The 288358-nt window shown below is 43.5% G+C and overlaps 1 protein-coding gene across 6 annotated transcripts; it reads left to right on the forward strand.

The window, feature by feature from the left end:
* Positions 1-64585: 64585 nt before the first annotated feature.
* On the forward strand, positions 64586-231908 carry LOC131829215 (contactin-associated protein-like 3). Of its 6 annotated transcripts, XM_059170746.1 has the most exons (24): positions 64586-64794; positions 92069-92179; positions 103628-103821; positions 139725-139872; positions 147448-147651; positions 148303-148487; positions 149569-149712; positions 152884-153145; positions 158453-158599; positions 166158-166329; positions 174149-174255; positions 178176-178295; positions 188796-188996; positions 192160-192316; positions 198361-198488; positions 205562-205732; positions 206651-206869; positions 209822-210061; positions 210605-210835; positions 212051-212184; positions 212985-213072; positions 224523-224753; positions 224978-225049; positions 227953-231175. In XM_059170746.1, exons 1-24 carry the CDS (start codon positions 64710-64712, stop codon positions 228144-228146), a joined length of 3945 nt encoding a protein of 1314 aa, XP_059026729.1. In that variant the 5' UTR covers positions 64586-64709; the 3' UTR covers positions 228147-231175. The 6 variants fall into 6 exon arrangements, with proteins under 6 accessions (XP_059026729.1, XP_059026730.1, XP_059026732.1 ...); XM_059170747.1 differs by lacking the exon at positions 224978-225049; XM_059170749.1 differs by lacking the exon at positions 92069-92179.
* The last annotated feature ends 56450 nt before the right edge of the window (positions 231909-288358 follow it).

Genomic DNA, 288358 nt, shown 5'->3' on the forward strand with positions numbered 1-288358 from the left:
TGCTTGTTCCCTTAGCCATATTGGGGAAATTCTCCCCAATAGTTCTCTCCAGTTTACCTTCTGCTCCCCTCTCTCTTTCTTCTTCTTCTGGAATCCTAATTATTCTAATGTTGTTTCGTCTTATGGTGTCACTTATCTCTCGAATTCTCCCCTCGTGGTCCAGTAGCTGTTTGTCCCTCTTTTGCTCAGCTTCTTTATTCTCTGTCATTTGGTCTTCTATATTGCTAATTCTTTCTTCTGCCTCATTTATCCTAGCAGTGAGAGCCTCCATTTTTGATTGTACCTCATTAATAGCTTTTTTGATTTCAACTTGTTTAGATTTTAGTTCTTTTATTTCTCCAGAAAGGGCTTTTATATCTCCCAAGAGGGTTTCTCTAATATCTTCCATGCCTTTTTCGATCCCAGCTAGAACCTTGAGAATTGTCATTCTGAACTCTAGATCTGACATATTACCGATGTCTGTATTGATTAGGTCCCTAGCCTTCGGTACTGCTTCTTGTTCTTTTTTCTGTGGTGAATTTTTCCGCCTTGTCATTTTGTCCAGATAAGAGTATATGAAGGAGCAAGTAAAATACTAAAAGGGTGGCAACAACCCCAGGAAAATATGCTTTAACCAAATCAGAAGAAATCCCAAATCATGAGGGGGGAGAAAGGGGATTAAAAAAAGGTTCAGAAAGAAAGAAAGAAAAAAAAAAAGGAAAGAAAAAAAAGAATTAAAAGAAGAAAACAAATAAAAAAAAGTATAAAAAAGAAAAAATATATATTAGATAAACTAGTTAAAAAAGGTTAAAAAAGAAAAGGGTAAATGTTAAAAAAATTTTAGCAGAAGAAGAGAAAAAAATGAAAAAGAAAATTAAATTAACTGCAAGACTAAAGAATCATAAGGAGAAAGCCATGAGTTCCGTGCTTTGCTTTCTCCTTCTCTGGAATTCTTCTGCTCTCCTTGGTATTGAAACTGCACTCCTTGTAGGGGAACTTGGTCTTGGCTGGATTTCTTGTTGATCTTATGGGAGAGGGGCCTGGTGTAGTGATTCTCAAGTGTCTTTGCCCCAGGCGGAATTGCACTACCGTTACCAGGGGCAGGGCTGAGTAATCCGCTCGGGTTTGCTTTCAGGGGCTTTTGTTCCCTGAGCACTTTCCGTAGAGTTCTGGAGGATGGGAATGAAAATGGCGGCCTCCTGGTCTCCGGCCGGAGGACCCGAGAGCCCGGGGCCCCACTCCTCAGTGCGCCCTCAGAGAACAGCGCCCAGTTACTCCCGTCTGCCTGACCTCTGGCCGTGCTCCGAGCTCACCAAGCCTGCGACTGGTTCAAGGCATCCCCGAGCTGTGAGCGCACTGTCAGCTCTGTCTCTGTGGCCGGCTTCCCCGTTCTAATACCCGTAAACTCTGCGACACTCAGACACCCCTGATCCTTCTGTGACCCTGTGGGACCTGAGGCCATGCTAACCCCGCATGGGCTTCACCCCGGTTTAGTCTCTGGAGCGATGTTCCTCAGTGGAACAGACTTTTAAAAGTCCTGATTTTGTGATCAGTTGCTCCGCCGCTTGCCGGGACCTGGCCCCTCCCCCTGGGGTCTATCTTCCCATTGCTTTGGATTCACTTCTCCACCAGTCCTACCTTTCATAAAGTGGTTGTTTTTCTGTTTCTAGAATTTCTGTTCTTCTTCTCTTCGATCTGCTGATGGATTTGTAGGTGTTTGCAATCTTTAGATAAGCTATCTAGCTGATCTCCTGTTAGCTGAAGTAGTCTCAGCCTGCTACTTCTCTGCCATCTTGACTCCTCTCCTTATCTATTTATTTTAATAAGAGCACAGGTTCAGGGTTTTGTCCCAGAAGCAAAGCCTCAGAGAGTGGTCTGGAAGGAAACTTCTGCTGCCCCCATCCCTGTAGGCACAGAATCATCCTCCTTACAACAAAGGCATGCACCACAGAGATTGTATTGGGAATGACACTGGAGAGTAGTGGGAGCCACAAGGACTGGATGAAATGCCATTCCTAACAGTGGATGGCCATTCCAGGAACCCCAAGAGCCGGCTGTCTTCCCCCTCCCAGGAATGTCTGCCAGCTCTGGGCACTGGCTGAGGAACAGGGGTTGGCCAAGGCCAACAACTGCCTCTGGAGACAAGAGAAACCAGCGGAGCTCTCACATTCATCCAGAGTCAGACAATGGGAGCTTTCCAGAATGTGAGACACAGGATGGTTTTCCTCAGAAGACAACTGCTGAATGTTGTGTGGAAGGAGCTGGCAATGCCAAAGCTTCTGAAAAGCAGAGTAAGACCTCCTGTAGCCTCAGGGTCTTCAGGAAAGAAATGCCTGAGATGAGACCTCTACAGGGAGGATCGAGTAGATACTGAGGGTCTACACTTGCCCTTGGCCTGATGGTTTCTGCTGCATTTGGTGGGAGACCTTTGCTAGGGGTGTTTGCATGAGATTAGAGTAACAAGGTTAGAGACGTGGGGAGGGGGTGCCTGAAGCACAAAATGGTTTCTTCACTGAAGACGTTGGGGAGATTTTGAAGCTGTTGTCTGTTTGGCTCAAAGGAAGCTGAAAAAAGGAAGTGGATCTTCTCAACCCAACCAGATCCACCATGGATTCTCAACTGAAAGGACTAGAGGGGAACTGAAGGTACACTGAATCTCACTAAAATTTACCCAAACTGCCACCCAGTTCTGATTGAGTGTTACTCAGACTGGTATAAGGCTAAATAGTCATCTGAATAAAAAAAAAAGGAAATGTAAGATGTTCCCTGGTGCATAAGGGAAGGAGAACTCTGTCCTCCTAATGTCTCTGTATCATTTTGTTTAGGAAATCTGAAGTTATAAAAGTGCTCTGCCTGCCTCTAAAAGATGTTCAGAAGCTAAACCAGACTCCTGGCATCCCGAGAATGTCCTTCTTGAAGATCTTGGAGGTATCTCTTCAAAATACAAACACCAAGGAGTATGACACCCCATCTTTCTGCTTTAGGGGGTTCAAGTTTCGACACTTAGCTCCAAGTGGTAACTTCCTGTTTGTGAAAAAGACACTGCAAGTTCTAATTTTCTTTTTGATAGTTAGGGCAATGTACAAGGATGCAATGGACTGAGTGTCCCTGGCTGTGGGAAAGGGTGGGATTTACTCTGCCCTTGCAGCATCTTTAGCAGGTTGTCTAATGGTTGTACGAAGTTAATTTAACACTTATTTGATACCAAAACTGTTCTCTTGCTTTTTAAAAAAAAAATTCGTGGAAATGTTTTCTTGGTTGGCAGCAGGCTTTATTTTTGTATTTTCCTAAAACTAGATGTGAGGAATCATCCCCCACACATCCTCTGACATAGAAGAACCCCTCCAATAGTGGGGAACATCCCTGGGTCCTCTAAGGACATACCTGGCACACTCTCATAGTGCAGCCATGCAAAGAGGCAAGATGACAGAGCCAGTAACCAAGTGAGATGGGGGATGATAGAAACAGAATCACAGATTAGCTAGCTATTAGCAGTGGCAGACAAGGGCTTTTAAATAACTGATCAATATATTCAAGATACAGATGGAGAAGATGGAAAATGGAGGGTTTTATCAGAGGTTTGGAATGCATGAAAATCAAATAAGCATTCTAGAACTGAAACAACACAGTATCTTAAATTATGATATCGGTGGGTGAATGTAAGAGCAGATTGGATTGTTGCACCTGAAGACAAATCAATAGAAAATATCCAAAATAAGTAGGAAAGAAAATAAGCATGGGGGAAAATAAAATCACAAGAGACAGCTAGAACATGCTCAAAGTTTCTATGGGATATGTAATTAGAATCTCAACAGGAGAGAAGAAACAGAATAAAGCAGAAGCAAAACTCATAACATTTAAAGAAATACTGGCCAAGGACTTTATAGAACTGATGAAAAAATATTATTAACCCAAAGCCAAAACCAAAAGAACAAAACAAGACAAAACACCAGACATTGGTCTTTTTTAAATTAAAACTGTTAAAAATCAATGACAAAGTGAGGCACCCGGCTGGCTCAGTTGGAAAACCATGCAGCTCTTGATTTCACGGTTGTGAGTTCAAGCCCTATGCTGGATATAGAGTTTACTCAACAAATAAACTTTAAAAAAAAGTGAAAAAAAGAGAAATCTTTAAGGCAGCTAAAGAAGAGCCAGAACACTGAAATATTCCTTTCCTTCCTAACTACTTCATCAAACCATTCAAAATATAAATACAAATGGAACCACCACACTGAAGAATTCTTACCACTGTATCATTGGTAATAAATACACGCTTGTAGAAAATTTGTTCCTGATGAGTGAGGTTTGTTATTAAATTTGTGAGTGTTTTTTACTCCTATGAACATGGTTCTGAAAGCAGGACCTTTGGATGAGAAGGCAAAAATCATAAAGCAAAGAGGCTGTCAGCTGGAAAGTCATAGACATCAACCTCCAAGGAGAAAAGCCCAGAAGAGAAATAAGTCTGGTGCAGAGGAGACATGGAAGAAGAAGCTGGTACTCCAGATGCAAGAGAGCGCTGGAACTAAGAACAGTTACATTTATAAACACATCGACAAGGAAACGTGTACAGCAAGAAGGGTATGGCATGTTGGCCTGTCATCTGGATTTATGCACATACAAGTATCCTGGAGTTCATTGACAAGTCTCTCTCCTATGTTACCCAGATTAAACAATACCACAACATTTCACCACCTTTTTAGTCCTTTTGTAATTCGGCATCAATATTTAAAAAAAGAAAAGAAAAGAAAAAAAAAAGCTCCACTGCCTTAAAATTGTTTAAGAAAAAAAAAGGCATTTGCTACGAATCAACTAAAATCACTTTTTGGGTCATATTTATCTTTGCCAAGTCAGTCTGCTATACATTTTTAAAAATTAATAGTTTACCGATTTAGCTAAAACAATGTGAGAATTCCAGTCTTTGTGGTTAACCTCTGACCTTCCTGATAAACACTGACCAAAAGGAATGAATACCCCAAGCTATTTCTCTTCTATCACAGGAGATGGGGAACCTTTTAACTTTCCCGAGTCTTGCTTACTTTTCCTGAAAACTTTGTAATTTCTTTCTGTAAGAAGCTCATTTTTGGTACACTTATCATGATGGGGGGAAAAGCTCATTTTTTTCTCTGATGCTGGCCAATGGAAGAGCTGGCTATGTGGGAATCAGCGAGAATAACATGGCATGCAAACTGAGTGAAAGATTTGGATTCTGCCCAGTGAGCCTGCAGTTTGTAGATTGTGAAAGAGAAACACTAATTTTAAAAGCAACACATAGAATCAAAAAAATCTCTAACAGATGCGAATAGTATATCTTATTAAAGGTGATCTTTGAACAGTAATCATAATAATCATTTCATTTGACCATGAAGATGTTATTGTTATGTCCATGGTAACCTGGTATGGTGGGAAGAACATAGAGTCAAATGGGGATTTGAAATCCAGTCCATTTCGTCCTGGATATTTTGTCCTTGGGAAGATGTTCAAGTCATTCATTTCTTGGTAAGTAAAATTAAATGAGTAATATTTCCATCAGACAGATGCTCTGATAACTGAGAGAGAAAAAACAAGAAAGCATTGAGTACAACACCTGACACAAATGTCAGTCCCTGGTTCCCCCATCCCGCCTCAATCATACAGATAGATACACATAGAAAGGGTACTAAGTCACCCACTGGAGAAAGGGAACATTAAGTAAATGGCCATATTTATGCTGCTAATTGATTAAGGGATCTGAGCAGTGTGGAGCTAAAACACCCCCTCAGCATGTGTTTTAGTCCTAAATCTTGTCATCTTGTCAGAAGACCTACTTGGATTTAAGGCACAAGAAAAAAGAAAAATAACTAGAAAAAATCAAATGCAGGGTTGGGCTCTCACATTCAGATTTAGGCTTTTCTCATTAAAAAAAAAAAAAAAAGAAAAGAAAAGAAAAAAGAAAGCCAAGTCATGAATGGCTACCATGTACTGACTATTAAGTATGTCCAAGTAACTGTGAGTTTAACTGTGTACTTGTCAGCCTACTCAGTCTCCATGCAATTCTGAGAAAAGGGTTTTGCTCACTTTACTTTACAAGTGAAGAAACTGAAGCTGTGTGCGAGTAAATAAATGTGTCAAAGTCAGGTACCCAGGTGGCACATTTGGTTTGGTTGGTTAAGTGTCTGGCCCTTGGTTTGTGCTCAGGTCATGATCTCAGGGTCATGGGATTGAGCACATTGGGGTCTGTGCTCATCAGGGAACCCAGCAGAGATGCTCCCTCTCCCTCTGCCCATCCTCCCACTCTCATGCACGTGTAGGTGCACACACTCTCTCTCAAAATAAACAAATAAAATCTTTTTTTCTTTTATTTATTTTCAGCAAAGCAGTATTCATTATTTTTGCACCATACCCAGTACTCCATGCAATCCATGCCCTCTCTAATACCCACCAACCTCCTACCTCCCCACCACTTCAAACCCCTTAGATTGTTTTTCAGAGTCCATAGTCTCTCATGGTTCACCTCCCTTTCCTATTTCCCCCAACTCCCTTCTCCTCTCTAACTCCCCATGTCCTCCATGCTATTTGTTATGCTCCACAAATAAGTGAAACCATATGATAATTGACTCTCTCTGCTTGACTTATTTCACTCAGCATAATCTCTTCCAGTCCCGTCCATGTTACTACAAAAGTTTGGTATTCATCCTTTCTGATGGAGGCATAATACTCCATAGTGTATATGGACCACATCTTCCTTATCCATTAGTCCGTTGAAGGGCATCTTGGTTCTTTCCACAGTTTGGCGACCGTGGCCATTGCTGCTATAAACACTGGGGTACAGATGGCCCTTCTTTTCACTACATCTGTATCTTTGGGGTAAATACCCGGTAGTGCAATGGCAGGGTCATAGGGAAGCTCTATTTTTAATTTCTTGAGGATGAAAAGGGAGAGATCACAACTAACACCAAGGAAGTAGAAACAATCATCAGAAGTTATTATTAAAAGTTATATGCCAATAAGCAAAGCAACCTAGATGAAATGGATGCATTCCTGGAAAACTATAAACTCCCAAAATTGAACCAGAAAGAAATGGACAACCTGAATAGACTGATATCTAGTAACGAGATTGAAGCAGTGATCAAAAACCTCCCAAAAAGCAAGATCTCAGGACCTGATGGATTCCCTGCGGAATTCTACCAAATTTTCAAAGAAGAAATAACACCTATTCTCCTGAAGCTGTTTCAAAAAATTGAAGCAGAAGGAAAACTTCCAGACTCTTTCTATGAAGCTAGCATTACCCTGATCCCCAAACCAGGCAAAGACCCTACCCAAAAGGAGAATTTCAGACCATATTCACTGCTGAATATGGATGCGAAGATTCTCAACAAGATCCTAGAAAACAGGATCCAACAGCACATTAAAAAGATTATCCACCATGACCAGGGGGGATTCATCTCTGGGCTACAAGGATGGTTCAACATTTGTAAATCAATCAGTGTGATAGAACAAATTAATATGAGAAGAGAGAAGAACCACATGGTCCTCTCAATTGATGCAGAAAAAGCATTTGACAAAATCCAGCATCCGTTCCTGATTAAAACACTTCAAAGTATAGGGATAGAGGGAACACTGCTGAACTTCATAAAATCTATCTATGAAAGACCCACATCAAATATCATCCTCAATGGGAAAAAACTTGCAGCCTTCCCGTTGAAATCAGGAACACGACAAGGATGCCCGCTCTTACCATTCTTGTTCAACATAGTATTAGAAGTTCTAGCAACAGCAATCAGACAATAAAGAAAAATAAAAGGTATCCAAATTGATAATGAAGAAGTCAAGCTCTCTTTCTTTGCAGATGACATGATTCTTTATATGGAAAGCCCAAAAGACTCCACCCCCAAACTACTAGAACTCATACAGCAATTTAGTAATGTGGCAGGATACAAAGTCAATGTACAGAAATCAGCGGCTTTCTTATACACTAACAATGAAAACACAGAAAGGGAAATTAGAGAATTGATTCCATTTACTATAGCACCAAGAACCACAAGATACCTGGGAATAAACCTAACCAAAGAGTTAAAGGATCTGTACTTGAGGAACTACAGAACACTCATGAAAGAAATTGAAGAAGACACAAAAAGATGGAAGACCATTCCATGCTCTTGGATTGGAAGAATAAACATTGTTAAAATGTCTATACCGCCTAGAGCAATCTATACTTTTAATGCCATTCCGATCAAAACTCCACCGGTATTCTTCAAAGAGCTGGAGCAAATAATCCTAAAATTTGTATGGAATTAGAAGAGACCCTGAATCGCTAAGGAAATGTTGAAAAACAAAAATAAAACTGGCAGCATCACGTTACCTGATTTCAAGTTTTACTACAAAGCTGTGATCACCAAAACAGCATAGTACTGGCATCAAAACAGACACATAGACCAGTGGAACAGAGTAGAGAGCCCAGATATGGACCCTCAACTCTATGGTCAAATAATCTTCGACAAAACAGGAAAAAATATACAGTGGAAAAAAGACAGACTCTTCAATAAATAGTGCTGGGAAAACTGGACAGCTATACGTAGAAGACTGAAACTCGACCATTCTCTTACACCGTACACAAAGATAAACTCAAAATGGATAAAAGACCTCAACGTGAGACAGGAATCCATCAGAATCCTAGAGGAGAACATAGGCAGTAATCTCTTTGATTATCAGCCACAGCAACTTCTTTCAAGATATGTCAGTCCCTGCTCGGTTTGCATGAATGGGGGCTGCCCAAGAAGACATGACCTACACAGGCATTGCATGGAGCAATGCTTTCCTCCTCTAAGAAGGGACTGGGCAAGAACGGCTTTAGTAGGGAACATGTCTCACCCCTTAGCCCATGCACGGCCATGGTCTTCATGCACCCCTTTCAGCTGCAGGGGTAGCACCCCATTTCCTACCCGGTGGGAAGAACATAGAGCAGGGGGCTTGGCCAGGTGCCACCTGATATCTACACACACTGAAGCAGAACAAAGAATTGCATGTCAAGCCGGGAACAAAAGATAGTCCCAAACAAGATGAAAGGTGGCACAGGCTAGGAGGGCTCCTGTTTCCTGCAAGGAGATGGTTCACGTCTGAGGCTACTCTCTTGATCAAGAGTTGGCAGATGGTATGACTGTTGTTTCCAACAATTACTATGTCATGAAATTAGAATTCTATTATGCTGTTATTAGGTCTGTAAAGCTTGTTTTTTTTTCTCATCTGAAGAAAATATATATGGGAACTTTTATCAAGGCAAATCATTTATGAACAGTCTGGGATATTTGTCATAAAAACATGATGCTGGTCATACCTAAAACTAACCAATCCATGGTAATTTGGGCCAGTAGAAGAATTCAAGAGAAACTGGAATTGATTCTGTTATTTGGTTGTAATAAAAATACTGTCAGGTTACATAGTTTGATAATATTTTATTCATTTATTTTTTTAAATAAAAATACTGAGCAGGGAGCCCGAGGCAGGGCTGGATTCCAGGACCCTGAGATCATGACCTGGGTTGAGGCAGACATTAAACCATCTGAGCTACCCAGTTTGATGATAATTTTTTTTGATAATATTTTAAATGGTAATAATAAATATGGAAATTTTTATAATTGATAGAAATAATTGACCTGAAATAATACTGACAAGAGATTAAACTACATGTAGTGGAAGATGTTACTGGGCAAAAATGGACAAATCTAAACCTCCAGGACTTCAGATAATTGTTAACCAATTGAGGAGAGGAATGACCTCATGTCAAACAAGGCACCGTGACACAAACTGGACTCAGGAACATAATATATGATATCGCACAGGGAAGGAATGATAAATCTGTAATTTCTACAAAATTAAGACAGAAAAGAACTGAAATTAGTGGGCTACAAATAGTGACGTGAAAATTTCAAAGTATTTTCCCTGCACTGCAAAGCCTTTGATCAAAGAATTAGTGGCTATAGACTGGAGTTTTAATGGAAAAGAATTGATTGAGATCATGACAGTTGCACGTTTTATGTACAGTGTCCTCAGGATGGAAATGAAAATGTCAAAGCCTGAGTCACTTGAAACTGGCAGGACAAGACAGAAAACTAGACATTTCTTAACAGCGGGTTTCCTACCCTTGGCCTTACAATTTTAGAGGCTTTCATTGTTCACAGATAAAGTAAACATGCTTCAAAGGGACCAGAGCCCTTGACTTTTCTGTGAGGATGTGGAGATCACCTTTTTTCCTGCCAAACCTAGCACACTTTACAATTTCTTCTCTCTTTAGATGAGTTCCCAATTCTGGCATCTTCTTAAGTACTTTTTATTTTTTTCTCCATGTTCAACTTGCAACTGCGAATTCTGGCTTCCATTCCCAACCCCTATTTTGCAAAAATATTTGCAGAAACCTAGACATGTAATGTTGCAATTTTTTATTTTTTCATTTATTTATTTTCAGCATAACAGTATCATTATTTTTTTCACCACACCCAGTGCTCCATGCAATCTGTGCCCTCTATAATTCCCACCACCTGGTACCCCGACCTCCCACCCCCCCGCCACTTCAAACCCCTCAGATGGTGAATCATGAGAGACTATGGACTCTGAAAAATGTTGCATTTTTTTAATGGCATTGCTGAGTCAGACTTGGCTGAGTATCTGGCTACAGGACTTACTTACTATGTGACTTTAAGAAACTACTTACATTTTTCAAACCTCCATTTCTAAATCTCTAGTAAGGAGATAACAGCCCTCAATTTGTGTGTTCACAGTGAGGGTTAATAAGACTGGCCTTACAAAGGGCTTTCTGTGACTTATATTCCATAAAGGGAGCATTTGTCTGCCTTCCCAGCAGGCAGACTGTGAATCAGATCTTGTTTATCAATTCTTTCTTCAAACACACCTTCATCATCTCTGCACTCGAAGGGGTTTACTCTACACATTCAGGTGTCTCTCTTTCAACTCACGCATCCCATTGTCAGATTTACAGAATTGTGTATGTACATAACTGTTGGGATTGTGAAAACTCTCATTATTTCAATGGGTGCTTGGGGTAGAGACATGTATGTGTCTTCACAGTGAGCCAACAGATCAGAAGATGACTTCCATTGTGAAGAGAGTTTATTATACTCCGAGGTCCCCACAGGAGGGGGTCTGCACCACCGAGGGCCACATGGGTGTCAGGAGACTAAGGTGGAAAGGCAGAGGGGATGAAAGGAAAATGTGGACAAGGAACTATCTTGGGATTTCCATGGGACAGAACAGGCAAGGCAGGGTGGGCAGTCTTGGGATTGGCTAGTTTGAACCATGTCAGTAGGCTGTAGGGCAGAGGGGCTGTCCCAAGCTGCCTGGCCCATGGCCTGGGGCTAGAACATGAGAGCCCAGCACCCAGGGGGAATGGCTAGGTGTGGAACTAACCAGCTGCTCAAGAAGAGTCACTGATGGACCTCTAGTTGGAGCCTCAAAACTGGGTCAAGACAAGCTAAAGAAAGCTGTACCTGGCATGAGGGTGAGGAAGTATGGACTCTCCTGCTGTGGGGAGTACAGCTCATGCCCTTGGAGGCTGGTTATTAAATCACGGAATTCAGGAAACCCAATGTAGCTGGAGGCCTGGGGCCATCTCATCATGGTTCCTTAGCTGGGGGAGCACACCCCCGTAGACAGCCACAATGTCATATAATAAACTGGCTGACTCCTGGCTCACACTGTGGGCCAGCAAGGGAGTCAGCAGTTTGGAGAAGGTAAAGTTTCATGTTGGAGGAAAATTTAATTTCCTCTTGGGTCTTGGCATAAGCCAGAATGTGTAGAAGAGCGTGGGAGGCAGGAAATGGATTAGCACACCTCTCCGGAAGAGTGTTTTCTGATGAGGAAAGACCTGTGTGGGTGTGATGACTATTTTCCCTAGGTGGGAGGATGCTGGCTGGATCTTGTCTAAGGACAGCCTCAATGGCAGCAGGCATCAGCCAAAATGCCGCGTTACCAACTAAACTCTTCATTGAGTCGAAGAAAGGTATTGGTGGTAGCGCATTCCAAAGCAGCTCAGAAAGAACCACAGTTTCATCCAAAATTCCAAGCCAGACCTAGGAAATCGAGTGTGAAGAGGAAGGAAATAGAAGTTCGATGCTCAAGTCGCATTTTCAGCCTTTTCATCCGGGACCTCCTTATCCATGAGGTACAGCTGACAAAAAGGCTGGACTTGAATTTCTTCTAAAATTATGAGGAAGAAAGTGAATATAAATAATAATGAATATATTAAACAACTAAATTTTTATACTAATACAGTCATATGATGGAACTTTTGATACTTTCTAATGGAGGAAATAGTCCATGGTGCAAATATGCTCACTCAGCTGGTGAGAATAACGGCTCCAGCATTGCTCCTCCCTCCTCCCCAGACCCTGTGTCCATGGGACTCCATGTGGACAAAAAGGACTTTGCACATTAAGGATTTTCGGATGATCCTGGAGTACCCAGTGTGATCTCCAGGGTCCTCTGATGGAGCAGGCTTGGGAGAGAGGGGGAGGAGATGTTACTAGAGAAGCAGGGCTTAGAGTGGCCCGCTTTCAACGTGGAGAATGTGGCCACAAGCCAAGCCAGGAGGGTGCCCTCCAGAAGCTGGAAAAGGAAGACAGTCACTTCTCCCCTGGAGTCTTTTGAAGGGACACGGCCCTGCTGATGCCTGGTTTCATGTCAGAGATCTGACCTCCAAAACCATAGGACCACCAGTTTTGGCTGCTTGAAGGTGTTGAGTTTATGGACTTGCCAACAGCTTCCATAAGAAACTACGACACCCATGAAAGTCGCAAAGCGGTCCCTTCACCTTTGGCAAGTCTCTGACATAGTTGGGCTTTAAGTTTTTCCTCTGTCACAGAAGGAGATTGAAGCAAGTCTCATTTTCACACTCAGATGATTTCAAGGCCAGACAGGTGACTCTAGACCCTGGTTAGGAGCAGGAAGGCGGCCTGTGGTATACTGGTGCTGGCCTAGCCAAACAAAATACACTCAGCGACATGGGTGGGAAGGAGTTGTATGAAGTCCCTCTTAAAGTCCTTACAGAATTTTTGTCTTTTAAATATTTTATTTATTTACGTGACAGAGAGAGAGAAAGCCCATGTGCAGCACAGAAACAGGGGGAGGGGCAGGCAGAGGAAGAGGGAGGTGTCCCTGCCTCTACAAGAGACAGGTCAAACTCTTGAAACTGTAAATAAACTTGGAAAAATGTCACATTATATTAACTAGTAACATATGCCAGTCAAGATTTTATAGGTTCGGTGCACCTGGGTGGCTCATTTGGTTAAACGTCTGCCTTCTGCTCAGGTTATGATCTTGGGTCCTGGGATCGAAACCCATATCTGGCTCCCTGCTCAGGGGGCCCTGTTTCTCCCTCTCCTCCCTGCCTGTGCTCTTTCTGTCATTATCTGCCTCTCTCTAAAATAAATAAATAAAATCTTTGTAAAAAGAAGATTTTATGTGCTCACTGTTATCTACATGTAGAAAATGGGTTCTGACACCTGGCAGAGTATCTGGCATAAAACATGGGTTCCTGAATAGTGTGCTTTGAAAAGAGAAGCACATCTTTAGACCAAAGGTCCTGAATTATCCCCAAATCTGACCTTCCCACCAGCATGCGAAGCCCATCTAGTTTGAGTACATAAATAGTAAGTATTTGCTTACTTGTTTTTACACGTTTGGAATCAACACATTGATCCCCCTTGAGGGAGGAAAAAGGATTCACTTAGCCGAATTTCCTCTATAATCTCCCTTCCTTCCTGGAATCAATATTGCATCCAAGTTTTTCTATCTGGATAGGACTGAAATAACTCCATCAGGTACAGCAAGCTGTGTGCCTCCTGCTAGAGGAGTGGTGGACACTGCAGACAGACATCACTGCTACATTTCCCATCTGAGGGAGGACGGTCTAATGAGGAATTCCAACGTCTCTTTGATACCAGTAAAACCAGTAAAAGGCATCATTGTTGCCTATAAAATGAATAATCCCTAAAGTCAAAATAATTCTGAAACTGTGTTCTTCAGCATTGTGGAAAAATATTAATAAATTTTTGCTTTAAGGATTTTCCCTCTTTCTTTAGGAAAAGAAATAAGTGGAGTCCAGAGCTAGAAGAGCTGGTCCAACTGGCTTACTCGGTATTTGCAAAGTATTTTCCCACTAATTAAATTGTGTTATATCTAAAGTTACATCCATAGTTTCCTAACCTATTTGCAGTTAAATTTTAGTAATAGGAATAACAGATATTTTAAACCAATGTGATTTCTCAGATGCCTACAAAAAGCCAATTACTAGTATACATTCCCAGCCAAAATTAAATACAATGATAAGAAGATAATTTGTTCAGAGCAATAACATAATTAATGCAGAAAATATCTTCTTAAATCTTAAAATTTCAATGTCAAGTTTGTTTTCCATTGATTTGGAAGATTTTAAAGTTTTTATTTTAAATCCTGATAGTTAACATATGACATTTTATTCATTTCAGGTGTACAATCTAGCAATTCAAGATCTGGTTTTTTTAATGGAGGCTTTCAGAATGGTGACTTTTTTTGGGAATCAGAAAAAAATGGAAAAATGTATTATTAGTGTTTAATATCAAAATATCTTCAGGAAACATATAGTTCTGCCTCTAGCAAATTTATTTCCATGACATTTAAAATTCCGTAACCAACGAGTGGAAAACCCAAAGACTCTGACATATGAAGCTGGACTGTCACTTCAATATCACTACTGAATGCAGACCTAGGGCGCCAGTTTGCAGAAAATGAATAATAAACCATTCCTCTGGATTGCAAATATGCTGATATCACAAAGGAGACAGTAGAAGGCTTACACCATTTCAAAAGTTGAGAGATGCAGACTTCTAATCGGTGATCAAGCTGAAGAGCCACATCAGACAGAAATTAACCAAGTGTCTGTCTACCAGGACACAAGGAGTCCAGTGCCATACAAGAGCTTAGAGTTCCTTTCCCCATATGATTATCAACTGCTGGATAGGACAGCTTAGGAAAGCACATTAAAAAAAAAAAAAAAAAACCACACACACACACACACACAAAATACACAAACTGGTTATTTTAAACCACAAAACGATTTGAAGGTAAGAAACAGCATTTGAGAGAAAATTAGAGAATCACATTTGCATAAGAAAAGGCAATATTGGAGCTCAGTGCCGGATGCCAGTTGGAGGCAGTCGAGTCTGGCAGAGGAAGCACATTTTAGGTAGAAGGAATAAAAAATGGTGCAAAGAGCCAGGCTTGTTCTAGAAACTGGACAAACCCCAGCGTGAATGTGGCAGAGTAAGGACGGGGATGGGAAGCGGCAGAGGTAAGTGGAAACTAGGTCTGGAAGTTTACGAGCACAGACCAGCATACTCCTCTAAGAACAGTTACCAAGGTAGGGGAAAGAACCACCTTTGAGCATCAGAAGTGGGGCACCTGGGTGGCCCAATCCATTGAGCATCTGACTCTTGGTTTCGACTTGGGTCATGATCTTGGGGTCCTGAGATGGAGTCCTGCTAGGGCTACAAGCTCAGTGCAGAGTCTGCTTGGAATTCTCTCTCCCTCTCCCACTGCCTCTCTCCCTGTTCATGCACTCTCTCTCTCAAATTTAAAAATAAAATCCCTGGGACTCACACAGGGCAGAGAAAAATGCCCAGTCTCTCCAGCCAGCATTGGAAAACTTCAATACATGAGTACTCAGAATAGTTCTCAGTCCTGAAAAGTGGGGAACACAGCAACATAAACTACACATTGTTGGACCTCCACCTAAAAAACCTTGAAATCAAGACCGAAAAGGATAAAATTATTTTCAAGTAATTTAACTACATCCCAGAACCAAATTAAAGAACATTTATAGAAATACTAAAATATTCAGCTCCAAAAAAGTAAAAATTACAACGACTGGCATCCATTAGACATTATTGGGCATGCCAAGAAGCAGAACAATTGAACCGCAGTTAGAGGGAAAAATAACCATCCATTAACACTGATCCAGAAATGGAGAGATTAAAGCATTTTTAAACAAGGAAATTAAAACATATATTATAACTATAGTCCATATTTTCAAGAAGCTACAGGAAGGATTGAATCTGTGAAGTAGAGGCAAGGGAGGTATATAAAAGTTGCAAATCAATTTTCTAGAGATTAAAATGAAAAAAGCTCAGATAAAAAGTACACAGGTTGAGATGAACTGCAGACTAGATATTGCAGAAAAAAATCAGTGAACTTGAACAAAAATCAAGTGATATTATCCCAAAGAAACTCACAAAGAAAAATTTTAGAGACTTAGAAAAGAAATGAACACCAAGAGAATGAGAAGACAGATGCAAGAGAGGGAGAAAATATTTGTACCATCTTATAAAAAGACTCATATAAAAATACACAAGGAACTCTTAAGGGTAAACACTAAAAAAAAAAAAAATTGAACAACCTGATTTAAAAATGGGCAAAAAATCTTAGTAGACACACCAACAATGAAGATACAAGTATGTCAGGTAAGCATATGCAAAGATGCTCAATGTCATATATGGTTAGGAAATTATAACTTCAAACAACAATAAAATATCACAATGCATCTGTTAAAATGCCCCAAATCCAGAACGGTGATGACATCAAATGTTGGTGAGGATAGGGAAATCCAGGTACTCTAGTTACTACTGGAGGGAACACAAAAGGGTATAGCCACTTCAGAAGACAGTTCGGCAGTTTCTCAAAAAAACTAAATAGAGACTTAACATGCAATCTGTCAACCAAACTTTGTGGAATCTGTCAGTCAAACTTTGTGGTATATACTCCAATGAGTTGAAAACCTATACACACATAAATGCCTACACATGAATGCATGTAGAACTTTTATTCATAATTTTCCCAAATCGGAAGCAACCAACATGTCCTTCCTAAGTGGGTGGGCAAAATACTCCTATAATGCTAATACTCCTATAATGGAATATTATTTAGTGATAAAAAACAATGACCTGTCCAGTCATGAAAAGACATACAAAAACCTTAAATGCATATTACCAAGTGAAAGAAGACAATCTAAAGGGGCTACATGCTGTGTGATTCCAACTGTGTGACACATTGGAAGACAACACCAGAGATACAGTAAAAAGATCAGTGGCTATCTGAGGTTTGGGAGGAGAGGGGGATGATCAGGTAGAACACAGGGGATTTTGGAGCAGAAACTATTCTGTATGATTATGATGGTGATTACATGTCGTATTAGTCAGGGTTCTCCAAAGAAGAAGAACTTTCATGGTGTGTGTGTGTGTGTGTGTGTGTGTGTGCATGTGCATGCGTGTAATGGGGAATTGACTCACACCACAGTGGAGGCTGAGGAGTCCCACAATCTGCTGCCTGCAAGGTAAAGACCCAAGAAAGCTGGGGTGACTCAGTCCCATACCCAGGACTTGGGGACCAGGAAAACCAGTCATGTAGACTCTAGTCCGAGGATCAGGAGATGAGATGAGGTGTCCCAGATCAACGGTGAAAAGCAAGGGCAAATTCTTCCTTCCTCTGCCTCTTATTCTATTCATGCCCTCAACAGATTAGGTGAGGCCCACCCACATTGGGGAGAGAAATCAATTTTCCTGAGTCCATCAATTTTAACACTAATTTCATCTAGAACAAACTCACAGATACACCCAGAAATAATGTTTAATCTGGGCACTGTGTGGCCAATCAGATGGGCACATAAAATTAGCCATCACAAATAATAAACCCCAGGTCACCATGACACATGAGTCTCCTTAAACCATACTTAACCTCCAATAAGGACAATAAGAAGGTCATATTTCTACCTGACTCTAACATTATATAACAATCTGACACTCAACAGAAAATGCACCAACCCCATCCTCAGAAGAGGAGGTAAGGTCATTGAGTAATTTAACTTGATGTAAAAATCAATAATGCTTATGTACTAGGACATAAAATCAATACATCTTAATGTTATGTGATAATAAGAGCGTAGCCCCCCCCCCCCATTCATAACAAAAAAAGAGTAAATACCCCTAGACACTTGTAGTCCTCATTTCTGTACCTGGTCACATGATTGTAGCTGGTATTGATCCTTCTTCCCTTCGCCTTGAGCAGGCACCTCAGCTAGTTGTGGTTCTTCATCTGGTGGGGTGACCCACAGCTTCATTCCTGAATGGTCTGGGTCACTGACAGTCCCACCTGGATTGGGCTGTTGTAAATTTTCTATTGAACCCAATCCCAGAGCATTAGGCTTTGCCAGCACTTCCCTAAGAGACCCCCCTGTATTCCAGATACACACACCCCCTCACCTTTAACATGGAACTTGTGGTCTGCAAATAGTCCCCTTGGTGGTCAGGGCCAATAAAACTGATCTCCCTGACTGTTGATTCAGAGGCATGAGGAGCCCACAGTGGCTGAATGGCGGTGTTAACTCACATTTAAATGGAATTGTTGTGTTTCCTGTTGGAAGCATTCATCTCTTTGGAGCTAAGACCAGCAGGGCAAAAGGTTATGAGAACACTAAAGGCTCACAGGGGTACAATGGTCCTACTTCCATTTCGACCCCTTGATTCCTACACCTATGAGCCTTGGCTGTGGAGGAAGCAGCACCATGTATCAGATACTGTCTCAGGTCACATATGGCGCCCTGAAGAACCCTGGCCCAGGATGAGCTTTGCCTGCAAGTTATAGCCGCGCTGGCAGCACTGTAACTGAGTTTTCAAATTTCATTGTTCTACTAAGCCAACTGCTTCAGGATGGTGGGGAACATGGGAAGGTTATGGCTTCCACCAGTGTGGGCCCATTGCCACACTTGGTGTGCTGTGATATGGGTTTCTTCATCAGGAGCAGTGCTGTGTGGAATACCATGCCAATGGATAAGGCATTCTGTAAGTCCAGAGATAACAGTTTTGGCAGAAATATTCATGTGGGGAAGACAAATCTGTATCCTGAGCAAGTGTCTATTTCAGTAAGCACACAATGCTGCCCCTCCCTATGGAAGCTATCCAGTGTTATCAATGCTACCGACAAGCAGGCTTATCGCCAGGGGCAGTGGGCCTTATTGGAGATGTGCTGGACTCCGCTGCTGGAAGATTAAGCACTCCGTGGTGAGCATGGCCAGGTTGGCCTTGGTGCATGGAAGTTCACATTGCGGAGTGCAGGCATAACCTCCATCGTGCCACTGTGGGCACTCAGTCAATAAGCTCCTTGGGCAATGACAAGGGCGGCTGGGGAGACAGGCTGACTTGTATCCACAGAACCGATCATCTCATGTACTTGAGTATCAAAATCCTCGTTTGCAGAGGTTACCCTTTGCTGAGAATTCACATGAACATAAGTACCTTCACATTTATGACCCATTCAGAGAAGCCTGTCTGTATTCCTTTTCCCCATATTTCCTTAAAACCGATTTTCCAATCCTGTGCCTTTCAGATCCTTGACCATCCAGCCAAACCACTGGCCACAGCGCACGATCCAGTATAAAACCACATGTCTGGCTATTTCTCCTTCTAGGAATTTATCTTTCAACCAGGTGAACTGCCTGAAATTTTGTCCATGGGGAGAATTCTCTTCACCACAGTCCCAAAGGATGTCCCAGAGAGGGTTTGTTGTGCTGTGGCAGCCTACTGTTGGGTCTGTAGAGTAAGCAGAACCATCTGTAAACCAGGACTGTGTCTTCCCTTTCTTTGACAATGAATCATAGGGAACTCCTCAGGAGGCCCTATGTGCACATGGAGAGAGAAAGCAGCGTAGCAGGAGTGGGGACCACTGGTATTTGGGTCACATCTCCATGTCACTTATGTGTGCTTCCAGGACCTGCTCTGTACTGATTATATATATATGCTACTCCCTTTGGATGATGGGGTGCTGTTGTGCAAGCCCCACTTTGTGGCTTCATAAGTAAGGTAGTGCTCAGTTCATGGTGGACAGCTGAGGTCACCTGGTAACTTAGTGGTCATAGTCAAGTGTTTAGTCTCTTGGCCCAGAAGCTGGCAAAGAGCTGTTTCTCAGGAGAGAAGTTATCTAGTGGATGATAGAAGGGACTTGCTCCAAAATCCTCAAGGCCTGTTCTTTGATGCACCTAGAAGGGCCTTCAAAAGGCTCTGAACAGCAACCCTATCTGCCCCTGGCTCTTCAAACACCATATGGCCCAAATGGAGCATCACAGGCCCAAGCAGCCAACCGACTCAGACAGCAGCTTGGACCTCCCGCAGACCCTTCTCTTATTCTGGGTCTCACTACAAAATAGCAGCTTTTTGTGTGGCTCAGCAACAAAGTATAGTCAAAAACTCAAACGAGGAACATGTAGCCTCCATAATCCTAAGAAGGCCACCAGGTATCACACCTCTTTCAGGGTTGTGGGAGGAGTCAGATATAATAAGAACTTGCCTTCATCTGAGACGGGATCTCTCATCACACCCCACACCACTGGACCTCTAGAAATCTCACCGAGGTAGAAGGCCTCTGCATTTTGTCCCATTTATTTCCCACTTCTGACACACAGAGGTCTCATGTGAATCTAGAGTAGTAAAGTTACTACTTGTTTCTCATGAGGTTCAGTAAACATAATGTCATTAGCATAATGGGCTAGTGAGATGTCTTGTGGAAGGTAGAGGCCATCGAGACTCCTGAGAACTAAATGAGGTTGGATAGTTGATATGCCCTGAGGTAGGACAGTGAAGATGCATCATTGGCCTTGCCAGCTGAGAAATCTGCCCCTGGTGTGGGTCTGATGGACAGGTATGGAGATAGAGACATTGGCTGGAAGAATGGCTGCCTACTGGGTACCAGAGCATGTGGGAAATCACTCATGCGATGAAGCCACATCTGCCACAGCAGCTGCCTTAGAGAATCATTGTCTCGTTAAGGATACAATAATCCACTGCCATTCTCCAAGGCACATAGAATGTCCTTGATGGGTGTGCAGACCCCCCAGTCCCTCCAGGAATGTAGTGGTTCTCTTGATATTCTACTTTCCTAGATAGATGCAGTGGTTCTAATGGTTCCCACTTGGCCTCTCCTGCAGCTGTAGAGTCACTCCCCAGGTCAGGGGACAAAGGTAAGGATTCTTCTAGCTGCTAAGTTATGTTGATTCCAAATATACCTTCTAGAAGTGGGGGAATAACCACAGGAATAATTGCGAAATAAAACCAAAGCAAGCAGAAGGAACGGAATAATACAAGCAGAAATGAAAAAAGATAGAAAAAAGAAAAATAGAGAAAAGCAAAGAAAATTAGCTGATTCTTTGAAAGGATCAGTAAAATTGACAAACTTCTAGTAACTGGTGAAAAGACAGAGAAAGAAAGAAAGAGAGAGCGCTCTCAATTTATCCATATCTGGAATTTGGGACATCACTACAGACCCTGAAGACATGACAATGGTAGTAAGAAAATTCTGTGAATGACTCCACCCACATACATTTGATAATTTAGAGAAAATAGACCAATTCTCAATAAAACCCAAACATAAACGAGAAGTTCGCACAACTCATCCAATATAGGACATACCATTTGAAAAGCTTGAAATATTAAAGACATTTAAACCATAACTGAAGAAACTTCCAAAACCAAAACCTCCTGGCCCAGATGTTTTCACTGGAGAATTCTACCAATATTTATAGAAGAAGTAGCACCAATCTACAAAACCCCTTCCAGAAAGTTGAAGAGGGAATAGTTCCCAATTCATCTTATATAGCTCGTATTACCTTGATTTGAGAACCAGACTCTTCACTCTGGAGAACACATGGATGGTCACCAGAGGGGAGAGTTTGGGGTACGTGGGGGAAGCAGGGATGTGATCTGGGGAGCATAGGGATGGTCACCGGAAGGGAGAGGTTGGTGTGCATGGGGGAAGCAGGGGTGGGGATGAAGGCGTGCACTTGTGATGAGCACCAGGTGTTGTATGGGAATGTTGAATCACTGCACTGCACACCTGAAACTAACATAACACTACATGTTAACTAAATGAAATTTAAATATGATTTTTAAAAAACCCAGACTGTACAGGAAAACTGTAGATCCATAGTGCTCATAAACATAGATGTACAAATCCTTAATAAAACCTTAGCAAGTAAAATTCACAATATAGCAAAAAAATTATACACCACGTCCAAGTGAGGTTTGTGTTGGCGATTGCACACCTAGGCATCCGTCTAAGTGAAATTACAGCTTAAATCCCTGCATCCACTGGCACGTCATTGTTTATGGCAGCTTCATTTTTAATAGCTGTAAACTGGAATCAACTAAATTTTTAGGAAACTTTTCAGAATAAGTGAATGGTTAAGCAAAGCATAGTGTATCGATACTGTGGACCTCTATTCCACAGTCAAATGCATGGACAGTTGCTGCGTGCATGTACTCTGACGGATCTCAAAGACACAATGCTGAATGAAAAAAGCTTATCTTAGAGTTGGCTTTTGAAGGGCACATAGTGAATGAGTACATTTATATAGCATTCTTGAAATGAAGAAATGGCAAAAAAAAAGAAAAAGGAGATGAGTGAGTGCCAGTTTGTAGGGCTGGTGGATGGGGTGGGCTGAGAAGGAGGTGTGCGACTGGGAAAGGGAGGCGGGGGAAGATCTTTGTGGTGATGGATCAAGTGTGTATCCAGATTTCAGTGAAGGCAACACGCATCATCTGTGTGTTGTAAAAATGTCAGTCTCCTGGTTCTGACAGTGTTCTATTGTTAGTAAGATGTAACCAGTTGGGAAAACTGAATGAAGATTACATTGAGTCTCTTTGCTCTACTTTTGCAGCTTTCTGGTGATCTCTAATTATTTCAAAACAAAACATTGTAAAAAGTAATGTGCTGAAATAAGAATAAGTCTATATAGAAGTCTTTTTCTTTCTTTCTTTCTTTTTTTTTTTTTTTTTTTTTTGAGAATGCTCACTTGTTCAAGACATTTCAACTTTGAGGCAGTCATTTTATCATTGGTAACATAATAAGAGAAGCACGATTTTTATAAGGAGACTATATTTCAGGGAGAATTTATTGTAACATTTGACCCACTGCATTAGAAATATTACTATGCTGAATAATATTAGCTCACTTTTGAGACAGGTTAACCATGTGCACATAAATCTAGTAATCGATGAGTAATGTTCAGACAGAAAAGCACTCTCTTAAGATACACAATATCATGCCATATGAAATTTTTCATTAATTTAGGCAATTTTGCAGAGCTCTGATGTCAAGTTAACTGACAAGTACAATGCTTCTGAGATTTAATGAATAATATAAAAAGTTTACAGAGTAAATTGAGGTTAATAGATTCAGTCCTGGAAACAGAGCTGCAGACCTGGTAGAGAATTGAGCCTGCATGGTGAGACATTTTCTGAGAGATTCTGAAGAGATTCTGTGACATTTCCAAGTTTTCCCAGGACTAGGGACTACGTCAAGTCCACGATTACTCAGTCCCTGACCTGTGATCTTCCCTGAGAGCCACCCTCTATTCCTCCCCCTACGTCCCCCTGTGTCCTCACACACCGGCTTCACGGCTGCGTGCTCTCTGCCAGATTTGGGGCTGCGGACAGCATCCCCCACACACGTGCTTGACAGCAGGTTGGGTCTGTCTCTCTCCCAAGAATCAGCCCTCAATGAGTCCCATTACAGCTAACAAGCTTCTCTGCAGCTTAAAATACTTTAGTCAGAAGAAAGAAAAATATTTTAGAAGTCTCTAATTGGAGCGATCTCAATCACATATTTTTCATCACTAGCCTTTGTATTCCAAGATTTTGTAAGCCCAGTTATTCTGAGACACATTTTTATGGAGAAAGGAGAGCGTCATTCCCCCCCCCCCCACTTTAAGTGTACCCCTTCAGTAACTCAGAGTTACTGAGTGCTCAAAACCGAAAACATTCACATGTTCATATTTACATTTGGGAAGATTTACTTTAAAAGTGCCCTTTTAGGGACACTTGGGGGGCTCAGTCAGTTAAAACACCTGCCTTTGACTCAGGTCATGATTTTGGGGTCCTGGGATCAAGTCCCACATCGGGCTCCCTGCTCAATGGGAAGCCCAATTATCCCTCTCCCCACTCATGCTCTCTTTCTCTCTCAAATAAAAAAAATAAAATCTTTTTAAAAAAAAATGATGTTTTAATGCATTCCCACTAATAAAGTCATGATAATACCTTCCGTAACAGGGCAGGATGGGGGACTGTTATGTCTCTGTAACCTCTAATGTGATGCTGGGCAAGCAGTGAGCATTGGATCAGTGTGGGCCTGAGACAGTGTCTGGAAACCAGGTCTGGGACGAGCCCACTGGGCAGCTGGCCTCCGAGGCTGTGCCCTCCATCTGTGTCATGACCGGCTGGGCCCAGAGCCCATTCGGCTCACATACGCTATGATTCTGTCCCACTACTTCTTAGGGGGATCAAAATTACTTAAAAAGTAGCTTAGAAAGGAAACTCTGCTTGACCTAATATGGGGGAGGATTACTCTTTCCTATTTTGAGTACCTTCCCTAAAATACCTACCTGCAGTTGTCTGGCTGTCCAAGTGCTTTTCATGAGCTCAGGTGGAGATGCAGGGAGCTATTTCCATGTGCTTTTTCTCTGCCAACTGTCACAGAAGAAAACCCTATAAGGATTCTGTTTTTGCAACATGACCTGAATAACCAGCTTGTGTGGTGTTCACATGTTCTCAGGGTGTGATCTTAATTCCAGTTCTACAGGGAATGAACCACGTGAGCCCCTTGGAGTCTGTCTCATTGGTACTAAGAAGAAAATTGAGAGCACATGGCCGGAAGTGCTTCCCTGCTTGCTTCTGTGGACTGTTTGGGAATCAGGAATGAACTTGCCAACTGCATGACCGACTGTTATATTCTGGAGACATGACTTCATGCTGGTAATGGATGAGGGGACAGATCCTACCTTGTTGGCACTTCTGATGGCCAGCTAGGAGGCACAAGTCTTATGCTCAGCAAACGTGATGCCCCAACCCAAGACGTGATCGGGAATATGCGAGGCAAATAAAGGAGCAGCGGCATTTTGTCATGGTGACAGTAGACTTCTCTGGTGGCTACTGGAGCATGTGGGGACAGTGGCCCTGCTGGCTGGATGGGGGATGGGGTCATGTCCAGGGCAGCTTAGCTGGACTGTCAGTGCCCCAGGCTGCGTCCTGGCTGATCCTTTGGCATACTATTTTATAGGACCTGGTTACGACTTGAACTAGCAACTGCTGTTGCTTTCACTTATGAACGGTGTGATGACATGCTCACGAGTACTTTTCTTCTTGCCACTGAGTTGAGGACCCTGGATTTGGACATTATCAGACTTGTGGGAGGTCTGCTTCCATCAGCAGGCACAACAGTGGCCCCACTGCATGGAGGCTGAGACTGCTTTCTGGTATCCTGGTCTCTGCAAATCCCTGGGCAAGTTGGGGGGAAAAGGGTCATGGGATGGGGCAGAAGGCACCCATTCCAGTTATCAGGGGGTCCTGGGTCTTAGCTTCCTTACATTCTATATCTTATCAAAATCAATGAGGTAGCAGCAATACTGCACTGGCCGGACTATGAAGGTCTCAGCGACCCCAGAAATGGAGGTCTGGTTTAGGTCACTGGGTAAAGAAGGCGATGAGCAAAGTGCTACCTGGGAGCGAAGTGAGCATGGGGCAGGGAACAACTGAAGGGCATCATGTCATAATGCCAGGACTGTTGCAGAAGCACATGCTGACTCACATTTCCTTCCTTGCTCCAGAAATAACTACCCTTGGCCTCCTCTTGCTTTGTTAAACCACTTATGTAAGCACTTCCTCGGGGGACGGTTAAACCCACCATTACTCCGCGGGTTTCAGAGGATGGAGATGTGCCTGCAGCCATCTTGGAGGAAAGAATTGGGTGGTTCCCAGTGATGCTTGGACTGGGGCAGGACACAGAGGTGTTGCAGTCTTTACTGTTTGAAAGATAACTATACCATGTTAACCAAGAACAATTATAATTTCTAAGAGTGTATAAGAATGTGTATGAATGTGAGGAAGCCATGCTTGTTCTTTTTTTTTTTTGACTGTCCAGCCCCCACCCGCCTCCTGGCTTGGAGGAAATTCCCCAGATGTGATCTCCTATTGAGAATCAACATGCTGCCTGCCACTATGAACGTCACTTCAGTCCCCCTCCAGGTGTATGTGTGTGTGTGTGGGGGGGGTAGCTCACGCTCTGTCCTGGGGTGACTTTTTTTGTTTTTGTCTTTTTTTCCCCTCTCACCGTCTTTGCTTTTTATTCTTATTTTGTGATAAGAGCCCTGGGTGTTGTACACAACTAATGAATCATTGAACACTACATCAAAAAGTAATGATGTACTCTATGTTGGCTAACCAAGCATAATTGAAAAATAAAAAGTAGAATTAGGAAAAAAAGAACACTTGACCTAAGATCGAGCCCTTAGCAAATTTTTGAATGCACTGTATTTAATCGTAGGCACAACACGGTATAGCAATCTCTAGGCCTAAGTCAACAGGCGGCCCTGAACATTGTACCCTTGACTAAATCCTCTTCGTCTCTCCACCTACCCCCAGCCTCCAGCCTCCACCATCCCACCCTCTGCTTCTCTCAGTCTGACTATTCGAGATTCCTCAAGCACATGAGATTGTGCTGTTTTTTGTCCCCCTGGGTGTGGCTTAGTTCACTTAGCAGGCTGTCCCTCACACTCTCCCAGGTTGTCACAAATGGCAGAACTTCCTTCTTGTGAAGGCAGATTGGCATCCGGTGATAGACACACCCTGAATCTCCATTCATCCTTCTGTTGGGTGTCCTTTATGCTGTTTCCGTGTCTTCCCAGTGGTGAATAGTGCAGGAGTGCAGACATCTTTATGAGACCTTGAGGTCAGTTCTTTGGCTGTGTACTCCGCGGTGGGGGACACTCCTCAAAAAGTTAAAAATAGCTCCGGGTTGGAGCTAACTGGGCAAAGATAAGGGGGGGGTGGCAGGCTCTCCCCAAGATACTACCATGGCCCTTCTGCCCCTGTACCCCACCAACTCTGACTCAGGGTGTTTGGTCTCTACTCATCTCCCAAGCAAAGCCCTTCAGCTCCCCACTGGTTCTGTGAGCTCACTGTATCCTTTACTAAACCCTCCTTTTATGAAGAAAAATTGTCACATTACGTTGTTCACAGCTAAGAACCCTTCCTGCCACAAGGAAGTGCAGCATCTATAGTCCGGGGTTTACCAGGGTTGCGATTTGGGGCCGGCCTCGCAGTTTCACGATTGAGGAAATCACGGCGTATGTCCTCAATATCTGTAAGTTAAAACAGAAGTTGAGTGGGACAATGATGGGAACAAAAAGGAGCTCTGTGGCTCTGGGGTTTTGATGAACACCTCAGGAACCTGAAGGACATCAAAGGGCTGCAGAGAATTTCAGTCATGTCCCAAGGGCATTTTCATATACACCTTCCCTATCCTCAGTTGGGAAGTCTGTAATGCCATTGAATTATCTATTTTCAGGAACTGATCCTGAAACTCTATCTCCAGGGAACACCAGCCTCTCCCTGGAACAAAAATCCTTCTCATTAAAGGCTGTGTGGGTGGGGTCCCGGGATCCTGCTCTCACAGCTGCCTCTGTGGGGTCTGATTTTTGCCTTCGTCACCGGAGGAGGCTCTGGCACAAAACTTCGCTGTTAAGTATGACACTGCAACACCCATGACTTGAGTCAGGTGAGGATTTGGGGCGGAGATGATTCTTTACACCCTTCCCACAGTGAGAGAAGAAACTCAAGGCCCATTCCAAGCGAGATGGGGGCTACTTAGAGGGAGTCGACAGGGTCACTGCTGAGAGCGGAAACATTGACAATAATGGCGGGTCGCAGGAGCCACTTGCTGTGGCTGGATTTCCTGAGTCCTTCACTGCTTGAATCCTCTCAGCCTCCCTTTGAGTTTGATGCATTATTACCCCACTTTACAGATGTGGAGCCGACAGAGAGGTTAAATGACTTGTCCAAGGTGGCACACCTGCTGTGAAAAGCTGATGGTCAGAGTAGCCATTTTGGTGTTATTTGACTTTTTAAACTATGTACCTGTATTATTTTTGTGACTAATTTTTTTTTTTTTTAGGTTTTGTATCAGTGTATTTATTTATCAAAGCATCAAGTGATTTCAAAATCTTCCTAAAATTCAAGATTTTGACATTTTAAAAAATTTTTATTTATTTTTAAAATTTCTTTTCAGTGTTGTGACTAAAAATTTTTTAAAAATCCCTGTTGAATAGAGGTTTATTTGCTTCCTTTATATTTTGCTGGGCCTAAAAGTTGCAGTATTATGCTTGCAAAAGTTGATGCAAAATTTAATCCAAAGATCTCTAGCATGCAGTGTTTTGAATTGGTATTTATAGGACTGGACACAAGCTATTAGAAGTGACCTTCTTGTTAGCCAGAACTCCTTGAATTTAATTCTATTCAGGAATCTTAGCTATTGTCTCAATGCATCTTTAAATAGAATTACCAGAATGGCTGGGCACACCTCTACTTGAAACACGACTTCTCTAATTGCTTTTACTTAATTAAGCAGTACATATTACAGCAGATTTCAAGTTGATTTTAAATTAAGTAAGATATAGTAAAACAAGGCCTAACATACACTGGATTAACTTGTGTGTTGTTTTGGTTTTGTTTCATTTCTTTGTTTTTCCTTTGAGGAATTTCTTATCTATTTTTTCTCAAAGAAAAGCAGGAAACTAAAAACATGTTAAATGAAGATTACCCATATTGTAAGATCTGGACTTTGGATGAAAAAGGGTGGTATTATAGAGGGCACGGATTGCATGGAGCACTGGGTGTGATAAAAAAATAATGAATACTGTTATGCTGAAAATAAATAAATTTAATTTTATAAATAAATAAATAAATAAAATGTTTAGCAGCAAAAAAAAAAAAAAGAAAAAGGCTTTATAAATGATCTTTCTTTTTGAATTATTCATAACAATTCAGGTCATTCCTCATGGTCAGTTGTATCATCTAGATAAACAAATTTCTAATTTTTCATATTTCATACTTATGGAATATTATGTAATGCGATGCAGTCTGCTTTATGGGATGAAACATGAATTTAAATTGGTGACTATGGCTTATAATGCACCTTCATTTCTTCTACACAGGTAATGTACACATTTCAAGAGCTGATCCTTATTGACTCTACACGGAAATATCTTTTTGGAAGAGGAGTAGTGAGTCTGATGAATAGAATAAAGATTTAGAAATGGATTTTGGCTAATACACACATGTGTTATGAAAATGATTTTATTCTATTCTGTAAAACATTATGTATGAGTCTTTTCCCTGGAAATACTTCCTATGCGAGTCAGTCTTCTTCACATATATGCTAATAGATAATGCTCAGTGTGTTACAAACCTAATTTAGTTAATATTTTTTGTTTACCTTTCAGTTACCTCATGTCAATTTTTATGGATTATGAGATATAAAAACATATGAAACTCTGCATTTTGCCTGGTGTGGACTGTCCATGCATGAGCAGTACCAATTTTAGTCTACAGTGCCTGTTCCAACATGTGCAAGAAAAAAATAAAGTCTGCACTTCCATGCAGAAATTCTTCCATCTCTTTCAGAAAATAAATAATTAATTGATCAATATGCATATGTAATAAGAAAGCTTTTTAAAATGTGCTTTTGAAATGCAGTGGTCTGTACAAATGTTTGTAGGGTAATACATTTGACAAATGCAGCTAGAGTTTATGGTACCAGAGCTTTGTGGTCAGGTGGTTGAATGTCTTCCTCATAATGTTTGGGTGAAGTTACACCTGTGGAACTTACATGGGAGACGTGTCCAGCATGGACATCCTCTCAGTGACATCATTGCCAGTGGTTATCTTAGTCTCTTAAATTCAAACAGGTAATTGATTCATGCTCCCAAACCATCTATGTGTGGGTCTTCAAGTTTACACCAAGTCCCCCAGGACCTAAGGTTTAATCCCAACGTGTGTGTATGTGTGTGTGTGCGCACGTGCATGCTCGGGTGCGTGTGTGTGTCCTATACAGCTGAAGAGTACACGGAACTCTGGTTTTCACTTGATATGGAGATGAACAGGAGACTATAAAAGGGTACAGATCACCTCAAAACACTTGCTGTCTAAACATCCTTATTAGAATTTAGGTTCCCATGTGATATTTAAAAATCATCAGCAAGTAATCATATTATCAGTTTTAGATCTTAAACTCTTTTATAAGACAATTTTCATATAAAAGAATCATGCTAATTCAATTTCGCTTATGTCAGAGTGCGTTGTCCTCAATACAGTGCAAACTGCCAGAATCATGCCATAGAATTAAACAGCCAGATACAATAATTGGGAGAAATAATTTTCCAAACATTCTTCCTCTCTCTATGGCTCTCACGTTTCTTCTTTCTGATGTCTCATTTCTTTTCTTGGCAAGCCCTCCACATAACACAAAGCTTATTTTGTGAATCCCGGTAATCTGGACATCCATCTCTTCTTTCATTCTTCCCAGTACTTCTGAGGACAGAGCCACCACTGTGACTGGCTGATGGCAGTGCTGGCTGTTTGTACAGTGCTCTTATCTTTTGTATTCCCTTCTTTGGAGTGGTGTTCAGCTGAGCTGGTAGCTCCAAAAGGAGGATGTGTTCTTCTGCCTGTGTGTACTTGGGGGTGGGGTGGGGGATTACTGTAATTGTTTTTATTCTAAGATAAATGCTCAAAACTTCAGCCCAAATTAACATTTCATACAGTTTCCTTGGCATTAACAATGACACTTAAAAATTGTATTGAAACCATTCATGGTCTGGAAGGAAAATGTTTTAAGGGTCTCTGCCCCTGTGATTCTCCTAACCTTCACTGAAATCAGTAAAACATGGACATTCACTCTGGAGTTTTATACTTTTAAACAGTATTGACTTTCTGGTAAGAAGTCAGATGTTAAGACCTTGGAGCATGCACTCTGACAAGACACAAACTATTTTTTTTAAAATTTTTTTAATTTTTTATTTTTTATAAACATATATTTTTATCCCCAGGGGTACAGGTCTGTGAATCACCAGGTTTACACACTTCACAGCACTCACCAAAGCACATACCCTCCCCAATGTCCATAATCCCACCCCCTTCTCCCAAACCCCCTCCCCCCAGCAACCCTCAGTTTGTTTTGTGAGATTAAGAGTCACTTATGGTTTGTCTCCCAGGAAAGAATGTCCAATGGAAAAAAGACAGCCTCTTCAATAAATGGTGCTGAAAAAATTGGACAGCCACATGCAGAAAAATGAAATTGGACCATTTCCTTACACCACACACAAAAATAGACTCAAAATGGATGAAGGACATCAATGTGCGAAAGGAATCCATCAAAATCCTTGAGGAGAACACAGGCAGCAACCTCTTCGACCTCAGCCGCAGCAACATCTTCCTAGGAACAACGCCAAAGGCAAGGGAAGCAAGGGCAAAAATGAACTATTGGGATTTCATCAAGATCAAGAGACAAACTATTAAATGCGACTTGTTTAACTTTATGATACAAATCTTCATTTCACCAGCTTCAATGAGATACGATTCATATATTGCACAGTGCACCTGCTCAAAGTGCACAATTCAGTAGTTTCTAATATATTCACAGAGAAGGCAATCATTCCCACAGTTAATTTCAGGACTTTTTCATCACCTCAAAAAGGAATCCCATAGCCTTGGGAGATGACCCCACATCTCCTCAAGCCCCTGAGACTAAGTCACTACTAATTCACTTTGTTCAAATCTTGTAAATGTTCATGAGTCAACACTTTCATATAAATCTCCAACTCTCTCTGCCATTATTATTTCAACTTAAGAACTTTAATTTTGAGCGTTTTGGGGTTTCTAGAAACACTGAGCAGAATGTACAGAGTTCCCATACACTCCCCTCACCCTTACAACACCTCCATCCCCTTTTTCCTATTTTTAACATGTTGTATGAGTGGTACATTTGTTACAGTTGATGGGCCAATACCGAAACATTGTTGTTAATTAAATTTACATTAGGGCTCACTCTTTGTGTTGTACATTCTAGAGGCCTTGACAAATGCATGATGTCATGTATCCGCCATCATATTCTCCTACAGAGTGTGGCTGCCCTAAAAATTCCTGCAACCTCCCTATTCATCATTCCTTCCCTTGTCCTTAGCTCCTGGCAGCTACTGATCTTTTTACTATTTTCATAGTTTTGCTTTTTCCACAATGCCATATGGTTGGAAAAATATAGCCTTTTCAGTCTTCTTACACTTACTTCTTACACTTACTTCTAGGGTTCCTCTATGTTTTGTTTTTATTTTTGTTTTGTTTTGCTTGATAGCATTTTTTTTTTTAAATTGAGGAATACTATTCTGTTGTCTGAATATTGCCTTGGCTTATCCATTCATCTACTGAGGGTAGATGTGAAGAGTGTGATTGCTGATCATATGACTGGAGTAAGTTTAATCTTGGAAGAGTTTGCCATCCTGTCTTCTAAAGCAGCCATACCATTTTGCAGGCCCACCGGTCTGTGGTTTTCTAGCAGTGTTTAATTTAGTGAAATCCAAATTATCAATTTTTCCCTTCAAGAAGTGTGCTTTTTGTGTTGTGTCTAAAAATCATTGCCCAGCCCTGGATGACCTGGATTATTCTCCTCTGTTAAGTAGATGTGTGTTTTACATTTAGGTCTGTGACCCTTTTCAAGTTAATATTTGTTAGAGGCAGCCTTGTCTCTGCTCCTCTGTCAAAGATCAGTTGACGGTATTTGTGTGGGTCTGTTCCTGGGCTCTCTGTTTAGCTCCATTGATCTCGTCCTCCATTCTTTTGCCAATACCACATGATCTTAATTACTGTAATTTTAGAGTGTGTGTTGATGTTGGGTGGTGGCAGTCCTCCAACTTTGCTCTTCTCCTTCAATATTGTGCTGGCTTTCCCAGTTTTTTATGAACTTTGGAATACGTTTGTCAATATCCAGAAAATAACTTGTTGAGGTTTTGATCTGGATTCATTGGATCAATAGACCAAGTTAAGGAGAAGTGACATCTTGACAGTTTTTGATCTTCCTGTAAAAGGGAGATGAAATATCTCTCCATTTATTTAAATGTCCTTTTTAAAAAAGATTATTTTTTATTTATTTTCAGCATAACAGTATTCATTATTTTTGTACCACCCAGTGCTCCATGCAATCTGTTCCCTCTATAGTACCCAACACCTGGTACCCCAACCTCCCACCCCCATCACTTCAAAACCCTCAGATTGTTTTTCAAAGTCCATAGTCTCTCATGGTTCACCTCCCCTTCCAATTTCCCTCAACTCCCTTCTCCTCTCTAACTCCCCATATCCTCCATGCTATTTGTTATGCTCCACAAACAAATAAGTGAAATCATATGATAATTGACTCTCTCTGCTTGACTTATTTAACTCAGCATAATCTCTTCCAGTCCTGCCCATGTTGCTACAAAAGTTGGGTATTCATCCTTTCTGATGGAGGCATAATACTCCATAGTGTATATGGACCACATCTTCCTTATCCATTTGTCCGTTGTAGGGCATCTTGGTTCTTTCCACAGTTTGGTGACTGTGGCCATTGCTGCTATAAACATTGGGGTACAGATGGCCCTTCTTTTCACTACATCTGTATCTTTGGGGTAAATACCCAGTAGTGCAATGGCAGGGTCATAGGGAAGCTCTATTTTTAATTTATTGAGGAATCTCCACACTGTTCTCCAAAGAGGCTGCACCAACTTGCATTCCCACCAACAGTGGTAGAGGGTTCCCCTTTCTCCACATCCCCTCCAACACATGTTGTTTCCTGTCTTGTTAATTTTGGCCATTCTAACTGGTGTAAGGTGATATCTCAATGTGGTTTTAATTTGAATCTTCCTGATGGCTAGTGATGATGAATATTTTTTCATGTGTCTGATAGCCATTTGTATGTCTTAATTGGAGAAGTGTCTGTTTATATCTTCTGCCCATTTTTTGATATGATTGTCTGTTTTGTGTGTTGAGTTTGAGGAGTTCTTTATAGATCCTGGATATCAACCTTTTCTTTGTACTGTCATTTGCAAATATCTTCTCCCATTCCGTGGGTTGCCTCTTTGTTTTCTTGACTGTTTCCTTTGCTGTGCAGAAGCTTTTGATTTTGATGAAGTCACAAAAGTTTGCTTTCGCTTTTGTTTCCTTTGCCTTTGGAGACATATCTTGAAAGAAGTTGCTGTGGCTGATATTGAAGAGATTACTGCCTATGTTCTCCTCTAGGATTCTGATGGATTCCTGTCTCACATTGAGGTCTTTCATCCATTTTGAGTTTATCTTTGTGTACGGTGTAAGAGAATGGTCGAGTTTCATTCTTTTACATATAGCTGTCCAATTGTCCCAGCACCATTTATTGAAGAGACTGTCTTTTTTCCACTGTATATTTTTTCCTGCTTTGTCGAAGATTATTTGCCCATAGAGTTGAGGGTCAATATCTGGGCTCTCTACTCTGTTCCATTGGTCTATGTGTCTGTTTTGATGCCAGTACTATGCTGTTTTGGTGATCACAGCTTTGTAGTAAAGCTTGAAATCAGGTAGTGTAAATGTCCTTTTGATCGTGTCAATCTTATATCTATTTTGTTAGGTTTATACCTAAGTATTTCATTCTTTTGGTGTTAACGTAAATGATGTGTTTTTAATTTAAAACCCAAGTGTACATTATTGGTATATTAGAAAGCAATCAACTTTTATATATGAAAATATACCCTGCAATCTTGCCATAATTGTTTTTCCTTACCAGAATTTTTGGTTGATTGTCTCAGATGCTCTGCATAGATGATCATGTCATCTGGGAGAAAAGAGAGTTTATTTTTTCTTTTCCAATCTGTATATTTTTTATGCCTTTGCCAAATGCTCTTTCCACATCTACTGATATGATCATTCAATTTTTCTTCTTTAGGCTCTTGAAATGGCGAATTTCACTCATCAATTTGCTAACATCAAACCAGTCTTGCATACCTGAAATAAATCCCTCTTGGTCCTGCAATATAGTTCTTTTCATATGTTATTGGATTTTATTTGCTAAAATTTTATTGAACACTTTGGTTTCTATACCCATGAAAGATATTTGTCTGAATGTTTCCTTTTTAAATAATATTTTATAAGTTTTTGATTTTAGGATAATATCAACCTCATAGAATACATTTACAAGTATTCATTTTGGTTTTATTTTTTTGGAAGATATTTTACTGAATAAGCATAATTTTATCCCCTAAAATGTTTGGTAGAATTCACCAATGAATCCATCTGGCCCTAGTGTTTTCTGTTTGGTAGATTATTAATGACTGATTCAAATTCTTCAGTAGACCTAGGCCTTTTCAGATTGTCTCTTTCTCTTCCTGTGGGTTTTGGTGCCAGAACAAATGCATGTGTATGCAAAAAAAAAAAAAAAAAATCTATAGAAAGACTTCATACCTTTCACGTATATTAACTTAAAATACATCATGGAAATAAATATAAAATCAGTGGAACTTTATTAAAATGAAATACTTCTTCTCTAACAGAAAGACACTTGACAGAATGACAAGTCAAACCATGGTCTGGGAAAAAATATTTGCAAAGACATGTTTCTGATAAAGGGCTAGTAACAAAATATACAAATATCATTTGATTCTTGGAATTCCAGAGCACTGCCATATTTTTGAAAAATAAAAAAATTACATTATCATATGGTTTCACTTATTTGTGGAGCATAATAAATAGCATCGAGGACATGGGGAGATAGAGAAGAGAAGGGAGTTGGGGGAAATTGGAAGGGGAGGTGAACCATGAGAGACTATGGACTCTGAAAAACAATCTGAGGGTTTTGAAGGGGCAGGGGGTGGGAGGTCGGGGTACCAGGTGGTGGGTATTATAGAGGGCACAGATTGCATGGAGCACTGGGTGTGGTGCAAAAATAATGAATACTGTTTATGCTGAAAATAAAAAACAAATTAAAAAATCTTATAAGTATCAAAAAATTTTACAAATATATAATAATTATAGAAATACATAAGAAACTGGTATTTAGAATTAATTTTTGAATGTGATATAAAAAGCTATTCTTTGATATGTTTTCACAAAAGGCAGATGCAATGTTTTGTTTGTTTCATTAAAACTAGGTAGTTTGAAAATATTTTTTAGTCTCATTGGTGGTCTATGAATTCCGTGTTAACTTTTATTAATTTCAATAATAATGATTCCCAATGTAGCACTTACAGAGGCATGCCCCCATTCACATTTTTCAAAAAGATTTTATTCATTTGACAGAGGGGCTGGGGGAGAGTCAGAGGCAGAGGGAGAAGCAGACTCACACTGATCGGGGAGCTGGGCATCAGGCTCCATCCCACGACCCTGAGATCATGACCCCAGCTGAAACCAAGAGTCCGATGTTGAACTGACTGAGCCCTGGGGCCTGGCCCATTTGTATTTTCAATATGAGCAAGAACTTCCCTTGGGACGAATCTCTGGTGACCACAGACTCATCCCTGGGTCTTAACCAACAAAGTAACTTACATGTATTAATAATATTTAATTAACTGACTCTAATACCATAGATATTGAAAGTATAATTCTTCAGAAGGAAGAATAGTTTGAAAATAATGAAAAAATCCATATTCTGGTCGTCGATACTCACATGGTGCATTAGACATGCTTGAGGGCGTCTCCTCTAACATCTCCCGCTCATGCTGACAGACAGCTCCGTCCGGTGGTGCTCAGCCTCACGTTCAAGAATGCAGGATTTCCTCATGAGGAACCTGAATTAAAACAGTTCTTTTTACCGTTATCCTTCTTTGATTTTGAAAAGTCTGTTTTGACACAGGAACAGCTTTTTCATTCATGTACGCTCTTGGGTTTTGTGTTGCTTTGTGTGTGTTAATGTGAAATAATGGAACAGGGACAGGCTGCAAACTTTGGAAATGGTAGATGTCACCTTCATCACCCGCAAGTGTGGGTGGGAGGAAGCAGGAAGCAGTGCTTCTGGGGGCATCGGGAGGGAGGAAGTTGTCCTGGGACGCTGCCATGGGGTTGGCGGTGGCCGTTGTCCTGGGCTTAGCTAATCTGGGACCATCCAAAGCACATCAATCAAAGACAAAGACTTTTGCAGTTCACCTAACTTTACAGGCTACGAGGCCCCCAGTACAAGGGCACACACTTGCTGCTATCCTTTCCTTGTCTTGTAAGAAAACATACTTAATGGAGAATCCTTCCAGAGTTCTGGATTCCTAAACCCACTCAGCCTCAACCGAGGGATGTGTCTCTGAGCAAAGGAGAGGCCATGCAAACTAAGGTTTAACACAGGACACCTACAAAGATGGAGAATTTACATTGGCTTTCTTGACTTTAACTTCATAAGAGCCATGTAAAATAGGCATGTTTTTAAATAAGTTTCCTTTACTTCTTTATTGGAGAGAGCGAGTGGGGGTGCGTTTGCATGAATGCAGGGAGGGGAGGAGGGGGAAGGAGAGGGAGAGGGCATCTCAAGTGGACTCTCCATTGAGCATGGAGCCTGTCACAGGGCTCGATCTCAGGACCCTGAGGTCATGACCTGAGCCTGAATCAAGACTCGGATGTTGCACTGACGGAGCCGCCCAGCACGACTCCCAGAGCTAGCTGTTTCCAACATACTGCAGAGACGGGATGGATTTCTACCTGCAGTTTGGTTTGGTTGTCAGAAATGATGGCACCACACAGACACACAGAGACACACACCCCAGAGGGTAAGAAAAGGTTCATACTCACATATGAGACTTTACAGGGAAAGCAAGGAAGCCTTCCCAAGCTGGTGCTCCTGTCCGTAAAAGGGGGACATTATGAGAGAAAAGTACATTGGCAACAATTTTACTTTTTGGGTTCTGGTTAACTTCAGAAGTGTGTTATTTATATTATTTTTGCATGACTATTTTAGTACTCACTAAATACCCTTTGTTAACAAATCCATCTGCATAAATAGAGCTAAATTAAAGTCAGGCCAATGCATGAACCAATGATCCCTGGGATTCGAGGAGGACACCAAGTATCCATTTAAACCAGAGAAAATCTAAATTGTTCTCGATGCTTAAGGTTCTTTTTAAAAAATTTTTATTATTTTTTGAAATTTCTTTTCAGTGTTCCAGAATTCAGTACTTAAGATTCTTTTAATTAAAAGGAAGCTCAGTGTCTGAGGGGCCCTCCGTGGTTGTGAGCAGCACCCAGAGCTGGACCGGAGTCCAGAGGGCTCAGGCAGGCTCTGCAGGACTCTTCCCTGTCCCAGAGGCCTCATAGGTGCCGGTCCTCTCCCCTGCAAAGCCCTTCCCAGTGTTGCACCGTATGTATTCATTTTCCGATGATTACTTTTATTTTAGAGAATATTGGGCACAGCTTAACACCTCCTGGTTACAATCTTTTTACCCATCATGATCCTGGTACTGTGACACCTGGCAGGTTCTCTGGGAGCCCCTGGCGGCTGTCAGGATCCCCCAAACCCTCCCCCAGAGGACGGGGGCACTGTGCAGATTGAACAGCAATGGGACAGCCTTACCGAGGACCAAGCCATGGTGGAGTACTGAGGGCACGCTTTTTATTTACAACTCTCGTCCAATTCCTTCTAAAGGACAGAGAAGAATGAACTAACCCCAGGAATCTACAAAGACGCCTCCTGAGAAGTAAATTGCCTTTTAGTTTCTAGATTTGGTGGATGGTTATTTGGTCCAATATAAACAACACCATGAGAATAGCTTTTGTTCTTGTAATTACACCGCTGCTGCCTGGCCCCCCTTGGTGGGGGACGCCAGTGATTAAATGCATGTTTTGTAATTATCTCCGCATCCTAAAGTGAACACAAGCTTCAAGTAAATCACATTTCCTTTTTGTTTGCGTCTGTTAATATGTCAGTGGGAAAGAAAATTACTCTTTAATGACTTGAACTAAAAGTAATGAATAAATAAAATAAATAATAATATTTGATTATGGAACCATTGTGTGCTCAGACTTTTTGTACAGGCATCCGAAAAGTCATAATGAGACCTAAAATGCCCTTATTCGCTTATTTCAACAGATGTCAATTTACATTTTGGAATACACTTACTATACTCAGAATATGGCAGATATCATCACAAACACCAAGAATAATTTTGGAATTTTCCCAGAAAAATTTATGGAAACATTAAGTCGTGCTTCTGCTGCTCACATTTCCCCTCCTCCCTGGTTTTATTCTGGTAACCCGACTCTGTCAGTCGTCGCCTGGGGCCCCCCACTGGCCTCCACACAGGAGACTCTCCAGCCCCACTGTCTTTAGGAGCAACTCTGGTGTGTCTGAGGGCGAGGGGAAAGGGGAGCTGTTGGGGCAGGGGATGGCAGCAGCCAGGATGTGATGAGATCTCAGAAGGAAGGTGGTGTGTGCACCTGCAGAGAGGCACAGGGATGGGGCTCCCGGGAACTCAGCACAGGGGTGGGGGCAGCAGGAGTCCTGATGTGGCTCTGGAGCTGGAAGGGACAGATGGGACAAGAAGGATGGGGAGTTTCATCCTCTTCTGTGCTAGAGCCTGGAATCTCACCCAAGTGTGTTTATAGGGGGAAAAATGCCATAAAATGCTATAACATTTCCTGCACCCTGAGCTTTGGAAGTCTAAGCCAACACCTGTGCCCCAGCCTGTGATACTCTGACTACTCCCATGCATAGCCGTCCCGCTTCCCTGTCCTTGGCTTTGCTCACCTCCGCCATCTTCCTGCGTGTCACCACCTTGGAGCTGGGATCCTCAACGCACGGAGCACCATTTCCAGCATCCCCTCATTCAGTATTCCAAATGTCAGCTACATTTTATACCCTTCCAGCTCAACTGCTTCTGTGTCCCTGCCTCAAGGTCATCTGTGTCACTGGGAAGCCAGACCCCACATTTTGGGACTGGTTTCCAATAGTTCTTTCCTCCTTGTTTAGAGGAGTCTCTGCCATCGATGGACAATAGGCTCCCTTCTTGGCATGTGCCTCCCCCACCCCCGGCAGTTTAGATCCTTTCTGCTTCCCCATATTTGCCTCCTGGCTGGACCGAGCCCCACTTAGCACCAATGCAGACCTTCCTGTGAACAAAACAGAAGGAGGGAATCTAAGCACTGAGCTCACCAGACTCTCCCAAAGTGTTTGGTTTCTCACCAGCCACATTCCACCATGCTGGGATCCCAGCACACTTTCCAGCAGGCTCCTTGCTCCTTGTCTGTGACAGCTTCCTGCCAACGAGCTTCCTGTACCCCTCCACTGGTGGCTTTACCTCCTACTTCATTAAGAAAATAGAAGCACTTGGCAGATTCTCTCTCCACAGGTCTTCCTCTTGCTGGCAACTGCCCACATCGTCTGCCAACACTTTGAAGGAGAAAGTTCCCCTCCGCCCTCCCGCTCCTGCTCCGGGTCCCTTGCCCCCTCACCGCGTCACGACCTCCTGTCTTCAGTCACTTGTTCTGTGTCTGGCATCACCGGAAGTCCTCTCTAAACCATCTTATTTCCAACACAATGTAGTCATGTTCCAGAATCTTCTAAAAGGTCCTTTGTAAAACCACCCATTTCCACACCTCTACTTTCTGAATTCCCTTTCTTTTCCTTGGGAGAGTGTTTACAAAATCATCACCCATGTTTGCTGCATCCACTCTCTCCAGCCCTTCTTAGTTCTTCACCTTACTCAGATCTGGCTGGTGTCCCCATGCTCCTGCTAAGTCATGGTGCCCATGACCTCCGTGTTGCCAAGCACAGGGGACACATTCCCGCCTTGTCTCACTCAGCCTGTGCACAGGGACGCACCCAGCTAAACACTCCAGCCTTCTGAAAATGCTCACCTATCATGCGGGGAAGCAAATGAGAACCAGTCAAATGAGTATAAGCTCTTTATCCAGAACTCACACCAGCGAGGGAGTCAGCCTCCATTACTTGGGTCTGGCAGAGTCGCAAAGACAGACAGGCATGTGGGAGAACTTTCTGGTGAAGCAAAAGGAAGGTTCAGGGGAGCCCCAAGCAGAAGCCTCTGGGGGCGGTTAACTAGCAGGTGCACATCCCGAGGGGTGGGGGTTGGGCAGCATTGCTGGCTTTCTCTGGTTGATCCTAAGGTGGATGTGGGACCAAAAGTCAGGAAAGTTGCCAGTTACAAGTCAGCTCTTGGCTGTTTCGGCTTCACCATTATGGAAGTTATTGTTGGGCTTCCTGCATTATTCACAGAGTTATGAGTCTGCCTTACAGTGGGCAGCCTTACTGGGCCAGGTAGAGAGAAGGGACTGGCTTCCTGGCAGGTCACGGTGGTTAGGAGTCAGTGCTTTTTGTCTATGGTCTGGCTATGGGCCATTTGGATATTTGGTCTCAGTGTCTTCAAGAGTCCTGTGTGCTCCCGACTGCCTTCCCCAGCTGCCCTTCTCTGTGGCCTCTCCTGCCCTCCTGTAAATAGCAAGATCTCATGTGGAGGAGGCCTTTGTCCTCTGTCCACACCCCTTTCTTGGGGGCCCTCTAAAATCCTGTAGCCTTTCACCTGAGTTTGAGAGGTTGGCGTCCTGTAAGTCTGTGTTCTCTGAGGTGCCAGGATTTATTCCTGCAGCCTCTCCTTGTGGCTCCAGATCCAGATGTGCCCCTGCCTGCGTCACCTGCCTGAATGGGAAACACCCCAGGTTACGGAGACACTTGTCAAACTCAGACTGTGAGCTGCTTCTTTTGGTTCTTAGTCCTCCAGGTTCGCTGCGACCTTTGGGATTTTCATTATTTATGAACGATGAGTGATTTTGGAAGTGATTCAAGCAGATGAAAGGCAATGCCAAATCATCCTGGTGTGTCTGAGAAGTGGGAGACGCTCCTGCACGCTTCCCTCGGTGCCTCCTCGGGGACACACAGCTGCAACTCCTGCCTCGGGTCCTGCTGGCACCTGGGCGTTCCAGGGTGACGCTTGCCCAGATGGCAGCAGGTGTGGCCTGGGAGGAGGCTGGGAGGGGAGCCAAGGTTGCCTTGAAATCAGGGAAATCACTGTTTTTTTGTTTGTTTGTTTTAAATTTTTTATTTTTTATAAACATATATTTTTATACCCAGGGGTACAGGTCTGTGAATCACCAGGTTTACATACTTCACAGCACTCACCAAAGCACATACCCTCCCCAATGTCCATAATCCCATCCCCTTCTCCCAAAGCCCCTCCCCCCCAGCAACCCTCAGTTTGTTTTGTGAGATTAAGAGTCACTTATGGTTTGTCTCCCTCCCAATCCCATCTTGTTTCATTTATTCTTCTCCTACCCACTTAAGCCCCCATGTTGCATCACCACTTCCTCATATCAGGGAGATCATATGATAGTTGTCTTTCTCTGTTTGACTTATTTCGCTAAGCATGATACGCTCTAGTTCCATCCATGTTGTCGCAAATGGCAAGATTTCATTTCTTTTGATGGCTGCATAGTATTCCATTGTGTATATATACCACATCTTCTTGATCCATTCATCTGTTGATGGACATCTAGGTTCTTTACATAGTTTGGCTATTGTGGACATTTCTGCTATAAACATTCGGGTGCACGTGCCCCTTCAGATCACTATGTTTGTATCTTTAGGGTAAATACCCAATAGTGCAATAGGTCATAGGGCAGTTCTATTTTCAACATTTTGAGGAACCTCCATGCTGTTTTCCAGAGTGGCTGCACCAGCTTGCATTCCCACCAACAGTGGAGGAGTGTTCCCCTTTCTCCGCATCCTCGCCAGCATCTGTCATTTCCTGACTTGTTGATTTTAGCCATTCTGACTGGTGTGAGGTGATATCTCATTGTGGTTTTGATTTGTATTTCCCTGATGCTGAGTGATATGGAGCACTTTTTCATGTGTCTGTTGGGCATCTGGATGTCTTCTTTGCAGAAATGTCTGTTCATGTCCTCTGCCCATTTCTTGATTGGATCGTTTGTTCTTTGAGTGTTGAGCTTGCTAAGCTCTTTATTGATTTTGGACAATAGCCCTTTATCTGATATGTTATTGCAAATATCTTCTCTCATTCTGTCAGTTGTATTTTCATTTTGTTAACTGTTTCCTTTGCTGTGCAAATCTTTTAATCTTGATGAAATCCCAATAGTTCATTTTTGCTCTTGCTTCCCTTGCCTTTGGCGATGTTCCTAGAAAGAGCTTGCTGTGGCTGAGGTCAAAGAGGTTGCTGCCTGTGTTCTTCTCAAGGATTTTGATGGATTCCTTTCTCACATTGAGGTCCTTCATCCATTTTTGAGTCTATTTTTGTGTGTGGTGTAAGGAAATGGTCCAATTTCATTTTTCTGCATGTGGCTGTCCAATTTTCCCAACATCATTTGTTAAAGAGGCTGTCTTTTTTCCATTGGACATTCTTTCCTGCTTTGTCGAAGATTAGTTGACCATAGAGTTGAGGGGCTATTTCTGGGCTCTCTATTCTGTCCATTGATCTATGTGTCTGTTTTTGTGCCAGTACCATACGGTCTTGATGGTGACAGCTTTGTAATAGAGCTTGAAGTCTGGAATTGTGATGCCACCAACTTTGGCTTTCTTTTTCAATATTCATTTGGCTATTCGAGGTCTTTTCTGGTTCTATATAAATTTTAGAATTATTTGTTCCATTTCTTTGAGGTAAATGGGTGGGATTTTGGTAGGGATTGCATTAAATGTGTAGATTGCTTTAGGTAGCATAGACATTTTCACAATATTTGTTCTTCCAATCCAGGAGCATGGAACTTTTTTCCATTTCTTTGTCTTGCTCAATTTCTTTCATGAGTACTTTATAGTTTTCTGAGTATAGATTCTTAGCCTCTTTGGTTAGGTTTATTCCTAGGTATCTTATAGTTTTGAGTGCAATTGTAAATGGGATTAACTCCTTAATTTCTCTTTCTTATGTCTTGTTTTTGGTGTAGAGAAATGCAACTGATTTCTGTGCATTGATTTTATATCCTGACACTTTACTGAATTCCTATATAGGTTCTAGCAGTTTTGGAGTGGAGTCTTTTGGGTTTTCCATGTATAGTATCATACCATTTGCAAGGAGTGATAGTTTGACTTTTTCTTTACCAGTTTGGATGCCTTTAATTTCCTTTTGTTGTCTGATTGCTGAGGCTAGGACTTCTAGTACTATGTTGAACAGCAGTGGTGATAATGGACATCTCTGCCGTGTTCCTGACCTTAGTGGAAAAGCTTTCAGTTTTTCTCCATTGAGAATGATATTTGCAGTGGGTTTTTCATAGATGGCTTTGATGATATTGAGGTATGAGACCTCTATCCCTACACTTTGAAGAGTTTTGATCAGGAAGGGATGTTGTACTTTGTCAAATGCTTTTTCAGCATCTACTGAGAGTATCATATGGTTCTTGTTCTTTCTTTTATTAATGTATTGTATCACACTGATTGATTTGCAGATATTGAACCAACCTTGCAGTCCTGGAATAAATCCCACTTGGTCATGATGAATAATCCTTTTCATGTACTGTTGGATCCTATTGGCTAGTATTTTGGTGAGAATTTTCGCATCTGTGTTCATCAAGGCTATTGGTCTGTAATTCTCTTTTTCGATGGGATCCTTGTCTGGTTTTGGGATCAAGGTGATGCTGGCCTCATAAAATGAGATTGGAAGTTTCCCTTCCATTTCTATTTTTTTTGGAACAGTTTCAGGAGAATAGGAATTAATTCTTCTTTAAATGTTTGGTAGAATTCCCCTGGGAAGCTCTCTGGCCCTGGGCTTTTGTTTGTTTGGAGATTTTTAAAAAATTAAATTTATTTCTTTTCAGCATAACAGTATTCATTATCTTTTCACCAGACCCAGTGCTCCATGCAATCCGTGCCCTCTATAATACCCACCACCTGGTACCCCAACCTCCCACCCCCTGCCACTTCAAACCCCTCAGATTGTTTTTCAGAGTCCATAGTCTCTCATGATTCACTTCCCCTTCCAATTTTCCCCAACTCCCTTCTCCTCTCTAACTCCCCATGTCCTCCATGCTATTCGTTATGCTCCACAAATAAGTGAAACCATATGATAATTAACTCTCTCTGCTTGACTTATTTGGAGATTTTTGATGACTGTTTCAATCTCTTTACTAGTTATGGGTCTGTTCAGGTTTTCTATTTCTTTCTGGTTCAGTTGTGGTAGTTTATATGTCTCTAGAAATGCATCCATTTCTTCCTGTTTCAGGTATTTGATTCATTCTTTTTGATGGTATCTACCAGTCAGCACAGTTGCGATGAACTTGCTTGCAAGGGGAAGAGCCCCTTTAAAGAAGACACTGGGACTTGGAGGAGGATAGCTACGTGGAGGGAGGAGAAGATGCAGAGGTGTCCACGCAGCCTCCCTGGGACCAGAGGGAAGGAAGAATTGTTCTCTTCTGGGAAAACAGTAAGAGCCAGGGCGAGGAGGTGGTGCTGAGGGATGGTATCCCAGCATTCAGGAAAGATGGAGATTTAGGCTCTAACTTTCTAGTTCACATCTCAGCTTCATATGAGAGCCCAATATCAGACCTGCACACAAAGTGCTGGGCCTTAACTACCTTAGGAGAAACAAGAGTCTGAAATTTCAATGGCATACAACAAATATGGATCTAAGAGTTTTTAACAGAGAAGCCTAACAAATATGCTAGGTGTTGTAAAATCCTGGCTCTTAGGAACCCAGATCAAAGCAGGGAAGTGGTTGCAGAGCTGCTGCTTGAAAGTGACCAGTGTTCCCATTTGTGCATCCATGCAGGTGACCCTCCCTTCACGCACCACTGTTTATTGTCTGGCTTATGCAGTATGATTCACATGGGCTCTTTGTTAAAGTACAATTTTCAAAAATTAAACCCATGACTCTTATGCAAATATAAAATGAGTATATGTCAGAGATTTAATTAGCTCATTAATAAGAGAACCGGCATGATGGTAATTCTGGTTGGAGAAAGTGGGATGGAGTGGAAGCCTTTACAGGAGCTGAAAGAGAGAATTATTCCATAAGATCATTAATTTTAGGTAAAAAATCACCTAAGTAGTGAAAACCAGTCAAAATCCTAAACTTTAGAAGTTATTTTTTTTCTCTCAGACAGGAATCGTTTTTACCCCCTGGACAAAGTTCCTTTGGATTGCTGCCGGACAAGAATTGTTTCTCTACAAGTGAGGACCGAGGCTTCCAGAGTTCTAACAAAGCACTAGCAATATGAAACAGCAAGACAAACAAAGAAGAAAAAGTGCATGCCTTGAGAGTCAGATAACCCTCAGACAGACCTGGTAATCAAGTTTTAGCTTGATCCCGACAAAGAGCAAGCTGAAATCTTTTAGCTTCTCCCCAGGTGCTTGGATAGTTTTTATTAATGCCTATTTATAAGGGGTTTTCTCTTGCTCATCTGACCCACAAGTGTCTGGAAACTACATGTTCCTGGGGAAGGGACTCCCAGATGTATTCTCCAGCTGCCCCACTGTAACAGTGAATCTTAAAACTGTTCACATGATTAAAAAAAAAAAAAAAGCCAGACTAAGTAGGGTGTGACTTTGAGTGAGGGCAGAAACTGCTCTCAGAAAGCATGGTATTGGTAAAATGTCACAGACTCCAGGGAGCTGCATCATTTGAAGAGAGTGAAACATTGGCCAATATGAGGCAGTGCAGTGCTTTCTGTCTTCTGATAATCCTGAGGCCCATATTAACACCATACCCAAAATCCATAGGCACGTTGTGCTTTCTCAAGGGTCTGCCATCTGTGCTGAGCTACCATCATGCTTAAAACATGATTTTAATGGCTTTACTTTGAACTTGTTTAAAGGGAAGTATGGAAATAGTTTCTTAAATAATACCTGTATATAGGACCCAGGTTGCAAAAAGCAGATACGTTTCTGGACACTGCAGCTCTCCCAGGTACCATAAAAGGCAGGGGCAAGAAAAAGATACCAAGGGATGGTGCTCAGGAGAGAAGACCTCTGTGACCAATGTGATGATTTGATCAACTCCAGAGTTACTCTGATCTCACCACTAAAACACGTTTTCTCCTTTATCGCCAGTGTTACAGAAGAAAACCTTTTCCTCCACCCTCTTAGGCTCGATTTTGGGGGGTGTGCAAATTAAACCAATAAGATACAGATTAATGGGAGATAAGACATACAATTTTTATTAATCTTTTATTATGTATGGGGTTCCACAAAAAGGGAGTGAAACGCAAAGAACCAGTTAGACATGGAGGCTTATATCCATTTTTAACAAAGGAAAGAGGATTTGGGCTTTGAGGGATGACACATGGTAGGAAAGAGCCTAGGAAATGGATGAGAAAAATATATGGCGGGTAAGAGTTATGTTGGTAAGGTTTGTTTATGGACCTGTCACCCCAGACCCTCTCTTCTGCCTGGTACAGAAGCAGATACACTCTCTCAAGGGAAGGTAAAGCTCTGATTTTAGGCAGAAAAGGGGAGGGAAGGTTTTTGCTGTCTCTGTTGATTTTCAACTGCCTTTAGCTCAGAACAGTCTTGATGTTAATGTGGCATATTCGGGGGGTGGCATAGCCTGATCCCCTTCCCTAATATTTCAGCTCCTTCCAATACATGGGGAAGGAATGATCTGTTTTCTGCCCTATGGCAGGAAGTATCAGTTTCATTCCCATTGTCAGGAATCCTTTTTGAGTGTTTATTAGTGAAGCTACATTATGTTCTTTATTTCAACCACATGTCTGCAAAGAGGACAGGTTCCTGGATGCTGTCGTTCTCAAGATTGAATTCCAATGAGCTTCTTGTTTTCATTTTGGTGCTAGAATTCTACAAACTTTGTGCTTAGTGTGGTGGTTTATTTTTCTAAGTGTAAGACACACTCCACAGCTGCTTTTCCATCAGCGCCCCAGGCTGCATTGTTCAGGAGCTGCAGGACAGGCTGCGCGTTCTCTACACCACTGTTGAACTCCAGGTCTTCTCTCTCCTTTTATGCTATTGGTTACAGTGTGTGTGGCGATGGAGCAGCATAGCCCACAAAGAATAAGTGGAGTGTATGACCTGGTATCTTGAAATGCTTCTTAGGAGGTTGTTTTGTTTTGTTTTGTTTTTCCCACAGCACAGAGGACACCTTGGAACATCTCACAGAAGAAGTACCATCTGACCATGTGCCTTTGGGAATTCCAACAGTAAAAATCATAATGCTCATTGGCTAATATTTTAGATTCTCTCTTTTTTTTTTTTTTTTGGTAAGAATGTATTTCTTTCTAAACAACTTCAGAAAGTTATAATCGAAATGAACTAAGCTGCATGTGTGTGATTTGACAAGTTTTGATATGCATATATGTATACATATATATGTATATAACATCATTTTCTCAATCTAGAAAATAAACATAACTATCTCCCCAAAGATATTTCTTGCTCCTTTATAAACATTTCTTATCCCTGTCCTTGCCATGCTCATCAGTGGACCAGCACTGATCTACTTTCTGCCACTGTAGTTTGGTTTGTGTTGCATGGAGAATTTGACACGGAGTCACAAAGTACTCACCTGGTTTCTTCTACCATGGGTGAGGATGTTGTGAGTCCTTCCCTCCTTGCACTTGTCTACAACATGTGTATTTTTGCTGTTGTGTGTTCCACTGTATAGATACACCCCAATTTGTGTACTGAGGGATACTTCTCCTACTGACAGATGTTTGTGTTGTTCCCAGGTTGGGATAATTATAAAAAAAACCACAAACATTTTCTATAGTATGAAGCAGAGAGTGAGAGAGAGCATGACCAGGGGTAGGGATGGAGGGAGGAGCAGGGTCCCCAAGGAACAGGAGCCCAGGATCAGTTGATCCCATCATGACCTGAGCGGAAGGCAGACCCTTCAGCGACCCAGTCCCTAGGCGCCCCTGTTTATTTGTAGCTGGTATGCGTGTCTTTAAAGTAATTCCACTGTGAATGTTCCTTACATCTTCCTAACATCTGTGACTCCAAGCATCTTTTCCTGTGCTAGTCAGCACTCCATCCATCTTGGGGGAAGCTTCTCTTCAAAGTTGTCCCCTTTATAAAAAGTTCAGTTGTTCAATGATTATTTTTTATTGAGGCATATTTGATACACTTTGACCTTATATTAGCTTCAGATGTATACAAGAATGATTCAATATTTGTACATATTGTAGAGTGGTCATCGCAGTAAGTCTAGTTTAAACCCACACCATGCAGAATGCACACGGTTTCTTTTTTTTTTTTTTTTTTTTTCCAAAAAAACTGGGATGAGAACTTTAAAAATGGACTTACTTTTTTTTTTTTTTTTTTAAGAGTTATTTATTTCCTTTCCAGCGGGCGGAAGAGCAGAGGGGAAGGGAGAGAGAATCTCAAGCAGACTCCCTGCTAAGCGAGGAGCCAACACAGTGCTCCACCGGGGCTGGATCCCACAGCTTGTGAGATCAGGGCCTGAGCCATGGTCCCAAGTCAGGAGCCCGGCTGACTGAGCCACCCAGGCACCCCTCACAAGCTGCTTTTTCAGCAACTTCCAAATCTATGACACAGCATTATCGAGCATAATCTACGTGCTGTACATCACACACCTGGGACGTAGTTATTTTACACATGGAAGTTGGTGGGTCTTGACCCCTCTTTGCCTGCTTCTCCCCCACAGTCCCTCACCCTGGCAGCCCCAATCTGTTCTCTGCATGCACGAGCTCCTGTTTCAATGTCTGTTGCGTTTAGACTCCATGTAAATGAGATAATTCATTATTTGTGTCTCTCTGTTGCATTTACTGTGTGATGGCATGGTGTCCTCAATGTTCATCCCTGTCTTTGTTGAGCTACGCTCCTTCCAGGCCCATTTTCCTGAGATGCTGATCACAAATGAATGTTACACTATCAGATGTTTCTGCTCCATCTACTGGGAGCCCGTGTGATGGTCTGCACATCTCTTTGATAATGTGGTGAAGTGCATGGATTGGTTTGCAGGTACTGAGCTGTCTTGCACCTGGAATAAGATCCGCTCATCATGACGTATGATCCCTTTCATGTGTTGTTCCATTTGCTTTGATAATTTTTTTTTTTTTGAGAATTTTTGTGTCCATATTCATCAGGGATATTGAGTTCTAATTTTATTTTTTGACATCTTTGTCTGGTTTTGGTATCAGGGGACTTTATTTTTTGTAAAATGAATTGAGAAGTGTTCCCTTCATTTCTGTTTTTTTGAACAGCTTGAGGATTGGTATTATTTTTCTTTGAATGTTCAGTATAATTCATCATGAAACTGTCTAGTCCTGGACATTTTTGCTGTTGTTGTTGGGAGGTTTTTGTATACTAATATAGTCTCCTTACCAGAAATTGGTCTGTTCATATTTTATTATTGAGTTTCAACAGTTATCTATATATAAAAGTTTTTAAAAAATCAAATATGTTACTTGCAAGTATCTCTGATTGGTTCAAGATTTCTCTTCCTATTTTCTTAACTGAATGCTTTTTTCAAAGAGCAGACATTTTTCATCTTGGTAAAATCTAATTTATTGAGTTTTCTTATATATTGTGATTTTGGTGTCATATCTAGGAAATATTTCCCTAATCTCAAGAAACAACAAATGTTGGAGAAGTTGTGGAGAAAGGGGAACCCTCTTATACTGTTGGTGGAAATGCAAGTTAGTGCAGTCACTTTGGAAATCAGTGTGGAGATTCCTTAAAAAATTAAAAATAGAGCTTCCCTATGACCCAGCAATTGCACTACTGAATAATTACCCTAAAGATACAAATGTAGTGAAAGGAAGAGCCATATGCATCCCAATGTTCATAGCAGCAATGTCTACAATAGCTAAAATGTGAATGGATAAAGATGTGGTCCATATACACAATGGAATATTACTCAACCATCAGAAAGGATGAAAAACCAAATTAATCATCAACATGGACAGGACTGGAGGAGACTATGCTGAGTGAAATAAGTCAAGAAGAGAGAATCATGTATCATATGGTTTCACTTATTTGTGGAGCATAAGAAATAGCATGAAGGACATTGGAAGAAGGAAGGGGAAAATGAAGGGGGAGAAGTCGAGGGGGAGATGAACCATGACAGACTATGGCCTCTGGGAAATAAACTGAGGGTTTTAGAAGGGGGGTATGGGGGGATGGGTGAGCCTAGTGATGGGTATTAAGGAGGGCATGTATTCATGGAGCACTGGGTGTTCTACACAAACAAGGAATCACAGAACATGACATCAGAAACTAATGATGCACTGTACAGAGACCAACATAACACAATATTAAAAAAATATATTTTCTTAATCCAAGGTCATAAAAATTTTCTCCTATATTTTCTTTCAGGAGTTGTATTGTTTAACTTTAAAATTTAGGTCTATGATCCATTTTGAGCTAGTTTTTGTATAAAGTATGAAATATAAATGAAAGTTTATTTTTAACAGTTGACATAAGTATCAAATTGCTCCAGCATTAGTTCTTGAAAGTTCTATCCTTTCTCTACTGAATTCCCTTTATGCCTCATAATGAGCCTCCAAACCATTACTCTTACATCATAAGATTTTCCCAAACCCAGACAGATTCCCATCTTGAAAAGTCCACCTTAAACCATTTGAGTTCACACTCCAAACCCTACAAACATGCTCCCACAATCCCTGCATCTGACTATGGCTAAGAGTCTGTCAAGATAGTCTTCTTGCTTGATGCTGGACATTTGATTAACTCAGGTGTGCTTCACTGAGAAATTACCAACTGACAAATTCCAGTCCCATCTGATAATTTCCCTACTCCATGCTGACGTAGTTATTAAGAAATGTGTTTGGATGGGAGATCTTATGTTTAGTTGGGGTTCTTTTGTCAAGTGTGACTTCCATAGGGAATGTTTGTATCACAATTTACAATTTCCCACTGTGAAAAGGTCTGATAGTGGCTTCTGAAAAGCACATTGGTCAAAGTCTCATTTCTAACTCTTTCATTTTTAAATTAGAATTCCTCACACTTTAGTAGTTAATTTGCATTTCATAGGAATGTTTCTCACTTTTAATTGCTTATTCATAAAAAAAGTACTCTCGAGGAACATCCATCTGTAACAACTAGAAACTATAGATAGGACTGTAGGACCCAAACCCCTAACATTTCATCCTGCCGCCCCCAGGCAAATGCAAGGGACTTTACAGATTAGAGGCTATGGTAGGATAGATTAAATCCTTGGGGTAGAAGTAGGTGAACCAAATTGTATTAGGTTATTAAATATGTTCTTAGGAGACTTTTATGGTTATTTCTATTACTAATAACATGCATTTATGGAATTATCATTATGTTACTGACCCCGGCCATTTTCTATGAAGAATTTTTATAAAAGGTGATTTTATTTTCGTGTTGGACGTGTGCAGACTGAGGTTTGCAGTGCTCTGGTGAGGCCCAGAGCACCAAGGTACCATGTCAAGGCTTGTTGGACTCTATACCATCTCTGTCCACAGAGCCCCCCCTTGGGAACCTCACATCCACTGGAACCGATCTGGCCCTCTCTGCCCAGTGCCGACCGGCAGCTTTCTTTATTTCTTCTTGCTTCTCATATACAATCTAGGTCATGGCCTGGAGGAGTTGCCCGCGGGGTTATTGACCATACACATCAGGAAACCCCTCATTTGTGTTCTTCAGTCTGTGGCCATGGCACTGGCCATGGTCTGGTCTCTCTCCTTCACTGTCACTGCATAGCTGCTGCATCAGGGAACCCTCGCAGCTGCTTCATAGTCAGGTATGACAGTCTAGACTTGGTCCTGCTCTGGACACATCACAATCTGAAAATTAAATGCACACTGCTTACAGGTCAATTAGAAATGGAATTTTCTTCTCTGCACTCTTTATCTGCAAGCTAGGTTCTCAAACCTGGGCTGCTGTGTGCCCTTTGTCTTGTTTCTGTCTGCCATATATACCGGGGCTAGGGTGTGACTTTGGTCCGCAGACCCCTCTCACATTATCCACCCACCAAGTGTCTTCAACAGTGTGTTTGTTCTGAGGAATAAAATCTGACTTTCCTGGTGGTGGGTACTAAAGACGGCACATATTGCATGGAGCACTGGGTGCGATACATAAACAGTGAATTCTGGAATGCTGAAAAAAAAATTAAATAAAAAAAAATCCAACATTCCAAAAATCCCAAGGAAGGAGTAGCTTCCTTTCAGCTACTCACTGGCACACTATAGACTCTGTGAGCCCAGCTTTTCTTCTCACTGTTTGGAGATTAATTCTGCGATTAACAGTTGACATAAGTATCAAATTGCTCAGAGACATAGTTATCCACATGGGAATTCAACAATTGCTTCTTTAAGCCACTTTGAACCACATTGGGTAGGAAATGTTCTCCTGAAGATTGGAAGATCTAGTTGGTGGGTGGATTGGATTTCCCTGAATCTTCCATGATATTCTTTGCTTCATTGTGCTGAGAAATAAGTTTGCGATGAGGCCATCTGGAGTTCTGAAACACAATTGTCGACATGTATAAAAATTTCTCTAAGTTGTCTTTCTTGAAATAACCTGATTTTCTTATGTTTAATTCCATCGAGTAAAACAGTATCATGTATTTAATAACCTAACAGATTTTCAGCTTCGAAGTCAAGGGCATGCCTATGGAAAGGAACATTTCATCAGAGATGAGAATGGTAAGTATTTAGGATGGCAGTTGTCATTTAGGGAATTTTTTTCTGGGAAGAAAGTTTGGTTAACCTTTTCTGTAAAGGGTCAGATGATAAGTATTTCAGGCTCTGGAGGACATACTGTATCTGTTGTAATTACTGAACTCTGGCATTGTGGGATGAGAGCATCCCTAGACTATACCCAATGACTGCATGTGACTGAGTTTCCAGTAAAATATCATTTTTTAATTTTAATTTTAATTTTCATTTATTTTTGTTTTTTATTTTTATTTAATTTTGTTTTTTATTTTTTAAGATATTTTATTTATTTATTTCACAGAGAGAGAGAGAGAGACATTGAGAGAGGGAATACAAACAGGGGAAGCAGGAGAGGGAGAAGCAGGCTTCCCACTGAGCAGGGAGCCCAGTGTAGGGCTGGATCCCGACCTCAGGATCATGACTTTGGAGCCACCCAGGTGCCTCAAAACATCATTTTTAAAAAGATTTTGTTTACTTATTTATTTAGAGAGAGAGAGAGTGCACATGCAAGCAGGGGGAGGAGCAGAAGAAGGAAAGGGAGAGAATCTCAAGCAGGCCCCCCACTGAGCAGGGAGCCCAATGTGGGACTTGATCCCATGGCCCTGGGATCATGTCCTGAGTTGAAGTCAGACACTCAACCATCTGAGCCACCCAGGTGCCCCTTGGGAAAACATTATTAAAACAGGGGCAAACCAGATTTGACCCTCAGGCCAGAGTTCGCTGACCTTGGCCCTAGACAGAACTGTGAAGTATCATGTTAGTCTCTGATCCTCTCCATGACCTCTTTTTTAAAAATCATCTCCTCAGTACACCTGATGTAGAGTTGCCAGATTTCTGTCTAGCACACGTATGTCCCCCAAACTATGTGATTCTCTGCAATTCAAATTTGTGTAGGTGTGCTGCATTTTCCCTGGCAACCCTACTCCAGTGATCTTTTCTTTTCTTTGTCACCCTTCCTTGGGGCTTGATGTCCTTCCCCAGATTAAAGCTGAGGATCCGAGGAGGGAGATTTTAAGGCAACACTGCCTGCCTTTCAGTGAATTGCCTTTGTTATGTGTTCAAAATGATAATGAGGATAAGGAAACCAGATTTTTGTATTAGCAAGTCTGTGCTGAAACAAGAGAGATTCCGGGGTTCAGAAGTTCATTTCCATTCCCTGAAAACCTGCCCTGCTCAAAGGTATCGGATTATTTTTACGTAAGGTTAATCCCAATGGAGGAGGGTGGTATTTCAAGAGGAGAGGTCACAAAGGACATCCGTAAAATGCTTTACACATCAACAGTGACAGCATCACGGTACGCTGCAGATGCCCTGGCGCCTTCTGCCCATCAAGACCCTCTTGTCTTTAACATCCCAATTATTTTTTTAATTCAGTATAAAAAATTCAAAGAGACACCCTACTTGTCTACTCTGGTTGATTAGTAACTAAGGTGTTGTTGGAGATCACATGTGGGGGAGCATAGAAGGCAGTTTGCTGATTTCACAAGATTAAGGGATTTCATAGCTCATCTTAAAGGACTTTCTGCTTTGTACTCAAGTTCAAATTACATTCCAGGCTAGTTCTGAAAGGGACAGAATTGTTTTCTGGAAAGTGTTGGCGAAGTTCTGATCAGCTGTGAGAAGTCAGTTCTCATGTTCTCTGGCATGTGAGAGAACACTCTGTCTTTCCCCATAAACACTGAGGGAAGGCAGAGAGGCTTGGGGGGCTTCTGATGCTGAAGGTAATGAAAGGCGCCTTCATACCTCTGCGGTTCCGTACCATTAACCTTCCCGGTAATTGAAACACATGGAAGGGGGAGGGAGTGAGAAGCAGAACCTGGTCTCTTTCCTGGCAGGAACAATTTCTTAAGCCCTACTTCGAGTCACCACTTTTAAATCACATCTTTCTAAATCAGCCACAGCCACCACTTTAAAGAAAAAAAAAGACTCTAATGATATAATCATTTCTTTCTTCTGATCTCGCCTGTGGATACAAAGTGTGCCCAATGCTATATAGGTGGGCATTTGTTACATAATTCATGTGACCAATACAGTCTGTCATGCAGAAACTGTAACAACGAAAAAGAGTGTGTTAAAGGCAGACCATGTGAGATCCATTTACGATTCAAAGTCATTTTAGACTGATAGGCCAGAGAAGGATTTCATTCTCCACATATGAAGCCTCTCTGGAAGTAAAATGTGCAAACCCAGACAAGATGGGTCACAGCATAATTACAACACAAATAAAATGAACCCAGTCTTATAAATGCGCATAAAGAAAGAGTTATTGTCTGTTTCATCAGTGACCTGGTACTTTTCACCCACAGGCAAGAGCAGTGGGAGTGTGCATGTGTGTGCGTGTGTGTGTGCATGCGGGCGCGTGCTGTGGGTCGTTATTAACATTTTCCTGTTCCAATTATTCTTTGTGCATACAGGCATGCATGTCAGCGATAAGAGAAGAATATTCTGAAAAGCACTTTAAAAGTAGTTATCTTTGCAAAAGCTAAAATTTCCAATAATTAAAAGGCAAGTCATCAAGCTGGGCTCTCTGTAGTTTCACCGGAAACATCTTGGCCGTGAGCATTTTCGCAGCAAACACTTCCTCCACGTTCCTAATTGACTATAGGGCTATTTTGCCATAAAAGATAAAAATCACAAAAAATGAAAGAGACACATTCATTGAAAAGGACACCAGGAAACATGAAAAATCAATAGCAAAATTCAAAACACTTTGCTGTGAAGTGTAAATTATTTGAATACACTTAAAATGTGTGTAGATTCATGACAACACTGCATATAACTTGTCTCTAACCTCTTTGATCATATTTTTTTCTTTTTTTTGGCTGTCGAGTTGTCTCCTGATTGGGCATCACATGTTTTTTCCCACTAAAATTCCATCCTTTATTAAGAGGAATATCAGTTTTCAAAGACAAGGACACATATTTGTAACTGAGTTCCATGGCATGTGTGAAAGCCTTCCATACTGTTGTTTGCTCTTGGCATATTGCCAATGTGCCCATTGATAGACGTTCCAAAGCTCTATGAGCAATGTCGGTTCGGAATCACACCACTCTGTGGGCCACTGTGGAGGTTACGATTTACATGCTGTGCCGATGAGAGCAGCATGTCAATGGAGAAACGAAACCAAACTGTCAAACCAAACTGCCATCCGACCATTTTTTTAGTCCTTTAAATTTTTTATGGCAAAATTGCTTCTGCTGGTTGTGCAGCAAAAATGCCTGCTGTGAATACACTTGCAGCAAAGATGTCTGCTACAAAGATGCTTTAAGGAGAAGGTTCCAGACACAGTCGAGGCTCACGTCATGTACAGCATTGTCCAGGGGCATTTCAGAGCTTGCTGTTGCAAATAGATTCGATTCACTTTTCCATCTACCTGAATTATGTGGCCCTTGTTCGAGCTGAATTATAAAAATGTTAAATGCGGCTAATATTTAAATCAAATGAGATGGAAATAAAGCAAGACATCTCAAAGTTCTGGATACCATTGTACGTAGAAATGGGGAGAACATGAAGGTGAAGCCAGATCTGCCGTCCTGGCCCTTGATTCTGCCTTTGGCCATGAGATTTGCTTTGGTCAGTGGAGTGCTCGCCAAGGTGCTGGAGGAAGGGCTTGGAGCAGACTTGCATCTTCTCCTGCATCTCTCCTCTTGCTTCCACACCCCATTGTAAGAGGTGCTGGGCTTGTAGGCTGGCCTTGTTGAGGCATCCCAGTTGGGGCCATTCTAGATCGGCCAACGGCCAGCGTCCCCAACACCTGTGAGGTGAGTCCAGAGCACCTGCTTGAGCTGGTGTGGCCTTGAGCCTGGGAGCGCTCAGTGTGGCTGTGTCTCCTGCTCAGGTCTGAGGCTGTTTGACAGCATTACTAGGACAGTAACAAGCTGATGAGCGGGTTATGGATGTGACCTCTCATTTGTCAGTCACATTTCTGTCTGCAATAGCTGTGGTCGAGTAGATGTTAATGAGTTCATTGTATTTTTAGAGTTCCTGTGTTCTTCCTTAAAAATGGCTTTGAGATACCTACCATCCAGTTCACCTCTTTAAAGTGTCCAGTGGTTTTTAATATACTCAATGGGTTGTACATTCAGCGCCGTTTTAGAGTATTTTTATTACTCCCCAAAGAAACCTTTTTCCCCTTAACTGTTATCCTCTTGTTTTCCTACTCCCTCTTCCCCCACCCAGCCCTAAGCAAGAGCTAGTCTAGTTTCTGTCTCTATAGATTTGTCTTTTCTGAGAAATTCTTACCAATGGGCTTATATAATCCTTGGTCCTTGGGGCCGACCTTCACTTAGCATGCTTTCAAGGTTCCTCCAAATACTTCAGTATGTTTCTTCCCCACTCAACATTTTAATGACTGAATTCATCCAAATCAAGATCTGTAAGTCTACTAAAGTTAAACTTTTGTATCGACAAAGCTATATTTTTTCTTATTTTTTTTCCAAGATACAATATACATAACGTAAAGTTCACCATTGTAATCATTTTTAGGCATGCAATATGGGGGCATTTCATTCACAATGTTGTGCAGCCCTCACCACCATACCTTCCAGAACTTTCTCATCTTCCCCAGCTGAAGCTCTGTGTGCATGAAACACTGTCTCCCCGTGCTCCCTCCCCACAGCCTCTGGTGATCACTAATCTACTTTCTGTCTTTTCACTTGTCTCAGAGAGTGCCCTTAGAGGAATGGGGTCATATCCTGTTTGGTCTTTTGGGACCAGCTTATTTCACTCAGCATGATGCTTTCAGGTTTCTCGCATGTTGGAGCATACATCAGAAGTTCCTTCCCATTAAAGGTGAGATAGTATTTAATTGTCTGCATAGACCACATTTCGTTTATCCACTCATGTGTTGACTGGCTTCTGGGTTGTCTTCGCCTTTTGGCTCTTGTGAGTAATGCTGCTACAAACATTTGTGCTCAAGTTCGTGTGGGGGCACGTTTTCATGTCTCTCGAGTGTGTAGCTGGTAGTCGCATTGTTATAGTCACTCCACATTTAACCACTGGAAGACCCCCCAGACTTTGTCCCAAAGCAGCTCTGCCAGGTTACCTTCCTGCAGGGGTGGGCAAGGACTCCTAGTTTACTTCTTTACCAATATTTATTATTCCCTGTCTTCTACTACTACTACTACTACCATTATTATTATTATTATTATTGTGAGTCTCAGTATTCTTAAATTTGACACAGTTTGGAGAATGCTTTATTGTCAAAATAAGTTTCAAATACAAATTTATCAAAAATGGTAACATTTCATCACCAGTGATTACAACAATACAAATTGCATTTATGAGCATCATTTCCTTAAAGCACATTAAACCTTTTAACCAAAAAAAAAGGGGGGGGGACCTGGGTGGCTCAATGGGTTAAAGTCTCTGCCTTCAGCTCAGATCATGATTCCAGGATCCTGGGATCATTGGGCTTTCTGCTCAGCGGGGAGCCTGCTTCCCTTCCTCTCTCTCTGTCTGCCTCTGCCTCTGCCTGCTTGTGATCTCTGTCTGTCAAACAAATAAATAAAATCTTTTAAAAAAAAGGATGATGGAATCAATACAACTTCTTATTCAAGTATTAACCTAAAAGAGGAAAAAAATGCAACAATGTTCATGCTTCCTGACTTTCTGAAGAACAAACTTCATGATTCTTGATGGCAGGATACAAAACATGGTATAGAGGCGCTATCAGGGCCCTCTGGTAGACGTCCCACTGAGACCAGAGCCAATTTCATTCTCAACCAAATTTAGAAAGTGTGTTTTGTACCTGGAATTGGATGCTTAAGACGTCATTATTACTCGTTTTACCCTGTAATAAAACCAAGACTTCACACTGCCCACATTTTCTTTTCTCTTCTTTCTTCAGATTTTTTACATTAAAAATATTTTATTTATTTATTTGGGAGGGAGGGAGAGACACTGAGGGACCATGAGAGGGGGAAGGTCAGAGGGAGAAGCAGACATCCTGCTGAGCAGGAAGCCCCGTGTGGGACTTGATCCTGGGGCTTGATCCTGACCTGAGCTGAAGGCAGTCACTCAGTGGACTGAGCCACCCAGGCACCTTTTTATTGTTTTATTTTTTAAATTTTCTTAACTTGTTTGTGATGACCACGAGTTAGAGGTTAAGTATGTGCTCCTGAAAAAGAGTTTCTTAGCTTTTCACCATTAAGCCTGAAAATTTCAAGAGCTAAACTCATAAAAATGTTTAACTCCCTTTTGGGTTCTACTCAAACTCTCCTCAAACTGCAGTATATTAACTGACATTTGTTTTTGCCCTAAAAGCTCATTTAGCAAATGAATCTCTCAACCCAAATGGATTTATTTATTTATTTATTTATTTATTTATTTATTTTCACTTTCCATATTGAAAGAGGTACAATTTAGTTTGAATGTATAAAATTGTATTTCAAAATTGTGTCCTTTCCCATAGAAGGACTCTAAAAATTCTTATGTCAAGCTCAGATGTTGATTTAAATATTAAGAGGAAAAAACCCCTACTTTTTAGATATATTACATGCTGTCTCCTTCCTCCTGGCCCCAAAGAAGTGAGGGAAAATATCAGAGGTACCTTTCGTGCCTTCCATAAAATTAGAAATTTTGTTGCAAAGGTATAAATAGATCTCTGTAATTTTTTTTTTTTTTAAAGAAGAAAAGAACTGTTTGTGGAAACTCATGTCATTGATTCCGTGAATGTATCTGCCGGTGGGTTGTGATTGGAGGAAATTCTAGCATCTGCCTTCTTTCCTAAACGGTGTGCCTTGGCCTTTGGCACCCATTGGTCAGTATGTGAAGGACTGGTGTTGGGGAAGGTAGTGCTTGAACTGGGGGGAGTGCTGGCCACCTGACTCTGGGCACCATCTTAATTTTAAGCTTCTCTGATTCCATCCAAGCCAGAACATCAGGGAAACTGTGTGTGATGATCTGGGAGTAATCATGTGGAATGTTTCCTCACACACTTTGAGGAATACCACACAGCATTGTTTTTATACTCCAAGTTCTTGGTGGGGGCTTATTGTAGGTTGTCTTAGACACCAGTGGTCATTACAAAAGGTCCTACTGGGTTGAAGCAGAATTTGTAAGAAGTATGAGGTTGACTATTCTTGTAGCTGAGATTTATGTAATCAGATGCACAACCCTTTGGCTGTTAAAACCCCAGCTTTCCAAGGATTAATTACAGGGAACACAGCTCATCAGAGAGAACCTGGAAAGATGCTGTGCAGTGTGCCCTGTATCACATGTGGGACATTTATTCTCCCTGGAGTCTGTCTCTTGATAATTGTTCTTCAGGATTTGTTGCTCAGGGGCTTATGGGAAAAATTACTCCTAATAGAAATACTATTATATTTTATTCACAGTATTATAACTTTCAGAGGATTTAATGACAAATCTGTTCCCACTATGAGGGTAAAGTTAAATGTATTTCTAGACTTAAATAAAACGCAGAAATAAGAATTTATAGGGAAGAAATTGCTGAATGAAGAGGGGAATTAATGGCATCATGTTTCAGTCTGTGGACAGCCTTCAGAAGAATGTTCACTGTGGTAGGCAAGTTGGTTGTTTCTCTGCTGAGGGACGGAGGTGACCCAGGTGTGCAGGGAGGACAGAGGACACTGGCCAGGAAATGCTAGGGGCTCAGTTTCCCTTGGAGTATTTCCTTAGGCAGCCTGTGTGCAGTGACATACACAAGCGTCTACACCCCTCCGAACGTGAGCAGTCATTTCTTGTCTTCTGTTGTGACTCATGCTGAGATTAAGTTCTCTTTTGTGTTTGGTACAAACTCTGACGACCGTGTGTGCTCACAGTCTGGGGGTCTGAATCATCAGCTCTAGCAACGTGCCAGATTCCATCTCCACATTTTTTTTTTTTTTTCATCTTTCCTACTTAAAATAGCAAAGAGCTATGGAGAAGGGTCAGGGAATGGAGTGCATTAGCTCCCGTTGTTGGCGGTCCCAGGGCTGGCGTGCTTTCTCTTCCCAGCCCAGAGCTCCCAGTGACATGGCTATCCAACCCAGTGCCCTCTGGACAGGCACAGGACATTAAGCTTCAATACACATTTTCTCCTTTAGTGCTTGGAGCCGTCCTCCATGGAGAGGACCTTATGGAACAGACCGGGGGACTGAGGCTCCCAGGTGTTGAGCAGCTGGCAGGGGCCCAAGGCTGTTGCCGGCTGCCAAGGCTGGTCTCTGCAGCTGATCCACACTGCAGGCTCCAGACTTCTGTGGGGGCTTCAAACCCGTGATTCCCTAATGGCTCTAGGTCAGCCTGTGGTTCCCATGACACAAAACAAACAACCAAAAAGCAAGCCACTCAGTCTCTTCCTGGAGGACACAGCCAGAGAGGGATGAATGGACACGCTGCACTGGTCACCTGCTCACAGGGCTCTGCTCTGGGCACTGCTCACCCTGGCTGCCCTTGTCCTGGGAGGTCATGCTGTGATCCCAGTGTTGATGTCCAGTCTGGCATTCTTTTATTGTTTTTTTTTTTTTTAAAGATTTTATTTATTTATTTGACAGAGAGAGAGAGAGCACAAGCAGAGGGGGTGGCAGAGGGAGAGGGAGAAGCAGGCTCTGCTGTGCAGGGACCCCCACCTGGGACCCGAACATGACCTGTTACCAACGCAGACACTTAACCAACTGAGCTACCCAGGTGCCCTGGGTAGTTTTAAAAAGAAAACCACAAGCTCCAAATTGAGTCATTTATGCTAGAGAAAGCCACCAAACCAGGGCTTAATACCTAACCTAATCAAAATATAGTCTTATCTGATCAATCTGGGCTTCTCTGGTCAGGATCAACAACGTATAAAGGTAATCTGTCACATGGGTGACAGATCTCCAACCCCCAAAGCAAGATGAAGTAATCCACCTAATAACACCCCTTTTCCCTAAAGGAAGATGATCCTACCCCAAATAATCCTTTTTTTCTTCTTTTTCTGTTTATGACTCCCTCGTCCTTAAAAAAACCTTTCCTGTTCTAGAGCCCTTTGGAATTCCCCTCTGTTTGCTAGATGGGATGTTGCTGGATTCCTGAATCAATTAATAAAGTCAAATAGACTTTAAAATTTACTCAGATGAATTTTTGTTATCAGCTCAATGCTGTGCTCTGAAGGGGGAAGGCCACCCAAGGGTCTCACTCCCTCCTGTTGCTGGGTCTTATCTGACTTGTAAAAACCTATCCTAATCCCCGCCCAAGTGATTTAGCATCACTGTCCTTTCTGGCTTTATTGGTATCAATTACTGAGGTGCTGACCAAGGCATTCTAAATGGGTTTCCTGTGAACCACTGAGTACAGTTTTTTTTTTTTTTAAATTTAATTTAATTTTTTCAGTGTTCCAAAGGAGTCTAGTTTTCACAGGGTGACAACTTCTCCATTATGGAGACACTGTCTCTGTGAGAAGGTGTTCTCAGAGTTCAGTGAACCTGGCTTCCTATCCTGGCTTGCTGTGTGACTCTGGGCACACTCCTAACCCTCTCGGAGGTCCAGCCTATCTGTCAACAGGGCTTAGTATTTACTTCAGAGGAATGTTGTGACCATTTATTTAGGCTAAGAATACACACTTACCATGTTTGGGTTATAGGTCGCTTAAGAAATGTATTAGACCCTTGATGTAAATCGTTAATTTATATTTGCTTTACAAAATTAGAAATAAAATGTCCCAGTCCCGGAACTCTGGGAAGGCCCGGGAGAAGTGTCTGATGAACGAAGGAAGGTCATTGCAATTCCTGTGGCTTTTTTGCAAGTTTCCAAACACACCTTCTGAACAGGTTTTGTTGTCACCGCCTTTTGCTGGGGCCGGGGGAGGGGAGAGGGTTCCTGATTCCCAGGGGCCCAAGTGAGGGTGGAGGAAGCCATAAAGTTGAGATCAGAATCTCTGTATTTGGTCTAATTCTCAGTCCTTCCAGCTGTTAATACTATGACTTTGGCAAGGCTATTTAAATTTTCCATTTCTGGTTTTGTCCCCCCCACCTCCCAGGCAAAATAACCAATAAAATACCCTTTCTGCTTGCTGTGCTCTCAGGCAAGTGGGGGTTTGCTAAAGGTTAAAGTTCCTTTCGTATTCCAGTCACTTCGGGCAGCACAAGGATGCCTGGAGCCTGTTTCCCCATCTCAGCACATTAGTCACGAGTCTGATCAGTGTTAGGACCGTATTGATCTATGATGTTGACCTCCTAACTGCGGGATTTACACCTGCTAGGGGGTCCTTTCAGGGAGGAGACAGGCCACTAAGCTGCCAACTGAGTTCTAGGTCACAGGTCTTGAAACGCTTCTCCCTCCGTGGGCTAATGGTTTTTATCTTTATGCCGTGAAGCCCCCGCCCCCTTTGATAAGCTTTTCCTTTAATACGCCATCATTTAAAAAAAATATGTTCTTCGGGGAACTGTTATGAGAGAATCTGAGTGGAAAGCAACGTACATACAGTAGACACGAGTTGTTTCAAAAGCTTTCACTCTTCAGTTAAATCTATTCAGTGCACCTACTCGGTATAAGGTCAGCTCGGCATGGCATTTGGAACAACATTCCTCCTGCCAAGGAGCAGTTTGTGGTTTTTTCTGTCGGTCGGTCTTAGCCCTCAAATCTCCAAACAGGGCTGTCCATAGTAAAATGCTGACCCGTAGCTCAAGTGGGGGAGCGTTTGAAAAAAAAAATTAAAAAAAAATGTGTGAGTGTATACCCACCCCCCAAGCCTTATTGAGCTACAAGTGGACACAGATCCCCGCCAAAGTTCACAATGTTCATCTCAGTCTGGCCTGCCTATGGAGATCACGAGGTGTTTCTCATTACATGAGTTCAGAAGACAAGACGTCCTCTTTACAACAGTTTCCATTCACGTAAACGTAGTCTTCCGACCCCAGTAGCTGATTAGCTGTTTCTCTCCCCACCTCGCCTTTCCCACCCCGGACACCCGCACGCGGCACACGCACACCCGCGCACCCACCCCCAAGCTGCAGGGAACCCTTCCCTGGCGCCGGGGCGGACGCTCCTCGGACTGTGGCGGGCCGGGCCAAGTGGTCGGGGGGAGCACCGCGCACAAGCGAGCCGGGTGGGCAGCGGCGGCCCGGGGGTCAGCAGCGCCGCGCCGGCGGCTGGCGGGCCAGGGTCCGCGCTCACTTCCGCCCGCCGCCGCCAGGGGCGCCCGCGGCCGTGCGGGCCGCAGCGCGGGCGCGGGGCGGGCGGCGGTGGGTGTGGCCGCAGGTGGGGCTGCGGGGCGCGGGGCGCGCGGGCCAGCAGAGCGCTGAGCGGACGGCGCCACCCCGGCCGGGAGCTTGCGGGCGGGCCCACCGGAGCCGCCGGACGCCGCGGGCACAGGGGCGCGGGGCCATGGAGCCGGGCGCGGCGGCCTTCCTCGGGATGCTCGTGGTCTGGGCGGTGCGGCCCGGGAGCCAGGCGGCGGCGGGGGAAGCTCGTGAGTACGCCCGTCCTCCAGGAACTTGCCCGGCTTGGGGTTCGTGCTCTCCTGCGCGCGCGGGTTTGCAGAGGCGCCCCTGCGGGGTGCGGGGAAGGGGCGTCCCGAGGCAGCGCGCCGCGTCCCCCAAGTCACAAGCGCAGCTAACCGGGTGTTTGTGGTGTCCCTGCCGGGAGCGGAGTCTTTCGGGGACAGCCCAAGTTCTGGTGGAGCCCAGGGTCCGTTCGAGAACAGGCGGGGGCTGGCGCCCAAGGGGGGCCAGGCCGGCGGGGCCGTTTCCCTCCGGCGTCGGAGGTGCGGGCTGCGGGAGCCAGGTACCTGCGGCGAGTCCTGCATTAGCGCGTCTGCAGGGCGCGCCCTGCGGAGTCCGCGCCCGGGAGCCCGCAGCCCGCCCGGGACCAGCCCCGCAGCTCCGGGAGGCCGGACCCCTCGTGCCCCCCGGAGAGCAGCCTGCCCTCCGCACTCTCGTCAGGTCCGGCTCCGCGCTGCGGTGGGTGCAGGGCTCGTCGAGGCCAGAGCCTGCGGGCGCCGGGCGAGCTCGGGCCGACCCGGTCCAAAGACTCCGCTGCACATCCAGAGGCTCTGCCCTCTGGGGATTTCACTCTGAACATCAGAAAAAGTTGGAAGACTGTTGCTCAGACTGAAATCGCCATCCGAGGCTTTTCTTCCCTTAAGGGGTTTTAAGAAAGCCCCTCTTGTCTTCTCTCCTGGCCCCTATTCCCTTCAAGAAAAATAAAATAAAAACAAATCAGGTGTAGGGCTCAGGTCAGGCTGGGGTGCGTTTCCAGAAAGGGCTAGCAGGCTCCTTCAGAAACTGACCTTGCTGGGGGTGTCCGGATTCAGCCCTTGCAGGGCGGCCCGACTCTGCCCTCACCGGGAAGTTGGCTAAAGTGAAAAAGCTTTCCACCTGAAGTCACTGTCCCACTCCTTCACCCGTGGATTCCGGAGGGCATGATGATTTTCTGGTATCATCATCTAGTATTGGCTCATTTAATGCCATATCAGGTATGAGTCACTCCTCAAAATGAGCCTTAATCTCCTTTTAGCAAATACTGCCCCGTGTTTCAGACACAATTTTAATTTAGCTTAGTAGGACAACTGCTCTGATTTAATTAAGATGGGGGCATTTAGGTAAAATCAGATCCTCATCCTGCAATAGAGCTCTTGTCATTTTGCTAAGAAATTAAAAACGACCACTGCTAACAATCCGTTGATATTAGTAAATTGTAGGATGATTCACATCCTGCTCTGAGGTCCCATTAAAAAGTCACTGGAGGTCACTCCTACTTAAAGGAAAAGGGGCTTCAAATATCCTTCCTGAGGGAGAGCAGAGTGCCCAGTTGTCATTCTCGTCTCAGTCGTGCTGATTACAGCGTATTGACAAGATCGGTTGTTGTGGTATTTACTTTCACTTAGTGTTTTACTCCCTGAAACCCACGGGAGGTTATCAGGCTCTTTCACACTGAACATCCTTCTTCGGAATCCTGTGCTTTGGGATGTTCTGTGTCTGAATATCCGTGCAGACACTCGGGTCAGAGACAGGCTGGGTGACCGGGCTCAGCCCCTCTGGGTCTCAGGCTGACTCTCCAGGTCCTGATACTAGTCTGTGCTTTTCAGCCTGCATGTTTAGCTATGTTTAGTACTGTTAAGAAGAGTTCAGTAAACTCAAGAGTGCATGTACATTTGCAGTGGAAGGATGTCTTAGACACTAAAGTCCATGATCAGATCACCACAGAGATGACCCCTTCAAGCATCGAGTATATGTCTAAATGACTTTGCAGATTTAAAGATTCATAAAGACCACGCAGATGGCCTTTGATAATTTCTCAGTAATCTCCTCTGGCCACAAAATTTGTAGCAGTAGATGTAAATGGTCAATCTCTCTCATGTCTAGATTTGCTAGTTTGACCAAATCGGTGTTTCTTTAACTCCTGCTATTTGGGGCGTGTGTGTTGTAATGTGTGTACAAGCAAAATATGTCAGCATGTATTTGCAATCCATTATTACTAAGTCAAGGTAGTCTTTTTTGTTCTGCCCCAACATTTGAGAAATTCTCGAGGAGTTTGCTGGCAGCGTGGGATTTAAGGCACCAACAAGAAATCATGAACATGAATATTGCTGAAGTCTTCTGTTGGCTCTCCTCCTTGCCCCCCCCGCCCCGTTTTAGTGTTTGCAAAACTCAAATAATCCTTTCAGAAAGAACTTTAAAATGAACAAACATGAAATATTCTTGAGCACTAACTAGAAATTAATGAGAGTTGTATATGAGTAAAAAAAGACAGAGGTCTTCGCCCACATGGACCAAAGACAGAGTTACTCTCTTTAGAGCAAGTTGTCAGTAGTAAAGCAGCCCAGCCAGGGGTCAGCCCAACAGATCCTTTCAATGAACAGGACTTGTTTGAAAGAATTGACATCTCAGAGATTACACATGTGCAGTATGAACATTTCTAATCAGTGGGAAATTTTATATCAGGAAGATGATACACGGGAGAAAAAATATTTTTCTTTTTTTTTTTTTTTAAAGATTTTATTTATTTATTTGACAGAGAGAGATTACAAGCACGCAGAGAGGCAGGCAGAGAGAGAGAGAGGAGGAAGCAGGCTCCCTGTTGAGCAGAGAGCCCAATGCAGGACTTGATCCCAAGACCCTGAGATCATGCCCCGAGCCAAAGGCAGCGGCTTAACCCACAGAGCCACCCAGGCACCCCGAAAAAATATTTCTAAATAGCCATAACCATGGGCTTGTTTTGTTGCTCTGTATTCTCTGTCTTTTTGAAGATAAAACAAGCTGCATTCCTCAAAACAGGGTTTAGGACCTGGTTTTTTAAAAATGTGAACATCTCCCTGGCCTGCCTTCTAGAACTCTCTGTCCTAAGTCAAGATGAGAGTGTTCTAAGGCAGATCTGTCCTCTTAAATAACTCATGAGGGAAGTTAGGATATAGATTCTAAGTTAGAGCCCTGCTTTCTCGAAGTTGCTATGTAGGCTGTTGTTGGCTCCTTTACTTCCTACCCAGAGCTACAAATGGAAGAAGGTGATAGCTCTTTGCTTTAGAACTATGCTGGTGAGCCCACAATTCCTTTATGAATTCCAAGACCCTTTGGGAGGGAGAAGAGATATAATCTGAGTATGAAGACGGTCAACATTTTGGTTGTTGTCAACCAGTTTCCCAGATTGTGCATTGCTCTAAAGGGTCATGTGTACCCCCTCCCCACCTGGGAACAACACAATTAGAAGGCAATTCACAGCTGAATTATTTTCCCCATATATAAGTATAAGCTAGAGCTGACAGCTACTGCCCCCTTTCCATCTCCACCAGAAAAGGACCCAAGCGTATGTGAGAAATTTCAGTCATTGATGGTGATGATTTGACACAAGTGATGACATTTTTACAGATCCAAGATTCCGTTTAGTGAGTATGACTGACTTGTTTTCACTTTGTTAAAGCTCAGTGCTTGTAATTTTCTCTAGAAGCTTCCTCTGAATCCTTCCTTTCCAAAGTGCCCTTCTTATTGCAAGAAAGAAAGATCTATTTCTGGTCCACTACAGGTGGGGTCCACACTTCCGTTCTAGGAGTGATCATCTAAATTTGTTTTCATATACTGACACCTGTCCTCTTCCACAGTAAATCCCTACATACACAGGAGAGATATCTGACCATGTCTGGGAGTGTGGACCAAGCCCATTTTAACAGCAGCCACAGGAAACCAAATCACGGTCTCCATGGGCCTCGTAGTGTTGCCATCTCAGCTGGAAGATTTGTACCAGAGTCAAACCCTTCCTTCGTCGAGCCTCAGCTTCTTTATGCGCGAAAGCCATACTGTGTCTTCTCTGACGCAGGTGCAGGAATATAATCCTGTAACAGAAATGATCACACAGCATTATCCCTTTCAAATATAAATAACATGCCCAGTTTGGTATAATAGCGAGGCCCTTGTAGTCTTTGAATCACCCTAACCTGGTGACACAATGAGCCTTAGTAATCTGGAATAAAAAATATGCCTGCGGAACCTGGTAACTGGACATAATTCTGTAATTACTAAGAGGCATAAAATGACAAGTATGTATTTATATTTTAGAGAGAGTGAGCAGGCACACATGTAGGAGGGGCAGAGAGAGAAGCAAAGAATCCCATGCAGACCCCTCACTCAACACAGAGCCCCACGTGGGGCTTGATCCCACGGCCCAGAGATCACGACCTGAGCCAAAATCAAGAGTTGGTCGCTGGACTGGCTGTGCCACCTGGGTGCCCCATGAGCGTTCATTTAAGTAAACATATTTGTCATGTGTCTCTTCTCGAGGGTTTTGTTTTTCAGGAGCCTTGTTCTTTCAGCCGACATGGATTCTTGTAATTATTTGCTAAGTGTCGTCGACATTCTTTGTTACTGTCTGAGCGTACGCGATCTCTGGCAGGCCGTGAGGGTAAGAGGCTCCATATGGTCTGTCAAGGCATTTCGTCTTGACCAGTGTGGGCTAAACTCCTTCCAGGGTTTTCACTGGTTCTGGCCTCTCTCTGCCTCAGTAGCCTGCTCTGTGTTTGTCTGGAGGGAGCCCAGTCTTCCGTGTTCATCAGCTGGGGCAGGAAGGGAGCCTGTCAGAGGGGGTGCCCCTGGCGCAGGGAAAGGGGGGTCTGCTCCTGCAGCAGTGAAGCATGTTGGGCAGAATGAGCAGGGAATAGATGGGTGCATGCTGCAGCGCAGCGGAGTTCAGACAGTCTGGAAAGAGCCTGTGACAAACCAGTAAACAGACCCGTATTTATAGCATTTGAATGCACTTCCCAGAAATACCAAGGTGGTGAGGATGCTTTTGGGAACACGGAGAAAACAAACTGAAAACTCACACAGTCCGTGGCAATCATCAACACAGAGTGGTGGGCAAGAGCAGAGCCAGCTCTTCCAATCCTGGGAGACCCCCTATGCAGAATAGAAAGAATGACCTGAAGATTCGTCATCAGGCACCCTCCCACGCCTGGAAGGAGGTTTTGGGGAGAGGACTGGCGGTCATGAAAATCTGCTTTTTTGAGTTGATTTTGGGGGAAAAAAAACCCCAAATCATTCAAAAGTACTTCATAAAGGACCTATTCACTAACATAAACCTCTCAATGAACCAAGCAAATTTCAAGTTGAATTTTCCCCATTAAATCAAAATTACTCTTTGACTATAAAAGTATAAAATAGTTCCAACAATTTGGAAGTAGCAGAGCCAAAGGCCTCTCCCCATTAACTTTTTAGAGCCTTGAAAGTCTTGGCTTCAACATACAAAATGCTTCAGAGTGACTTCTGCAGGATCCCACTCCCCCGGCCACCCGTGGCTACTGCCATGCTGCTGCTTTCGGCACGGCTGGTTTGTGTTGAGTAACTTTTAAAGACTGAATTATTTATGTCAGCCTATTTCTGAGATGCATTAGACCATCCAAACAGACATACTTGTTATTCCTCGTTTGAATTCTTTGGTGTAGGATGACATGCTTTAAAGATGTTTTTTATCATGTGTTGAGAAGAATCATACACAACTTGTAAATACTGTGGAAAGAGAGTAAGACAGCATGACCTTCGTACCATCCCTTTGAGCATTGCTCAATAGGCCCACACGATTGTCTAATTCTTCCAAATAAGGCAGCATGGCTGACTTGGTCATTTCCCATTTGATCAGAGCTTAGACACTAAGACGGTACATGTTACACTGATTTATTTTCAGGTACAGGTGGTAACTATGAAGGTTTATTGCACTGTTGCACTGCTGTAGGACAAGAAATGGTGTCATGTATCTCATCTGGGTGAGGTATTTTACTACTGTTGAGTACCGTGAGTTACACAGTCATGGGGGGTGTTAGGTATAGGTGTTGGGTTACTCCTGCAGAGAAATGTGGAGAAGCCTGCTTCCTGAACTGGAGAATAAATTATTTTGGCACGTGTTATTTTCAGGGACTATGACAAGCTGTAAGTTTTTGGCTTCCTGAGTATGGTTGAGATGTGGCTTTCGCAGAATCTATGGTTTAGGGTTCCATCCCCGATTTAGTGATTGTTGCCAGGGAGAAGGAAGTTCCAGGCCATGCATTCACCGGGCCATCGGGGGCCAGTGCTGGCGGCCCTCGTGTGGGGGCTAGGGCTCGGTGACCTCCCGAGGGCCTGAGACCCAATGCCTCCCATGCTCGGTCACTGCCGTCCCCTTGTCCCCTGGCTTGGGCTGCTCAGACGCCGCGGGCACTTTCTCTGGGGCTTGTGAGCCTGCAGGGAAGTCGCCAGCTCAGATGACCGTGGGCGTGACCTGCTCCCTGGGGACATTAAATCAGACCCTGCCTGCAGGACTCATGGCTCCAGTTATTTCTTATTTTAACGTCTGTGAATCCCGGGCAACCAGGAGAGCTCAAGCTAAGGTCTCAGCGTGGAAGTCCTGCCTGGCCAGGGTGGCGGGGGAGCAGCGTGTCTGGCGTGTGCATGTCGGCGCGTGTGCCTATCCACGGGTGTGTGTGTCCGCAGGTGTGCATGTTTGCATGTGTGCGTGTCTGTGCCTGTCCTTGTCCGCGCATGTGCGTGTATGGGTGGGCAAGGAGCGCTTCGCAGCTGTCATCTGCAGAGCCTCCACAAGCCTCCTCCTCTCCCTTTGTCTGCGCCGACAGTGAGGCCGAGTGACCACCTGGGTTGACATGCGGGCTTGGGCTGGCCCAGAGGTGTCCCTCCTTCCTGCTGCTGGGGTCAGAACTGAGTGCAAGGGGGCAGTACCTGGGACACTTGTTGGGACTCGGTGTTTGCTGGACTTTATGTGTAGACCGGTGAGAAACGCAGCTGTCCGGACCAGGGCCCTGGCAAGCATCTTTCAGTTCCAAGTGGCAGAAAACCCCATCACATGGACTTACCCCAGGAGGGGAACTGTGGGCTCCCATTGCTTCATTTAGTGCAGGGCTAGGGCCAGCAGGTGAGGCCGTGCCCGGAGACTTGGTCTCTCCTCCTCATCCCGGGCCGGCCTGGTGCTTGGGCAGAACCATGGCCAAGGTTGGGCTGCCCAGCCACACCGCTGGGGATAATGCTCCCCCCTGGCTGGACTCCAGCCCTCATCACTTCAGAGCGGTGCGTGCTTACTTATTTGTCCCTTGTTCCAAGCTCCGGGAAAGCAGGGACCTCTTGAGGGGATAGGGTAGTTCTGAGAGACAGTGGGCTGTTGAGCATATAAACAGGCCAATGATTCACTTTCCTGAAACTTCCAGCCAAATCCCCAGATCTGTGCTGTCTATGTTGTCTCTGCTGGGCTGTGCGGCCGATCTTACCAGGGGACTATGATAGGGAAGGGGTGGTCTTCTGACCCACCTGGGGTGGAGCCAGCGAGGGATTGGGATTCGGTCCCTGACCAGGTGCTTTGCCTGCATCATCCTGACAAGGAAGCGAAATGCACCATCCATTTAGGTAATTAGCTTAACATCTATTATGAAAGCATTGGCTTTCAGGCTCTTATCTGCTTCATATAGCAGATGGTCGCTTACGTGTATGCCTCCTTCATTAGATTTTAAAGTTCCTGAAAACAGAATCATTTATTTGTCCCTACAACCTGGCTGATGGTGCTCACTAAGTATTTACCAAGAAAAGAAGAAATTAATATATTGAAAATACGCTATTTTGAAAGTATACAGAAGCTATGCAGCATCCTCATGGGGATTCTATAATCATTCTGCAGGTAGCCCAGTAAAAAGTTAATTTTTACACGAGCATCCCTGAGCTCATCATTTGCCCATGGAAAGACCCCACTAGCTGATTTCGAATGTTTCATTTTCTTTCAGTTAAAAAATGCGTGACAAAATTTCTGGCCTGAGGCCAGAAATTTAGAACATGCATGGTGCATGTTCTAAAAGCTGCTGGGACCCTAAGTGGGCACTGAAAAGGCCAGGTGTCAGGGACACTACCCAAGACCAATGTGTGGGAACAAGGAGGCCTCTGGGCAGGGCCTTTGGATGAGATGTCTTTTTCTAGGGAGATCCTACATCAAGCCCGAGCTGGGCTCCATATTTGGGGTGTGAAATAGAGATGCTTGGGAGCAGTGTGTCACTGGAGGTCCCCAGAAGCCTGGTCCACCCACTAGATGCTTGAAGTTGTATGTCAGACCAGTGGGAAAGGCTGACTGTACAACACGGCAGAGGACAGGGAGGCCAATAGATGGCCCCTTCACCTCAGTGTGGCTGTCTATTGCCGTCTGGGCAGCCAGGAGGCTGCGTTCATTTGACCCACAGCTGTCTCTGGCATGGCAGCTGTGGACTTGTGGCTAGGAACCCAGCACACCCAGAGCAAGCTCCTGTGGGGTCTCAAGCTTGACTCCCCTGGTCTGGCCTGGGGGATCTTCCCAGTCAACAAAACCTGTTACTATTATTGAAAATGTTTATGACTCACGGACTTGAGGGCTTGATGGTGCCTAGAGAATATCTCTACTTTCAAATGAAGATTGCTTCTGACCCTGTTTTCAGAATGACGTAGTGGGGGCACCATTTCCACTGTGCTGACTCCGGCAGCGTCCTTTTAAGAAGCACAGAATTAAAACTCAACAAGAGTCCTCAAGACACTGACCATACTTTCAGAGAGGTGCGGGAGGTTAATTGAAGTGTTGTCAGTACCCATGTATACCATAGTGACTAGATAGTGACTGGCTAGCTCTCTCCTTCATGCTGTGCTTATAGGGAGGGGGGTGGCCATCTGTCACCAGACAACCCAACTTCAATGTCACTGACTACTCCCAGGCTGTACCCTTCATCCCATGACTTACTCATTCTGGAACGGGAAAAGACCCGCCCTGCCCTGCTCCCATTTTTGTCCATCCCCTCTGGCCACCACCAGTTTGTTCTTTGTATTCATGGGTCTCTTTCTGCCTTTGTTCATTTTGTTTTTTAGAATCCACCTAGAAAATGAAATAATATGGCATTTGTCTTTTCTGTCTGGCTTATTTCATTTAGCATGATATCTTCTAGGTTCATCCGTGCTGTTGCAAATGGCACGATCTCATTCTTTTTTATGGTTAAGTGATATTCCATTATATATATATATATACATTACACATGCGTATCACCTTTTTTTTTTTAAGAGTTTATTTGTTTATTTGACAGAGAAAGATCACAAGTAGGCAGAGAGGCAGGCAGAGAGAGAGAGAGGAGGAAGTAGGCTCCCTGATGAGCAGAGAGCCTGATGTGGGGCTCGATCCCAGGATCCTGGGATCATGACATGAGCTGAAGGCAGAGGCTTAACCCACAGAGTCACCCAGGCACCCCAATGTATCACCTCTTCTTTATCCATTCATCTATTGATGGACAGGAAGGTTGCTTCCATATTTTGGCTTTTGTAAATAATGCTGGAATAAACTTGGGGGATACATAGATCTTTTTAATGTTTTGATTTTCTTAAAATATCTAGTAATAGGATTACTGGATCATATGGTATTTCTAATTTTAATTTTTAAAAAAGATTTATTTATTTATTTTAGAGAAAGAAAGAAAGAGAAACCAAATAGGGGGAAAGTCAGAGGGAGAGTATCTGCAAGCAAATTCCCTGGTGAGCATGGAGCCTGACGTGGGGCTCCATCTCAGAACCCAGGAGATCAAAACCTGAGCTGAAACCACAAGTCAGATGTTTAACCAACTGAGCCACCTGGACACCTCTATTTTTGTTATTTTTGTGGAAGAACTTTGTACTATTTGCATAGTGGATGCATCAATTTATATTCCCACCAATAATGCATGAGGGTTCCTTTTTCTCTACATCCTCATGAACACTTGCTGTTTCTTGTCTTTTTGAGTTTAACCATTCTGACAGGTGTGAGGTGATTTCACTGTGGTTTTGATTTGTGTTTCCCTGATGCTGAGTGACCTTGAGCATCTCTTCATGTGCCTGTTGGCCATCTGGATGTCTTCTTTGGAAAAATGTCTATTCAAGTCTTCTGCCCATTTTTAATCACATTATTTATCTATTTATTTGGTATTGGATTGTATAATCCAACTGACCTTACTTTTTATCTGGCTATTTTTTTCACAAGTCTTCTAGGATACATAGTATCTGGCCATCAATACAGAGGGTTCGACCTTTGTGATTGTTAAATGAGTGTTAGTCTCCAAGCCAGACGTATCTGTATGCACTTTGGGATGCAGTCTCAGTTAAAATGGGTATGAAGACACTGGTGTGGGCCTCTAGAGAGGAAGCATTCTGGCTTGATTCTGAAAGATTAGGGTTAACACTCTCTCTTCAATTTGTTCCACCACATTAATTATTCCACCACTTGTTCAAGCCCTCCATGTCTCTCGAACTGGTGTGCGATAGTTGTCTCCATGGTTTCCCTGTCGCCAGCTTACCTCCTCCTAATTCAGTTTATTCTACTGCCAGAGTAATCTTTCTAAAGACTATCTTACTTTCCCTGGTAAAACTTTCATGTATTTTCTCGTATCACACACACACTCCTTGAAAGGTCCCTTCTCTTCATTCACTGCTTTCATCTCCTCCTTTAACTGACCATGAACTACAGACACCTCACCGCATTCTCACCAGGGTTTTCTCTCTCTCTCTCTCACACACACACCTGTTTCCATTTCTGTCTCCTCATGTCTTGTCTTCCTGTTGAATGTGTTTTGCTTCTGCGATCATCTCGGCTCATGGATCCATGTCCAGGAAACACATACCTACAATAAAAATAAGAACAAAACACATAGAAGAAACAAAGCACCATGAGGGAGAATCAGAAGAAATGAGAAATTGTGCAGATAAAAATAAATGTAGATATTGAAATCAATTTATAATATACAATTTGTTGTATAGGTGTAAGGAAATAAAAGATGGGGAGAATGGAGAGAATAAGGATGATCAAAATGATTGAGCAGAATTGAGAAAGAACAGTGTTGAAATGAAATTCTTTATCATTGGTGTAAAGAATTCAGTGGCTGCTGACATGGCAGATTAGACACAGGTGGAGAGAGACTTAGCAAATTAGAAGACAGTCATGGAATAAAAAAACAGCATGTTCCATAGGGAGACAGAGAAGTAGGAAATATGAAAACCAGGCCAGGGGGCATGGAGAAGAACACAACAAGATCTCTGTGTCAGATAGGAGTTCTCGGAGGAGATGTGGAAAGAAGAAGCACTTAAGAAGTGTTTCTATAGAAAGGCAATCCATAGAGACCATCTATAGAAATTGCCCAGAATTGAAAAGTCACCAATCTTTCGATTCAGGAAGACCTTCAAATCCCTAGTATTACAAGAACAAAGAAATTACCATGCACCGCAACACTTTATGTTGGAACTGTTGAACACCAGAATAGAGAGAAGCTGGTAAGAGTGGTCTGAGAGACAAATGACAAACAATAAAAGCAGGGACTTGAACTCTTAAGTTTGTGAGAGGGAATAATTACCAACCAGGAAGTGTAGACTTGTTGCTTTATGGTTCAAGAATGAAGGTGAGATAAAGTCATGCATAGAAAAAATAAAATCCAAAAAAGTATGAAAGAGCAACAAAGCTTCACTAAAGTAATGTTGAGGGGTAAGTTTAGCAAGAAAGGAAACGATTACAGAGGGCAGTATGAGATGTAAAAATCTAGTAGCTAGTGTGCAAATCCGATCACACATTTGAGCAACAATAAAGCTGAATGTACAACGTCAGGGTACAGTTGGTGCGATGAAAAGAAAGAAGTCAAGTCTACATCAGCAGTGGAAGGTCAACATGGAAAGGAGTGATCAGAATAAGGTGTTTTTATGATCCTTGCATTATTTTGTGGAGAGAATTAAAATCTGTTTGATTGTAGGCTTTGTTAAATTGTAAACCAGAGTGTAGTATAAGATTTTAAGGAGGCCCACAAGAAGAATTGTAAAAGGAAGTATACCTTCCAAACCAATAGAATAATAAAAAAAAAAGACTAGGTGGGGGACAGATTTTAGACTATTCAAAAGAAAGCAAGAAGAGAGGGAAAGAAAGAAAAGAAAGCTTTGGATAAAATAGGCCAACAAGTACATAAAATAAATGGTAATGAAGTGATAACGATATAGAGATTTGAAGAAATTATTTCCAGCTTTTGTATTTTGAGTATAGAATATATTGGATAATATTATTCAGGCTTTCAACTATATATAGAATATTTACATTTTGGGACCCCTGGGTGGCTCAGTGGGTTAAAGCCTCTGCCTTCGGCTCAGGTCATGATCCCAGGGTCCTGGGATCTAGCCCCACATCGGGCTCTCTGCTCAGCGGGAAGCCTGCTTCCTCCTCTCTCTCTGTGCCTGCCTCTCTGCCTACTTGTGATCTCTCTTTCTGTCAAACAAATAAATAAAATATTTAAAAAGTAAATAATTTTACATTTTTACTTGACCAAAAAAAAAAAAAAAAAAACCCAAACCCCAAATCAAACCTAGTTTCAATAAATTTGAAATAATTAGCAACTTAAAAGTAGAAGAAAATTTCCTAAAACTGAAGAGGAATAATATGTTCCGATTACAGAAGCTCTTGTGCCGAGTTAAATAAATGGAACACAATAATGGGAATTGTTGACTGAAGATTGTGGAAGTGGAAAAAACAGGGAAATATGGTCCCAGTTTTGGTCACCCAAGATAATAGCATAAGCTGATTTGCTATAATGAAACGAGAGCTGGTTGACTTCATTGGAATAGTAAGATCAGAAGCAAAAGGAAAAGCGGAAATAGATATAAGTTATGAGAGAAAATAACTTTCATTGGAAATTTACAGTCATGAGTGGGGAGAATGACAAGGGAGAGTAAACTTTTGCTAATGATCTTTGGGAAATAAGTAAAATTTCACTCAAGGCATTGTTCAAAAATTGAGAGTAAGCATTGTGTTAAAAATAGGAGGATAATCAGCGAAAAATGAATTAAATGGGATATTTTGCATGCTGTGCAACATTGTGAAATTTTTCCTCTTCTGGAAAAAATGTTGCCTGTTTCATATTTTAATATGATTGTATGTTTATTCATTCATTTGTCTCTTATCTGATATTGAGAATATTCTTTTTTTTAAATTTTTATTTATTTATTTGACAGAGATCACAAGTAGGCAGAGAGGCAGGCAGAGAGAGGGGGAGGAAGCAGGCTCCCTGCTGAGCAGAGAGCCCGATGTGGGGCTTGATCCCAGGACCCTGGGATCATGACCTGAGCTGTAGGCAGAGTCTTAACTCACTGAGCCACCCAGGGGCCCCGAGAATATTCTTGATTAAACAAAGAAAATGTGTTTATGCTCGAAAGCAGGTGAATGGGATCATTTAAAATGTGTGGGTTTTCATCTGATCTCCTTTGCTTACGGACTGTTGTTAGGGTTACAGTGATAATCCTAAGTGAGGCTGTTGGCACCGTGGGTGGATGCAGGTGGCACAATTTAATTCATGCTCGTAGCACTTTACTCGTATACTTGCGACGTTATTAAGTTTCAACAATTACTGCTGATAAATTACAGAGGCATTTTTCTACGGGTGTCCGAAATCTCGAGCTATTTCTCATATTTTAAAACAGAACAAAACACTGGATTTTATCATGTATTTTTCTGTTAGAATCTGGAGTTCCCCGAGGTTAGCAGATTTGTATCTTTTATAAACTAATTTTAAGTTCTGTGGTCTTATATAATGCCTAGATGATGAAGATTGAGAGATTTATAAAAGAAAAGGCAGTATATATACACGGTGTGTTTCGACACATGCTGTGAATTTTAAATCTCTACTGGTTGCTGAACATTTCAGCATTTTCCCATGTCTTTGAAATGAGCGCTGTATCTCAGCATGGCTCAAAAGGTTAGTAGAAGAGTGAAAAAACCCCATGCTCTTTGGGTGAATTTTGAAAAGAAGTGTTTAGTTGCACCCTTGGAAATAACACCAAATAGATACATTACCTTTGTAAGTGTGTCTAATGAGATACTGGAAAATGTATTGTTTTATTCAATGGTGATCTAAGTTTGTATTTGCTTGATGCGCGCGCACACACACACACACACACACACGCTTCCTAAAAATGATTGGATTTTCCACTTGTGTAACAGCAGTGGCCTCTAGTTTTGAATAAACATGAACCATTAAACAAAATGATTGTTTTATGGAAATTTTTTGGACAGAGACCCAAGTTTTCAGTGAACTGTTACTATTTAAATTCAAATAATTTTTAGGTAAATGTTCCATTAAACAGCAACGCTGTTGTATACCAGGACCTCAGTGGGCTGTTCCAGAAAATACTTAACTGTGAGGGGATTGTACTGAAACTTTCAGAATCATCTAAATCCCATAATATATCAAATCCCATAATATAAAAACTTTCCTCCCCCCCATGTGTCTTGTATACATTCTTGGAGCTCTACAAAGAAATTACTGCCTTGTGTTTTCCTCCCTCCACAAAATGGGGGAAAATGGTATTTTGTGGAAGGGTCATGTACAAATATTCGTGCTTGGGCTGCATTGATTGTACCTGCTGCCACCAACTGCAGACTCTTTTGAACAACTGTCCTTGTTGACTGTCAGAGGAACGAAGGAGGGAGGGAGGGAGACAAGGAAGAAGAGGAGGGTGGAGGGAGGCAGGAGAGAGAGCAAAATGCAGGTGGATCCAAATTGCAAAGCAGAGCTTGTGACCAGACTTTCATCGGTGGTCACACCAGATTTTGAGCCTCCCAGTTGATTATTTAAAGCACAAAATGCATATTTCTCTGCAATGGCATGTATTCTGTTTCTCATTCTCATGAAGCAGTGAGTTTTTAGCTTGGGAATATGTTAAGTTATTTTGTATTTGTTGTTTTAAATTCTTTCCAGTGAAAATGCCTGAATACTAAATATTCTTTCCAAGATAGTAAGTTCTCGAGTCACCTAAGCCTTGTCCTAAAAATTCACCTATTGGTGATAATATTTATGAGTCAAATAAGATAGAGTGTTGTTGTTTTTTTCTGGTTAAGATTAGTCACGTGGACTTGCAGGAGAAACATTCCTTAAAATATAAATGAACATCTAAATCCTTTCGTGTGTCCTCTTAAATTTTTAAAACTTTGTCCTGTCGTTTTTTTTTTTTAAGATTTTATTTATTTGACACAGAGAGAGAGATCACAAGTAGGCAGAGAGGCAGGCAAAGAGAGAGAGAGGGGATGAAGCAGTCTCCCTTTGGAGCAGAGAGCCCGACGTGGGGCTCGATCCCAGGACCCTGGGATCATGACCTGAGCCGAAGGCAGAGGCTTTAACCCACTGAGCCACCCAGGTGCCCCCCCCCTTTTTTTTAAAGATTTACTTATTTATTTGACAGTGAGAAAGAGAGATCACAAGTAGGTAGAGAAGCAGGCATAGAGAGAGAGAGAGAGAGGGAAGCAGGCTCCCCGCTGAGCAGAGAGCCCGATGTGGGAATCGATCCCAGGATCCTGAGATCATGACCTGAGCCGAAGTCAGAGGCTTAATCCACTGAGCTACCCAGGTGCCCTGTCCTGTCGTTTTTGATTGTTTTACTGTCAGAAAGTAGAGAGGGAATGAAATAATGTTGTTTCCAAATTTCTGGTGGTGCAAATTGAGAAACTTAAAAAAATTGCCTAAAAGTTTCAAAATAAATTATGTATTCCCCCAAGAAATATTTATTAGCTGTTGCTCTGTGAATCAGCTTATGGAGGAGCACCATCTATGGAATGGAGCTACATGATTTTATGATAATCACAGTATTTTGGTAAGGTGTGGGAAAAATATCTGAACAAAAATTAAAAACAGGCGCACTCCATTGTTCTGTGGCCATTTTAACAATGTGAGTAGAGTCTGTGGGATATTAGACTCTGCTCCTCGAAATGGATAGTTCAGATTTACGGGTCAGCAAGGCAGGTCTCCAGTTAGTGAGCTACGACTAGTTAAATTCTTTTTAAACTCAAGGTTTAGGGCCACATCAATGTCCACATGAGTCGACAGCTGACTTTCTCAAGTGCGGCCCTCTGAGTAGGAGCAGGAGAGGGTTCCGGATTCTTGCAGTCGTGTTTCTTACTTGCTAACTCCCCAGCCCTGGTTTAAATGCCACCCACAGAGCACAGCACGGGTACCTGGCTGCTCCCGTGAGAGCAGGTGGCCCGTGGAGCTGCTGTGCCTGGAAATGAAGCCTGCAGGCTTTTCCTATCAGGACGAACTTGGCTGTTTGGGCAGCGTGAGCTCAACATGTGTTGAGATGAAATAGAACTTAGATATGGAGATTTCAGAAAGTCGCTCTCCACCTCGTGGCCCAGTTGAATTCAGCACGTTTATCAGATGCCTGCCCCTTGCCAGGCAGTGGGCTAGAAGCTGAGGAAATAAAGATAAATATTGGTTCTTTACAAAACTTGCAGATCCTCCATGAGAAGCAGGATGAGTCATTAAAAGCGGTGTCATTGTAATGCTGAAGCCACAGTCACCATTGATTATCCATGCCTTTTGCTGAATATAAGTTTTTTGGGGGAACTTAGTGGATAATAATTGGGATCATTAAAATTCTGCCTTTCAAACAGGTGCAAATTCTTGGCTCTTTAGTGTGCAGAAGGAGGACAACTCATGGGAAACCTGGGACAGTTCTCCACCAGGGCTGCGGTTCCTCTGAGGTTGGGAAGTCACACAGTTTTGCATGATTTTAAAACCAGGAAAGAATAGATTTGAATTTTTTGGCCAAGCGCTAGAGCAAAATTTCAGTCTTCCTGACATAGAGCTGGAATAAAATCAGTGTAAAGATGAACTGTACGTGTCTTGTCACAGGGAAGTTATTTGGATCACAGACTTTATTCTTAAGTAAATTCTCAGTTGTTGATAAAAAGAAAGCCTTTGCTTTTTAGGAGGCATTATTTTTAGAGCAATTTTAAGTTCTCAGTGAAATTATGCAACGTATAGGGATTTCCCATATTCCTCCTCTCCCCACACATGCATGGCCTCCCCTATTGCCAGCAGTCACTGCAGAGGCTTCCTTCTTTCAAACTGATGAACTCTTATCACTCAGAGCTCATGATTCATGTGAGGGGTCACTCTGGGTGTTGTACACTCTATGGGACTTGCCAAATGTATAAAGACCTATATCCACCACGACAGTGCCCTACAGAGTAGCTTTGCTGCCCTAAGAGTCCCGGTGCTACCCCCCCCCCCCCTTCATTCCTGTCTACCTCTTAAAACTCTTGACAGCTACTGATCTTTTTACTGTCTCTGTAATTTCACTTTTTCCAAGTGTGTAGCCTCTTCAAATTGGCTTCTTTCACTTATTAATATGCACTTAAGGTTCTTTCATGTCTTTTCATGGCCTGATAGCTCACTTCTATTTAGTGCTGAAAAGATCCCCTTGTCTGGTTGTGCCACTGTTTCTTTAGCCATTCGCTGACTAAAGGACACTTTGTTTGACTTCAGGCTTTGGCCATCCATGAGTAAAGCTGCTAGAAACAGCGTGTGTGTGTTACTGTGTGGACGTAAGTTTTCAGCTCCTTTGGGTAAATACCAAGGAGTGCAGTGGTTGGAATGCACGGAGGGAGTATACTTAGTTTTCTAAGAGCCTGCCAAATTGTCTTCCAGAAAGACCATACCATTTTGCACTCCCACCAGCAATGGGTGAGGGTTCCTGCTGCCCTTCGTCCATGCTGGCATTTTATGTCGGCCCAGTTCCAGGTGTGGGTCATGCTGATGGGTGTGTGGTGATAACCCATTGTTTTTATTTCCACTTCCCTGATGACAGGTGATGTTGGGTCTCTTGTCTTCTACTCATTTGACATCTGCACATCTTCTCTGTTGAGGTGCCAGGAAGTCTTTGGACCGATGTTTATATGGAGTTCCTGTTTTCTTTTTAATTATTGAGTTTAAGAGTTCTTTTTATATTCTGGAGAGCAGTTCTTTGCAGATGTATGTTTTGCAAATATTTTCTCCCAGTCTGTGACTTATCTTTTCATTTTCTTGACAGTGTTTTTCTCAGAGCAGAAAATTCTTTCATCAACACCAGCAGGTCAATCCTTTCTTTCATAGATCATGCCTTTGGTGTTGCGTCTAGAAAGTCATTTGCATCTGGATTTTCTCCTGCATCTTTCGGGAATTTTATTGTTTTGTACTTTACAGTTAGATCTGTGATCTGTCTGAGTCAATTTTTCTGAAAGGTGAGAGTCTGTGTCTAGACCCTTAATGTCGCACGTGGATGCCCAGTTGTCCCCACGCCATTTGTCAAACAGCCTGTCTTTGCTTCATTATATGCCCTCGCTCCTTTGTCAAAGATCAGTCGGCTCTACTGTGTGGGCCTGCTTCTGGGCTTTATTCTGTTCCATTGACCCATTTGTCCATTCTTTTGCCAATACCACGTTGTCTTCACTCCCACAGCTCTGTAATAGGTCTTGAGCTAGCTGGTGTCAGTCCTCCAACTTAAATATTCTATTGGCTGTTCTGGGTAGTTTTTCTCTCTATGTAAACTTTAGAATTGGTTTGTTGATATCCACAAAATAACTTGCTGGGATTTTTATGGATTTGCCTTGAATTATAGATGAAATTGGAAGAACTGATCTCTTGACAGTATTGAATGTTCCTGTCCTTGAACATGGACTATCTCTCCATTTATGCAGTACTTTGATTTTATGCATCAGTGTTTTGTAGCTCTCCTCATACAGATTGTGTCCACGTTTTGTTAGATGTATGCCCAATTATTTTATACTTTTGGATGCTCATGTAAATGGTGTTGTGTGTGTGTGTGTGTTTTAAAGATTTTATTTATTTGACAGACAGAGATCACAAATAGGCTGAGAAGCAGGCAGAGAGAGGGGGAAGCAGGCTCCCTGCTGAGCAGAGAGCCTGACGTGGGCCTCGATCCCAGGACCCTGAGATCATGACCTGAGCTGAAGGCAGGGGCTTTAACCCACTGAGCTACCCAGGCGCCCCATGGTGTTGTGTTTTAATTTCAAATTCTACCTGTTCATTGCTGGTATATAAGAAGGGGTCGACTTTTGTATATTAACCTTATATCCTCTCTACTGCTATAATCACGTTAGTTCCAGGTTTTTGGTCAGTTCTTTTGGATTTTCTACATGGATGATCATGTCATTTGTGAACAAAGATTTCTTCCTTCCCATTCTGTATCCCTTTTATTTCCTCTTCCTGTCTAATTGCATTAATTAAGACATCTAGTCGGATATTGAAAAGGAAGGGGGAGAGGGAACAACCTTGTCTTGCTCCCAATATCAGTGGGAAAGTGTCAAGTTTCTTACCTTTAAGTATGATTTAACTTTAGGTTTTTGGTAGATATTTTTTTTCAAGATGAGAAAGTTCCCCTCTGTTCATTGTTTAAGAGTGTTTGCAACAAACAGTGTTGCATTTTGTCAAATACTTTCTTCTGCATCTCTATACGATTGTGTGGTTTTCTTCTTTAGCTTGTTGATGTGGGCGATTACATTAATTGCTTATTGAATGTTGAATTGGCCTTGCATACCTGGGATGAATTACACCTTCTCTCTTTGTACATTGTTGGATTCAATTTGCTAATACTTTGTTGAGGACTTTGCTTCTATGTGTATGAGAGATATTCATTTATGGGTTTCTTTTAATATCTATGACTGCTTTTAGTATTAGGGTAATTCAGTTGTCATAAAACAAATTAGAAAGTATTCCCTCTGCTTCTAGCTTCTGAAAGTATTTGTAGATAATTGGTAACATTTGTTCCTTAAATATTTGGTAGAATTTGTCACTGAAGCCATCTGGACATGGTGCTTTCTGTTTTGGAAAGTTATTAATTATAGATTCAGATTCTTTAATAGATATAGGCCTATACAGATTGTCTTCCTTCTTGTGTGGATTTGGCAGATTGTTTCTTTTAGGGATTAGTCCATATTTGATAATTAGATTATTAAATTTTTAGGTGTAGAGCTGTTCATATTATTTATTTATTACCCATTTAATGTCTGCGGGATCTGTAGTGATGTTCTTTCCTTGATTTCTGTTATTAGGAATTTGTGAACACACACACACACTCTCTCTCTCTCTCTCTCTTTAAGCTAGCCTGGCAAGAATCTTTTCTGACCTTTTCAAAGGTTGGTAAATGATTTCAATTTGATTGATTTTGTGCATTGATTTCCTGTTTTCAATTTTATTGATTGGTACTCTAACAAGAAGACTTTCAAAAGTGATTTTGTGCGGGCGCCTGGGTGGCTCAGTGGGTTAAGCCGCTGCCTTCGGCTCAGGTCATGATCTCAGGGTCCTGGGATCGAGTCCCGCATCGGGCTCTCTGCTCAGCAGGGAGCCTGCTTCCCCCTCTCTCTCTCTCTGCCTGCTTCTCTATCTACTTGGGATTTCTCTCTGTCAAATAAATAAATAAAATCTTTAAAAAAAAAAAAGTGATTTTGTGCTTTTGAGTTGCAGATTTTCTGGAAGATCAAAGCCAGATCATTAGTCAGGAAGCACTTTTTATTAACAAATATTTGCCCAGTTACATCTTCTCTACCATTTGGATTCAGCATTTGGAATATATTATTTTGTAATTTAGAATTTTATCAAAAATATGTAAGACATTTTACAAATGCTTTGATCTAAAAAAGGAAACACTATCAGTATGAGTTCACTCAGCTGGAGGGAACATGAGGTATTATTTAATTATAAGAGCAATAATTATTTTAAATTCATACTTAATGATAGTTGCAATTCATGGGTATTAATTTGCTATATCATTCCATTAAAATTAATGGTAAATTGTTTTTGTAGTGTTACCGTTTGACTTACAAAAAAAAAAAGTGAATCCTTCAATGCTGAGGAATAATTTTACAGGCAACATCTGGATCTAGAGCTAATCACTAAATAGCTCTCATTTAATGCAGTGAACATAAACCAAACCTTTGAAATAATTCACAACATAGGTTATGATAGGAAAGCAAGCCTAGAAGTAAAAACAAGAGTGCTTAACTTTGGACTGTGCTAATGGGAAGATTAGCACTCTCTGCATGGGTGAGATAAATAAATTAGCCAGTAACTTGGTGTAATTTGCCCTTTCTGACTTGGTTCTCACAGAGATATGACTGTATTCTATAATTAGCATGCACAATTTATTGGAACAGACAAGAGATCTGAAATCACCCCTGCTTTCCTTCAGCTGGGCTCCTAACAGGCTGGGCTTTGACGATCATGAAACTAAGCAACTCAGACTCACAGTGGTTCAAATTCATGGGATGCCCAGTTGGTGGCCAAGTATAGTCCCACAAGGGGTAATGGCCAGCCTGAGTACACAGCAGCACACATTTTCAGGGGCAAGTGAGGGTCGGGGTGGCTGAGATGGGCTTGGAGAATTAGGCACGGGTCCCTAGAGCACCCTGTATGCCATGCTTACAGAATGTCCCGTCACTTCTAGGGGGGCATTACCATCACACACACGTGCACAGGTGTGTACACCTGAGGGTTGGAGACTGGCCAGTGCCTTTGAACGCTGGCCAAGGTCAGTACCACTGTCCAGAGTGTTGACAGCATGGTTTGGAGCCTGTATAGATTGGGACTCTTTAAGCCCCTACCTCGGGAAGGGAGGTGTGGGGGCCCCAGATATTCACAAAGTTCTCAGTGGCCTTGATGGGCCACCAGCGATCGGGGAATATTAGAGCAGCAGCCTAGCTCCAGGTCTCATTCCTCCTGATGGAGAGAGATTCCCAGGTATCTTCAGGCTCTTCTGAGTTCAGATGTTCTTGCCAGTCCAGTGGCAACTGGGCACCCCTGTGTGCCTCTGGGCCTTGATTCCCGCTGCCCAAGTGGGAGGAGCAAGTAGGGCCAGAAGTCGAGGGGAGTTTAGATCATACTCTCTGTTCCATTCCAGGGACTGGAGTCCATTGTGATATGCTGAAGGATGAAAAACAAGCAGCAAACAAACAAAAAAACAAGCAACAAACAAACATGAATTTTCTGTGCTGAGGAATTTTTTTTTAATTTTTTATTTTGTATAAACATATATTTTTATCCCCAGGAGTACAGGTCTGTGAATCACCAGGTTTACACACTTCGCAGCACTCACCAAAGCACATACCCTCCCCAATGTCCATAATACCACCCCCTTCTCCCAACCCCCCTCCCCCCAGCAACCCTCAGTTTGTTTTGTGAGATTAAGAGTCACTTATGGTTTGTCTCCCTCCCAATCCCATCTTCTTTCATTTATTCTTCTTGTACCCACTTAAGCCCCCATGTTGCATCACCACTTCCTCATATCAGGGAGATCATATGATAGTTGTCTTTCTCTGCTTGACTTATTTCGCTAAGCATGATATGCTCTAGTTCCATCCATGTTGTCGCAAATGGCAAGATTTCATTTCTTTTGATGGCTGCATAGTATTCCATTGTGTATATATACCACATCTTCTTGATCCATTCATCTGTTGATGGCTGAGGAATTTTTAATCTTATCCAGAAGATAAGGCATCCTGAAAAGATACCACTTACACATAATTGAGTACAAACTGAATTTGAAGTGTCGAAGAAATCAGAGCAAATGTATTAAGGACAGGCTGTGGCTAACTGATGGAGTCTGTCTGGGCTTGTTTTCTGTCTGTGGGGAAGGATAGATTTAAGTCATTTTAGAAGGAGATCAAGAGCCTAGAAAACCCCCAGATCAGCTCACCTAGAGTGGGAAGGCTAAGCCAGCTCTATTTTCTCCAGGTGTGAGAAGTTCCAAATTTCTAAGATTTCACTTGGAAAAAATATATATAATTTTAAAAATTAGAAGCTGGAATATTGTTTTATAATCTCAGTCTAAGGCTGTTCTGCTGGTAAGACGTACAATAGGCTTTTGATTAAAATGGTATTGTATTAAGTGCACCTAGTGAGACAAGCTTTGAGTATTTCATAAATATGGATTTATTATATCAGAATGCACATAAGGATGTCTCTAGCACTCTGATCTGAGTCATACAAAAATCATGAACAATTGTGGTGTCTTTGTTTTTTCTCTAAAACCCGTGACAATGGACCATTACTTTTCCTTTAGCATTCTTAGGCCCCTCTGAGAACCTCACTTGGAGTACATTTGAACCACTGAAGGATGAGTGCATCTCAAAATTAAGATTATTCCATGGACTCACTCTCATTAATACAGGTGGTTATTATGAAGGGAAATAAAATTGCATTAGCTTACTTAACTGCAATATTCTCTGTCTATTTTCATATGTTAATTCTCATAAGCTTATTATTTGTACTCAACTTGCTTTTCCCTCTAGTGATAAATAGTAGTTGTTTAAAATTGTTTTGCCATTTCACTTGTCAAAATCCATACTTTGTGAATAATTCTTGTACCTTTGAAACATTTCAGGAATCATCATTTTTATTTTGGGGTAGAAATAATGTTTATCAGATTATTCATGAGAATGATACTCATTTAGTAGGATTCACATATTTCATAATGATGCAAAGAAAAAAGAAAATTAAATTGGGTCTTGACAATTTTTGCTTCAGGAATCGTAGTAGAAAACATAAATATTTCAGGTTGAAAACAGTAGTTAATGGAGGTTTGGGATGGTTCTGGAGGCTTCACCTTACATGGATTAAATTCAGTTAGAAACACACTGAATGCCTGGAAAACACTGTCCAAATTCTGAACCTCTCTTCTCCAGGTACCTTATAAGGATGTGACTGCCTTGTTTTTAGGCATACAAGTCCTCGACTTCTACTACCTTGGCGTAAAATGAAACACTGGTTTTGAAGCCTTTAAGTTAGGGTTATAAAAAACATTGTCATTTAAAAATAAATTTTATAAATTGTTCTTCCAAAAAAAGATTACAGCACAAAAGCTATTCTTTTTTTCTTTTTCTTTTTAAAGACTAAGCTTCATATGCCTTCTCTGAAGTAAGAATAAAAAATGACAATATGGTTTGGAACTTTGAACACTGCCTTTCACATCTCTATATGGGGAACATGTGTTTATAGCATCTTTTGAAGGAACTTAATAAGTGTTGACTTGTCTTAGCAGAGTGAGAAGAATAAAAGCAAATACTTTCAACCCTCAGCAGTCCTCTCAGTGAGTGAGTCCCTGTTGTACTCCCTGCCATGTTGCTGTGTGCGTTCCCTTGTATTGTTGTGTAACGGCTCACTGTACTGCATAATCATGTGATATCATCACTGGCTAGTCATGTGATTCCCCATTGAACTGAGGAGAGAACCGAGGCTTAGTGAAGGGTGAGTGATACCCAAGAGTCGGCAAGGTTGGTGAATGCCAGTCCCACCCAAGCCCAGTTGCAAAATCTATGCTAGCTTCAGTGGTGAGATGACAACAGTGTGAGCAGAGGGGACTAGCATCAGGACAGACCCCTAAAGGAGATTGTGTGGGGCCAGGGCTGGGAAGAGAGCAGGCTTCACTAGATACACAATTAATGGGAATAGCCCTCTCTTTCTGTCAATCTGCTGTGTGATTTCAAGGTGGTGGTGAGGTCCCCAGGACCCCCTGTGTATAGGGAGACTAATACAGTCCTGTTCTGCTCAACGTTCTAGACCCTGAGAAACTTCTAGGCTAACACTCGAGTTAGCTCTGTTGACCATGACATGTAGATAACACCCCTTTTCTGGAATTTTCTGAAGTACTAATCATACCCCAGTAATAGACCAACTCTTTGTGGTTTCTGTGCACACACCCATCACAGGGGCTTCCTGGGCCTTCCTGTGCCACAGACCCCTTTGGAACTTCACTGAAGTCTGTGTCCCCTTCTCATAGCAATGGTTATAAATGCATTACATTTATATATATATGCCAGTTATAGTGAAGGGCTGATATCCATCAATCAGAAATTGTAATATAATGTCTCCTTTGTTATTAGCTCATTAAATAACAAAATCTAGTGCTGAGTTGAATACGATTATTTGGAAGTAAGGAGGAACATAAATGATACTTCCAGATATCCGTGAAGATTGTTGTAAGACTGTCTGTAACTTATGATGGTAACAAACAAAAAAGCATGGGCACTACTGAAGATGATGTGGTTTGTCTATGCTCATGATTAAAGAAAATGCTGAATTTTAGCTGGAGGTTTAATGAAAATAAAGATGTAGCTTTTCCCTATCTTCGCAGGCCCCTTAAATCATATCTGTACCCCATGTTATGAACTGCTGAGTCATGGTTCCCCGATTCAGTTTCTATGAAAAACCCTCTTGGGCTTTTGATTGGACTTCTAATGAGTCTTTACCTCAAACTGGGGACAACTGAGAGTTTAAAAATACTGTCTTCCCAAGGGCAAAAATGAACTATTGGGATTTCATCAAGATCAAAAGCTTTTGCACAGCAAAGGAAACAGTTAACAAAATCAAAAGACAACTGACAGAATGGGAGAAGATATTTGCAAACGACATATCAGATAAAGGACTAGTGTCCAGAATCTATAAAGAACTTAGCAAACTCAACACCCAAAGAACAAATAATCCAATCAAGAAATGGGCAGAGGACATGAACAGACATTTCTGCAAAGAAGACATCCAGATGGCCAACAGACACATGAAAAAGTGCTCCATATCACTCGGCATCAGGGAAATACAAATCAAAACCACAATGCGATATCACCTCACACCAGTCAGAATGGCTAAAATCAACAAGTCAGGAAATGACAGATGCTGGCGAGGATGCGGAGAAAGGGGAACCCTCCTACACTGTTGGTGGGAATGCAAGCTGGTGCAACCTCTCTGGAAAACAGCATAGAGATTCCTCAAAATGTTGAAAATAGAACTGCCCTATGACCCAGCAATTGCACCATTGGGTATTTACCCTAAAGATACAAACGTAGTGATCCAAAGGGGCACGTGTACTCGAATGTTTATAGCAGCAATGTCCACAATAGCCAAACTATGGAAAGAACCTAGATGTCCATCAACAGATGAATGGATCAAGAAGATGTGGTATATATACACAATGGAATACTATACAGCCATCAAAAGAAATGAAATCTTGCCATTTGCGACAACATGGATGGAACTAGAGCATATCATGCTTAGCGAAATAAGTCAAGCGGAGAAAGACAACTATCATATGATCTCCCTGATATGAGGAAGTGGTGATGCAACATGGGGGCTTAAGTGGGTACAAGAAGAATAAATGAAAGAAGATGGGATTGGGAGGGAGACAAACCATAAGTGACTCTTAATCTCACAAAACAAATTGAGGGTTGCTGGGGGGAGGGGGTTTGGGAGAAAGGGGTGGTATTATGGACATTGGGGAGGGTATGTGTTTTGGTGAGTGCTGTGAAGTGTGTAAACCTGGTGATTCACAGACCTGTACTCCTGGGGATAAAAATATATGTTTATAAAAAATAAAAAATTATATTAAATTAAAAAATAAATAAATAAATAAAAAGAAAAGAAAAGAAAATACTGTCTACCTGTCTGTGATTGCGAGAGTCTGTATTTTACTGCTTTTCTTTAAGGTCATTCAGTATAGTTTTTATAATAATCCTCATAAATGTTTTGCACAGTTTTGTAAGATTCATTCTTAGATACTTTGTGTGTTTTGTTGTTATTTGTTATTCTAGTTATCGTTGGCCCCCACCTAGAGTTTAAGACGAAATCAGTTTTGGGATATTGAGCTACTAAACCAGTCACTTACTGATTTTTGGACTTTCTGTCTTTGCCGTTGTATCACCTGGAAGTGATGGTGGTTGCTTTTTTTTTTTCTTCTTTCCCAATTCTGTGCTTTTAATTCTGAAATGTTCTCTTAGGTACTGAAAGGACTTTGAGAGTGGCTTTCAGCAGAAGCCTTGATGCTTGTTAAAGTCTTCTTCCTGATTTTAAAGGAAATTCTTCTAATAGTTCTCCACTGAGGGGCAGCGGGCTGGAACCAACTTCTAGCAGTCAGCAAGAGCCATTCATTCACTTTTCAAGAATTTTGTAAGCCGGTTGTTAAAACACAGTCATTATTAAAGATTAAGTTGTATAAAGTTATAGTTAAGTTAATCATGTTAAAAACCAAGGTAAACTCTCCAAACTCACTGCGTACTACTCTCTTTCATGGCATCTCACTCTTGTCTATGTTCTTGAGGTTATTTTAATCTCTTAATCTGCACGGTGGAAACACTGTATAATGAAGTGACATGTGTGACCCTCTTACCCTTGTGATGGTTGGTGACATCATGCTGACAGCTGGGAATTGCCCACGATGGGAGTATGTACACCACGGAAGATGGCAAATGCTGCCAATCAGGGGTTTTATTTTCTTTGCCACCGACTAACACACCTCTGATCAAGACCGACGTTTGCCATAGATTCTAGCATTTTCTTGGCCTGTTAACTGAAAGCAAGGACAGGAGGGAGGAGAGGAGGGAGAGGAAGAAGGAAGCAGGAAGGCAGGGAGGGCAGAAATGGGGAATGCCTGGAGCAGGGGGTTAATCTGAATTTGGGGTTTTCCGCACAGATCACTGTGATGTCCCGCTGGCGTCCACGTTGCCACGAGAGTCCTTCAGCTGCTCGTCGCAGCTGTCCAGGAGCCATGGCCCGGGGTTTGCAAGTCTTAATCGCAGAGATGGTGAGTCTGATGTTGTCTTGCTTTTAGCCCATCACAAGTCTTTCTCAGAGAGAATAACGACCATTCTTACTTCATATTCATTTTTGTGGCTCGAAGAGTAATTATATCGCAGTTGGGTGGAAGTGAAGAAGCAGGTTCAGTGATGTGTCATTTCCAGCTTCCTGCGTCTGTAGCGTTCTTCTTTTCTGTTGGTTCTGACGTTTCCTGTCCCTGCTGATGGTCAGCAAGTGGTCATAAATGAGACCTGAATCAGAAAGGAATTACTGGAGGCTCCAGATTATTTCCTATTTTGTCATCCCTTTTTAGTTTCAGAGCACTCCATGGATGGGTGACTAGCAAGTGTGCTTCTTGTGGGTAACTAAAACACTAGCAAGTGTGCTTATTGTGGGCTCCTGGGTGGCTCAGTGATCTCGGGGTCCTGGGATGGAGCCCCATATGTGGCTCCCTGCTTGGTGGGGAGCCTGCTTCTCCCTCTCCTTCCAGCTCCTGCTCTTTCTTCTATCTCTCTCTCTTTCAAATAAATGATCAAAGTCTTAGAAAAACCCAACAACAAATGAATGAGCCAATGTCATGGGCACTGGCAACACCCAGCAAGCCACGAGCTGACCCCAGTGAGATGGGAAGCTGCCACGGGGTAGTGATGGGGAAATAGCCCCATCCCAGGACCTGGCCTGCAAGGAGCCGGGGCAAAGCCTCCTGTTGAAAATAGACTGCGTTTGTACCCATGGGAAGGGAGCTAAAGGGCTCCTTTCTCGGGGTGGGGAGGTGTTCGTTCATTCATTCTTGCTCCATGACTTATGGATGAAGTTGCTTTCACTTTTGCACAAACAGTCATTCAGCAGACTGAGTAATACATGCACTGAAAACACAGATGTTTCACTACCTTGGAAAGGGATAGATTAACTTTTTTGGTGAATGATCCATTCAGAAAGTAAAATTTTAAATTGACTGTGTCCCAGGTAAATGTAAATTCTGAAGATTATTACAATGGAACAGAGCATTTGCCTCCCTTTATTCGGTGTTTCTAAGATCACAGTTTAAGTATAGCTTGAATTTTATTGTGTCCTCAAAAGTCAAGTGCAGGAACAAGTGATCAGATAGACTGATGGGGCCCCATAAAGACACAGGGAAGGATTTTGGTGAGTTTGGGGGGGGTGGAGAGATCACGCTGCTGAGGACCACCTTCATGACCTTTTACTATGAAAAACCATTTCTGGCCAGATATTTTCTCCTCCAGGTAGTTAGGAAGCATCAGTCATGATGACTTTCAGTCCTCTGGTGAAAATAGCCTCTCACTGAAGCCGGTTTTCAATTAATAATTAAATGATCAAATTTACTATTTTTGGTCTGTTGGTTCCTCTAATACCAGCTTAACATCTAAACTTTCCAATGGTTGCCCAAAGACTGTAAAAACCAAATAAGCATCATCCTTAATTAGTTTAAAGGATCCCAAGAGGCCTGTGTATTGTGTTTCTGATGTGCATATACAGGATATCTTTATGATTCAGGCCTCTGGTCCTGTCAGTGTGTGGTGGCACTGGGAAGTTTATAAGCATCAGAAGGAAAATCCCAGTGTTTAAGATGAATTTATTTCCATTATATTTAATTAAAAAATCAATAACTTAGACTATCGTAAGCAGCCATTGTAAAATGGTCAGTATAAAATGCATTTACTATAGTCAGATCACTCTTTGCAGATTTAAATTAATTTTTTAAGAGCATGGCAATCAACTGATGAGGTTTTTCTTGTGGTTGTTGCTACTCTGACTGTATAAAATACATATTTCATTAAATACTCCTTTATTTTGCCATCTGATTTTATACCCATTCCTAAGGCAGGATTCAGACAGCACGGTTTCACAATATCCTTCTGAAGGATTATCTATGCATATTTTCCGTTGAGAGCCGGCATCCCAGGGGCATCTGGTGGCTCAGTCGGTTGGGCGTCTGCCTTCAGCTGGGCTCCTGATCCCAGGGTCCCTGGACTGAGCCCTGCACCAGGTTCCCTGCTCAGAGGAGAGCCTGCTTCTTCCTCTCCTCCTCACTCCACTTGTCTTCTCTCTGTTTTTCTTTTTCTCTTGAATAAATAAATAAATAAAATCTAAAAAAAAATTAAAGCCAACATCTTGGAATCTTTCCTGGAATTTCTTTTGACTTTGTAAATGCTAGAGAACAGATTAGTTCAGTTTAGGATATTACAATGTAAAATTTGGATTGTATAAAATCTGGAAGATTATAATAATAATGACGATGATTCTTCCTATATAGTAGTTGTATCTTTTCTGAAAATTTGGCACAAGATCTGGTGATGGAAGCCATGTTAGACAACTTGATTATGTGGTTAAAATGTCCTTGGTCTATATTATGGTACCTGGAGGTTGTAAAGAAGGTGTCTGTCTTACCTCTCTATTTTGCCCAGCAGTCTCTGAGATTTCAATATTTTTATGGAAAAATAGAACTATCTGAACCCTCATGGCTCCTGCCAGGGATTTTGTATGTAGCTTATCGCTGCATCTACCTTATGTAGAAGGTAGTAAGACAGCAGTCAGTACATACAGTTTCTTTATTTTTATTATTTTTAAAGATTTTATTTACTTATTTTAGAGAGACAGAGAACATGAGTGAGGTGAGCAGAGGGAGAGGGACTAGGAACTCTGTACTGAGCATGAAGTCCAACACGGGGCTCGATCTCACGCCCTCCAGATCATGACTTGAGCACAGATCAACACCTGAGAATTTACTTAAGAAGAAAGGCTGTGATTCAGATCACTTCCCTAAGAAAAATATAAACACTTAATCTCTACATTGAATTTCCATCCAGCCATGTTTATCTGAATTGCCCCTTCTAGGAATTTCCTTTTTTATTTCTGCCCAGGTCCCCTGGCTCAGGATTCGCCAGCTAAGGTGGCCTTCCTGTCTGCCAAAGTAGTGGGGTCCAGTTAGCAATCCTTCCCGAGGCACCGGGATCCCTGATGGGTCACAGGCGCCATATTGAAATTGACACGGGAGTCCTGAACTGCTCCTTTAACCTGTGACTCAGGAAGACCATAGTCAGGGACAAGGGCTACTGGGGTCTCTCTGGGCCCCCCATGGTCAGCTGCTCTGCTGCCGTGAACGTGAAGGGAGACCTGCCTGGACTAGGGGCTGATGGGGGGATGGTGATCCCAGGGCCCCCTGTTCTCTTTCCTGCCATCCTTTCAGCCTGACTGTTGTCCCGTTGCTGTGTTCCCTCTGAGGAAATCGGGGGAGTGGGCTTTGCTCTGACACATTCACATGCCATCTTTTGAATGCCCCCCCCTTGCTGCTCCTCACATCACGTGATGCTCAGGCCTCCCCCTTTTTGCATTCATTAGGATACTCTGCTTCCTACAGCAGGTAATTGGTCCTCGACTCTTTTCATCAGAGACTCTAATGGCATGCTTATGAACAGTTAGGAATTAAGCCATGCAGCGTCCTTCAAGAGAACTCGAGTTTTAGCATCAACGGAATTTTCTTTCTTTTTCCCCAGAGGCATTTGGCTGACTGAGCAGTCACAAATGGGTGGCTAATTTAGTTGTCATGCTTTTGTTTTCCAAGCACCCCCCCCACCCCTGCATTTCTTGACATGATCCTCCACCATACTAGATTTTTTAAAAAGGAGACATTGCCTTGAAAGCATGCAGCTGTGCTCCTGTCGGGAACAGTGGGCTGGCCTGGCCTCCTGCCCTTCTGGGCCCTGGACTCCCCAGGGGTCTGCCCACAGCAGAGGGAGGTGCCCCTGTTCTGATGGCCTCGGGAGTGATCTGATATCCCGTCTGTTCTGCATGAGTCAGGGGGCTGCTGAGAGGATGCCCTCCTAGAATTAGGACACGTCCCAGAGCCGCACACCTTGTAAACAGAGATTTCACGGGACATGAATGAGCTCAGTCACACATTTTATTCGGTTATAAATGAAGGATTTATGACCTGTTTGGGTCGTGACAGGCTTGCTGGGCAATTCTTGCTCTGTTTCCATGGTGGGAAATCATCAGAACCGTCTCATGTTTTGCCAGGGCAGAACTTCCAACGAGTCAGAGCTGAGAGCCTCTAGTCAGATTTCATTGGGTCTCCATGACCCGTTCAGGAGTCTTTGTGAGGACAGCAAAACAAAACACAAGGGATCGACCCATTTTTGTCTGTTTTATGCAGACAGAGCTGTAGTCAGAATGCTTGGTGCGTAGGGCGTGGAAATCAGTCCCTGGGGAGGTCACATGTGAATCCCTGTGGAGTGCTTTCTCTTTCTCAATATCTCTGGCACTTAAAGCAAACTCAGGGTGATTGGTGTGCACTGAGCATGTATTTTCATTTGACTGTCAAAGGGTCTGTTTACCAAGCCATTTCGAGCGTCTTTGCATGTAGGAACCCGGCTCACACTGAGGCAGCTGTGGTGACTGTTCCCCTCCGGGTGCCCTTTGTGGGAAATGTCCCGTTCTCCCGGCTGAGGCTCCTAGTGCAGTACAGGAAGCACACAGGCAGGGGAGCTGGGGGCCCCAACGCAGGGTTTCTGGGCCTACTCCGTACTGGTCGCCGGAATGCCACCTGGACACAGCTGGTGCTGCCTCTTGAGGAATCAAAATTTCAGCAAACGCCTTAATCCCCCAGTAATAGCAGCGTCTGACCCAGGCTTCAGCACATCCAGCCCTAGGACCCCTGAGTGGGGAGGTCAGGAGGACCTCAACACTGTCACCAGACCCTTCTGTCTTCCCGCTGGCCCCTCTTTTCTGAGGACACCCGTCAACTTCCTGGGGATGCCCATCGTCTTCCTGGGGCAGGCAGCAATGGGCTCTGATGGGGTCCGAGATCAAAGGATCAAGACTGATACAAAGTGAAGGTTAAGCAAAGCTTTATTTCATGCCAGCACTGAGAATCAAACTGACCAGCCGGGACCATCTCTTATGCAACCTTGCCCAGCCTCACAGACCAGCTTTTATAGAGCAAAGGCCATGTGGTTGAGCCTGGCCAATGAGATTGTAACACACAGAGAAAGCTGCATAGTCATGCTAGGTCACACAAGGGTGGCCAATTGAATTACAATTTACCCTATAGTAGCTGTTTGAACTAGCCTATCACTTTGATCAGAAATGGCGCCCCAGTTTGGCACCCACAAGGCGGGGTTTGCATTTTTTGGTGGTTAGGGAGATAGTGTGTGCGCTTTACTAATTGGACACCTCCACCTGGCCTGACTCGTCCTTGCATCTGGGCTCTTTGTTATCTCTGCCTGACCTGACCCGTCCATGTGTCTGGGCTCCGTTATCAGGGACTGGTCGGCCCTATTTTACTGGTTTCTCAGACTTGTTTCTAAGTAAGTTCCTCTGGGAGGGCAGGGTCAATTTAAGGTCACTTCATAAACAACAAAATGGCTGTTCTACTGAGATGAGGTCACTCTGGCTAAGTAGGCCTTTACACTACCCCCCCCCCCCTTTTTTTGGAGATTAGTCAAATCCTTGACTTTTTAGCCAGTTTTATGTCCTCCTGTTGTAAGGGGTTATATTGAGCTTATAAGATTAACATTTTTACCGCCCCAATTCTGTTTTGTCAAATGACATTAGGGCATTTATTATAATGCAGGGGCCAAAAAGTGGCATCAATAATAGTAAAACCAGGGGGCCTGTAATTGCTGATATTAGGGAAGTTATTCATGGAGACCAGTTGAATAAACTTTTACATCATCCCTGGGAGTTCCTGCATTGTTGTTTGCACTCATCTAGTCTCTTTTTAATGGCTGCCAGACTGTTTTTAATGACTCCAGTGTGATTTACCCAGAAGCAGCATTTCTTTCTTAGGGCTACGCAGAGACCTCCTTTTTTAAGGAATAGTATGTCAAGCCCTCTTTTATTTTGCAGTACTACTTCAGCTAAAGAGCTTAAGGAATCAGTTAGCTTGTCTATATTTTTATGTATACAGTGTAGGTCAGCATCTACTTGGGACCCAAGAGCCTCAAAATCTACTTTCTCCTTTATTAAGGCTGTGGTTCCTACTGCTGTGGGCTCTGCTATCCCTGCCACCAGGGGGTGCTGGAATTAGGATGGGAACCACACGCTTTGTTCGTTCTATTCCTGCAATAAGATGTTGGAACCCCTTGGTTTCTCATAATAATCTACTTGGGGAAGGATGTGGGCAGTTATATAGAGTTTGTTCCAGGAAGAGTTTTGGAAAAAAGCAAGATTGAGGCATGGTGTGAGCCCTGAACTGCAAGCAAACCAGGCCCCAGCAGGGGCCTTAAGGAAGTTAGTGAAGACAGTAGGGACTATTATAGTCTCATATAGGTCTTTATATTGGGAAGCTTGCTTTTGTGTGTGTGTGTGTGTGTGTGTGTGTGTGTGTGTGTGACAAGGCAAAGTCCCTTTTCTTTTATATCTCCTAGGGTTAGTCTAGGCACCTTTTTCCTCTCACAAGAGTTATAAGAACTTTTATTTCTAATCTGTCCCTTCCAAGTCCCTATGATAATGTTAGCCCCCATTTTAATATAATATGGGGGTTGAGGGTTTAAGCATAGCCAACAGTCTCGAGTAATATTAGGGTCTGAAGTATTTAAAAAGCTAAACATTGAATCTACCAATGGGAGTAAAACTTTGGTGGCGCTGTTGTCACTGTCAACATTTTTTATTTTTTTTAATCCTCTATGACAGCCTCTTTTGGGATTGGGGTGGTCTGGTTGGATTTGGTGGCTTGGGAGGATTTAAAACTGGGTTTGGCCCTATAGACCGGGGTAGTTCTCTAATTTTTATTTTTTGGATGGTGAATTGCCCACCTCTGTCTGTGCCAGCTTTATAATATCTGAGGCCCCAAGATTGGCCATACTCCCAAAGACGGTCTTTGGGGTTGATGATTGTGATAGATATATTTGTACAAAATCTCCCATATTGGTGGGATGCAGTTGAGGGGAAGATCCCCGCAGCCAAATTTCCAACAAATTTTTTTTTGTGTTACATAGTTGTTTGTTCTGGTGGGTACTACAGTTATGTAGGGATTATGGTTTGTTTCCCAGTCAGAGGCTATTGTCTCACAACCCCATCATGTACAATAATAGTCTGAAGCCCCCCCATATTCTGTATAGACCCCTGTACTAGGACATATGTAATAAGGGACGTACGCGATGCAGGGGGTTACAGGTGCCAGTTGACATATGGTTACATTAAATTGCACAGTCAGCTGATAAGTTAGCTATTCACTGTTTTGTATAACTTTTTTCACTTTTAGTAATTTCATTTGTTTAATTTTCTATCTATACTTTTCTGTCTGATGAGGTGACTCAGAAGTTTTTACATAAACAGGTAACAATAGGAGCAACAGTGAACTCAATGAATTCATTGTTTTTTGAGTCTTAACTTTAGTCCATGATTGGTGGGATCCATCGGCAGTGGCATCCATCTCTGGGGGCGTCCTCGTTCTCGGCTCATTTGATGTGATCTGCGTGAATCCAGGCCCTGATGCCCTCTACTTTTACTGCTGTGGGGGTGGTCAGGATGACAGTAAATTGTCCCTTTTAGCAAGGTTTCAAGTTTCCCACTTGGTGGCGGCGTATTTAAACCAAGTCCCCAGGTTGGTAAGGATATGGATCCATCTCTGTCTCCGTCTCACTATGGGCAGTCCGGATCCCTGCGTGGGCTCTTTTTAAGACAGACTGTAGTGCCTGCAGTGACTAGAGTACAGACTGATCAGATATTTCCACTAGGGCAACCTTTTGTGGCTGAGGTTAGAGTGGTGGCGGGGGGTCTTCCGAACATTATTTCAAATGGGGTCATCTTGTTTAAGTAGGGTGTACACCGCACCTTAAGGAGGGCCACGATTTACGGTATTTGGTCTCAATGGAGATTGAAGACCTTACTCTGGGTAGAGTAGATTTGAGCCAAGGCAAATGTTTCTTCCGGTGGCCACCCTGTGGAGAAAGTGGGCCACTCTAACTGGCAGAGTGTTTTTAGTTTTCCCGGGTAAACCTTGTCACCCGACTGGGTGGCTTTACCCTGAAAATCCTTGAAATACTGGAGAACAAGACTTAGGGGTGTCACAGGTCCCTTACTCCCCACTTGCTCCATTTTTTTAAACACAACAAACAATACACAGACAACAAAAAGACAAGATAAAGACAACTGCAGACCAGCGGCCCTTCCTCAACCAGATATCAAGTCTAAGGGTGTGCAAGATATAATCCCAACTCAAAAATATAACCTGCACCAGGGTAGGTAGTCACGGTCATCACCATCAGTGGACAGAGTAATTCAGGCCCCGCTGAGAGTTTCCTAGCCAACATTTCCTCTCCCTGAGGAAGTGTCCCTGCTGCTGTTGGAGCCACCAAAGTGTGGGAGGGGGGGTGGGGGGGCAGTCACACAGGATTAACTAGAGACAGAAACCTTCCAACAGATCGATTTAAATACAGTCTGGCTGGTGGTCAGCAGACAATCTGGAATAACCCAGGAACTGGGGGGAGATGTCCGTACAAGGGGTCCAGAGTGGAAGGGGCCGAGCTCTCATTCAAACCCTCACAGGAACCTCAAATGCTGTGTCTTCCTCATCAGTGGAGTAGGGACTGTTATGCTGGTCCCGCTTGCTAGGTGTGGGGCTTGTGGGGTCCCACGTGGGGCCCCAGGTGAGATCCTCGGCCCATCACACGTGCGTGACAAGTTTGTCTTTCTTCGCCGTCTTACCTTTGGGAAGAAGCACAGGCAACAGACCTTCAGTGATAAGGTCACTGGAAAGCTCAGCGCTGGGACTATGGCCCCTCATGCACCTGGAAGCCATGGCAGGGATGGCCTGTTGTAATGGTGACTGTCATCCAGCACCCAGCAGCCTGTGGGAGGGATGACACTGGGTGCTGCACACATCCTCCTGTCACGTCCCCCTCAGTGCTGCAACACACAGCTAGCACACTGTCCCCAGGAGGGAGAAGGATGTTCTGCGTGGTGACCTTCCAGGCCCTGCAGTTTTCTCTGCACAAGTGGGGGGCCCAGATAGGTTTTCCTTGGTACAGGTTGTGACACTGTATTCAGGAAGGGGTGGAGGTGGGAGAGAGGCAGGTGGCGGGGGTGGGGGAATACACACTCCCCCTGTGCATCACCCCCTAGCAGCGATCTGGGGGCACGGGACCTCATTAGCCTGCTGGAGCGAACCACCCCCGGCATAGGGGATTCTGCCGTTCCGTGCCTGTCGCTGCCCCAAGTTCATCAGATGGCTTGGCATGCATGCCAGAAGCACGTCCTCACCGCAGGTCAGGAGGAGATGTTTGGGGTCTATTACCTGCAGGTGGGGGAGGCTGGTTGGCAGGTAGGCAGTGGCACCTGTGGGAGAGGCTGGTCCTGGGGCAACATGCCAGCAGCATCGTGATCTGTTTACTGAATTTGCCTCCCCGCATGGGTGACGCCATGCTGGTGATACTTCCTGGCCTCGAGAGAGGTTAAAATTCACAGGGAAACATGGCAAAATGCCAGCAAGAGTATCATCAGTACCTTCTACAGGACTCTGCTGTGAACTAGGATGAGCCTGGATACAGGACGTCAGTAGTCCCTCAGAGATCTAAGCTGATCCGTAGGAAATTTCAAATGTGGAATCTCCACGTTAAAATGATCTGTTGAATGCCAACACCTAATTTTTAAGGTTATTTTTGCGACAATTCTAAAAATCATGCCCAGCTGCCAAGGAATGTCCCTCCAACTGTGAGTGGCTCTCAGCTAGAATACAGAAGGACTTCCAGTCATCAGCCGTGAGCGGGGCCCTTGGACAAAGCAGCAGAACCAATCTTGTCATGAGAGGCAAGGATAGGCAGCCAAACTGGCATGGGCTGAGGACGCAGAGGAGACTCGGTGTGCAAACAGCCTATCGGTGTGCAGAGGAATGGGGTTAGTGGGGACACTGGGGAATTGAAATAACGTTTGCCATTGCATTAATACTGTACCGTGTAAATACCTTCATCCTGATAAAAGTCCCATGACGATATAAGATGGTAACTTTGGGGGAAACTGGTACAAAGGAGACAAGAATCCCCTCTACCACGTTTGTAGTTCTTTGGGCAACTGGAAGTTATTTCAGAATAAAAAGTTAAAGATGCATTACAGAACAACCCAAAATGCAGCACATTTTGGATTCTGAGTCAAAGAAAAAGGCTGGGAAATCTGGGTGGAAAGAAATGAGAAAGAACCTGGGTTCTCCGGAAGGCCGTGCTTGAACATGTGCAGTGAAGGGGGGAGGTGGCGAAGGGAGGACGTGGTGAAGAGACGTCTGTGCCCACCCCCTGGGAACGCCCCCAATCCTGATGCAAGCGCCCCACTTCTATTTCCCTCTCAGCTGTACTGGGACCATGTCTCACACTTCCTGACATACCCCAGCCCTACAGGCCTTTGCAAACCCAGTGCAGGGGTCAGTAAGAGCCCCTCACAGGAAGACGGTCAATGCGGTCTAATGCATTAGGCCTCGTTATGAGAACCTCAAGTGAGGTGTCAGACGGTGGGGAAAATTGTTTTCCAAAACCGCTCTTATCATATTATAGACGACTTCCATGCCTCATGTTTTCTGGACATGGATAATTGGCAAAATATCGGTTCCAGAATGTGCTTCAAGCTTATTTTCCAGTTTTTTAATTGTTTATTATTTTAAAACCAGAAACTTCAATGTGATGTCTAACTCCACATTCAAAACCCACATTTCTGGGACCTGGAAGAACAAAATACAGCCTCTGGGAGCCAACACAGCCTCCGGGAGTCTCCTCTGAGGCGGTGTTTTGTCTGTTTCTCACTGGACAAGACAAAGCCTCGTGATTTCTGCTCTGCACCTGTTGTCTTGAAAACCTGGGACATCCTTGTTATTCCCTTGCTCTGTATTCTCCCTCTAGCTCCCCGCTGCCCCTCAGGCTCTCCCCCCCTGCGCAGGAAAACCTTCACGTCCACCACTGCTGCTCTGTGTTTCAGATGGTTCTTCGAAATGCCTGTTTCTCGCATAAACCAGTAAGCGTATCAAGTGTAGGGTTTGCCATCACCACCCTTCCTATCCTGTCATTCGGTACGGCACTTCCTCATGCTGGGATTCCAGAATTAAGCTTTTCTATTTCTACCATGGTCTGCATGCATTCCTTCAGATCCAGCCAAAGGTATGTCATACATACAGACGGGCAGAGACACTAGTCTCAAACACGGATGCGGTGACCTGGTGTTTGGTCGGCCACATGTCGCCTGGGACCGTTGGACACCCAAGAGTCAGGGTTATGACTGAGAAATCAGAGTAATTCATGAGGAATGTAGGATTCATCTGTTTACTTAACCCTTGGTTCTGAATGCGTGTCTGTGTGTATCTGTCTGTGTGATCATGGGGGGTTATACATTCCAGAATTTGGAACTCTGATTTTTGTAAGTTTTATTTATGATCTCTTTCTTTACAGGATAATGCAGATCTTAATGATTTCTCTCCCTTTACTATTTTCTCCCACTTCTGTTTCCCCTCAAGGGGCCGGTGGCTGGTCTCCACTTGTGTCAGATAAATACCAGTGGCTGCAGGTCGACCTTGGAGAGAGAATGGAGGTCACAGCTGTGGCCACGCAGGGAGGGTATGGGAGCTCCAACTGGGTGACCAGCTACGTCCTCATGTTCAGTGATGGCGGGAGGAACTGGAAGCAGTACCGGCGAGAAGAAAGCGTCTCGGTATGTTCCTTCCTGAGAACTGTCTCTCGGTATGAATTGTGCCAGTCACTCCCTGTTGCTGCGGATCTGTCAGACTGAGCACAGAGACAGAGCCCCCAAAAGTACCTGAGTGTGTTTTCAAGTGAATATAAGATGCATGTGGCCCTGTATGATCTATGCACTAAGTCAAATAGCCCTGTGCTACAGTGAAACACTGAAAATGTCTCCCCGCTGTTCCTGGACATAGTGTGCGATCGAAGGGGTGAGGTCATGTGCAGCCCAGAAGATGGTGTCAGTTCTTCAGCTGAGTAAATACGTTCCTCCAAGTCCTCTAGTTAAGTGAGATTTCTGAAAGTCTCCAGAAACTGACACACACACATCATGGGCAGTCTCCGTTTGGACGATGGCATGTTGAGGGACATATGTCTGGCTCTAGCAGGAACCTGGGCACTTGTGTGGTCCCTTGTCCTTCATGGGGGTAGATATCAGGGATTCTTTGGAGTCACAATGACTTAAACTATCTTACACCAGGGATGTGCTTTCTGCTTCTGATTCCATACCCGCTCTTCTTTGAGAAGAATTAAATTTCGCTCTCCTGACTTTCTGAATATTAAAATATATGGACTTTATCAGATATTCAGAGTTTTGAGTCTTCAGATCATAGTGTTCCCTGAGGGAGGAGCTCTGAAGATAGAGTGGGGTAAGCGTCTGCTGTGTTGCTGTTGGCTGTTGGGGCAACGGGGCAGGGCTGTTGCCTCAAGATTTCTCAGGTGGAGAAGGAATTACTTTCTTATAATTAAAAATACACTAGGGGTGCCTGGGTGGCTCAGTTGGTTGAGCTTCCAACTGTTGGTTCATGTCGTGATCTCAGGGTCCTGGGATCAAGCTCTCTGTTGGCTCCATGCTCAGTGGGGTGTCTGCTTGAGATTCTCTCTCTCCCTCTCCTTCTGCTCTCCCCTCTTCCTTGTTCCCATGCACTCTGTCTCATGAATAAATAAATCTTTAAAAAAATACACTTTATATGGTTTCCAGGGGCTAGGGGATGGGAAGGATGGAGAATTACTGTTTAATGGGGACAGCTTCAGTTTAGAAGATGAGAAAGTTCTGGGGGTACATGACGGTGACAGTTGCCCAGCCGTGTGATTGTTAGTGGTACACAATGACATGCTTAGAGGTGGCCAAAGTGGTGAATTTTATATTAGGACAATTTATCCACAATTAAAAAAAAATACATTTTAGGTTCCATTTAATTTAGGTAAGGATATTTAGGTAAGTCTTAAAAAATTGTCTTGTCATGGTAAGAGGGGAGGTATCAGCGAAAAAGCCATTACTTGTTAGCTGGTAGCTCGTTAGCTTATCTGTAACACTAACAAGGGACAAAATGATAATACTATTGGGTAACAAATTGGACTCATTTGAACTCCCTTAGAACTCTGTAACTTAGTATAACTTCATAGCTTATGGCCTATTTAATTTTTTATCTCTGGACCTCTTTTAGTTCATCAATAGATGTTGATTTAAATTGAATTAGGAAGAACTAGTCAGTTGTCTAACACTGGGTAAAAGAACAAAATAGGCGAGAATTTGTGTTTAGGGGACCAGCTGACTTTAATACCCCAAACAGGCAGTTGCCAAGTGTGTGTTTGGAAGTACATCTCGACATTGAGCTAATTCTAGGCATGCCAGGTCCAAACCAGGTTTAAGACCAACATTAATTAAGAATGAACAACAGTTAAAAGTTAAGGAAGCATTTACCTATATAGAGAGCTTTTGTTCCAAATTAAATCTTGCTTTTCGAAATCAGGTAATGGACCACTAACGCGTGCTTATTCTTAGTTGTATTAACCAAGGTTCATATTTTTACCCCCATCCCATCCCAGTACAAGGATGTGACATTGTGACCATTCCTGTTTTTTAGCTAAGAGGTTTTTGGGGGATTCAAACCCAAGCATCACCATGTGGCACCTTGTTTCCAGGAGCCCAGGGAAGTAAGGACCAAGGATAGTGGTGTTACTGACCCTAGACCACGCAGTTGAGGACGGATGCTTGGACTCCTCGGTCCCACTGGCCGTCGCATGGTCACGACTGGTGTGGTGGCCTCCCTCCCACACCCGGGGAGCTCGCTCACAGAGACCCGCCTTGGTAAATGTTTGCTGGATGAGTGCAGGGATGGAATCTACCTTCCCTTGAGGTAGGACGCTTCTCCTGAGCTCCCTGCTCTGCGCCCTTTGAGGCCCTCGTCTCGGCTCAGGGCTTCTTGAAGCTCCTCCGGGGCAGGAATTTCTTCTGCATTTCGGTCTCCTCTAGGAAAGGCGCTCCTTCAGGCAGTCCTTCAGCCCTCCCCACAGGACACATGGTGCTGTCTCCACCCCAGACTGCATACACGGCTGGCTCTGGCCACAGTAAGTCCCACGAGCTGATAATTAGGAGATTCTACCCACAGTCTCTTGAAGATGATTGGGCAGATTTGGCTGCTCTCTTGCCCCTTTCACACAGAGGACCTGCTCTTAACCCTAAAGCACGTACCTTCCCGGAGGCCCTTCCCACTCTTTAGGTGCTGGTTTTTAATCTGTGCTTCCCTGACATTTGAGAGTGAACTATGATTCTAAAACCTTTCCTTGAGATATTTACCCTCTTTATCAGCAGAAGAGATACCGTCATTTTCCTGGTTTTGTGCTACTCCTGTAAACAACGATCAGGCGCTTTACGAGACAGAGCTGTTAGGTCACGGTTTCTGTAGGTCTGAAGTCTGGTGCACCTGGCTGGGTCCTCTGGGTAAGCTGTTGGCTGAGCTGCACTTTTTCCCCTTCTGGATGTCTGGAAATCCCTGGGATCCTCCTCAGATCCTGTGATTCACTGGGGGGACTTACGGGACCAATGCATAGTCATAAAACTATGATGTGTCCAGGGTACAAAGCGGAAAGAGTAAAGGAAAAAGGTCGATGGGATGAAGTCTGCAGGAAACCAGGCATGAGCCTCCAGGGGTCCTCTCCAAGCAGAGCCGTACAGAACGTGCTAAGTTCCCTCCAGAACAAGTGAGAACTGTCCTCGCCAAGTGTGGTCCACCATGGAAACTCATTAGAGACTCAACAGCCTGGGCATTTATCGGAGGCCCGTCACACAGGCTCCCTCCTTGCAAGACCCCGACCAGGACGATGGTTACTGAGTGTAAATGAGTTGTTCGCACAAATGTTAGGCACAGTGAGCCGCTCGCATTATTAGGGTCTTGGGACTGTACCAGCCTTGAGATTTGAATCGGTCTAGGTGATTTAGGAGTCCGACCACTGTGAAGAGGAGGATTCAGGTGGTCTCGGGCTCAGTTGAACCTAAGAGGGAGGCCTGCCCCCCGCCTTCCCTGTGTCAGCTACTGGCATGTTTTCCCCAGTGCAGATGGATGGGTTCGGAAGCCTGGGGAGGCGCTCAGACTTGTCTGGCTCTGGCGGAGGGGCCATCTGAGAACTCCCATCTGTGGTCATTGGAAGAGTCCTTGCCACTGGGTGGTCCCACCTGCTCCACACTAGGCACTGAGGGTCCTGCAGCCTGGGCTGTGGGTAGAGCCATGTAGAGGCTTGCAGCCACCCTCATGGGCTGCTGTGGACTAAGAAGGGAGGGATGCCGGGAGGGCCATATTTTCAAATCTCCTAGTCTTCATCTCTCTTTATGATCCTCTGTTTTCTTTTACATTTATCTGCTTTCCTCTGCCTATACATTGCGTCTTTCTACTCCTGTCCTCCCCTTCTCTGCAAGAGAGAGGACCTGGATGACAACGGGCCTTACAACTCAACAGGAGGCCTACAGTCCATCAGCATCACCTGGGATCCTGACAGAGATAATGGGGTTTCAACCCCCATCCTGGCTTCCTGGATCCCAGATCTGCATTTTTTAAAAAAGATTTTATTTATTTATCTGTCAGACAGAGATCACAAGTAGGCAGAGAGGCAGGCAGAAAGAGAGGGGGAAGCAGGCTCCCGACTGAGCTGAGACCCCCAATGTGATCCAGGACCCTGAGATCATGATCTGAGCTGAAGGCAAAGGCTTAATCCACTGAGCCACCCAGGCACCCCGAAAATCTGCATTTTTAACAAGATTCCCAGAGGATCCCAGAAGTGCTGACTGAAAAGACCCATGTCCAATCTGTGGGAGAAGTGGTTCTGCTCCTTTAGTGACCTTACCTGCCTGGATTGCAGGAGATTACAACCTGCTGGAGGATACAGCTTGTCCCGGGCACCTGTTAACCTGAGCCATGTTCTTCCCTTTAATGAGTCCTTAGGACTCTCACTCCATTGTCTTTTGGCTGCAGGGCACTCGCTTTCTCCCCAATAGTCACCAACCTACTGGAACAAACCCCGGAGTGTCTTCTCGTTGCTTCTATCAACAATGACCAAGTGCTTAAAGTTAGTACCATCTTTGAGAAATAGATTATTTCCTAAACCTGTACATTTTGCATTAATTAGGGCTTTATTCTTAACTCCTGAGAACTCAAGTTCAAAGATTATGTATCTCTTAGGATTTCAAGACTGGGCTGTTGCCCGGAACATACTGACAACTTAGAATTTAAGTGGCATTTTCTTCCTCTGCAGGATGTTTGCACAAGAAAGGCATAGTCTAAGGATAGACTGGTAAATGGATTTAGAGAAATAAAAACAACAACAGAAATTATTTGAAATGAACATAGGATCTAGTATAATAATTCTATTGAATAGATTTCTTTTGCCTTGAGAAAATGTGTATCAGTAGGTCCTTGGGTGAAAATAAAAGAGAAATCACAAGGAATTTGGAAGGCAGCTGTGCTCACCACTATACCCCCAACGCGAAATAGCAAAGAATTTGAAATTTTGTTCTACTTTGGATAATTTACAACCTGAACCAAGCAGAAAGTGTTGACTGATTAGTGAGGCTAAGTAACATTACATGGAAAGACAGGACAATCTCGTAGTGCTCTACAAGAGTGACAGAGGTGACTCCAAAGGTTTAGGGTAGAAGAAATGACAGGAAAATGCTGGGAGCAAAGCAGATGGGATGGGGCCGCCAGTTACTTCTGCAGTGGTTCGTGTGTTTGAGGGAAGGGGCTGGTGCGCCTACAGGAAAATAATTGCTTGTGAAATCCAGGTCACAGGCACATGTGTTTGTAGTTCAGGATATGTTCGAAACATGGATTCACCAGAAAAAAATCCCAAACTATTGAATTCAGATTTAAATGAACCATGGCTACTTGGTGTAAGTAGAAAAATCATGAGACCCGTACCTGATTTCAGAATAAAAAGAGATAAGAACCATGTCCAATCATAATAAGATCAACTTGAATCAGAAATAAGGAAGCATGTGAGCAAGATAGTAGGCACTCTGCTGAGTATGCAGCTTGGCTGGGAGCTGAAGTGGAAACTCGTTGGACGCAGCCCCTGTGAGGTCAGTCGCTAAGTCTGTGCCAGTTTATTTCAGGTCTGGGTGTGCACGTTCACTATTGAGCTGACGACCCGACAGAACCAAGCCCCACCTCACGTAGGCAGTTGCAGAAAGGGTGTGCAGGGCCTGCAAGGTCAGACTGGGGTCTGGGCCAATGCCAGGCTCACCAGGTCCAAGTGCGGCTCTGAGACCAGTCGGTTTATAACAGAATGGGAGCAGCACTTGACGATTCCATTATGGGTCACTTCCGTGTACTCAGCCTTGCGGGGACATGGGTTTCTCCCGCTTAACCGTCCTGCTGCTCACCTACAGCGTATTGATCACCACAGCAGCCCCTCTCGACCCTTCTGTGTGGATGGCACTTAACTGTTGTGGACGGCGATTGGATTTTCTATGCGTGTCTTCCCTTCCTGGGCTCTGAGGGCCATTAGGTCAGGGACTGATCTCCGGGGAAGCCCAGGCCTATTATGGTTTCTCGATAAAGGGCTGTTGGGTTGAATTAAGGGAAGGTTGCTGTTCTCCAATAGGCCTCAGCCAGATGGGTAGTTAACGATATGGAAACCTTAGCCACCCATGGGATGTGGCTTATGCAGTGGGAGGCTTTTGGTGCCAAATATGAAAGTGAGAAGTTTAACACTGCTTCCCCACAACATTGTACATGGATGATGCCTATTGAGCCTAAGGTGGTCTCCGGTGTGCCCTTAACTGCAGGTCTCAGTGACAGCAGATAAAAGCGGGATTCCATCCTGGAAATCTGTCCTTCTTCCCTCCCTCCCTTCCGTCCTTCCTTCCTTCTCTGTCAATGACAATCCTCCCCAGCCCGAAAACCTTCACTCTGTGCTGAAATTGCTTGGGCAATCTCTGCTCTCTCATGTCTCGCACACTACTCTCTCATGTCCCACATTCTACTCTCTTGTCTTGCACACCACTCTCTCATGTCTTGCACGCTAGTCTCTCATGTCCTGCACACTATTCTCACTCCAGTCATTCATCTCGTGACTGTTTCACATCAGCTCTAGCGTCAGGGTCTCTGGCTTGTTTCTCTATCGTTTGTACCTACTTCATTAAAAGTAGGATTTTTAAAAAATTTCTTGGAAGAACACAAAAATAAAAAATTAAAAAAATCCTTTTTGTGTTAAGCAGGAAAAGTGAACAATGGAAAAATTAAGTTCTTACAGAAAAGTTTCTGCAGTAGCACAGTCATGGAAAGGAACCGTCATTGAGCTGAGTCTTGGGGAGGCAGAACTCAGGGAAGCTCAGGGAATCTCCAGCAGAGTCTCCTGGAGAGTCTTCCCAGCCCCTTGCAACTCAGGCAGCAGAGCTTCAGAGGATATGGTACCAACAGTTGGTCTCAGGTGGAGTGACCATTAACTCTACACTTTCTACAACTTGCAGATACCATAAATATACAGAATGCGCAAGTGTGGTGTGTACTTATGCATTCTGTATACATACAGTATCTCTTCAAGTTGGAGAAATTGTGCTCTCCTGCAGTTAGAAAGTTTTCTGCCTTTGATGCAGAGCACATTTTGTAAATTTGTGTAGACAAAGGCAGCAATGAAATAAATTATATTATTTTGCAAAAGAGGACGACAGGTTTTCAGTATTTAAAAAAATGTTCATGTAGCTGGTCTTAAAACTCCAAAATGGTGAAGATTTCTGATTAGCAATCCTTAGAAAGGTGTGTTCCAGGGGTCTGCTAGCTTGTTCTGTAAAGGGGCAGATGACAAATGTTTTCAGTGTTGTAGCCCATACAGTCTCTGTTGTAGCTCCTCCCTTGTGTGAAAGCAGCCAGAGGCATTGTGTAAGTGAACGAGTGTGGCTGTGTTCTAATAAAACTTTATTGTTATATTAATAAATATATTGATATATTAATTATGGTTATATTATTAATTATATAATTATATATTAATTATATTAATATATTAATATAAATATATTAATAAAACAAAAACATACACTGGCTGCATTTGGCTCTGGGCTACATGTTGCTTGATCCCTGGTTTAGTCCATTTTGTATCTGTTTAAGGCATGAGGTAGGGATCCGTGCTCATGGATTTTGCCAGATGGCTGCCTAGTTGCTACAGTATCATTTACTGAGCAGTGTTAGGCAGGAAACAGGATTAGCATGGATGTAAAACAGACACCTGCTCGGCAATCTGAAGGAGACCAGTGTTTTTCACATTTCTGTCATGAGGTCTTATGGGTGACTTGTCTTCATAATGGGTTGTCTTACTTAGGTTAAAAGTAGTCTTTCCCCTTATTGTTTGTGCATCTCTGGATTCAGTTTTAAGCTTCTACTTCTGCCTTATTTCAGAACCTGTCTCAGAGATAGTCAATCTGGGATTTCCTTTACTTTTGAGAATTTGGAGGGCTTCTTAAAAGCACTTATCCCACCTGACCTTAAAAAATGAACGTGTTAAGCTCTCCTTTCTAAGCCTCTAACCTTGCATTCTCAAGTTATGAAGTGCATTCACATAGAGAGGGAAATAATACGAGAGGCATAAAAATTAGAAATGAAAATAAATTATCATTATATGTTCTTGGAGAACCGTAGAAAATCTCCTGGGAAAGAATTAAAAAAAAAAAAAAAATTAACTCAGCAATGTTTCTCCTCATGAAAGTAATTTCCAAAATTAATTAATTTCTCTTTGTACCTATAATTAATTAGTTAAATGATAAAGGAACCATGGACTTCATTTATAATAGAATCACAAACAATAAAATTGACAAGAAATGTTCCAAAAAATACTTAAAACACCATTGAGGGGCATCAAAGAAAAGTGAGATTAATCCTTGTCCTTAGGTATCAAGACTTGGTAGTGTAATGATGTGTGATGTATGCTCATCCTTAACTAACCCTGAAATAAAATAAAATGAAGTCTTTCTTTCTCTTCCTTCCTTCCCTTCTCTCTTTCTTTCTATTTTATTTATTTGACATAGAGAGAGAGAGACAGTGATAGAGGGAACACAAGTAGGGGGATTGGGAGAGTGAGAGCAGGCTTCCCATTGAGCAGGGAGTCTGATGCGGGCCTCAATCCCAGGACCCTGGGATCATGACCTGAGCTGAAGGCAGACGCTTAACCACTGAGCCACCCAGGCGCCCCTGAAATGAGGTCTTCTTACTTTCATTTCAAAATGTTTTTTATGGGGCACCTGGGTGGCTCAGTGGGTTAAAGCCTCTGCCTTCGGCTCAGGTCAAGATCTCAAGGTCCTGGGATCAAGCCCTGCGTCGGGTTCTCTGCTCAGTGGGGAACCTGTTTTCTCCTCTCCTTCTCTGTCTCTCTCTGCCTACCTCTCTTTCTACTTGTGATCTGTCAAATAAATAAATAAATAAAAATCTTTAAAATGTTTTTTATGCTGAAGTAGCCACAGCAATTTATTAAAAGAATAGTATTAAAGGAAATTATTCCTATTAAGTTACTAAAATGCCTTACAAAGCTTAAATGTAGCTGTTTGAAACTACTTAATATTAACATTGTTTATATAAGCATATTAATGCAAAGATTAGTGAAGAAACATAATAGGATTCACTAATAAATGTATTTACAGAATTAGCAAAAAATGTGGCATTTCAAATTAGTGACAAAAAATTGACTATTCAATAAATGATACTGGGACAACTTGGAAAAAAAAATAAATAAAGTTGGATCCCTATTTTATACCTTAAATAGATACAATTTAAAATAAATCAGCCACAGAGAAAGGGCTAGATGCAATTAGAAAATGTTTTGTATGGATTATTGGAAAGAGCATGCTAAGGAAAATGGGAAACACAGATGCTGCAAAAAAAAAAAAAAAAAAGATTGATAAACCAGATTAATTTTAAAATGATGTGTGGAAAAAATTGCTGTGAGAAGACACCAAACATAAATTGGGGAAAATTTAAATATATATGACAAAGAATGAGTTTTCTTCATTTATAAAGCATTCTTGTAAATAAATGGGTATGATTTAAAAAAATCATTTTAAAATGGGTAAAGATAGGGATGCCTGTTGGCTCAGTGGGTTAAGCATCTTCCTTCTACTCAGATCATGACCCCAGGGTCCTGGGATTGAGTCCTGCACCGGGCTCCTTGCTCTGCGGGGGGCCTGCTTTTCCCTTTGCCTGCTCTGCCTGCTCTGCCTATTGCTCTCCATGCTTCGGCTCTCTCTCTCTGACAAATAAATAAATAATCTTGAAAAAAAAAAATTGGGTAAAGATAGAAATAGGCTATAAACAAAATGAAAGAGAGAGTTTTATAATTGCATGAAAAGTTGTTCCCTCTCACAAACCCTTGGAGGGCAATTTCCATAAAAATTAAGTAAAGGGGGTCCCAAAAGCCTGCTGTGTAGCTCTGAAGATGACAGTCCAGAAGGAGCAGCACCTTAAGTCCCCTCAGTGCTCTGTCTACACCGAGTAGAAACTCCACTCCTGGGAACGAATCCCACAGAGACACGTGAGCGACACAGAATACGCCTGTGAGGACAGTGTCATGTCCTCACAGTCACCGTCTGGTTCTCTGCCGCTGGTGAGCGCAGAGATAAAGCATGCTATGGAGCAGTATTGCCCTGTGAGGACACAGTGAACGTGTGTGGCCCAGAAGAGGGTCCTCACTGGTCACGTTGGTACACCAGCCCCAGACTTCCGGCCTTCAGAACTGTGAGCGGTAATTTTCTGTCATTTAGAAAGCACCCAGTCTACAGTGATTTGTTCTACCAGCCTGAACGGACCGAGATTTTCATTCATCCATCAATGGCCCCTTGAGGGGCTTTTACCTCTTGGCTAATGTGAATAATACTGCATTGACCATGGGTGTGCACCTGTCTCTTGGGGATCCTGGTTTGAAGGTTTTGGACATATCCCCAGAAGTGTAATTGCTGGGTATGGTGATTCTATTTTAAGTTTTTAAGGAAGCTCCAAACTCTTTTCCTCAGGGGCTGCACGATTTTGCATTCCCACCAACAGTGCACAAGGGTTCTAATTTCTTATCTACACAGTGTGTTTCTGTGGTTCTCTTACCCTTGAGCTTTGTAAGGACAGGTAATCCCCGGTGGACCCTGAGTGGTCCCACATGTCCTTGCTGGGTGTGCCAGGAGTGCAGGACCCTGGCTGTGGTTAATAGAGGCCATTCTCAGGGTGTGTCAGAATAGCGACCTTGAGAGCTGAGGGGCTGCCTCCCCAGACCCAGTCCAGGTTTGCTTCTTCTCACTCTGTGTGGATCCCCCCAAGCTCTGTGCTCTTTTCCTCTAAAGCAGTAGGACCCTTTGCATCTCTGTGGTTCTCAAGAAGGCGTGATGAGCCGACCCCATATTCACAAAGCCACAACTTCTCTGTTGGGTGAATGGCTTCCAAAATGGTGTCATTCCTGGCTATATTCCTGGATGACCATGACTTCCATGATGCCCAGTTTCTCCCTGATGGCATTTGGAAACTTCTAGTTACTGATTTCCCTCTTTCATGGTGCTTCTGTGTTGGCCTTTCTCCCCAACCTTGACATAAATTGTGTCGATTCTAAGATCTACAGGCTAATGGCTACAAGGCATATTCATTCATGCTGTTCTTATTACACATAAAAAAATAAAAATATGCTCGCTATTTATTTGAGATTGTCAGCTGAAATGAGGATTTAGGCTTGAGTGTCCTTCATGTAAATAGAATCTTAAGTCATCTCCACTGTGACTATATTCCTAATATAGGCTTTTTGATGATACAGATAAGAATAGATACTATTCCAATTTAAGGAAAACTTCTTTAGGTGATTTTCATCTTACATATAAAAGGGCAAGCTGCCTCTGGAATTATGGTACAGAGGTATGTGTATGGAGATGAGCGTGTCTGTCTGTCCCGTTCCTGTCCACCAGCTGAGCTCCATGCCTGAGATACCAGACCTCCTGCCAGTCATAGTCTCTGTGATGCTGTGCTGTGTTCAAAACTTTTTTTACTTTCTTATTGGCATAATCTTTTTCCTCATGCCTTTGAGGAGAAATCAATTAAAACTATTAAAAGAGCCCAGTTTTGAAAAAGAGTTCAAGGAGCGGTGAACAAGAAAAGAGGGCAGGTAGCGGATGTCCCAGAACTTTGCCTCACGTCACGTCTGTGACCAAGAGAGAGAAGTTCAAAATCCTCCCCATTTGATGTGAATAAGACAAAGGCACTTTATTTGGATTTGATCCCATCTTCTATTGTGTATTTTTCTTTATTTTTTATTTTCAGCATAACAGTATTCATTATTTTTGCACCACACCCAGTGCTCCATGCAATCCATGCCCTCTATAATACCCACCACCTGGTACACCGACCTCCCACCCCCCGCCCCTTCAAAACCCTCAGATTGTTTTTTAATGGTCTTAATCATTCAAACCTGAGTGGCTTGTTTTCCTTTCAGAGCTTTGATCACTGTAAGGATTCAATAGCCTTCTTTTTTAAAAGAAGAAGAGAAAATTTTCAGGACCATGGAAAGAGACCCCCTGGGGAGCTGGGCACCTTCTGCAGAAAAGAGCTTTATTATGGGAAGTTCCCACTGAGGGAAGATTCAGACCCAGCACAAGCTCCTATTTTCTGGGTGGAAACTTAAGGGTTAGCAGAAAAGTGTCTTGAAATGGAAGGCGAAGTTACTGTGGTAGTGCTTTTTTTTTTTCTGTATGCCTCCAAATAATAACAAGTGAAATGCTCAATGCATTCATCACCTTGTCAAAGATTTTCTACCCTTAAATTAAATAAATCTGCTTATCGATTATTAAGGAGGCACACAGTGATCTCCTGGCTCTCTTGAAAAACCTGCCTCTCAGACACTCCTGGGCACCTTGAGGTGGGAAGGAATTAAGTCTATCCCTGTAAGATTTTCCTAGGTACGGTTACTAAGTGCCTCGGGCTCAACACAACAGAAATCTATTCTTGCATAACTCTGGAGCTAGAGTACAAACTCAATCTGTTGTCAGGCCATGCTACCCCCAAGGGTCTGGGGGAGAACCTTCCATGTCCTTCTAATGGTTTGATGTTGTTGGTGATTCTTGGGGCCACTGACGTGTAAATGGATCAGTGCGATGTCTGCTTCAGTCATCACGTGGCATCTTCCCTGTGTCTTCTTGTTGTCTGCCCTCTGCTCTCGTCTCTCTCCTTATAAACTACCCAGTTGTACTGATTTAGGGCCCATCCCAGTGACCTCATCTTAACTTGACTGTTGCAAAGACCAGATAATAAACAAGGTCACATTCACAGGTCCCAGAACTGGAATTCCAACACATCCCAACATCACAATGGCTTGGGGGGTCAAAGACAGCTGTAGTCAAGTGAAAGTTATTAGACAAGAGGAGAGAGACTTTCTCATTTTGTCTGTTGTGACCCTTTTTTATAAGGGAAGAAGAACATAATCTGGAATTGATAGGGAATTGAAGAAAAATGCTTTTGAAGAAGAGGGAAGATGAGCAAACAGCACCCCAATTGCAATGTGCAGTGGGACCCAGAGAGGGAAGCAGGTGTGTGAGCCAGCTGATGCCCGGGGGCTGGCGTCCGACATCTAGTGAGCATTTACTATGAGCCAGGCGTGGTTTTAAGGATTCTAGGTGCTTTATGTCATTTCATCTTGTTCAGCAGGTGTCTTCATGTTGCAGAACGAGAAACTGAAGCTCCAAGTTACACAATGGTCATTTTCAGGGCTATCCTGGAGTAGTGTTAGATATGGTCAACATAGTCCTTTATTTTCCTTTTTGTTCTTGTTACCCGCTTTGAGATCGCTTTCTGGCACATGCAGAAGAAAGCCTTACTGAACAGTTGGGGAGGAAACACGAGAGGATGGCCAGAGGCAGATCTGGGTCCCCCAAGGCTTGGGTTTTCCAGGTGAAGGTGCACCCAAGGACAGTGGTCAGGAGATGTCTGGGGATTTGCTGCCCTCGGGATCCTCTGTGGCATTCCAGAATGATGTGGTTTGGCTGCCGTCCCAGCTCTGCCTGGGCCTCAGTTCCAAGAGCTCTGCCATCTTGTTCAGAGTTCCCCCACAGTGCCTCTACTTATGGTTTCTCTCCGGTGGGAGTGAGATGCAGAGTAGGCATGGCAGTTCCCTCCAGGTTTGGGCACCAGCAAAGAGAGTTTCTCAGCATTGGGAAAACCCATTGCCTGCTTCATCCCGGGCTGGGGACTTGCTCAGCATCTCGGGGCATCTTGGTTCAGGGAAATGCAAGGCAGTGAAGATGGCCATCCTAGAAGTCTCTGGTTTTCTCTGGCCCTTGTCTGGACACAGTGTCTCTGAGCTCAATTCTCTGCCTTTCTGGTTTTCATATCCTTTCTCTCTGAAGCCGTTGCCATAGGAGATACTCCTCTCCAGCCCTTATACCTCTTGTTCTCTGGATCACTCCAATCCTGGAGCCCGGTCCTGAGGAACTACCATGGGCCAAGCATGAATCAGAAGAATTGAGAGATTAGGATATGGGACACAGGGGAGAGGCAGCTGGAAGTTCCCAGCTCCATCTCCATGTGCAGAGCCTCAGATGCCTGCCACTTGACTGCCAGCCTCCCCCCAACTCCCTGGGCAGGGACAGCACCCCAGAGCCAAGGCTCTCCATTCAGCAATTCCATTTCATTTTCAACTCTCATTTTAAGTTTCTCCTTCACACTTTGTGGCTGAATGTGCTTCGGTTTTGCTTTCTGCTTTTTACTCCTGATGTTAGCATTGTGACTTCCAAGTTATACTTTTTTTTTTTTATTAGACATTTTATGTTGTTTGCTGAAGGCGGATTTTGTTACTTCAGTCCTGCTTAGCCTATTGGGCAGCCTCTGGAGATGGTCATGCTCCTGCTTTGAGGTCCCCAAGAAGCCTAGTGGGGACAGGCTCATAGACAACCTTCTGGGAGAGGCTGCTCCCCATTCTCAGGGTGGGAGGCAGTTTCAGTGAGACATGACTGCTCAGCTGTATGACCTGCTCCCGTGCAAATCATAAGGGGGTGGGAGGGTGAGCCTCTGCTTTTATCCCAGTGGAGTCATGGATTGTAACTACCTGTGTTTCACTGCTCTATGGTGGATTAATGAGTCAGAGTTCATTACCCTGAAGAAATGTGGTGGTGCCAGCTACCTTTAGGTTAAGAGAGTGGGCATTCTGAGCACCTGGGGGGCTCAGGCAGTCAGGTGTCTGCCTTCAGGTCACTTCATGATCCTGGGGTCCTGGGATCGATCCCAGTCTCCGGCTCCGTGCTCAGTGGGGAGGCTGCTTCTCACTCTCTCCTGTCCCTGCTCGTGTGCTCTCTTTGTGTGTGCACATGCATTCTCTCTCTCTCAAATAAATAAATAAAATATTAAAAAAAGAAAGAAACACCAGAATGGACATTTTGGGGCCCTCACTGTGTGAAGCGGGTGGTGGGTATATTCCCACTGTGTGAGGACAGGTGAGAAATTGTGCCAAGTGTCCTGCCACTCTGTGACTCCAAACGAGGCATGATGGCAGATGGGTCCCATGTCACTGCTGTCATCCACTGGCACAGTGGATGATGCACAGGGTGAGCAGGAGATCGGCACTGGGGGTTGGGGGTGGGTGGGGTTCCCCATCACCTCAGGGAGTATATGTGCAGGAATTGGGTTTCTCACTGGATTGCAAATCAGGTTGGGTCTCATTCACATTAATGAAAGAGCACTTTTTGTTTAAATATTTCTTATTGTGGTAAAGCAGACACAACATAGAAGTTAACTTTGTAACAATTTTCAAGTAGACGGGTCAATGGCATTAGCATTTTCACACTGTAGTCTCCCCAGAATCCTTGCCGTCTTCCTGAACGGAAACTCACTGCCTTCTAGATACTAATTCCCCATCCCTGCCTTTCTCCAGACCCCGGCAACCACTGTTCCACTTTCTGTCTCCATAAATTTGACTCATTTGGGCACCTCATCTAGGTGGCATAGTACCATTTTTGTCCTTCCCTGACGGGCAGATCTCATGCAGCATAATGTCCTCCAGGTCCATCCGTTCTGGGGTGTGTGTTAAATTACATTTAAAGTGGTTACTGGTAGGGTGATCTACTATTGGCATTTTGTTATTTGTTGTCTTTATGTCTTAAATGTTTTGTTTCTCCTTTATTGTCTTCTTTTGTATTTAATTTTTTTACTCGTTTTGCTTTATGCATTTTGATTTAATTTTCATTTCATTTTCTGTAAATTCTAGAAATATTTTCTTTGTGATTTCTATGGGGATTGCATATAATATCTTAAAGTTATAATAACCTGTTTTTACCTGATATTTAACTTTATTACATACAAAACCCCTTCTTTTAGCTCTTCTACCCACACCTTATTCTTTCTTTATTTATTTATTCACCCACACTTTACCTTATTGATGTCACAAATTACATCTTTATATATTTTGTACTTAGTAGCATAGATTTATAATTATTATATATACTTAAGTATACATTCATGGCTTTTGTTGTAGAAGAAAATCTTGTAAAAGAATAAAAATTGGAGTTATGTATGTCAGTATTCTCAATAAAAGTGGAAAGGAGTAACAATTAAAAATTAGAATAATACTTTGCTAGTTTTTATATTTGTCTATGTATTTGTCTCTCCTGAGAATCTGATATTTTCATATGACTTTGAATTGCCATCTAGCATCCTTAATTCCAACTTGATAGACTCTCTTTAGCATTTCTTAAATGGCAGATCTAGTGGTAATGTGGCCATCCTCAGTTTTTGTTGTTGATTTGGGAATGTCTTTCTTTCTACCTAATTTTTGCAGGATATTTGCCTAATGTTGAATTCTCCCTGATCTGCCTTTATGCCTGAGGAACCCACTGATAGTTTTATAGAGGAAACCCTTACTGATCAGCCTGGCATGCATTTTTCTCATGCCTGTGTTGTCCCTTGATCTGTGCACATGCTCTCTTCCCAGGTCTCTCATTGGTATGGCTGCTTTTAATGTCTTCCTCTCTTAGGCTCACACCCTTGCTCATTTTAGGGATGGGAGCTGTTCTATTGTATTCCTCAGTCAGTAATCACTTGCCTCAGATGTCTGTGTCTGTAATTACCTTTAGGACAGTAAAGGTAATACCTGCTGCTTCCAGTGATTTCCCCCCTTGTGTGGTGTGAGCCACTTTTGGTTGTCTGAACTCTGTGTTGGGTATCCCAAGACCAGTCCCACAGGTATCCCCTAGACAGGTTAGAAATCAAAGGGCTGCAGATGAGTCCACTCTGTTTGCTCTGGTTTGCAGAGGAGACTAGCTTGTGCTCAAGCTCTTCTGCCCAGCAAGGTCACGGAATTTCCTGCCCTGCCACATGTGTCTCATTCTTGACCGGGCACTCACTTGGTTGCTGTGACTCTTTGGCCATTCCCATAGTTCCCATGTTATTTTGGTCAGTCTCTAGTTGTGTATTTAGTGTTTCTGTGGAGGGAGGTCTGGAGTTTTCTCATGTGTCATCTTGCTGACATCACTTTCCTTAATTTTAAAGTAAGTTTTTAAAATATCCAGTCTATTTCAACATGTGCTGGTACATACATCTTCATGTTCTGTTATTTTCATCTGCCAGTTACCATATTTTTAAAATAAAAACACAGTGTGAGTGGGTTCCAGTCACTGGTGGAAGAAGAGGTCTTTACCCAGCCAGCCTGATATGTGTGATGCCTAAGAGGACCTTCAAACTGCACAGAGATACGGTCACTTTTACAGAGACTGAATGACAGTGTGTGAGTGGAGAGGGTCCTCCTTGCACATAGATGTGCTTCCTACACTGAGGGCTGGTATCTGTCTCTCCAGATGCTGCTGGAAACACCACCATGTGTCTGGATGCTCACAGCATGAAAGGACACTGCCAAGGCTCCTGGGTACCAGGGACTGTTCCACTGGTGCTCAGGCAGTGACAGTTACTGTAATAACATGGAGCGACCAAAGCAGACTTTCCTCCTCAGGGGAGGTTTGTGGGCAGCATGTGACACTGATGGACAGCTGGAACCCCAGCTGGGACCAGCACTCAGGCTCCTCACCTGTCCCTGCTGACCTCTAGCCGTGTCCTGTTGTGCCTCCGTTGCTGGCTCTGCAAAACCCCTCTGCCCTTCCCTCATCTAGCCCATTTTTAGGCACCCGCACTTCCCATTTCCTGTCAGATGTTTCCTAAGGGCCAGATGGATGTGACCATGATGGGAGGTGGGAGCAGTACCATCTTGGAGGCTCATTAAATGACCACTTCTGTGGGGCACATCCTCACAGCCCAGGGGCCCTAACAAGTGCAGCAGGGAGGCCACTGGCAAAGAAGGGTCAGGTCCACAGGCCCCCTCTGAGGGCCTGCTCCAAGGCGCCCCCTCCAGAGGAAGGAGGGACAGCCCCCTCTCTGACCTCAGGCTGGGGAGGGTGAAGGACCCGGGATCCACGTGAGACTCTCAGGGCTCTGACCCTCCCCCTGGGGAGCCCTGGGGGAGCTGCATCCACTTGTGGAGATGGGGACCCTGCTTCCCACGGCCCCCACCCATGTCCAGCTAGTCACAGGAACTCTGCCAGATGCTGACTTCATGACTAGTGGTTGGAAGAGAAGGGAAACCTGACAACAACGAAAGCCGGGCTGGGCACCAGGAGGCAAACCACCTTGCAACCTTCCAAGAACTGGTGTCCCTCCATTTGACTTGGTTCTGATCACTAATTAGCTCCATTTCAGATACGTCTGTAGAGACAGATTCCCGGCCCAGGTTCGCAGCAGCCCCACTCCCCTCCCCAACTCCAGGCCCTGTGGGGTTGTCCCACGGGAGCAGGTGTGTGGCGCCCTGACGCCTCTCTGGGTGCCCCTTGTCTGGGGACTGCGTCACCCTTCCTGGCTCGGACACTCAGGGTCCTTCATAGTGCGGCAACCTGACCCAGCTTGTGGGCTTGTCCCCTGGCCATTCTGTGTCCTAAACATCCTCCCATGTCCTGGGGGCAGCCTGCCAGCTCCCCGCAGCCTCCATCCAGCTTGGTGTCTTCCCTGCAGGTGTCCCCTGCCCCAGTTGTCCCAGCTCTGGTGGTCTCTATCTAAACTCTGTGCCATGAAAACCCTGCATCCACCACCTCCTCCTCCAGGGAGCACTCCCTGACTTTGAGGAATGCACCTGCTGCATTTCCCTGTGGACACTGGGCTCTGGGGCTCCCGATCTGGTGGTGCTGGTTCCCACCAACAGCCCCGCCTGCGCAGCCCTGAGAGCCTGGCTCTGGCCTCTTGCACTCAGTGCCCAGTGTGTTTCCTCACCCGTCAGTCACTGGAATCTTGTAAGGAAGTATTTACTATATTTCCAGGTGAAAGCATCTGTCATCTCATAGAAATAACCTTTTTAAATGATTCCCTGTGCATAGAGCATATCGTAGTTCTATCACTGGTGGGTGGGCAGGGCTGATGTAAAATATTTTATAGGATTCCTAGTGTCCAGTCACCAGAGTGATGACAGAAGGCAAGGACAGCTCTGACAGCTTCTGCAGAATAATTTTGAATTCACAAAACCCTATTCATTGTAAGACTGAAAAGTCGTGTGTGACATAAGCCTATGGTGACAACATCCACAAGCTCATTGTTCCGGTCCCCTGCCCTTAGATCCTCTCTGCACAGGTTCGTCTTCCAGCTGCGTTCAGGACTTCTGAACTGCTCATGCTACAGTATCGCATAGCTTTATGGTTCATCTCATTTAGTAAAATGAGGCTTAAAAATCATACTTGAATAAACCCCTAGCAAAGGTCAAACTAACTCTTTTCATAATCATAAAAAGATAATATCGGGAACTGTGATTTTCCTTTTTGTAAAGCATTCCAAAATTATATAAGTTAGATTACGTTTACTTAGCACACACTGTCTTTTGAAAATCAGTCGCAGATGGTGAGTGATCTGAGGGACTGGCCCACTCAGATGGAGCTGCATAGCCTCCTGTGCCAGATGTCCTGACATCTTCTGATTCATGGTTTAAGAAGTTTCTTAGTGTTTTAAGAGACTGTGGCAGAAGTATGACTTCTTCTGTCTCATCATTTGTCATGCAAGGTTCTCCTTCTAGTGTATTTTACACAATTGGAATTGACTAGTCCTAAGCCCTGGCTGACAGTCATGAGAGCAGGGTCAGTCATGAGCAGGGAAGCAAGGATTTGGGGCGCAGAGGAACTGAGCTGTTGTGATCCACTGTGCAGGAAACTGGCTCTCTGAGTTCAACAGCATCTAGGATGCAGGACACTTTCTAGAAGTCTGGCTTAGTGAATCAGTTAGCTTTCCCGGATGGCATGTATTTGTAATGAAGATTCTGTTTTTGGCCAATATCACTGTGTTGTGAGTGGGGTAGGTCAGTCTCCCTTGTGGGGTCTTTAAGGAACATTCCAGTGTTTTTATGGAAGTCACGCGCAGGAAAGCTAAGAAATGACCGGATTTGTTATGCTCACAGGTGCTAGAGCGGGAGGCAAAACTGGCACTCCTTGCTGGTGACCGCAAAATAGGCGGGCCCAGGTGGTAACCCTATCCAGCAGGTGCAGACCTGAACCACTGAGAACCCCTGGGCAGGTCCCTGTACTCTGGGCTGGGATGGCCACAAAGCCTTGAGGAGATTCCACTGGTATGTTTGGAGCCCCTGGGTCACAGACAGAGGAGGGCAAGATGGGGACCTTGTGACAGGAGCCTGCCTGCCCGCCCTGATGGGTCCGGGAGGGGACTCACAGTCTCTGCGTGGTGATGTTGAGTCATCAGGGAGAGAGGAAATGCTAACAATTTACGATCCAGTCTTCAGCCTTTATTCTCATTTTCAACGTTATTTTCGTTCTCAGGTAAGAGAACCAAGACTCTAGTACTGCCCGGGACAGTTCCAAAATATATAAACAGTCTTTCATCACCTGAAACTGATAGAGAGGAAACATTTCTGTTCATTAATGGTGATGTGAAACTGAGATTTGTACATTCTGCTGAGGCTCAGGGGTCTGTGGTGTCCGCTGGGCCCTGGACCCCAGCTTCTGGCCACCTTTCAGACTCCTCGGTGCATCTTTTAGTGTCTGAAAGAAAAGGACACTGTGCCTTTCTGTTTTTGTTCCTTCTTTTACTTCTTTCTTCCTACCAGGCCTCATTCCACAAATCATTGACTGTGGGATTCGTGTGCTTTGTCTCAGTCTATAAGTCACAAGCACCCTTTCCTTCCTTCCTCCATGGTGGGGGCTAGCCAGGGCATCAGCGTCCCCTCGATTTCACATGGAAAGAGTGGAAGTCCATGAAGAGTCACAGATTCATGCACGGACGCTGCAGGACAGGCGGGAACTCTGCGTTAGAGCTTCTCAGCAGATACTGTTTTCTTCCCGGGTCTGTCACTGCCTCACTAAGATTACATGTATGTCACATGTGGGCAGAAGGCTCTTATAACCCTAGTTTGCAGCAGTCACCACTGCGTCCTGGGAGTGGGTGGCCGGGAGCTGAGGTGTGGTCCTGCCCTGGTGAGAGGAGCGCAGGACGCCCAGGGGAAGAAGTGCTAAACGTTCTCACTGCCCTTGATCTTCCCTGTTACTACCCTGGGCGGTGGTAGGACTCTATGGGCAGATCATATAGTCTCCAGGGCTCTCCCAGTGGGTCCACCTGAGAAGCCAGGATCCCGGAACACAGACCCTACTGGTCCCATAAACTGTTGGTGGCACAGAGCTGGGCAAGTAAGCCCAGTGATGGGACAGGTAAAGCCCACACAGGAGCACAGGAGCCCGCACAGGAGCCGCAGAAGAGGTCAGCGGCTCCTCTGTGCTGACGTGAACCTTCAAGAAACATCATCGAATGGAAAACACCACCCTTGTATCAGGACACCCAGCACACTTACATCACTTTCAGTGCACAGCGTTCTCAAACTAAAAGGGTTGGAGGCACAAGAATGGAATGGGAGAATTATATCTTTTAACATTTCCACAATATTTGAAGTGGGTTTGTAGAGTGAAAAAAAGTAGTCAAAGTATTTTTTCTAAATCACTGCTTAAGCAGCTATAAACATTTAGAACATGACAGAAATATAACAGAGACTGCACACATTCATGAATCTGTCTGACTCGTAACAAGCTTAGCTTGGGAGGCATGGAGCATTTCCTACATTAGAAGTGTAAGTATAAATCGTTAAAACGCCTGCTTGATCACAGCACAGAACATTTTTATGGCTTCACTTGAATGCTCACTTAAGAATTTTCTCTGAAATGTACTCAGAACAGAGACAGTTAAACAATAAAAGTGAGGTATTGTAAGACCATAATACTAACTTGGGAATAGTTGGGGTAGAAACCACTGCCCCTGGCTCAGCCTTTCCACATGTTTCATTTGTTTGTTTGTTCATTTGATTTTTGGGGTGGTAGGTTTTGAGTGAAGGAAGGATGGTCTTTAGATGCTTATGGGAAGGAGTGCCAGAATTTTCTGCCTTTCTTTCCATGTGAAGCACGCCTGTGAGGGGCTAAGCTGTACCTTTCTCCTCCAGATGTCCCTGGCTTCTTCTGATGCGGAACCCTGGCGCTCTCTACTATCCTTTAAACTCCTGGGCATTGGTGAAATCTTGTCATGGGGTTTTTCTTTTAGTCGGAGTTTGTAGGGCTTCTAAGCCCATCTGTCCAAACCCTCAGCGTGCTGACGGCGTAGTTGAAGGCATGAGAGAGATGAAGGGTTGACTGAAGACAGTCAGTCACTCAGGAGCCTAGTCTCAATGTTTCTTTCTTGGCGTTTCCCCTGAGAATTCCTACTTAGTGTTTCCATCACTCAGCAGTCCTATGTGGTAGGAAAACTGAGGAGTATGTGTAGATAAAACCACTCGTCAGTAAGTGGATTCCTCCCAGTGTGCACCCTAGGGTGGGGGACGTTATTCCAGAAACCTCCCACTCTCAGTCTCAGGGGCAGGCCTCTCCAGGGATGACCCTTGGCCAAGAACCTTTCCCGACCTCAACCTCTGTTTTTCTTTATTTCTATAAAAAACAGCCTGATTAACCTTAACACACAGGGTGATGGCATGGATTTATTGAGATCCTGCTTATGAAAAAAATCACATTTAGTGTCCTGGAAACAGTCAGAGCTCAGCACAGGTGAGCCCTTTTCTTCGGATGTCTGTCTGTCTGTCTGGTTGAAGCCAGCAGAGGCTGATGGGGGTTTTCTTCCAGGCTCCATGCCGACCCTGGCTGTTTGACAAGTATGATTGGGTGAAAAAATGAAGGAGAGAACCTGACTTAAAAGATTGCCACAAAAGGGTAGTTCCATTTCAGAAAGGGACTTCTCCAGATTGAAACGTTTTACGACTCACGGTAAATCAAAAGTTCGAGGCCTCGCCGGCCCCTCAGACTATGTGGGAAAGAATAGGAGGGATGTTTTAAAAGATAGTGACCTTTTCTAGGACTTTTCAAATCCCACATCATAGTTTTCCCTGTGATTGCAAAGTCGACGTCCTTTTCTGTAGCTTATTGGCTGCAGGTCTCTGCTCGTCTGCACAAGCCTCAGGTGTGAGGCTTCAGTCATTAATTTGCTGTCTTGCTTTCTTAGCATTTACATGAATGAGATACATCTTTGCTTTTATTTATTTGTAGATAATACTATGTATTATATTGGCATTTCTGAAATGTTTGTAGGGAAGGTTTGTGATAAAATATGGGAAGATCCACTCTCCTAGATGAGGGAGAACTTTCCTCTAAAGTTTTGTCTAATGTCTGTGAAATAATCCGGAATAGAGGTGGCAACAAGCAACCTTCCTTTACAAAGCAGACAACAGCAACAAACTTTCCTGCTCTTCATCAGTTACGTGGATTGATTCATGCAAAGGTGGGAGGGTTGAGGGTGTGGTTAGAGGAGTGGTTAGGGGAGTAGTTTGAGGAGGGGTTATTGGGCGTGGTTAGGGGAGTGGTTAGAGGAGGGGTAGGGGAGAGGTTAGAGGAGGTGTTAGGATTGTGAGCGAGGTGCTCTAAAGCTGGGGTCCTGACTCAGGGCTTCATGGGGAGGAAACCCTCCACAAGCACAGGATATCACCATCATTACCATTTTGTGAATCCTTCGGTAATGTATTTTCTCCTCTCTCACGTACTTCGAAAGTTAGTTCAAAAATGTCAGGGGCACCCGGCTGGCTAGGTCGATTAAGGCACCAACTCTCGGTTTCAACTCCGGTCACGATCTCAGGTCCTGAGATCCGGCAGCCCGGGCTCACCGCTCAGTGGGGAGTCAGCTTGTCCTTCTCCCTTCCTGCTTTGCTCCTCCCCCTCTGCCCTTCCCCCCCCCAAAAAAAATAGAGTCCAAAAAACAAGATTTTCAGTTAATGTAAATGTCACGAAATTTTGAAAACTGATGGTCTTCCGTTCTGTAAGTGGCCAAACACCATCAGGAATGGGTTGCAATGATGCATAGCAAAGCTCCTACATCATGGGGGTTAGCGTGGTCTGTAGTGGGGTGCGCACAAGCTTCTGGAGGAGATCCTCCTCATAGGAGTCAGCAGTGCAGGATGCCTGCCCTCAGGGTGCCCTCCCCACTCCCCCGTTCACACCGGGGTATTCATGGCCCCTGCCATGGTGTTGGTCACAGCCCAGCAGCAACAGCTGCCAGGTGTCTCTTGGTTCAGGACAGGCTTGGTCTCCGGGCGTTTCTGAGAAGGACTTGCTGTCTACAATGTGGATGATAGTCAGTAGAGGTAACATGATTAGCAGTGAGTGCTGCTGTCCTCTTACAGGCACAGCGTGGCTAAGGAGATGGTCCAGAATCTCAGGTAGTGGCTTACAGTGAGGCAAACTGGTTGAAGATTGCAAGAAGGGTTGGATCGAGGTGGCTCTGAAATGTCTCGAGTGGTCGGATCTCAAAGGGCTTTGGAGTCCGACAGCCCTGGGAGGAACTTCACTCTGCCTCTGGCCAGCAGACCTCGGGGCAGCCAGTTTTGTCCTTTGTGCAGAGTAAAGAACAATCATGGCCACATGGGGTGAGGGGAGGGAGCCCATAGTGAGGACACAGTGGGAGGGGCTCATAGCAGGTGGACCCTCTCTGAACCCCAAACTGGCATGAAGAAGATTTTAACCCAAAGGCATTGGGGAACAGCTGCAGAAAGAAGCCTTCAAGGTGCTAATCTGACTCAAAGCAGCCACTTCTAAGAGGTGAGGCGGCCGTGAGTCCCCTCCTTGAGGCGGATCCACTCCCAGGAGGGAGACTGAGATAAACCTACCCTAAATCCTTGCCACATCCTCTGTTCATGGTGCAGAAAAAGAAAAACCTCTTTCACCTGCATAAACAAATCTTACCACAAACTTTCCCCATCTCTGGTTCATTCTCCCTAAAACCCATTTGTCTTTCTTAAAGCAACTATTTGTTCTTCACTTAGGAGCCCTGTCTCCTCCCTCTTTCCCTGCTAAATGAGGTCTGATAAGCCTCCAGCTTCAGCCAAGAGCTAGCTTCTCCTCTCCCATCTGTATGAACACACTTCTCCTCTTCATCTGCTTCTCGTTGGTTTTGTCTAGGGCCCTCTCCAAGAGATGGGAAGTCTTTCCTCCCTGACACTAGCAGGAGCTCAGACCATAATATCATCACCCCCTATGTCTCTGGAATCCCAGATTCTAGTTTAGTCTGCATATTTAAAAGTCTAAAACATACCCTGAGATTATAAATGAGATCGTCAAGCATACTGAAATATAGAGACATTTTGAAATGGAAAAGATCTGGGTTGTACACAGAACATAATGCAGAGTTCTTCCAATTCTGTGAAAATTTTATGTAGGTGGAAGTTTTATGCGGAGACAAACTGTGGAGACCAATTATGTGAGTCAAATATAGTGTCACAAACTTATCATTGAGCAAATGCAATGTGTAGGTAATGAGAGGCATGCTTTCTTATCATGCCACGTGTTGATTTAAAATGAGGGGTAAATAGTTTACTAATGTGACTTCACTCGATCTGGCTTAAGTGATTAAATCAAACATGAGCTCCTGATCGGTCTTTCTGAAGATTGGGACCTGGGCAGATCTCTCCTCCCTGCTTACCTTTTGGAGGAGAAGGGAGGAGGGTGTCTCCAGGTGTCAGGGATTGGTGTTTTGTGGATCCCAGCTTGCTTCCCTGCTGGGGGGAGGCATGAGCAGTATCTGCTAATATTTCCCCCAGTGCCCGGGATGTCAGCCGGAGCTTCTCTAGAACATGGTTAGTGATGGGAAGGATTCTGTGGCAGAAGTATGGCCCTTGTTGTGCCTCAGCCGGGGACCTCATGTCTGCCCATCTCTAATCACGGGGATCCCTACTAGAAAATCTGGGAAAAAAAAAAGTGGGAAGTAGTAAATGCAGAAGACAATTAAAATAAACCATAAACAATGGCTAACTGGGGACAGGGAGGGGGCAGGAAGAGTGGCTTCTGCATGTTAAGCTTTTCCGCACTATTTGACTTTTCCAGCCAAAGCCATCTATGTTTCTCATTTATTTTCCTTGTCAACAGGGGTTTTCTTGCTAGTGAGAACAGAGACCACATTTTGGTTTTCCTTGGTATTTTTTTTTTTTTTTTAATTAAGAAACAGCGTAACATGTAGCACTTGAAAATAAATTAAAAAATAATTTGGATTCATATTAATAAAAGCAAACAAAAGAGAACAACATAACAGACCAATATAGTCAAATGTACAAATGTTCGCATAGTGGCTTGAATGAAGTAGTGTTTAGTCCTACGCCATTTCCTGTAAGTTCTCAGAAGTCTGCGGGGAGATGAACTTCAAATTTTCTGTCTAGAACTGTGAGGTGTTTGAGGTTTTGCTCTATTTGCAACAAGGTTGCCTACCTGTTTCCTGGATGTGGGAGGAGATGGGAGACTCCTGGGTCAGAGACGGGAAGCATGGGACTGACTTAGATACTGGCAGGCAGCATCGCATCCTGGTCTTGGTTCCCCTTGACCCTACGTCACACTTGTGTCATCTGAGTGTGTGTCATGCCCAGGTGGATGACTGCACACTCAGGGGCTTATGTTATAAGAGCTCCCGGAACCTGAGTCTTTTGTGCAGGAAGCATGCCTGCCCTTCGCCTAGAAGGAAAAAAAAATGATCTTACAGGGCTGCTTTCTATATAAATGCCCTTGCAAGACAGTTCAGAAGAAAAGACAGGGCTTCACTCTATAAGGAGTGCAGAAATGGGAGAAACCCATGGAGAATTGTCTTCCCTCTGCTCTGGCCCCCACAGCCTTTTATCATCCCTGGAAAATGGTGAGTCGATGTGGCAAAGGACTTACTTCATACTCATTTCGACTTACTTCTCAGATATGTATTGCTTTTATCCTATTCTAAGCATAATTCTTGTGTCAGAGTTAATTTTGAACTCATAGAGACCCTAATCATTTTGGTTTAACAGTATTGGTGACTCAAATTTAAAATGCTAAGAAAAGAGCATTTTTGGGGGTGAGGGGTTTCTAAAATGACCAAAACAATTTCAGGTAGATGATTAGTTGAAAAACAGCTATTTGATCTTGATACAATTTTTAACTTATTTGGCTAAATCTTATATAAATTAACACTTCCTTTGAATGTAAAGTTGTGCCTATCACTCAGAAGTGACTCTGATTTTTTGTATGTATGACTGCGGAATCTTGGGAGGGTAAGTGTGTTTCCCTTATAAACAGTCTAGGATAAATCCAAATCTCTCTTGGGGAAGAAAATTTTGAAAAACGTTTCATTCGGAACTTTCATTTCAGAATTTCATTTTGGAAAACGTTTTCATTCTACTACTGCAGGATTGTTTGCTTGTTCCCCTGTATTAACATGGGCCATTTTGGGGCGCCTGGGTGGCTCAGTGGGTTAAAGCCTCTGCCTTCAGTTCAGGTCATGGTTTCAGGGTCCTGGGATTGAGCCCACATAGGGCTCTCTGCTCTGCGGGGAGCCTGCTTCCCTCTCTTTCTGCCTGCTTCTCTGCCTACTTGTGATCTCTGTCTGTCAAATAAATAAACAAAATATTTAAAACGGGCCATTTGCCTCTTAAAAATATATATTTATTTAAAGTTTATTTACTGAGTAACTTATTTAATAAACCCCAAGTGGGGCTTGAACTCAAGACCCTGAGATCAAGAGTTGCATGCTCCTCTGCCTGAGCTGGCCAGGCACCTGGCAGTTAACCTCTTGAAAGAAATAGGAAGCCGCAGAGAAGGTTTCAGAAGTAATTTTTTTAGTTTCTCAGTGGTATTCAGTCTTCCTCAGAAGTTATTTAAAAATGGGGAGTTTTGTTCAAGACGTCTAATGCTGGTGTGAAATCCCCCTCCCCCGCAATTTATTGTGCTGCAGTTTACATGTGACATCTCCCTGGTACTCTCGGGGTCTTCTCTCCATGCGCATGTTCCCTGGGGTCTCTGTGCGTCCAGATTTCCTCTTGTAACGACCCAGGCTCGTCGGATCAGGACTCATTCCAATGGCCTCATTTTACCTTGATCACCTCTTTATAGACCCTGTCTCCAAACAGTCACATTCGGAACTATGGGGGGTTCAAGCTTCCACATATGAATTAGGGGTGGGGGAAAAAATTCATCCCATCACAGCAAGTTATATGGATCCCCTACTTTAAAGATTTATTTATTTGACAGAGATCACAAGTAGGCAGAGAGGCAGGCAGAGAGAGAGGAGGAAGCAGGCTCCCTGCAGAGCAGGGAGCCCAATATGGGGCTCCATCCTAGGACCCTGGGATCATGACCTGAGCCAAAGGCAGAGGCTTTAACCCTCTGAGCCACCCAGGCACCCTAGGTTCCCTACTTTATAAAGTATTTTAATGTTGAATTAAATACATATGGTATCTCTTCTAGTCACGGGTACTTCTCGATAAGAAATCTTCTAAATTTTGTACAAATAACCCATTTGATATATCATTATTTTGAACATATGCAGGAGGCTAAGAGGATCGTGCTATTTTTCCAATAATCTGAGTTGTTAAAGAATGCCCCAAAACTGGGTGCCTGGGTGGCTCAGTGGGTTAAGCCACTGCCTTCAGCTCCGGTCATGATCTCAGGGTCCTGGGATTGAGTCCCGCATCAGGCTCTCTGCTCAGTGGGGAGCCTGCTTCCCTCTCTCTCTCTCTGCCTGCCTCTCTGTCTACTTGTGATCTCTCTCTGTCAAATAAATAAATAAAATCTTAAAAAAAAAAAAAAAAGAATGCCCCAAAACTGTGCCTGGAGTCAAGTTTATATTTAAGTCAAGTTATATATTTAATTCTTCTCATTCAATTAACTTATTTAATTCCTTCAAGTTGCTGATAGGAGAGGCACACTATTAAACACTCATTTGAGGCATTTCTTATAACACTAATAAGACCTCCTTTTGTTCTTTGGTGTCACTCTTCAAATACTGAAAGCTAATTCGGTTTCCAGAAAATGAGCTTGTGCCACGTATCAAACCACACACCTTTTTTGTGATGTTCTGGTATTGTTTTCAGTAACATTACGTTGCTTTTAAAATATGAACTTTTTGCTATTAGAAATATTTTTTCTGGCTTTTTCTCTACTTTCAACCTCTTTGCCAACACCAGTGGGCCTTCCAGATAGCTTATAAAATGTATTTCTCCCCATCACGTAAGAAGATAGGGAAGGGAGGAGCATTGAGAAACCCTACTGGTTTTTCTGCAGAGTCAGACCTGTCTTGTCTTGTCTGCTGGGTTCATATTTCAAGCAGAAGGTAAAACTAAGCAGTAAAGGCCTACAACTTCTCAATGTGTTTTAAAAATACTTCATTTTAATAATATTTTGGTAATGTTTATATTATCCTTTTATACAGCTGAGATTACAGAAGCACGTTAATGAAAAGCAGCATTAGGGACCCTCTTTCCTGCACCTGCTTTGGCCCCAGGATGTGGATGAGTCCAGGGCCAGGTGCTATGGGTTTCTGGGAGGTGTAGCTGTGCTCAGTCATGGGGTGGGTTCCCTCTCCAGGTAGAGGAAGGTTCTGGGATCCAGAGACATGGTCGTCTCTTTTTGCTTGGTCACTGGTTTGACTGTGTGACTTGCTTCCACTGAATCCATGAAAGAAACTAGGAAATGCTTAACTAAGTGTACATTTTTTTGCGACACACTGAGATTGTCACATCAGAAGATGCGCATCAGGTGCCTGTCTGGTTGTTTTAAGTAAGAACGGAGATTATTCGTTCACTTTCCAGGACACTGTTGAAGTCAACTCATCCGCACGAGTTAAACTCTAGTGCTCACCTCGCATGAGGCAACTGGCTGACTGACATTTAAGGGGTCAGGCCCTCCTTCCGGGTCATACTTCTGACATCCCAGTCCAACTCGCTCAGTAAAATGACAGGAGGAGGATTTCCTTGATTTATCTATGTGTAAATGTTATGGTACTTTCTAATTCACTCAAATATTAAAAATAATTCATAACAAGACCACTTACTTTAAAGCACCTGACTACAATTTTGATGTGGTCTAACTATAGGAAATAATTTTAGTACGTCCTTTCATGGTCGGTGAACCTCTGGAAATAATGGGGACAAAATATTATTTTTAATAGTAACAGTAATTATTATTATTCCCCCATTGCTCATGAAGAAGCTGAGATGTGGGGAGATTTAAGCATCTTGTCCAAGACCATCATGGCCCCATAATTAAAATGGCCAGAAGTAGAGCTTGGGGATTCTTGCGCTCTCTCTTGATCCCAGCAACTTCCTTCCTCCTACTTCAGAGGTCTTAAATGAATAGTGGTGAGTGAATAATGAAGTTCAGATTTCCTAGGGTCCTGCAGTAGAGGCTTAATATTTATTTATTTTTAAAATCCCAAGACCTGTTTCTATAGGCAACACCACTTGTGTTTGGAAAGAAGGCATTGGTATAAAAGCCAAACTTATGACACAGACATTTCAAACCTGAAATTACAAATACATAATAGGCATCTTGAAGGTCATTTGTTGACCCCAATGCGGAATTGTGATGACTCAGTTTACAACTGAGACCATGGCTCCAAGGGAGTCTCCCAATGATACCTTCTCTGGATTTAGAGTCTACTAACGTGACTGCTAAGTAAATCAGCGCAGAGTTGGCAGCTTTTTAGAAAATCCACCGACTCCTAAAACAAATTATCTCGGAAACATGTTTCTAGCATGTGAGTGGAGCCTAAGCTGTGGACTCGGGTTACCTTCAACCTAACTAAGGAAACGGAAGACTTCCTCAGACATCGTCTGCTTCTAATAGTGGACAAAGGATTCAACATGATGCCGGATGTTGAGTCCGTGTCCAGATGAAGTGTCCCTGTGATCAGTCGTGGGGAGAGTCTCGTTGGTGTGTTTCTTAGTGCCAGCGAGCCAAGAGGGATGCCAGAAAGACAGGCCCATGGAACTCCTCCCACTAACTCATCAAAATTCTAAGAGAGGTTTTCTTGTTCTTACTTTACACATGAAAATGCTGGCTTCCCCAAGGTTACTCCTGTCACGAGAGATAGGGAAGATGGGGTTTTCATCTTCTCACTTACTAGAGCACAGAGTGGGCCTTCGCTCATCTTCCCACTTACTAGAACACAGAGTGGGCCTTTGTGTCTGCAAGGCTGTGTGGCCTGTTCACCCAGATCTGTTCTGGAAAACCAAAGCAAAAGTACATATGGCAAGGAACAGATCACACTACCTCTTAAGAGATAAACACTAGCTTCACCAACATATATGAGATCATTTCAGTAATGAGCCACGAAAGTGAGAGTGACCTGCTAGTAGGGATCCATCTTGTGCCAAAGTCATTTCATTTAACTTCTGTGTCTTTAAAGAAACACATGATTGGAAATTCTCTACCCTATGACCCAGCAATTGTACTACTGGGTATTTACCCTAAAGATACAAATGTAGTGATCCGAAGGGGCATGTGCACCCGAATGTTTATAGCAGCAATATGTACAATAGCCAAACTATGGAAAGAGCCTAGATGTCCATCAACTGATGAATGGATCAAGATGTGGTATATATACACAATGGAATACTATGCAGCCATCAAAAGAAATGAAATCTTGCCATTTGTGATGACGTGGATGGAACTAGAGGGTATCATGCTTAGTGAAATAAGTCAGTTGGAGAAAGACAACTGTCATATGATCTCCCTGATATGAGGAAGTGGAGATGCAACATGGGGGGTTAAGTGGGTAGGAGAAGAATGAATGAAACAAGATGGGATTGGGAGGGAGACAAACCATAAGTGACTCTTAATCTCATAAAACAAACTGAGGGTTGCTGGGGGGAGGGGGTTTGGGAGAGGGTGGTTGGGTTATGGCTATTGGGGAGGGGTGTGCTGTGGTGAGTGCTGTGAAGTGTGTAAACCTGGTGATTCACAGACCTGTACCCCTGGGATAAAAATACATTATATGTTTATAAAAAATAAAAAAAATTTAAAAAACAGCCAAAAAATAAGTAAACAAAATTATAGTAATTGCATACCTATCCATAATTAGTTTAAATATATATGGACTAAGATCTCTAATTAAAAGACAGAGGTACGGAAAGCATAAATAAATAAGACTCATCTATATGTTGCTTATAAGAAGCTCATTTCAGATCCAAGGAAATGCAAACAGAAAGTCATGACATGCACACAGAAGCCAAACAACAACAACAACAACAACAAAGCTGGTGTAGCTGTACTTATATCAGACAAAATAGAATTTAAAACAAAGACCGCAATAAAAGAAGGGCATTACATAATGATAAAGAGATAAAGAGGTCAATAAAAGAGGTTACAATATTTATAAATTTTCCTCAACTTTCTTATTATTTAACACTCATAGATGCATACATTTATTCTAGATACTACAGTTTTGAAAATACACTATCAGGTCACAAAAATGAGTTCCCTGGGATGTTACTTAGAAATTATGTGGTACACATATACACAAACAGAAATTACTTTTTTGATTTGTAATATGTTCAGTAATGAGCATGTGTTACTTTTAGGATGGAAATGGAAATAAATACTATTATTGATTTGACAAAATAATTTTATCACAATTCAAAAATACAGTAGCATTTAGATAAATTTCGTTATTCTATAAAAACTCAAAGAAATACGATGCTGATGTGAATATGGTAAACATTTAAAAAAGAAAACTAGGGTTGTTTTGAAAATCTTAATTATGTTATGGACTTTGGGGAGTGTATGTGTTATTTGAGTGCGGTGAAGTGTGTAAACCTGGTGATTCACAGACATGTACCCCTGGGACTAATAATTCATTATATGTTAATTAAAAATTTTTAAAAACCTTAAAAAAAAAAGAAACGCATGATTGATTTGTACACAAAGAGACTGGTGATAGTTCTATGTAAGACAAAAATAACGTGATTCCTAAAAATTAGAACAAATTAACATGGTCACAGAGCTGTGCACACATACATATATATGTTCCAATATCTGAATGTAATTAAAATCGTGTGTGACAAATGCTTCATATACAGATTCTCAGAAGTTTTAAAGAGTGCCTTCTGAATCTCTTATTTTCATAGACTATTAAGACATTATTGACACTTGAAATATTCCTTAAATAGTATTCTGTCTAAATTCCATTAAAACAGCACTAGAAATTCCTTTTGCTATATGGCATTGTCATCACCCGGTCTGAATGACAGTGTCCAGATTTTATCTTCCACGGACGAAGTGCTTCAGAAGGAAGTAATGATATCCAAGGAAAATAAAACAATTTGTTCAAATACCTTTCCTAGTTTTTGTCAGTTACCCTCAGATAAACATGGACTTCAGTTCTGAGGTTGAATTGTGACCTTGGCATCACAGTGAATGCGGGAGCCAACAGGGATCTGCATGTCTCAGGTCTTGAACCTGAGACAGAGTTTAAGGAACGGGATGCAGAGTTGGACAGATGAGGAGCCTCTGCCAGATGCGCCCACCATAACCAAAATGGCAGCCAAGGCTGTGGCCACTGTGGCTGGTGCTCGTGGACCGCCTACCTCCAGGCAGGTGTGGGAACATGATTGTCAGGTATTATCTCACGTAATAGCTCCTCAACCTTCAGAGTTCACTGGACCAAGCTGGTTTTGTGGATGAAGGCAGTGGGTCTGGGAGCCTGTAAAAATAGGATCGTGTGCTGGACAGTGGTGGTGTTGGTACAAAGCAGCTCCTACCCACGCCAGCCTGCAGTTCCTACAGGAAGCTAGGGGCAGGGAGGGCACATTCCCGACTTCCCATTTGGAGCACGGAGTCAATGGAGAGGGTTTGCCTGCTCTTGGTGTAACGGTTGCCAACCCTTGAAGAACTGGTGATGTTGGACAAAATGGTGCTTCCACTGAGCAAGAGAGAGAGGCCGGAGGGCTTCCCAGATGATGTTTCATTCACTAGCCAAGAGGAAGTGTTATAGGGTCTGAGACTGGCCCTGATACCACATTTGAGTTTTCTGTATTCTTGGTTCTGTCTGTTCCTACCTGCTTGTCATGGCTTACAAGCCCGAGCAGTGAACGGGCTTGGTTTGGTTGGGTTTGGGTCTTAAGCCAGGTCTAGGGTTTCAAAAAGCAAAACAACGAGATGGGCATTCTTTTTGGTCCAACTACGAGATTTGCTCCGGTGCGGCGTTGGTATGTCTGACCCTTTTAACTGTGGTGGGAGGCAGAGTGTGTCCTTCTGGTGCAAGGGAGCATAAGAAAGGGTCATGTCTTCTGTTCCCTCATTTTATTACTATTATATGAAGGAGTATTACGAGAACATCTTTGGCCCTCTGGATGATAAAACTTGGAGAGATCAAAGAATGCAGAACTTGAGCTTTTGATGGGAAGTTCCAAAGAACTGATAGCATTGAGGTAGATTTACCAGTTGTCACAGGTTTTTAGAAGAGACGCACCATAGCTGTCTGTTTTCAGAGCATAGACTGGTAAGGTCCTTGGATGGGGCAGCATTTTCTGATAAGATGCTGTGTTACGATTGGAAACCCTTAGGCTGTTATGGCTTTGCTGTTGCATAGGTCCTCTGGGAAAACTGATGGACAATCTGAGGAAGAGTCGATGGAATCAGTTTTAAAAGGGGGTATACAGTGTCGGGGGGTCGACACTGACACTGAAGAGCAGGAAGATCCCGTCGAAATCTTGGTGCAAAGGAGGCTATAGGAGGTTCTGAGACCCGGGTGGCAGGACAGAGGAGCCCAGCATCTCAGGGGACTTCGCAGGCACAAATTGTCTACACAAGAACCGTGGTCCTGTGGCTTACACTCTACACAAGAACCGTGGTCCTGTGGCTCACACTCTAGCTTCCAGATCGCTGTGCAGGAGTTAATACTGAGGAAGGCAGGACCATACGGGTGAGGGGAGCAGATTTGCCACAGGAATAACGAAGTCCATGTCATCAGAAGCGCACCCAGCTTTTTCTTCCCAGACGCAAGTAGGGAGCACTTCAGGAGCATTCAAGAGAGGTTTCAGGTCAGGGCGGAGAGGCTGCATGGGAACGCACTTCCTGGTGTTGGAGTCTGTCTCAGTTCTCCCATTCCTCTTGAATGTATGTTACCTTTGAGAAACCGAGCAAATCATTAGTGACACAGCTGTCTGAAATAGATTAAATCACCAGTGACATGATCGATATGTGTATATGCGAGCATCACTCTTTTTTGGGTTTCCCCATATGCTGATCTTCACATGAAATCAATGCGGTGAGAAACGAGTCACATGTCCCCTGTAACAATGTCTATTGTGCTCACACTGGCCTTTTCAAGCCTGAGGCCAGGTGCCTGTGTCCGGGCAAGGGCACCCCTCTGTGTTGTGGGTCTCCCCAGTGCTACCAAAGTGCGGCTATCTTGGGGGCAACCTGACCGCACACTAAGAACACTGCGATTGAAATCCAAAGCCCAGAATCTAGTCGTGGCCCTGCCGGGTAGCTGCTGTCCTACCGCCGCAGACTCTACTTTCTTGGACTTCGGTTTTGCCTTTATAAATGAAGGGTTTGGAACTAGAACCCTGTGTAGGTCCCTCCCAGTGCTCATACCCGAGTTGAGGGTTCTTCCTGCATGGATGACAAGTTAACATCGTGCTTGATTGCCTTGGATGTGGGCTGCAAGAAAACGTCTTTGCTGCTTAGGAATGAGGGAAAGGCTTTAGGGGAAGAGCAAGCCTTCAGGGGTGGCAGGATTCCAGCCAGCTTATTGGTGCCACTGAAATGTAAATCACCCTGCAAATAAGGAAAGCTTAGAACAATGGTGACTAATCCAGGCCCTGAGGAAATGTGGTCACATCCCTGTTAAACATTAGCAGACTTTCTATGAAGCAGGCAGGCTTTTCTTTTTTTTTTTAAGTTTATTTTTTATTTATTTTCAGCATAGCAGTATTCATTATTTTTGCACCACACCCAGTGCTCCATGTAATCCTTACCCTCTATAATACCCACCACCTGGTACCCTGACGTCCCACCCCCGGCCCCTTCAAAACCCTCAGATTGTTTTTCAGAGTCCATAGTCTCTCATGGTTCATCTCCCCTTCCAGTTTCCCTCAACTCCCTTCTCCTCTCCATCTCCCCATGTCCTCCCTGTTATTCGTTATGCTCCACACATAAGTGAGACCATGTGATAATTGACTCTCTCTGCTTGACTTATTTCACTCAGCAGGCTTTTGCATAAGAACAGAGTGAAGCCTCTGTCCCAAACCCACAGGAGAAGAGCTAGGGGCTCCGAGTTCTGCAGACACACTGATCCTTTCTCCATTCTCTCCCAGGGTTTTCCAGGAAACACAAACGCGGACAGCGTGGTGCATCACCAACTGCAGCCTCCCCTGGAAGCCAGGTTCCTGCGCTTCCTCCCCTTAGCCTGGAGCCCCAAGGGCAGGATTGGGATGAGGATAGAAGTGTACGGATGCACATACCGTAAGTGCTGTTTACCCCTCTCCCCGCCCCAAAATCAGTGACAGAGGGGACATGCTCTCATGGCCAGGCTGAAAACCGAGCTTGACTTGTTTCTAACTTTTTAGGTATCTCTGTGTGTCTGTGTGGAAAGCCTGGATACTGCTGTCTTTAGTTACTTTAGGTGAACATAGAGGTGGACCTGAACTGAGCCTCGGAATCGGAGAGTCCCAGGAGAGAGCGGGGTACCTGTTTTAGAGTGGGTGTGTCATCCAAACCACGAGGTCCAAGTCAACCACAGCAATTCACTGGGATGGATGGTGCCGTTCTTGGGCACTGAGGTGACCCTGGTGTGGGGATGAAGGGGACAGCCGGTGATCTTGTTTTCCCCATAACCCAAAATGACTCTGGGCTTCTCCCATATTCGCTGTTCAAATCCCCACATTCTCGACGTGAATCTTTGCTCGAACATCACTTATGTGTTGTGTCTTCCCTCTTTTCCCCACTGATGAGCAGAGGGACACAAGTCACAGCCAGTGTGAGCGTCAACACAAGCAGAAACACATTCAGTGACGTCTGTGGGGAAATCGACTCTACCGTTGCCATTTTGATGATTTGGAATATGTTGGAATTTTTTAAATGAGCACAAAAAGAAAAAAAATATTAATGAAAAATTTCTAGAAAACTGAAGAATAGCCCAAAGAGTATGTTGGCTGGGAACATCGTGGGAGGCTGGGTTTTTGGTCACACTTCATTTCATACCTGAGCAGAGCATTAGCTTTGCCGAAAAGTGTCAGTGAGATCTGTCACAGGCACAATGTTTAATATGTCAGATCCTTGCTAGCAGACATTTTCTCATTCAACAACCAGACCGGCCAGATGGATCTGGTATGGCCTCGAGGGAGAACTTGACCATGGAGACATGGAGATGTTTGCGAGAGCTATTCCATACTGGACCTAGGATTTAAAAACTGTCTTTCCCCCCAAATTTGGTTCTCATAACTACTATATTATGCAGGCTTTCATTTCTTTGTTCCCTCACATGCCATGTCAGAATTTACCGGACACTTGCTATTTGCAAAGAATTGTGTTAGGGACTGGATGTAGGGGGCCCTTCTAAAATGATTGGTTTTCTTTGTAAGGAGATTGTCATAAAATTGTACAAAACAAATGTGAAATATTGGAACACGATCCTGGGTCCTAGGGAGGAGGGCAGCCAGTCAGTTTTCTGAGTGAAGGGCTTGCAGAGTGAGCTGGGGTAGGGAGGGGCTTCTGGAGTGAGGAAGGCAGGAACATGCACCCCGTGGCTCTGGGACTCTGGGCTTCTGTGGTCTTGGGGTCTGGGAGGGTGTGGGCACTGTTGGGCAGAGGGAGCTGCTGCAAAGCAAGGATACCATCGCCCCTTTGCTGATCCCACGGGCTGGATGTGGGGATCACTGTCCCAGAAGTGACCCCGTCCTAGATTCAAGCGTCCCCTTTGGCCTCAGCTCCACTATCTTCCTGAGCTCTGACAGGCTCTGCTTTCACTCCATTTCCAAACCCTGCCTCTGTGTTGGCCCTTCCATGCAACATTCAGTGGAGATGGTTTCGTGATGCTGTCCGCCCTTTCCCCCCTCTTTCCACGGGCCATCACCTTCCCTCCTTTTGTGTCTGAGATCCGTGAACGTGTTTACTCCTGCAAACAGCTGGGACACCCGATACTCCGTTTTCTCTTTGATCCCATAAAATCAGCTTCTCCTTCCTCCCATTACTCCTTCAGGTTTACTGACTTCAAAGCAGAACAAGGTCTTTGATGGTGATTTGCCGTTAGCCTGATGTTCTTCATGAAGCGGTACCACCTCCTTGGGGGAGAGGTCAGTCCCAGGGAGATCAAAGCTGCGGGCCTAGTCCCGGGAAGGACCTGAGTGCACCCTAAAGTCAGCAAACACGAGCTATGCGCCATGGGGGCCTCCTAGCCTAAAACCATGGACCAATAACAGTCACAGTGACTCGCAAAACTACACGGCATCCGTGGTTTACTAGTGGAGCTTCTGTCTTGTCTTCATTCTTACTATTAATAAGAGCAATTGTTCAAGCATAGAGCTTTGCCCTTTGTTTTTGACAGTAATTGTATACGATATGATTTATAGCCCCAAGTGTTAATCATTGCCCCCCTCCCCATTTCTAGTCTCACTGCTCTGTTGATATTGGGAACATGTCCAGATTGCTTATCGTGGCATATAATGTCTCTTAGATGCAGCTTCTCTCTCTGGTTTCACTTCTTTAAACTCCACAATTACAATCATATTTGCTGTTCCTACGAACACCAGGCATTCTTCATGGCTTCCTGGGGTGGCACACACACGTTCTCTACCTGGAAATCCCCCCTTCCCCCAGCTCCTAGACTGCACATGGAGTGTGTGTGTGAAGTCTTCTTAGAGTCCCATGCCCCCTCCAGCAGCTCCGAGGAAGGGGAATGTCCAGGGCTATATTCCCCATGAACTTGTTCTAGGCTTTGTATTCCACTCTGAAGAGGTTTCCGTTCGGGTGTCCTCTGCTTGCTTAAATTTTCAGTAACATTTACACACTCTGATCAGTTTCACGTTGACATCCTCGACGTAGGTCTCTGTAAGCCACAGACACCGACACTGGCCCCACATCCTCCTTCATTTCTTTCTTGACTGTTATTCTTCCCTGGGGCAACTTCTGCTCCTTCTTTTCTGCTTTGACTCCTGTGTTCATGGTTTGTGTCTTCTCAAGCATTGCCTTGAGCTTGTACTAGTCCCATCCTGTGGTGGTGTAGTGTCGTCTTGTGTTCATTAGTGTGTTGTTTGTCTGAATAAGGGAAGAGAGAGAGAATAAGGGGAGGACAGAAGGAGAGAAGAGGGAGGAAAGGAGTGTATGAGTCCTTGGGAATATGGACTACGTAGGCAGTTCCTGTGTCAAGTCAGGCATGAAAATAAAACTGGGAGTAAAACATGTAATTGGCCATTTTAAAACATTGCATTTATCTGGGGCATCTGGGCGGCTTAGTCAGTTAAGCATCTGACTCTTTATCTCAGCTCAGCTCTCTCAGGTTCATGAGTTCAAGCTTCACTTTGGGCTCCATGCTGGGCATGGAGCCTAGTTAAAAAAAATTAAAATATTGTGTTTATTTTAAAAATGTACTGACTGTTACAGCAGAAATTTATAGGTTTTGTTTAGCAACCTCAAAACATCCTTGATATTTATATATTTCTATAAATATAAATATAAGTAATATAAATATTATAAAAATTTAAATGTCCATGATTAATACAAATAGCCAACTGTAACATATTTTTATTTGAATAAAAACTCCAAAATAATGCATTAAATTACCCATCACATTTAACTTTAGCAAGAAGGCTCCTGAAAAGTGTGTTCGTATGTAATTCAACTAATTAAATTATTGGGATCTTGAGATGGAGATCACTTATTATGAATCAGAATGAGAACCAGTAGTTTTGTCCATTGCAAGAGTGCAGAACCTACATTCCAAAGTGGAAAATGTGATATGATACTTCATTGAAAATATGAAGTGTTTTTCCAATTTATGTGATTTCAATTTGTAATTATTAGTTTTCTTAACTGGGGCTATATTTTGATGCTATCACCAACATGGGTATGAAGGTGAGGGAACCTCTACTTCTACAGATGGGCTGTCCCCCATCCATGCTTGGAGAGTTAGTCGCTGCAAACTCACTAAGCTAAGTCTTCTCTGTCCCACAATATGATGTTTTGGTTTAATTTTTTAAAAAAATCTATTGCCTTGGGGCACCAGGGTGACTCAGTGGGTTAAACCTCTGCTTTTGGCTCAGGTCATGATCCCGGGGTCCTGGGATCGAGCCCTGCATCGGGCTCCCTGCTCAGCGGGGATCCTGCTTCCCCTTCTCTCTCTGTCTGCCTCTCTGCCTGCTTGTGATCTCTGTCTGTCAAATAAATAAAATCTTTGAAAAAACCTATTGCCTTTAAAAATGGTGTATGAGTGACACATGTTTAAAAATGTCCATTTGTTGACAGCTCATATTGAATTAGATGTCCTTTTTTTCTTGTTCTATCGGTTAAGTGGCTTCAGAAAGGTACATTTTCATTCTAGAAACCATACTAATTTGAACAGCATTATAGTTCAGGTTTGGAAAATATAGTAAATAGCTTTGTACTTAAAAGCTTTGCTGACCTCACAAAACAAACTGAGGGTTGCTGGGGGGAGGGGGGTTGGGAGAAGGGGGTGGGATTATGGACATTGGGGAGGGTATGTGCTTTGGTGAGTGCTGTGAAGTGTGTAAACCTGGTGATTCACAGACCTGTACCCCTGGGGATAAAAATATATGTTTATAAAAAGTAAAAGATTAAAAAAAAATGTCATTTTATGTTTAGTGACATGTCCATTTGTTTTCAGATATTCAGACTGATTCATGAATGTTTGTAAGTGAACAAAGTTCTGTAGAATTGATTCTCTTTGACGAGGCCTGAAACTGAGTTTCCAGTGCACACATTCCCGTTGTAAGTCGTCCTTGTGACAGGGCACACTCTTACTTATCATGTGGGCTTCACATTTGTCATGAGGGGCTTCTTGATCAACAGTATGACCCGTTGTTTGAACCGTGTTGGCTGCTTTTGGGTGCCTACCTGTAAATTGTGTGTGACACAGGCCATATGATTGGGAAGGTCTTACCCTCTTTCTTTCCAGACACTTCCCCAGAGAAGACCTCCCCCGTGCTCCACTTCCTCCTTCCTGACTGTGAGCTTCCTTATCTCTAGTTTCCTAAGCAGCCTGCAGTAAGACTGGGCTACTCCTGCTGAAATGTGTTCTTTTCATGATAGCTGAAGTGAGAAGGTGAGGGGAGCACTGTCAGCTCTGGGAAGGCCAAGCCATGTCTGTCCTCTTGGGTTTTATCCCAGCACCTAGTGGGTGCTACACCCATGTTAAATGAAAATAGAGTGTACTTGAGGGAACAAATGGAAATTAAGTCAGGGCAGTGTGGGGGTTGGGGAGGAAGGGAATATGGGGAAGATGGTCTTTTAGTAACAAAGCTGTATTATCCAAAGCCAAATCCCTGCCAAGGCAGGGTCTGAAGCTACAGAAGATGGTCTGTATTATTATTCCACAGGAGCCATAATATTTACCTATTTTTTGACCTCATAAATATAGATTCATGAAAAGCCACAAACGAAGTGTATTGAATTATGCAACAGGTAGATCAACAAAAATAATTAAATTTTTTGATTTCCCATCTAAAATAGGGTTTTTAATATTTAAATCAAAGATGGATCGCCACATGTCTTGCGGTGAGCTGGTTCTTATCACGGCCACCTGTAAGCAGTCAGGAATCTGGCTCAGAAAGGATCACTGGCTCATGGCGCTGAGTGCGGGATGACAGGTGTCTGTAAAGTGCCAGACGGCACACATTTTAGGTCTGTGGGAACCTGTACTCTCTGCCACAATCCTTCATTTTTTTGTTTTTTAACAAACATTTAAAAATTAGCTCATGGGCTGTACAGGCTGCAGAGTGATGTGGGTCATTTCAGATGAAGAGAAAGCAGCCTCACATTCCAGACTTCTGAAAGCAATTCCTCATTTTTATCTGTGCTGTTTTAACTCCTCTCCACTGAGCTTACGTTTGTTACCATTTAAGATTTTAGTGAAATCACCAGGACTACTACAAGATATGTTGTTTGAAGTGGTTTTGTTTTACTCCATTGATGACCTTTCCAGATTATAACTCAGTCTCCTTCTAGGCTTAGAGAACCTGTCAAAACACGTTAAATGTGCCTCGTAAGATAGAATGTGATAATTAGCTTGTGGTTGATTGTTCTAGGTATGAGTGTTAGGGATCTCAGTGGAGAGGAAACGAAAACATTATAACAAAAGGATTTTCAGTCCATTCTTATGTGTTTCTATAAATCCAATAAATTTTTCACTACTCCATTTTGCCTCAGGGGAATGTTCCAGGAAATATAATCTAGGTTCTGTAGAGCAGTGGTTCTCATATGTAGTCACCAGACCAGCGGCATCAGCATTGTCAACATCGCTAGGGGACATGTTAGAAAAACAGACTCTTAGGTCTCACCCCAGGCCAGTAGAGTTGCAGTTCTGGGATGGGGTCGGATTCTGTGTTCACCCAACACACAAGGACGTCCTCATCCTGAGAAGACCAATGTTACTCTTACAAAGCTATAGTGGCAACAGGGAAGCTGGGGACAAACCTGATCTGGTCAAAAGATGCCTGATAAAATCATTTGTGGAACAAACGTTTCTTCTTCACTAACTGCAGAAGGGACATCATTTAAATTTGACAAAGGGATATGTTTTTATCAGATGTTCATTTAACTATGCAATGGGGAATAATTGCTTGTTTCCATGATTTTTAGACACACTGCTGTGTTTATATATTTTCCACCATGTATGGGAACCGGAATCAAACTCCTGAATTTTCAAAAGGTGGCTGCATGAAATAAAGGATTCCTTAGAGTAGTGAATGTAAAGGGTTTGCTGTAAATATTTTAGTTCGTCCTATGTACATTGGTCCCATGCTTTTGTGAGGTTAAATAACCCAACATTGTATCACTGGCTCAGAAGACATCAGCTTCCTGTTTCTTTGGCTTCCTCTTGCACCTTCATGTATTGCACACACACATTTGAAAAAACCTCTTTTTCAAAAATTTGAATGCAACGTACACACAATGTTACATTAGCGTCAGGTGTACAACATGGTGATTTGATGATTTTACGGGTTGTACGATGTTCACCACCAGCATAGCTGTCACGTGTCCCCATACAACTCGATTAGAATATCGTTGACTATTTTCCTGGCCGTACCTTTCACACCGTGACTTATTCACTCACTCCATGACCGGATGCCAGAACCTGCCGTTCCGCATCACTCACTTTATCCATCTCCCACACCATCCCTTTAATAGCCACCAGTTTGTTCTCTGCATTTATAGGTCTGGTTCTGCTTTCTGTTTGCTTATTCATTTTTTTGTTTTGGTTTTGGATTCCTCATGTGAGTAAAGTCATATGGTTTTTAACTTTTTAAGGACAGTAACATCTTGTCTTTTTACTTATGAAATATGAGAAATACGAGAGATTCTTCTGGGTAGTTAGTATGAATCCCTTTGTGTATCTCCTGTTCTGTCTTTGGTTTCTTTGACCAGTGTTCTTTTTACATTAATGATAAAATATAACTTTTCAATAAAGAGAAAGCAAGTGACCTTGATAGTGGGAAAAATAAGACTACTGGAGAGTTGAGGACAGTGACAGCTTCATATCCATGATGTGCCACTGTGGGGAGTGACTTCAACTGTTTTACCGATCTTCGTTGTTTACAGGATGAGAAGTAGCCAGTACAAAGGCAGAAGCAATTGGGCTTAGTCAACAGAAGTATTTCTAGCTGATACATGTTAGGGAAAATGTCAGAAAAGAAAAAGAGTGGAGGTTAGGGATCTCAACTATGGGTATCAGGGAGGATGGGCAGCACCATCCCCTCTGCACTAAACAGACCAGAGATAATTATGTGTGCGTGTGCTTGTGTCAACTTGCCTGAATAAAGATTATTTTTGATTACTTTGATTATTTTCTAATGTCTCCTGCTGTAGGATCCGAGATGGTTAACTTTGATGGGAAAAGCTCCTTGCTATACACGTTTAATCGGAAATCTGTGAGTCCAGCAAAAGATGTTATTTCTTTGAAATTTAAAACCAGGCAGACTGACGGGATTCTACTCCACAGAGAAGGACAAAACAGCAAACACGTCACCCTGCAGTTAGTTAGAGGAAAGCTCATCTTATTGCTTAATTCAGGTAAAAATTTCCCAGTGGGTGTTTTCAAAAATATGCCTCTTTAGATGGATGTATCTTTTTATGCTTAGTTTTTCACAGTTAAGTAGCTAATTTATCCTGAAACCAGAACATTATGAGAAAGAAAGAAGACCCTAGAAATAATTACTCTGGAGCAAGAAGTGTGACCCAGAACGGTCTAGGCAAATGGAAGTGTGGTTGCTCCACAGTTGAGGTGTACTACGGAGAACATGCATGTATCCCGAATGTACTTTACTGTAACAAGTTTTATAGGTCAATTAGTGTGTAAGACCATTTGCACATGTTCAGTAAACAACCTGGTAATATAGTAAAGACAAGGGGTGGATCTCCAGCCCGTGAGGCGGTGCTCTTCGTGAGGTTCTTGGAAGAAGATACTTCCAAGAAAAATGAAAATGCAATAATAATAATAAACACAAGTAAGGTAGAAGAAATCATTCCCAAGTGAGAGAAGGTTGTACATGAGGCTGAGGTAAAGGCAGTTAGCCAGCTCTCCAGATAGAAGTGTGCCAGGAAAGTGACTGGGGGACATGTTGACCTCCCACAAGGTAGCCACAGTACTGAGTTGGCCTCCCACATGGCAGCCATGGTACTGGGTTGGATGGGGCGGTTCATTTGCTTCACCTGTCTTTGTAGGCCGTGCTAACCTGCCCTCCCCTGACGCCCATGCAACCCTCACCCTGGGCAGCCTGCTGGATGACGAGCACTGGCATTCTGTCCTCATCGAGCTCGGGAACACACATGTCCACTTCACTGTGGACAGGCACAGTCAGCATTTCCAGGCTGAGGGCGAGTGCGACTACTTGGATCTTGATTATAAGGTGTGAACATTTCTTTTCAAGTATTACAGATTTTGTTATTTAAATGCAACATAACCTTTTAAGAAAATACCGCTATGCAGAGAAATTCCCTTTGCTAGTAATTTGGAATTCTGGTGAAATGTTTCCTATGGGTGACATCGGCCCAGCAGGAGACCCACGTGCATTGTTGAGATGTTGTGTCACTCATAGGTGTGAGTTCTCCCCTGGGAGGAAGTAGTTGTTGAATTCGGAAAGTGTGTAGATGAAGAGCTATCAGTATGACAGGGGGTACAGTAAAATACACAATTCTGGACGGCTTTCCATGTTACCTCTGGTATTGGCTGTGACCCGTTCCCTTGGAGATGTCTGTGTTTTAGACCGATCGTAAGCAGAATTAGCAGTCTAGGATGCTTGGAGAAGAAATCACCATACATTCCAACCTGCTTTTTTGAGGAATGAGAGGGCCAAAGTCAGGCGATTCAAAATACCATTTCTTGGGACATTTAAAGGCTTAACGCATCCCCAGCGTGTAGCCCGCATGTATGTAACCAGCACTGGAGAATACCTTTTGTTCTGCCAGTTCTGCTCAGTACATCTATCAAAGCAAAGGGAATGATTTCAACATTCATTTAGTGTTAAGTGGCCTCAGCCGAGGAGGCCAGCTGCAGAGCCTGGTCTTGAATGAGATTATCGATGCCTTCATCATTCTAACCCATCAGCAGTGTCCTGACAAAGACTCGGACCCTGAAGCTGGGTTCTAGGAAGGTTTGTAAAGTAGAATGTCATCACGGTCAGCTGCATTGTCACCCAGTTCAAGAATGACCATGGAAATGAACGTACAACTTTCCCCGTCAGCTGAAGTGACATAGCCCTTTGAGTAGTAAATTGCGAGAAGGGATATTTAACCTACTTATATAAATGTAATAAAGAAAGAACCGGTATATCTACATCTAAAAATTCACCTGAAATTAACATGATAATGTTAAAATAATGCCAGATAGATTGAAGGCAATTATGCTATACCCGCTGAGCATCTGTGTTTTAGGCAGACAATCAGAAAATCATTAAACAATATTATTTATGTCATTTTTTTCTTTCTAAGATCAGCTTTGGGGGGATTCCTGGACATGGAAAATCAGTGGCATTCCCACAAAAAGACTTTCACGGCTGCTTCGAAAATCTCTACTATAATGGAGTGGATATCATTGATTTGTCCAAGAAACACACACCACAGATCCTTGTCACGGTAAGAGTGCTACACGCAAGGTCAACGGAGCAGGGAACTGCAGCTTGTCTGATGGGCCCAGTCTAGAATGTGCCTCTCCTGAAGGCAGGGAAAGTGCCAGTCATGTATGCCTTTTAGTTCGTTTTTGACTTAATTCACTAAATAATTAACTTGATTTTTAAATTTAACTTTTAAAAATTTTAGTGCCAGTCACTTACACACCCTGTAGTATGAGCTTCAGGTATGCAGTTCAGGGATTCAGCACTTCCCTGTGTCACCCGGGCTCCTCACAAGTGCCCTTCTCCATCCCCATCACCAGCTTCTTAATTTTTACAGGTGTGTGGAAACAGAGGCACGCTTTCGCAAATGTGTCATGGCGCCTCTGAATAAAGACTTTTTGGGGCAGGGACTCTGTTGGGATTGGTTTCCTCTTGCTCCTTTCTCCTGTTACCGAACTCCTAGCTCAGTGCCTGTCCCTTGCTGGAAAGACCAGTACTCGAGAGATGAATTTGGATTGGAAAGGAATTTGAGCTTAATTTAATTTGAGGCCAGGAACTTGGGGAGAAGGTGGACTCTTGTGCAAAAGCCAGCTGCCGAGTTTCTGCCTGGCCCAGGGATTTGCAGAGGGGTTAAGAGTGGGTCGCTAAAGGGAGGAGGTGGTCTGCTCCATCCCGGGCTGACTCCTTGGTGCCTGACACAAACCCTATCTCTGTGCTCAGGGGCTGTGCCTCAGGGGTCTAGTGCCTGTTTGCTGATATGCAGGAATGCCCTATTGTTCTGCAAAGGGAGGCCAAAGCCCACAGACACACAAAGGGAGGTTAGTAAAATCAGTCCTGTGACCTAAGAAAGAAAAAGATTTGCCAGAAAACTTGTTTGACTCTTTGGAAGGTAGATGTGGCTTTGAACAGGTGACTGGGCACGTTTGGGACCTTCTCGCCCCAAGACCAGGGGTCTGTCTGCTGTGGATCTGGGGACTTAGGTCAGCGAATAAGGAGCATGTTATCTTGAGGCAGGTAGACCCCTCAGATGGGTTGGATTGTTGTCAGGCTTCTGTCCCTCCAGGTGGCTGCCAGCCATCCCCCTGGGCCAGCATGTTACTGAGCTAGCGTCTGTCCTTCCACGTTTGGTTCCTTAGACCCGAATCATCTACAATCAGTGCACCCAGCTTTGTGAACACTGACGCCTCCATATCGAGCATGATTTACAGAAATGGGATTGTTTTATGTGAGCTTTTCTCCATCTCCATTTTCCAACTCAGCGAAACCTGTGCGAATGCTTTTTTTTTTTTTTTTTAACGGTTTATTTATTTTAGAGAGAGAGCATGAGGGAGAGAAAGAGAGAGGACCTCTCAAGCAGGCCCCCCACTGGGCTCGGGGCCCCACATGGGACTCGATCCCGGGACCCTGAGACCATGACCTGAGCTGAAATCAAGAGTCGGTCACTCAGCCAACTGAGCCACCCAGGTGCCCCAATTTATAAGAAAGTTTTAGGTTTGATAGATCACCCTATGTCATTCATGATCCAAATGTTTTCTCAGATTAACTATGTTAATCTGATCATGTTATAATTATATATCATATATCATATCTTTTATATTAAATGTTATGGGCCATGTTGAGGATATAAATGCCTTTATTGGTACATAGCCAATGTCTCAATGTATTTTTTAAATAACTTCGTAGTATTTGGTCTTGCTTTAAAATACTTCTGAAACCCTAGACTCTAGGTACAGTCTCAAGGATTTTCCTGTAAAAAGTTTTAAGGCGGTTTCATTTATTTATTTACTTTAAAATTGAAAAAAAAATTAAGTCTTCGACTGTATGGTCTTTAATCTGTGCAGATCATAGTTATCTTGGGTCTCGAGGGTACCCATTTGTGCCTGAGCTGTTTAGTGACCAGACCCAACCTCCACGCACAGGCTTGAATCTTACCTCTCACCATGTACTGGCTGTACCTGTGGTCTCAGATCTTTCTGTGGGTCAGTCACTGGGCTCCGCTGCTGTGTTTACTCCATACCAATGCCGTATTGACTTGATTACAGTGCTTTTATGGTATATATTTTGGAGAGAAAGGGCAATGTTTGGGCACATATTCCTCTGGAATTTATGAAAATTTATCTAAAATTTTTTAAAAGAATTTATTTACTTGAGAGAGAGAGCACATGCAGTGAGAGACAGAGGGAGAGGGAGAATCAGACCCCCTGCTGATTCCTCGATTCCAGGACCCCAAGATCATGACTTGAGGTGAAGGCAGAGGCTTAACCAAGCCCCCCAGGTGCCCCACTTAATTGGAGTTCTTTTAAGAACTTAAGTTCCTTCCTCCCAAACACTATGATTAAAGGTAAGTTTGCTCCTGGAACAGCAGAGATAATCTAAAGCTCAAAGGTGTGTTTTTTAATAAAATAGAATGAAGTAAAGGCAACAGGCAGCTGGCGGGTCAGAGGTCAGGCTGGGGAGAGCGTGCTGGTTGACACGGCCCATGGGAGCCTCTAAGAAGTGGGCAGCCCACTCAGGCCAGCCACACCCCTGCCTCAGACAGCGGAAGCCCAGGGCCTGCCTGAGCCAGATGTTTGTGTCCCCTGAGTGACAGGTATGTAAGCGTTCACAGAACAAGGGGAGTGCAGGAAGGTTCCCAGAGCCGCTGTCCGTGGTGCTGGGCTTCATGCTGCAAGTAAACAGCCAGTGCCTTGAGGTATAAGAGGTTGGGGTACCAGGTGGTGGGTATTATAGAGGGCACGGATTGCATGGAGCACTGAGTGTGGCGAAAAAATAATGAATACTGTTATGCTGAAAATAAATAAATTTAATTAATAATTAAAAATAAAACAAAACAAAACAACAACAACAACAACAACAACAACAAAAAGAAATCTGTCACCTCTGTTGTGTCCTGCGCCTAGCACAAGGCCTGGGAAAGACATGCCTCAGGATTCCTTTGCCAATGCCCAGAAATGGAGGAGACAGAACTGCCCTAAAAGCCTCAGAAGGAGGTTTTCCCAGCCAGGGCAGTGTCATGGTTTGAAGGACCTGTCAGGGAAATCTGGATTGCAGCTGGATGGGGAAGCCTAGTTCTTAGGTCCTTGCTTGCAGGAAGGTTGAAAGGAAACTAACTGCACCTCTTGGAAAGCTTGTTGTTCATGAAAGCATCTGCCCCTTCTGCCCCTTCCTAAATCCTTTTCCACTGTATTCACAGGGAAATGTGTCCTTCTCGTGCTCACACCCACAAATTGTGCCTGTGACTTTTCTGAGCTCCAGGAGTTACTTGGCTCTGCCAGGCACCATCGGAGAGGACAAGGTGTCGGTCACTTTCCAATTCCGAACGTGGAACAGGGCAGGGCTGCTGCTGACCACTCAATTCCAACATGGGCCAGTGGCTCTAGTCCTCGTTCTTAATGATGGAAAACTCAGACTGAGTCTCTCCCAGCCCGGACATCCGGCGAGGGACGTCACAGCAGGTAATAGATGTTTGCTGTGACCATACGGTCCTCCTGTCATCTCTGTATTAAATGAGCAACTGAATCAGTAAGATACTCATAATCCTTCTAGAGGGAACTAGAGTTCTTTTACCTTTGAACTAGGTATCTCCAGGCTGTTGGTGTGTGAGTCAGTTTGACCCGAAGTTAGCTGCAGATCACACATACCTCTCAAAAAGTTTAAAACATAGGGCGCCTGGGTGGCTCAGTGGGTTAAAGCCTCTGCCTTCGGCTCAGGTCATGATCTCAGGGTCCTGGAATTGAGCTCCACATTGGGATCTCTGCTCAGTTCGGAGCCTGCTTCCCTTCCTCTCTCTCTACCTGCTTCTCTGCCTACTTGTGATGTCTCTCTGTCAAATAAAAAAATAAAATATTTTTAAAAAGTTTTAAAAAATAACCTAGTTATCAACTGATGGTGGGGAGTTGGCAGTCCGCTTGAAACACTGGAGAACAGTAGCCTATGATTTTTCCCAGATTTTCTGTTCCTTTGGGAATCTCTGTTTTGGATAAGGCTTCTTATAACTATGGGTGAATGTTCTGCTTGGCTTCCAAGAAGGATCCACTCCAGGGTTATGTTATCTTTGGAGTCTGGGGGCTGTTTTGCGTTAGAGTGCTGGTGAAAATGTAAAGCCAGGTAGGTGTCATTCCACGAGTGTTGACTACAGAAGAAGAGCCTTGCCTGACCTAGGTTACCAGGTTGGGATTGAAAGCCGGGAATGAAACATAGCTCTTTGTTTCTCTTTATAAATAAAAGACAAAATCTGACCACCGGTGTAGGGAGTTCCCTTGTGGACCTGAGATGAGCACAACCGGGAGTGTCAAGTCAGATTTTGGAAATCGCTTCAATCTTGGTTTGTGTAGATTTACAAGCTGCATGCCTTATTAATGAAGAGATGGTGTTTTGCTGTTGCTTCACGTGAGTACACACCGTTCTCCCTTCCAACACACTGGGATTAATTATTTAACATTTTTTGAAGGCAGACACTGAAATATTATAGAAACGTTTTAATGACTTGATTTTTTAAGCTTTCACTGGACAACGTATTAACTTTTGGAAGCAAACCAGAGGTGCATTTTTCTTTTTTCTTTTCTTTCTTTCTTTCTTTCTTTCTTTTTTTTTTTTTTAAAGATTTTATTTATTTATTTGACAGAGATCACAAGTAAGCAGGGAAGCAGACAGAGTGGGGGAGGAAGCAGGCTCCCCGCCAAGCAGAGAGCCCGACTCGGGGCTTGATCCCAGAACCCTGGGGCCATGACCCAAGCCAAAGGCAGAGGCTTTAACCCACTGAGCCAACCAGGTGCCCCTGGAGGTGCATTTTTCTTGCTGCTTTTTTAAGAAGTATTTGAGGGGTGATTTTTTTTTTTTTTTTTAAACTTTGAAATACAGGCCTGCCTCCGAGATACTCAGGTCTGGTTCCAGACCACCCCAAACAACAAATATTGCAATGAAGCGAACAAAATTGATTTTTTTTTTTTTTTTGGCTTCCCCATGCATATAAAAGTTATGTCTGCAGTATACCATGGTCTGTTAAATGTGCAGGAACTTTATGTCTGGAAAAACAATATACACGCCTTAATTAAAAAAATACTTTATTGCTAAGAAATGGTGTCATGTGAGCCTTCAGTGAGTTGTAATCATGGATCACAGATCAGCATCACAAATGTCACAGTGATGAAAAAGTCTGAAGGATCGTGACACAGAGGCACAGAATGAGCAGATGCTGTTGGAAAAATGTCCCTGAGAGATGCGCTTCGGGCAGGGGGCCATGAGCCTTCAGCTGGAGAAAGGCGCGGTGTCTGCGAGGCACAGAAAGTGAAGAAGAGGAGACAGATGGCGACTGGTTTTCACTCCAAACCTTGGATGAAGTGTGAAAGCACCTACCAAACCAAGAACTAGGTTTAAAGGCTGAGTGAGACGTAATCATGCCGGATGCCAGGAAAGGACACCCGGTCACAGTTCATCCTGCTTCCAGCTTTTGGGTCCTATTTCTGAATAGTTACCTCAGTGTGTTTGTGAAGGTATCTAGAAAGGTCCAGAGTGTACAATGTAGTGTCCATGTGCTTGTGGAGCTGGGCCAGCAGAGCGTGCTGGGAATAGAAGGTCAGTGGTGGTGGTGGGGCAGCGTGCTGTCCCTTTCTGTAGGAAAAGACACAGTCCACCCTTTCCCGAAGGGACTCAACTGCTCAGGGCAGTGTTCTCTGCAATCAGGACAGATTTGAGACAAGCTGGTGGGAGGGCTGCCTGAGAGGACTCGCCTCCCAGGCCCATTACCAGAACCACTTGTCTGCTGCTAGGGCTGATGGGCTCGAAAAGTGCCACCTGTGTTCTCCCCAAGCCTCCGGTCCTCATCGTTGGAGTGACACTATTGTGACCAATGGTAGAAGCAATGATGTTGAGCCTACAGACCACGAGCCCAGTGCCTGCTAGTCAGCAGTCACTCCAAAACCTTTAGTTCTCATTATTCCAAAACTAGTCCCAAGACCATCACCCCCCCCCCCCCACTCCCTGCCAAGACTGAAGCCTTTGTGGAGCTGGGGGTGGGTGGGAGAATAAGCATCATGTTCCCAGTAGCACAAATCAAAACACCCCCTCCCCTTCCTTCTCCATCCATCCTTTGACTGTAAGTGCTGCCTGGGAGACAGGCGTTCGTTCCATCGGAAGTGGGGAGGGTAGAAGACACACAAAAGAAACACAAAGGGTGAGAATTATAATGGGTAGAAACAGAATGATCATAAGAGCAGGCATTTCACTTTTAAATGAGAATGTTGAATTTTATTAAAAAGAGTCTTTTATTATAGAGGTAAATGGCATCTATTACCCATTCAAGGAGGTATTCTGGAATGTTTTCTACAAGTTCTCCCAGGAAATAACTCTAAGTCCTAGACAAGTGGGTGGAGCGGGGGAGGGGACAGGAGTGAATTTTAACATCAGATTTTATTTTATTTTTTTAAAGATTTAATTTATTTATTTGACAGACAGAGGTCACAAATAGGCAGAGAGGGAGGCAGAGAGAGAGGAGGAAGCAGGCTCCTGCTGAGCAGAGAGCCTGACATGGGGCTCGATCCCAGGACCCCAGGATCATGACCTGAGCTGAAGGCAGAGGCTTAACCCACTGAGGCACCCAGGTGCCCCATTAACATCAGATTTTAGGTGGATGTGGTTCCGTCCTGACAGATAATGTTAGATAAACTTCAAAATAAATACCGAATGACAAGAGTGGAAGAGACACTCCCAGGTTCTTGTTTGTGGAATCCTTCAGCTCCAGGGTTGGAGGATTTCCCTTAGGACTAGTGTCATAATGTAGGTCTTGAGTATCTAACCGCAATCCTCTGGATTCTGTTGTCGGTTTTCTCATCATTGCTCATGAACCTAACCTATGTGGGGTCTTTGCAACAGTTTTGGATTCACAAATGTGACACAGAAAGTGAAAGATCGGTGTACATGGCAAAGAGCTAAAGTCTCTGAAAGGGAGTGCTGGGAAGTACCATCGCTCCTATTTCACAGTCTGAGAGGAGCAGAGGCATTGCGATTTTTACAGTAGGGTCTATGACCTTCTGGGTCAGGCCTGAAACATATTTCCCATGCACATGGGTCTTGAATCCATGTCAATGTCACTGATGAGAAATGAAGCCAAGACCCAAAAAGCTGTATTTTCATTTTTAATTGCAGTATCGTTGACATATTAAAGAGCATTGGCGGGACATGGATTTATGGGGTTGATTGGGTTCCTTGGGCCAAACTCTGATACTAAATTAAATATGCCTGGTTAACTTTCCACCAGAAATATGGCCATATTTTCTTTGGGGCTGATACCCCATGAGCTAGAAAATAACTTCTGACCCTTGCAGGTTGACTTCCAAACTTAGAGGGCTCTAAGGAGTTGGCGCCTTTCTCATTTGCAAGAGGTATAGGCTAATCTATCAGGACGATTCCCCAAGATGATCAAATTAGAGTCAGGCAGGGTCATGCGCAAGCTTGGGCATGACATCAAAGAAATCAAAAGAGTCTCACTTTGTTGTTTTTCAATGATCTGAAGTGTTTGTTTATGACCTGTTTGCCTATTAGGCAAGACAATTTCTGAAGATTCCAATTATTTACTGTGCTCCTTCAGAGCAGCAGGTGTCTCTGGGGCCACGACAGTGGCCATGACCTCCCCGTGGAGGGGAGGAGTCCCTTGCCTTTGAATGAATGACTCGCTTTGGCCAATGGAATATGGGCATGAAGGCAAACACAATTCCCTCATCCAAAGTTAATGTTAACATTTAAAAATATTTCCTACCGGTTTTTGTCCAATTTTAGATAGTGATTGAGTATGCAGACACACATACTTTAATGTGATGCTTTCTAAACTTTACATTTTGTTCTATGAATTTTTATATTTTAGTAATACTTAAGTTGCTGATACATTTTTTCTAAAGAGTTATATTGGTATATATGATATATTTTTCTAAATAGTCTACCAAGATTATATATAGTAATAATACATGAAAGTAGGGACAAGATTTTATATTTATAACAACAATTTTGGAAATTTTTATGCTTCTCAACATCCTAAAATATTAACAAACTAGAAGAGGGGAAAGTACGCCCTGTGCCAGGGGATTAGGATATTTGATCATGTTAAGGTTGTTCAGGATCCTTTTATGTTAGTCTGTTAAAGGCCTAGCACTGGGAGAAACTAGGATTGTACTGTCCAAGGCAGAATGTTTGGACTGTCCACTCTTGATTTTTCCTTCCCCCTTCAATTCAGCTTTCTTTATTTTCTCTTTTTTTTCCTCCCTGTACTTTTCTGATTTAACCGAGTGATGAGAAAGTGAAACACAGTCATTGCCATGTGCACATATGTCTTAATACTCTTAACTGACCACAGTAGTTTTTGCTAGAATCTAATTTGTGTTAGAACATGACTGGTCAATCTATGACTGTGGGAGGTCAGATGCAAGGACCCTCTGGAACCATACATTTACTCAATGAGCCTCATTCCACAGGTAACCCCTTCCTCCTAGATAAACATGACTAGGATACCATGTGATCTCATTGTCTGTTAAGAAACCCCCAAGCTCACATCTGTCCCAAGCCTCTCCCTTTCTCTCTGAGAGGCCCAGCTATCCTCTGTGGTGGGTCTCTATTGCCCAGCCAGCTAAATAACCTGGGGGGTTTCAGGTGAGTTCATGGTGAAGTTTGGTAGGGCGTCTAAGATCATGATTGTATTATTTTCAAGCATGGCTCTATGTAGTTGCATCTATAGGGTTTTTAGGAATTTCTTACCCAGTTTTGTTTACTTCCAGGTGCTGGATTAAGTGATGGACAGTGGCATTCAGTATCCCTCTCGTTGAAAGGAAATCACCTGAATGTGATTGTGGATGGTGAGGCAGCCTCTGTGGCTCACTCCCTGCATGGGCAGATTGATTCAGGGGAGACCTATTATTTGGGTGGTAAGTGAAAGGAACTGGTGGTGCTGGCAATCAAACCATCCTTGTCTTTCTAGCTCCTGCTTTCTGAGACAACCAGTAATTTTAAATGAAGGTTAATACTAAAGAGTGAGGTTTCTCTCTCAGTTTAGTCAATGAGAATGTTGAGCAAAGACAGTAAATTTTTCTTAAGGACTTATTTACTTATTTGAGAAAGAGAGAGCATGAGTGGGAGTGACAGAAGGAGAGGGAGAGAGGATCCCAAGCATATTCCCCATTGAGTGCAGAGCCAGACATGGGCTCGATCTCATGACCCTGAGATCATGACCTGAGCCGAAACCAAGAATAGGGTGCTTAACCTACTGTGCCACTCAGGCACCCCTGACAAAGGCAGTAAGTTATGGCCTAAAACGCAAGTCTGTGGGGGGCCTTGTTTCGATGTGCATTTGCTAAGATTGATTTTGAATTTAGCACTTGTTTTCACTGCAGTCACCTGGAAAGCTTCCAGAATGCTAGGGCCTGTCTCTGTCCCTAGAGATCTGCTTTCTCTGGCTCTGACGCCTGGGAAGTGGGTTCTCCAGGTGACTCTGTGCAAGCCACTCTGAGGGTCCTTGCTCTCTGTCTCTAACCTTTTGTGCTTCACTGTAGAGTATTTTTGGGAGGCCAAATAACCCTTAGAACATTTCTTTCAGGTGTTTTTATGCAACAGTTTCCTTGTTGCATGTGGGTGGTCTTCTTTTTGTCAGCCACTCTCCTCCCTGGGTGGCCCAGGTCCTCTGGTGTGGCCCGGGAGCCACCCATGGCAGCACCACTTTCAAGCCTGTCACAGGTGCAGACGTAACTCCCCTGACTTCCTGAGCCAGAATCTGCATTTCCCCAAGATCCCCAGCTGCTCTGTTGCCCTAAATGTTCAGGAAGCATTTTGTTGCCCACAATGTCCGTTCTGAGGCATCCGTGTGAAGAGTCTTAGCCACAAGAAGCTTAGGCCTGTCAGTTGTGAGATGTCCTTCTAATCGTGGCTGGAAGCCGTCCTTGCTCTTACTCCCATTTCACATTTTATGGTTGTTTCTTTCCAAAATAAGTTTGAGGTCATGGTGGAGATAACTTGATAGCCCAACAAGAAAATATAAAATCCTCCCAAAGAGTTGACAGTAAGCCCACACAGGGTGTTTAATCTTCCAAGCCCCCTGAAGCAAGCATCACTGTGAGCATGGAGTGGCGCCAGGAGCATTAGAACATTGGATTGCTTGCTCTACCCCTGCCAAATACGGTGTACCTCTGACCCAGACAGTTTCTTAAACCTTTATGCTTGTGACGGATTTTAGAGCTCTGCAGAGGAGCTGATCCCTTCAGAACTAAATTAAGAATTTACCCAGGAGCTGTAACTTAAAAACATAAAAGATTTTGAAGCACTAAAAGGGACAGGAAGAAAAATCCTTGCTGTAATGTTTAATGATGCAAAATGGAATGCTTGTTATTTTGTATTAAAAAAAAAAAACACCTTTCTAAAAACACCGAGTTTTCTCTCATATTTGAGCTTCAGGCATGTTCTAAATTTGCAACGCACAGTGCATAAGAACAGGTACTTTCCATAAATACTTACACATGATGTGATATGAAGTCACTATGTAATTCATGTATGCGTTTTAAAATACTACTCATGTTTCTTGAAAGAGCATTTGTGGGCTAACCCCCTAATGTACACAATTAAACACTACAGTGCTTTTAATGTCTCCCTCTCTCCTCTAAATTCTCACTCCCCCAGTTAAATATTACCCTGCCCCCCCTTTTTACTAATCTTTGTATCACCTTTTTATGTTTTAATCAACGTGTAGCACCATGTCAGTTTCAGATGTGAGCATATGACTCAGTGTTTGTATACATTAGAAAATAATCCCACAATAACTAGTTAATATCCACAACCATACATAGTTATAATTTTTTCTTGTTATGAAAATTTTAAGGTCTACGTTCTTAGCAACTTTTAGACAATAAGGTATTATTAGCTGTAATCACCGTGTTGTACATTGCATTGCTATGACTTATTTATTTTACAAATGAAAGTTTGTAATTTCTAATGTATTGCTTTTCTTTAGAAGCTATATCTATGTAGGTGACTTCACACAGTAGTGTTTTGTGTTCTGTGTTCCCTTGCTTTTCAGTTTATGCATAGGGCACTACTGTGTGCCTTCTTCTGGGTTCTTTTTATTGTTATTGCTGTCACTGTTGTTCTAGATTAGTTTTGGAGATCCAGCCCTGTAAGTATTTATAGATAAAGTTAATTAATTTTTATTGCCCTTTGGTTTTGATGTGTACGACATCATGTTTCACTTATTAAATCTGCCGTCCTGTTTTACTGTTGAGCAACAACTTGATGGTGCCTATTTTTTTGCTATTATAAAAAATGTGATAAATATCCTACAGCTGCCAAGAATCATCTTGCCAGTGATTTTTAAATTTTCCTTATGTGCAAACTATCAAGCTTTCCTAATATGCATAATCAATTCAATGAAACAACCTTTAGTTGTTTCCAGCCTTTGGTCTATGAAGGGACCCTAGAGATTTGGAGGCAATGTGTTGAAAAAAAAAGTATAATAGGCTTTTTAAACATGTTTTCATAAAATTGTGTTGATGTGCAGAAAAACTGTCTCATTAGTATAGTTTCCAATAACAAATTGTATCTCTAAGATGAGCAGAATTACAAAGTTTAAACATCCCATGAGAGAGTATAATGACTTTTCGTCATTACCATTTTGCTATTTTTTGGTTGTAATTAAAATTTGGCACTGAGTGACAAAAATAGTGTAAGATCTTGTAATCACAGCATATTATCTGTAACTAATGTGTAAATTCAAATTTTCTTCTTAATGGACATCCATTGGGACCAGAATATGCATTGTGTTAACAGGGAAATCCACTTTATCCAGTCCATGCTCCGTAGCAGTATGTGTATTCATGGCAGCCAGTGCCCCATGTTCCGAGACCCTCCTTAGCCCGCTCTCCTGATGGAGGTTCAGTGGCAAGTCCCTGCTCACCATGTGGTCAGTAACTCTTTTTTGCTGTGCTTTCCCATAAGGGCAGATTAGGGCATCTTCCTATTACAGTTAGGGTAGCCATATGATTTATTGTCCAAACCAGGATGCTTTAGTAAATGGCGGGGATGATCTCAATAATTATGGCATGGTAAGACAGCAGGCGTAAAGCAGGGCTCTTTGGCTTTCTTTTCATGACAAAGTTCCTCTCAAAGATTCATAGTCTTTTTACATGTAATGCAGGTTCCCCCTTTTCCTTTTCTATTTCTCCTCAGTGTGAGCTTTGTTTGTAAATTATTCTTCTGACAACAGTTTTGCTCTACTGTACAGTACACAGAGTTCGGTGCCTGCTGGGGAGGGTAGTGGGAAGCTGCTGCTCTCTGGATTACTTTTGTGGAATCCTCGTGCTGTCCACCAGCACACATACCCTGCAGAGCTGGGAAACATCAAATTATGCTCCGAATCTCTTGAGAGTCCTTGTGTGTGTGAGGCCTTAACAGACCAGGGAACAATGACGGCTGTAATGAGGTCTCACCTCATGACCCATTCTTATTCTTATGGGTCTTGACATCCAGTGACAATTTCTCTGTCATCCTCAGAGGTACTTAAATTTCTGACTCCTTTGGTGATGGATATGTTCCATTGACTTAGCAATAACTATCCCCTGTCCACTTTCACTGTCCATCCCGAATCATGTCATGGAGGAATGACCCTCTGCCATCTTACCATTGGGACTTCAGGCAATCTGTGTGGGTGAACAGACAGCTGGTGGTCTGGGCTTGTCTTGGGCCATGGCACCCCTTGCTTCTTGACCTCTCTCTCATAACTGGAGCAAGGAAGGACTTTGTGGTTTGACCTTTCCTTCTTAATATTCCACTTTGAGAAAATTTTCTTTGTGACCGCTGGATTCAGTTGAGTCTTTATAGGAACACTTAGGTACTGCACTGTATTATTTTTTCATTTTCTTTTTTTTTTGAGAGAGAGAGAGTGTGTGTGTATGTGAGTGGGGATGGATGGGGAGGGACAGGGGGTGAGAGAGAATCTTGCCCAGTGCAGAGCCCAACACGTGGCTCAATCCCACAACTCAGATCATGACCTGAGAGGAAATCAAGAGTTGGACACCCAGCTGACTGAGAAACTAGGCACCCCAGATACTGCATTGTATTTTAGATGCGTCTGAAGTTTGTGATCTGGAGAAAGGGGGAAAGTTTATTGGCTGAACTTTTCTGATCCTGTATCCTAATGTTCTCAGTCCCTAAGCACTGTCAGTAGAAGTCGCCTATAAAGACACAAAGATACACCAGGTGTCTTCCAAATATATCCAACCTTCCAGAAAGTTTATTGGCTGAACTTTTCTGATCCTGTATCCTAATGTTCTCAGTCCCTAAGCACTGTCAGTAGAAGTCGCCTATAAAGACACAAAGATACACCAGGTGTCTTCCAAATATATCCAACCTTCCATAAATTCTTTTACAAACAGAAATGTGCATATTTTCACATAAAACAAGGAAAAAGGAAAGGGAAACTGGACAGTTTATCCGTTCTTTGTGATGTAACACCACATTCGAAGAGTCAGTGTCTCCATGAGGCTAATTTATGGGGCTTCATTGTGCCCAACAGTGAGTTTCACCAGACGAAGGCCTTGGCTGGTTTTGGGGTATATTTGTCAGGAATGCAAAGCCTCAGTCACTGAAAGAAGAGGAAAGATGACCATGTGCATCTTGTGGAAATTCTTAGGCGCAAGTTTATGGCCGTTGGGCAGGAACGAGAGGAGGCTCTGTCTTCAGTCCCTGCCCTTTGAAGGTGCACCAGTGACCCTCATGACAAAAGTTCAGAGAGATGAGAATGAAAAACATATAGGTATAATGAGTAAAACCTTTATGAAATTACTGATTCCAGGGGCACCTGGGCAGCGTAGTTCAATGTCTGATGCCTGATGTCAGCTCAGGGCATGATCTCAAGATTGTGAGGTCTGGCCCCACATTGGGCTCCCGGCTTGAGTCTCCCACCCTCTGTCCCTCCTCCCCTCATGCTGTCACTGTCTCTCTCTCTCTCTCTTTTTCTCACATAAAAGAATCTTTCTAAAAAAAATAAATTACTGATTCCATTTCATTTAAAATGTAAGAGACTTCTAAAGTAACCTCAAATCCCACCTGTAAATATTACCAAAAACTTCCTTAATATTTAAATGCTTGGAAGATGATTTTTTAATTATTTTTTTAGAAAGATTTAATAGTTATGACTCTGTATTTAACAAATTAAAAGAAAACATTCTTCTGAAAATGATGTCAATGAGACATAATTGTATAAGGCACAGAATGAATTAAATAGGTGAGTTTCTCAGGAAGCGTAAAATTTATTTCACAATTTCTTGGAATTAAAAGAATATTAAATTATTAAAAAATGTGCTTCTATTGTGTTTGCATCTGAAAATAAAACACTCAGTCAAGTGAATGCGTTTAGATTTTATCCCACGTGGCTACAGTTAGGTTCCCCAGGAAGCTGGCTCTCTTCTTGAGAGACTTGTGTGTACGGTGGTTATTGAGGTTAGTTCTCAAGAATGACCCCTGCCTGGGGGGGAGATAGCAGCTGGGATGAGCAGAGACAAGGCGAGGCATGATGCCATTGCATAGAAACCTCAAGAGAGCTCTGAAGAAGCATTGCCCCTCAGGGACGTCCCAGTTGAGGCTGTGGGTCACTGACCCATCCATTGCATCCATGGGCACTGGCCGTCCCTGGGGAGGGTACCACCACCATGAGACTCAGCTCCCTGTAGCCAGGGCAGTTCCTGGGGAGAACCTCAGCTTCATTCCCCAAAATGAGGTGTGTGTGTGAAATGGAAATGAAGCTGTGTCTTTAGATTTCTCCACATAATGGCTTTTCACCAGAGCATTTGCAGTGAGTATGTTTCTCTTTACCTGTCCCCTGGGAATCTGGCGGCACTCACATCAAAGGACCTGTGATTGCTTTGTGGTCAGCTCGCAGAGGGTGGGAGAGCACTTGCCAGCCTGCTGACCCCACGAGGGGAAGGAGGCAGCTCTGAACCCCAATCGGCTTTGACTTTGATTTCAAAGATGTGTCCTTGCTCATCATGGGTATAAGAGCCTTGTCTTCGTGGGAAACCAGGGGGATACAATAAAGCACCGCCTAGGCATTGTGGTTTGTAATGGTAGAAGATAACCTGATTCAAATTTTTAAGGGTGTTTTGGAGCAAAAACTGATCCAAATCACACAACACCGAAGTAGAAGTGGTCAGGAGTGCTCCGTGGGCAGGCGTGGGGGAAGGGCTCCCAGAAAGGACAGCGGCAGCAGGGAGAGGAACTACTGATTGGCTCCGGCTGAAATCGGGGGTGGCTGTCTGAGGCCGCTGTCCATAGGTTCCGGTTTCAGAGCCTTGACGAGCCACATGAAGCCACACAGAAATCAAACTCATTTATAGCCTCAGACTCTGGTTTGCTGTCTTGGGCCACTAAAGCTTTTGGTGAGTCACCGCGGTCTGATGGCCTCTTTCCTTCATGAATTTATTTATTTATTTTTATTTATTTATTTATTTTTAAGATTTTATTTATTTATCAGACAGAGAGGGGGAGAGAGCGAGCACAGGCAGACAGAATGGCAGGCAGAGGCAGAGGGAGAAGCAGGCTCCCCGCTGAGCAAGGAGCCCGTTGTGGGACTCGATCCCAGGACGCTGGGATCATGACCTGAGCCGAAGGCAGCTGCTTAACCAACTGAGCCACCCAGGCATCCCTCCTTCATTAATTTAACAGTAATTTACAGCAAGCCAATTAGTGAATGCAGCCAAAGTTGTAAAAATTTTCTATTATTGAAAACTGTCAAAGCCCATTTCTTCTTGCATGGGGTGCTCCAGGATGCTAACTTTTCTCCGTTATTCTCAGGGGTGTATCGTTGAGATACTTGTTAGCTCTCTCTCTCTCTCTCTGTGTGTGTGTGTGTGAAAAGGTATTTGACTAAAATGCCTCATTCAGAAACAGTTGGAAATGTAAGTCATTTATATTGTCCTTAGATGTCTCTGACTGTTTACGGTCAAACCTTGTTTTAACTGTGTTGTGCTTGCACACACACACATGCACGCCCAGAGTAGGAATCTCACATACATAATTATTTCTCAAGCATTTTAAATTTCATAGATCCTAGTAAGCCTGTGATTTTTTTCTTTCTGATTCTGTTATCCCATGGTCTTTACGTTAGAGAATTTAATATCATGCTGAAAGGGCCAATTTCTTCGGGCGGTTTCGAAAAAGAAATCAAACTCAGCTTAGAGGAAATGGGCCTTGACTCTACTGGTAGAGTCTATCTTCGGCTACCTTTGGCCAGCCACCAGCCTGGCTCAAGTTGTTATTTCTGTGCTTTACCAAAACCAGTAGTGTCTGTTCTCAGCTGTCCACTGCTCCGTCCACCACCCCATCCACGAGGAAGTATAATCTTCAGGCGTCTGTGAGGAGGCGGCAAACTTGCACGTACAGAATACTGACAGCTGTTTTGGTCACGACTGTTGACTTTCTCCTTTGTGTGTCTCCATGTTCATTCAGGCTGTCCTGACAACAGCTCTGGCCCTGGATGCGGAGGTCCCCTGGCCGGGTTTCAGGGCTGCCTGAGGCTCATCTCCATTGGTGACCAGGCTGTGGACCCCATCACGGTACAGCAGGGGTCACTGGGGACTTTCCGTGACCTCCAGATAGACACCTGCGGCCTCACCGACAGGTAAAGCCATCCCACGTCATTTTGGCATTCCTGATTTCAAAATTTTTGGATAGGGGGTTAAGAACAAATGAGCCGCTAAGGGAGAGCACCTCCTTCTAGCCCCTTCTCTCTTCCTGATAGCCAACCCGTATGGAAAACTATAATTAATTGAAGACTAGAAAATGACCCTGTTTAATTTCAAACAGTTGCTCCTTTCGGATGGTGTCTTCTTAGAAGATGCACTGTCATGAGTTTTCCTTGCGTGTGTCCCCAAGTCACTTAGTTTTTACAGAATCCTGTTCATGGTGTGGTAATTGTTGATGAGTGTAAATACTGATGAGTAAAAATACTTCTAAAAATTCTTCCATGGCACAAAACAGATTAGAATATTCTAGGAAGATGATGAATCGTTGAGGACCAGGAGGTTGAAAGCCACATGTGGTCAGTGGGATTCACCCCACGCTCCCTTCTCTATATGGAAAATGAAAAGTAACTCTTCTGCTAGAAGGGTCTCAGCCTCGGGGATTCCTAGTCACATAAACACAAGGAGGAATGGAGGGAACCCAGTTACCCCACACTGAGCACGGTACCGGTCAGTGAGGACATAGTGGGGGGCGAGTGCAAAGGGATAAGACAGAAACTTCCCGCTCTAAAATAAGCAAATGTGGAGACGTAGCAAGCGGCATGATGACTGTAGTGAATACTGTCATGCATATTTGAAAGTCACTGAGGATCTTGAAAGTCCTCATCACAAGAAAGAACTTTTTGTGACTGTGTGTGGTGCTGGATGTTAGTGAGGCTTATCATGGTGATCACGTCACAAGATACACAAATATTGACTCATTCTATTGCACACCTGAAACTAATATGTTATAAGTCAATTATACCTCAATTTAAAAAAAGAAAGAAATAAAGAAAGGAAGAAAGAAAGAAAGAAAACCCCTGAAACTGTAGGACGTTAAAATCGCGAATTCTTGCAACTTTATTCAAACTGTCTTGTTTGTCACACTCTTGGGCTTTCAGATTTTCTAGATAAAAGGGATGGCTTAGCTTGATGACATTAAATTTTTTCTGTGCCTGGTATGTCTTCCCTTCCTGAAGCGGGACTGCCTTACGTTCCTGTTGAATAAGCAAGCACGCTCCAGACACCCTCCCACATCTGTGTGTGGCCAGCCTCTTCCACGTTCACGCTGTGCAAAGTGCTTTGTGCAGCAAATCTGTTCCCAGTTTAACGGCACTAGTTGGAACCCCATGTCGTGTCAATAAAGTTCACGTTGTGTTGCAATTGGGCAGTGTGTTAGAAAACCGTAAGTTCCAGTAGCTTAAAATATTAACTCATAAGAACTTGCTTTCCTTAATGCGGATGTTCATGGGTATAGTTTATATTCTGTTCATTTGTAGGGGCAAAAGGAGAGTCAAAGAATTAGGCAAAAACCCTGAATCCTAATTCTCAGATTGTGAAATGTATGCTGGCATAGGAACTGGCTTTGTCTGTAAGTTAGAGCTTCCGCCAGCTCTGGAATCCTGAATCTTAGTATTAGGAGGGTGTTCAGAAACGCTCGCTTGGAGGTAGGGTACAGCCCTCGCCGATGGGAATGGCTGTCAGTGGCTCTGCAGGGTCAGGGGTCAGGGGTCGAGTTGTTGTTCAGTTGTGGAGCTCATGAAGCTCACAGGAACTTACTTCAGTGCCCTGGGAATTCCCGCACAGAAGCATGATGCAATCACAGTGTTTCTCTTACATAAGAAATGCATGTTGAGCCTTTGTGCAGAAAGGTCTTTAGCCAAAAACACACACAAAAAAATCCCAAAACAAAAAACCAACAACAAAGTATGCATGAGGTATGCCTCTGTATGTGTGTGTGTATCACCAAAATAGAAAGATTTCCCATATCACACCAAAAAATGGTTGTTAGAAGTATGTACTAGCAATGGATAGGGACCTCTGGGATCTGGGATACTAAGTTACCTTCTCCGCTCAAAGCAGAAACTGAGGTTCATGGCAACCGCGTACGTGGGCCTGGAAAGAGCCATTGGCACTTTGGCTGATGTAGCCAATAATTATAATTTTTATGGTTTTCGTGGTTTAACATCAGAAAACAGGTCCTTACTCTGCACTGTTAGAAATATTCACTCTTCCTTGGTGCTTCAGGCCATACCTCCACCTCCATGTTCAATGCACCACGAAGTAGATTCATGTGGAAATATGACAGAGCAACCATCCATGCCAGGCTCTTGCCAGGCACTTGCTCTGTGCTGAGCCCGGCTGTCCGCCAGCCTGCACCTTGCTTGTCCAGAGCCAGTCATGCTTGTGCTCAGGTGAAGCTGAGATTTATGATTGAAATGCAGGCGATTTTGTAACTCTTATCTGTCGGGCAAAGGAGTTAATAATTCATGATGTATAACAGCATTCCTGGCCCAACAGCACAGCAGTTTATGAAAAGATGTTTGAAACCAGCTGGGGATACAGGAGACCTTCCTGAGCTGCACAAGGACTCATGTATATGGTGCTCTGTGCACCACAGGCTCCCATGGCACTGGGAAAGTTGTGGGTTCTTGGGGACAAGGCTTCGGGAATGGGGTTATTGTGGTGAGGGATCATGTCTTACAGCAATCGTGTTTTGGACATTAGAATTTCGTGTCCTATAACTCAGGTTACACAGTCCTTTCCAGGTTCCTTTTAGGATCACAGGAATGCCACCTTGAATATCTCTAGGCATGGACTGTACTGATGGGGCCGCTTTGCCCACCTCTGTGGACTTTGGCCAGCATTCATCTTCAAGATGCTAAATGCAACATCACGTGCTCTACATGTTGTTTTTTAGAGATCAGTAGACTGAAGTGGAACTGTGGGGGGCGGGGGTTGTGGAGACATGCGGGACGGGTGCCTAATTTGTGCTGGGACAAGGCAGGGCTATCAGAGAGTAGGGAGAGACACCTACCCTGGGGTGGAAGGTGAGTATGTCAGTTGAGTGAGAGAGGATGGACATCTAGTGAAGTTTCAGCCATGAGCCCAAGCCAAAGTTCTGCCATGAGTCTGCCTGTTTGAACGTGGCTACTGTAGAAATTGGGTGTCTGAGGACGAGCAGCAGGGATGGCAAGAGATGGGGTTGCCTGGCTGGGAAGGGGCTACACCACAGAGGCCTGGTGGCCAGCTCAAAATCCAGACACTGATCTAAGGTTCCCCAGGAAGTCACTGAGGGCTCTGCTAGGAAGCCACTTGCACAGCTAAGCAATACTACTGACGGGGGAAGATGCTTTGGGTGTGGGCCACAGAGAGAGGGTGTGTGGCCTGGAGGCCAGGTAAGGGGCTGCATACCCATGAGGGAAGGGATGATAGCCTGAGGTAGGGAAGAGAAAAATGTAGATGACATACACGGTGTTTGGTGAACAGAAGTGCAAGCTGATGAGTGCATGGCTATGGGGGGATGGAGAGGGACCAGTCAGAATGACCCTTGGGTTCTGGCTCAGACATCTGGATAAAAGGTGGTATCACAAAGAAGAAGCACGATTTTTGGAGGCACAGAGTCAAGAGGCTTGTTATGAAATCTGAAGATATTTTGGGAATCATAGAAGTGCAAAATCCTAAATTTTGAGAAGAATCTTAAGCATGACATCTATTGAAGTTTCTGTCTCAATGTGGGGATCTCTTTCTCACCATAGAGAAGAGAATCCTGCTTCTGTTCCATCTTTTGGGAATGAAACCCTTGCCCATTCATCAAATGCTTCATCAGTGTCTATTCCCACCCAGATTTCTACCACGAATCTTCGTATTTCCTGCTCTAAGTCTAGACACAGCTTACCCCCGTAGTCCAAGAAATACTCAGTGAATTCCCTTCATTGGCTCTCCTCTAGGCTACCGTGTATTCTCTTAGCAATTGTTTAGAGGTCAAGGCATTAAGCACTATCTCAATCCTGATTGCCCTCCTCTGCACCAATTGTGGTCAACATCTTCCCTAAATATGGAAGGGACCTGGTCCATGCATGATATGTAGGATTCATAACCTCCCTTCCCAAAGAAACTGGTGCAGGCTAAGCTCACTTCATCTGTGTGTAAGCATCACCAGCATGCTGGACTTGTGATTTCCACAATCACAAATGTGAGAGTATGCCACCATTTTAATTTTTTTGCTACAGCTGGTGCCTCTCTCTGGTCTTCCTTGTGCATGCTGGGTCCTTCCAGGAAAGTTAGAGGTTTGGGGTAAGGAAGCTGACCTCAGGTGTGTAGAGTCAAGGAAACTGTCCTAAATAGGCCAAGGACATGGGACAACAGTCACTGAGGGAAGGGCCCAGATACAAACAGACCTGCTCTATAATCATTGGAGGTGAAGGGATATTCTTCCATTTCCCCAAGAAGCTCAACATCTAGTTCTTGGCATGGAATCAGGTGTCTTCCACTCAAATGCAAGAAGACCTGGCAGGAGAGTGTTTTTGTATGTCCTTTGAAAGATATTGGGCTCATTTCCAGCACCTTCCTCCTAAATAGCAAAGGAGTGCTAACTGCATAGGAGTACAAGGAACCCAGAGTTATCTATTCCTTTGACTCCTTGAGAGAAATAGGCATTGAGCTCCAGAGGATAACAAGTACTTAATGTAAGTTCCTGAAAATGTATGAGACTTTTGACTATATTGAGAGCTCTAACTGTATAACAAGAAGGCCATGTGCCTTGTCAGGACCCAAGTAAACTGCCTTTAAATTGATGTTAGTCTTCAGTTCTACATCATTGACAAAGTTGTGATAACATTCCTTTGTGAGGACATTAACAAATTTGTTTTACCCATTCCTTGTTTGATGGACTTGTAGGTTGTTTCTACTTTTTGAATCTTATGAATAATAATGTTGATATAAACATGAATGTACAGGTTTTTGTGCAGACCTGTGTTTGTGGTTTTCTTGGGCAGATACCTAGGAGCAGAATTGCTGGGTCAAGGGTGAGTTTGTGTTAACTGCTTGAGGAACTTCCAGATTGCTTTCCAAAGTACCATTTTCTATTCCCAGCAGTGACGTAAAATGGTCCAAATCCTCCTTATCCCTGCCTATCCGTGTTATGATGTCTTTTTGATGAGAACCATTCCAGTGGGTGAGAAGTGGCATCTCGTTGTGGTTTTGATTTGAGCTTTCCTAATGACTAATGATGTCGAGTATGATTACATACATGTATTTTTCGTCTGGTCATCTTTTGTAAGGCATCTGTTCATGATTACATACGTGTATTTTCTGTCTGGTCATCTTTTGTAAAGCATCTGTTCAGATCTTTTGACTCTTTGGACCCAGTTTTTAATTGGTTGTTCATTGACCTTATTGTTGAATTTTAAAAAGTTTTATCTATATTTTGGATATCCATCCTGTGTCAAATATGGATTTTGCAAAAGCAGTCTTCTAGTCTGTGGTCTCTATTCTCATTCCCTTAAGTTTTAAATTTTAATGAAGCCCGAATTATCAATTTTTTCTTTTATAGACTGTAACTGAAAAGTCATTGCCATGCCCAAGTTCAGCTAGATTTTTCTCCTGTGTTCTCTTCTGGGAGTTTAACAGTTTGGTATTTCATAATTAGGTCTATGATCTAAGTTGAGTTAACTTGAAGTTCTTTTAATCTGTAATTGAAAAGTAATTGACATATTGTATTAGTTTTAGGTGGACAACAGAGTGAGTCAGCTGTTACATACATTATGAAACACTCACCCTGAATGGTGTCATTGCCACATGTCACCACACAAACTTATTACAATATTATTGACTATATTTCCTATGCGGTATTTTTCATCCCTGGCATTTATTTTATAACCGGAAGTCTGTACCTCTCAATCCCATTCACATATTTTGCCCTTCTCCCCTCCCCTATCACCTTGAAACCACTAGTTTGTCCTCATATTTATGAGTCTGTTTCTCTTTTTTATTGTCTTTTATTCGCTCATAATACCTTCTGAGCATAATACCTTCTAGGTCCATCCATGTTCTACAAAATAGCAAGATTTCATCTCTTTTATGGCCAAGCAGTCTACCGTTGTGTGTTTATATACCACATCTTCCTTGTCCACCCATCTGTTATGATTATTCAGGTTGCTTCCATGTCTTGACTGTTGTAAATAATACTTGCAATAAACATAGGGTGCATGTATCCTTTGGAATTTGTGTTTTTGTTTTTCTTGGATAAATCCCCAGAAGTGGAATTACTGGATCATATGTCATTTATATTCTTACTTTTTTGGGGAACTTCCATACTGTTTTCATAGTTGATGCACAAGTTTACATTCCCACCAACAGTGCACAAAGCTTCCCTTTTCACCACATTCTCTATAACACTTGCTATTTCCTGTCTTTTTGATACTAACCATTCTGAGCAGAGTGAGATGAGATCTCATCGTGGTTCTGATCTGCCTTTCCCTGATGATGAGTCATGAGCATCTTTTCATGTGTCTGTTGGCCATCTGGATGGCCTCTTGGGAAACAACTGTCCAGATTCAGTGCTCATTTTTTAATTTGTTATTTGTTTTTCTGATGTTGTGTTATATCCACTCTTTACATATATTGGTTATTAAGCTCTTATCAGATATATCGTTTGCAAATATCCTCTCTCATTCGAAAGGCTGCCCTTTTGTTTGTTGATGGGGCAAAACTTTCTGAGTTTGATGTAGTCTCAATAGTTTATTTTTGCATTTGTTTCCCTTGTCTGAGGAGGCATATCTAGAAAAATATTGCTAAGGCTGATGGGCAAGGGTTTATTGCTTATGCTTGCTTCTAGGAGTTTTATGGTTTCAGGTCTCACATTTAGGCCTTTAATACATTTCAAGTTTATTTTTTTTGTGTCATGTAACAAAGCGGTCCAGTTCTGTTCTTTTGTATGTGGCTGTCCAGTTTTTCCAACATTCATTGAAGAGACTGCCTTTTCACCGTTGTTTATTCTTGCCTCCTTTGCCGTAGATTAACTATACGATTGTGGGTCTATTTCTGCACTCTCACTTCTATGCCATGGATCTCTGTGTCTGTTTCTGTGCCAGTACCATACTGTTTTGGTTACTGTAGCTTGGAGGTATAGTTTGAAATCTAGAATTATACCTCTAGTTTTGTTCTTCTTTTTCAAGATTGTTTTGATTATTCATGGTCTTTTGTGGTTCCATATAAATTTTAGGATTTTTTTGTTCTAGTTCTGTGGAAAGTACTATTGGCCTTTTGATAGGGACTGTGTTCAATAGGTAGATTGCTTTGGGCAGCAGGACATTTTAACAATACTAATTCTTCCAATCCGTGAGCATAGCATGTCTTTCTGTCAGTTTGTGTCATCTCTGGTTTCTCTCATCAATATATTATAGTTTTCCAGGTAGAGGTCTTTCACCCCCAAACACTCTTCTAGGCCCTGATGTCTCAGTTTGCTAATGCCCCATTTGTCAGAGCAGGTCCCAAGCCCAACCCAGATTGAAGAAAGCTAAGCCTCTCAGTGGGAGGATCTGCAGGTCCCACTGCAAGGACAGGGAGGCCGGGAGGGGAACAGGTGCAGCTGGCCGCCTTTGGTCTTTGCTAGCACTTCGTCTCTCAGGTCATGGATGAAACCAATCTTGCCTTATTTGTGAAAAATCAAACACATTTTTTTGGTAGAATGCAATGTGTAAAAAATTGATCTGCTGCCAATACAGAACAATTGGTAGCATCTAGTGGGTTTCTTAGTCTGTGGTGGGTACTGCATTAGGAAACCTTCTTTACAGACTCAGCAGGTTTTGTCCATGGTCTCATTTTTCTCCCGAAGGCCCTGTTGGTACCATGTTTCACTGTAGCAGGTTAGTGCTAAGACACACATTTTCTCCTGACAGAACGTGGGGAAAAGCCAGTGTATCTGTTTTCTTGCAGGTGTTTGCCCAGCTACTGTGAACACGGGGGTGAATGCTTCCAGTCCTGGGACACCTTCAGCTGTGACTGCACGCACACTGGATACACGGGCGCGACCTGCCATTCCTGTAAGCCTCACACCTCGTTGTCCCAATTTCCGTGCAGTTCTTTTTCCTTTTTGTGATTTGGTGTATATGTGTCTGTATCTGTGCAACCATGTGGTGGAAAACAACAAAACCAGTAGGTATTTTAGAGACTAATTTGTGTCTGGTTGGTTATTTATTTTAGAGGTGAGGAGGGGCTGGGGGAGAGGGAGAGAGAGAATCCCAGCCCTGTATGGAACCTGACATCAGACTCGATCTCATGACCCTGAGATCATGACCTGAGTTGAAATCAGGAGTCGGATACTTAACTAACTGAACCACCCAGGTGCCCTTGTCTGGTTTATTTTTAATCAGTTTTATTTCCTAGTAATGTTATGACAGCTTACAGAAATCCATAGTATCAAATAGGACAGAAAAAATTAAATAAAATAGGAGGCAAAGGAAGATAAGTATAGGAAGATAAAATATAACAAAAAGTAAAAAAACAAGTCCCTCCCCCAATACAAAAGGCAATCTAGATGGCATGGTGGTGTTACTTGTTCTGTTCCTTGGGTTGGACCCAACTTTGGTTCTCAAGTCCTGTCTGCCAAAGTGAAGAGGACAAAGTACTGATGGTCTGTATTTATAAAACCACATGGAGATAGTCTCTGGACGAGCACAGGATGGGAAATATCATGGGAGGAGGGGTTTTCTAGATGTCAGCCAGAAGCCAGGCAAACGTTCAGGTTCCTTGCAATCTTGATACTCTTTGATGATGGTGGTGGTTTACACACTGGGGACTTACTGCGTGCCTGTGTGACCCTCACTCTGTCTAGTTCTGCACATTTCAACTCCTTTAGAGTTGCCCTGGAAGGTAAGTGCTTTATTTTCCACACTGTGTGCTTGAGGAAAGACAGAGGTCAGCTCCTTTGACCGTGGTGACACCACTGCCAACGAGGGCTCTCGACCACCTCTCCATTCCATTTCTTCCACCTTGAATACCAGTCTCTTTCCTGGAGAGTTATTTTCTCAATTTCACAGCAAAGCACACTTTATGGACCCCTAATTCATTACTACTAGAAGCTCACGACAGAGCCCCGAGATCCTCACTGCTTTCTAATTACTAGCTTTTTTTGTCTATGTTTTTATTCTACTTTTTCCTTTTTTTGTGTATCAGTGACATTTCTTTTTTTTAAAATTAATTTATTTTTATTCCAATTCCATTCATTAACACATAGTGTATTATTAGTTCCAGAGGGAGAGGCCAGTGATTCATCCGTCTTCTGTAACACCCAGTGCCCATTCCATCCCATGCCCTCCTTAAAGCCCATCACCCAGTGGCCCCATCCCCCTACCCCTTCCCCTCCAGCAACCCTCATTTGTTTTCATAGGCATCTCTTATGGTTTGTCTCCCTCTCTGATTCCATCTTATTTTATATTTTCCTCCTTTCCATTATGCTCCTCTGCTTTGTTTCTTAAATTCCAATTTTGAGTGAGATTACATGATGGTTGTCTATCTCTGATTGACTTACTTCACTGAGCATAATACCCTCTAGTTCCATCCATGTTGTTGCACATGGCAAGATGTCGTCCATTCTGTCACACCACATCTTCTTTGTCCATTGATCTGTCAGTGGACGTCTGGGCTCTTTCCCTGGTTTGGCTATGGTGGACATTGCTGCTATAAACATTGGGGCACACATGCCCCTTTGGATCACGACATTTGTATCTTCCAGGCAAACACCTAGTAGTGGAATTGCTGGGTCATAGGATAGCTCTATTTTCAACTTTTTGAAGAACCTCTGTACTGTTTTCCAGAGTGGCTGCCACCATTTCTAAGTCCCTTCTTTTGTAGCATGTCTCCCTTCTCTGGGCCTTTAGAGAGACAGCATGACATGAAAATTCCCCAAGCAAAGCTTGGATTATCCTGTATCTAACCTTAAGTGAATGGAACCCCAGGGAAGCAGGCATCATTGTTGGGATGAGAAGGCCCGGTCCCCAGCCCAGGGGGTTCTGCAGAGGAGCCAGAGGTTGGGAGGTCACCCCCCAACCCAAAATCCCATAAGTTCAACCAGAGCAATTCTACCTGCATCTCTATTTACTATTATGGTGCCAGGTAAGAACTTGCTGAGGTAACTATAAGGAGCTGGGCATCTGGGCAGTCTGAGGCTTAGTGACTAGTCTAGAGTTGCAGCTAGGAATGGGGTGGCCTCCTACTTACAGTGTCTCCCCATCACATCGAGCAAGGTGTCCTACACAGACTTAATGACTAAGGCAGAGTTGCTAAAGAGTTATCAGTAACTCTGATTTAAACATCGCTCCAAACAACTCAGATTGAAAAAGTCCCAAGTGTTATAAAAAAGGGTCTTTCACTCGTGGCCTTCACAATTTGATTTGGTCGGATGACTGAACTGACTTTACTCTGATTCTCTATCTACGGAAGTGAAGGTTGGATAGTTCCAAAGCCAAAGGAAGGGATCAGAGACCATCAGATTTTGGTGTAAGTGTCCAGCGAATGTCTCTGCATTCACACATATAGCAGGTGTCTTCCTAGTGTTTCCTTCTCTGCCTCTGGTGCCTAGGCAGGCCCAGCCCCAACCCAATCGTAACCACCATTAGCACTTTATGTCTGTCCCTCTGGACACCCTCCTAGGCAGTTATGAGCACATTTATGTATTTGCAGAAACACAAACTTGAGTGGGCAAACTGCCAGCATTTCTGGGAAAGCAATCCGTGTTGTCTCTGTGGCCATGGTGGCCAGGATGGTGGTACTAGGTGTGTGACAGATGGGGGCCAATCTAATTTGACACACTGATACTCAGCCATAATTTATAAAAGAATGCCATATTTTGCAAAATCCTTGGGCAGGCAGACATGACTTTGATCTTCTTCTGTGAGAAAGGAGAAAATCCCTCTGCCCTGGCTGCCCTGATTCTCCCGGATTCTCTTCTCTTCAAAAGAGACAGAGATTTAAAAGGTAGATAATTCAGAGAGCTTAGAATATTGTCTATTCTCCACTCATGCTCAGCCCCCTCTGTCCCTGCTAGGATCACTCTGCTCTGTGGCTCTGGCCTGGTACTTGCAGGTCTCTGTTCATGGATGCCAGGTCTCAGCCTTAGGAGGACTGAGGGACCCAGTCCACATTGTCCTTCTTGACTGGATGCCATTAGCCACTTCTCAGGTTTTCAAAGGATCTTTCCTGTCAAGGAAATAAGTGAGAAATGTGGAAGCTATTACTCAGTTGATTAGTCATTTAAACTTATTCCGAACATTGATTAAGTCCATCATTTACCGATGTTAGTCACTTGCCTTGTGATAGCAAAACATTTATTGCTGTATAAAAAATTCAACTAAGAATCGGGATATGTTGAAATTACTGAGAGATATTTCATGTGTGTATATATATATATATATTATATATAATTTTGACTTTCAGTTTGCTTGAATAATCATTTGTGAAGCATTTCAGGAAATTTCCTTTGAAAACACACATTATAAATGGAGTGAAGGAGAGTTGCTGATTTATAAAACTCTTCTGGAAAGTAATGCATTGCACAAGTAGATCATTTTAAGTAAACAGAGGATATAATTACTGAGTAATTTAATACATCAATGTGGTTATTAGATAATAACAGATCACTTAGGGAGTCGAAGCCAGTGCACTTCCAAGACTAAAACATCATGCGGCAGAATAGAAAGAGATAGCGTGAGGCCAGTTACCGTGGTTTTGGAATGAATCTTGTTGCTAGAGCAGGCAGGGTTCAGATACACATGGTGATAACCTCTTAAAATATTTTGCTCCAAGCTTCAGGGTCTTCATGATGCCTGACACAGGGGAACACTCCCCTGGAGAAATCATCCCGGAGAGCAAGGCAGAACGAGTATCACTGGGGAAAGCATCCCATACTAAGGACAGGGAGGGATCCAACCCACTGCAGCCCTTCTGAGACCCTTGTCCTTTGCAGCTCTGTTTGCACAGTCCTGTGACGCCCACAGGCACAGAGGGGACTCCTCAGGATTCTACTATATTGACTCAGATGGAAGTGGCCCGCTGGGACCTGCTCTTGTGTACTGCAACATGACAGGTACGCTAATGATATGCTTTACTGTGCCCGTTAAGCTCATGTGATTGGTTGCTGTGTGCAAAACCATGAGGTTTAGCTCCGTCGAGTAACGTGTGTGTTCCTGTGCAACTATATATAAGCAATATTTCATTTTCCCTAGAAACCCATTTATATATGGCGGATGGATACAGGTGTGTTGTAGGCAAGTTCTGCAAAGGATCAGTGCATGTACCGTGGTGAATGACTGCTGCCCGTGAACTGATGCAAATTCAAACGCCTCCGTGTGTGTGTGTGTGTGTGTGTGTTGGTGGCCACATCCTCTCTTCTGTGCTCATGTCACATTTCGCTGGAAGAAACAACCCTCCTTTACAAACTTCCCGTGCTACTCTAGTGGTGTGGACCTGGCGGGGACTTCGACAACCTTAGAGTTTGACCTTGCGTAGTCTGAGACACTGGTCAGAAAAGAGTCAGCTGTAAAATGGTTCTCAGGTAACCCTGTCCTGGTTATAATTTGCTTTCTCTGCTCTGGCTACGTGTTACCCCAATAGGGTTGCAATTTCTGGATAGAAGGAGTCATTTATGGGGAATTGACAATGGTGGTTTGTGATAAGCTGGAAGTTCTGCTGTGGTTTCTACACCTACTCTCACTCCATACACAAAATCTGAGCATTTTGGTGGTGGTGGATCTAGTGTTGATCTGAATTGGATCAATTATATCTTCCAGCCCCAAAACTACCCCCAACTTTGCATTGGATGGATGTATGACTGTTGGGGACTTTGGGGCAAGCATCTTATCATAGAAACTGACCAAAACATTGCAACGGGATAGGAGGTAAATATATTGACTTACTTTATTGAAAGTTATGCAATGTATTATGTATGTAAAGATCTTTCTAGATATCCTGGGCTCCAGTGGTTGTAACAGGCCTTCAACTTACTCAATTTCTGCTTGGTTTTCATGGCTCGAGTGAATGCCAAGAACAGAGAAAACTAAATAAAGATGCTGGCATTCCAGTAATACATTCTACTTTTATCAATCACATGTCTAATTATCACAGAAGTCTAGGACCTATTAAAGATTTTAATATATTTTGTTCTATAAGCAAAGTTCCTTATACACTGAAAAATTTCGAGATCTGGAAAAAAGTGAAAATGATCCCAGCTGGCACATTGCAAAGATGAGTAAGCTTTCAATGACTGAAGCTGTTTTCTTGATAATTAACTGCTGGCAAGGTTGGTAAGGCTGAGGTCATATATATTTAAAAAAAAAAGCCATTTGCTGCCAAAAGGCATAACAGACAGCTAATTGCCTGATTGCAGTGTATGGTTATAATAAAAGAAAAATAGTTTAATCATGCAAGTGGACACATGGTCCAGGCTTCACCAGGAAGCTTTCGTTGTGCATATTTATAAAGTGTCTTTGGAATGTACCGCTGGCTCATAGACACTTGTTTTAATACAAATTTCATAACATTGCTGATGTGTTTTGATGATCTGTCATTGCTGCTGCCTTTTCAGAGTGAGCTCACTAGCAGAGGGAAGAGTAGTTACGGTCAAAGTGCGAAGAGAAAGCAAGAACAGATCTCAGGTTTTGATTCTGGGTAACACAAGAAAATACCCGATGATATATAAGCCAGGGATTTTTTTTTTTTTTTTTTTTAATCCAGGAGGCAAAAAGGAGCCTCTGAAAGGTAAAAAATCTCTTGATCAATTTATATAAGAGGAAGGCCTTACCGACTATCTCCTGAAGATGCGAATCACTTTCCTCCCAGGTGTGACTCAGAAATGTCCAAGTAATGCCCCACATTGAAGAGTTGAAAAAACAGTGCCTCCCAACACGGAGCTCCTGTGTCCTCAGTACCCGCTGTGCGCTGGGCACAGCGGTAACCGCGGCAGGGAGCGGAGGAGAACACTCCCCACCTCCGGTGTGCGGTGCTCAGGTCCATGCGCAGAGCCAGAGCCCTGAGAGCTGCTGCTGGAGTAGGGGGTTGGTGCATGGCGGCCGGTGCTGTGACACTGAATACGGTGGGGGTGGGGCGCACAGGCCATGGATGGGGGGAGGGGGTCACAATTTTAAATAGAGCCATCCAGGGAAGCACTCAGTTTGAAAGTTAGGTTTGCTTCCAGAAAACCCAAGCAAGCCTTCAAGCAGAGGGAGTGCTCCCGGGATCCTAATCTGTTGGACAGACGCGGGGCGGGGGACCTGAGGGGGACCCTCAAGTCACGTCGCTGGAAAGTGACAGGTCCAGGACTCCCACTGGCAGAGTAGTTGGGGCTTTTGGCCACCAGGCTGTGCCCAGCAGGAGCAAGGAGACTGTTAGTGGGGATGGGGTGGAGCCGGTGGGAATGGAGGAGGGGAGAGAGTTGGGGGCCGAATCCATGGACCGAATGTGGCTGGAGGAAGACAGACATCTGGAACATCTTCCATGTTTGCATCCGAGCCCTGGAAGGAGGGTGCAGGTATTAGCAGAGGGAAGAGGCGGGTCTGTAGAGGAGAGCAGGATCCCCACAGTGAACACCTGAGGTTTGGGTGGCCAGCTGTGCGAATAGTTAGTGGGGACCTGTTGGTCATAAAAACAAGTGCAGTGTGTCATCTGAAAGCCCGCTGGGTAGTTAGAATCTCCTCGGCAATACAAACTTCTAAAAACATATTTTGGAGAGTGACTTTACACATTAATTGAACAGACCAGCAGGATCCCCTTTGCTTTGGGGTGGCTGGTGGATGCTGTCCCTCATCTCACAGCAACATAGGTCTCTGGGTCCCCACACCCTTGTCTACTGTCCATGGAAGGGCAGCTCTGCTCTCAGCAGAATCGGGTTCTGTGGCAGCATCCCAGGAAAAGCTGTGTTTTTATGAAGCTCCCTGAGATTTTCCGATGTACATACAGATTCAGAAGCCATGGCCATGGGGCTTGGATCTTTGGTTTCATTGGCACAGCCTGCCGTGTGTCCACCAAAATTAAAATGGAAAGAGGGCAAAGGGCATCACAGAAAGGAGAAATAGAGCCAATGCAGCTGTAAAATTCGGTGCCACTGTTCATTTCTTGGTCCAGACCACGGTTCTGTTGCTCCGTTTGTAAAATTGGTGGAATTTAATGATCACCGCATCCACAAAGGCAGCAGAATCGCTCACATGCATTAAGATAATATTGAAGGCATGAATTCTGTAAATTAAACATCTTCCAAACTCTCTAACTTAATCTTGGAAAGTCTTAGAGCTTTAAAGCGTGCATGTGCGTGTCTGTGTAGGAATTCATGAACATTAGGGTAATGATTTAATGATTGATATTGCTATATGTTTTTATTATCAGATAACACTTAACAACCATGTACACCTTCATATTACTTTGCAAATGACCAAGCAAAGTACAGATCATTGTATCACAAGACCTTTTGGGTAATTAAGTTTTTAGAAATGTTTCTAGCTGCCTTTCATAAAAGAAAACCCCTAAGGTTAGTATATTCTTATTCTATGTGATGAATAAATGTCATAAAGTTCCATGAGTTAGGGTTGAGCTGGAGCATGGAACACGCAAGCATGCACATACACACGCACACGTGCATGCATATACACACACACACACACATACACACACACATCCTGCTTTGTTAGAAATACTGCGGAGAGGATTTCCAAATAATGTTAAATGCCAAGGGTTTTTATGAAACTCAAAGCCATAAGGAAAGCGCCGTGCTAAAGACAGAGAAATGCAGAGGCCAACTCAAAGATGACAAATATTTCCAGAAGCTACACTGCGAAGTTTTTAATCAAAAGTTTAAAACAATCCAAGGTGATCCAGGAAGGACCCAGAGTTACAGTCCCATGAGGTCCCCCAACAGACCTCGTGACAGTGGAAGAACTGAGATCGTGGCCTTCTTCTACCAGGAGGGAAGTATTTCCGCTGCAAGGTCACCTTCTCCATGAAGCTACCATGCCCATGGACAATGAAGTATTCTTTAATTATTATAAACAAATACTCACACTTGGAGAAACATGCAATAAACAAAATTCTAAAGCAATGGCTGCAAGTCTATACTTGGTAAAAGCCTTCCAAACTCTGGTGCCAGAATGTACTCTGAATATATTCTGTATAAATTTTAGTATCTTTAGTATAAAAGCAACCAAAACAACAACAAAAAGAAACTATTTTGAAGGGACTGTTTATGCAGTTTGTTAACAGATCGATCCCCTTCCTATGCAGAAGAGACAAAATCTAACTTCAGTGATGGCGGGATGAGAAACGTGAGCTCGATGGCTCTACCCGCAGGGACAGTGGGTTCATCTGTGTCCCTGGAACCCACCCCCGCAGTTGTCCTCTGATGTGTTCCTAGTCGTGTTCCAAACACTGGTCCCCAGACCCGGCACCGTGGGAGAACTTGTCTCAGGGAGACGGCATGAAGGCAGAGCTATGACTCTGCATCAGGTTCATAAGAGTCGGCAGGGGCTCGAGGAACACACCGAGGGCATGGTCAGCTGCACACCTGCCCGCTGCCCCGCTCAGATCCTGATTCATCGACTCAGCGTGTTAGTGATCCAGCACTTAACATGGACTCTGTCATGCTTGTGCTGACCGAGCCACCATGTTTCTTAAACAGCCTCCTTCTTCCTGTGACAAATTGCGAGTGGCCTCCAGCCGGCGTTGTGGTAGAATGGAGGACAGCCAGTCAGCTGCTTTGCATACTCTCCCATTAATTTCAAAAGGAAATTCTCTACGTAATGGGCACCTGTCAAGGCATCCTGCTGTGCTTTTTATGTTTGTGGATTTGTTTGGAATTTCTGTTTCTTTTGCCTCTGTCTTCCTATAACAGCTTCTGTCTCAGCCCAGTCAAACACCTCCCTTTTCAGTCAGATGTTCAACTGAGGCGTTTGGTCACTCATGCTCACCCCTGAGAGCTGTGCTGCGGGCTTCCAGGGGCCACACCGAATTTGAGTAAGAAGAGGGAGAAACATCTCTCGTTGTAATTCAGCTCACTGAATATATTATGACTATTATAAGTTTGCATTTGCTATTTTAAATATAGGCATACCTCATTTCCTCATTTTATTGCATTTTGCTTTATTGAACTTGGATTCAGATCAAAGGGATTTGCTTTTTTTTTTTTTTTTTTTTGAACAAATTGTAGGTTTGTGGCAGCCTTGGGTGAAACAAGTCTACCAGTCCCATTTTCCAACAGCACCTGCTCACTCGGCGTCTCTGTGGCACATTTTGGTAATGCTCACAGTATTTCTAACTGTTTTGTTGCCATCATATTTGTTATGACGGTCTGTGATCAATGATCTTTACTATTGGGGTTGTTTTCAGGCGCCGTGAACTATGTGCGTCTAAGACTGTGAACTTCATTGGTAAATGGCTCTACCGACTGGCCATTTCCTCACGTAGGTCCCTCTCTGTCCTTGGAATCCCTATTCCCAAGACACAGCAGTACTGAATTTTAGCCAATTAATAGCCCTACAGCAGTCTCTATGTGTTCAGCTGGAAGGAGAAGCTGCCTGCCTCCCACTGTCAACCAAAGGCTAGACATGACTAAAGCTTGGTGAGGAAGGCATGTTGAAAGCTGAGGCCTCTGATGCCGGTTAGCCAACTTGTGAATCAAAGGAAAAGCTCCTGAAGGAAATTAAAAGTGCTACCTCAGTAAACACATGAATGATAGGAAAGTGAAGCAGCTTTATTGCTGATACAGAGAACATTTAGTGGATAAGAGTTCCAGCCAGCCATGCCATTCTCTAAAGTGGAAGGCTTTCACTCTCTTTGGTTCTGTGCAGGCAGAGAGAGGGGAGGAAGCTGCAGGTGAAGCCTGACAACAGGAGAGATCCGGGCTTGAGGTTTAAGGAAGGAGGCCGTGTCCATGGCACGAAAGCGCAAGGTGAAGCAGCACGTTCTGCCATGGGAGCTGTAGCAAGTGACCAGGAGATCCAGAAGATCCGAAGATCGAGATCATTCCAAAGGCGGCTTCACTGACCAGCAGATTTTCAGGGTGGATGCAAGAGCCTCCCACGGGAAGAAAGTGCAATAGAGGACTTCCAGGCTAGACAGGAGGAGTCAGTGCTACCTTCACAGCTTCCACGGACAGCCTGATCCACATTTAACAGCAGGTGTCCACACTAATGACTGAGTGGACACATAAAGCTAGACTAAGCTACACTTAGTATGACCTATTAAGTGACAGAATGACTCTCTGAAGCCCCAGGAGAAGGCTGTGAAGTAGCTACACTTCTTGGGGATGTCTAGTTGTGTTTCAGAGCATTGTCTTATGTGGAGAAATATTAAAGTAAATCATGCAAAGCTCAAGGCCTCCGAACTGTGACAAGAACGGCAGCCCTTGTAAGGGCCCTAATGCAAATATTGATCTGGAGGGACCCAAAGGGGTGGGGCTGAGACAGCATGGAATCTGGGCCTCTCCCAGGACCCAGGGACTGCCTGCTGCAAGGAGCCATCCCTCTCCTTGATGAAACACAAGCATCCAATCCTGGGCTCTGGCACATGGACAACATGGCAGGGTCGGTGCCTCCTAGGTCTAGGGCAGGGGCAGATCAGAGCCACTGATTGTCTCCCTCTGGCCCCCACTGGACATTCACAGCAGCTGCTGGGCCTTCCCAGCCTTGTGTGCACATAGGTGCCCATCAGAGCCCATGATCTGGTTCTATTTTCCTGGGAGTGTTTTCCTTTGAAATCCGGGATAAGACCCAGGTGCATGAGGCACTCTGGAAAGGTCATGGGCCTCAGCGCTCTTTGAGAACTTGAGCACCTCAGAAAGCCTAGTGGCCGCACTACCTGGTGACGTGGCACAGTTTCCTAAAGTTGGGTGAGTGGGTGTTCCCAGGCTTCCCTTCCATTTTCTTTGCAGCAGGAGGATTGGGCTGTGAGACAGATGGGAGCCACCTGCTGTGGTGTTTCCCTCTGGATTGTGACGCTGCGGAGTCCTGAGAAGGGTTGGGGCTGTCCCACCCAGAACACAGTGTTCACGTCATCTTGGTGACTCCAGGGACACCTGCTAGTCTTCCCATCCCTCTGCCATCCTGTGTCACTGTGAGTGCCCGTCCTCCACTGATTCTTCTTCTGCACGTCCCACCACCTCACATGTTGCCTTCCTCCTCGTCTTTGAACTCGAGCACCCACTTCCCATCAGAAGAGATGCAGGCATCTGACTTTGTTTCCGAAGAGGTGGTGTTGGACCCAGATTGGACTTCATTTCAGGCATCTGTCAGAAAGGGGATTCTTGACTTCCCTTACCTGGAGATCAATGTCCATCTCGTGAGGGACAGACCAACCACCTACACAGGCATTGGGGTTTTTACAATCAAGCCTTTTTTCTTCTTTTCCCTTGGGGAGATGAAAACGAGCATAGCAGACACACCTTGGGTTCACATTTCCCTGACCGTGGAAAATACACATTCATTTCCTTTTCCCCATTCGACCACCTGCTTTCCCTTAAAAGATGCCTTATATAGTTCAGAGATATAATCCACAGTGTACAAAGTGTTGCAGGTTGCCAAGTGGATATAATTTGGCAAAATAAAAAGAGAAACTAGGGGTGCCATATGATATGGTGAGTCAGTGTTATTTTTTTGTATCCTGCGTATCACACCAAAGTGTCACATTAATGTAGGTTGGTTTGCCCAAGCGAATGGGCCAGGAGCCCTGGTTAGCCTCCCTGCTCGTGTGCAGACAAGAGGCTCTGCTGAGCTGGAGAACGTGATATGATGGGGCCTCATTTAACAGTTTGAAGGTCCTGTTTTAAGTTTTCCCCATTACAGTTAATTTCCCCCTATCTCATTTGTGCTCTGTGCTACAGTGCATAACAGTGAAGTGTCTTTCCATCATGCCGGTCCCTTGGTCTGTCTCCTCGTCCTCAAGAGCTTCTGTTATGTTGCCTCTCCAGGGTGCCTTCCCAGCTACAGTCGGAAACCTATGAAAATCCCACGTTGTGCCACATCGAGGAAACATAACAAGCACTTGCTGGGGCCTTGCAAGTGATACTTCTAGAAAGGACAAGATTGAAATTTTTCTTTTATTCAAAGGCAGCTTGGAGATTCTTTGAGATTTCCCTTCTCTCCACTCAAGCAAGAGTTCTCTGATTACACTGTAACATGCATGACCGTGAGTCCCTCACAGGGCCACGGGCCTGTGGGAGCCCCTCAGGCACAGCGTTTCTCTTTGTGCCATAAACCATGGACATAAATGACCCTCCAGCATTAGAACCCATGAATCCCCGAGCCCAACCCCTGGCTTCTCCATCGGTGCTCTTACCCCCTTTTTTCTGGTGGAAGAAACCCTGATCGGGAATGTGAGTAGGTGACTGGAAAAAATAACACCAGGTCTGTTTAAGAAATTTCCCAGGAAAATGTTGGAGTGTAAAATGTCTGGTGAAAACATGATTAAAAGGGGGAGAAAAACTTGTGGGATTCAAGTTGCTATGGGAACACTCAGAGCCCCTTAAACGAGTGGAGAGAGGGGATGATCTATGAAGCCTTTTCTTCCTGACTGACTGACTGACTGCGTTAGTCATGCTGACTCACAGTCTGCTCCTGTCCCTGCTGGATTTTGTATATTTGATGGTGTTTTTCATAGGCTTCGAGCTATGACCCCTGGGCGTTCTCTGCTCTGGGTCTCTGACTGTATTAAATGGGTCCATGAGCTCCAGTGGGGCTGTTAGGTTTTTCCTGGGGCGGGACAGGGAGGGCTGGGTGGGGAGGGCTCTGAGGGTTCCTGGTAACATCGATTTGATTTTTTAACCTTCTTTAGGTCTTAGCCATTAAAAGTAATAAGAACAAACCTCATGTGACTGTTTCCAGCCAGTATAATTTGGAAATATGTCGACCGATCGTGTCTGTACCAGATGCGTGTTCCAGAGGAAGTTATATGTGATTTGATGTTATAAATGAAGTTGGGTTAGGACCACATGAAGCCAGCCTTTTGGCCCCTGAACTATGGCCCTTTCACACTGTGGGAGGAGCTAGGTTTTGGGGGAAGGTAGAAGAAAGGGGGCTCTTTCTCTTCTGTTTTAAACACCATGGAGTGCTCATCCATTGTTTTAAAATCTCTTTTAAAAATATTGGTAGTCAATGGAACAGAAACAGGTCAGAATTTGCCAGCAGACATTAGTGTGTCATGTTCCTGACAGGAATGATTGTGTTAGCGACTCCAACGGGCGCCTCATTTAGGGCTGAGCACTGAACGAGATGCTGACACACGATCAATTTTTGTCAAAAATACTGACTTCCTATCGTTTTGCATGATCATGTGAGCTGCTTATTCCCCTCATGAGTCTCTTATGCATTTCTTTGATTACCACAGGAAAAAATGCTCAGTCCAGTGAAGAGTAATATGTATATTAATATAAGGGGATATATAAACACACACAGTAACAATTTAGCTTTCTTCTTACAGTAATGGAAAGATATAAATTAAGGGACAAAATGTTTTATTTATAACTTTGAATATTATAATACAGAATTTTAAGAATTGGCTGCTTGACAATGTTGGCTGCATTCAGGGTAAGACGAATTCCAATAGAGTCCCCATTCCTAATAGTTTAACAGTGTCTCTTATGCTGACTCCAACACTAAAGAGACCTGATAGCTACAAATATTAAAACCCTAAGACACATGAAAAAATGTTCATCATCACTAGCCATCAGGGAGATTCAAATTAAAACCACATTGAGATATCACCTAACACCAGTTAGAATGGCCAAAATAAGTAAGACAGGAAACAACATGTGTTGGAGGGGATGTGGAGAAAGGGGAACCCTCTTACACTGTTGGTGGGAATGCAAGTTGGTGCAGCCTCTTTGGAGAACAGTGTGGAGATTCCTCAAGAAATTAAAAATAGAACTTCCCTATGACACTGCAATTGCACTCCTGGGTATTTACCCCAAAGATACAGATGTAGTGAAAAGACGGGCCATCTGTACCCCAGTGTTTATAGCAGCAATGGCCACGGTTGCCAAACTGTGGGAAGAACCAAGATGCCCTTCAAAAGATGAATGGATAAGGAAGATGTGGTCCATATACACAATGGAGTATTATGCCTCCATCAGAAAGGATGAATACCCAAATTTTGTAGCAACATGGATGGGACTGGAAGAGATTATGTTGAGTGAAATAAGTCAAGCAGAGAGAGTCAATTATCATATGGTTTCACTTATTTGTGGAGCATAACAAATAGCATGGAAGACATGGGGAGTTAGAGAGGAGAAGGGAGTTGGTGTAAACTGGAAGGGGAGGTGAAACATGAGAGACCATGGATTCTAAAAAACAATCTGAGGGGATTGAAGTGGCGGGGGGTGGGAGGCTGGTGTACCAGGTGGTGGGTATTATAGAGGGTACAGATTGCATGGAACACTGGGTGCGGTGCAAAAATAATGAATACTATTATGCTGAAAATAAATAAAAAATAAATTAAAAAAAAAAACAACAACCCTAATTCAGATAAAGGAGACTTCTGACTTTCACATTATGTTTAACTGCTCTAACCTAGTCACAGTCCCTGTCTCCCTCCCAACCCTGTTTCTGCCCAGAGGACACCACCTGGACCTCGGTACAGCACAATGGCTCCCAGCTGGCCAAGGTCAAAACCTCAAATGGAGAAAGCCCCCAGCCCGTGTTTTTCAAGTACACAGCCAGCCCCGACCAGCTCCAAGCCATCATAAACGGTGCGGACGACTGCCGACAGGAGCTGGTCCTGCGCTGCAAGAAGTCGAGGCTTTCAGCTGGCCATGGTGAGTAGTGGGAGTCCCTCGCCATCGCGGGCTGCCGTGCCCACCAGTGGCAGGGGCCTGACCCAGGTGCCCATGTCACGATCGGGGCATTACAGAGATGCTTTTCCTCGGAGCAAAGAGCGAGGTCCGAATGTGTGGCTCCTCGCTCAAAGTGGAGAACGAGGTGGGAAGTCTCTTCTCGACTCAAGTGGGTGGCGGATCAGTGAAAGCCCCTCACGAGGCCGTGGGACGCCAGGTGCTCAGCCACCACGAAGGGCGGCCACGCCTCTGAAATGTTTGGTCTTAGATAGATAGGAGACAGCACGTGGGCTCAGTTATCCAGAGATTCTTCGTTATGGGCTGAGTGGGATTAGTCTCTTGGTCATTATTAATAGGGAGCCTTGTCGGTGTCATGCAGCTCCTCTCACACGGCACACCGGTTAGTGGCTCATTCTTCATAGCACTTCTGTTCTTGAAAATTCTATTTTTGGTTTCGTATTTTCTTCCTCTGAAATACCTCATTTTGTCAGAATGGTCGTCAGGGTCCTCTGAGCTCAGGGTCCGAGCTCAGCAGCCCCAGGGTTCATCTCCCCAAGACTTTTGTGCTCAGACACTGACCTTGCTGGGACTGAACTGCACAATGTCGATGAAACGTGTGAAGCAAATGCCGTTCGTTGGCCTCGCTGTAGCGTGTGGATGCGTGGTTTGTGCTGGGGGCTTAGTGCTCGTTGTGACTGGGTTCTTGCCAAACAGATGAGCGAGCTAAACTGCCTTGCTCCCAGGATGGAGAAAGCAGCCTCTGGGGGAAGAACTCAGGGCGGCTTGGGCTGCTGGACCAGGAAAGAGGCGAAGGCAGAGCGGTGTAGACGCCAGCCGCTAGCAGGGTCGGAAAGCAAAACCCCCTTGAATCTGGGAGCAAACTTGTGCACGCTGGCATGTGGTCTGTGCCACAGCCTGGACACGCGGCCCGGGTCAGTAGAGAATCCCCGCACGGAGGGCAGGCCTCTCCCTATCTGATTCACAAGGGATTGCTCGGCTGTGCTCCCTCCCACAGCAGTAAATAATGCAGCCACAGCCGCGACCAAACCAAGGCTTTAACTGGGGTTGGGGTGGAGATGGAATGAGGGACGTCATAACTACAGAGGCTGGAGGCAGCACTTGCGTGGGCTGTTGCTGCAGAACTCGCACAAACCTCGTTTAGATGGACGCAGTCCAGCCCGTGATCCCAGCAGCCTTTTATTACAGTGTGGGCGAGGCCTAAACACTGCCACCTGACACTTAAAGGGCTGCACTGCTTCATGGTGTGTCATCCATGGGCACGAATGGACACAAGGAGCCTTCCCCAGGAGCCCTCAGTGGAAGGTTATGTAGTGGGAAACCACCCTAGGCAGCGACTGGGAGCTTAAGAGTGTCATGGAGCCGACTGGGAACGGGAGTGTCAGAATCGAGTTTTTCCCCCAAGAATTCCCGTGTTCAAATCCTCGGTTGTTAACAGGTCCCCGGGGTTTATTGTGAGAGGGGAGAAGGTAGAGCCCTGGCTCCTGTGGTGTTCTGGGTGGTTGCTGGGGAGCCATGGGCCTCAGCTCGTGTGAGGGCCCCGCGGCCTTTGCCTGCAGTGGTTGGCAGGTCTCTGTGCTGCAGACGGTTTCGGGGGCTGTGGTTCTGGGGGCCTAGGAGGAGCTTGAGGTCGGCAAGTGCTGATCCCAGGACACTGTTCAGTCTCCATGCCCTAAGCGTTAAGGTCCCTGAGGATTGCCCTTGTGGCCGGAGCAGAGAACAGCCAGCCAGGGGCTCGGGTGCCGGAGGTGTGGGGAGCCCTGTTCCCTTCCCTTCAGCCTCTTCTTCCTCTTCACCTTGTTCTTAATGATCCTTCTGCAAACTCTCTGGATTGCTCCAAGAAACCTTGAGCCAAATGCATTCTGTACCTTGTACAACACTTGCTGGCTCTTACTTGATAGAGGAAATGAGAGATTCAGATGTAAACAAACAATTGTGCATCTGTGGGCAATGATTTCTTTGCTCCTCCATCTATGAAAAGAATGTTGAATAATCCTGTGTTTAAAATGGTGTTTTCAAAAAATATCTGTTGAGTGGAAAAGATCTTCCACCCCCTACAGATAAGTTTTCAACACACTGAGGGGAAAAAACAAACATTGCTGACATTGATTTCTTGGCGCACATTCACCCAGCGGGCCTGCAGTGGGTGGTAGTGAGTGCGGCCCGTGTGCGCCCACTGGGAGGCTGTAGGCAGCAGGTGAAGGCTCATTGAACAGGGAGCCATAAGGAGTGGTGGTGGCCAGAAGTTAGGGAGAAGGTGGGACATGTTCCAGACTCCCGGTGGGGGCCGGGTGGGACAACCTGAGGGTCTGAGGGAGGGAGCATGCTGAAACGGACAGGCATCTTCACGGGCGGCTGATGGAGGTCCCTTCCATTTCTCCTGCTCTGTCTCTCTCTGTTTATGAGGCACTGTTCCCCTCCACCCTCCTAAGGACCCTCCTTCCCTGTCACCCTGACCCTGCACGTCTGTCCTGGGGCCTCAGCAGAGGACACAGTCTAGCAGAGCTGAGGTGGCTTTTGGCCCTGTTGGAGCATTTGAGCATTGAGCTAGACTGGCCTCAGTTGTCCAGAGCCCAGGACCCACCTCGGGCACGAGGGAGGCTTGTCAGGCCATGTCTGTGGTTTCCAGATACAAAGCCAACGTGTCAGTACAAAGTCTTCCAGCAGACTTGGAAGACATGACAGGAGAGTACCAGTGTTTTCGTCCAATAGATAAGAAATCCGTATTTTGTCTCATAATACTACATCTTCCAATGGCTCTCAAACAGCTTTTGGATGCAGTGTACAAATTACTCTGGTTTTTGTTCGTTCCTTTTTTTTAAATGACAGTTCTTTCAGTGTTGTGTCCAAATAAATGATGTCATTGGAGTCCTCAAGAGAAATGTGTAGATATCATGCCTGAATGAGTTAGGGACATCTTGCTCGTTTTCTAATAAAAGTAAAACATATGGTGAGAATGTACGTCTAGATGTGGAAATATGTCTTAAACCTTTGGAAGTCCTCTTAGAAAGGACTCTGTTGACCTCTGCTCATCTGTGTTTTAGACAGAGGGGAGTAAAGGATTATGCTGGGGAGGCAGACAGTGGGGGGCAAATTAGGCGTCACCTTTCTCATACTTGTCTTTCAGATGGAACCCCAGTGAGCTGGTGGGTTGGAAGAACCAATGAGACACACACTTACTGGGGAGGTTCTCTGCCTGGTGCTCAAAAATGTGCTTGTGGATTACAGGGGAACTGCCTTGATTCTCAATATCACTGCAACTGTGATGCCGCCCGGAATGAATGGTGATTTCCATATGATTTCCCTGTGCAAACTGTAATTCTGTGTTGCTTAAACTGTGTAAGTTAGGCAGACATTGGACAAGACAGTTGTATAAAGAGAATAGATTAAAGTATTCCCCAGCCAGTTCGAGGTGTAAGCTTTGATGTGTATAGGGTAATTAATCTGAGGACTGAGGCGTTAAGGTAGCTAATTCTGCTTACCTGTGAGTAACTAATCATGTCCATTTTATTTTTTTCCTAATAAGACAAGATAGGAATACCAGACTAATCTTTCCCATTCACTGAAAGTACCATTATCAGAGTTCCTACCGTTAAGTTTAACCTGATAGATATGATGACGGCACCGTAACCAACCCCGGCATGCTTGCTCACCTCCCTCACTGCCAGCTGCATTTTTAAATGGCCTCATAGGGGAAATAAAACAGGGTCTAGGGTGCATAAAAGGGGATTATGGGACACAAACCTCTCCCTGTCACTGGAGGTCTCAGAAGGCTTCCAAACCCAGAGAGAAGGTGGAAAGGGACCGATCTTCCAGCTAACCCCCCAGGTAGCAAGAAATAACTCCCTGAAAACACACCTCCAAAGACCTGCCCTCACACAGATCCGGAGTTCAAATTTACACGGTCCTTGGATTAAGTTAGTGTGGCCACAGGTCAGCAGAACCATGGCTCATCATGGAAGTATGTGACATTCTTGCTAGAGGCCCGCCCTCCGCGAGAATTCCCACAGATAAAAATCCCACCAAACAGGAGCTCACAATCAGGGCTAAACAGCCCCAGGGGACAGAAGTGGGAGGCAGAAGAAACCACGGAGTAAACAGATGCCCCAAAATCCCAGATCACGGATACCTTAAGAACATCAGATAAAATAAATGTGTGAGCTGTTGGAAAAATAAGGCCTGGGATTGATTGAGAAAGCAACCAGATACTATCAACAAAGATGATGGCAACTTACAAAAGAACCGAGTGAACATTTAGAAATGAAAATATTCTCATTGAAATTTAAGACTTGTCAGGTCAGATACTAGACACACGGGATCAGAACACTGGTGAAACAGAAAATGAGTGTGGATAAGTGGCAGGGGCTCTAGGCCAGGGAGACGGGCATGGGAGGAAAAAAAGGGGGGACAGGGAGGGGAGAACTGGGGTCGGAGTCAAGTTTCAACAGAGGAGACTGGCGATAATTAAGGGCCAACATAGCTAAGAAGTGGCCAGACTTGAGAAAATACTAGGATACCAGGCAGGATAAATAAGAGTAAATTCATCTGTAGAAGCAACATGCTGAAATCAAGGAAGATTAAAGAGAATGTGAAAGGGAGCAGAGGTGACCAGAAGGTGTCAAAGCAAGGACTGTTGGAGCCAGGCAAGACCCCCTCTGTGGATCCAGCAAAGCCTGCAAGTGCCAGCACTCCCCTCACTGTGTAATAGTAAGTACCATAACTGTCCGGTTCCAAGTGTGTCCCCAGCCAAGATACAGGGACACCCAGATGGACAGACAGACACAGAAGAAATACACCACCAGCCGACTCCAGAAGACAAAGTTTCAAGAATGTTTTCAAAATGAACGTGGGTGATCTGGTAAGGAGAGTCCCAGACGCTAGAAGAAACATCGAGGAAAGAGATGTGTAAACTCAGAGGTTAACAGAAACACAAGAGGCAAATATGAGACACCAGTCATGTGTCAGGCGTGTACCATACAGAAACAGGAGGGAGCGATCCTGACCAGGAAACAAAATGATTGTGATCACAGAGGACTACAGCCAGGGTTAGAAATAAGAATATGATTGAACTTAGAAACTTGTTTTGTAGAAGTTTGTCAGCATTAAACAGCTCATAGTGCACGCATTAAGATTTCAAGTTTAAGCACTGAAGAATAGAAACAGTGTAATATTCAAATCCAAAGAGGGAAGGAAGGAAAAACAGGATTTTAAGAAAAGTTAATTCAAAAGAAGGTAGGAGAAAAGTTAAAAAGGAAGAGGAAAACAATGAACAACAAAATAACATAAGAATATTATGAGTAATGAGGCATAATAAATGTGACAAAAATAGCCATTTAAATGCAGCTAGGTCATTTTGAATTAAAAATAAGTATATCTTGTTTGTACACCTAAAAATGTTAAAAGCAAAATCCTAAAACAACTTAGCAAGCAAATGTGCACAGAAGTAATTAAAGTTTAAAAGTCTTTTTCTTTTTTTAAAATATTTTATTTATTTGACAGGGGGAAAGGGTGCCTATGCCCATAAGTGGGGGGGAAGGGCAGAGGGAGAGGCAGACTCCCTGCTGAGTGGGGAGCCCAGCGACTTGGGGTTCATCAGAGGACCCTGAGATCATTCATGACCTGAGCCAAAGTCAGATGTTCAACCATCTGAGCCACCCAGGCACCCCAAAATTTTGAAGTCGTAATATAGAACGATTAGTATCACCATATCATGATGCTTTTTAATTTTACCAAAAAACCCCTAATAATCCCAAACTTGTATGTTTCTAACAAAAATGACTCAAAATGTAAATAGAAAATAATTGTCTGAATTGAAAGAAGGAAAATAAAAAGCAACCATCGTAAGGAGAGGTTTAGACATATATCTGTTAGCAACTGGTAAATCATGCGGATGACAATTATTAAGGATACAGAATATTTTTATATGAAATCAACGGCTTGATTTGGTAGGCCCTGAAAATTACAGAATATATAATTTTCTCAAGCACACATGGCACATTTTTACAAACTGATTTTCCTAATGTTTCATAAAGCAAAACCCCAAAAAGTTTATAGTAGTTGTTTTGCTATGGACAGTTTCTCTGATTACAGGACATTTAGGTTAGAAGTGAATAGCCGAGGGACGAAAGTATAGGAGGCATTTCAAAGCCACAAATGATTAGAAACAAGGAAATGAAGATGACATTATTCATAGAAAATATGGTTGCCTACCAGAAAATCCCAAGGATAGACAGAAATATTATTGACATTAATGAGAATTTAGTAGGGCTATCCGCTGAATCTTAGAATAACTGAATTCCTACAAAGAGCTTATTTCCATTAGAAAATATCATGAAAACCACTTGCAAAATCAGCATGAAGACGGTAGATCCTGGAATAAAGATAAAAATATGCAGAACTTTTACGTTTTATTATGAGATGATAAGAAGATGTATTGAAATGGAGATATCACATGACTGCCATGAGTAGGAAAAAATCAGTATTTTCTTGATTCCATTTCATTCCAACGCCAGTCATTTGCTGAGTGCTTGGGATGGTGACGCACTGGGAAGATGCACGTGGGAAAGCAGTGGTCCATGGCGATCCTAAAGGTGGAAGCAAGGACGGGAGACTGGTCCCCTAGGACTTGGAGCATCAGGGGACCACAGGCTCCGAATGGAGGGCGTTTGCTGACAGGATCAGCGAAGGAAACAGCACAGCCCGAGAGCGAGCCCAGGAGCTTTCAAAACAGGGAACTCTGGGCAGCAATGGTTCCATGGTCCCCAGGCTCCCTTTCTCTGGAAGAATTAGGAAACGTGATAGCCAACCCAGTGTTTGTTCCCTGCAGCCTTTCCCAGAACTCAGGAGTCGCGGTGGGCTGTGTTGCACCTGTGAAAAGGTGTTCTGCAAAACAGCCAGCGCTAGAAGCGTCTCTAGAGCGCCAGGAACTGAAGACCAAGAGGAAGTGGCCTTGGAAGTCCCGTCATTGAGTGCTCGTCATTGAGTGCTCAGAACCTACGGTGAGAGTCGTCATGCCGAGAGAGCAACACTCCCAGCCTTCGGGGAGAAGAGAGAAAGATGGAGAGGCAAGAAAAAACCTGAGATGTAACTAAATTCGGTGATTTCCAATGAGTCTGGTGACCCTGGCAATGAATCTTGTCCTTCATGAAGTATGGGCATTTGGGAATGACCTGTGCTGAGAAAGAATTCTCAGTTCTGAGCTGTTTAATATTTCCTCAGGCTCAGGAAGTTACTTTGCAAACAACAGAATCAAAAAAGAACGTATTATGATATTTGCCTTAACACACACAATTACCCATTATGATTTTCTTTAGGTTTTTTTTGCAGAGCTCTCTGTGCTTTGTCATTGCTAAAAACAATTAAAGTGTAGCTTTTCACTACATTATAAATGTAGCTTTTAAATGGTTCTTTAAAATTCAAGGTTACTCAATGAATAACTAATGAACTTACATTTTCCCTCTAGATGTTCTACCAAAATAGCAATGACAGGAATGAAAATGCTTATTTGTAACATTTCCTGATACTTAACACCAGGAATTAATTTTGATGTGTTAGCCCCACATTTATAACAAGCATTTTTTCAGACTGACTTCCCCCATGATCCACGCCACCTTCTGGCTTGTGACTGACCACCTGTCCCGGTCCCAACAAACCAGGTGTTCCATGTTTGGGATGATCTGACTGTGTGCTTCCAAGCACAGAAATCGCAGGGCCTCACCCTGATAAAGCTCTGGGATTTTGTTCTGTCTGATTTTTGGAAACCATCTGATTCCAAAAAAATTGTTTCTGAACTTCAGGATATTTAATTCAAAGTTTTGATATCTTGCTAATACGCACTGGCAGTCACTTTGTTACATTATTAAAGCAAAATAAAAATGCTAATAATTTTAAACTTCCCAACTCTAAAGAATATTTTTGATACCTCAACAGAATTGGAATGATTAACTATTAAGTGATGCAGGGTCTTTTTGAAGCAAAGCTATTAGACTGAACCATTTGAAATTGCTGGTTGTTTTGACTTGCAAAAATGTCAGTTTCAGGGACGCTTGGGTGGCTCAGTGGGTTAAGCCGCTGCCTTCGGCTCAGGTCATGATCTCAGGGTCCTGGGATCGAGTCCCGCATCGGGCTCTCTGCTCAGCAGGGAGCCTGCTTCCCTCTCTCTCTCTCTGCCTGCCTCTCCGACTACTTGTGATTTCTCTCTGTCAAATAAATAAATAAAATCTTAAAAAAAAAAAAAAAAGTCAGTTTCAGATGCTTCCATTTGTATACATCAGAGCTAGTAGGGGCTTTATAATTGTTAGAAACCAAAACTTCCTAGGTTCTACACAGATGCAGGGCACCTGAAGGATAGAGTAGACACACTGCTATTTGTTCTAAATCCAAAGCACATATGTAATTGAAGCAGGATGTAAAAATGTGAGCAGCTCACAAGGTGCAGAAGAATCTTCTTTCTTTGCCCAGAGCAGTGGTTGGTGGCACAGCTAGCTTCCTACCAGGACCTCTGGCTCTAGTCCGGTGTTTGTTACATTGGAACCATAGATATTCTGTCCCAAATATTCACTTATGTGATTTTATTATATTACAATTATATTTTTGTCATTGTTTATAATATCCACTAGATTCCTTGGGGACACTGATGGTGGGTCTTATGCCCATGCCCCCAACATGCAGGACCTGGCAAGGAGTCGCTGTGCACCAAATGTTGGCTGAATGAACGGATAGTGACAGTCACAACGAGCTCTTCCTCTGCATTACCCCACGCATTAATTTTAAGAGCACATTGTATCATACCTTCAGTTTGGTTTAATCAACCTCCTTCTTCTTTCTTTCTTTTTTAATGGATGGCATCAATATGTAAGGAAATGCTTAGTAACCACGATAGGAATTTTAGAAAATTGAGTTAAAAAAGAAAAATCTGGGAACTGAAAACCTAAATCTTTTCAGTTGGGTGGTTTGGTTTTGTTTTTATAATGAAGTCAGGCAGATGTTGTGCGTGTAAGTTTTGCATTTAACCTCACAAGGCGGCCAGATGGGGAAGGGCCACGAGCTGCTTCATTGCAGGGAAACATAACCTCATACTCGCACCGACGGTGATGATTTCAGCCTTGCCCGCTGTTATCTCTATGGTCACACAGACAGACAAGGAGCTCCAATCCTCAGACTTTATTAAGTACGTTACTATGTCAGAGTTCAGAGGAACCCTTGATTTCCTTATTGTTATGTATTTGCAAATTTAGCTTATCATGTCTTGCGCTGCAGTAAGAGACTATTTGCTCCTTCTTTGGATGTGGTTCAGAATAACGCTAACGTGGTCGTATTTGTTTTGTAGGACCAGCGACACAGTAGTCCTTTCCCATAAGGAGCACCTGCCAATCACTCAGGTTGTGATGAGAGACACAGGGCGACCACATTCAGAAGCAGCTTATGCACTGGGGCCTCTGCTCTGCTCGGGGGACAGTAAGTAGTGGCAAGAGGAACTGTCTTGACCCCTGGAAATGCATGTCAGTGTTTTAGGAGACATGTAGCTGCCTGAGTCCGTAAAAACATTCTCTATGCTAATACTCTACATCTCATTGGGAATGTGTTAACTTACAAAAGAAGTGTATATCAGTGTTCTGCTTGAGAAAAAAATGAGGAATATTGTATTACCTTCGGAGTGTGTGTCCTCTGTGTAGTGTTTGAGTTGGACTATTGCTGTGAATGTTGGTGGGGTGATTTGAAACACTGATCACCCAGTCAGCAAAATCTAGTGATTTGATAATAAATTAATTGGAGTAACTATTGGCTGAGTGCTGAGATGCCTAAAACTGGTAAGATACTGAGAAACGGGGTGACGGAAGCTATCACGTGCCTGTTTCTTGTCACCCTCTGACAGTTGGCGAACCTCAATGGTCCTAACTGTCCTCACCCCTCCCACTGCATGTGGATTTCTCCGAAGACTTCCCGCTCCCAAACTAACTGAAATCGAGCGGATCCATTCTACCTTTAACTTACTTCTTTCTAATCCCTTTTGAATATATTCTCTTCAGGCCTTCTCCATCACTCCCTAAAATCTGCCTTTTCCAGGCGTCAGTAAAACTCCAACCCGGCTAAACTTGCACTCTGCTCTCAGGTGGCATCAGACCTGACCTTGGTATCCTGTCCTCATTCACCCTGATTCACGTCTTTGTTCAGCTGCCAGCTTACCTACAAAAGTCTGGGTTTTCCCTCCTTCCTTCCCTGTGTCAGTGGCATTATCCTGTTGTGGTGCCTCCAGCCTGTGTCCTCAGCCCTCCATCTCTCTGCTCTCCAGAGATGAGCTGTTCCCACATTGAGGTCAATGATTCTGCCATCTCTATACCCCAGGCCATCTCCCTGCACTCCCACCCCTGCCACCCAGCTGCTTAGGCTGTACCTCTCTGCCTCAAAAGGCATTTCAGAACAGTTTGTCCAAAAGAAGGAAAAAAAGTGTTTCCATGACAACCTTCCCCAACTCAGGGCATGGCAACTCCATTTCCTTTCGCTTAGACGGAAAACGTAACAGCCACTCACAACTTCTTTCCTCTCTTAACACACATCAGACTCATCCACAAATACAAACTGTATTGCTTTGAATTTCAAAACCAGATCCAGCGCCCCCCTCCCAGTGGCTTGACTGGCCTGCTTGCAGCTGCTTCTGCCCACTTAGTGGAGATGCCGCAGAACGGCCAAAGGGAAAATTCAGGGCACGTCAGTCCTCTGGCCCAGACTCTCCAGTGGCACTCGTATCAGAGCAGAGACCAAAATACAACATCTACCAAGGCTGCGGTGGCCAACCCTTCCTGAGGTCGCATAGGAGATGTTGCCATGTGGAGAAATCCTGGCATTTCTGAGCCTTGCCATTCAGAAAAAGGAAGTTTCCTACTTCAGATGACAAAAATATTGAGAGGTGGATAGTCACAGTGTAAAGAACATATGAACATGCCTTGACGGATGATAGTATGAAGAATTGTTCTTCCCACTCATGACCTTAGACAGCAGACCACACTCTGTGTCCAGATAGGATAAACTAAGCACGCCCACCTCATCTCTCACATTATTGCCCCTATGAAACCTGGGCAGAATGCCTGGAATAGTTATCTCAGGGCTCTGGGAAGCCAGGAGAGGCAAGGAAGAGAAACCAGAAGGCATCATTTACTTTTCCCTCCAGCATCTATCAGTCAACCCAGATGTGGGCACTGGGTCACAGACAGAAAGGTTCCAGGAGAAGCCCTTGAGCCCTGGCTAGAGGCCAGAACAGAAAGTTCCTAACTCTCAGGGAATGCAGGAATCCCATTTCCCTCTTTTTCTATCCAGGCAGACCCATGACTATAGCAGCAGAAGCTGCCCAGGGAACGCACAAGAGCCAGGACTTTAGAAGGGGACTTTTGCTCTGCATAGGGCGGCTGTGGTTCAGAGATGGTGGGAAGACTCCTCTTATTTTTGTTTTCTTCCTCCACTCACCCATCGCTTGGCAATGGACCAGGTACAGTTGCATAGGAGAACGTTATAGAGCAATCTCAGTTGAACCTGTTTTCCAGTTCCGTGACTGACAAGGGAGACCAGGGAACCAGAAAGTACCTGGAAAAGCAGAGGGAGGCAGCCATTCAGGAAAGCATACTATATGTTGTTTATGAAGTCCTGGGATCATCCCAGAGCAACACATGCATGGATCCGGTCCTAATTGTAGACCAAAGAAGTTGAGAACTGAACGGAGAGTCAATAACCCAAGACCCAGGCTGGCCACTGGGTTGTGCACTAGTGAGGCAGAGTTGGATCATGCTGCAAAGGCTTTGGAAACTGGACTGGCATTAGAGACAGCCCACAGAAGGCAGGTTGCAATGTGTGGCCAGATACTAACTAGGCCAAGAACCTGCAAAAAAACCTAAATAAATTAAAAACAAAAAATAAAATTTGTATATATGTATATGTGTGTGTGTGTGTGTGTGTGTGTGTATGAAATCAACATGCTTCACAACATTTAAACAAAGCCCAGAATTTATTAATATAATATTTAAAATTTATAGGAAGTCATCCAAAATTACTTAGCACAAAGAACCAGAAAAGTCTAAGCTGGCTTAGGAAAATATAGTCAACAGATACTAATGCAATTGTGATACAGTGGTTAGAATGAATTGATAAAGAGTTTAAAACAGCTATTACATAAGAACTCTAACAAGTGATCATAAACACTTTTGTAGCAAATAGAAAAAGAACATTTCACCAAAGAAATAGGATATCCAAAGAGCTAAATGAAAACTTTAGAACTGAAAAATATAAAACTGAAATAAAAGATGTCCTGGGTGGACCAAATAGTAGATCTGAGATGAGACAGTCAGTGGCCTTAATGATGGGAATGACTCATCTGATCAAAAGAAAGAATAAAATCTAAAAATGAACAGGGCCTCAGGGAACTCTGAATCAACAACAAAAGATCTAACATTCGTGTAATTAATTGAGCAGACAGAAGAGTGTGCTGAAAAAAAAAATTGGAAAAAAAAAAAAAAAGGCTGAAAATTGTCCAAGTTTGGAAAAAAACAGACTTGAGAAGTTGAATGAACTTGAAACAGGATAAACTCAAATTCACCTCCAGATACATCATTATCAAACTGCTGAAAACAAAGGCAATGAAGAATGTTTTGAAATCAACCAGAGAGAAGAGTGATGAATCATCTGTAGGTGAACTCCTACTCATATGGCCGTGACTTTCTCATGGGAAATATGGAAGCCAGGAAAGAAGTGGCAAAACATTTCTCAAGGGCTAAAAGTAAAAAATTGTCAATCTGGAATTCCATATTCAGCAAAAACCTCCTTCAGGGACGAAGATAAAGAAATTCTCAGATGAAGGAAAGCTAAAAGCATTCCTTACCAGAAGATACTTTAAAAGACTTTCTAAAGGAAGATTCAGACAGAAGGGAAAAGATATCAGAAGGAAATTTGGGACCTCAGGGGTATAAAATCAGCATGAGAAATGGTAAATATCAGGGTACATATAACAGACTATTCTCCTGTTGAGTTATTTTAAATATACTTGTGGTTGAAAGCAAAAAAATACATTATTTTATAGAGCTCTTAGTTTTTACAGATGGCATACATTTGGCAGGAATCAATAAAAGGCACTCAGTAAACTGACAGAATTGTTGGCGAGGTTTTGACATATGAGTCCAAGTGGTTAAAATGTAGATTTTGAGCAGACTCTGAAAAGGTAAGTGTATATATTGTCACTCCTATAATAACCAACCAAGGAACTGCTATAGCCAAACAAAAATAGAATACTAAAAAATATTTAACCCCAAAGGAGACAGAAAAGAACAAAAAAGATTAAGAAACAGGAAAAAATAATAAAATGATAAAACTAAATTAAACTTGTCAACATTTATATTTAATATGAATGGTCTAAACAAACCAGTCAAAGGACAGATGGTTATGACTCAATTATGTACCTTGTACAAGAAACTCACTTTAAATATAATGATATCACAAGTTTAAAAAGACAGGGAAAGATATACTACACAAACACTAATTGAAAGAAAGCTGGAGTTTCTGTATTAAACTTTTTGCTTGAAAGCATAGAAAATTAATAGATACAAAAAGCAATTAAGAAGACATGAGAATCTTAAATGTGTACACTGATAACTGAGCTTCAAAGTACATTAAGCAACACTGACAGGATGGAAAGGGGAAGTAGACAAGTTCATAATTATAATTAGAGAATTCAGTACTCCTCTCTCATTAATCTTTGGAACTAATGGGGGAAACAAGCAAAGTGTACATAAAATCTAATGTCAACACAAAGCAACCGAATTTAATTGACATTTATGGAACACCCCACCAATAGTAAAATACACATTCTTTTAAATTGCACATGGATATACCATATTCTGTGTCACAAACAAATGAGTGCATATCAAATAAATCACACAAAAACACATTCCTGACATAAATGAATTAAACTAGAAACAAAGAACAAGAGAGTGAGAAAGTCTCCAAACACTTAGAAATTAACCACCAGGGCGCCTGGGTGGCTCAGTTGGTTAAGCAACTGCCTTCGGCTCAGGTCACGGTCCCGGAGTCCCGGGATCGAGTCCCGCATCAGGCTCCCAACTCCATGGGGAGTCTGCTTGTCTCTCTGACCTTCTCGCCTCTCATGCTCTCTCTCACTGTCTCTCTCTCAAATAAATAAATAAAATCTTAAAAAAAAAATTGAGAAATTAACCACCAAACTGCTAAATATTAAATGAGTCAAGGAGGTCTCAACAGACATTATAAAATATATTGATCTGAATGAAAAGGAAAATACAGCATATCAAAAATAGTGGGAGGCAGTTATGTCAGTGCTTGGAAAGATAGTAATAGCATTAAATGCTTGCGTTATGAAAGAAAAAGATCTCAACTGAATGATTTAAGCCTTTACCATAAGAAATTAGAAAAAGAAGAAAAAATAATTCAAAATAGCAGAAGGAAGGAAATAATAAAGATAAGAGAAATCAATTAAAAGCAGAGATCCATAAAAACAAAATATTTATAAAAGAACAATAAAATAGATAAATCTCTAGCAAAATTGTTGAGAAATATTACCAATATGAGTAGTAAAAGTTGGAGTATCATTACAAACCCTACAGACATCAATAGGATAATGGCATACCACAAACAACTCAGCACATGTCAGTTCTCCAACGTAGTTAAAACAGACTAATTCCTTGAGAAATACTAACTACTAAAACTCACTCAAGATAAACTGAACAATTAGTAGAGACCTAGAAGTATTGACAGAATTGAATTCAGTCAGAGATGACTTCACTGGTGAGTTCCACCAAAGAAGAAATAACACCATGTTTACACAATCTTTTTCAGCAAATAGCAGAGGAAATTCTTTTCAACATTTTATGAGGGCCCAACATTGCCCCGATACCCAAACTAGACAAAGAAAATGCAAAAAAAAAAAAAAAAAGAATTAAGAGAGAACTATGCATCATCACAGACACATATGCAAAAATCCTCAACTACATTAGCAAAAAATCCAGGAACATTTAAAGAATAATACACCATCGCCAACTGGTTTACTCAGGACACAAGGCTGACTCAGTGAAGCTGACCCTGGAACAACATGGGTCTGAACTGGGCAGGTCCATTTATGTGCAGATATTTTTCAATAGATACAGTACCAAGCTGTAGATGTGTTTTCTCTTCCTTGTGATTTTTCTTAATAATATTTTGTTTTCTCCAGCTCACTGTATTGTAAGAATATAGTATATAATACTATAACATGTGAAGTGTGTGTTAATCAAATGTTGGTGCTTCTTGGTAAGGTGTCCAGTCAACCTGTCCAGTAGGCTATTAGTAGTTAAGTTTTTGGAGGGTCCAGAGTTACATGTGAATGTCCAGCTGTGCAAAGGTCAGTGCCCCAAGCCCCTTGTTGTTCAAGGGTTGACCATATTTGGAAATCAATCAATGTCATCTACCATATTAACAGTTTAAGGAAGAAAAATCACACCAGATGCTTTTTTTGCATCAATTGATATGAACACGATTGTTTGAATTACTATGATTATATCATGAACTAACATGATACATTCATATCAGATACCACTCACAATAAAATTCTTAGCAAACTATGAATAACAGGGAACTTCTTGATCCTAATAAAGATTATCTATATACGGACAGCTGGCAGCATGGTTACTTATGAAAAACTGAACCCTTTCCCTGCAGGAGTGGGCACAAGATAAGGATATTCAATCTCACCGCTTCTTTTCTGTGACATCAGTCGCACTGGACATCCTAGCCAGTGCAGTAACCGAGGAAGGAAGGAAGGGCATCTAGGTTGGAAAGCAGATACACGTGTGATCGGCAGACATGTTTAGAGCAGCTCTGTTTGTGAACGACCGAAGCTAGAAATCACACTGACTTTCTCCAGTGACAAAGAAATGGTGGCCTGATCCACAATAAGTCATGGCAAAATGAATAAACCTCGAATTCTACTGAGTGAGAGAAGCCAGCCTCAGAAGTTTACCTATAGTGTGATTCCGTTTATATGACACTTGGAAAAGGCACAACTGTAGATCACAATGACCAGGGCTTAGGGGCAGGAGGAGGATGTGACTGTAAGAGAACAGCCTGAGGGAGGAGGGGAGATGGAGCTGTCCTTTATCCTGATTTTGGTGGTGTTTTTACAACCCTATGCGTGTGTAAAAGTTCATCTAACTGTATGTCCCCCCCAAAGTCAATTTGACTTAATAGTAATCTATAAATAATATTGTCTTCTAAGAAACGTAGGGTATTTCCAGTGATTATCTGTCCACTCAGTTGCAGTCTTGTCCATTTTAATCCTTGAAAGAGTCACTCTCTGGATATTCACATCGTGGCTGTATGTTTGGAAAAACCCCCAGATGAAGGCTCACATAGATAATGAATGCATTTAATAATGGTAAAAATGGAAATAATGGTAAAAAAAATTGCTAGAAATGCAAAATATGGTTGTTATTCTGTTTCCTTGCTATCATCACTGTCTTTTTTTTTTTTTTTGGAAACAGATTCATTTTGGAATTCCGCTTCCTTCAACACTGAGACCTCATACCTTCACTTCCCTACGTTCCGTGGAGAGCTCAGTGCTGACGTGTCTTTCTTTTTTAAGACTACAGCGCCTTCTGGGGTGTTTGTAGAGAACCTGGGGATCACAGACTTCATCAGGCTAGAGCTGCACAGTGAGTAGCCCTCTGGGCAAAGCCACCAGGCCTCAGTACATAGCAATAATCCTTCTGGGAACCTAATTCTCAAAGTACTGCTATGCTTTCTTCATCACTTGTATTCCTTTAGTACATACTAGAGTTCTAATACCTTTTTTAAAAAAGATTTATTTATTTGAGAGAGAGAGAGAGCAGGGTTGGGAGGGGGGAAGAGGGAGACAGAGTCTTAAGCAGACTCCACACTGAGCATGGAGCCCAGTGCAGGGCTTGATCCCATGATCCTGAGATCACAACCTGAGCTCACACCAAGAGTCGGACGCTTAACCAACCTTACCACCCAGGAGCGCCTAAAGCTCCATTATTTTAAATCCTTATTTTTAATAGAGAGGAAAACAGTGATTCACAAAACATACAGCAGTCTGTCCAATTCTGTGCTGCCCTAACTGTGTGTGCAATAAGGATCTTTTAAACGAAACTGGTCCGATAACTACTCCCTAAATTGCAGAATCATTTCATGTAATTGACTCGCTACATTGTTCACGCATGTATGCAAAGCTCGGTTCCTTACTTCAAAATTTCATGGAGGACTTTTTAAATAAAGCACATGAGGATTCCACCCACATTGAAATAAATTCACTGATATATAAGAAGGCAGGTCACAGGCCAGTTTCCCTCTGGTGGGGAAAGATCTCTACTCCTTAAGGATTAGCAATATGAGCATTCTCTGAGGAGGAATAGGGTAAAATGGCTTTGTTTTTCTTCCCTCAGGACACACATTTCTGTTGCCCTCCTAGCCAGCTCAGAATGACATTGGTCGGCAGCAGTGTCACCGTCCGCTTTCATAAGGAGCGTGTTGTGGTGCTGCCCTCCTGTCTCTCGAGACCGAATTTCCTCCCTGCAGAATGAGCTGAGCTACTCTCCTTTCTGTGTTTGCAGCTCCTGCAGAAGTGACCTTTTCCTTCGATGTGGGGAATGGGCGATGTGAGGTCACAGTGCGATCTCCTACTCCCTTTAATGACAACCGGTGGCACCACGTGAGGGCCGAGAGGAACGTGAAGGAGGCGACCCTTCAAGTGGACCAGCTCCCCAGCAAGACGCAAGCCGCACCCGCGGACGGCCATGCCCGCCTGCAGCTCAACAGCCAGCTCTTCGTGGGTGAGTGTGGCTGCCCTCTGGCTGGGCCGTGCTGGTGTACATAGAAGTCGCGAGCCATCCAGCCATGATGGCACCAGGTGCACGCGGCTCCTGTCGGTACCGGGGACCAAGAGCTCCAGCAAGAGTCGGGCTCTCTTTCCACAGATGTTTTTTTTTTTAATTTTTTTAAATTTATTTTTTTATTTTTTATTTTTTATAAACATATATTTTTATCCCCAGGGGTACGGGTCTGTGAATCACCAGGTTTACACACTTCACAGCACTCACCAAAGCACATACCCTCCGCAATGTCCATAATCCCACCCCCTTCTCCCAAACCCCCTCCCCCCAGCAATCCTCAGTTTGTTTTGTGAGATTAAGAGTCACTTATGATTTGTCTCCCTCCCAATCCCATCTTGTTTCATTTATTCTTCTACCCACTTAAGCCCCCATGTTGCATCACCACTTCCTCATATCAGGGAGATCACATGATAGTTGTCTTTCTCTGCTTGACTTATTTCGCTAAGCATGATACGCTTTAGTTCCATCCATGTTGTCACAAATGGCAAGATTTCATTTCTTTTGATGGCTGCATAGTATTCCATTGTGTATATATACCACATCTTCTTGATCCATTCATCTGTTGATGGAACCACAGATGTTTGTTAATACAGTTTCCATAGTGTGTTGTTCAGGATCATGGTTTCTATAGATTTCCCAGGTCACAGATGAGATAATGGAGGTCCAGAGAGAGAGCGAGTGACATAGTCTAGAAACTGAAATAGAAGAGAAACCCAGTCCTCAGTGGGTGGATTCCCAGGCTGGACCTCAACAGTATTGATGACCTGTGTTTGCTTTAGTGACTTCTTATCAATGCTATTTATAAAACGGTTAACAAATTTCATCCAGAACTCCCAGCTTCACTTCCCAGTGCAGTCGGAGAAGCTGTCGTGTGACTGTCCCTGAGTTCTCCTGTGTCCCCTCTAACACAGACCGAAGGAGGACTCACATGGCTGTGTCTCCCTCCTCTGCTGTCCGGTCCTTGCAGACACCGGGTTCAGAACTGGGCTGGCTCCATTCTCGCTGCCGGTGCTTCAGGGATGAAAGCTCTGGGTAGTGGAAGTCTTCTGTTTCATTTACTCACTTATATTTTTTTTAAGACTATTTTCTTTTTCTCAAAGGGAGAGATAAGTTTTGCTACATTACTTTTCAGACAACTCTATTCTAATTTGGAAAGCAAGCAAACCAATGAGGTAGCTCTTCCTTGGTCATTTCTTATGTGTTTTCAAGTAAATAAGGAGCTGGTCCAATTAGGAACTAATCTAAATCACAGATTAGCCCGCAGTCTGCTTTACAGAGGACACTTACAGCTTCTGGGGGCTGTGCAATGCAGGGAGGTGTGTGTGTGTGTGTGTGTGTGTGCACGCACGCACGCATACACACACAACCCATGATGCAGAAAACTCCAAGGCTTCACGTCAAGTCATCAAACTGTGACACAAATTAAACAATTCTGTTTTCTGATTCGTAATCCTGAGGATCAAGGAATGGAATTTCTAGGAACAAAGTTGGCATGAACACCTACCCGGAATTGATATCCTCACAGAAACAAGGTTTCCAGAGTGTGAGGAGTTTGTGGAAAATGCTGATCTATGTGCCCCAGGCCCACCGAGTCAGAATCCCTAGGAATGATTCCCAACTCTGTTTTAGCAAGTGCTCCAGGTGACCCCCGCGCCCCCAGATTTGAGATTAGGCTTGTGTGAGGCATGATAGAAAGAGAGAGAGCTACTCAGTGTTTAGTGACTGTTACCCTCCTGACCTCAGAGGTGGCAGGCTGGAGCGAGGCAGGCCTGAGCCTGGGTATCATTATTTAAAAAAAAATTTTTTTAAAGATTTTATTTATTTATTTGACACAGAGAGAGAGAGAGAGATCACAAGTAGGCTAGAGGCAGGTGGGTGTGGGGAAGCAGGCCCCTGTGAGCAGAGAGCTTGACGTGGGCGTCAATCTCATGGCCCTAGGATCATGACGTGAGCTGAAGGCAGAGGCTTAACGCACTGAGCCACCCAGGTGCCCCAAGCCTGGGTTTTAATGTCAACACTACTTTGTTTCTTTGCCCACTCCTCAATTCCTTTTTCATGGCATTGTTAATGGGAGCATTTCTAAGAAAGGATTGTATTACATATATAATTTGTTATTATATGTAATATATGTATTATATATAACAAATATGTAACAAAATATGTATGACAAATGCATATACAAATTATAATATATATTACATATTAACTCTCTACAATGTATATACATTGCATGTTACAAATTTGTAATATATATTGTATTGCAAAGATTTTCAAGTATCTAACTTTATGGTGCCCAGCACAGTTTATACACTTAAGAAGGAGAAAAAAACTTTATACATTTTAAAAAGAGAGATTTTTTTAGGGACGCCTGGGTGGCTCAGTTGGTTGGACAACTGCCTTCGGCTTAGGTCATGATCTCGGAGTCCCGGGATCGAGTCCCGCATCGGGCTCCCAGCTCCACGGGGAGTCTGCTTCTCTCTCTGCCCTTCTCCTCACTCATGCTCTCTCTCCCTGTCTCTCTCTCAAATAAATAAATAAAATCTTTAAAAAAAAAAAAAATAAAAATAAAAAGAGATTTTTTTAAATGAAGGATTAAAAATGTACAAATCAACATAAAAATGTACAACTCTTTCTAAATAGAACTTGAAGACGTACTTTTTAGAGTAAATATTTACCAAGCTCAACTCCAAAAATATTTCCATCTATGGTTTATTCGATATCGTTTGATGATTCTTAGTATGTGGTCACAGCCTAGGTTTTCAAAATCATGTGTGTTTGTAAAGCTTCCTGCGGGTCCCTTTTCTGATGCGATTGGTCAGCCAGCACGATTGGACGTGCGGTGGAAATGCCACCAAGAACCCCAGGGCACGGCTGTAGTTGTTTCCCTTGTAGGTGGGACGGCCACCAGACAGAGAGGCTTCCTGGGGTGCATTCGGTCACTGCGGTTGAACGGCCTGGCCCTGGACCTGGAAGAAAGGGCCACGATGACGCCAGGCGTGGACCCAGGCTGCCCGGGACACTGCAGCAGCTACGGACACCTGTGTCACAACGGAGGGAGATGTAGGGAGAGACCCAGGGGTATCACCTGCGACTGTGCCGTCTCTGCGTATGACGGGCCATTCTGCAAGAGCGGTGAGTGTACCCTGGGCAGGACGGGGAGAAGGAGGCACCTCATTTGGCTGTTTGCCTCATGTTTCTGGCATTTGACCCTTTCTCTATGAAAGGATAAGGCAGTTCTCTCTGATCAGCTAAAGGAGAGTTGTTTCTCTCCCAAATTTGTCCATTTATGATTCTGCTCTTGAGAAGCTCATGATGACTTCTGTTGGATTCAGCATCATTCATGTGACAGTGAGATGGACAATAACTCTAAGTATATGTTCACACTTGGCATTTAATGCTGTGTAACTCTGAGATGAAGCATTTTGTGGGCCATAATAAAATATTGTTAGTAAGTTCAACATCATGCGAATATACACGGGGATAAGTTATCTTTTTATCCATACTTGATTATCTTTTTAATCTGAAATATTTCTAAATTAAAAATAAGACAGCAAAGTGTGACATTCTTGTTTTCTGTCTTGAGAGACTAAGGGTTAGAGATGGTGTGTAAATACACATAGAAAAGAGCCTTGCCTTGACTTCGTGCTAACATAACAAAAATGAGTGTCATTCCAGAGATTTCTGCGTATTTTGGAACTGGCTCGTCGGTTATCTACGACTTTCAGGAACATTCTAACTACACCGCCAGCAAGAACTCAAGCTCCTTTGCAGCTTTACTTCATGAGGGTTTGACGCTGGCTGGAGAAGTGGCCACGCTGAGCTTCCGGACCACAGGGATGCCCAGCTTACTCCTCTACGTGAGCTCCTTCTACGAGGAGTACCTGTCCGTGATCCTCACCCCCAACGGTGAGTGTCAAGACTATAAGAACAAGGAGGCTGAATTAGAAAATAAGGACCACAATGAGGGGGACCCATTAGGTGTTTAACTACAAGAAGGAAACACAATTTCATGGCTTGCCATGCTTGTTACACTAGTTCATGATAACCCTCAAGTTTATCACTAAAGTTCACATTTCCATGATTACATTTAAGATACATTTCCCCCATGGAAATTTGATAATTTTAGGTATTTGATGTGCCTCTAGGTTTCTTGCTATTCTGGGAAGTCTTTCCTTCTGTACGTGAATAAATTAGTTCTGCAATTCACTTTGAAACAAGATAGCTCACTTTGTACATGGAAAATATTTCCTCCTTCTTCTCAGCAAAGTAAAGAAGTATATTAAACTATCTAAAATCCACTATTCCTACACATCACATGCACAGGATTGATCTTTACTCATCGGTGGCTGGGAAGCCATTCATGGCAATATCTACATATGAAGAAAAGTGGGATGAGAGGTACCCAACTCATGGCCACCAAGTCTTTCCAAGACTGTTGCAAATGGAGCATTAGCCCAAGCTGTAACCTCGCTTCACAGAGCGGAAGGACAGAGACCTACTTTCTGGAAGATCTGCTCCAGGCAGTACGGGGTTATGGGGCAGTGGGCATCCCTGTGAAGGACATCAGGAGATTTAGATGTCATAGCAAATCATTGGTCTTTCTTCTGTTTCTTGATTATGGCAGAAACATTAGAAAAAAAATTCTAGTTGTGCAAAAAAAAAAAAAATGCAAATGCCAGCAATACATTAAAATGCATTAAAATAAGTCACATTAAAAGAAGTGATGCTTATAGAAACTGAATGTTAATGCAATATTACTTGAGGTTTTACCATTAAATGCTATGAATCCCACATGAATAATTAACTTTGAGCCTAACTCCGAGTTCCCATATGCTTAACTTAGAATTTTTTTCCTTTTGTTAAGGAAAATGGAAGAACTTGGGAAAAGACCATTTGGGCTTGACTTTTAAAATAGTGTAATCAGATTCCGAATTCAGCCCTGGAATAGCACATAAATGATCCCTCTTCCAGGAATAGAGACACACAGTGTCCTTAAGCAAATGCTCAATAAAGTCAAATTATAGGAAATAAACAAAAACAAAGTGTGCTTTAGAACATGTATTGGTGGTTTTTATAAAATTCCATTTTAGTTAAAAATTTCATTTTTTTGATCTTGTTTAGGAAGTTTGCAGATCCGGTATAAGCTGGACAGGCACCAAGAACCTGATATTTTTAACTTTGGTTTTAAAAATTTCGCTGATGGGCAGCTTCACCAGGTGACGATTCACAGAGAAGCGGCGGTGGTCTTTGTGGAGGTAAGGGATAGATTCACAGCAGCAAGAGTAACCAAGCTTGTGGCATTCAGTGTATGACCTCCAGCAAGGCTTTGAGAATAAATCCTAGTAAAAGAGATGCACGTTCAGCAGTCTTCCCAGAAAGTCCTGGGGACAGAAAACGTAGTCAAAGTGTTTTCTTTAGCAGTGTCATTTGTTTGTTTAGCAAGAGGCTGAAAGGGTTCCTGTTAATATCTGACCACAAAAATGCCAAGGTGTCCTCCTCCATAGGGGAATGTTGCCCAGTTTTTCCCAGCGATTACTGGAGACGTTCTAACGAGAATAAGAGCCTACTTCCATCTGACTACAAAAGAACAAAGGTGGCAGAAATGTAAACACAAGGGAAAAAGCAAGATTTTGCTGAAAGCGGGAATACATTTTTTAAAAGCCTCCATGTTTCAATTATTCATTGTCACTGGGTTTTGAAGAATAACCTTTATATATTGACTCTGTGCCAGTAATACGTTTTGTGGCTTGTGTTACTGATTTCTGTTTGAAATAAGCAAAAGCTTTAAGGTTTGAAATAGCTTATTGCATTTCTTTGTGGATCATACCAATTACGGATCCCTAAACCATGAAGACAAATAAAGGGAAAAGAATAGGCAATGGGTGGTGTGAAATCCGAGGTATTAAAAAAATTGCTATGAAACCGTTTCATCTTTGTGACAGCCAAACCTATGGCTCGTTTTTACCGTTTTCCTTGGTCTCCCTCAGACCCCCATTCTCTTATCACCAAAATTACTCGCCATTTTGATGTTTGCTTCTTGTGGAATATTTAATAGGTTGACCAGAGTGCAAGGAGCCAAGTCGTCCTGTCATCAGGGACAGAATTCAATGCTGTCAAATCCCTTATACTGGGGACAATTTTAGGTAAGTCTCAGAAAGAGCATCGTCCCTCCACCCCCCACCCCCAACCCCCGACATGGATCAGAAGTGTCAGGTTGCAAACACGGGAAGGGTTCATGAGGCTGAAAGAAGCTCCTTGTCGTATTCATGGTTTCCCAGCAAGTGACAATCAAGGTAGAAGCAGCCCTTTTGTCCGAGTGTGCCTGTAATCACCAGTGAGGGCTGTCTGCTAGGTGAGCCACAGTGACCCCTGAGAAGTGTCTCCACAGGTGCTTACTCGCTTGGCAATCAAACAGAATGAAACTTGGTATTTTTATAACAATTGAGGAAAGGCAAAATCAAAGCAGGTGTCATGTTCACAAATTGTATATTAATCGGCGGTCAAATGCAGAAATCACCCAACAGTAAATAGAGATTTATATTTACGAGAAGAAGGGACTTTCATTTTCTTTGAGCAAGTGAGTACGTGTTGGGTGGTAGGCTGGGCCCTGCTCTGAAATGTGTTCAGTGCTCCCAGCTACCCTTGGAAGGTCAGGTTCTGAAGACCCCGTTTTTAGGGCTGTGAGTTATTCTCCATAAAAGTAGCAGAGTAAAAGCATACCAGACTGCTTAAGCATCAAATTATTTAGGCCTTTGTTTTCCCTCTTGTCACCAAGAGTTAAATTGAAATAAAAATAAAGTTTGGAAGGTATTTTTTTCTTTTGATTGTTTATATTGTAAACTGTATGTGCTCTTGATATTTAAAGCTATTTGGGAGAAATCCTCTTGTGGTCTTGGGTAGAATTCCTGCTCTGGTACGTGATACTCATCTGGCTGTGTTTAGTCCGAGATAATTCATGGACTCTTTACTACCTTTTCAACCATTTGTACCTTGATTCTTTGATCATTTATTCCACCCCTGACACAGAAAACATCCTACAGATGCTGGAGATTTAGAGACAGCCCATAAGCACATGTTCAAAATAGGGTGAGAAGCACAGTAACTATTAAAACAGTGACATTTTTCTAAAAGATGATGGACAATATAAAATTATGAGTTCTTGAAATGCAGATGCATATCGTTTAGATGGTAGAGGGGACGGGAAGCTTTGTGTTGGTCCTGGGAGTTACATGTGCAGGTTAAGCCAGTGAAGCAGGGTCTCGGGGTTCTTTGGTGTGAAAACATAGTCTTGACATCATGTAATGGACACCAACTTTGGGCCAAAGTGGTCCTGCTTTCTAACTGTGCTTTAGGTGGATAAAGAGTCAGGCCCCATGGTGTGTTGGCAGAAAGGCTTTGCTGTGGCTCGCTGTTCCTGCCCCCTCCGCACATGCAGAGTGGGTCTCCAGCAGCTGCTGCAGAAATGCAGAGGAGCACAGTTGTTCCCCTAGAGCGCTGGGAGAAGTCTATAGCTCATCCAGCCAATGGGAGAGGGAGTGGAACAGCTCAGTCTCTAATGTACGACTTCAGGTGTGTTTTCTAGGCATTTCTGGACATCCATGTTTTTGTGATATGAGTAGATTTTTAAAATTCTTTTTAAAAAAGTTTTTATTTAAATTCTAGTTGGCTGACATACAGTGTAATATTAATTTCAGGTATAGAATTTAGTGATTCATCAGTTAGATACAACATCCAGTAAGTTTTTTTTTTTTTTTTTTAATTCTACTTAGAACAGTGGCAAAAAAAAAAAAAAAAAAAAGAAAGTTGAGGTTTGTCTGAGTGGCTCAGTCATTAACCATCAGCCTTTGGCTCAGGTCATGATCCCAAGGTCCTGGGATCGAGCCCCGCATTGGACTCTCGGCTCAGTGGGAAGCTGGCTTCTCCCTTTCCTACTCCCCCTGCTTGTGTTCTGTCTCCCACTGTTTCTCTGTCAAATAAATTTAAAAACCAAAACCAAAACCAAACCAAACCAAATCAAACAAAAACAGTGACATAGTATAGAAAAACCACAAGAACTGGGAAAACAATGGAAAGAGATAAGGTTCTTCTCTGGCTTTGACCCATGAAAATAACAGTATACAATTAGCGGGAAGAGGTTTTGAAGTTCCTAAAAAGTCAGAGCCTTTTTGAGTTTCACAGGACAGTGGGATGGAGCCCCATCCTTGGCTGTCAGCTGAATAGTGTAAATTTTCTTACAATCCAAATGGAAAAGAATTTTTAATATCCAAGTGGAAAAGAATTTACTCCCTTTTTATGTGCTGTTGAGCTCCACTCTCTGGCCTGACAGTTATCATTCATGGCTTGAACAGAGTGAGGAGCAGATCATCTTAGGGGTGTGCAAGCCTCAGAGCTCAGCTTGCTTACATGCAGGTGTGGTCTGTGAGTGCAGGGATGTCCTGGCCTGCCCCCAGCAGAATCATCCCTCCTTTGTTGCTGGGGCAGGTGTCTGTGGCCACTCTTCCCAGCCAGGAGGACAGATCGGATCAAGGAACAAAAGGAACACACCGCACACAAGTGCCTGCCCTCAGTGACTCTGGCTCTGACAGGAGAGATGAGGCAGGTTCAGAGGTGACTGTGGCACCAGGTAGGAAGTTGCCAACAGGAAGTGTGAAATTGACAAACATTTTTAAAGACAATTTAGCTTTGGATGTATTATCTGTAAAATGATAGGTCATGGATTATGGAAACTGATTTAATAACTAAACTGCCTTATTTAAAGGGAATTACTTTAATAAAAAGGAGAATAATACATTTTATCATATACATTTTTATATTCCTGCAAGTTCATATGCAGAGAGCAGTAGCACGGAATCAAAGATGTTAATGTTTCTATTCAAGAATGGTCTAGTCAAAAAGCATCTCTCTCAGGCTGTAGAAATTAAAGTTGAAATTCAGCAATGAAGTTTATTGCCTGAAGCAACTGAGTCTAATAAAATTATAAATATTCATCTCATCTGTACCTAGAGGTACACATCTTGATCTAAGGCTAATAAAACTTTTCCTGTTTTGCGTAACTTTATTTCAGGATAACTTCTACTTAGCAGTTAGTAACTATGAGAAGATGACTATTTGTGTTCAGATTTGGGAAATAGAAGCTGAGCTTCCTTTTGTAAACTTGCAGTAAAATAGACCAACAGACTGGCTAGTGAAGACCATTCATTTTCCAAAGACGGCTGTCCTCCGCTTATTTTTGGTGAGCTCCCTCAACTCAACAACCTGTCCATTCAGTAAAAAAGCTCTGAGGGTTCCTGATGTGCACTTGTACTTTCCTGGGCATTTTGAATCCTAGAAACAAGACATATTGTACCTGCCCTCAAAGCGCTGTCAGGACAATAGGGAACATGAAGAATAAAGGAGTGTTCATGACGGATCTCCTTTATCATCATTATTATTTACCCTAATACGCACTGGGGGGAGCAGTTCAGGGTCATCTTCTAGATTAACAGGCTGCTCTTGCTCTTCCCACTCTTCAGTAGTCTTATTAACGACGACTACTCAGGTCAAGTGCTCCCGGTTACTATAAAATAATTTTAGTAAAATCCTAGTTTAAGTGAAGATTGTTAGGCTTCTAATTTTCTGTCCAGTCTTGACTCGGATGTGGCCTGTAACCCTGAAGTATGAGAGCTTTAAAATACAACAACCCAGTAAGGTGTCCTGGCATTTTCACTAGGTTTTATCTCTCTTAAGACTTTTGTGTAAATGGTATTCTGTGGATTTTGTCTTTTTTGCATTAAAAAGCAGCAACAGCAAATATCCCCAAAATACCAAAACAAAAACCTGTTTTGAAGGGTGCAGAGTAAAGATGTGCCTTTCTCTTTCCTCCTGGGAAAGAGTACAATATGTTGAAGGTAGTTCAAGTCAGTACTGTCATGCGGATAAACCTTAGTGGGGAAAAGAAACCCACTGAAGGATCTTGTGTTGAAATGGAACTCCATATATGAGAATTGGGTTATAAATAATGTAGGAGTCATTTACTGATGCCCTCATGGACAGACTACAGTTCAGATATTAAAAGCTCCATTGACTTCTGTGATGTATGTTTTGTCTTTGCTGTGCTCTGCCTAAGAATTTATCTCATTTGGGAGGAAAGTCATAGGGTGGAAGACACCAAAAGTTTATATTATTTCAGCAATATGAATACAAATGCAAAGATCCTAAACAAAATACTACCAAATCTAATCCAGTAACATAAACAAATTGTTATACACTACCAGATAAGATTTATCCTAGGAATTTAAGTTTGGGTAAGCAGATAAAAACAATCAATGTAAAACAGCATATTAATAGAATAAAGGACAAAAACCACATGGTTGCCTCAATAGACACAGAAAAAGCATTTGAAAAGAATCCACTGTGCTTTCATAAAAAAATAAAACCAAAAAACAAAGTAGGAATAGAAAGAAACCTCCTCGCATGAAAAAAGACATCTACAAAAACTCCATGCCTGACATCACACTTAATGGAAAATAATGGAAATCTTTCCCTAAGATCAGGAATAAGATAAGGATGTCTACTCTCACCACCTTCCTTCAGGATTGTAGTACAGGTTTGAGTGAGGGCTACAAAGTAAGAAACAGAGTAAAAAGTATCCAGAATAAAAAGGAAGAAGTAAAACTATCTCTATTTGTAGAGAATGTGATCTTGTAAGGAATCCATGAAAAAAGCCAATGGAGATAGTACACAGTTGGAGCAAGGATATAAGATCAACATACAGAAATTTATTGTATTTTTATATTAGCAATGAATAATACAAAAATGAAATGAAGACCAAAATGTAAATCCCACTTAAAGTAGCATCAGAAAGAATAAAATACCTTGGAATAACTTGAACAGAAGAGGTGTGAGACACATACGCTGGAAACTATGAAGCACTGCTGGAAGGAATTTGGAAGATTCACACAAATGGAAAGACATCCATGTTCATGGACCAGAAGTGTTAACGTTGCTAAGATGGTGGTGCTCCCCAAATTGATCTACAGGTTCAATCCGATTCCGATCCAAGTCCAAGTGGCAAGTTGACCCCAAATGCATATGGAAATGCGAGGGACTGCAATTAGCTGAAATGATCTTGAAAAGAAGAGTGAAGCTAGAGTTCTTGCCCATATTTTAAGACTTGGTACAAAGCCATGGTGTCAGAACTGTGTGCTGTTGGCATGAGGACAAACATATTGACCAACAGAGTAGATTGAGAGTTGAGAAGTCAAACTATTTATCGTCAGTTGACATTAGACATGGTTGCCATGCCCATCCAGTGGAGGAAGACTAGTGTCTTAAACAGAGGAGACAGAACCAACAGGTTAAAAAAGTGACGTTGACCCTACCTCACACCATCTAGAAAAATTAACTCGAAATGAATGATACTCCTCCATGTAGGAGCTGCATTTATAACACTTAGACCAAACTATGGTTGTGCATTTTTGTGACCTTGGCTTAGGCACTGGTTTCTTAGAGAAGGCTTCTCAAAAGCCTTGGGTTAGATCATCGTTTATTGAAAGCACAAGCAGAAAGAAGAAAATAGATAAGTCAGACTTCCTCAAAATTAGAACCTTAGTAATTCAAAAGATACTACTAAAGAAGTAAAAAGGCAATCTACAAAATGAGGATAAACATTCACAAGTCGGGCATCTCATAAGAAATTTTTTTTGACAAATAACATTTTATTTATTTTTTTTTATTTCTTTTCAGTGTACCAGAATTCATTGTTTATGCACCACACCCAGTGCTCCATGCAATATATGCCCTCCCTAATACCCACCACCAGCTGACCCAACCTCCCACCCCCACCCCTCCAAAACCCTCAGTTTGTTTTTCAGAGTCCACAGTCTCTCCTGGTTCATCTCCCCCTCTGATTTCCCCCAACTCCCTTCTCTCCATCTCCCCAAGTCCTTATGCTCCACAAATAGGTGAAACCATATGATAATTGACTCTCTCTGCTTGACTTATTTCACTCAGCATAATCTCTTCCAGTCCCATCCATGTTGCTACAAAAGTTGGGTATTCCTCCTTTCTGATGGAGGCATAATACTCCATTGTGTAGATGGACCACATCTTCCTTACCCATTTGTCCATTGAAGGGCATCTTGGTTCTTTCCACAGTTTGGCGACCGTGGCCATTGCTGCTATAAACATTGGGGTACAGATAGCCCTTCTTTTCACTCCATCTATATCTTTGGGGTAAATACCCAGTAGTGCAATTGCAGGGTCATAGGGAAGCTCTATTTTTAATTTCTTAAGGAATCTCCACACTGTTTTCCAAAGTGGCTGCACCAACTTGCATTCCCACCAACAGTGTAAGAGGGTTCCCCTTTCTCCACATCCTCTCCAACACATGGTGTTTACTGTCTTGTTAATTTTGGCTATTCTAACTGGTGTAAGGTGGTCTCTCAATGTGGTTTTGATTTGAATCTCCCTGATAGCTAATGATGATGAACATTTTTTCATATGTCTGTTAGCCTTTTATATGTTTTCTTTGGAGAAGTGTCTGTTCTTATCTTCTGCTCATTTTTTGACATGATTATCTGTTCTGTGTGTGTTGAGTTTGAGGAGTTCTTTATAGATCTTGGATATCAACCTTTTGTCTGTACTGTCATTTGCATATATCTTCTCCCATTCCATGTGTTGCCTCTTTGTTTTGTTGACTGTATTTCCTTTGCTGTGCAGAAGTTTTGATCTTGATGAAGTCCCATAAATTCATTTTCGGTTTCCTTTGCCTTTGGAGACATATTTTGAAAGAAGTTGCTGTGGCTGATATCGAAGAGGTTACTGCCTATGTTCTCCTCTAGGATTCTGATGGATTCCTGTGTCACAGATCTTTTATCCATTTCAAGTTTATCTTTGTGTATGGTGTAAGAGAACAGTCGAGTTTCATTTTTCTACATATAGCTGTCCAATTGTCCCAGCACTATTTATTGAAGAGACTGTATTTTTTCCACTGTATATTTTTTCCTGCTTTGTTGAAGATTTTTTGACCATAAAGGTTAGAGTCCATCTCTGGGCTCTCTACTCTGCTCCACTAATCTTTGTGCCTGTTTTTATGCCAGTGCCATGCTGTCTTGGTGATCACAGCTTTGTAGTAAACCTTGAAATCAGGCAACATTATGCCCCCAGTTTTGTTTTTCTTTTTCAACATTTCCTTAACAGTTCAGGGTCCCTTCTGATTCCATATAAATTTTAGGATTGTTTGCTCCACCTTCACAAGAAATTTTGTTCAGAGTATATACAGAGCTTTTACAACCAAACAAAAAGACAAATGACCCAATTTAAAAATGGGCAAAAGATCTGGTTAAAGGCCGAAATCAAAGACATGAAGAAGATTTACCAAAGACCAATATGAAAAGACACTCAAGATCATTAGCCGGCAAGGGAATGCAAATCTAAACCACAAGATATCACTAAAAAACCGTAGCAAGTGGAGGAGGTGGAGAAATTTGAGTGCTTGTGCATTGGTGATAGAAATGTAAAATGTGTGGCCACTGTGGAAAAAACAATTTGGCAGTTTATCTGGAAGTTGAACATGGAGTTACCATATGACCACTCCTAGGTATATACCCAAGACAACTGAAAACATATGTCCAGACATGAAAGGTATGCGCAAATCCCCATAGCTGTGTTCTCCACTAATAACCCAATGTGGGAATAACCCCAGTGGCTATCAACTAAGTGATACAGTGTTAGGTTTTGTGACAGTGTTTCACCGTATGCCACAAACAAAAGTGAAATATTGGCCATAAAATGTAATGAAGTAGCAACACAGGCTACAAATGGGTGAAAACATGATACTAAATAAATGAGGATAAATACTGACTTATTTATGACTTATGAGGATAAATGAGGATAAATATTGACTTATTTATGACTTATGTATGACTTATTTTGTATGAAATGTCATTACATGAAGAGTCTGTATTATGTACTAAGGACTAGTGCTTCAGGAAGTGCCTACTGGCATTGCTTGCTCTGGGCACATCAGGCACCAGATTACCCCTGATTTCTTCTCTGGTGTTAGCTGCGAGCGCTGGGAGAGCCTGGTGCTTGGTGAGCATGTGTTTTGGGGAGGAAGGAATAATTCATCACTTCTTTCTCACTCTGAAAATCAGGGCCCCTTGGCTCTGAATTGTTGGAAAGATGGACTGGAAAAGTCTGTCTTCTACTCTTTTTCTAATTATGTCATTTATCTAGAATTAAAAAAAAAAAAAAGGTTTGACTTCCAGAGGGAAGGTCAGCATTGCTAAGCATGGTTATACCTATCCTCAGTGCCCCTTGTGGAGCAGGGGGTGGGCTGGATGGTTGGGCCATGTTCCTTCTGCTGTGGTAAGGGAGAGAGACTTCTTCCTACATTCTGTTTGGGACCAGATCATGAGCCTGCAGGTCTGCTGCTGGGTATGGGGCAGAAAAAATGCAACCTCTAGCTTGCCAGGACCCCCATACTGTCTAAGATTCTCAGCCACAGATTTCTCACTAGCAGACCCATAAATCAATGGCTAAAAAGATGATGTCTCCCCTAAGAAGATGGGGAGGAGGACTGAAGACAACAGCTACAATTCCCACATCAAAATGGAGCCATTAAAGAAGACAGAACACAACTACGATGAGACTTGGCACTCAAAGACACTTGAAAAAGTCACACACCAACTCTGGGGGTTAAAGCAAATACAGGTTTTCACGATTTCACAGGGTTATCTGAAGGAGAGAATCATCATTGGCTCTCATTAGACAGTGATCTGGAACATTACAGAGATGGGCTATCTCAAACCGCAGAGGAAAAAAAAAAGATTAAGAGAGAGAAATTAGAAGGGAAAATAAGAAAAAAACTAATGGGAATAATTAGAGGTCCAGAAACTGAACTGGAAGTAAAGACATTAATTATGCATGAAAAAAAAATTCTCTGAGCTAAAGGAAAACTGGAGTTGCAGATTGAAAGAAAGCATCAATTCCGACAAGAAAAGACATGCAACTGGGAACATTTCTGAATTGCAAAACCCACAGAGAAAAATCCTCCAGACTTTCCAGACAGAAGTTACTACAATGAAAAAATAATGATTGTGGCATCAGCATCTAATGTCTCATTTGTTACAGCAGGATAAAAAGAAGATGTGGATTATCGTTAGTATGGCTGAGAAATAAGCCACAATGCAAGCATCTAATATATAATGTATTTGACAAGGTTAAAAAAAAAGATATTTTGGGTAACAAGGAAGGATGGAGATTAAATATGGACTGTGCCTCCCATCTGAGGAAAATACTAGAGAATTATTCCAGTCAAAGAACGAATCACAAGCATGACCTCACGATGGAAAATATGAAGGCAGCAGGCAGCAGTGAGCAGTAAACTTGCATGCCTCTTGGTACTCCGTACGCATACAAAGTCATGGCTACAGCTGTGGGGTTAATAACAGGGTATGGGCGCACATGAGCCCACCCACACATGCCCATACCCACAATCCACCGTACGTATAAATGTCAAGTACAAGTTCTTGACTGAAATACTGTGTTCTACCAGCGTTCCGTTCTTGAATTATAGCACTGCCTATAGACATTTTTAAATTTATCTTTAAAATTAATTTCACAAAGTTAGTCCAGTTAATTAGTAAGATACATGTCTGCCCAGGATTGATTCTGTGACCCTAGCCTGGTAGCGCTCATGTCAGACTTTGACCAGGAAAGCGAGTGTTGTCCGGTTCCTCTTTTTGATCAGTGGCTGGGACTTTCAATTGGTCTATGGTGTTTTGTTTTTGTTTTTAGTATTTTAGCGTTGTGGCAGTCCTATGTTACTATCACAGAGTTTTCTGTTTTAGTTCTTCTTGACATTCTCTTAAGTATATTCAAGCAAGGATGCCTTTCTTTATGGAATATATATTGTCTGAATGCAAAAAAAAAATGTGATCTTTAAAGAACTCTGTTTTTAATTTTTTTTTTTTTTATTTGAGGGAGAGAGGAGCGCAGAAGGGCTGCGGGTGGGGGGAGGTCAGTTGGAGAAGGAAGAGCAGACTCCCCGCAGAGCAGGGAGCAGGAAGGAGCTCAATCCCAGGTCATGACCTGAGTCAAAGGCTGACCCTTAACCAACGGAGCCACCCAGGTGCCCCAGAAGAGCTCTTCAATCTAAAACGATCATTCAACTGAGTTGTCTCTAGCTGGCTTACTTCACTGTGAGGATCTACCTGGAATTCATCATACATAAGCCACCTTGATGCCTCATATGACCAGCCCAGCCAAAAGAGCTGTGTGTTTCAGAGAGTTCTTTATGAGGACTGTAGCAATGTAAACATGCCCCTCGTTTTAGTTGCTTTTAGAGGTCTTTTCCATAGCATTTAGAGCGCCCCTCAAATCTCCAAGGAAGCAAACACTACCCCTAAGAGTTTATACACAACATCAAGAGGGACGGATCACAGCTGAGATCCTCAGGGTGAACTTTAAGACCTGCTGTCGTGCTAACCAAAAAGACTTGTAGAGTCGCGCATCTCTTCTGCGAAAGGTATAGCATTCATTCTAAAAATAGTGTAAGGATCCCCATTTGCTCCTCCCTTAATGTGAGCAATTACCAATATGTCCAAAAGCCACTGGCAGGATAAAGAGAGAATATCCTGTTGAAAAGGGGGTTCCCGTGACCAGCCTGGATCCAGGTCGCCCCACGTGAGAGACGTTCAGACATTTCTGAAGTCTAATGTGAACTGGCTTCCAGCGGGAATAAAATGACCCCATACGGTGGCCGGCCTGCGGAAAGCACCGGGTGAATTCTTGGTTGTTGTGTATGGTTGGTAAGAGAAGGTGTCAGCTGGCCAGTGGACACACTGAAGCAGGGAGGGAGTCAGAGGCAGATGCCGCAGGTCCCCACACTGAGGCTGCTTCCCTTCGCATCCATGAAACGTCCGAAGCCTGCACGTAACTGCGCCCGGACAGATTTGGGGCTCACTGAGCAAGTGCATTGTAGGGGCTAATTGTCCTCGAGGTGAAGGGATTGGTGCTCTGCTCTCGTGGGTTCATTGAGGCCCTTCTCCTGCTAACCACCCGTGGTCAGATCCGAGCCAGGCCGGGGGCTAGGACGGGGAGCCAGCCCAGATTTATGGGAAGGGGACAGAGCCCACCGCTGTGACGGGGGGAAAGGCCGCGGGAGGTGGGGTTCCCCAGTGGCCGCAGCTAGGGCGGGGCCTCTGTGGGGCTGAGAAGGGGGCCAGAGTCAAATGTAAATGGGGAGGTTTAGAACGCCCCAGAGCACGTTGTCCCGCGCGGGTAACATTTCACTGTGCCACCTCCATTACCAGCCACAGACCCTGTTACAAAATACTGCCGTGATCTCTGTAACGTGATCTCTGCAACGGCAGAGAGTGGAATCCTTTGTTGGGCGGGACTGCACCCGGGGTCCGCTTCGGCCTGCCCACAGGCAGAGCTGGCGCCCGCGGGTCACTAGCGGGGACCGCAGGGACAGTCCTGCCTGTCTTGCCCTACAGAAGGAAGGGCCAAGGGTTCGGAGGGAGGGTCGGTTGGTGGCAGCCCTGCAGACGCAGGCCAGGCCTGCGCCCTTCGCGCCCTAACGCGTGCCCCGCTTGTCTGCCCGCAGAGCCCCCCGGCGCGGACCCGGACACGCTGCGGGCCGGCTTGCGTGGCTTCACCGGCTGCCTGTCGGCTGTGCGCTTCGGCCCCGCTGCTCCGCTCAAGGCTGCGCTGCGCCCCGGCGGCCCCGTAGCGGTCACAGTCCGCGGACACGTGGCCGCCGCGTCCAGCTGCGGGGAGTCCGCGGGGCCGGGAGGCCCGGCGCGGGAGGCCACCCGCCCTCTCGCAGGTGGTGCAGGTGCGTGCCCCTCAGACCGCGGTCGCGCTTGCCGCCCGCGGTCCTCCACCCCGTCTGCACCCCAGGGCTTCCCAGGCCCTAGGTGGGGTCGCCTGGCCCAGCTCTGGTCTGGATTTCCTGCTCCTTCCCGCTCGCGCAGGGCTCTGCTCTCCTGTCGGACGTTTGCGAATGTAACCAAAGTCCTCTTCGCTCTGCCTCTGTCATTCTCCCTTTCTCTGCTGTAGGTGGTTCTGGACCGACAGACGCGGGAGAGCCCTTAGTTAGCACTGACAGAAGTGGCCCTGCTGTCATCGGAGGTAACAGGGCTGTGAACAACCTGGTCCTTGCGCTGCTGTCACCGCGGGCATAAGCCCGTGCCCGGGAGTCCGAGCTGAGGGGCGAAGTCAATGGCAGGACACCCCTTTGCGGGCGTTCTTCACGGGCTTGCCCCCATGTAGGCCTCTGCAGGGGCTCAGGGGGGCTGAGTGGAGGGAACCCATGGTAGGACCGAGACACTCCTTAAAGGATAGTTGCTGAACTACAGAGTAATAAGGTTTCTCATTTGAAAATACCCATTCATATATCTCAGGAGATCATATATACACATGTACGTATATGACATATTCACCTTTACTTCTTTGATCCAAAATAGCCACAACCTCTCAGTCCATTCGCCCAAAACTAAAAGTAAAACATTAAGTGAGTTTAGAACGACCTAAACTAGGCAAATGGTCATTTTCATAAACATAAAGATAGAAAACCTAAAGAGTTTTCTAAACATAAATATACAGAACTGTTTCCTGGTGTCAGTCTTATCTTAGATTTATATATATATTTATTTGTATTTCTAAATGTAACTATTCACATATATTTGTATTATATATACACGCTCAGTGTTGCATGTGTTCTATACATGTGACGGTAAAACTGGATATAACACAGCTCTTTAAAGCAAAGTCCTATAGATAAACCATACATGTATTTACATAAATATTCACATATAAGTATATTGATATTTTCTATGTACTTACATATATTTGAAGAGGTACAGGTAGTTCCATCTTAAATATCTCCCACTGTATTCTCTGAAACAGAATTTATTTAGGCCTGCTTTAATCTGTATGATTCAGGGAATTCTTACATTTATTTACTTAGACGACTGGAATGTGCCCATTGCAGACTCTGCAGGCTAGGAGAGAGCGAGCTGCTCTCCGTTCCAAGGCTATTCCAGATAAGGGAGGTCGTCCCCAAGCTGTGGGATGCAAGTGGGTGTCTGCTTCTCAAGCAGACCAGACTGCATCTGCCCATTGGGTTTCTGTTTATCAAGATGCCAGTTTTCTCCAGACTATTAGGAAGGTACTCAGACATTTTCACATGCTGACCAAATCTGTGTAAGAATGTGAACTTGCCCATTCCTATCTTAACCACTTCTGTTTTTCTAATGAATGAGGCACATGATCTTCTGATTTCACAACTCCAGGAACAAAGAAACATATGTGTTATTTATAATGTACACCTAAAAGGAATACTTTTGTGTTAAAATACAAATCAAGTCTTAATCCTGAACTGTTCTCACTTATTTTGAATGAGAAAACTTCAGTATAAAGCAAAAAGCTGATTTAAAATAAATGGAATTAAATGTGATTCATATTTTTGAAATAGGAATCAAAGTCCAAAAATGCAAAATGTCACAGTTGGTGCCATGTTTAGCGAGAGCAACGATGGTAGTCAGGTTGGTGCTAGAACAGAAGGCATGGTCTCTGGGGCTTTATCGCCTTTGGTTAAATATCACTGGCAAGTTGTTCAAAGTAAGTAAGTTGCACCTATATTTTTCCCCTGAGAAATCCTGCTTGACTCCTGATAGACTGAGGGAGAATCAGAGCACATGGGTGTGAGGGAGGTAACAGCTCAGGTTACGGCCCCTGCAACTCACGTGGCTCTGCCTTCGACCTGTGTGCTGAGCAGTGTGTCCGCTGCCAAGTGTATTGAGCTGCAGTATAGAATCCTGGGTGGAATCCTCAGCCCTGTGTCTGAATGACCACAGACCGCACCACATGTAAAGTACTTAGTCGGGTTAAAGAACCACCCCAGCAGGTGGATTTCTCCACGTGCTGCCCTCCATCACCTCTCCTCTTGCAAACACCGGGAACAATACAGGAAGGGGAATTAACCTAAATCATGCTCAAACCTCGTACACCAGAGATCAGGGAGTGTTTCTTGCCATGAGATCCATCGTGTTGATGGACAGGCACAGAAGGACACAGATGTGTAGATGGATGGAGAGGTAGACAGACCTAAGTGCTTGTCACAAACACATTCACACTGGGATTGCTGAAAGGAATGTTATGGAAGGCATTGGATGCATTAGTCACAACATCTCAGTCTCTTCAGAGAGCGGATGAAGACAGAGGTTGCTCTAGGACCCTACCAAGTCTCACAGAACAAACAAGCTAGTACTCAGTTACATACACAATAACATCCTGGGTGTTTGAGGGCAACGGTGACAGTGACTGGATAATCAAGTGGTCTGATCACTGTTACTGAGTTCCTGTCCCTGACACTAAAATTGGATACAATGTAGCTCTTCAAAGCAAAGTCCTATAACAAAACTTAAGAGTAATTAAAGCTGCAACTGTTTGTTGTCAGGTGAGGTGCAGGTTGTAGTGAACGTGATGACTGTTCTACTTGTTGCTATTTAAGAACCTTTCCAGAGGTTCTGAGCATCTGCACTTGAAGGGGATCACGCACAAGACATGGCCCCCAGCAGCAGAGATCACGTAAGACTCTTCTAGCCTCATAGAAGGAACTGGTGTACTCACCACAGAACTGTAAATCAGCAGAACGTCAGCAGCAAATCTTCTTAATGTACTTGTACATAAGCATTTAATTATTCCATGGCAAGTCTATACACTTTTAAAATAATGAAAACGTGCTCACTTGTTAGCATGAAGTGGGGCCATGACCTAGAGGCCATGCTGTGGTTCTGAATTTTAACAGGCAGGCACCAAGTGAAAGCCAGGCCAGTAGATCTTTAACCTAAAGATGTAAAACTGCTATATCCAAAGAGCGTGTGGACTTAGAAGTAAACGCAGTGTTCCAGTAGGCCAGTGCCCACTTTCCTGACTATGCGCGTGTGATGTATTTGAGCTTATTATCAGCTACGTGAGTCCTGCTTGTTACAAGTCTGTGTTCTGACTGCGCCTCCTCCTTCTCTCACCAGGTGTGATAGCGGTGGTGGTATTTGTCTTGCTCTGTCTCACCACCATAGCTGCACGCATTTATCAGCAGAGGTGGTTGTACCAAAAAAACGAGTCAACTGTTCCCCCGGCTGGAGACAGCGCTGAGACGGCTCTGAAGAGTGAGCTCAATGTGCAAAGCTCAGTCAGTGAGAGCCAGAGAGAGTACTTCTTTTGAAGGGCAGCGGCGGTTCACTTTAGGCTCTGGTGATGGGACTTTCTCGCTAAGCAAGGGGCTCCCAGCAGACGAAGCCCCCCCCCCCCGCACCCGCCAGACAGGTGGCAATCCTGCAGTGCCATCAGCTTGCTCAAGTGCGGTCCTGGGAGGCTCTGCTCTGTGCTGCTTCATGACCTGTGTGTGTAGAAGGACTCAGCTGTGCCCATTAACCCCTGTGCGGCGGTGTTTGACGGTCTGGCCACATTGTTGAAAATTCACACGTGGTTTGCATAATGACTTTGGGTTTGAAGTGAGAACAAGGATGTGAGCTGTGGTCCTACTCTCTTAAAAATGAGACCTGGAAGTTTATAAAAGTCAAAGTTGGACTCTAGTGTTGTGTGATGTGTGGAAATCTGTGTTTTGCCTCCTTTATCGATCACCTGCAGATGCTTCTAAGCCGGGAAGTGCTTCTTTGATGGTCTTGGAGTGCGTTTCTATCTCCGTGTGAACCAGAGCCCACAGGCCAAAAGTGCACTAGCAACCAAGAAAAAAACACTTTTTTTTCTTTTGCCAATTGTTTTTATTATCTGTCTCTTTTTAGTCAGTTTGCATACATTTTTAGTGATGAAATGAATAATGAATTTCAGCTATGAAATTGTAGTATTCGGTTCATTTAAGGAACAGAAAAATTCATAGGTAGCAAAGCGTGTAGAGCATTCTAGTTTGTGCTACTTTGCTTTTTTCTCTTTGTAATTCACCATTTTAATCTTTGTAAATTATGATAAAGATCAGCTGACGATCTCCCCAACATGTGTATTTTCTAACTGAAGTAGTGCCCAGGTATAAACTCTGTCCTTAACACTGCATATGTATCCTTCCTCCCTTTCATCAGAATGAACTTAATCCTAAATTTGTTTCTTTCAAATGTGGGGTGCTAAGGTCAGGATTCTTTGCAGCCTTGTGGTTCTCTTGTTCTGAAGGTTGTCATAACAACTGGATGTCTTGTGACTATCTTTTCATTTACTTGGGGAAAGCCCTGTTTTGAACAAAAGCTCTCCATTTCTTTTTTTTTTAATTTATTTTTTATTTATTTTCGGCATAACAGTATTCATTATCTTTTCACCACACCCAGTGCTCCATGCAATCCATGCCCTCTATAATTCCCACCACCTGGTACCCCAACCTCCCACCCTGCCCCCGCCACTTGAAACCTGTCAGATTGTTTTTCAGAGTCCATAGGCTCTCATGGTTCACCTCCCCTTCCAATTTCCCCCAACTCCCTCCTCCTAATTCCCCATGTCCTCCATGCTATTTGCTCTCCATTTCTTTTATCTAAATTCCGAGCAATTTAGACAAGTCATCCCCTGAAATACCGTCTCAGTCTAGTCACTGTTTGGAATGTCGGGGGAAGGGTGCTGATGCCAGGGGAAGTGCAGGTTGTGGGATCTGGACCCAATCTATCACGCTGGTCAGGATCCAGGATCTCGGGAGTCACAGTCTTCCACCAGAGCGCCCAGAATTCACCAGTTCATTTCATATTCGGGGCACAAAGAATTTGTATTAACCACAGGAATTGTTCCAGTAACGACTTTTGTGGTAGGGGTCAGAGGATAATTGCACGGAGCTGACCATTTGCACTTACTAGCCATTTCTAAGTGAAATGTGCTACGGTCTTGATAAGCCACCTGCCACGTGCCTGTCAGGAATCACGCTGCTTCCTTTGACCACAACAGGACCACCCAGAACTCCATACCCTGAGCCTTGCTATGACCTTTAAGTATATGCCTATTTTTCTGATTTTTTTTAAACAATAGAAAAAGATATTCTCTGTACTAAGTGTTTTCTCAAAACAAAACAAAACAGGGGCGCCTGGGTGGCTCAGTGGGTTAAGCCACTGCCTTCAGCTCAGGTCATGATCTCAGGGTCCTGGGATCGAGTCCCGCATTGGGAGCCTGCTTCCTCCTCTCTCTGTCTGCCTCTCAGTCTACTTGTGATTTCTGTCTGTCAAATAAATAAATAAAATCTTAAAAAACAAAACACAAAAAAACAAAAAACCAAACACCAACCCTTTTTTCTTATGGTTTCATTTTAGTTTTCTATGAGGTTTGACGAGTCACCACAATATATGATCTCATAGTTTCTGTGGATCAGGAGCTGGGCACAGGTTTACCGTGTTTTCTGCAAGGCTGCTTTGAGGCATCACCCAGGACTGTGTCCTCAGCTGGGGAAGTCCTCGGTCTTACAGTTATGGGCAGCATTCCATTCCTCCTGCTGGGATATTCCTGGAAGCCTGCTTCTGCTCAAGACCAGCAAGAGAGAGAGAGAGAGAGAGAGAAAGAGACTCTAGAGCAAGTCTGCTAACAAGAGGGAGTTTTATACACTGTAATGTGATGATGGGAGTGACAGCCCATCCCCACTGCCAAATTCAGTTGATTAGAAGCAAGTCCTAGGTCCTGCCCACACTGAAGAGGAGGGGATCACAGAAGGACTCGAACCAGCAGGCTGAGATCATGGGAGTCACGTGAAGGTTAATCTACCACAGTACTATATTGAACTTTCTTTAAGTGAAGAATGAAGGATTTCCAGGGTCTCAATAGGGTAATATATGAAGAACCTACTTTGCTGAAGGATACATACTTTCCCCCACCCCCCAAAAGTCTTATGCAGAGTGAAGGATTCAGCACAAAAATGATAGATTCTAGTTAATGCACAGCTGACTGTTAACACCCTGAAATCACTACGACTTTAACAAATGATCACGGTAAGTTCTGGAAATGTTCCTCACTTTGGTAGCTGGCATTTTGCAGATTTATAGATCATGAAATTTACTGTATTCTGCTCTCTTTTTAAAAGAGAAAACAAAATATTTGTACAAAACTGCAGTGACAAATCACCCACTTTACTGATTTGTAAATTTTACCTGCTTATTTGTTAATGAAATAACCTTTTTGAATTAAATTAGGAAAATATTTTTAAGAGAAATCAAATGCAATTTGAACTATGAAACTATATTGTTTTTCTCCTAAAATATTAAAAATTGTGCAAATGCATATATTCTGTTGTGGTGTGTGTATTATTTTATTTCTGCTCTATATAGAGAGTACTGTGCTCTGTTAATATGATTTGTGAAGGTGTTTAAATCGTCAAACACAAAGTAAAACATAAAGTGCCTAGTATTTACTGATTACTACAACTTAAAGTACCTATGAAAGTAGGTATTTATACCTTTGCCAGAGAACAATAATTTAACATCCAGTAAGTTATTTGTTGAATGTTTACTATGTACTCAAAACAGGTTACACAAGATTTCCTCCTGGAGCTAGGTTTCTAGAGCACTATAAATGTACAAATCCCAGTTTGCAAATAACATCTTTCTATGAAATAAATGTTCAAAAATAATAATTCCGCAAGATTTATTTCAAAATGGTAAAGGAAAATAGTACATAATTAACACTTTTGGGACTAGAACTTCAGAACCCCTGCTTACTTCATGATGAAGTAAAGCCCCCTTCACTACCACCCAGCATTATGCAGCCATAGAGAAAAACATGTTGGGGCATTCTCTGCGTGTAGAATAATCAGCACTTCTGGAATTTTTGTTTGTTTGTTTTCTTTCCTTACAGAACATCTGGTGGATAATTGTTTTCCATGGAATTTTTAAGGATAAAATATAAAGTTCATGATTCTTGCCCTGAAGGAGGACAAAGGCGATGAATGTGCTTTCCTGTATAGGGTGTAAACTGACGGTGACGATGCGACTGGGATGTTGAAATAGTCTTGCCACACGGGGGCGGGGGCGGGGGGCTTGACCATCTTCCCACATGGCGGGGGGTCATGGACCATCTTCCCATGCGGGAGGCCGTGGACCCATAGTGAATGAACACGTTTATAGGGTTGCTTAATCTGTTGTTCGCAGTGCATGTAACTAACATGGTAAGGAGTCTCTCGGTGCTCTCCATGGTCCTGGCGGTCTCCTTCTACACCAGCCTGGCTCGTCAGGCATGGCAATGTGGAAGGAAGGATTAGGAAGAGAGTGACAAACATGAAGTGGTCTGCATTCCAAATGAGGAAATGGACTTGGTGTGTATATGTGTCCACGGCTCCCCGGAGACCATGGGCTTGTTTTCAAGCTCTAGGGCATTGGAAGATTCTGTACATGTTGAAAATACTACAGCTGAACAAAAATGTTATTAGTGCTAGATCTTTGGGCTACTTAAACCCACATATGGGTATTACAATGTTTTGGGAGGACAAACATATTCATAAGCACTGACCTAACCCTTGGGAGGGCTTGGTGCAGCCCCTAACCTACAGTGAGTCTGTTAGTTTACTGCTTCTGTTGAGTCAGCTGAGGCTTTGGAGATCTCATACATACAAAGTAAACTGAAATGGGAATGAAAGTGATTATTTGGGTATCTTTTTTCAATATAAACAGAGCCACCCAGACGCCACCCAGGCGCTCCTCATTAATGACATTTTAAAGCAACCTGGCTCAGTAGAAATTTCTATGACGATTGCCACATGTGGTTATCAATAAGCATGTAAGATGTGGCTAATCTGACTTGGGAACCCCTTGTTAATGTTAATGTTAATGTTAATCACCTTAAATTTGGGGCACCTGGGTGGCTCAGTGGGTTAAAGCCTCTGCCTTTGGCTCAGGTCATGATCTCAGGGTCCTGGGATTGAGCCCCGCATCAGGCTCTCTGCTCGGCAGGGAACCTGCTTCCTCCTCTCTCTCTGCCTGCCTCTCTGCCTACTTGTGATCTCTGTCTGTCAAATAAATAAATAAAATCTTTTTAAAAAATCACCTTAAATTTAAATAACCACATGTGACTAACAGCTACTATGTGGGTCAACACGGGTCAAAGGATGTGTCCTGAGCACAAAAACAGCAATTGTTGCAACTGCAGGGTCTGAGATTCAGGATGGAAGGAAGGGCACAGAGTTAAATATGTGGATAAACCGCAAGAAAATAGTTCAAAATAATAATACTGATACCTTCGTAGAATTTTGAAAAAGAATTAATAACATGTGGATAAGCTGGTGAATCTAGAAACTGTGATATTAATGACATGGTAGCTGCATACGGCTCTACTTCATTTGTTCTAGGTTCTCACACTGGCAGCAAGAGTCCGGATAGGGGTGTAACTGAAAAAGAGAGATTCCATTCTAAGAAGACCAGTAGTGAACCAAAAGAGCACACGTGGCAGGGGAGATTATCTCGGGTGTTCTGGGCTGAGCTCGGACAGCTAGCAAGTGACACCTCCAAGGGCCCAGCAATCCTTCCCTCTACAGGGTTCAAGGGCCCAGGGAACAGAGAGGCATTGGAAGGCTATCCTCTATGTCTGTTTCTTCCTCACAACCTCAGCAGTGGGTGGTGTGGAGTGTATTGGACTGGGTGGCCCTTTCCTCTCTGGAGGAAGCATCCCAGCCAGGACCCCAGACATCAGTAGTCAAAACTCCTCTCACAAAGTCCAAGTCCTGGTGGACTCAAGTTCTACCCTTACTTGAAGAGTAAGTACTTCCAATGTAAGCCACATATTTAAGGGGAAAAAAAAAGGCATATTCTTGATAATAAAGCCAGACAAAGGTAATAAAAAGGCGGGATTTGAAGGTTCCTGGTCCAAGACTATACACCAAGAACAGCTGTGGAATCTTGTCAAATGCCTTTTCTGTACCAGCCAGGGTGGCTGTGTGGTTTTGACCTTCTCTCTGAGAGTGTGGTGAGTTACCACAATTGATTTTCATGTGCCGGATCATGCTTCTATTCCAGGGAAAATCCCACTTGGTTGTGGTGTATAATCCCTTTAATATGCTGTTGGATTCAGTTCACTTGTATTTTCTGGGGGATATTGATCAGAGAAACTGGGCTGTAATTTTCTTTTCTGTTTTTTTTTTTTTTTCCTTACTTAACCTAGCTAAGGATTTGTCAAATTTGTCGATCTTTTCAAAAACAACCCTCAGTTTTATTGAAGAATGCTGTCATTGGGTACAGCATGGATGTTCCTTGAGGACATGATACTAAGTGGGATAAGCCAGTCACAAAAAATAAAAATACTGTGTGATTCCATTTGTATGAGGAGCCTAGAGTAGCCACATTTATAGAAACAAATGCTAGGGATTATGGTTACCATGAGATGGGGGGGAAGGGGAATTGTTTAGTGAGTACAGAGTTTCAGTTTGCAGCATGGAAATGTTCTGGAGACCTGTTTCATGACAAGGTGAATATACTTAACATGATTGATCTGAACAGGACTCTTAAAAGTGGTTACAGTAGAAAATTTTATGTGGTGTGTTGTTTTTATTACAATTAACACACACACACACATAGCCCTTATGAAATCCTGCTTTCTCTCAAACCAAAGGAACGGGGAAGGGGCAGCCCATTGGGGAAGAAAACTTTTCAGGTAACTGTTCCACTGTTGATCACAGCACAGGGAAACCCATAGTCCCACTCTCAACATGCCAGCAGGTGCGGATCATAGACTTCCCTCGTGAGGCTATCATACACTGTCCCAACACACGCTCATGCCAGGGTAGTGTCGATGAAGGTCTGCTGAGCTGTCAGGACTTCCATCCTCCAAAATCCTAGTGTAGAAAGCACATGGGAGCCTGGATTCCCTCCTCCACCCAGCAGCAGCAAGGTTCCCCCCACAGCGATGCTGGGGGAGGAGGCCTGGTGAATGGCTGGAATTTCCCCTAGGTGCCTAGGGAAATCCAACAAGGCCAACCCTCCTCCCAGGCATGTTGTTGGAGGCCATGGGGGACCAGTCACAAGACACCACCACCTATCCCAGCCAGGGAAGTATGACACAGGCCTCAGTGTACGGCCACATCTCCCACCCCTGCTTAAAAGTAATGAGGACCCCCTCATGGGATGGGGGCTAAAGGGAGACAAATAGGGAACCTGCCCTTCTGCCCCCACCTGGCAGACATAAGCTAGCATTCCCCACTTCCTCTACTGACGAGTGTCAAAGTAAGCCAGCTCACACAGTAGCTTTAAATAAGATCCAGAGTCTTACAATATAATGCCCAAGCTGTCCAGGCTTCAGAAGAAAACCATTTGTCATGCTGAGAACCAGAAGAGATCTCTGAATGAGGAAAGGCAGTCAATAGATGTCAAGGCCAGGTGGCAGAGCCGTTAGAATTATCCAACAGAGATGTTAAATAAGCTAGCATACGAGAAATTCAACAAGCAATTATGAGCCCCCTTGAAACAAAATAGAAGACAGTTAGGTCTCGTAGTTCAGTTTTGGCAGAGAAATAGGCCACTTATAGAGGAACCGAATGAGACACTTGGAAGTGCAGAATATAACAATCAAAATAAAAAGCTCAGGGCATGGCACAATAACAGAGGGGAGGATGAACGAATAGGAAGAGAGAAAAATAGAAATTAGCCAGTTTGGACAAGAGACTGAGAGCATTCTGAAAAAATGCATGCAGACTCAGGACCCCGTGGGTCTGTAACAGAAACTCCAGTGTATGTGTCCTCGGAGCCTCAGGATGACAGAAGGACGTCGGGCTGAAAAAGTATTCAAAGAAGTACCAGCCTCGCAGCAGCATAGATGGACCTGGACAGTATCATGTGAAGTAACCTGCTAAGTCAGCCGGAGAAAGACAAAGGCCGTGCAGTTTTATTTATACGCGAAATCTAGAAAACAAAACAAATGAACCAACAAATAAAAAGCAGAATCGGTCCTCTAAATACAGAGAACAAACTCACGGTGGCCAGCGTGGAGGGGTGAGGGATGGGCAAAAAGGGGATCAAGAGGTACAAACCTCCAGTTAGAAAGGGAAGAACTTGTGGGTGGGAAGTGCAGTGCAGGGAGTATAGTCGGTAATTTCGTAATGACTGTACGGTGACAGACGGTGAGGGCATCCTCGCAACTGTGGTACCCCCGAGACCAACACAATTCTATGTGCCAACTGCACTTCAGCAAGGAAAAAGAAACAGTGGCTTGCAGAATACTTCTGAAATTTGGCAAAAGATATAAACTTGTAGAGACAAGATGGCCAGTGAAACCCAAAGAATTCTAACCCACCACATGTCGTCCATCTCCCCCAAACAGAAGACATGATGTCTAGAAAACCTCAAGAGGGAACCATCACCTCCCCTCGGGGCAACACCACTTCAAAAGCAGGGGGGTTTCCTATAGCAACCGTGGGGTCCAGAAGGAAATTGTGTAATATTGCCTGGGTACTGGAAGAAAAGACTTGTCCACTCAGAATTCTCTGTCCACCCAAAACGTCCTTCAGGAGTGAAGGGGAAATCAGGACATTTTCAGACAGAGAAAGCAGGACTGTCTGTCAGAGCAGAACTAGGGACAGCAGAAGGGATGGCAGAAGAAAGTGCTCTACACAGTGGATGACAAAAGAAGAAACCTTGAAACACCAGGATGGAAAAAAAGGACACAGTAGACAGAAATATGGGCAGATCAAGGGATTTTTGTTCTCCCTTTGAATTATTTAAATTACATTGGACGGTGAAAGGAAAAATTGCAACACAGTGTGATGAATTTCCAAAAGCGTGACTAGGAAATGTCTGAGATAACTATAACGGGGAAGAGTAAAAGGACCTCATTTCAACAGCAGACCCCAGTCATTGATGTGTGTAAAATGTAGCACCTACCAACAGTGTAAGAGGGTTCCCCTTTCTCCACATCCGGGCACAGATTGCATGGAGCACTGGGTGTAGTGAAAAAATAATGAATACTGTTTTTCTGAAAATAAATAAATTGAAAAAATTAAAAATAAATAAATAAAATAAAATAAAATAAAATTCTTTATCATGAAAAAAAAAAATGTAGCACCTGGAGCAGCCAGTAGAAAGCTATGCAGGAGACACTCTCCAAAACACTAATGAGATAAATCAACATGAATTCTAGAAGAATGCTCAAGAAACCCATAGGAAGGCAGGAGCAAGGGTTAAAAAAAACTAAACTAAAATTAAAGAGAAGAAACAGGACACAAAAATTAAATGATGGACTTAAGCCCTAACAAAAGGAATTATTTTTATATAACTGGTTACAATAAGCCAATGAAAATACCAAATGCCAAAAAGACGGGCAGAATGGAATGAAAATCTAGACTTGGAAACATGCTGTCTATAAGAAATTCATCTTCAATATAATAATAGAGGCAGGTTGGAAAGAAAATGTGTTGCATGCAACACATGCAACATGTGTTGCATCGCACACATGTTCGTCAGCAGGAAGCAGTCCACTATCAGCTAAAATAGACTTCCGGGCACAGACACATATCTGACACATGTGTGTAAAGATACACATGTGGTTTTATATATATACATATATAGAGAGAACCCAATACGTACATTGGATTTGGTTTATTCCTAGCCCTCATGTTCTACACAGTCATAGTGAACACTGCATTAGTGAATACTGAAACATCTCCCCTAGGAAAAATTGTGGATGTGTGCACATGCACACAAACAGCCCCCTCCCATAGATTAAAACCTTAGATCCTAAGAGCAATGCATTGATTTTCTTTATTTAATGAAAGAGAAAGGAGGGTTCAGAAGTGTTAAGGAGTTGCCTGAGGCCACCCCCCGCCCCCGAGCAGGTGTCAGAGTGGATGGTGCCTCCTTTACACTGTGCTTTCCCTGCTGTCTGTGTCTTCTGTCCATCTCTGTCTGAAAGCAAAGACAAGAAAGCTGTCCATGCCCCATTGTCACTCAGCTGGAAACACGTGCGCTAGGTGACAAATTTTTCAACGCCCTGCGCATGTCTGTGAATGAATGGCTTGAAAGCAGCGTAAGTATTGACTTTGGGGGACAAGTAAGTTTTAGTGAATAGGTAAATTTTAAATACAGAATTGTTGAATTATGTGCTCTTTCCTATAGAGATAATTCAAGTGCATGAACATCACCTGTGTTGAGTGTACACGCAGAGTTGTGCACCCATCACCACTCTCTAAATCTGGAACATTCCATCACCCCCACCCCAGCAAAGAAACCATGGACACATTAGCAGTCCCTCCCCATATGCCTCTTTCCCCCAGCCCCTGGCAATGATGATTTACTGCCTTTCTCTATGGGTTTCCTTTCCTGGACATCTCATAGAAGCTGAGGTTCACAACATGTGGCTTCTGACATCGGGCTTTGTTCGCTTATCATCATGCATTTTGGGCTGAATCTGTGTTGTGGCATGAGTTGGTAGTTCATTCCATCCTACGGCTTCTGTAATAAGGAATTTCACTGCCCTTTGTCCCCAGCTCCTGGGGGACAACCTCCCAATCTTTAGAATTTCCCAAGCATTAGAAGGTCCTTGTGGGTCCCCTCACACCACAGCTGCTAGAGTTTGCTCCCAGACAGCTCGTGGTAGGGCTGGCTGCACTGACAGTCTCAGGACGGGCTCACAGGATGCGCCAGATGATGTCAGCCTGACCTCTGGAAACGAACTGGGGCTGAAGAATGAGGTCAGTCACATTGGCAGTGGCTCAGTCGATCATGTCCCTGTGATAAAGCCCCAGGAAGCCCTCGGAACAGCAACGCTTGAGTGCCTCCTGGCAGACGGTCCTCCAAGTGCACTCTGCCCACATGATGCCAGGAGGGTAGCGCCTCTCGGAGGACTTGACGCTTGGAACCCTCCCTGTCCCAGATCCACTGTGTATGTTTCTTCCTTTGCTGGTTCTGATTTACCCTTTTGCTATAATAAAACTGGAAGTAGAGCACTTTCCTGAGTTCTGTGGGTCATTTCAGCAGAGTGACCAGACCTGAATGCGTCTGTAGGGACACACAAGCTTATAGCCGCTCTGAAGTGAACAGGGCCTCAGAGATTTCCAGACTCGGGCTGGTGTCTGCTGTTTTGGGCAGGCGGGGCAGTCTAGAGGGCTATGCCTGTGGCCTCCAGTTTTGTGGCCCCTGGGTAAGCTGAATGAGAGCCCATTGGATGGATGCAGGATTTGTGTATCCATGAACTGCCTCTGAACATTGAGGAGTTTCCACTCTTTGGGTGTTGGGAATGAAGCTGCTGGGAACACTGGTGCACAGACCCCACACCACAGTGTGTGGACATAGGTTTTCAGTAAGCTTGGGTGTACATCTAAGAGTGCATTTGCGGGGTCCCATGCTAAGTCTACGCTCAACTTTCTAAGAAGTGCCCATCATTGCCTAAGCCACGTACACAAAGATTTACTCCTGTGTTTTTTCTGGAAAGCTACAGTCTCAGTTCCTGTGTGTCACTCTGTGGCCCAATCTCAATGGGTCTCTGTGCATGGTGTGAGGGGGGGATAGGGTGCACTCTTCTGCACGAGGATATTCAGTTCTCCCCGCACCGCTTGTTAAGGAAACTATTCTTTCCTTATCAAGTGGTCCTGGCACTCTTGTCAAAAATTGATTGATAAAAATGAGGGTTTCATTCTGAATTCTCAGTTCTGTGCCCTTGGCCTTTGTGTCTGTCCTTACCTATGTTCTGCATTCTCTTGGTCACTGTACTTTTGTAGCTGGTTTTGAGATTGGGAAATACAAGACCTTAAATTTTCCTTTTTTTTGTTTTTGTTTTTGTTTTCAAGATTAATTCTTCCTTTCTGGGCCTTTTGCATTTCATGTGAATTTTGGGATCATCCTTGTCTATTTATGCACGAAAGACAGCTGGGATTTTGGTAGGGTGTGCAGTGAAGCCGCATCCCCATTTGAGAGACAGCCGCCTTGATGATGCTGCCTTCCAGTCCACGAGAGGGGATGTCTTTCTGTTTCCTGACACCTGCTTTAACTTCTTCCAACACAGCTTCATAGTTTCTGGTGTACAAGTATTGCACCTCTTTTGCTAAAATTATTCCTAGGTATTTTATTCTCAGTTATGCTTTTTGAAATGTAATTGTTTCTTTAATTGCATGATCATTTGTGGGTAATGCATTTTGTCAAATTCTTTTTATGTATTTATTGAGATTATCACGCTTCTTCTGTTTTTTGTTTGTTTTTCCTTCTATCAGTCTGGTGTATGACATTAATCAACGTTCAGTACGAGGCCAGTCTTATTAAATGTTAACACATCCAGCCAACTTTGCATTGTTCCGCTGAGCAGAACGTGGGATGAGGGAGTGTGCGAGGAGGTGGGGGTTAGAACATTCCAGATGCCGCTGTCTCACAAAGGTCAGTGGCTTCTGTTGGACAGACGGCTGTTGGTTTGTTCTGTGACTGCGTTCATTTCCAGAATTCAAAACTAGTTACTTTGAATAATCTGCTTGGCATTTGTTGTTTTGTTTTGTTTTCCTGGAAGATCAGTGTGCTGAGGTCCTCACTCTGCCATTGAAGAAATTGTACCTCAGTGTATTTTGGGGTTAGAGAAGATTAACAACCCTCCTCGGATAGTCCAGAAATCGCCCTGGTTCTCTCAGTTTCTAACTTTTTGTGATGTCCACAGAAGTGCTCTGCTAACTAACTTTGAGGAGACTGGCATTTTCCTAATTAATAGGAAAAAAACACATTTCCTCTCTTAGGTTAAATTTCTTCACGCTTTTGCCTCTGCTGTTTCACATCAGCTGACATCTGATTCAGCACAAACTGCCCAAGAAGAGGTCGTCCCCATCGACAATTCAGCACGATTCACCTGGAAGAGCTACTGGAGGTTGACCCCATCGACGATTCAGCATGACTCACCTGGAAAGAGCTGCTGGAGGTCGTCTCTGTCGACGATTCAGGTGCTCTTCAACGGGTCTCTGGAGGTGGGTGAGCTGACCCTGTGCAATACCATTCATTATTGTACACCCTCAAGCATGTATCTTAATAATTTGTATTTAGTGGAAGTTGAATTCATGAGGAGCTATACATAGAAACAGAAATAAGAAATTATAACTCATGGTCATTGGCAGACAAAGCAGATTCTCAGGGGCTAAGCCAAGTGTGTAGACAGTGGCCGTGCTTGGCATTAAAGGCATCACAGCAGGCATAACTTTAAAAAATAGCAATTCTGTGCATCCATAAATATATTGGCCTTTGAATTTTTTGCTTGGCGTTTTGTTGTTTTGTTGGTTTTCTTTTCTTTCCCTCCCCCTCCCCCGGAAGAGCGGTTTGCTGAGGTCCTCACTCTGCCATGAAGAAACAGTGCATCTCAGTGTGTTTGGGGGTCAGATGAGTTTAACAGCCCCATTGTGAAGACTTCCAGCAGGAGAAACATTCCTGAGATGTGTGGTGTGGGTGTGGTGGAGGATGATCTCGACTCACCAGGTGACTGAGAATTGACTAAAGAGACCTGGGACCTCCCCCACTCCCATCATGGCAAATATTGTACAGCAGGATGAACAGACATGGGAACCAGAAAGGAGAGCAAGAACAAGCCTGGGAACTTCCAACAAACATTTCCATCTTTGTTCATCCACTCATTTCCGAATACCTGCCATCTTTCTTTTACAAGAAGCCATTGTGCACTGGCCTCCAGAATCATTACTCTGCACCTGGTTCTTAGAGTCCAGATCCTACTGAAGGAGAGAAGGGGACCCCTTCTAGGACCAAGAAGCCACTAGATCCTAGCAACAGGCAAAGCGGGGCAGGAACATGGTACTAAGATGCTGTCCATCCATGGTACAAAAAGGTGTCCTGCCCTTTGCTTTGCAAAGTATATCAATTCATGGAGCTTTCAGGGGAAACCTGCTATATTTCCCCTCTTTCTGACCCAGTGTCTCCCAAACATTGTTAGGGAATTGGCATTTTACATTTGTCTGTAAAATATGTCTCATAATAGCCATTTTCTCTCACAGATCAAATTATATCTATGTGGCCGTGACCCCAGCCACAATCAAAGGAATGGCCACTATAGTTCTAGACCTCAATATTATTATTACTGACTTTGCCTTATTTACATAATGGGTTTCACAGCACTTAAACATAGGCTTGTGTAATAAGTTTCCTGGTCACATGCACTGTTTATTGAGAACAAAGCTTTTCTGTTGGAAGGGTTTCTGAAAATTTTCCAGTTTCTGGTTGAATATATACTTTTGTTTTCTTTTAAAAACACAGTAGGTGTCCAGGCAAAGCCACGCTCTAATGCATCTCATCTATTTCTTGGTTTTAACAGGTGCAGAATGATTAGAACCTCAGAACCAGAAAAAGTAAAGTGTAACTTTAATGCTAGTACCCCTAGCCCTCGACTCCTGGAACTTATGTGTTAATAATTCTCATTTTTAAAAGAAATCTTACAATATTCCTTCTGAATATGTGACTTAGGAGTCAGCAGTAATCCATTGGGGATTGAGGGGTTCACTGTGAGGCTAACATGCAGTCTGTCTGCGGTGATTGCTTCCCACTCCATCGTCTGCAGAGTCCACAGCTGTGCCATGCATGCCCGATGGTATGTGGCTGCTAACATTGTCTGTGCCCTCAAATCCAGTCCATCTTTTGTTCAGCAGGAGGCTGTCATACTGGAAGGAACTGTGTGGTGCTTTCCTTCAAGACATTGCTATCTAAGGGAATTAGAATTGTCTTCTGTATATGTAGAAGAATGAAACTCGATCATTCTCTTACACCGTACACAAAGATAAACGCCAAATGGATAAAAGATCTCAGTGACACAGGAATCCATCAGAATCCTAGAGGAGAACATGGGCAGTAACCTCTTTGACATCAGCCACAGAAACTTCTTTCAAGATATGTCTCCAAAGGCAAAGGAAATAAAAGCAAAGACGAGCTTTTGGGACTTCATCAAGATCAAAAGCTTCTGCACAGCAAAGGAAACAGTCAACAAAATAAAGCGGCAACCCATGGAATGGGAGAAGATATTTACAAATGACAGTACAAACAAAAGGTTGATATCCAGGATCTATAAAGAACTTCTCAAACTCAACACACACAAAACAGATAATCATGTCAAAAAATGGGCAGAAGACATGAACAGACACTTCTCCAATAAAGACATACAAATGGTTATCAGACACATGAAAAAATGTTCATCGTCACTAGCCATCAGGGAGATTCAAATCAAAACCACATTGAGAGACCACCTTACACCAGTTAGAATGGCCAAAATTAACAAGACAGTAAACATCGTGTGTTGGAGAGGATGTGGAGAAAGGGGAACCCTCTTACACTGCTGGTGGGAATGCAAGTTGGTGCAGCCACTTTGGAAAACAGTGTGGAGATTCCTTAAGAAATTAAAAATAGAGCTTCCCTATGACCCTGCAATTGCACTACTGGGCATTTACCCCAAAGATACAGATGTAGTGAAAAGAAGGGTCATCTCTACCCCAATGTTTATAGCAGCAATGGCCACGGTCATCAAACTGTGGAAAGAACCAAGATGCCCTTCAACGGATGAATGGGTAAGGAAGATGTGGTCCATCTACACAATGGAGTATTATGCCTCCATCAGAAAGGAGGAATACCCAACTTTTGTAGCAACATGGACAGAACTGGAAGAGATTATGCTGAGTGAAATAAGTCAAGCAGAGAGAGTCAGTTATCATATGGTTTCACTTACTTGTGGAACATAAGGAATAATATGGAGGACATGGGGAGATGGAGAGGAGAAGGGAGTTGGGGGAAATCAGAGGGGGAGATGAACCATGAGAGACTATGGACTCTGAAAAGCAATTTGAGGGTTTTGCAGGGGCGGGGGGTGGGAGGTTGGGGCAGCCAGGTGGTGGGTATTAAGGAGGGCACAGATTGCATGGAACACTGGGTGTGGTGCAAAAAACAATAAATTCTGTTATGCTGAAAAGAAATTAAAAAAGAAAAAAAGAATTGTCTTCTGTAACAATGACCAGTCCTACAAGCAGACCCTCTTCTGATGTGCCTTCTGGAACTCTTCAAACATCTGCCATCTAAGGGATCCCAGGAGCTTCTGGCAGGTTTTGGAGGGTCTCCATGGAAATCTTCGTAGTCTGCAGGCACCAGGCTGTCATGGTTAATGCAGGGTGGGCAGGCAGATGAGACCTTCTCAGAATTACACTGCTCACTGCTGCATTGGCCACCTTCTCATCCCTCAGCCAAGGCTGGCTGGGCATGAAGCAGACAGAGCAGAGCACATGCCACACGGCCTCCTGGTTAGTTTCCTCATGAGCATTCCTGCAATGCAGGCCATGTAGAGAAGACCTGTGCCTCAATGAGAAAGTCTGCGTTCACTGTGGAGCCCGCTTTCTGGATAACCAGATGCTGACTTCATAGGGGCTATTTTAGAGTTCTGCAAGCTGTAGTTAATAAGCCGTAGCACAGAATAATTCTTGTCTAGAGACGTGCAGGTGAATTTGGTCCTGAAGGAGAACCCCCACCTCCAATGCAGAAACAAACAAAACAAAACTGTGTTGCCTTCATGTGTACATTATGCTTGGTTATTCCATTTAGCCAATGAGTTAAATAAAATCTTTAACACAGGTTTATTTTATTTGTTTATGAGAGTCATGATTTTCTCCTTTTTGGGAATTTATTTCTAATAACTGCCAGGAAAGTAATGCCACCAAGATAGGATCATATGTTATGCCTGACTTTGCTCCCACTCACAAGAAGAACACCTAACAACTCTTTATGATCAAGACACTGCTGAGAAAATCCTAGAGCTAGGCGTGAGGGTGAAACTTCCCCTGTACCACAGAGACAAAGGCAGATTGAATTAGACAAAGGCAGATGGCAGAGGGTCAGCTGTCCACAGCTGTGCCGAGCGAAGGACCTGTCATTATTTAATGAATGGGGTGCACCTATCACCCAGACAGTTCCAAAGGCGTGGTGTTCTCCTTGTGCAGAAAATGGTATTTTTTAATTCTCACTGGTCTGCTGTATCAGTCAGATGCATAACAGGAAACAGATGGTACACACCAGGGAGGTTCCTTAAGAAGCTTTTATTTACCAAAGAGCCTAATTATAAAGTAGGGGCAGGTCTCAGGGAAGGACAGTGCAGGGGCCCATGGCTGGCTGCAGCACCCCAGGTTCAAAGGTACACAGACAGAGATCACTAGAGTTTGGAAGGAGGAGGATTCTGTAGAACAGGCCACTTTGGCAGCAGCAGTGACCTTTGTTGGGGACAGAGCCGGGGACGACCATACCGAGAGGGAACTAGGGAAACAAACAGCTTGACCACTCTCTCCCTCTCTCTGTTCTCCTGCCAGAGTCCCCGCTGGCCAGAGGGCATGGGGCTCCCAGCTGGCATCCACAGAGGGTGGCCTCGGGCAGAGAGTGGGGCACAAGAAATGAGGCAGGTGGCACAGAGGCTACAGCCCTCCAGCATTAATCACAGAGACAGGCCTGCGTGGAGCTGCAGACGCTTTTCAACACACAGGCTTTGGTAAGTGTGAGCTTGGGAATTCAGGGTTAGAAAATCACTAACTGGTATCTTCAAACATGAACACAAGTTTGTCTCTTTAGAGTCCAAGTACAATCTGACTTGTGGAAAGTTTGCAAACTCCGGGGCCATCACGGACTAAGTTGGTGGAAAACGGTAGCAGACACGGACGGGTCCTCCCCTTCAGCACCCACCGAGTCCCATGGCAGACAAGCTGTTCCAGAGGAGGGTAACTCTGCACAGAGACCACTGTGCAGGAACTGGAACTGGATCCAGGAACTGGAGTTCCTGGGATCGTGGGAATGATGGGGCTTGGCGGGGCAGCCACCCCAGAACTGGTGGCAAAGAAGTCATGGATGCTTGCTCCTGGGAGGTCAGAGGCTGTTCCGGGTGCTAGGCATGAGCCTCGGGGTCGCTGCAGCTTTGGTCCCTATGGTTGAGCTTCTTGGGACAATGTCGGTGAAGACGGGAAGAGCAAAGTCATGTTGTGAACCATCCGCCGGGCTGGGTGGCAGACTTTGGTTTCCAGGGCCAGGGTTTCTGAAGAAGCAGTGGCTCAGCCACAGAATTTAAAACAAAGCCTGGTCCCGTCCATGGGGTTTCCAGGCAGACTTCTAACCTGGGGAGGGAATTCTTGGGAAAACATCTTCCTTCAGCACAGACACCCAAGCTGCCTCCCTTAAAATCACTCAGAGGCAACACTGAGATGGGGATCTCAGGGGCCATGTGTCCCCCCGACCTGTGCCAGCTCTTTTCCCCATCCCACTTCAATCTCACAATATGCGGGCAAAGTAACCTCAAGCCCTCTCTTTCATTTTGATCGCTAATCCTTGAGTTTTAAAAATAAATGTGCAGCCAGAGATCACCAGATCTAAGCAGAAAAGATGTAAGAGAAATTGTAAGGTAGGGAAAGTGGAGACTGGAACCCTAGGGAAGGATTAATAATTCAGGCAACAGAAGTAATGGTTTTATTAAAAATTCTAATTAGCATCCTCAAAGGGATTCAAGAAAATGATGCAGATGTAAAATCCCTTTCCAAGAAAAAATAATAAGAAAATGAAAAAAAAATTAGGAAATTGAAATTACCCTTGGAAATATTTTTAAATATGAATTCAATAGTTAAGCTTCAAGATGAGTCGAATGACTTGTTCAAGTTCTCTCATGGTCAACAAAAACAATAAAAGGCCAAACCCGGAAAATAGGAGATCGAGTTAACAGGTGACAATGTTGAATTTTTCCAAGCCCTGCACTCCGCATACCAGTTATAGTCGAAGGGTCCCCAGGCTCCTTGTGTTCAGTTTTCGGAGCTTCTTCTGTGTCTGCCATTTCTTAAAAATAATCAGTTCAAGATAAAATTTATGTCAAAGAAGCGTGTTTGGGGATGGTATATTTTGCTCTGCTCCCCAGAATGAGGGAGTCCATGGACTCCCACTGGAAAGAGTGTATCTGAGTGTCTGTGGACTAGAATCTCTCAGCATAGCCTCAGTTGTCAGAGATTTTCTCAGTTGTTAAATAGCTCAGGGGCAGTAAGAGGCTCAGCACAAACACAGGGTCTGCGTCAGATGACCTGAAGGGTGTGCTTCCCACAAACACGGTGCCATTTTCCACAGAAGCACATGTATTTCAACGATGGGTACATCTGACTGGACAGGCCAAGAGCAGGAGCTTAGGAGCTTGGAGCCTTGGCTTTTGATTATAAGCAGATGAGTTCTATTTTATGGTTTGTGTGTCATTCTGAAAAGATTTGATGTAAACAGCCTTAATGTCAAACATAGGATAGGATGGACACCTTACCTTAGTCTTTGCACCCAAAAGGTCTGGCACAGGAACAGCTCTAAGTAACTCCTCCCAGTCCCCTGGATCCTAGTTGTCCTATCTGTTCCTTTGCAATTAAGAATAGAGATAAAACCCTTCAGCAAAAACAATGGAATTTAAAAAATATCTCCTTCTTGGGTCCCCTTGCTTCCTGAGCATCTCTTTATTATACTGAAGAATTGTGTTTTGTGAACTTGGTGCCTAAGTAATTAAACAACCCAGCAGACACCAAGGAAAACAAACATCTCCCAGAGCAACGACGTCCTTGCAGCTGAGTTCTGGACTCGTTATCATCAACAGCGAGGAAGCAAGGAACATGCACCCATAACATTTGCAAGGTTAGGAACTGGGATACACAGGAGCTGAGTGTCATTGTCCACTGCCTGGCATCCCTCCCTAGGCCACAGGTGAATATTCTGCTGTTGGAGCTAGCGCCAGGACACTTCTGAATATTCCCTGCAAGACATTTTGTAAAAGTATAAGAAGCAGTCTAGGTTAGGAAAAAAGTGCCATGGGACTTTGACTCTAAACAGGGTGTCATCAAGGGAGTTAGGTGACCTCAACAGGGTGCTAGCCACCTTCAGTTTACAGTAGCCTTCCTCCTCTTATACTCTAGACATTTTCCACAGGGTCCCAGGTTGACCTGCAGTTGTCTGTAAAAAATAAGATGACAGGCCCAGGACAGGTGGCTTATTCTAAGTTCGACATCACTGAACCAAGACTTGGAGGTTTGTCTCTCCCAGAAATGGAATCTTAAACCAGCCAGACGGAAATCACCTGATCAGTGTTAGTCAGGTCATCAGCCTGGTAGATGCCCTGTCATCCCCCAAAAGAAATTCAGCTAACAACAATCAATCTGCTTTTCTGCCTCATTCCCGTTCTCTTCTGCCTATAAAGGTCTTTCATTCTGTATGACTCCTTGAAGCTCCTCTCTATCTGCTACACTGCATGCTTTCCGACTGGAATCGATTTTTGCTCAGATAAACCCTTGCTAGTTTTATATGCCTCCGTTTAACTTTTAACAGTTTTTAACATCAAAGCTAAGTCAGCCACAAGGGACGTGTCAGTTTCACAAAACTTAACCTCTGCCATCCACAGATCCTGGAGAAAGATTCACGTGGAAGCTAAGACGGCTGACGTTTGAGGCACCCATTTGCACCAGCCTCTTCCAATGCTTGTACCTAAATTTCTATTGTTTGCCTTACAGAAGTGACTAAGCTTCTGGACCCACCTCACTCAGAGCCCAGCTCGCAGCTCACAGTCACATCAACTACCCCCTCCCATCCCTTCCATCCCCAGAACAGATCTTTCACTTCTCTGCTCTTTTCTTCCTTTTCTCTTCTTTATACATCAATTCGGTAGAACAGGCCACTGGTCTCTTGAGTCCTAGCTCAGGAACTAAAGGACTGGAAAATGCAGAGTTCTGTACTTTCAGGGATGTACTCCATCATTCAGCAAATTGTATTTGGTGGTGACTTGGCAAGTGTTAAGCATTAATGATGCAAAGGTAAATGGGACATGGCACCAGGGAGGAAGGCACAAGCCATCTGGCAAAGAGGAACAGATATGGGGGCACGTGGGGGCTCAGTGAGTTAAAGCCTCTGCCTTTGGCTCAGGTCATGATCTCAGGGTCCTGGGATAGAGCCCTGCATTTGGCTCTGCTCAGCGGGGAACCTGCCCCCCCACCCGCTTCTCTTCCTATTTGTGATCTCTCTGTCAAATACATAAATACAGTCTTTAAAAAAAAAAAAAAAAGGAGCAGACAACAACAAATTCATCTGAGATCCATCACCCCAATGAGAACAACCAAAGGCCATTGGGCCTCGTTAGAGGCAGAAGGTCAGCCACCATCATCTGTGCCTGCAGACACTCAAAGGAGGTAAGAGAATGGGAAAACTTGGTGTTGGAAACAAGTCAGGTTGTAGGTAAGCTGTCCTTGGAGCTTGTTAGCACAGAGAAGCTAGAGGCAGGCTAAGTAGAAGGAAGCCCTTCTACTTACTGGTTCAGAAAGCATATGAGGGATACAAGTGGGCACGTGGTGCCGAGTTAGGAGTCAGAGTTTTCTTGTCCTATATTATCTGGCCATTGGTGGTTTGTATATTCAGTCTCTCAGCTGAGGACAATAGTGATAATAATGACAATAACAATACTTAAGTGATTAATGTCAAATCCTTTGAAGACCTTTTGTTTAGGAGGAAAAGACTTTTTACTCTATCCTTCCAGGTTCTTAGGCTAATTTATAGGCAAAGTAACAAAATAGAGATGGAAAGGAGAAAAACAAATTTAATCACATGTGAATTACTCCACAAAGACAATGTGATCTAAGGACACCTGGGCAGTCAAAGGTCATGTGCCATCGGGAGGGAGCTGAGGAATGGGAGGGGGCCTGGCGCTTCAAAGTGGAGGGAGATTATTCACAGGTTGATAAGAAGACCAGATCCTGGGTACTTAGGTATTTGCTCTGCCATATAGATAGGTCTTTCAGATAAAATAATTTATCTCTTAGTCATAGTTCTTTTTCTGGACCAAGTCCCCTATCTTAATTCTTTCAGGTAGCTTAAGGGAGAGGTAAATGTTCTTCTTGAATCTGCTGGGTGCTGATTGCCTTCAGCCCTAAGCAATTCACATGACAAAGTGGCACATTTGGGGGACACTTGTTCTAAACCCCTTCACCTTTTAAAGTGGGTGATCTCATTTAATGGCACAGCAATCCAGAGGGTGCGTCCATAATCAAATCCATTTCAAACGTGGGTTAGTGGGGACTCGGAGACATTCATCAACCCCACGGCTTTGGAGAACCCACATGGTAGACTCAGCCATCCCATTATGGGTTGCAGTTTAGGGGATTTTCAGAGCTTGAAAAGATATATTGCCTTAAAGGTAACTGGATAAGGGTATGGTTCATCATATCCAGTTCACGGCAAAATTGGAGGGTCACTTAGGGTCCACAGTGGGAGCAGGTCTAGGAGATGGTTTGCATCCCACAGACAGACCAATAAATGCAGGTGCATTTCAATGTGTGTGAATTAACATGATCTAATCCAATCAGAAGAGTGAGACAGACTTGCATGCTGCCTGTAACTTCCCTAAACATGTATTAGTGTAAACTCTCCATCTTTGAACGAGAAAATGCATCACATAAAGTAGTTTCCCTTTGCCTCACCATTCTGCCTAAGGATAGGCTTCATGGTTTGGGGTTATTATTCTGCCTGATGGTAATTTTCACTTAGTAACGAAAGTGCTCATAAAAGGGAATGTAATAGAGAGAGGTGCCAACTTGGAATCATGTGCTGCATTGAAGCTGTATTTCTTCCAAGGGTCAGTTCGCACTTGAGCTTCTGGCAGGGCTCTTAAGCACACACATACTTGCTTATTTGATTGAAACTTACCTTTCGGTCAGACCCCCCATTTATGCAGCCAAATGATGTAATTTGTGTATGCCTATGTGACAATTAATAGTTATAAGAAACACATTATGAAGGACTTCAAACTGAGCATTTTCAGTGCCAGTCCTTTAGCGCTCCCTCCTGCTTTTCAATGCTTTTGAGCTGTTCCACAATTCTGTGAATCGTAAATAACTGCAGAGCCATGCAAATGGCCCTCGTGCCGAGACGGCGAGTGAAGGACGGCGGGCGAAGGAGTTGTCAGGTGGAAATGCCACTGATTTTCTTCCCCTGGCATGAAAGCTGCCGAGTCCACATCTCTTAAGCACATTCTTTCAGCATTCTTAGTAGCCTTTTGTATATCCTGTCCTTCTGATTCTTTTTCATATTGGTCATTACACCTTGCAGGCTCCCTCATCAACTAACGCAATGAATAAAAACTCTGCCATCTGTTCACTTTGTGTTTCTATGAGAACTATACCTTTCTTAAAAAAAATAATTACCTTTCAAGAAAGGGAATGTCATAGAAAGTGAGATAAACTACTTCCTTTTAGATGGAATTTCTTTTTTTTTTTTTAAGATTTTATTTATTTACTTTAGAGAGAGAGAGCACAGGGGAGAGGGAGGGGCAGAGGAAGAAGCAAGCTCTCTGCTGAGCAGGAGCCCTGGCTTGGGGTCCATTCCAGGACCCCAGATCATGATATGAGCCAAAGACAGATGCATAACCCACTGAGCCCCCCAGGGAGCCCTGGGATTCCTTTCTAAGTCTGTGCATTCTAAGGGTGTAAACACTGGACCTGAGTCTGGATAGTCACAGGGAGTGAAAATAGCTGTGTTCATCAGTCAATGAGTAAACAGACAAACGGGGTTAAGGCAAGAATATAAAGAGCCTTCCTTTCATTAGGAATGCATGCCATATGATGAATGAATGGGAAACACAGCTAGAACCCTGCAACCCCCCCCCCAATGGCACGTCCATACTAGCTGCCTCTGAGACCTCAACACACCTCATCCATGTTCTGTTTATGGCGTGTTCCTGTCAGTGACCAGAGTTGAGTTAAGCCTCATGATACACCTCAAGCTTGTGTGTGATACTGTTTTTAGAAATTCAAGTCTTAAAGAAAATACTTTTTTTTTTTTTTAGTACCAGCTATATATCTAGGTGGGTTTTAATTTTATTTTGAAGTGACTTATTTTAAACAGACATTGTAGTCTCATGAGTATGCATTGCTTTATGCACTTGTGTCAATACTGATGTGTCCTCTAAATTATGGGAAAATGAGAAAAGACACCAGTTTTATCTTTTTGGTCAGAAACTTAGTAGTGAGTACTTTATCTACAGATAATAGAAATAGAAATATTTGTTTCTGTGGTTAAGTTTTCTTTCAAGGTAGACTATTTTCCGATGTACGACATCTAAGAATGTATACTTCTCATGGAGGTTCCTCAAAATGTTGAAAATAGAACTGCCCTATGACCCAGCAATTGCACTATTGGGTATTTACCCTAAAGATACAAATGTAGTGATCCAAAGGGGCACATGCACCCGAATGTTTATAGCAGCAATGTCCACAATAGCCAAACTATGGAAAGAACCTAGATGTCCATGAACAGATGAATGGATCAAGAAGATGTGGTATATATACACAATGGAATACTATGCAGCCATCAAAAGAAATGAAATCTTGCCATTTGCAACAACATGGATGGAACTAGAGCGTATCATGCTTAGCGAAATAAGTCAAGCAGAGAAAGACAACTATCATATGATCTCCCTGATATGAGGAAGTGGTGATGCAACATGGAGGCTTAAGTGGGTAGAAGAAGCATGATTTCGACTATTTATGAGTTCAGACTTAACTGGGGCTTGTTGGGTCATATCCTTACATAAAAAGGGATACACAGAGAAGCACAAGAGTGAGAACTTCCTGCTGGTTGATCTGACCACAGATGGACACATGGGCCCAGTCTTGCCACCACAGATTACCTGACACTCTTATTACCACTGTATAAACCATGTTTTGCAAATACGGAACCAGTCTGCAGGCAAGATGATAGTGTCAACAGACGTTTATATTTTCTAAGAAAGCACCTGACCTTGGCACGAGGCACTAATGGTTTAACAGCTGCGTGGAAATGTGCAGATTGCTTTATTGTGCTGGCAATAATGCGTAGGGAAGGGCAGTGTGGGGTACGGGTATCCACTTCATTATTTTTATATTTTTAAATATAGTTTTCAGAGCATCTTTGCAATTTCATTGTAACACATAAAGCTAAATAACGCCTCTCGAAAACTTTTTTCCCTCTCAAATTCCAAGAAGCATCTTGGCCAAGAAACCTAACAAGAAAGAAAATAACAAGGTCAACAGTTTAAAAAACATGCCTCTGCCTATTGGTGACTTACTGTGGGATGGAAAAGACAGTTTTAACTAGGCAAATAATCTGCATGAAAGTCGTTTACTGTGATTCAATCATCACAAATTCATTTAAATGTTCATGGCCTGGACTTGGAAGGAAACAGGGCAATTGTAAAATGCAACAATGGAAGCAGCAGGAAAGTCAATAATTCATCTTCTGCTTCCAGAAACTTCTCTCATGTTTAGAGGACTGTGTGGCATCGTGGAGGCAGCAGACTGGTGTCCAGAAGAGCCTGCATGGTCTGGTCACTGAATGAACTCATTGCTCCATCTGTTTCCTACTTGTGGGTCATCTTAGCCTCCACCAGGGATTTGGAAACAAATGCAAACATTAGCACCTTCAAAAGGCCCAATCAAAAAAATTAGAAACTGAATGGTCAGAGTCTGTAGCTGAAAGGCCAAAGCAAGCCACCTCTGGTCTGCTTCTTATTACAGAGAGCCAAGGGCCATGCTGTAATGTTTGGACTCAAGACAGTTTCCCTCCCTCTTCTCATGTGGGTGTTTGAGGCAGGAAGGTGGATCTTCCCTGGATTACTGGGGTTGTGAATATGGGAAGCGGCCTCCAGGGTCACTGTGTCCTTGGATGTGCCCTGGACATGGCCTGTCACTGGATGTCTTGGTGGTCAGGGGCTTCACCGGAGTTTGGGCCCGCTCTTGGACTCGGGAACATCCCTGGGTGATGCCTGCCCTAGATCCTTCCTGATTCCCCTTGCTTCTCCCTCTTGCTGGTTTCAGACCCCTGAGACCTAGCCACTTCTCCATCTGGCCAACTATCCCCAGGTGCTTCAGGGTCATCTCTTCCAGACCTGGGAGGTCCTGCAGCAACAGGGCCCACATGCTCATACCCAGGCCAGCAGACAAAACCAGGTCACCATGGGGTCAATCTGTTGAATGATTCTTTGGCAGAATGTGTTTCTTTCTGTTTTTTGGGGTTGACTTATTTTCAGGTTAAGAGCATATTAAAGAATGTCCACTTTATTTGTAGTGGCTCCCTGCTGCTGTAGCTGGAGGCCGAAACGAGACAAGCTGATGGGATGGAAGAGAAATGCATTCACATGAATGTGTTCATGAATGAGAGGATTTCTTCTCAGTGGAGTTTTCCCATGGATATATTCTCCTCATCAATGAATGCTTGTTATAGGCCTTATTCACAGATAATGTATACATTAGGAATGTATTCTCAAAGAACACTCTCTTTTATGTATATATGTATCCTCAGTACACTCTTGAGCGGGAAGAGCATCATATGAATGCATTCTGATGAAAATAAAAAGAGAGTCTTAAGCATTCATCCTATTCAATAATCTTGTGAATAATTTCAGGGCTCTAGCTCTCTTTCTATTCTTAAGTCTCCAGAATCAGGGTCAGGGAGGCAGTGACAAATCAAATGTTCCTTAAAATACTATTAAGAAGGAAAAATGGAAACCAGTTAAAACTACAGGTGAAAGGAATTGGTGAAGTTTGGCACTGAACTTGTTTGATGAGCTGCCACCTGGCTCTGCTCAGGGGCTGAGCTCTCCTAGTCCCCAGGAACAAGGTGCCCAGGAGTGCCCTGTGGGCTCTTCCATTGCATTCCATAGAGCAAGAGCTGGAAGTTTCCCTAGTCTCTCTCTTTCTTTCCTCTGGAAAGACACATTCCTGGTGTTCTTACTCTTCCAAGCAAACTGAGACCTCAGACAAACTGGGTGAAGTTCCACAGTAGGCAGTTAGAGGTGACAATTAGATCTACCTGTTGTCTCTCTAGGTACCTAACTACCATTGTCCCTCTGTCTATCATCTCTCTACCTATCATCTATCTATCCCTCTACCTATCTTTCCATCTATCTTTCATCTGTCTATCATCTATCTGTATCTACTGTTGTCTTCCATCTATCCATCCATCCATCCAACATCTATCTATCATCTATCTCTATCAATCAGTTGTCTCTATCATCTACCTATTTCTCTATCTAATCAAAGTTGCAGAAATTTCAATAATTGCATATTAAGCAACTAAGAAAAAAGCAAAAGAGAAAAAAATTGTTACAGGTAAAGACATGTTTTATTGGGTTCTGGGCTTATTTATTCTGAAAATAAACCCATAACTCCTAATTGGTTCTTTCCAATCTAAGCTGTATATTTTAATTGAAAGTAGTTGCATATATAGGGAACTCAGTTCCAGGAAAATAAAAATATGGAAAATGCCAACTTATTAACACAGTTTCCTTAAATTTACATTCCTGTGTCAGGAGACATTTATGGAATAAAGTCCATTCTCTGTGACAACATACATAATGTCATACATTTAATGTCAGGCCCTGATATTAAACTTAAACCCTCACTTGCTTTTTATTCAAGAATTGTTTAAGGAAAGTACCTGGGCTTTCGTACTGGATATAAATAGACAACCATTGTGTGCAATTTTAGATAAACATCTTTAGTGTCCTATAACACAGTTTTGTAACTAGCATATCAACTTTGGAAAAACAAATAGTCTTTGAAAGCCATTACCACAATGCGTTCAGCACTCCCGGAGGGCATGCTCTGATTTCCAAGCTTGGCAGTGATGCTGAAAGGAATTGCATGGTCAGGCTGGTTGCTAGGAAAAAAATACCCAGACGTGCTGTGAAAAATTGACTTTGTGTGATGAATTTTCTGGTTTAATAAGCAAAGCATTACAAGTACACCACTCTAATATAAAACTTGGTGATTTGATATAAGGCAAACATACCACCTAATCTACTCACGTAATGATAACACATGCATTGTATGAACAGATATCAGATGCCGGCTTACATGCTGGTGCCCAAAGGTCAGGATTTGGAATAAATATACAATTTCTTTCTTCTGTTTAGCAAAGCTCTAGCATTCTTACATTTCCTCTTTCATCACATCTGATGGATAGCACCCAGCTCAGCTAAACTCTTGCCTGTTAGGAATATTTATACCTGCCCTAATGCAGAGGCAGCTCACAAGCTATCTTTGACCAATGAGACCCTGGTTTGACTGTGCATTGGAGCCTGGTTCAGGGCCTCTCCAGACCCCTGATTTGACATCCCAGTCTCATGGGCCACCTGCCATATTCAGTTGCTCCCTGCTCCCTCTCCCTAAAAGGACTATGCTCTGCAAACTCTTCTTTAAGATTTTCCACCAGCTGTCTGCCATTCGCTCCTTGATGCTGATTCAAGCCTCCTTGTCTTTGAGATCATCTGTGCAGTCCAATCTCAGAGCAGGCTCTTGGAACATTTTGATCCTGTTCATTTATGAAAATATCCTGTAGACATGTGATCTTTCCATCAGAATGAGGGACTCAGATACCCAGAATGAAAATGTGACTTAGGTCAGTCCATGAGAATGACAATTCAGGAGTCAGTGAGCCAACAGATTCTCGAGGTTTCATTAAGCATATAAGAGCAATGTGAAGGCTAGCACTAGGGCTTCTAGTTTGGGGACAGATACAGTCACAAATAATAACAACACATTTTTAAAAGATTTTATTTATTTATTGGACAGAGAGATAGAGAGAGATCACAAGTAAGAAGAGCGGCAGGCAGAGGGAAAGGGAGAAGCGGGGCCCAATCCCAGGACCCCAGGATCATGGCCTGAGCTGAAGGCAGGTGCCCAACCATCTGAGCCGCCCAGGCACCCCGATAACAGCAGATCTTGATAGGTTGCTTAAAATAGCCTAGGTGCTGCTTTGCTGTATTTTGACTCACTTCACTCACGTGAACGACTCTATGGGGTGGGGTCTTACTATGTTTATTAATTATTAGCATTATGTAAGTGAGGAACCTGAGGCCAAGAGAGGCTAAATTAGCTGTCCTAAGTCAGTCATTTTGAGGTTGAGCATTACAAATCGATTAGCAGACTCTATCACCATATAGCCAATGGTCAGTTCAAGTCCGATCACTCGACTCACCCTGTAGTCTACTCCAGTGATGGTTTACATCACTTTACATCGATGAGTGTTTATGTGTGGCTGTGAGTAGTCCTACCTATATTCTGATTTTAGGCAAACACAAGTTACGTATTGTATCAGAATAGTTTCTGGGCAAAACCACAAATCATGAGCTAGTGTCAGGTTTCTCTAATACATTTTTTACCTAGATGTTTTGTGTGTGATGGAATGAGGAACTTATTAAAAATATCTGATTCTTCAAGACCAATTGTCAAAAAAGTGACATTATACATTAGCCTTTTCCCTGATAACAGAGCTTCTTTGCTAATATTTTCTTTCTAAATTATCTTTCAAGCCATTTCCTTCATATACTTTGCTTTACAGTCAATTATGAGGTATGTCAAGGCAAGTGAATATTTGAGAGATAAATATTCATTGTGGATTTTTTTCCTAAAAGACTGAATTATGATTCTGAACCTTTACATTGGTATTCATTGAACAAGAACCTCTTTATCTTGTGGAATACAACCCATCACAAACTTCATGCAAGTTATGGCAGATACTGGGTTTATTTAGGAGGAGGTTTGATAACACGTCTGCTTGATCTGTGTGTGGGTCTGCTGTGTGCGTGCACAGTGAGGTTTCGCTCACATATTAGAGTTGCGATTCCTTCTAGAATCCCCCCATGACCCACGTGAAAGTGAAGTGACTACAGCACAGATACTTTCTGAGGAGAAGAACATTAAGCTACTAGCAACACTGACATGAATCCAGTTGATTTGGTGCCTCTAGCATATTAATTATCTCCTGGGGCTGCAAGAAAATGGGACACAGGAATTTTGCGAGGAGGAGAAGGAATGGCTCCCATCCCCAGAAGCCGGCCAGGTGGAACAGCACGTGGGACCTCAGGCTTCAGCGGGCCATGACAGGGGCCACTGGCCACAGTGGGCAGGTTGGTTGTACTAAACATACTGAAGAGTGGGGAGAGTGGAAGAAAAGACAGGCTCTCCATGTAATTTTCACGTTTATACTAGGAAACATTTTTGGTGTCTTACACATAAAAAGCTCACACTCACACATCGCACTGGGCAACTCAGAAAATGTCTGCTTGGTGTTGGGAACTGTATTAACACACATCCTTACCCTGCCCTTGAGTCTGAAACACAAAGTATGAAAACATGACGTGATCAGAGTCTATGAAGTGGACCTAGGAGGTTCCTCTGTGAGCTCCATGAACTCATGGCAGTCAACAATGGGAAACACCTCTCCAGGGCACACTCGCCTCGACTACTGCGCTCAGAATGGGTCATAGTTCCCCAGGGGATCTGAACACACGAAGGCCACAGAACGGTGTGGACAAGTGGCCAAGATGGAGGAGGTCTCAGAATGGAGTCGGATGGAGGTGGTTGAAAAGCAAGAGGGAAGGGACAGATGGGTGGAGGCAACAAGATCTGCATGAAGAAACCGGCCATGAGAAAAATGAATGGAACTTGTTTACATCAGTGGCAGGTCATGTATTAAAAGTGCAAATCCCTTTTTGATTACAATTTTACTGTATTGCCTCCGTTTTGATTTTCAGCCACTTTGTCGCACAGTCACAGAAAAGATAACAATTCCATCATCTAAAATCACAAGGTCAAAAATATTCTTTTGTGCAGTGTTGGGGGTTGAACAGGGTCTCCCCACCATTCATGGCCACCCAGAGCCTCAGAATAAGACCTCATTTGGGTACAGTCCTTGTTAATGTAATTAAGATAAGGATGGAGATGAGATCAAATTGGCTTAAGTTACAGTCTAAATCCAATGAGTGTGTCCTATAAGAGACAGAGAAAAGACACATGAAGATGGGGAGGAAAGCCCTGTGAAAATAGAGGCAGAGATAAGGATAATGTGCTGGAAATCGAGGAGTCACCAGCAATCACCAGAAGCCACGAGGAACCACCAGGAGCCAAAAAAAGCAAAGAAGGACCCTCCCCTGGAGGCTTTGGAGGAAGCAGGGGTTACCAGCACCCTGATTTCGGACTTCTGGTCTCCGGGAATATGCAAATGAATTTCTGATGTTTGAAGCCACCAACTTTGTACTACTGATTTTTCACAGCAGCCCAAAGAATCTGATAGAGGCAACTTCTGTGGAAAACTGACAGATAAACAGATATACATGGAAAATAAAAGTAATTCAGACTCAATTGCATAAACCCTTAAATCCATATAATCGCAAAATATAAATTTTAGTATCTTTTATGGAGGAAGGGGCCCACAAAAGCAAAAGTTCCTAGGACCAGCAGAGGTCACAATGAGGCACCAGGAGAAATGTCACCTACATGCCAGCAACCAACAGACATTCTTACTAAATGCTCCAAGCACCAGCTAATGCTATTTGGTGATTTGGTTTTAGCCCTCCCCCCACCCCCCATCGTTTTTTGCCTTCTGACAACCGAGCCTCTTCAAACTAGGCAACATGCAGCTGCTCACCTTTTCTGTAAGATGTAACTCCCGCATCTACCATCTTCTGCTGCTGGAGAATCTGAGCCCCCTCACACGGGGGAGTTTTTCCTCTGACAGGTCTCGGCATAGGGATGAAGGGCTCTGAAAGATCTCAGCAGCCATTTGAAGATGTGGGATACCCTTAGTCTTTTACTGGGGTTGTTCAAGTCTCTGTGTGTGCCACACAGCTTACTCATCTGGCTTCATGAAGCATGTGCCAGTCTCATAGGAGGGAGGACACACCTAACTGCAGCTGGGTCTGTCATACCGGAGGGCAGGCAGAGCTAACAGAGGGGCCACCGTGTACAGTCAGAGGACAGAGCATTCTAACTGGGGAGCTTGTGTTTGTAACAGAAGGCTGAGCTGGTCTGGCGGAGGACGTGCATATTCAATAGGCAGATATGGGTGTCTAGCTGGAGGGCTCACATGTCTGCCTGCGGGGCGTGCTTATCTGACTGCACACATATCTGACTGGGGGCCACGGGCATCTAATAGGATTGCACTCATTCCTAACTGGAAAGTAGTGGATAAAAAACAACCCTGGTGTTGAGAATGGAAGTTTCCATGGATATGAGAATGATATGGCTTTTATTATGTGGGATTGGGATGAATACAGATAAAGTGTTTATCCTCAGAGAGTTTTCTTCCTCACCCAGAAACATGATAACTAAAGCTACAAAAATCAGCAGATTCATATGCAGTGATCTACTCCTGCCTGGCGTATTATTATTTTGTTGTTATGTGTTACACAGAATGAACATTTCATTTAAGTATTAGGTGTTTTGGGGGAGGCTTATAATAATTCCCCTAATCAATGTTCTTATAAGCAAAATTATTTTGACTTGAGTGAATTAACTGAACATTTCACCAGTTAACGAAGAGAAGCAAAAAGGAGCTACAGAATGCTTCGTGATCAAGGCCTTCCCCATCTCTCAGTGAAGTGAGGCTGCATCTGTATTCTGGAACGGCCTTTCCCTGTAACTCAAAGTTATGTTTCAATTCATTAAAAAAAAAAAATCCCAAGACAGCAAGAAACATTTAAAAATAACTGAACTGACAATATACTTTGGAATACTCCTGGTAATTATAGCAACGTGAGGGACCAACTGCTAATGGTCTTTGTGTGACTCTCAATGTTCATTCAGATCTGAAGTTAGGGATGTGATGGTGAAGTTGGAAAACTTTGGCATCATTGACTTTGTGAGATGTTTCAGCTTGAGAAATCGACTCTCTTTAGCTGTTAAACCTCCTTTGTTTATTTCTTTGCTTGTCTTCATTGGGTTTTTGTTTTGCTTATTTATAATAAGGATAACATTAGAAATGGGGTTTAACTGTGCCCTAGGAGTGTCCCCAGTTGGGCAAGGCCAGGCACCATGAAGAATAGGCTAGAAGGGTTCCTCCCGTGCATGGGGACATGCCTATCTGGAAGCTGAAAAGGACACAGGCGAAGGAACTCTGCTCTATTCTATTTGGTCATTTCCCATCATAATCTTGTAGGGAAGACATTGAATTTCAGAAAATATTTTACTCATCGCTAGAATGCACATTTGGTTCTCTGATGTGTCTGTCCCAAGCTGCAACAGAGCTTGGTTTACGGTAGATCTTACATAAATATTTTTGTAGGGGTGGAGGGAAGGCAAAAGGAAGAGAAGAAAGGGAGGGAGGGAAGGAAGGAAATATTTGAATATGTGTTTATGTATGTTTGTAATACTGATGGAAAATCGAGAGAATTCAACTTTATCTACTTGGAATTACAATATTACAGAATTTAAAATTCTTCTACCCATATATGCTAACAGTGCACAGTTGGTGGTATTTTGTTATTTTAAAAGATACGTATTTTTATTTATTCTTATTATTTTAGAGTTATTATATTATACATTTAAATTGGAGAGAAAATTTCATAATGAATTATATGTCAAAAAATAAAAAAAATTATATGTCTAGAGAGATCTAACAAGATATAAAATATAAAGAATCTTCATAATTTGTGAAAAGCAGTGTCATCTGTCCAGAACTGTAAACAAAATAGACCAATTTGAAAGTCACTCTAGACAACTGGTTCCCATAGAATTTGCTGTGATGACAGAAATATTTTGTCACCTGGCTGTTGAATACATTAACCACTACTCCCTGTGGCCATTGAGTCCTTGAACTGTGACTGGTGCTATCAGATAACCAAGCTTTTAATTCCAGCTAATTAAATTTAAATTTAGATATTCACGTGTGGCTTGTGGCTGCAGTATTGGACAAGAAACCTCAGATACTGGCCCATGCAACTCTAGATGATGGACGAGCCCTTCACGATTATTGTGTTCACCCTTAAGGAAAAGTCACCATTAGCAGAGGCAGACAGACTCTAAAGGTGTGTCCTATACCCCCCACCCCCGCCTCCTGGTGTTCTCATCCTTCTGGGATTCCTTCCATTTCCCCAAGGATGTGACCTGTCACATGCTAATAATCCATAGTATACGGCAAAGGTGATGGGAATGTGTGACTCCCCGTTGTGATATCCATACATAGGATTGTGACTCCTCTAATTAAGGGACTCACATTCCTTCTGCTGTGGGTTCTGATGAAGCAGACAGCATTATTACAGATCCCACAGAGCAAAGAACTGGCTGTGGCCTTGAGGAATAGATGTAAACTCTAGCCATCAGACTGCCAGGGTTTTCGGCTTACAGCCACCAAGAAAATGGGATCCCGTTCCTACAACTGTGAAGGAGTGAATTCTGCCTGCAGACAGACTGAGCCTGGGTGCAGGCCCTTCCTAGCTTGGCCCAGAGTCCTGGGGAGAATACTATCCCTGCTGGTGTCCTGTAACCTTGCAGAGAGCCTAGCTCAGCTGGGTTTGGGCTCCCCCAGATATTCTGACCTAATACATGTGCGCCCCCGGGTCTGTGGTGATTCACTGCAGGGCAGTAGGTAACGGATACAAATGTTCTTCGACAGACTAACCCATGGAATTACAATTATTACAGAATTTAAAATCCTGCAATCACTTTTGCTATGGCTTTGTTAACACGCATGATGAGCTGCCTTTAGGCACATCTCCCAAAACTTTATTAGCTTTGTTGGTCTTTCCATCTGGGTTTCTGCTTGTGCTCGTGGGAAGGGGGGTTCGTAACGCTTCACCCTTAGCTGTTGACAGAGTAGCTGTCAGCCTCCACTCAGCTGAGGCCAAAGGGGCACGCCAGTCACACTGCCCCGGTGCTCCCGTCCTGCCACGGGCCCCACACTTGTGAACCCAAAGCCATGTAAAATGCATCTGAAAGATTTCAAGTCAGCCGAGCTTTTCTAGCAAAAACTGAGCTGCAGTAAAAGGGAAGGGGGAACGTCTCCTTCTACATGCTATCTAAACTATTTATGATTTAATCAGCGGTAAGCCAGGCTGTCCGAAAAACTTCCTGTCATCATTCAGGAGATTGCTTGATATAATCTTTCCTGCTTATTATAATTAATTGTCGTTATAATAAACTTTCCTGCTTATGTTATCGAATGGAAGACTTTTTTGGAAATACATTAAGACAATCTAATAAGCTTTTTAAAAAAGTTATTCATGTCTACGGGAGCACACTGATCCCCTCGCCCTTCCCTACATGAGCACAGCACATGGCAGGACACGGCGTGTCTGTCCCGCATCAAAGGGAGAGCCTCAGACTTCTCCTGGACAGTCCGAAGGGAATTAACCTCTGGTCCCTTCATGTGTCATCTGTCACCAGCTACAGCTTCCGATTCTTCCTTAAAGTTTGTTTTATTTTATGTTTTGGAATGAAGAGACGGTACTTCCTTTGCAGAACTGATGTGAGAACAACTCAAGAATCAGATGAGCCTGAGACATCTGAAAAGAAGTGTGCAGCTGGCGAGCTGTGAGCCGAGACAGTTATGAGAAGCCTTCAACCTGTTCATAAACCAGAGAATGACTTCGAGATTACAGGGAAGGAGTAATGTAGATTCAAAATCCTCCATAATGCTGTTCTGGAAATTCATTAAGGCTCAACAACCTGGTTACGAGACACTTACCTTCAGTTATTAAGAAGTCTTCAGTTACTAATGAAGAGCCCATCTTGAAAGGGTGATTCTGGAAACACCTGGCAGCTGCCTTCTCGGCGAAGGCAAACAGTCTGGAATTCAGGATGAATGAAGCTACAACCACTTGCTTGCAAAATGCCCATGGCTTGTACACTGAGCAGGAGCAAATGGCAGGATTTCAGAAACAGCTAAGTGCTTGTGTGTCTGCGAAAAAGGATGATTCATCTCAATTGGGACCTGGTCTCTCTGGTCCTGGAACGTCACCAGACTCTTCATGCCCCAGCCTTGGCCCATGAGCCCCGGCTTCAGGAAATGCACTTCTCTGGCTCTTTGCCTAGAGTGTGATCACCTTCAGGGAAAATTCCTTGAGTACCGGAGTTTTTTTCTCGACAGCATTTGTCATAACTTGCAAATACACAGCTGTTTGTGTCATTGCATTTTTTTAATTAAAACCTACTCTTTAGAGTTTCCAGCTCACAGCACAGCTTCTGGGAGGGTACTGAGGCTTCCCATAAATCCCCAGTCCCCACAGCCCCCTAGCCTCCCCATGATTGACATCCCCTGCTGGAGTGCTGCATCCGTAGACCTGTGTGACACAGTCACTCTTCGTCTGTAGTGTAATGAGGGTTTGCTGCCTGTGTGTATGGGATTTTCTCTCCTCAATCTTCTAGGAGATTTACAGTTTCACATTTACATTTAGGTCTATGATCCATTAAGAGTTAATATTTGTGAAGGGGGACAGGTCTGTGTTCAGAATCATTTTTTGCATGTGGACGTCCACCATTTGTTGAAGAAACCATCTTTGCTCCACTGGATTTTGCCTTTGCTTCTTGGTGAAAGGTCCATTGACTACACTTATGAAGGTCTCTTTTTGAGCTCTCTGTTCTGTTCCTTTGATCTGTTTCCTGTTCTTTTCCTAGAATGACACTGTCCTGAGTATTGTAGCCTTGTAGTAGACTTGAACTCAGATAGTATCAGTCCTCCAACCTGTTCCTCTCCATCAGTATTGCATCATCCGTTCTGGGATTTCTGCCTCCTTGTATAGATTTTAGAATCAGTTTGTGAATATCTACAAAATAACTTGCTGAGATTTTGTCTGGAAATACATTAAATCTATAGATTTAGTGGGGAAGAGCTGACTGCGTGACCGTATCCAGCTCCATACTTGCTACAAGAATGGAGGGATGACTTCCAGGCTCTTTAGATACAGAACCAGTGTCATCTCCTTTTAATATCTGAATTATATATGTCCCAGGAGAGTAGGGGTGTATCTGTTTTCACCCCTCCGTCTGTAGCATTTTGTACATAATTGATATTTCATAAATATTTGTTAAACAACCAGCTGCCTAGCAGAATCAGGTCAACCAGAAAAGTCACCTTGAGCCGTAGCTACAGTCAAAGCACTGAAGAAATCTGATGCTTCTCAGAATGTGGAGAACATAGTGTTTCTTCATCTTTATTATTGATTTTTTAAAAAGATTTTGTTTATGTATTTGACAGAGATCACAAGTAGGCAGAGAGGCAGAGAGAGAGGGAGAAGCAGGCTCTCTGCTGAACATAAAGCCTGATACAGGTCTCAATCCAAGGACCCTGAGATCATGACCTGAGCCAAAGGCAGAGGCTTAACCCACTGAGCCACCCAGGTGCCCCTAGAATTTATTATTGATTTTGAAACATTAGATAATTTTAAACACCCAAAGTTTTCAAGCTAAAATAAGTTTAAATACTATCAAAATGCTTCAGTGATATTGACTCAGCACGAAAGGTCTAAATGTCTTCCCCATTGAATTCTGAAAATAAAAGAGCTACCTAATATGTAGAAATAATTGTGGTACACGTGGTTCTAAATACATGAAATTTCAATCAAATCACAAAAAGTTCCAATTATTTTAATCTATGAACAAAGCCATAAACTAGTCGGAAATGTTATATTCTCTCTATGAACCCAAATTCTACAGGTGACTTAATAGAACAGAGCTTCACTTCTGACAGTCTCGTTGAGGTTTAATTGATATATAATAACACATGGTGCATTACACTTGATCAGTATTGACATGTGCGGCACATAGCACAGTGGCAGTCGGGATAGCTCTCGAATTCCTATTGGTAATAACTGTTTTCTTTTGAACCCAAATTCCTCCCAGAGTCTAATAAGGATATAATTTTATTGTATGTAGCCCAGTTTCCAGATGGTTCTATCTGTGAGGCAGGGGCTTTTCTGTGGTGTCCCAGCATCTTACAACGTGGTTGTCAGAGTCTCTGCTCTCCAGAGGGCACAGGTCACCATCCCCATCCTGCGCTGGGCTGTGTATCAGTAAATGTGGCAGTGAGGGGACCCTGGTGAGTCTCCAGGCTCCTCTAACAGTGGCCTCCGACTGGAAGCTCCTTAGCTGATGGGCAGGTGGTGTGGTGACTTTGAATGACAGCAGGGAGGGCACCTGGGGTTTGCTCTTCCCACCCATTCCAGGGAGTGTCTGCAGATGGCTCTTGCCCACAGCTTTGTGTCCCCAGGCCACCCTGTATGAACCTTCCCTGGGGGCCGTTCCTGTCCAGGACCTTCAGGAGCCCATCTTCTGATCACCTGCCATCTCCCACTTCCACAACTCAAGTCCAGCACTACGTGTTTGGTTGTTTTCTATTAAGTTTTTATTTATTTGTGTTTATGGAGCACTCGCGTTAAAGCTCAGCACAGAGCTGGGATCCAGTAACTGTTTGATCAAAGAATGAATGGATTGTAAACCTGGCAATTCACAGACCTGTACCCCTGGGGCTAATAATACATTATATGTTTATAAAAAAATAAAAAAAATATATATAAAAAAAGAATAAATGAATTAGTGAGTCTTTAAAATGCTCCCTCTTAAAGTCCACAAAGATTTCCTTCTGGAGTTCTCCATCATCAGACCCTTGATGATGCTTTATGTGGTAACATGAAAATGTGCAGTTGTCAGCACCCGGGGGTCTCGAATCTGTCCCTGGGAGCCCGCTTTGTCTTGAGCACATGAGGGGGCTCCTTCCTTTGATCTGATCTTCACAGCCGCTCTGTGAGGCAGGCGTGGTGACAATCACCAGGAGGTGGAGGTCAGCGACTTGCCAGGGTCATGCATCTAGTAAACCCCAGCATACATCCAGTCTCAAACCCAGGCAGTCTGAGTTTGCAGATGAAACTCTTAGGCTCTGTGTTATTACAGAGTTTAAATACTATCCCCACTTTTAAGATGGTAAATAATGTTTTCCTTTGGTAAATATCAAAGACTTTTCAACCGAAGAACAAAAACTGTCATATTTTCATTTGTAAATATTGCCCTTTAGGATTTTTGAATGACTGGTGTAGGAAAGTATGGAGTTTCTATAAATGCTCCCACCTAGCATAGGGAAGCCCTGGAAATTAGTAAGAACAATATTAACAGCTAAAGAAGAGAAAATACTTCCTGGGGCACCTGGGTGGCTCAGTCTGTTGGACCTCCAAGACTCTTTCAGCCCGGGTCATGATCTTGGTGTCATGAGATGGAGTCCTGCATCACACTCCATGCTCAGTGGGAGTCTGCTTATAGTTCTCTCCCTCTTCCATCACCCCGTGGCACTGCTCATCCTTTCTCACTCTTTCTTAAATAAATAGATAGATAGATAGATAGATAAATAAATAAATAAATCTTCAAAGAAATAAATCTTCCTAGGACAGCAAACATGGGGGGAAGAAATGATATGCTGAGGCCTCATCATTTAAGGCAAAGAGCACTCTTGCCCTCAGAGACACTCAGAGAGCCTCAAGTGAGTGCCTAGTAGCAGGTTCCATCAACTGAATCTCCACTGAGTCCCTCAGAAGCTTTCATCTATGGTCCCAGAGTCCCTCTCCAGTCACTGTGACGGAAATGGAGACAAAGGATGATCCCGTCACTTCCAGAACCAGGCACTGAGTCACTAGAAGTTGATGCCCAGCAAACTGAACAGTGGGTGAAACCCTGAGCCTTGCTGCCAGGACCGAGCCAACAGTGTGCACCCTGGAGCCTGCCCCTGGGGAGAATGGGGCATGGGAGAGGAGCTGCATGGAGCACAGGGAGCACACCGTGTTCCCCCAGGGTCAGGAGCTCATTGACCTGGGATGATTTGAGAACAATGTAATGTGTGTCATTTCTTCATCTTTCGTTTGGTTTTGGACATGTGAATCTAGGATTTACTGAACATTAAAATATTATTATTTACTATTTAAATTCTATATGTATTAGAAATTATTTTCATGGAAAAGATGATGCAAGTTATGTAAATTAACTTTGGAAGGTCAGCTGTAGAAACAGTTTGCCTCGAAACTGGAAAGTCATTTCCAACAACACGGACTGTGGTCTCTCCCACACCATCAGGATGATCGCTGCGTAGCCAGACTTCGCATACCCCATGGCGGTTACACCCCATCAGACGCCCTATATATGCATGGTCTGAGCTGCTCATTTCAAGTTTCTTTCTTTGCCTATTTGGCAACTGGAAGCTAGAGAATTCACATTGTGGGGAACGAGACTCAGAGTTGCTTGCATTCATGGAAATCAGAGAGCTTCATAACCAAGACCTGGGCAATAGTTTCTCTGGAATAGCAGCTTTGAATTCACAATTTATTAAAGTTCGTTTGAGAGAAGTGACTCTTTATGTCCAGGAGGTTATGTTTGTGCCTGGGAGCTACATGCAGAGTTTTCCTTAGAGGACTCCGTAGAGTTTTTTAAGTGTTAAATATTGTTCAGCTGTTCAGCTGTTTTGTTTTGGCTCCTGGGGAAGGAGGGCTGGTTATCACAGACACAGTCCATACACTGCTGGAGCTGATTATGCCTGGGTGATATGGTACGGGAGCCCATGTCCTATATGTGAGCCAAATTTACCCGACTCATATGGCTTGAGCCACAGATGGACCTATAGTCTGACGTGATACATGGGGCAAGGAGACTAGGGGGAGGAAATGTGCCCTCCACAAAACAGGTCATTGTTTTCACTGCTCTGGGATGCATGGGAGATCAATGCTGTCCACTTCGAGCCACAACCAAGAAGTCAGACTTCATGTCTTCAAAGTGTTCAAACTACACACCCATCACCGAATTCAACTTCTCAGTTTGAGAGTCTACCAAGATGAGAACAATTCATCTTGATAAGGATTTTGGTGAGCTTCTGAAGTTAGGGAATGGTTGTAAATTTTATCCACATGTAGTAGGCAGCAGGAAATTTTGTGACTATTTTAAGAAAATGAAACTTTATTAAGAATAAAATATTCTTTCATGAAACAGTTTGAATGGAAATCCAGTATGAAAGCCTGTCATTACATGATCATATATCTGAAGAATCTGGTTCCATTACGCACACAATTTTGGGAAATCTGCGCACAAAATGGCAGGTTCGCCGCAGGCATCTAACTCACCTTCCCCAGGTCTTATCGGACTCCGGTACAGTGACAAAAAGATCAAAATATGGATAAACTTCATCCATAGAAAAATGAGAAAAAAGAAGACTGTCACACCTGGGAATTTTCCACTTTAAAGACTCCCGTTTTTACTCTTCTGTCTGTTCTGTATTTTACAACTGCTGAGGCACTTTTCATTGTGAAATAGCTGGGATCACAGTAAGGGGAATCTGTTTGTGTCTAACGGCCTTCTCTGGCCCTGTCTGGCCAATCAGGCAACACTAGATTCTCCTGCGTGTGCCTGCTCTTTATGTTTCTGTGCTTGTGTGGGCTTTAAGCTCCCCGAAATCCAAAGTCTGATGCAGGCAATGATTACATACATTTAATTCTGGATAAACCAGAGAGTTTCATTGCTTCCATGAAGTTTTATGGGGAAAAAGCCTCATAACTATACGTTTGTTCTCCCGCATGTGGATATGTCTGGGAGGACTGGCCCTAGGGGCTAGGCCCTGGGACACGTGACTGTGATTCTGCTCTGATGAGACTCTACCTGCAGGTTCCCAGGGGACCACCCATGCACAAATCTGAGCTCTTCCCTGGTGGTCACCTCTCATAAGAGGACCTCATCCTTCCCTGAGCTTGGCCGCCTGCTGAGTCATCTGGTCACGTCCCCCCTGCTGTAGGACAGAGCACCAGCATGCCACGTTCTTCCCAGGGCTCTTGACTGTGGAGTCACTCTTGTTCTGAACAAAATGAAAGTTGATTGAAAAAGAATAATTGCTCAGGATGGTCTAGAGGATGTAAAATTCAACTATTTCTGTGCATCTGATCATTTGTTTTCCATTAAGCAGGGTGAAGGGCAAGCTTAAATGGGAACCGGTTACTTTGGCCCCATAGAGATCTGCTTTTTCTGGAATACATCTTTGCATTATTATTGCCATCACCTGACTTGGAGAGGGATGTTTTATGAACCTCGTGAACACAAAGCAGATTTGTCCAATGACAAAAGGAAAGAGAAAAAGAGGAAGGGAAAGGAAGGAAAGGAAACAACCCCATGAGTACACTTAATTGTTTAAAATGTTGCTCAGTATTGTACTCAAGGTCCATTCTGTGAGGTCTGACAGAGGACATTTACTTGAGAGCCTGCCAAACACCCAGCACCTGAGGACCTGGTCACATCACAGGTCAGCTGTATAGCTGAGACTCCTCTTCACCATAAATTCTGGAAAATTGAAAGGCAAGTTGACCACTTCTGCACCCATTGTAGAGCAGGCACCATCTTGTGTTTTATACGTCTGCCTTACTTTTGTCAGATCATCATCCTTTGTGTGAGGGCTGTTGATGTTTAAATACAAGACAGGACATGAAGAAGAGGACATTCAAAGGACACCAAGGTGCTAAGTGGGCATATTTTATGCATAAAAGCAGGAAATATAAATGCTGAGACAGGGAGAAATCCTCTCTCCACACAGCTGAAGTAGAGATAGGTTTTGAAGGAACTGAATACATAAAAGTCACACATTTTCAATACAGGAAATAGGAAATTTTTGTTAAAAAATCATGGTATGAGAGGAAATAAGAGAATTTTACTATAATATCTTCTCTGCTTCTACCCCTGTCATTTAGCCAGTAAACAGAAACTTTATTGAAGGACATTATTGTTTCTGAAATGTGTTTAATGGGCCCTTCTATTCAAGAAAGGACCTTTCTGTTTCAGACGTCTCCTGCAGACCCTTTACCTGCCGCCAGGTGCCAGGCAGCAGAGTCTGAGGGGACTGGTGCCCTGGAAGCCAGTCTCTGTGTGTCTCTGAGTGCTGGATCCTTGGGCACTGGGATACAGGATTCCCTCCTGAGAAGCGATGCATTTCCCACAAGGGAAAACTAGGGTCTTGAGGTCATGTTGTCTTGGAACAATTCTGCTACGGACAGGTGCTGTTCATGGAAGAAGTGCTCTGGGGAGCACCAGCGCTCCCCTTCCCCATGAGCCCTTCCAGGGACAGGACATGAGCCTCTCAGGCTGGGTTAATTCCAACATGCAAACTCCTGAAAGGGTAACTGTAGTATTTTCCCTCATTTTTTCCTAGAAAATCAAGAGCTAAAGATCTACTCTTATATCTTATAATGTAAATTGGTATTCCACAGTGATGTGGTAGAAACATTTTTGAGTTGCAGTCTAATTAGTTTTAGAAAGGACTGTCTGTATTTTGCCTTTACTGTGACTGATGGCATGGACAGATCAAATGAGCTGAATTATTCTGCTGTGGCTGGATGCACATGGCTGTCCTCTACACTTAGCTCCTATAAGATATTTAATATAAAATACAGAAATAAATATGTGCAGTTTGAATAGATTTAGTAAGGACCTACAATGCCTGGGCTCTATATTAAGAAAAGTGTCAGTCATGAAAGATTAAGAAATCTCATGGCCAAGGGAAAATTGCAATTTATGAAAACTTGGCTTGAACCATAAACTTGGGTCCCCAAAGGTAGATGTCAAGACAGTTTAAACTTAATTAACATGAGTTAGGGAAAGAAAAATTGAGAATATGGATTTGTGCCCAGTTCCTGGGCATCTAGTGCAAGTAAAATGCATTGCTTACAGCAATTGTTACACTGAAAGATCTGATCCTTAAACTAAGAATTGGTTTGTTTTCTCTTTGAGTTACAGTTTTTACAAGACACGTTTGTAATTTGGGCATAAAATAAAGGCTACAAATGAAAAATTCATTTGAGATCAAATAACCATTGATGTTATTTTTAACAATCTGACATTAGCCCATTGTCAATACATTTTTAAGCAAACTGAGCTCAATTTTCCATGGGAGTCTGTTTATTTCAGTGGATTCTGTTCACTTGTATTTCTCTTGAATGCCCTTGCATGTTCTCACACCAGCACAAGCCCCAGGGTGCTCACACATTTTGGATTTTCTAGAAAGTCAAATAGGGATCCTCTGAGAGGACCCAGAGAGGTTCCCGAGGCCACACTGCTCAGGGCTCTGGGATTACTGAGTTCAGTGAAGTTATGATGACTCCATGAATCCAAAATTCTGTATGAATTAGCTATCGCTGCAGCAACAAAGCACCCCAAACCCAAGGCTTGAACCTGCATCCCTTAGTGTGTCCTGAGCCAGAAGACTTAGGATTGGCTCATTTTTTTCTGGGCTTGGCTCATTTCTCACCTAGCTATCTATAGATCGGCTTGCTTTCTGGGTTTCTTATAAATACCTCTGTTGACATTTATGCCAGGATTGAAGGGAGCAAAGGTCACGATGCAAGGACCTTCTAAAATCAGTCTTCTAGTACTGTCATGGTTCCTTCCCTTCCCCGTTAGCACAATCCACCCCCGTTGCTCAGGTACGGGAGTGTGTGAGTGTTGGGGGAAGAGGATGGGGCCTGCATCCCGTGTCAACTATGTCCTCCAGCCATCTAGCTACAAAATCCAGGGGGTACCAGGAATTCATCAATACCACAATTGTCATCCCAGTTGCAGACTGGATCCCTCTGTCCATCATCTCTGTCATTTCAATAGGAAATTGGGAGGAAAATGCGGCGGGAAAACCACATGTCCACATACGTGTTTAATTTACTATTTTGAATTGGGAAACCAAGGTTTAGCTTCAAAAAGAAGCTCACCATTTGTCATTTGGATTTAGTAAGTTTTAAATTATGACAATCAGTATGTATGTACCCAATGTTTTTACTAGGTCACATCTGTTATTTCTGTTTTCACTAAGCTTACCAAAAATGGCTTTTCGATCATTGATAAGATGTAGTCACCACATTCTCTGCTTAATCAAATGAGGTATTCAACAAGCTTCTCATTCCAGGGCTTTCTACTAAAAAGATTTTGTGTGTGCAAAATGATAGAGAAGAAACTGAATTTAAAAGAGAAGAGTTTGCCATTCATAAAAGCATACTAGGGAAAGTGGATCTCTGTGTAACATTCAAAGCACCGTTCCCATACTTCTGCCTTGGTAATATCTTCCTGAGCCCACTTGAAATCTTACCAAGGTTTAATCTGATTGTAACTGTGGCCAAGGTAATATCCTCTCAATCAAATGTCCAAGTCTATTTCAGCATCTCTTTATACAATTAACAATTCCTTGCACCTATCCAGAATTCTCAGCCCAGTTTTTAAAAAGTGGTTTGAGTGCCCACACACATACACATATAACACATTCACTTGTGCACACACACACAACACACTCACTTGTCCACACACACTCACACACAACACACTCACTCGTGCGCGCGCGCACACACACACACACACACACCACAATCAATTGTGCACATGTTTTTAAAATGAGTCATGCATGATGGTATTCAGCAATTTGCTAATTCACTTAAAATATTCTACAACTGTCCTTAAGGAAATATGGCTCTATTGACCATCAATGGTGTTCTGTAACTCTTAAGCAAACAGTGATGCTGTGAACTTAAAGCACATTTCCAGTAGAAGATGGGTGGCTCTTTGTGTAATAGTTTGGAGTTAATTCTGCATTTCAGTACTCGTTTCTCGGACCCATCCTCTATTTCTTACTTTTTATGGTATTAACAGCTGTTAGCTGCTTCCAACAGTGGTCTTATTCTAGAAATTTGCTGTGTGTTTAATTGTAATCGTTTGTCTTGGTATGCATGTGTCTAATACAGAGATGCTTTTTGGTTTAAAGGCAATAGTGTTTGAAGGCAATATTGGGGTCAGATTTGACCCTGACGGGAAGCTGAATTTGATGAACGCCTTCTGCTTCCAAGGACCAGAGTGGAAAGCACGAGCTCATCCACCTGTCATCCTGGATGGGGAGCTGGCAGCTGTGCGTTCAGAGACTGTGACCAAGCCTTTTGCCGAGAAGCCCTCGCACATGGTGTCATTTGTTTCTCATGAAGACCCTCTAGGAGTAACAGACCCCAAGTGCCTCAGTGGATATTGTGAAGACTTGGATAGGGCCAGCCATTGATCTAAGGGATAGTACTAGTAGGAGCTGAAGGAGCTTTAAAAGCCAAGTACGTCTAACCCAAATGTGAATATCTTCTAAAAGCAAAACTTTTGAAAGCAAATTTTCTAAGGCTGCCCATTATTTCTCACTTTCTTTGTGAGAATATAATTCTCACAGGTTCGGTACTGTCTTTTCTTGATACTCCTTCCTGATCTTCCGGAGAACTAGAAATGCCCAGTGTAAGTGAATACCCAGATGGCCGCACGGTCTCCTCTGTTCCTTCGGTTGGCTGGGATGTGACAGAATGTGAGTCTGAGCCCAGAGAGTGGGGAAATGTGCATCTATGGTCCCTGTGGTTAGGAGGTATTTTCTAAATCTTTTCTTCTAAGCGTGGGGTTAATTTACAGTAATTCAGTTATGTTGGGCCTGCGGGAGGAGTGAAGGTCCTTCTCACTGTTCTGATGCCTGCTTGGGAGTAAGTGAGAAAAGGCTTCAGCTGCTGGGTTGACCTCAGCTTGTTGGACAGAAAATCAAGGCTCTTGGAGGCATTGTTCCAACAGATCGTCAGGGAGCGAGATACCTGAGCTGTAGCCTGACCCCGTTCCTGCCTCCCGGGCATCTCCCTGATCCCGGGTGTTTAGAGGATCTTTCTCTTATGCTAACTTGAGCTGCTGTCTGGTTTCTCCTGGCACCAAGACACACACCACAGGGGAAGTCTGTGGGTTTGCTATTGTAACCCGCACACACCGCTGTCCCACTCTGAGGTGAGCAGCTGTCAACAGTGTTCTCGAACCATCCCCCCATGTCATATTTCCAGGTACTTCATCTTCACTCAGGATTTATGTGCTAAGTTAGCTGTGAGGGTATTGAGCAGTGCTTGTTGTTTGAAAAGACAGCTCTACCATCCCCTTAAGTCTTGGGGCTGCTTCTCACCTCCAGCTGCTGATGCTACTAAGAATTTCTTTATACTGGGCATCTCCCCAGTATTCACTGACTGTTGTGATGAGCATCTCTGTGCTGTCGCTACATTGGCCTAGACTGAGGACTGACTGAAATTATGTTCACCAGATAAAACTGAATGGAGTCTGGTAACACATTTGAGAGGAATATATCCAAATCTTTACCATCCATCTACCCCCTTCACAAAGTAATGACTCACGATGTAGAGACCAGCTCTGGAATCCACCTAGGGCAATGTGGCGTAAGCTCTGAAAAGAGCTTTTTGGAGGAAAAAATGTTGCACTGGACAGTTGCTTGGAGGGACTGATGTAGTAGTAGCATTCTCCTGAGGGTCAGGCCAGGAGAGGGCACAACGGTGAGTGGCATGCTGGCTTTGGAGGTGGGGCTGTGTGTCCTGCCTCCTGCGACTGCCTCCAACTTTGGAAGGAAGGAGCAGGTGGGCATCAGAGGAGCCCTGGAGACAGTGAAGCCATTCACGGTGCCCCAGCAATGTCTGTGACTGACAGATAAAAGAGCATCACATGGCAGAAGCCATCATTCATGCAGAATTCCTCATTTAAAAAAAGCTGGAGTATCTAGGAAAGCCAGGTTGGTAACCAATGCTTCTAGGGCCATCCTTGTAAGTTTGGACAGAAAGCTAAGATCCAGCTTGCATAAATAGTATTAATAGAGTGAAATATAAATATTATGAATGTTATGCTCATATAAATAACCTTTTTCTGGGGAACTCTGCAAAATGATGGCATATCCAGTACTTTATAAAATCACTTAAGTATATTTTAAATGTTTAGATGTAGAAAAAAATCCATCTAATCATAAAATATAATTTACTTTTCAAGAAATTTAGAGAAGAGAAGACAAACCACAGTGGCCCAGAGCAGGGATGTCATTGAATTTTAGACGAACAAGGGAATGTATTACATATGACTAAGACAAAAGTTTGAGCAACTTTCAATGGTGATTAGCACATGCTGTGAAAAGTGAAAAGAAGAGGAAAGAGATACCAGAAGTTGTAAGAGTACAGCACCACTCTGGGCTCAATTAAATGAGGCTCCTTGTGCTGAATTAACCAATACTGTGGTCTGATTTTATTTTTATTTTTTTTAACAGATGTATTTATTTATTTTAGAAATATAATGTGTGTGCCCAGTGGGGAGGGTCAGAGGAGGAAGGAGAGAGAATTTAGAGCAGACTCCCCCATTGAGCATGGCGCCAACAGGAGTCTGGATAGTCTGGATCTCAAGACTACCCTGAGATCCTCACCTGAGCTGAAATCAAGAGCCAAAGGCCTAACCAAGGTGCCACCCAGGCCTCCCTATCTGATTTTAAAGACAGAGAAGGTTTTACTGCAAATACGAAGGTCAAGCATGACAAGTGAGTTACCCCTTATGAAATTCACAGGCTCCCATCCGCGGAATTCTCGGGGCTGGATGCACAGGGTGATTTCAGTTGACCTTCAACTACCGGGAGGAGCGCAAGGGAGGGGCGTGCTTTGGGATGAGTCACAGAGCGGCGGGAACTCACGTCTGGTGCAGAGCCCTTTGAAGCAGTCTGCCCTCACCGGCGTCCATGGCCATGCAGCACCAGACCACCCCCAGGTAAAGTGGCTGAGGGACACATGTGCAACACACGTGCCCTTGAACCTGGCAGGAGTGAACACGCCCCTGAGTCTCCCCACTTCTCTCTGCCTGACTTTGCTGCCTGTGGAGCTCTGTGACTGACAGGAGTGATGATCATATTCAAGCCTTGCTGGGACGTGCCGGAGGCTTAGAGCAGAACATCGTACATAGTCTGTGCTCTCCTACATCATTAATCTATTTCATATTTTATCTGAGATTTTGAAGGATAAATATTTTATTAGCATTAGAGCTGAAAATTTGCTCACCAACTTTAAAGTGTCTTGTACTGGGAATACACTAATATGAATTTCTTTAATCATGCCAAATGCCTAATGTGCAGGAATGGTGTTATTATCCTGTAAATGTCTTTCAACTGTATTCTTTTGGAAACATGTCTAGCATCTCACTGAACTCCAGCCCTGTGAGTTGGAGGAGCTTAGGTTTACAGGCCTAACCAGCCATGGAGAGCCCTTTGGTACATGCCATGGTTCTTCCTTCCTTACCGTGTAACAAAGCTGGCCTCACTGCAGTTACAGGGGCAACAAGCTGGTTTGGGATTGTGAGTGTGTGTGTGAGTGAGTGTGTGTGTGTGACTCTGTGTGTGTGAGGGTGTGTGAGTGTGTGTGTGTTAGAGGTGGCTGGCATGAGTTTTCTTTCCCAGCAGTTCACAGTGGCTTGAAATCTTTTCCCTATTATCTCCAAATCTCCTTGTGTGCAAAGGTGGCTTTGTTCAGGTATTTTACCAAAAAAGAAAAGAAAAGGGAAAGAAAAATAAAAGAAAGTTAAGGCATAAATTCTGCAGGAGAGATCCTGATTAACAGATTTGTCCACCCTTAACTGACTCCCCTTCCTTTATGTGCCTTTCCTCCAGCCCAGACAGTTTTCTGAGTCTTTTCCATCTTTAGAATATTGATTTCAAATGCGTGAATGGGGCCACCTGCTGGGCGATCACTGGGGGGCACTGAATGGGCTCATGCCCCGAGAAGCTCTGTTGCTGGTGGAGACACTTGGTGGAACATTTGAAGGGCCCCAGGCATGAGCACAGCTGCCATCCAGTCGGCAGGTGTCCGCTGCCACAGCAAGGACGAAGGGTCGATTTTGCACCAGGTTGATTTGCCCTTCAGCAGCGATACTACAAAGAGAGCTGGGTCCTGGTTTCCAGGACAGCCTGTTTTCAGTTGTGTGCAACTTGAGCACCATGTCCTGCATCCTGATCAAGGCTACGAGGATGCCAGGGAGTCTTAAATACACAGCAGATGCCCCCAAATGGCTGTGTTGCCCACGGGATGGGGGGTTCCCCGCATGGAGGGAGGCCCCAGCTCTCTCCACCCTGCAACTCAGCGGCACTGGGCATGACCGGGAGTGATCCCCCCAGGCTCTCAGGTAAGCAAAGACAAGAAGTGTGTGGCTAGGAAGCAATGTTTGCTCTCCTTTTTTTCAAACTTGCCCCTGACTGTGATGATGACCAATGCTGAGTGCCACCCACAGCCCTGTGTGTGTCACAGGTGAGATGGTCAGGGAACCTGAGAACTTGTGGACAGAGGACTACCCCTCACATCCTGGGCTAAAGAAGACCTGCACTGGCCCCAGACACCCCACAGGACACCCCATGCAGAATCTGCCCCTTACCCGCCAACAGCCAGGCTGGGCTCAGCTTGGAGGACCCTCAGCCATGGCCAGCAGTTCTGTGGCTGACTGGGGTGAGTTGCCCTGACAGGCAGAATGCCCAAGAGGATGGGAAAAAGGGGCACAGACCCTTGCTCTCCTCATCCCATATGCATGGAGTTTCACAAGGAAGATGAGAATCAGAAGCAGACGGTCAGAGCTCAGGCTTTGCCTCTGCCTCCTGGATCATTCCCAAGAGGGGTGCCTCTGGAGGGATAGGGTTCAGCCCACCTCTGGGACCACTTGCATTCTCCAAGGGTCTGCAAGTGATTGCTACTTCCCTCTGGAGAGTGAGCAGCCAGGAAGTGTTCCTGCTTCATCATGTCCTGACCGGTGGGCACCAGCCTCCCAGCCCAAGGGGAACATTCCCAACACTCCCGAAAGAATCCTTCACTCTCCCTGCTTGGGTTCCACCGTTAACATCACTAACCTTGCTTTTTCTTACTCTTATATTTCTTTCTTTCTTTCTTTCTTTTTTTTTAGAGAGAGAGAGGGTGAGAGAGGGAAACTAAGCAGGGGGAGTGAGAAAGGGAGAAGCAGGTTCCCCACTGAGCAGGGAGCCTGATGCAGGGCTCAATCCCAGGACCCGGGGATCGTGACCTGAGCCGAAGGCAGATGCTTAACAACTGAGCCACCCAGGTGTCCCTTTCGGATACTTTTTAGAGAAAGTTGCAAATGTCCACCTGCTACTTCCTGCAGACTTCCACGTGCATATAGAATGACCCAGGTCTCAGCATCTGGTCACAACATTTCTTTTAATGAGAAATCTGGCTCTGTCTTCCATCACTGTGTCTGTGTGGGCTTCTGAGAAGAGGAACCAGGATGGGACCAAACATGCAAGAGACCTGCCGGGTGAAGGTCTGGGAAGGGACGAAGGGAGGAGACACCATCCGACCACGGTGCCCTCTGATCCTGCGAGAGGCGTAGGGAGTTGTGGGAGTCTCATTGCAGTGTCATGCTGGGGATTCTTGGCCAGCCCCGTGGGGAGTCCAGAAGCCAAAGCTGCTCTGGTAGGAGACTCCCAGTGGGCAGCAATGGTCTGCCCTAGAGCCTCGCCCTGATCACCAGCTGTGGGCAGAATAGGGGAGGGGCAGCCTTGCCCACATCAGGGTGTGGACCCACAGACCCCACTCGTCAGGTCTTCTCCATCAAATCTGAGCAGCTGCCACATCCCTGACCCCCCACTCCTCCTCAGCGCCAGCCGGGGCCCTGACCTTACTCGCTGGTTCTAGAACATTGTAGGCATGGGCACATCCAGGATGAATTTATGTGTAAGGCTCCTTCACTCAAGACAACAGCTTTGAGCTCATCCGTGCTGGGCTTAGTGTAAGCGTCTCCTTCAGTTCTTGATTTCAAGTTTAATTAAAGGGACCTTATCTGGTGCACATGCTTTCTGGACAGAACAAACACCAGGCTCCACTGGCCAGGGGCATCGACAACAATAGAGTGGCTGGGAGTATCCAGGCAGGCTAGAAAGGTTCTGCCCACGCGTGTGCAGTCCTCTCATTTTGTGCCTTGTCGACAAAGATAAGGCCAAAAGCCCTGTAAGAATGCAAAAATGATGCAGCTCACAGAGCAGCACAAACAATAAGAAAGGAATTAAGCTGCATTTGGGGCCAACTCAGACATGACTCCCGAGAAGCAGACCAAAAAAAAAGCTATTTTGAAGCCTTGCAGATGTGAATCCCTCACTGCCTCCTGTTTCTAGGAAAATCATTCCAGTGTCAACAAACTGTAGAGTCCTGACATTATCTTCCCTTTGTAAGAAAAATTGAATTGTTCTCTTCCCAGACTGTCTCTGCTCTTCTGTGCTCATGGGTTTGGTCAACGTTCACATCTTTATTTTTACCCCCAAAGTTTATCTTCATTTTTGCCTTTATTTTGCTTATGAGTCGAATGGAAATTGTCTCTAAGCATTGACTGGAAGACTCATGACATTTTTTTTGGGTTGACATATAATGTGTTACCTGTAGCAGATATGTACACTTTTTCCAGTGTTTCCCTGTATGCATCTACGGTGTACGTTTCTTACTTTGCACGAGTGTCCCAAGCAGTGTTCAGTCTGTAGCGTGCACCTTCCCTTCCTTCACCTTCCACACTGAGAGAGTCTGTTCCTTGCTCCATGGCTAGAATGGAAGGGACCGTTTCTTTCTGGTTTATCATCGCATCCCCCAGGACCAAGGACAGGGCCAGGTACAGAGAAGGCGGTCTGTGTGTATTTGAGTGAATGAGTGACATCAAGCAACCATTTCTTAATAAGGATAAACAGCAACAACTCGGAGAGCGTAGCAATGCATTGACTTCATCCATCCTTCTTTGTTTGGAGAGTTTCTGAGGAAGTTTTGGACTGCTGGAGTGGGATCACTCCTGTTCTGTAACTGTTGGTCAAGGACGACTGCAGTGGCTGTGCATGGCATGAATAGATCATTACAGGGCCTTCCTGTGGGGAGGCAGCCACATCAAGGATCAGGAATCAGACACATGTGGGTTATTGCTTCCCTCTTTCACAGACCATGCATGACCCTGAGGCTTAGGTGGACTCATCTGTGATGTCAGATACTAGCTGTCCCCGGGGCATAGAGTATAGGAAGAGCCGGAAGAATCAAGATGGTGATGTGTTGAGCCCGTGAGAACCAGGCTTACCATTATGGTTGGAAGATGACTCCAGAGCCGTTGTGTCTGGGGTGGGGCTGAGGTGTGAACTCTTGTGACTGCAGGTGGAAGTCACATGTGACAGGGAAAGCATGAAATCTCTGTCGGCACTCCATTCCACTAGTTGTCTAGCTATTTTCTAAACAGTTCCAACACCTTGTATGTTTTTTCCCCATAAAAAACTAGAATAGAGGATTTAAGTTAATATTCTTTGTTTAAAAATATTTTATTTACTTATTTTTTTGTCAGAGAGAGAAAATATGAGTCGAGGGAGGGGCAGAGGGAGAAGCAGGCTTCAGGCTGAGCAGAGAGCCCAATGCAGGGCTCAACCCCAGGACCCTGAGATCATGATCTGAGCCGAAGGGAGACCCTTAATGGCTGAGTCACCCAGGGGCCCCTGAGTTAATACTCTTGACTTGAATTGAAGTGGGTAGACCCACGTCTGAACCCTGGTCCTGAGGCTCCGTAGTTCCATGGCTCCACCAAGACATTTTCAAATCTGCAAAATCAGGGTTCGCCTCGTAGGATGCAGGTCCAGGACTCCAATGCGGAGTCCGATGCCGTCAGGGCGATGACATCACCTTCAGCATAGACGAATTCTGCAAACATGGGGCTTCTTGACTATCAGCCTTGGAAACAGTCTCCAGAGCGGAGGTAGAAATTAACTGGGAGGTATAGACAACTCACAGGTGGATGAGAAATCTAGGGCTCAGCCAGGGTTCCCCCCGTTCTGTAGGAAACCTGTCTGTGCAATGCCACAGGCAGGGGTGAGGCAGGGGCACAGCCCCACAGTGATCGGACTCGTCCCTGCCCCCAGCATGAATTCCAAGTGCTCTGTGAGCCTCCTGCTTTGGAGGCATCCAACTGACAGAGGTTCACTTCCAGGTATCGGAGGGTGGGGGTGGGTGCATGGGGAGGCCATGCCTTCCTTTAGGCTTCTGAGGTTCACACTGTTTCAGGGTTCACAAGCAAAGAGTGACAGGTCACATACCGATAGCCACAGGACACAAAATCCCCACCCCCATTATCCCAGGGAAAAGAAGACAAAACAGCAAGGAAGATTTTTAATTAAGTCATGATAAGTTATAAAAAGAGCATAGTCTAATTAATGGTCTTCATATGCCTGGAGACAAGATGTGTGAACACAGGGACCTGGTTGGAATAGAAGCTAAACTAAGAGGCTGAGAAATAGGGACTCGTATGCTCTCCTGCTCTGTTTGGGGAGGGGACCCGGGGAAGTGGCGGGTCTTAGCCCCGAACCCAGCTGGCCAGTTCCTCCAGGAGAGGAACTTGGAGACACAGGTTAGAAAACCATTCAAACCAGGGCACCTGGGTGGCTCAGTGGGTTAAGCCGCTGCCTTCGGCTCGGGTCATGATCTCAGGGTCCTGGGATCGAGTCCTGCATCGGGCTCTCTGCTCAGTGGGGAGCCTGCTTCCCTCTCTCTCTCTGCTTGCCTCTCCATCTACTTGTGATTTCTCTCTGTCAAATAAATAAAATCTTTAAAAAAAAAAAGAAAGAAAGAAAACCATTCAAACCATCCCCTTCGAGCATGTCTGAGCTGTAAGCACAAGGTCTGGGTCAGACCTGTTCTCCAGGAGGCGAGGCTGGTGGACGACCTGGGGAGCCCCGAGGCCCTTGTCTTATACCTGTCATGACTTTGCTGAACTGAATTTCCTTGGATGTACTTAATTAAAGAGGTTTCCTGCATCTGCCTGGACGAGCATGAAATTGTGGAATAATTAGAATTACCAGCAGTAACACCAGAGCAACTGGCATTGTTTGTACTGGAGAGAACATGGCGGAGAAGAAACAATATGTTTATTCTCTAACCTGAACCCCACAGGTCACAAACCAGCTTAAAATAGAAATCAGAGCTCTTTACCAGGCAAATTTAGTAAAGGCTCACTATTTGAATCACAAGCCAGTCCTCTGGTCCCACCTTCAGTCCCACTTGCCTCCCCACCCCCACGTACACCCACACCACACAGCACACACCTACACCCACCAACCCACCCATACCCACACACACGCCCACACACACATGCATCCTTCATCCCCGCCTTGACTGAACACCCCAGACACACTGACTGAATGAACTGGTTTGACCTTTCTGGACGGACCCCCAGGCTCCTTGTGTCTACAATGTCATCTGCATTTTCTCTTGTCAGTGTCCACCTCCTCAGGAGAAAGCAGGTCCGTGGGATGACAGGGCATGTAGTGTCCAGGCCCCTGTGAACCCAGGGTTCTCCATACCTCCTGGTCCATTGGAGATGTTGTAGGGATCTGCCCAAGGCATTAGTGAACAGGAGCACATGTGCCTACTTGGACGGACATGGCTGCTTCCTGAGCTGGCTTCTCTGAGAAGGAAGCAGGAGTCATTTCCCTTGGGGTGCACAGCTTAACATAGGGATAAGCTTCCTGGGTCCAAGCTGATGACACCAACCTCTATGCTGCCCAGGCTGCCCTTGCCTTCCTAGTATGACCAGATAGATAGCTTTTCCCTGGAAAATCTTTTTAGGTAACTCCTGCTATTAAAAAATAACACAATAATAGTTGTCATCAGAGCCAAGGATTCTCTCTCTTTCTCTCTGTCTCTTTCAAGGTGATGTAGTGACTTTTAGCAGCTAACCAGCTTGTTGGAAAAATCTAGACAGAGGCAGGGGACAAGGGCAGCTAACTTCAAGTCCCACCTCCCACTGGACCCACTTATCCTGAGGCAGGTAGAATGTCACACAGCAGATGGAACCAATGAAAGGTGAGGGACCAAGGGAGAGTGATAGCAGCCGGAAAAACAAGGTGGGCAACTCCTTACCTGAAATGTACCTCCAAAATGAGAGGTTGGCATCACTGAAAGACGGACAAGTCCTACTGAGTTTCCATCACATCTGACAAAGTCACTGCCGAGTCAGGCTTGTATATAACTCTGTCTACTACAGAAAGATATTCAAACTTTTCCTCTAGAGCCCAAAGAGATTTTTCTCCAAACATATTATGTGTGTTTGTAGTAGCACAGTGGTTAGGAGACGGAGACAATTTAAATTGAACTAGACGTATTTGTGCTCCTTCACAGTGTCAAAGAGAAATGTCACTGCAACGCTGGTCTTTCCTAGTACAGTGTTTTCTTAGTGTGTGTGGATCAGAAAGGCTGAACTGCACATTCTTCACTTTGTAAGACACGGTTTCCCATGAATCATGACTTTTAAAAATATTAGTGAATGCGATTTACATGAAATTAATGAGAAATGCCTTATGCTTCATAACATAAAGGACAATGTTTCCTCTTACAACTTCAAATAGTTGTGCTTTAAAGACTATTAGCAAAAAGTTTAGAGAAGATGACTCATGTGGTTATATAATATTTAGTTTAAAATTCTTTTCAAAATGTTGGGTGCTAAATTGAATAAAATTATATCAGCTGAAAGCTATCTGCCACCATTGGATGATTTTCAACACTTATAAATTCTGAAATAGAAATTATAGAACTAATTAAATCAGAAATTCATTCCCCAGATACCACCAGAAGGCTGAATGTAATTTATATCCACTTTTAGGTATGTCATATATAATATCCTATGAGTTAGCTCCTAACCATTATTTGCATAAAATTTCATGACTATCTAGCTATTTAACATGCTCGAAGTTGGTACATTGGAAAACTAATTCTCTCTCTACACATTGTTGGAAGCAAAATATATTTGACTACTTTTAATTAATATTTCATCAATATGAAGAAAGCTGCTGTGCTGGGCTTTCTTGGTGAAATCACACTCTTATAAGATACATATCGATGGGAGACTCATTGCTTCTCAGATTAAATCAGAACAAAATGCATCACCTTAAATCAAAATTAATACAACCACTATTTGTCTTTGCAGAGTAAATGCAGTGCAAATCAGCAAACCTTTAGAATTGTTTTTAAAGACACTATAGAACAATCTATAGTCAAATTATAATGGGTTTGCATAGACGTGGGGCAAGTGGCATTTTTTATTTCGTAATTGTATTTTAAGAGTGTTTGAAGGAATAACTATAAATAGAATCTAAGACTAAAAAAGACAGGAAGGCAGGAAAAGGAAGAAACCTAAGGAAAAAAAAAAGGAAAATGAGAAAAAAGAAGTCGGCTTTGTGAAGTCTTTCATTACAGTGAAAAATTGTCTCATTTACTCTGTTGTTATTCAACACAGACACAGGGAACCATTCAGCTTGGCATTGTACGTATCCTAAACCTGGCCAGACAGTGTTCCTGGGTGTTCATGCGTGAGGTCAGAAGAGTTCCCCAGTCGCCATGTCTTCCACGAGAACCCAGAAGCTGTGTCCACGTGACTCAAGAGCAGGGGGATTGAGCTCTTCTTTTGCATATTATGGATTTATCATCAAATGCCATTTTTGGTGTCCAATAATCACTTCTTGTGTCCAATAAAGATGATTGGTCATGAGACCCTTAAACTTTTTCCACTGTATTTATGACACAAATAAAATGTGTTTGCCCTTACAACAGTGACCAAAACAGGAGCAGATGGGCAGAATATGTCTTCTGATATGGCATACTGTGGAGGACACATGGCTTTTGCTGTTACTTCCAAAATCCATAACATTTTGACACTCATGAGAGGACATCTGACCATCGTCCCATGAGGGACACTCCGCACAATGGCCTGTGATCTTTGCAAATGTCAAGGTCAAGAAAGGCAAAGGAAGGCAGACGAGCTCTTCTGAATCGAAGAGGAGCAAACAAATAATGACAATTTGTGATCATGTGTCGGGTGCCGGACAGGAAACTTAAATACTTATGAAGGACACTGTTGGTACAATTGCCAATGTCTGTAGGACAGTGCATTAGTTAATAGTATTGTATCGAGTTAAATATTCTGATTTTGATAATGGTACAGTGTTGGGCGAGAGAATGTCTATGCTCCTTAGAAACATGCAATGAAGAATGTAAAGGAAGTGGGGCAAATACAGCATTAGGATCCAGAAAACAAAGACTAGCAATAACAATATGGGGAGAGAGTAATTTTTCGTCTTACTCTCAAAACTCTTTCCTAAGTTTGAAATTAAATTACAATGAAAATTACCCAGAACACTGTGCTTGAATTGTCTTTGCCCAACGGGGCCTTTCAAGCCATTTGTCAAAGTCCTTACGCCAGACCCTGGAAGGCCAAGGACACACTGTGTGAGCCTGAAACAGCCAAAGGGAGCAGCTGTGGGAGCACCTGCCCAGCCCAACACTCACCCAGGGCGTTGAGAGGAGCAGAGCACACCTGACTCCAGCAGTTTCATTCGAGGGTGAACTGTGCAGGCGGCCAGTGCACCACCGTTAGCTGCTTTGAACTAATTCACACTGGGACATGAGTGATGACTCTGATTTTAGGTGCCACGCTATTGTGGATTGACAAGACACTTGTTATCACCACCCCAAAACCAAGTTGCTCCTCCACGTGCTTTACTGACTTTGACTCTTAGATATTCAGTTTTAAGGACTAGAACTAGTTTTGACATGTTTAAAGCACCAAAGAGAATCTGTTTTCTGATTCACCGCAGGTTAATGTTTCCTCATACAAATCTAAATTACATCTATACCAGAGTCGGACCGTGTCATTTCAAAGATCAAAGGCAACATTGTAATAGACAGCTGTGTGAAGCAATACTTTGTTAAAAAGAAAGGGGTAAATAGTGACTGTTGTGTAAATAAAAAGATAAACATGTGTCCAAGTTTTTTTTCCCACAAGGGAACCAGGTTAATGTAACAAGTAGTTAAACAGAGAATTCAGCATACACAGGCATATTTACAAGTATCAGGAATGGTAGAAGCAGCTCAATGTCTGCATGACAATTCTCAATTGCATTTCCAGGGACAAATTTGCATTTCTAAGGATAGGAAGACTTGCCTTGCTATAAAAATATGCTACAACTTGCAGCATTATAAAGTAGTTCATTCAAAGAGGTAACCAAAAATGTGTTAGAGATGACACCCAATAATCTTTTTTACCCACTTGAAAGTCTTTCTCCACATTTCCTGACAGTTGCTCTTGGGAACTACTTGCATTCTGGAGTAATTATTCCATGAACCAACCATGGATCAGTGCTTGGTGTCATCATTTAGCCATCATGGCTCAAAAGAAGTAAAAACAATTTTTGGAATCAAAGCACCTTACTCTAGAAATATATTAACTTCAAGAGGTGAAGACGGTGTTCTAATGTTTAGATGGCTTTCTGACCTTTATCTATTTTTATTCATAGCATTTTTAAGGGCTGAACTACTGGTTTATGACCAAAGACACTGTAAAAATTTCATTTCACTTTGGTTCAGTGAAATGAAAGCCTATAGTACCTTTTGGTACACGACTTAACTACATCATGGTAAAATGGTAAAATTAAATAATAGAGACAAGTATTTTGATAAAATCTAACTTGGAAGACAATGTCATTTTATCTATTTCCCTGGGTAGGTGTTAGAGCCCTGGGGCCTGGAGTCCGGCTCATCCCTGTTACTTGTAGGGGCCGTCACTGTGGTTGAATCTCTTCCTGGGCCGCAGCTCAGCTTCCCCCTCTGTAAAATGGGCATGAGAGAAGGACTACTTCACAAAGGGGCTTTGAGCCCTGAAATAGTCTATATGCAAGGGTGGCCATAGGTCCAAGTTAGTATTATTGAGTGACACAGGAAGCGGGCAGAGCCTTGGACAGCTCGACCTCCAGCTCCCCTCTGCATGGATGAGGTGCCCCCCCAGCAAACAGTCCTCCTCATCCAGCAGACCAGGCGAGGTGGCTGCTCTGGCCTGAGTAGCAGGTTCCAACTCCCTGACAGGCTGCAGGATCAGACTCCGGAGGGATCTGGTGCCCCACCCTCTTGTCACCACAAAGCTGCCTCCGGCAACCTGCTGACTCTCTTGGATTCTGAGGGCATGCCCCATGTGCTCTTCCTGGTGTGTGCACTGACCTCCCCTGCCCAGTCCGTGGGTGCTGAATGCTGCCTCTCAGGTCTGTCCAGGCTGTGTGTGCGGCCATCCCTGCCACCCTAGGGTGGAAATCCCTCCCTCACCAAGGGGGTGAAGAGGAGATGATTAAAACAGCATGACACATGACAGGTGCTCAACAAGTGATTGTTTTTATCGTATCTGGAAATGTCCTCAGCCCCGGTACTGTGCAATGTAGATTTTAGCCTAGCGTGTACCTCATTAACAGTAAATAAATTTACTCTGAAATAACCCTGGGATGGTATTTTAATATTTTAATTTTAGGTCCAGCTGACTGCCACAAAATGCTCTGAATTCTCTGAGATGCAGGAAGTCTGGATTTCATGGGCCATCGTGTGATATTTAAATTTTGATGGCAAACTTAAAAATGAACAGAATCCCCTATGGGACAAACAGCACACTTGGAGCTTCTAAGGCCTGGAAATTTTCTGTTCTTGAAGTAAAACCTCAGATGCTCAGGTGCTATAGGGCAAATACTAATTAAAAAAAAAAAAAAAAAAGAGGTGTTTTTCAGCTGTCCCAGGTGGAAAGGAGGACAAAAGAATGCCCTCCTTCCCTTTTCTGAGAACATTTCCTTTAGAAACCCTGTAATTATCAATCCTTGCCCTTTGCTTTTCAGATGAGTGGAAATCCTTGTACAGACTACACAAGCTTCTGGCCACTTTACAACCCAAGAGGCTTTTCTTGGGGACCCAGGAACTGTCTCTAAAATGTAATCATCGAGAAAGGTGAGGTCCAATCTCCCAGTCTCAGTGGGAGGGTAGGAGACTAACCCAACTGCTTGGCAACAAAGTGTACGAATGATCTCTTATCGTTAA

The sequence above is a fragment of the Mustela lutreola genome, chromosome 4 (genome assembly GCF_030435805.1).
Source record: "Mustela lutreola isolate mMusLut2 chromosome 4, mMusLut2.pri, whole genome shotgun sequence".
In the NCBI taxonomy this organism is placed as follows: Eukaryota; Metazoa; Chordata; class Mammalia; order Carnivora; family Mustelidae; genus Mustela; species Mustela lutreola.

Bases quoted from the DNA above. Each gene is read 5' to 3' on its own strand.
- LOC131829215 (XM_059170746.1), top strand. From the start codon at position 64,710: ATGGAGCCGGGCGCGGCGGCCTTCCTCGGGATGCTCGTGGTCTGGGCG. The intron at 147,652-148,302 runs GTAAAAATTTCC...CTGTCTTTGTAG, and splicing joins CATCTTATTGCTTAATTCAG to GCCGTGCTAACCTGCCCTCC. The intron at 210,062-210,604 runs GTGAGTGTACCC...GTGTCATTCCAG, and splicing joins CGGGCCATTCTGCAAGAGCG to AGATTTCTGCGTATTTTGGA.